The sequence below is a fragment of the Numenius arquata genome, chromosome 7, assembly GCF_964106895.1.
Source record: "Numenius arquata chromosome 7, bNumArq3.hap1.1, whole genome shotgun sequence".
NCBI lineage: Eukaryota > Metazoa > Chordata > Aves > Charadriiformes > Scolopacidae > Numenius > Numenius arquata.
In genome coordinates, this window is record NC_133582.1 from 8,105,698 (window position 1) to 8,394,055 (window position 288,358).

The window sequence follows — 288,358 nt, forward strand, 5'->3', positions numbered from 1 at the left end:
GACAGCTGTTTGCATCTGACAGATTAAATCTGGTAACTGAACTTGCTGTGTGTGCACTCAGCCAGTCCTTGAACCAGAACCCTGGGGGTGTATAGAGAGCAGGTTTACCAAGTGAGTCAAAAGGGAGCCTTGCACTAATAGCTGTGCTAAGCTTCTCTCAGTTTGAAGTCAGTTATTTGCAAGTCTTACAGCAGTTCTTTGACAAGGGAGATTTTTTTCCTGTGATGAAACAAGAAATAGAGCTGATGTTAATAAGAAGAGAGATGCTACACTTTGCCACACTGAAATTCTGTGTCTGTTTTATTGCAGCAGGCTCATGGCTGTGAATGATGTCATCAGTGCCTCACTACAGAAATGTGACTTGTAACAGGACTTGAGAGGGAGAGAGGAGGTTGAGGGGTTGCTTTTTTTTCCTCCGCTTAATTAAATGAACTCAGTCGTAGAATTTTAAAACAAGACAAAGAGATTCTGTCTTTCTTACTTGATAAAATCTGGTCAAGGCTTGTAGAAACCCAAACTATTCACCACAGAGGTGCAGCTATCTACCTTAATTGCAGCAATACCAGGGCCGAGAAGAAACTAATAATTTTAAAAAATAAACCCTACTGCTAATTCCCTGAAATTGGCCTCTCAGGCAGGATTCAGCGTCTCTGTCAGAGCTTTAAAGGAAAATGTTTCCTCTGACCTAGGAATAAATGCCAATGTTTTGACCTAACACCTTCAGTGATGAAAGCTGTTGCGTTATCCATCCTCTTCTCACATTTTACATACATTGAAAAGCACCTAAAATATGATGGTGTTGCTTAAATTATTCCAAGAAAATTACATACTCAACTCCAGTCAAAGCTAACTTCCCCTTTTCAGTCTGTGGCCTCACCTGCCTGACAAGGAAGGTACATATTAGAGAAGAGCAGGAAACTTAACCGGAATGATTTCTCTCCGTGCATTCTCCCAGTAGCTAATGTAAACTCAGCGGAGGCGTATCTGAACAATGCCTCTGTAGCAGCCGTGTAGTTGTGTAGTTCTCCTTAAAGGACTTGCTCTGCCTTACAAAATCTGCAGGAATTGACTTATGCTTCCTAACAGATTTCTGGCAACTAATATGGTGGACTTTTGTGACTATTTTGATGTTTTCCACCTGCCCACTTAGGAATGTTTCTCAGGGGTTCAAGTTTTATGTTGTATAATGCCTAGACACTAAACTGGTGAATGGACTGGTGAATTTTGGTTTGGTTTGGTTTTTTACTGGTATAAAAAAAAAAAAAAAGAAATCGAAAATACAGCTCTCTAAGAGTATCTAACCACATACAGCATTGGTAAGGCTGATAGTAGAAAACTGTGTGCAATTCTAGTATTCACAACTTTGAAAGGAGGTTAAGAGTTAGAGATGAGGTAGCTAAATCCATAGAAATTATTTGCAGTCTAGAGAAAATATCTTACAAGGAGGAATGTACAGGGAGAGATGTGCTGAATTTTTATTTTTTTTTAAAGGGCTTTTTTAACTTACAGATGCAATCATAGATGGGAAATATAGAGCACTGAGGACTTTAAAATCTAGTAAAGAAAGCCATAACAAGATTTATGTCTGCAAGAAGAAGCCAGACAAATTAAAATTAGGAATAAACCTTTTTTTTTTTTTTTTTTAAATGGCTGTGATTAATGAATGGAACAACCCAGCAGAGAAATGAATTCTCTGTCTCTCAACATCTTCAAATCAAGAGAGGGTACCTTTTGGAAGCTATGCTTTTTACTAAAAACAGGGCATGTTTTAGTCAAGCAAGGACTGTTGGCTTCAGTACAGGGGTAAAGGGTGAAATTTAATGTCCTATAATAAATGAGTAAGGCTAGATGATCCAATGTTCCCTCTGGCCTAGTTTTTATTAATCTCTTATTCTCTTGGATATAAGTTTAAGAAAAAAAAAAGATAGATCAAAATATGCTTCTAAAAGTCATTCTGTTTTTTATTTTATTACAAGCATCTTCTTGAACTACATGTACATCTTTTTCTCTTTTTTTCCCTTATTTTATACGTATATATAGTGTATTTCAGTATATGTAACAGAACAAAACTGAGTTTTGATTTCTCCAAATCAAAAACAGATTCAGAAAATCCTCCTTCTCACATAGCTTTGCTCACATATATCTTTTATTCTGCCATCTACAGACAATTATTATCTGTAACAATAGAGACAGTCATAATACATACAAGTTGTTGAGGTTTTTTGTGTTGTTTTTTTTTTTCTTTTTGGTTGGTTGGGTTTTTTTTAAATTTGTGAAATGTTGGATGCTTACTTTCCTCATTATTGCATTAAGACTTCCAGTGTAGATGTACATTCAACATCAGGTCACAGTTAGAGCTATGGCTGACTTGTCACATCATTAAGTTTGCTAAACCTCTGCTGTGTTTGTAAGCACAGTCACTGTGCAGAGGATTCAGGAAGATGAAGACAAAGCATGATGGCGAGGATTTTCTGAAGTACATTGCAGCATTGGTCTAACTGTGGTTTGTTTGAAATCAATTGAAGTTGTGCTATTGATATCATAGGTAGTATCTTCAGGCTGATGCTTAATGCTTTTAATAATCTTAAGCAGCAGTTCTGCAGCCTCTTTCTTACGTTTTGAACTGCGTAGCATTAAATGACAATAATGTATTAGAGGGAAACTATGACTAACTGTAAATGAGAACATCTATTGAATTAAAAGGAAGTAGAGAGTAGTGGTATGATGGCAAGCACAAATGTAAACCTGTAATTCTACACTGGCTCTCTGAGATTGAAGCCACTATTACTGTAAGCACCAGAACAGTGTCTTCTTTTCCCCTGAGTTTTAAGTGGAGGGAGACTGAGAAGTTATCACCTCTAATTTAAAAACCACCTTACCTTTTTCTCTCCTCTCTATTGTTCTCTTATACAGTCAGCAGGAGAGATAATAACATGGAAGTTTGTCGCTATGACAAGAAATCCAAATGCTTTTAAAGACAGTCAATATCTGAAATTACAAGTCAAGAGATAAACATTGCCCCGTTCCTTTCAACTTTGGGTTATAGATAACTCTCATTAGATACTTACTATCCCACACAGCTCTGACTTTCACCTATTTCTCAGGCCAGGCATTTCTTCCTGTGCTCCTCTATTAATTTTCTGATGTCACAGTAAAATTCTTGGAGCATTGAATTCATCATTCTTGCTATTTTTAATAAGAAGCAATTACTGCCAATGGGTAGAAATTGTTCTATGTTCATGAACATGCTTTTTGCTGCTCTCATCTTGCTAAATGAATGTGTGCCTTTTATGTCAGTTCTGGTCCCAGGTCATCCTGATAAAGATTATGATATGAAAATGAGAAATTTAAGAATAAAATGTATGCAGACTCCTTACCAACAACAACAAAAATACAGTATCAACAAGAAAAAAAAATGGAGCTACTTGTATCTATTTTTAAAGTGTAATGAAGGGTGACATTTTAATGCTTTACAGTTCACTTACACAGGTAAAGATGTTCTGATCAGCTGTGGCTCGATAGGGCATAAAGGCATAAAAAGATATTACTCTGCAGAGAAATAGATAATGTGCAATCTATTTAGGAATAGCAATCAGTTGGGTAAGGCCTTGATCATTGATTATAATTCAGCTACAATCTAATTTAAGTATTTCATTTAAGGGGCAAAGGTATTCTCTCAAGATTTGTCTGTGAAATTAATTTTTTGGAAGTGCCCAAATCACCTACAAGCCTAAATCTCTTGGTTTATGTTACCAAAAAACCTATGTGCCTCTGAAAAAATTAGCCACAGATATTAAGTAAGTGTCTTTTCTGTATTTGTTATACATTTCAGTTCAACTTCTTTTTCTGTAATATGCCTGTACAGAGAGCCAAGTACTGAATTCTATAAGCCTTTTGTTATTGCCAGGGCAAATATAATAGAGATTTAATAACACTTGGAAACCAATTTTTATGTATGTCGCAGCATAAAAGAACAGACTTTTACATAAAAGGCAGCATGTTTAAAATAAAATACAAATAATAAGAGTACATTGTAACAAAATGTCTGGAGGGAATGACGCTTCCTTTTGATCAGTTTTTAGATGAGGTTGTCCTCTGAATCACAAATAAAAATATCTGAATTGTTGTTCTGTGGTCCTCTTTCACTAGCCTCATGGTCAGTCAGATTTAAATATTCCAACCTCTTGTCAGCACTTCAGCTGAACTCTTCGGTTGCATCTGCAAACAGCAAGGATGATAATCATTTGCTTACATGCCCTATCAAGAGAAAAAATGTCAGACGTTTCCCTGCATCTGGGGTAAGGGACACAGGGGAGTTATCTATACTACTTTCTGCTGGTGATATCGGGCTGGGATTAATGATAAATGATTAATGAAGAGATTAGTCAAGCATCTATCGGGAATGGGGTAAATACATTTGGAGCTGAAAGATAGTGTAGGTGATTCCTCAAGGTTCTTTCCAGAACTACCTTCTATTATTCTGTGATAACACGTAAGTCCTTCCTCTCTTGTTGTTTTAGGCTTTTCTCTTAGGGAACTTTTCTCTAAGGGGACTTTTCTCAAGGTCACTTCTCTAGAATGATATGCCCCGTGATTAATTGCCCTTAAATAGTACTAAGCTGGCTAAAAGTGGAAGTATATAGGCCAAAAGACTCAGCTACAAAGTAGGATGCTTCTGCTCACTGCCCGGGAGCTGTTGCAGTTCAGAGCAGCTGAGGATATGGCTCCCATACTTCAACTTTCACCTCTGAAATGTAGTGAGCTCATTCTCAACATTTCAAGTGCCAGTGTGGATGAATTCCAACACTGGAAGCACATTTGAACTGGCAAACAGTAAATGGCTGCCATCAGGCATAAGCACTTGTTATATCAAAGCTTTGGCACATTATTTATGGAAGACTTACTCTAATGAATTCCATCCACACCTACCAGATGTGCAATCCAGGATTATGCCAGCTGTTTACCAGAATACTTGATGTCCAATAACATTGTGAGTATAACATAACATTCAATTTTAATGTTGCTGAATAAGGAAACTTTGTCCTAATATCTTTGTAGAAAATGAAAAAACAACGTTCTCTCATATCCTGATTCAAAATGTTAGTGAAATGTAAACTGGTCCAGCCCTTAAGCAAACACATGCGTTTCTGTGCATATGGCCAACCCCGATTGAATCTGCAGAAGGCTCTCTGGTACTCATAACAAATAAACCTCATACATAAAATTTGTGGAACAATAAACCACCAAATGAATGATAAAGGAATCTGATTAGCTAAACAGCATTCACCATTATCTATTTATTTGAAAGTATTTGCAGGGACAAAAGCCCAATTTCTATTTACCTGTAATAATTATGATTCATGTTTAGAAGACTTCCTCTCCATCAGCGATCCCATTAAAATTAGTGGTATCTCTGTCAAATTCTGGTTTTACCAAACATCTGTGAAGACAACAGAAACTAGTTCTGCCTTTTTTATAGTGTTATACTTTCAGAAATAGGATTTTCCTGATTTTTATCTTTTTTGGGTTTTGGAGGTTTTTTTTGCTTGTTTGTTTGTTTTGCGTGGAACTATGCCCTACCTAAAATGGTATTCCGTCATAGAACACTGAAATAATTCAGTATTAATCATTCAACTTCTTGGGCAGGAGCATTTCATTTTCAGGTTCATAGCTTGTAATGCACTGGCTTCATGGTCATTGTATTTACAAGTACAATAATTTACTGATGAGAAGAAAAATTCATTCTTTTAAGATGTATGTGAAATTGGGAAGGCAACAAAGACTTCTCAACAGTGTTATGCTTTCTGTGATGATAACTATTTGTGATAACCTGTCTGGCTATATAACTTCATAAACCACTGACATATCAAATTAGGAAGAAATATTATGTGCTGATAACAACCCAAAGGTTCACATATGTTAAAACTTCACAGCTTTTTTTTCTTTTCAAAAATTTTGTTTATACTTCTTTATTTAGATAATGAAAAATACAAAAAATTCACACAATAACTGCTCTCAGGAAAAAAATCAAAGTATGGTGTCAGTTTACTGTACTGCTTTTGTAAAAGAGAATTTACTTTTAATTAGCTATGAGGTAGGTCTTTTAAAAGTTTCTTTTCCTTCAAACTGCTCATCAAACTAGGACTTAGTAAGTCTTGATCTCAAAAAATAGATTCACACAACTCATCTTTTTGTGGTTCAAATATTGCTAAACGTGCTAATATTTCCTGCCCAGGTCTTTGATTTGTTAAATTATCTACTATTCTGAACGCCTATTGTTAATGAGAAAGACTGACGCTGCTGTTGCTGCTGAAAATTCTAGTTTCTAACATCCCAGCTTGCTATTCCTAGAAGTAAAGCATCACACAATGAGGTAATAATGCAGCCATATCCTGGGTATATGTGTACTGTGGTTGTTCAAAGACAGGGCATGAAGACAGTTATAAAATATTACTTTGTTTATCTTTTCTTGTAGAATAGTAGTAATACTTGTAATCTATTTTTCAAGTCTTCTTTATTTCCCCTGTGGGTCTGATTCTACAGCAGACCCATAGGCTGGTATCTTGAAAATAGCTTCAGATTAACATTTCTGTGTTGAAGTATACCATTCCTAGGCTTTCATCTGTAAAAGCATTGTTAGAATTCCTGCATTTCAATGGTGTTTGATAGATGGACAATACTTGGCAATGCATATCAACTTCTTTTATTCTGCTTCTGGTAGCAAATATACATGAGGAAAAAAGTGAGAGATCTTGGCGTGAAAAATATCTTTCATTGTCAAAACAGAATTTCCTCACCCCACTCTGAATGAGCTTTATTCATCAGTCTTTTCTATCGTTTCATTGGCAGCTCTGGTCCAAACTTTCTGAAGTCAGTAGGTTTTGAACTGCTTCCTAATGTTCCAAGGTCATGAACAACTTTTCTATTTTTAAATCTCATTTAAAAAATGACTATTTTATATTAAAAAAATATCTTAACACACACACACACCCCCCCCAAAAAAAAAAAAAAAAAAAAAAGAAAAAAGATTGAAAGTAAATGGTAAATGTAAATCCACTCATCTGAAAAATTAGTTAAATCAAACATTATACTTCATTCTCCAGCATTACCAACTTAGAATAAGTACATACTTCTACCACATACGTACCTGCTTTTCAGTAATGAATAAATAGTTATGTATGTTCAATTTCTGCAAAGCACTTTGAAATATGACATCAATGCTTTCAGGCTTATTGGAGAATGTTATGATTTCCCTACTTTGTTGAATAAGGAGCACTGTGCATTTCCTGAGGAAACATCCGAAAATATGGATGGGTATATGATCTTAGCAAAATAATATTTGCGTTTAACCGAATACATTTTTATTTCTTGAGTTTTGGTTAACATAATTAGTCTTTAAAGGGCAAGATGAGGCCCATGACAATACATTCTGAATAAAAAAGTGAGAGCATCTTGATGGTAGATTTTGAGAATAGAAACTGAATGAATGAAGATTTTGGGGAGGGAGGGTAGAGGAAAGGAATGTGGTTTGCAAGGTATTTCCTATTACTATTATTAGTGCACCCATGTAATGAGTTCCTGATTGTCCCTATCCATTTCAGCAGGTTGCCTGGAGACAACTTAACCCATCCTAAAGACCTATATAGGATCTGTGTCCAAACACAAAAGCCTCAAGCTCACTTCAAACTCTCCAGGAATACTGGCAGACAGTCCTTACTTGCTAATCATACCATATGCAGGTAAAAATTTGCCAAGAGCTAGACAAGACCAGAAGTATCTCCCAGTCAATTATGTACTTGCACAGCACTCATTTTTAGAAGCCAAATTTTAATATACAAATTGTTTTGTCATTTGTCCCCTTCAACTTTGCTCAGTCTTAACAATGCAAAAACTATCCCTTTCCTGAAACTTCTTTCTTTGGACACATCTCCAAACCTCTGACATGTAATAGCAACTCATTATTCATTCTTGTTTCATTGGCAAGTACATCTGCTGACAGTGGCCAGGGAGAACTGGAGCTTCCTGTCCTCATGAACTTTCCAAGCGTCTGCTGAAAGACAGCATACTCTCCCATATTTAGATATTACCAATCATATCCAAGAATATAATATAAAAATAATGAGTGTAACAACAAACAGGAGGAAATGTTGTACCTTATGGGACCTTAGTTAAAAAGGTGATCTGTCTTCTTCTTGAAGGGGTTACAAAAGGCAATGCAACTTAACAGGCTTGGGAATGTTTTTGCCACTTCACGGTGGATACAAAGTTGACTTAATAGGTTGGGTGTATCACTGTGAATTTTAACTAGACACAAAATTGTTGGGAACAGTAGAAAAACCCCTGGCCTTTCGACAGTAAGATATATAGTGTGGACATAAATTCAGTGCACTTGAAACCTTAAAGCAAGCTCACAGCTTTATGGTGTATCTATATAGATACAACCAGTGCTTCTAGGAATTGTACCAGGGTGCTGTTTATATGTGCTTTTATCTAGCTTTTATCTGTTATTTATAGTGCCTTTATCTTTGTATATGTATGTATGTGTGTGGTATGTGTATAGAGAGGAAGAGAGAGAGAAAGAATATGCTCTAAGCTTACACATTTACAGTGAAGTCTCATAATCTTTTATTAATATCTCATCAGTTACATCTTTCCCAAAGGTAGTTATATAAAAAAAATAAAGGAAAGCAGCAGGAAAGCAAGCAAGCAGACACACGATGACAATTTTTATAAAAACTTAGAGGAGGCTCTGTCTTCCATAAAAATGAAACAATAATTTGACAGAAAAGACATGCCTGTTGACACTTAACATTTCCAAGGAAGTATTTATTTTATAGTCATGGTGAAACCTTCATTTGTGTATTCATTTGCTCTGTCATGAGACTGAGCTGCAGCTTACTATAGAAAAGAAACATTCTCTGGCCATTTATTTAGATTATATTACACCTCCTTTGTACGCAACCCAGTCATATAAATATCATGATTCTACAGTTAAAGTATTGACAATAAGTATGAGTTGTGTCACCTCTAATGAACAAGGTTAATCTTTTTTAGAAGAAGGAATGTATTAAGCCTTCCATAAACCCAGCGTTAAACACAAAAAGAAAAGTAGTACACCTGAAAGTAGCCTCCTAAACATGGGGCTGGATCAGGGCTAAGTTAACAGGTTAAGATGCTGTTTCCAGACTTAACCAACACCCAATGATGAGCGGGATATGTGTGGTCATTCACAAATTAACACAGATTCTTCTTCACTATCTTTTCGTTTTTCACACACACAGGGGGAAAGAGTTTTACAGATTTGTAGAGGTTTACAAGTTTACAGGTGAAGAGGACAGCAGATTTTCACTGCTGTCTGACCTCTCAGTACCATTCTCACCTCTTTCATTAAATGTGCAGCTGATTGGAGAGATGTTTAATTGGTTTAGGAATGGACCAGTAAGGAAGTACTTATTTATTTATTTAACTGCTGGCTGATGCAAAATTAAAAAAAAAAAAAAAAAAGTCTGAAAGTGATTCAAAAGGAAAAATATTTCTTGTGAGGTGAAATTTAAAGCTTAAAAGTGTTCCTTATCATGCAGGTTGACACTCAGACTGCCTAATTCCCTCTAAACTGATACTCAGATAGAATTTAAAGCATTTATGTCTAAGACTGATCCATTCCACCTGAGCTGGTGACATGAAAATCTGGACACCTTTGTTTTGGAAGATAAAGCTCATAATGTGCTTAAAACTAAGCTCTAACATATGTTTGAAAGTAGCACCTGGTTCCCACCTAACCCCCTTTATGATTCACAGATGGGCTGGGAAACAGCTACTCATTTGGAATTCCCAATATGTAAGATATGATCTTAGCAAGACAATGCACTCAGACAGTCTAGAGTTTTAATTAAAATCTACAGCCAGATGAAGAATCTTACCGCAATTAATTCTGATAATTCAAATGCTTACCCAGAAAGATATGGATGCGCATACTAGAACTTCAGCGCTGTGAGAGGTGTCAGAGCTACAGTTGCTGCAACCAGGAGAGGGACTTACGGACCAAAGAACAGGCTAGGCAAGACCAGCTCCATCTGCGTCCTCCTGATGAGCCTGAGCTACTCTGGGGGAATGACTGCAAGAATTAGTGATTCAGAGAGAGAGACAAAAACTGTGGTTGGTAGTCTAATCCTTAAGGCACTTACTACAGGTTAGTGACACCTGGGCTCAAATACATTTCCAAAGGACATTTATATATTTTAAAGAATGATTCTGTAATGTAAGAAAAACATGTTTCCTTAAATAGATGTTAAAATTTGAGTCACTAGTTTCCATCCTTGCTCCACTAAAGTGGACTCTTTAATGTTTTCACAATCATGTTCAGATTTGTGCCTTGGCTACTGCGCAGAAGAAAGTTATTGTAATAGGATTACCTCCTTAGTTTTCTCCTCCTGCATCTGGGTTTTAAAAGAAAATGGTAGCCACTTCTGCATTCTCTGAAGCACAGGTTTCCTAACAGAGCTGTGCAGTGGACTCAAGCAAAGAAAAAAAATTGCTTTCTAGATTTTGATTAGGTTTAAGGCGTAAAACTACTCTGGCACATAAAAACAGAAACTATGCTGGGAATGCAGAGGCACCTGAGGAATGTTCATTTCAAGCACTAACGTGTCTATATGCTTTGGCGCTCCGACAATCAGGTATCAGTTGAATGTGGGTTTTCAGGATCATAAATTTAAACCTAGACACACCATCCCCAGCTTATAGCCTTTTTCACGTCTTACCTTGTGAAAATGTTGCCCACAGCTGTAGGGAAAAAATATATCTTTCCCTGACATTTATATCACAGTATTATTAGGAATGTTGATTAAAGCGATTCTGTGGTTTGATTTTTTTAAAACCTTTCTTTTAATTAATAAAACACATTTACCCCTTTTTGTTCCAAGTCATATAATGTTTATCTCTTAGATAAATAACACATTGTCTTATATGTTTATTTACAAGAAGATATTGCTGACCATCCCCAGTTTTGCCATTGTACGTTATTATGAAGTCAAATCTGAAAATAGCTGAAGTACTCGAAACAAAGAGTCCAATTTAGTGTTTCATATACTACTGTGCAAATGTCTTTGATGAAAAGTGTTTTACTTTCTCTGAAAGAAAAATGCATAATCCCAAATCTGCAATCACTGAAAATTACAATTCCACTTAATGGAAAGTTACAATTCCACTTAGTTTCAAAGATGAAAAAATGAGATTCCTTTCGACAGGTTGTATTCTAAGTTAAAAGACTTATTCCAATTTAGAAAACATGAGCATTCCTTCAGAAGGAAAGGAAGAGCTCAGAGAAAAAACCTGACATATTATGCCATAATGCACCATTGTCTTAATACCATCAAAATAACACCAGAAGCCATTCAAGGATTCTCTGCTGAACTGCAGAGGCTTGTTCACCCATCACTAAACGTTCAAATGGAGGAAAGAAATCCCCTGTAAAACCAGCTAAAAGGCTGTGAATTATCCTTCCTTTCATCTGATAGACTTGTCCTGGACAGAGAATGCTGAAATGGATCTGAAAAATAACAGAAAGCTGCACCCTTTACCTTTGAAAGTTACATATATACGTGTATATTATGTATGCATGTATATATATATGGATGTAGGCTCAGGTATTGCACTGAGCTGCCTCTCTGCCTGCCTTACCTTTGCTACTGAGCTAGATTTTGTGAACTCCAACAGTTATGTGCTTTCTTGAAGGTCTTGTGTGTGCAAATACAGAGGGAAAGAGGGAACAGATTTATCAAGTACATGAACTGAATGCACGCTAAGCCACTGAGCTGGTACTCTCATCTCAGAACAAAACTTGGTTTTTTTGCTGTGAACCAAGTGAGATGATGTTGAAGCTGATGTTTCAAGCAAATCAGTCAGTAGACAGTGGTCTGCACTGGTCCACAGCTTCCTAGTGATAGCTCCCTCATCAGGCCACGTGCCATCACTCTGCCCTTGGCTTGGCTAGTTTTTTTACTACATGCTGGGGGTCAGGGAAGTTCTAGCTGTACAGCTCTGGTTTCCAGCCTGGAAGCAGGCAAACGTGGGGGGAGTCTGTGGGGAAAAGGACTATGGTTGCTTATTTCACTGCGAGCCATGATACAGCTATGCACTTTGGACATTAAATGATAAGTGTGTCACACACATTGGTAAGCATGCCTTCACAGCTCGCTTGAGGAGTTAAAAGCTGTTGACACCTGTATATGGAATAGCCTTTTTTCATTATTTGTACCATTGGCCTTAATCCAGTTTCCTGCTGTTAACTCTCTTTTCCTTTCCTGTCAGACGGATATATTCAGATAATGTCTTCTGATGGCATACTAGCTCTTGCAGTTGATTTTAATGTTGATCTTAAGAACCCCTGACTGTGCAAGCAGTTAAAAGTCTGATAAGGGCAGAGAATGGGGGCAGAAAATAGGAATACTCCCACAATGCTACCTACTCGCTTTGGTGTTACGAAACTGCTTTATACAAGTTTTTTCCAAATAATGCTGTGGTGAACTTATAATGGAATCATATTCTCTAAGTCCCCTCAGACTTGGAAATAATTGTCATCTGTGAGGTTTTTTAATGAAATTTAACCAGTCTAAAAGTCTATGTTCTTCCTTTTTTTTTTTTTTCCTTTTTTTTTTTTTTTTTTTCCCCCAGTTACATTTTTATAAGACTAAGACTTAGGAGTGCTGATAGAGAAAGCTTTTATTTTTTATGAGAAGGGAAAGAAAAGAATAAATTGAATGAATTACCTTTGCAAACAGATCTCTGATTACAGTTGATGCTCTGGGACTATCACTAGTGTTAAGACTAATAAACAATTTGCTAATACTACACCAAGTTCTAACTCTCTAGCTGCTCATTTTAGGTAGGAAAATTGTTTTCATTCTTAATATACTTTTCTTTCACATGTGCTTTTGATATCCTATGCTGAGTGAAAAGGTAAAAATGTGCTCCATTTAAGACTAAATAGGTAATTTTACTGTATTTTTCATCTTTTGCTCACTATTTATTGCCTAATTTTAGCTTTAATTATCTTTTTTCATATTTGAATAAAAGAAGAAGTAAAATAAATTCCAACATTAAGACTAGAGTTATCTTATGTGATACTAAAGGAAGAAAGCTTTATTTAGATCTCACATTTTTTTAACCATGTGACTGGAGCTAGGTTTTTTTTTAATATATTTTCAGTTAGCTATATTTGTACTACAGGGAAAAATACTAAAAGAAACACATTAACAACAGTCTTCAGATTTAGGTTCTTCAATTTTTCAATGTCTCTCATGAAATCTAAGCTATTTTTCAGATATGTTGAGTTCCCAGTAAATCAGTGACAGGGTAACCTGTGAACACAAAAAAAAACCAAAAAACCAAAACCCCAACACATAAAAACAGCCACAAAAAGGAAAATATTTACTTGCAGTTACTAAAAGGTGCTCTTTATATTTAAAATAAGAAATACTCTTGTTCACAGGTTGCAGACTTTTTATTTTATCTTCAGAAGAGTGTCAGGAACATTAGTTAGCTGATGTTTGTAAAACTCCGTACAATTGCTAGGTGTTATTTAATTATTCCTAGTAGTAGAGAGCCTGATGAATTTCTAGTTTTAAAAAAAAATCTGAAAGATTTATTAATGAATCAGATATCTATCCTAGAAGAGCAGGGCAAGGTAGACCTACAGAACTATGGTTTTCTGACACATTTGAATGGACAACATACCTCAAAAAGGGAATGCATAGCCAGGGAAAGCATTGTGGTGGAGACAAAGAAGGACAAAATCACGGAGCTGTTCCTCAGAATAATGCTGCACGTTGCCGTTGCCCACCCCTGCCCTGCACTCCCGCCACCACTGGTGAGAATGCCACTGTGCACGATGACAGTTGCAAAATGTGCAAATGAGATGACAGCCAACTGAAAGAGTCCAGGGTACTTCCTGCAGTCCAGGGTACTTCCTGCAGACAAACATCCAGAACCATTTGAGAAGCCACTTTTTGGGCCCCACCTGGTTTCCATCCACTGCTGCAGGAAAGCACGTGTCTCCCACGGATCCTGTGTTAACATCTGCCAGTGTGTTTAAGTGTCTCAGCTATAAAAGAGTGTTCTACATATTCAATGCATTTGCATGGGCTGGCAGATATGACATGAGCCCCATGGAATGTCATCTTCCTGAATGAATACTAGGTACTCCAGTGCTCCTAAAGTGCCTCTAGACACCTGTGTTTTAGCAATACCTAGAAATCTAATCTAAACTGAGGGGAATCATTCAGCTCCACTAAGCTGAACTTCCATTGAGTTTCATACAATCTTGTGGTCTACAGGTGCTATAGAAACCTTAAGATAAACACCTGGATTTAGGTGTTTTAGTCTCAAAATTAATATCACCCAAAGAGGTTTTTCCTTGACTAAACGATGGCATTGGATATCCAGTACAGAGATACTCACACAGATACAGATTGATTGTCTCGTCTTTGTTGTTGAATCATAATAAAAGAATAAGTGTCATTAATAGAGCTCCCCTATGCAGATTTTTCCTGCTGGCTGCTGGCAGAGCTGTCCTGAACAGCATTTTTTGTTTAGCTGACCACCTAAGGTCTCTGTTTAATCTCCAAATCTGCTGGGTACTGTAGTTCTTGGCTGCTCTGTGTGAATCTTTTCTTGGTTGAACGCCAGGACATGCATGAAGTCAAAGGATCTCACAATGGGTTCCTGGGTACCAGCCATGCTATCTTATCTGCTCCATGTATTATTTTTGGTTTTTTTTTTTTTTTTTAATTCTTTGTGGAGAATTAACATCTACAGCAACCTTTACTAAGAGTCAAGTTGCTTGCAAAAATGCTCTCATATTCTTGTAGTGTTCTTAAAGGTATTAAAAGTGTTTCCAGAGGTTCAATTTTCCTCTTTTTGTCCACTGTTATTTTGTCAGCTCTTCTGGGCTTTGACTTGCCCATTGGGACTGCTTTCAAAGTACCTATATGCTTCAACTATTCAGACAATATTTTATAGAAATCTGGCTTCTAATGATTCTTCTCGAGATATGCCTGTGCATGATGGCAATCTTTGGCTAGACTATATATATCTTATATCTATATATATATCTATATATATTGCAAGACTATATATATCTAAAAGTATTTGGGAGGATGCAGCTGCCAGAATGGATATGTCTTATATTATTCACTCATGTCATATATTATAAAGGACCCGGACATAAAAATTTGTAAGCAAAGGAACTACATCAAAAGATGAATAGGCTAAAGTGAATGTGAAATGCAAGAGAAGGGAGAGTCTGGAGGTCTGACAAAACCTGAGTAGTTAGGAACATGTCTGCACATGCCTTAGAACAAGCAAGTTTACTCTGAGGTGCCCATGCTCCTACTCCAATACATAAACTCTTTCTAAAAAATTATTTTAAAGAAAGTTACATGCAATAGCAAGACAGTGACTATCTAAAGAAGACCTGAACATTTTCAAATATATCCCCAAGCATCCTATTAGTCTTCACACAGATATAAAGTCTTATCTTTGTTGTTGTGCATGTGTAAATAGGAAGGAAATAACCTTTTTTTTTTTTTTTTTGAAAATAGATCATAAACAATCATCTTTTGTGTGCAGTAGGGAGAAGGCATGTGAAGAAGTGTGAAGAGGAAGAAGGTGTACAGATGAGGAAAAGGAATCTACCAGAAACAGATATACAGCTAAAGATGATGTGTAGAAAGAGTAATGTAGAAATGCTGAGACAGTGAAAGAACTGAGGTGTTTTTTTCTTCTCTTTGCAAACTGAAAAAAACAATCCTCTAGTTAATTAGAAGAGAGGCACAATATCTAATGCCCAAAAGTCCCAAGTTCCAAACCTGTATCTGAAAATGACTTTGCTGTAGCAATGGGTAATTCACTTTACCTCTCTGAGTTTTCCCATATGTAATTTGGAGATAAGTATTTTTTCGCCTCGTAAGAGTTGTATGAGGAAAATTAGTAAATACATGTGTGCATCTTGTTGGTGAAAAGTATTTTGATTTTTAAACAGGATTTGGTTATTTTGTCTTATATATCTTGAATGTTTTTACTGCGGTTGGTGTAAACATAGTTGTGGTGTCTGACATTCTGAACCAAAACCCTCCCATAGGAACTTTTAAATGAGATTTAAATTAACCAAAGGGGACCAAACAATGTCCTCTGAATGTAATAATCTCCGCCTTGTAAAATTATGGAAAAGTAATTAAAAAGCTGAATTTAAGGATCCCACATCACGTTTCCCAGCTCATTCTTACATGTAGCATTTCATGCAAATCAGATTATGTTGTCTGACTTAAAAAATACTGGGCCAGATTCTCAGCTGAACTGAAATCAGTGCGGTGGAGCTGATTTACACAAGCTGTTGGTCTGATCCATGACATTTACTTAACTTATACAGATGTCAAAAAGAAACAAACAAACAAAACAAACAAACAAAAAAAACCAACCAAAAAGTTGTTTAACAGAAAGATAACTTTCTTTAAATTTTACCTTTCTGTTTTTCCCCTTAAAAGTAAGATTATAGCTGTAGCTCATGGTAAGCAACATTTAACTGATGAGATCCATGCAAAACTACAAAGGGCTGGAATTTGACTTCAGGCACAACTCAGAGCAGAGTGTGCCCACTCCCACCACAACCCCACAGGAGGCATTGTAGCTCACGGACCCAGTTCCTTCCCTGTTTCCTTTTACATGCTAGGAGTTAATAACTTATTACTGGTGTGGCTCAACACGGAATACCTATGCTCCCACTGTGAGCTGGCTCAGTTATTTTAGCTCAGGAATAGGGGAAGTGAACCACTCAACTTCATCATGCTCTCATCATATATCACTGGTTGAGAACCAGGCTCGGGGATGGTGTATAAAAATCAGTTGGAAAAAGACAATTAGATCCTGACTGTTCTTCAGCATCTCTGGGTTCTCTTGTTGTCTTCAGATTCTACTGAAATTGAAGGATCATTATCATAGAGATTTTGGAGGGAAAAAGCAAATTAGGGTCAAGTTCCTTATGTGTTCCTAGAATTTTAATTCCATTTCCAAATGACACTGACTTTAACAATCATAATTTAAAGGAAGAAACAGGGGAATTCATATTGGTTAAGTGGATTACAGAGAGAAAAATCACATTTTTGTTTCTGGAAAATGAATAAGTTCTTTATTGGATACATGTATTTTTACCTCACTTACCCAACCCACCTTTAGTGGGGTATCTTAATTATCAAAAATTACTTTTAATAATATGTTTGTCATCCAAACATTTCCTAGTTTTTAATATTTTTTAATCTTTTTTTTTTTTTTCTACAAGGTGTCTCTTTCTCTCCATTAGACTATGTTGTTGTAACTAACAGCTAGAGACAAATTCAACAGCTGGTGAGTAAATTTTATTTTGTGGCACATCATGTAAGTGTTGTTCTTGCTTTGCTTCTGCATAAAAGTTACATGGCAATAATGCCTATTAAATCACAGTAAGGAGCATCTACATTTGTTCATCAGATGGCAGTGAAAAGGAGAAGGGACCCCAAATCCATTAACTGTAGAACCGAATGTATAATATTTACTCAGAAACTAGTCACTGGATTTTTGATCCATTTAAAAGGAACGCTTATAGAAGCAGATATTTCTAGCTCAGGAGCAGTGAAGCCTGATGAAACAAACATAAGATGCAGAGACAGGAGTTCATAAATTCGAATTCATGTTTTCTTGAGACAAATTAAAGAAAATTAGACAGGTATCTGGCCAGACCTCATTTGGAAAATATATTTTTGAAGATTCTGGGGCTTCTTGTGTGTTCCACTTACTCTGCTGTATTTGGATTAAGACAGCTAGAAAATCTTTTTTTCTGAATTAGTCAACACGTCCACATGATCGCTCTATAAAATCTCAGCATTTCTTCATTTTATTATTGTGGGAAAACTGCTAGGAAGTACTTCTTAATAGTTTTATCCTAAAAAGGGGGATTGTACTGGGCAAGGAAATCAATATATATGGGTATGAATCTTCATATAAATCTGTTGGAATGGAGAACAATTTGTATGTATATTTTCATGTTGAGAGCTATGGAGTTCACATAGCTAAATGAAATACTTCTGGAATGTATTTGTAAACAAAACCAATTTTCTTATGAACCGTATGTCAAGTAGTAGTTTGAATGTAATTATACTGATTGCTACCTCTGGAGTTTCATTTCCCTGAAATATAATTTTTTTTCTGCTAGTCTATGAAGTACAGATGTAGCACCAAGGAGGGATGATTTCTGGACCGTGACTAAACCGGGGGACCCATAAGTGCATCTGAGTTCATGGTGCATGTTCTGGCCATGTCACACACGTGCTTTGTATATCCTGGTTATTACAAGAAAGAAACCTGGTTATCATTGAATCATGGAATAGTTTGGGTTGGAAGGGACCTTTAAAGGTCATCTAGTCCAATCTCCCCTGCAATGAGTAGGGACATCTTCAACTAGATCAGCTTGCTCAGAGCCCCATCCAACCTGACCTTGGATGTTTCCAGGGACAGGGCATCTACCATCTCTCTGGGCAACCTGTTCCAGCATCCAAGGCCTTGGTCTATTCTTAAGCAGGTCCTCATGGAGACGTCCAGCCTGATTCATCAGGAAAGCTTCCCTAATTGTTCCTGTAATTTGGAGGTGAATGAAAATCTCAAACCCACCAGACAGGGTCATGGAATAGTTAGTTCGAATTGTTCATATTTGCTCTGAAACACCAATTAATTAATTGTAACCTCTTCATGTCTCCAAGTTCAATCCAGAAATAGGAATAGCAGTAATAACTTTCTCTCTGTTTTGTCTTTTCTCTGTATTTAAACTGTTACCTTAAGATTTTGTATCCAGAGGAGAGTGTGTATGTGTATGTGTTTGTATGCACATATTTGTGTGTAGGGCTAGGACAATAGTGCTGCAGCACACATTTTTAGAAATAGAAATAGATAAAAATATTTATTATTATGAGAAACAAATAATTTTTGACCAATTGTAAGAAATGCTTTGGCACTGGTTGTTGCTACTCTGGCCACATTAGGCAGATCCACATTAGTAAGCTGAACATGGCACAGACTTGTGCAGTGATGTTCAATCATGCATATAGTTTTCTTAAAGGACTTGTAAAGATGCATCCTTACATGTTTGTAGAACTATATACTCTTCTAAATCCACTGTCTTCGCGTTAGATAAAAATAGTAGAAAAAAATATATCTTTTGTTTATTATCTTATTTGTCTTGGAAAACAATTTTCCCTACAGTCATCACAGTTACAAAAATAGTAAATGACTGTATTCATACCACCTTCTAGAGGTGTCAAATATAAGCCTTACAGATATTTTTGCACCCCAAGTCAAATTAAGAATGGGAATTTTGGATTGCCTTGGCTAATATTTGTATACCTGGGCAGCTCTACTGTCAGTGAAAAGAAAAACATTCAAAACCTAAATTAAGCAAATAGCAAACAGCTTACTTTGGGAGTCTAACTCAAATAGCACTCTTGTTCTCTCCATTGACTCTGAAGTCAGCAGATAAGCCAAGTTGAAAGACTTTTTTTCCCAGAATCTATCATCATGATGCTTAACTCAAACACCTTCAGAAGAGTAAATACCATCTACAACTTTTCCTCCTGCATAAGGGCTTTTTGAGTTTTAACTTATTTCTTAATAATCTGGTTATGGCATGGTTTATATTAGCTGGCACTCTGACAAATGCCCAGTTCCTGAGTTTTAATCTTCCTAGGCAAATCACTGGTATGTACAAGAAAAAAACCAGTACATTAATTTGCTTATTTATAGTAAAGCAATACTAAATTTTATTCAATACAGAATAATTTGCACTTAACTAAAAATGATTAAAAATGAGTAAATTCTACCACATCTCTCTTCTTAATTTTGATGTTAAAAATTTTATCTTTAGGAAAATCATATACCTTTTTTGCTCCTTTTTTGTAGAGTACACACTATTGTTTGCTACTAAAAAGAAAAGCCGGATGGTTGATCCAGCTGTTAAATCATGTCTACAATGTATCATAAACAGCCAAAAGATATAAAGCAAGAATCTAATTGACCAATACTTGGGTAGTGTGTGACATTATGTAGCTGTTTTAGTTGGCCTTGTAACATCAGAGAAATCTATAACTTCATACTTCATGAGTCAGAATCAATAAACCTGCCATTACAGACTCCAAAATCAATCTTGCCTTACATGTCCGTCCCCCCCCCCGCCCCCAGCTTTACTTCTTCCTCTTTTCCTTCTACCTCCAGCAAAAAAAAAAAAAAAAAAAACCAAACTGCTGTGAGAATTTAAAATCTTTTGATCCAAGTAAAACAGATTAATTAGGAAGGTGTATTCTATGGGCAAAATCACTTACCACCCTCTTCAGGGCTGCGTGTTGAAACAAACACTTCAGAGCTGGCACTTGCACCCAATTCCACTGTAGCCACAGGTCCTCATTCCTCTCTCATTTCTTTTAGGTTATTGTGACTTACGTTTAACATTATTTAACATTATCAGTATCATATTTACTTGAAGACTTCAAGCAAAATCGAGAAGCCAAGCCTTAATTTATCCTGTAATGACTACAATTCCCCTGTTCTTCTTTCTGAGAACTCATTTTACAATCCTGAACTCCAATATTATGATCTCTATCTTTGCCATCCTACCGTACTTTTTACATCCCACCCCACCGCTCCCCCCCCAGTTCAGGACTCCAACCCTGTAGGTGCTACACTTCGTCTACTTACCTCCTTAACCATGTACCCAGATGTCTTAAAGCCTCTACCACACAAACGTCATTGATCTCCCCGAAGAATTTCGTAAGCTCAGTCACTGAAAAAGCAATGCTTTTCAAAAGCATTGAAAAGCTGCTGTCATTCTAAAAATGTAACTACAGCAGTTGTGTAATGAGAAAAATTTGTGTAATGTCTCTTCCACTTTGTAGCACATGCTAGATGATTTTAAATCCTTACCCTTTCAGGGGGTAAGCTCCTTCAGAAATCCTATAGAGAAAGAGGACATTCACGGGAAGAGCATCCCTGGAGTTTTGGAAGTCCAAGAAATCACTTACCTCCATATTCTTAAGGTTTGTCCTAGTTATCAGAGAAAAAGGGAAAGAAAAAAGAATGTGAATATTACCACCACTTAAATGACCAAAATGGTGGTAAAAACTACCCACATGTTCCTTTCATAGGGGATTTTGTTGTTCACTCAGTGCAAATGTAGTTATTTTGTTGCCAATGGCTTGGCTTGCCATTTAGGTGTCTGAAAGAATCAGCTCCAAGGAAGTACATGAACCACATATAAAAACAGTTTTAACAGGTATTAAGTACGGTAAAAACAAAACAAAACAAAAACCAAAACCAAACCCAACCCAAATTTGCTTGAATAGGATGGGCCAAAATCTCAAAAGCAGACAAGTAAGAAGATCTTTGATTTGATTTAGTTATGAAGAACTTAATTTCAATATTCTTCACCAAAACAATTCTGCTAATAGATCTAAGATTTTATCTTGCAAAATGAATATACAAATAGTATGCTTTGTACATCATATAGCTCCTGGCACTAACTGAACCCCAACAATCTGAATACTAATCTCTTCTGAGCACAGATTTTCTGTATTTTCCTCATTATTTATTTATAGTTCCAAATAGCCCAGACACCACTTGGGATGTGGTTTAATAACCCTAGCTCATACTGTTGAGCTATTAGTGTTCTTGTAGAGAGCATTTTTTGGCATTTATTTTGCTGTGTCAACCCACTGGAGCACTTAACAAAGGTTGGTAAATGAGAAGTTTGAGAAGGGAAGAAGAACAGTTAGCAGGTGTCATGCATTTGCAGAGCTGCACTTGCTGCACTGAACATGTAATCTGAGAAAGATATTGGCGTAAAATGGCAGAAAAGAATGAAAAAAATGATGATATATGACAAAATTATTTTTTCCTGGCATTTTTTCACAGGTTCTGGCATCAATTTTGCCCATTTATAGGAAGGGCAGAGCAGTTCCTCCACACAAGATGCCATGTCATCCTTAATTGGCTTCTCTGATCTTTCTGAAAAGGGGATGTGGATTCTTTCCAAGATTAATGACTGTGCATCTGTTAGCATAACAGTGAGGCAGATTTGTGATCAATAGACCTACACATGTATCTGAAGAGATCAGTGAATGAATCTAATCATGTAATTACAAAAAAAATGGGCCGTTCTACAAGTTATCTGTGTCTCTTAATTTTGATGGTATTTGATTCTGCTATAATATTTTAAATGCTCAAAGTATAACCCTTCCCTTCCCTTCCCTTCCCTTCCCTTCCCTTCCCTTCCCTTCCCTTCCCTTCCCTTCCCTTCCCTTCCCTTCCCTTCCCTTCCCTTCCCTTCCCTTCCCTTCCCTTCCCTTCCCTTCCCTTCCCTTCCCTTCCCTTCCCTTCCCTTCCCTTCCCTTCCCTTCTCCTTCCTTTTCCTTCCCTCCCTTTTCTCCAAAACTATTTCTTAACGAGAAAGGACAACTGCTGAAATATCAGTCATAAATCATGACTTCCTATAGCTGAACAGACAATTCAAAGAAAATTGCAGAGCATTTAATGAATTTTTGAGATTCTCTCTCCTGTTTGATAGAAAGATTGCCTTGAGAATGGCTCCACATCTTAGAGTTTCTGGATTGACTGACTTCCCTTCCTCTAATTGTCCACCAATAGTAGTACCGCAGTTGCTACGCAGATTTCTAAAAGTGAAAACAGTATTGTTTCTGACATGTTTTGAGCTTGCTTTCTTTGTTTCTGACAAACAAATGTTTCTGACATGTTTTGAGCTTTCTTTATTGTGACAACATCTGAAAAACAGGGTAAGTATGATTCCAGTCAAATTAAATGAAGGATTGCTAATTAATTGCATGAACATGAAAGAAGACTTGGACCAAGCAGTCCTCAGTGGACCACAAGCAGGTTCTCCTTTAAACCACTATGGAAGCTCTTCAGATTATCGAATTAGTTACAGACCGTGTTTGTTCTATTTTTAGTTTTGCTATCAAATACTGGTAATGCAAGCAAAGAAAAGGAAGGAACAGTGTAACAGTGTACACTTTTACAGCAATGTATGCAATGACATTAATTTTAAAAACTGACCAGAAGGCTTGCTGTCTTATGTACAATACCATGGTTACTACGCAAATAAAATTGCTACTGAAGCGTACTGCCTGAGAAACAACTGCAGAGAACTCCATGGCCAACTCACACCTATACTTTAATTTGGTATGAATCACTCCTTTCTTGCACAGAAGAGGAAAGTGCTAAGATAAGGTTTTATCCTAACGCTGTAGGGATGAACTACTTGTCTACATTGGATTAAAAATTTGAGCTCAAAGAGAATGAGAGGAGCTTGCAGATCTCAGTATTTCCCCTTCACACCAAAACACAAACCATCACTAGTTATTGTCACCAGCCTTCAACAACTTTAGATCTTTTTCCACTCTGTTAGAAATGTGAGAAAAACCCTCTGAAAACACATCTCCAACCTTACACACATGTAGTAAAGGTAACAAACCAACACGGCTAAGCAACAGGTATTTTGTTTCTTTCAAGAGACATATAGGTTTTGTGAAAAAAAAAAAAAAAAAAAAGATCATCTCACTTTGCACAGAAGGAAGAGGTAATTATGCTTTTCAGTCAATGAATGTAAAAGAAGCTGCATATGTATATGAATTCTGATGTTCCTTGTGAGTTATTTTGGCCATGGAAAAGGGTGAAATTTAGACCCAAAAGAACATACTATGCCACTAACTGTGACTTATCTGCTTGTAAGAAACAATAATTCAAAGAAGGTGGAGAACAGGTCTAGCTGAGCATTCTGAAGCTGTTATCACTAATTAAATAATTGTATTAAGCTAGAGATATTGGTAAAATTATAAAATGGTAAACCCACTGACATAACACCAATAACAAAAAGGTCAATGAGATAAGTAAAGCTGAATTATAAGGGAGTTGTTTAGGTTTTTTCCCCAGTACTACACAGAGAGGCTTTTCAGTGAGGCTAATCTTTATCATCTTTTCACAACACGAGGAATCTTTTATTTTTGTGCCAGCTGTACTGATACTTTGTACTAAGGTTTGATAAAGCCTTAACTACTTTCAAGAACAGCAAGCATTTGGCCTCTGTGCATTATTTTTTTGACCCTTTGTGGTGGCCTGCTTTTAACTTATAACCACAGTTCTTCAGAGCAGTGTATCAGTTTCTTGTGTTTGGGGGAGAATCTTGATGAGAGCGAAGTTTCATCACTTCTCCCTGAGGATCTGCCTTTTTTCAAAATGTAAGTTATAATGCTTCACACGTTGTCCCTGGCAGGACATTTCCTGAAGAAAAATGTCAAGATTTGCAATATGAAAACAGTTTCCCACCTATTGAAATTGCAGTGGTGAAGACATGAAAAATATTTCACTTGTCAAAGAAATCATATAGAGAGATTGTCTTTGCCAGTGGTAGGTTCAGATTTGTAAGCATGTGAGTAACTGCTGCTGACCTTCCCTAGTCTGCTCAGGAACTTAAAGGTCAGCATGGGTTTACGTGCTGCACAAAGTAACTGACGCCTACCAAGGAAACTATAGTGACATTTTTTACTTAATACCTACAACTTGTACTCTCCATCTTTATTTTTTTCAGAACAGTATCCCTGCACAACTTTATGAAAAGAGGAACAGTCTCTCTTTCTGATTCTCATCTGGGAGGAGTTAATATTTTTTTTTTTTTTCTCCTGCATCATTTTGTCAAATGAGCCATTAAAATGACATGCAAGAGCTTGAAGTTAGAAGTGCTCTAAATTATGTATTTTCAGTGATACTGCTCTGCACAGCTGCCTGGGAGATATGAGCTTGATTTCACATCCCAGTCTCATATTCCTGCCCATTTAAACAGAAAACCCATGAATAGTAACTAGTAATTAATAATCCTCTCCAACTTGTCATCTCCCTCAATGCCTGAGAGAGATATTGCTTCCCCCATCAGCACAATAGAAACTGCAAGGAAATAACAGTACAGTTGTGGATGGTATTATCTTTTCTGTGGTGCAAGTTATTGCTTGAAGTCTAAGGAAAACCTCTGACTGTAAAATGAGTACGTGTCCTCCCTTCTTCTCTCCCCCCTTTCCCCCCTCCCCCCACCTTGTTAAGACCCCCATTGGGTCTGAAGAGCTACACATTTTTCCTTAGGGAAGCAAGTTTTGGATGCTATTTATAGGAAAGAGAGACCGGGTTTTGATCTTCCTCATTGATCTGTCCATTCTTAAGTTCCAGTATTAGACACTGGACGTCAGCACCAAAGTGTGGTAACCTGCAACTATGCAACTAGGTCATCGTGTGAGAAACTCTATTCAAGAATATTAAATAGACCCAGAATAGACCCAACACTTTCTGTCCCTCTAGAATGGTAAGATCAAAACTGCAAATATGTCACTGACTACCCGGCTTTTCTGGAGACCACCAAATCCAAAGGGAGGATTGAATTTGTATTGCTAGTTCACAGCCAAATAGCTTGTGATACTGAATGATTATTCTTCATAGACAAATGTAAGCAGATTTGAACACTGCAAAGTGATTATTACATTTTCAAAGAAAAAAACCTTCTTTTTTATATTGTTTTTTATATATAACTATATTTTCATGTGTATACAGATCATGGGATGCTGGTTTATGTTATCATCAGGTTCATTCTTATTGCATTGCGTGGTCTGCAACTGAATTTTCAATAGATTTCTCTGCTGAATGTTTTGAGCCATATACCACTGGGATTCCATACGTATGCAGCAGTCTGCCAATGCATAGTGAATTGCAAATTTGGGAATTTAATAAGAGTATCATGAAATTCCAGGGAATATTTCAAGAAAAAGACTCACTTTTTAAGAACCATACTATGCCCACAATATTTTACAGTTTTGTGAAAATGGTGATTTGAGTATGAAAATACATCCTGCTGTATCGTTTTGAACAATTCTGACTCTGAAAAGAATGTAAGGTGAACAGATAGTCCTATATTTAGGAATAATATATAGAATTTTGGCAAAACTGGATCAAAAGAAAAGTGTGTATCTTTAAAAATATTTATCCCGCTTGTCTTATTTTTCACTTCAAGGTCTCCAAGTGCTTTACAAACATCAATTAAATTGTACTTGTCTTCTCATCTACTTCAAATGACTAAACTGATGTTCGGAGAGATTAAAGGACTGCTTTAAAATAGAATTCAAGAGTTTGGATGAGAAGACCATATTATGCAAAATTTTCATAATGAAATAAAAAATGTCTTAAATATCAAGGAGATTCTTTGTTATAGACTCATAATTGGATCCAATCTAGTGAAAACAACATTTACATACTAGTGGGAAGAAAATTTATCTTTGTGATGGAAGTATTCAAATCATATTTGGGACTGTTTTCCAGTAATAACATGCCTGTTTGTGGGTGAAAATAGATTCTTGAAAATTGTTTGTACATCAAATAACAAGTGAGAATTTATGGTTTTATATATCCACATCTATATGTGTGTACCAATATATTTATAATTATATATACATATAACCAATAAAATCATGTTATTAAAGCTACAAATACAGGAAGAACAATGGGACTGAAAATGTTACAATACAATGGAAATTTTTGTGAAAAACTACACAAAATCAACACAGCAAATGTAATCCAGCTGTAATCCTGACCCAGAGACAGAAACTGATAAACTGCATTATTTCAACTGAAAACTTATTTCAATTTTCAGACATGTGAGCAGTGGTTTTGTAATAGCTACGATTTCTTTTTAGAAAGAACATTAGTTGTGCAAGTAATGGCCAAAATTAAAACAATGAGATATATTTAGGATATTTATTGTTTTCTATAGTGACAACAGCAAAACCCACTGAAACCTTTGGTGAACTTAAAACTAAAGTTTCAGCATTTCACAAGCTTCATGATGTTTTTGTTCTTGGAGATTTATTTGGCTCTATTATATCTGGCACTAGGTGGTGAACAACTAACAACATAGCACAGTGGTGACTGCACGACGCTGTCTCTGTTCTCACTGTGAGCTGGGCAAAGATTCCTATTTTATGTATCCTTAACAATTTATTCTAAAGTTGGAAAAATAGTCTGCTAAACTTGTCACATACTGACAACAACGAAAATAATATTCATCAAGAAATTTTTCCGTCTTGTTAGTTTTGGAAAGTTATCTGAGAAGTTAGATGTGTAAAGCAGACGTCTTGGTGATTGTGTGGGCTTATCTCATCGAGGCCTCCCAGAGTCAGCTCAGCACCCAAGTGTCAATGGCCTTAGCTGCAGATACTGGGGAAGGATTTCAGTGTGTTATGTTGCAATCTCCCTTACACCTTGTCATTTCTATCTTTCACACATTTTGCTTGTTACATACCTCAGTAAAATTTCAACTTCCCAGGCAACTGCCAGCTGCTGCTGCAATATGGCTGGCACCTTCACCCTGATCCCACCACAGTCAATGAAAATATTCTCATTGATTTCATCAAGATCTGGATCAAGGTTTTTGTGTGGAACAAAACTCATTCGAGACTGTCTTCTGTAATACTCCCAGTAAATTCCTCTGCCATACTCTTAGTTACATAGCAAGCTCAAAATCAAATTCCTGCTTGGCAGACCCAAACAGCTGAACACAATCCATTTCTGATCCACCCGCAAAACTCAGCAAAAGTCAGTAACATTACTGGGGTAGGAGAAAGAACAGACGTGTTTGTTAGGATTTGGTTTTGGTGCTACCTGCAAGTGTTTGTCTATTTAATCACCTACATATTACTATAGATTATTTGATAGTATCCAGAGAGAAAGGTTGGTATGTTTCAAGAGTCTCAGGCGAGTCTTGTTCTACATGAAGGGAAAAATATATATATGTATATATATATACACACACATGCATATATGACACTTCTATTGTGACACTCCTTCCAGTTGTGAAGAACAGGGAGTAACTGTCTTCAGTAACTTTCTTCATAAGAAGTTATTGGGAATTCTCATTCTGAAATTTACTGTATCTTTCATTCATGTGGGTAGAATTATTTTCATCTAACCTTCAGCCATCTACAAGCTTAGCCAAGTTACCTGGGGTTTATCTATAGCCGCAGGAAAGAAAAGCAACACATCCAGTTCTAAAACAAGCAACTCAGGTAAATGGAATTAATTACCCTTTAATAACCCGTGTTTTTCTGCATTAATTATAGTACTTAAATAATTAATTTAGGCTGGACACATAGATTCTTTGTCCCACTATTCATTTTTTCTTCAAAAAAGAAATAAGACCTACTCTAAAACCAAACTTTAATAAATCTATGAATTTATAAATTTATGTATGTGACTAAAAGTATATGTAAACATAAAATACATAATACATAAACATCTACATAGATATGCAAATACACATAAATCCATATACACATAGATTTATGTACATATATATACGCACATATTATACCCATACGTCCTGTGTGTGATCAGGTGTTTTGGATTACTTTCTAAGCCAATCATTCAGTTTCCTTAAATACCAATAAGTAGCCTATGCAGCTCTCCTTGTGGCCTCCTAGGTATTTCATTAAGAAAATTATATCAATGATTAAGAAAGTCTGACCTTGTTATCTTTTTCAGCTGATTGTTAAAAAAGAATTAACTCACATTTTATGTAGTCGTCTGTTTGCATCCTCACTATATGGTTTTCAAAATTGTCAGCTACATTTATATTTTAAAAAATATTTAAAATTTTGGAAAGTTTTCCTTTCAGATTTCTAATATTCAGTACGTTTTAAAAAATATTATCTGCTTTTTTTTTGTAGTGATGTCAATAGATAAAGTGTCACTAGATTCATTTCGATGACACCTGTGCTCTTAAACAGCCATAATAAAGTGTTAAAGTTCATCTTTTGTTGAGAAAATTCTCATGACAGTGGAAGAAACAGCTCATTAGTAGGATGATAGAGAGGGAGAGCAAATGCACTGTAAAATAGCAGTCAGCTTTACTTTCAAATTGGTATTAATTTTGTACCAGAGAAAATGATTCCATTAAAAGTGATTTTATGCAATGGTTTTTCAGTTTTGTATTTGAGTTAGATTTGAACCTGACAAACCAAAATGTTGCTGAGACGCTGCAGTTAAAATTTCCTGTAAATGTATTTAAATTCAAAGAGTCTTGCATCTTTTTTTGGCCTGCATTTTTTCCTCCAGATAAATGCTAACCTTTTACGAGATTGTTATCGTTACAAGTAATTGTTAACAATAATATTGTTAATACTAATTAGCAAAAATGCTCCTACACCCAGAGGAAAAATAGGCATAGCTAAAAACGCAGGCGAGGTGCTTGTTAGGAACCTGATCAAACAAGCTTAATTATGACCCACAGATAAAGGGACTGCCATTAAGCCATTAAATTATCACAGATAAGACAGACTCTCAGTCACTGTGTGATGATAAATCGCAGCTAACAACAGCAAGGAAATCAGAGCTTGAACTGCTAATCCTTTTGGGGTTTGTGATGAGCACCAGTTCCCCTACCGTTTTGCATCTATTTATATTGCACTCCGAACCCCCAAATGGCCTCTGCTTATCTGCAGCTCTAGATAATTTATGCCTATTGGTGTGTCACCTCACAGCAGAGGCTGTTATCAGGGAAGAGGAGTTTTAGGAAATCTGATCCCTTGAAATGCTAATCCTCTGGAGATCACTGCACATAAACAAGTTTTCTGCCATGATTTACTTTTGTTTATTGGTAGCAGAGATTAGCACTTTACGATTGCCATTTCAGACAGCTACTTAGTTTGGGAATAAACTGATCATTTAATGTGTGGGATTTTCAAATTTGAAGCTGTCCTGAGCATAGCAGTCAAAAGGCAAGATAATAATTTTTATTTATATGTCATCTCTTAAAAAGATTTGTAAATATTTTTACTACATGAAAGGCTGATCTTAAATACCTCATTCCTTAGACCCTAATACAGAAAAGCACCTTCATTTCTGTGTAATTTTAATCATGTGGGTGATCAAAGTAACTTTGATGGGATATTCTTGTACTTGTATTCTAGGTGTGCTTAAGCACTTTGCTGGATCAGACCCCAGCAATGAGATACTCTCTGGTCTCATTCAGCTGTTACGGGTACTTTCTATGCTGAAATGGTTACTGATGAGAAAGGATATACGATTAGGAATTTTATTAAAAAGCTTTTCCCCCTATCTTAATGGTGTTGAACTGCTGAGAAACCTTATCTTTTAGCATTCAAAGGGGTTATTTGGCTGGTAGTTAAATGTCTTGCTTCTTAGCACTACAGAATATTCCTAAATGAATAACTACCAAACCCATCAAATTCAAACATGCCTATTGGTGTAGCATAATGAGAGCTTGAACTGCAAGTACAAAATGCTGCTGAAAATAGGACTAAACGCATAGTTGCTAAGAGTTTCCAATTTCCTTTTTTGTTGTTGTACTCAGGTTCAATAGTCAGACTGGATGAGATCACACCAAGTGACATGACTGATTACTAATTAGGCAAGCGTTCTGATGGTAGCTGTTGGTGGCAGCTACTGAGATACATTACTATGTGTCAGAGAGATAAGGAGAGGCAAGAAATTAAGTTGACCTTGAGATTTCATTACATTTAATGTCACCTAATAGCACCTGATATTTTTAATCCTTGTTACATTCTCCTTACCAAATCCATTCCCAGTGGCAATCATGATTTAAAAACAACAACCAAAAAAAAAAAAAAAGAGTTTCAGAACTTCTGCACTGTTTTATCCCCTGGGAATACTGCAGTATAAAATGCATATAAGGGCAGCCTGGAGGGAAGGAAGCATGGAAAGTAGTGCCCCCTATTTTCAAGGGTGACAGAGGGACTATTTCATTACTTTAGAGTACACATTAATACATAATTTTGAGGTTTTTTCCTAGGTTCCTTGGGGGAATGCAGTTAATCAGCCATTCTGGTAGTTTTCTCCAAAAGCACGGGAGTTAGGGGGTGGAAAGTAAAGATGTTCTCAAAATAAAAACAAAAGACGGACACACAGATAGCCAAGCAAGAATGCATATTACACCTCTGAGTGCTTGGTTTTGTTGGATTTCATAAAATTACAGCTTTATACACGTGAAAGTTTCTGTGTAATTTCAATTCAGATATCATGCAAAAGCAAATTTTTCCTTAAAACATTGCTTATTTCTGAACGCTCCTCCAGTCCCTGAGTAGAAGAAAGAAGGATAGGACCTTTTGACTGGCTGCTGTACATCTATTTGTACATATGTGCTTGAATATCCGTGTGCATCCATGAGTAGGTAGAGAAAATTTCTGGTAAACTTAGAGCCAGACCTTTTTAGCTTTTTGCCCAAGATCTACCTAAAGATTTATGCATAGCTTCGGTGATAATTAGGATATGATGACACAAGTATCTAAATCCTTTATTTTCTTTTTTCTATTCAGCCATCAAAATAGGTATACATTTGTTGATCACTCTACAAATAAAATATTATATTGAATGGGCTAGTATGATAATTCCTACATTATTATTTGGCAGAGAGGGGTAGTGCTAATATATCGTACTAGCTTTAGACTTAATTTGATTCATCTAGAAAAGTCTGCTCTTTTCTTTTGCTGTAAACCTTGCCTATTGTTCCTATAAGTTATGCTTAAACTGTGTTTTCAACAGATGCTAGAAAGCACTACAGCATGAAGTTTTCAGGAAGAATTTATTTTTACAGATTAGTTGGTAAATTCTTGACAACATAAATACAGTACGAAAATTGTAGATCTTAAGTTGCCTAAAGAAATTTCTGCTGCATCTAGTTATTGAGATACAATTTTGAAACAGTGTTATTATTCTGGGGATAGTTATTTCAACAGTGAACCACAGCAGGGTTTGAATATTCTTGTCCAAATTAGTATTAATTATTGTTGACAACACTGCATCTTCTTTTAAATTTCACTTAGCTGAAATATTTAATGAAGCATATAACCAACTCCTTGTATTTATTAGAAATCTTGCCTCCACACTGACCATCTCAATTTGTTTTCCTTGATACTTCAGCTTTGATAAGAATTTCTGTCCACTGGTTAAAAGTTCATTTGTAATATTAAAATGGAGACTGCCCTGGCTACTCAGGAAAGTGCAGACAGACGTGTATGCATTTATGAGAAAGCCAAAGCTTGAACATAAAATAAATCAACCCCCAAATTTCAATGAAAAGGCACTGAGTTAGGCGGTTTCTTTTATTTCAAATACTTTTTAAAAAGTATTTCTACAGTTTGTAATAAACTGAGAATTCCCGCATTTCAGAGGCTTGGAAATCAGTACTTTAAAAAATTTAGATTCCCATAAAGGGTTTCAAGTTAAGTTCCAAACTTTTGGAAACCTTGATGCAAAGTTAAGTTACAGGAAAGGTTTTGATTTTACAGAACTACAGAAGATGATTCTTTCCTTTGTTTCCTTCAAAGAATCAATTTCTCGCTTCTTAAATTCTAGGGGTTTGGATTAGAACAAAAGATTGAACAACGTCTGTTATTTCAATAATGTAAGTATAGTCTACATCCAAAATTCAACCAAAAGACAGAACAATATTAAACAAACCTGAGGCCAACAACCAAGGAAGTGATGCAAGAACAAGTCCAAGTGAAGGTAAAAGAAGGGCTAGAGGCTGTACTGAATAAGAGTGTGGATGTCCCTGTCTACATAGAAAGAAAAGAGCTAGAAAGGACTGATGAGATCGGCTGTGAGCAAGGAGTGACGATTCCTAAAGGATGTGGTGTGAACATGCAATTGCAGAACTGGCAAAAAAGTCCATCAACTTTAAGTTAGTATGTAGAATCTTTTGACCAATTTTAAAGCCCCAGCCTTTCTACCTGTTTCTTCCTTTGTGTCACTGAGTAACTTACATCTCCTAGAAATACCTTCACTGTTATTTGGCATCGGTGCATAAAAATCCACTCTGCCATTTTGGCACTGTATATAAAAAGATCTGTACCTGCCCAGTACATACCAGTAAAGACTGGGTGAACTGTGATTTGTTATGAATTTTCCTCTAATTCCTGATTTCTGTTCACTTTTCATTTTATTGCTGTCCGCCACTGTTACTCAATATCTGTCCACTAAAAAGCAGAACCCATTAAAGTGAATGTCACCAATAAAAAGAAAAAGCTGAAGCGGTGGAGACCCTGGGATGACATGTATGTCTAACAAACTGAGGAAGTAAGAAAATAATTATAAATATAGGGACGAGCCTATATCAACATCGATACTTAGATATAGGTGATAGAGAGAGCAGTTATTCAGGGCTTACCCATTTTTAAAACGTTGCATGGCAGTTGGATTGGGTAGTTTGAGGAGTCTCTTAATTTTTGGGTTATTATTTCCCAAAGTTCTACTGATTCAGAGAAAGATTTACATGCATCTACACTGTAATGGAGCAGATGGAAATTCATAACACTTTCACCAGGTACATCACAAATCTCCTCTGACAGCTAGTTCTCTTTTGTCACTGACCAGCCAAGTATAGCTGTAGCCTTTGAAAGAATTACTTTTATAATTACGTAAAAATAAACACAGTACTACATATTTCTGTATTTTTTTAATATAGGCAAGTGGAGACGTTTCTAAAAAAGCAAATAAATAAATACAAAAGCTCTTCATTCCTCCTCTCAAATATCGAAGATGCAACTCAGCTTGAGAAACACTAAATGTCAGTCATCGCCCACTTATTTCCCCCACTATGTAAGATTTCTGGTATGTTATGAATACTAATAACTCATAGGGTCTACTCACCTGCCTACAACTACACGCTCTCAGTATTCACATGAGGTAACATGGGTTATGGCATGATCCTTGTGTAGACAGATAATAGGTTTTGGAGAATTACTAAAATGCCGTTTCAGTGAAGTTAAGGTATGGGACAAACAGAAGTGATTTCTTTTTACACTAGCAAGTTTAACAGATTCACTAAGTCAGTGTTCAAGTTATTCTCACTACTTTCACTGGTATCAAAAACAGACCCCAGCTTAGACCTGCAATGAAACAGAAGTGGCTAAATGCGGCTTTGGGTGCTCACACTGACAGGGTAGTTCCCAAAGTCCACTCAGTTGTTGCCTGACCCTGAAAGTTCAATATTTACTGGGATGGAGAGAAAGAAGGGGATTGGAACCTCAACATTGTAGTATGATGCTAGAGCTCACTGTGGGGAAGAGTGGGATATGCAAGAGGAACAACTATTGTGGAAGAGATGCTGAGAGTCTCACCTCGCAACGCCCTCTAGTCCCATGAGTATTGCAGTGTTGAAAAATATACTAATATCAGTACACCATTCACTTGGTTTATTTCCCCCATCTGGCTGTTTCTCCAGTTCCCTCAGACTATTCCCTATTCGGTATGCCAGAGTTGTGGAAGCTGTTGCTAAACACCCAGCTGTCCGCTTTCAGTGTAGAGGGATGTGCCTAATCTGGGTTTATAGTTTCTGTGAGGAGGCAGAACATCTAAGGAGCTAAAGGCTAGTCCTAAATCCACTTTATGGACCTAGCCCTTTGCAATTTTTCACTCTGAAGGTTGTATAACCACTCTGTCAGAACCAGTAGGCAATAAGAAGGTCAAAATTCTACTTTTAAGGTTTCCAATTAATAAAATGTAAATGGCAACAGCTTGAAGGCCTCCCTCCCCCCATCCTGAAAAATGCAGAAATGAATTATAGCCACTGGATGCTTAAGTGTGTGCAAAGCTTTCTGGACTGAGGCATGAATTAAAACGAAGGATTTAAGCAAAAGTACTTTTATTAGTAGTAAAGGGAAATGTGATATCTAAGAACTGTCAGATGAGAAAGTTTGATACAAAATGATTTTTAGAAGTTAAATCAGAAGCTGCCTGTAAGGAACGGCAAAACGATTTCACAATTTTGAATGCCATTGGCAACAAAGTGGTGATGAAATTTGAAAAAAACAGAAAGGAATGCACAAGAGAAAAATAAGTCTAACTATACATACACAGGCAGGGACTACAAATTACCTATTGCTTGAGAAGAAAAAAATAATGAAATAATATTAGACAGCTCTGAAAACATCGAGTCAAGCACTCAGTATCAAGTAAAAATGTGAAACAGGATATTTGGATGTTTAAGAAAGAAACCGTAAACAAAATAGAAAACATATATATATATCACTGTATAAATACACTGTATCGCTATATCACTGTATAAATACATCATACACTCTTATGTTGAATAATTCATGCAGCCCTGGTCATTCTATTTCAGAAGAAAGAAGGGCAAGACAGAGAGAGAAAGAGAGACAGAAAGAGAAGGTAAATTCACAGGATCTAGGACAAATTCAAACTATCAAACATAGTGCACCCCCTGATTTAGGAAGCATTTGAACTGTACATATTGGATACAGAGCCCTGAAGATGTCTGGAAGCCAACAGCTGAAGGTGCCCCTAATCTGTAAGGGACAGTGGAGGCCTTATAACAACACGACTGTACCCTTATCAAGGCAGGGCACCTGCCAGGTACACAGGGCTACCTGGACTTGTGGTTTGAGTCAATGCAGCTATTCTTACTTTATGCACAATCAAGTGTCTTATTGGAAAAACTGATAGATAACAATAGGAAAGGACTGGCAGGAAAAGTATAGGCAAGGTTTTAAAAAAAAAATTAGGCAAAATAACCATGCTGTCCTTTACTCTCAGGATACATCATAATATTCTTTTTTTTTTTTTTCCCCAGCCTTTTCCATTATCACCACGTGACTACTGAGGTAGCTGGTATTAAATCCTTTCCCAAATCATGCATCCAGTTCAGTGTCTGAACTCAGAAGGTAGGTCAAACTGCAGTTTTCAGAGGTTATGCCGTCTTGCCCAATTGAAATTATCTTTTTTTTTCTTTTGGTAGCAGAGGGTGGGAAGGTGCCACACAGTGGAGTCCTCTCTCAGGGCTAAGAGTTAGGTACACACATCTTCCATATCTGCTATCATGCCAGAAGCAGGGGCAAAATTATTCAAAATCTGGAGCTTGACTAAATATAATTAGTAGAAATCTTTACTATGTTTTGATATTGCTTTATGCTGAGTCTGTTATTGCAAAAAGTTGTATGTAACTGAGTTAATGGGCTTCTTTCAAATATGTAAAAACCATATGAAAAAAATTCTTTGTTATGGGGAGATACCATGACAGTGTTTTGCAACCTCTTTTTTTTTTTTTATAATGATACGTGGACTGTTATAAAACTTTGAGCTACATTTGATTGTAAGAGGAATGTAAGCAGGGTAGATTTTGTAAGTTGACCCCATGGCTGTATGATTTAAATCCAGTATTATTTCAGTAATGGGGGAGAGGAATTACTGAGGTGGGCCTGATTCTCCAAGCACTGTTAGGCATTGTGTTAACTCTCTATATCCGGTATGTTCTTAAGTAGCTGAAGTTTCAACATTGACAGAATAGGTCCTGTAAACCTCGTTGCTAAAATGGTGTCACCCTCAGGTGACAAGGGTTTAATTAACGTAAGCAAAGCTCAAACTGAAACCAATGAAAAGAATTGTACTTGTTGGCGCTGCCATTTGAGAATCCAGTAAGCCACTATTTACCAAAATCTTCAAGCAAATGATGGGCAAACCCAATCAGTTAAGTATTTTGGGAATATTTCAGGTATGACTTTCAATTGTGTCCTCCTCACATGGATAAACTATTTTAATCCTATCCAGAGTTGCCAAGATGTTCTTAAACGAGGCCGTTGTCTCCACTAGACAATACTTAAATCATTCCACTGCTAGGATACTAAAAATGGGCATCATATTGATAAGGTGTCACAACAACTAACTTGATGTCATGATGACGTGACATTCAAGATGAATGACTCATGCAAAGCTGTGTTACCCTGAAGGAGAAGAAAAATATCCTGTGCTGTCCTCTAAAACTTATAAGAAAAAAATACAATGTGTAAGTACCTATAGTAGCCTAGACATAAACACTTTGCAGTCAGAAGTACCAAGCAAAAAGTGTCTATGTGTGCCAGAGTAATAGAATACTCCGTTACCAGCAGTGGTCTCTCAGCTGTCATACCAGTACATCTGTCACTCTATAACTATGTCTAAAAACAGTTTCACTGAAGGCAGAAAGATGTTAAGCTTTCCAATATACTTTCTGATAAACTTTCCCAGGAAAAATGGAAGAGCTGTAGGAGGATTTAAATGGAGACATAGTCTGCAGCAAAAAAAAAAAAAAAAAAAAAAAAAAAAAAAGTTACTTCCTGTGAGCAGATTTAGTTAATAATTCTTAAAGAATTTGGCAAAATGCCTTTTCTCAGGGAGACATAGAAACTGGTTTTGCTCTTTGCAACCTAATCATTAGACATGTCTGATCACTGAAGCAGAGGAGAAGGAAGTGAGGAAGAGATTAGACTGGCCGCTTTGCCGCTTTCTTACTCCTGAAGAATTCTTACCTTGGAAATCAGGGTAGTTTAAAATGTCTGACAGACTGAAAATAGCAATTTTCCAGTTTCCTTCTAAAAACAACAGTGATTTTCTGGGGCGGGGCAGGGGGGGAAGCCAATGCAACATAATTAAATAATTCCCAATTCTAGCAGAAATTTTCATGAAGTTACAAAATGTATTTTTTTTTCAATGAGCAAAATTCCCCTCATATTTTTCTGTAATATTGAAATGATTATTTTCAGCTTTAAAAGAAACTGCTCAAATATTTTTCTTCCCTGTTTCCATTTCATTGTGAACGTTATAAGTTCTGCTTCTTTCTGATCTAGAATAAAAGAACATTTTAAAATGTCCTGGATTTGCTGGATTACCATAATTTTGCTGAGTGTTTCTCAGCAAGGCCTGTTTGTAAGTAGTGGCAATGACTCCCATTGATTTGGCTGGATGAGAAAGACTAACAAGATGCTCTCTGCCACTTGCTACCAGCAGCAGCATCAGTAGGAGTAAATCTGTATCATCCCAGCTTAAACTTCTTCCCCAGCAGGACCTTTGCAAATGTTTGATTTAGCTGCTTCTCCTTCTCCTTTGCTCTTCTATATACATATTTTGTGTATAAGAGGGGAGCTAGAAAGAAGATGGGGAAGCAGGGTTATATTAGTGTGAGGAGCTTCCAGGGCAGGCTTCCAGGGCAGCTTTGCTGGCTCTTCTCTCCCTAGCAGCATCGCCATGTCCTGCTTCGCCATCCTCCTGAAATCATCATGCTCTTCAGGTGTGGTCTTTCATTCTTGGCATTAGTCATAATCCTCAGTTTGTCAGGTGTGTGTTCTGGCCTCTCCCATACACCTCTGTTTACTCTTCCTCCTGTTGCCAGTCTGTTCCTCCCTTCTTCTCCATTCCTTTCCATGCTTCTTTTCTACATTTCCATTCTCTAATCCCAACTACAGTCCTTATGCGCTTTAAAAAAATGCCTCATAGCGTTCACTGTGCCTCCAAACCAATCTCATGATCTTATGGTTATAACTCTTGTTTTGCTTCCCCTTTCTGCTTCCTTTGTTTCCTGCCATTATGCCATTTCTATTCAGGCTGTCATCTCTTCTGGAAAGGGATTTTTCTTGTTCTCTGTTTTGCAAAGCACCTGGCATGTTTTTGATTCTGTCAAACAAATAATAACAACAGATATGAAATTGGCAGTGCAGAAGAATCCTGATATCAGGAAGTAATAGAGGCAAATTACACTATCATTGTCATTGCCATGTATACACCACTTCTTGACAAAAATTCTCATCGACTAGCTAGGTAAACATCAACAAACCCAAAGATTCCCAAGCAAACACCTCTAACATAAAGGAAATGTAGTTGTGTTTCACGTTGGATCTCAATGAGCCACAGGGTTATACTTGACAATATCAGTATTTGAAATAAAGGAAATAAATGAATGAGGTGCATTTTTTTGGATGGGTGTTTGGGTATAAAATTAAGGACTGGGAGAAGATGTAGATAACTCTTTAAAACAGAGAAGCAGGAAAAGGGTAGAATGGGTGTGTTCAATTTAAACTCTGCTTAATTAAAAAAGCATACACATGGTAGTTAGCTTCTAGCACGTAAACTAATAAAGCAGACTCTCCTTTAGCCTAACTGATATTATCAGAAGCTCTCAGTATTGTGGAGAAGCTTATAAAACATTTTAACTGACTTGTTTCGGTCATTCATGATATTAGGCACCCCAAGACAATGTTTATGCTACTTGTGTTGCCAAAAAAAACCCCAAAGCTTAACAAAATTAAAAGAAAAAAGGAAAGAAAAAAAAGTGGATTTTACTGTACATCTAGTGATAGGCTGGCCATATGAAATCTCTAAAACAATATAGCTTCAGGACTAATGGATGTAGGCCAGGACTGAACAGAAATTATTTTACATATGGTTAGCAATATCTTAACTAAATTATTTGGAAATTCCTAAGAGGAAAGCGATTTATTACAGACCTTGAGACAAGCCAATATAACACTAATACTAAAGAAAAATAAACCAGCAAAAGAATGTCCCCCTGCCATACCAACCAATATTCTTAAAGTTGATTCCAAAGTAGCATCTGTCATTTCGGCACATGGATTAGATTATTTAACAGTGTGAACCAAAGGGAAGATACTTATTCAAGAGAAGAGCATTATTAATACCTTGTAGCATGCCATACATCTCTGTCACCAAACTGGACAAAATGGGAGCAGATGTTTTATGATAAACTGAGAAGAGGATCTGACAATATTAATAGCCATAATATCTGAGGTTTAGCAAAAAAAAAAAAAGAAAAAAAAGAAAAAAACAGTTAGAGGAAGCAATCTGAGGGAGAGACAGAGTGTTTTTTTCTGTCTCTAGTGTATTGTCCTAGGGACTAATTTTACATGAAGGGAAGATATTAACTAAGGTAAATCTTGCTTCTAATAGGTTTTTTTGCACCTGCCCTTTGAAACCCTAGTAATGTGAGGAATGCGTGAGAAAAGAATGCAGAAAAAGAGAACTCTGAGGAGAAATCCTTTCCAAAAGGAAGACTGCTTCGACTCTGATGGATTCCTTTTACTGTTTTGAAGGCAAGTAAATCTTTGAATTAGTAAAAATGATTGACATGTGAATTTATCCAAAGCTAAAGGCAAATGGTAGTCAGAAATAACACTTAGATACATAGGTATTTAAAACCTCAGGTGACATTTTTATTGGCTATGCCTCTGCTGACATTTTTTGGTCAGCACCCAGATGAAGAGACGCCTGAGATATATATGTATACCCTGGACTGTGGCATGGCTTTACTCTGGGCTGCGGCTGGTTGTCGTTGCCAAGTACTCGGTTCACCAGAGCAACGACCGGGTGCAATCTAACAAGTATGAAACATCAACAAATGGGAGATGAGGATCCCTGTGTTGCACATGGTAAATCGATTTGATAATTTCCTTGCATCTGTATGACCTAGCTATTCATTATCATAATGCTTCATTTCTAGCTGCCCTGCTGTCCATTATCGTTCCAGGCCTGAATTAGATATTCTGTCTTCCTCGGAAGAGATAGGAACCTAAAATGGTTATGAGACACTGAAGGCCTGTCAAAAACAGTGGATAAGCCAGCTGACAAGACCTGCTGAGGTGAGAACAGGGCTTCGGTTTCTGGTTGGGATATTTGGATGGTTGGATTTAGTAATCATTTATCCAGCCTCTGATGCATGCCAAGGCCATACCTGTGGTCAATAATGGGACAAAACCAGCACACGCACGAGTTACCACCCACACCCTAACTTCCACAGCGAGGAAACTCAATGAGAACTAATACTCAGCACATTTAGGAGGGTATGCCATCCTGTATCCCAGCAGTAAATCTGTACGTGTGCTGAGGAAACTATTTTCAGGGATTCACAGCCCCAAACCTTCTCTGAAAGTAGATGCCTAAATTCGTCTTTTCAACAGGAAACACATGTAAAAAGAAGGATTAAAGAGATCACATACATTTTACTGAATAGTGCAGCAATGGCAGAATGGTATGAGAAAGTGTGGTGCCTGCAGACCAAGATATTAGCTCTTCTGGGACATGACAGGCCACTCAACCTCTTCCATGAAAAAAAAATCCATTTTACTCAGAACAGTTGTCTCCTTGTTCCCAGAGAAGTGGTCTAAACACCAATTTCAGAGCAGGAGAGAAGAGATTGCTGGAAGGGGAAGGTGCTTGAGGAAGGGAAGGGACTATACAGTGCAGGTGGGAATTATGGAGGTAACTTTGAATTAGGCTCAGCCTAACCAGCCTTTTTCGCAGGCAAACAGCTACAGCTCAAAATGTTTGGCAATATATGAATACCTACAGAGTTTCTCCCTTCCCACACAGAGGCTGAAAGTATCATGTTGACCTTCTTATACTACCTTCCTACAGTCAAAGCTGTAAAGTCAATCTTACTCTGTCTATGCCTTTCTCACCCAAGAGATATGTAAAATTTCCATGTGTTCTCAGAAAAAAAGTAGGCCATTCATCAAATCACAAAACAAATAAGGTGAGCCTTCCTGGAAACGGGGGTAAAAAGATGCCAAATGGGTGTTACGTTTCCATCAGTTTTGTATCCTGAACTATGGGTAGCCACGATTCGGCTGTCAATAAGCATGAGGGTTGTCAGTCCGTCCGGTTGCTCTGGCATTTACACTAGACAAGGAGAGAGAGTGAGTTCAGTAACAGCTGGACATCAGCTCTCTGTGAGATATCTCCACACTTTCAACAAATGGCTTCTACCAATTTACATCATACTCATCCGCTTACTAATGCTCTCTGACCTTAGCTAACAAGGGCTTCCATCACCGAAAGGCCTTAAATACAAGAACAATAACAACGACACAATAGAACTTATGATCTAAGTGCTGTCAAATAAGATACTCTGTTTTGCAAAAGTATGCTGCAATGGCTGAATGACAGACATGCAGATGCATAACTGTACGCTAAGATATGTGGTTTCTGTTTCTCTGGCATCTAAAGTGAGGCATTGTTAATTTAGACCTGAAAATTCAACCTTAAATATCTTGCAACCACTTGTAAAAACATTATGAAATATGTAATATCCGTTCCTCTAGGATTTTAAATTTAAATAACTTGACTGCATCTGATGTTAGAAAAACCCCAAACATAAATTCAGCTTTACACAATCCTATTTCAAATACAAGTGTAAAAATTTATCCGGCTTACTTTAGAAGGCTTACTTTATAAGGATTTTTTTTTTTTCCTTTTCCATAATTATTAAGATACTTTGCTATACTGAAAGCAGGTAATATTTCTGGGGAATGTCTTCATTCTTTTTCAGCAAATAATTCAGAAGCAGATAACACAGTTAAAGCATTAGTTTCCATATGATTGTCATTAATCCAGCTATATTTATTTCATAAAATCCATAAGAAATAGCTTTATAATAGTACAAAAGAATGAGAAGAGACTTTTCCCCCATTCATTATGGGGAATATAAAATCACAGAAGATACCTCTTTCCTCCCTCCCACTGCCCTGAAACAGCCCCCTCACCAGGTGTTTTGATTTCTGCCATTCAGTTCCCACTTAGATTGTACTGCCAATAGAAAGATTTTTATATAATTTTAAACATACTCCATTAGCTTGAATCACTGGTGTTACTGGGCAGTTCAGCCGTAAACCCAGCTGATTCAGCTTTTCTGTATTCCACACCCTCTTCCCTCATACACACACTTTTTTTTTGGTTTGGTTTGGTTTTGACCAACACTAAACTTCTGCACATAGAGTGCAGACCACTTGGAGTGATCGCCCTGACCCATCGTTTGTTGGTCTTAGATAGATGTTGCATTTGTTGTTGCCGCGGTACCAAATATTCCTTCCTCACTCTCATCTTCTACTTACCTCCCAGTGAAGCATGGGTGCTGCTAGGTAGCTATTAACAACTAAAGCCAGCTGGGGAGAAATGGAAGCAGAGCACAGTGCAAAAAATAGTTTCCCTCCTCATGGCTGGGAAAACATCCCTCAAAAGCCAGGGATATCACTGCACAAGGAAACAAACACGGACACCTGCAGAGAGACTTTGGTGGTGTGATACTCAAGTTTAACTACCACAAGAAAGATACTGTCTGGGGGACTGGAACGTACACCTCTGTGCTAGACAAGGAGTTTCATGGGAGATGATTCAGTTTATGACTGAGATTTGCTACAGGCAGCACACAGTCCATCTGGAATGCTTTTGCCAGCAAGTAGGAAACATCAAAGAGGATTTGTCTCTTGCACGAGTTAAGGTAATGTAAGCATTGAGACAATTATTTCTATTGAAAAGAGCACTACAAAGAAGTGCCTGAAAGCTTTTTTTTCCTCTTCCCCACTCCCCTTCCTGCTCTAGGCAGTGGATGAACTGGAGTGTGTAGGGAATTTATACGGTAAGGTGCGGCCTTTTTCTCCACAATAGCAATCACTCGTCCATCGTACCGAGGCCCAGTAATATTAAAGGAAAATCCTCATTAGGAATCCCTCTCAGTGCCTCACTGGCCCAATTTCTCCCTGTAGGCATATTGGCCTGGATTTAAATCGACCTGTCTTCCTCTCCAGCAGTCCATGAGGCTACAAACACTGGCTACTGGGGAAGAAGACACTGCTATTTTGTATCGAGTAACATAAGGGAGGACTTAGGGCGCTACTCAAGTAAAAGAGACAGGAGATAGACCTGGGATGAAATGGGCTGAAGGCAAGGGCTCTGTACCTCAAAGATCCTGAAAGAGAAATACGAAGATTGCCCAAAGTCACCCACAGATCCACCACCTCCTCTCAGCCTCTCCTTTCCCACCCAGAGGGTCCCCTTACTCCACCCAATCCTCCTCTCCTCTTCTATTGTCTGGACCCATCTTACTCTTCCACTGACCCCACATGGAAGCACCAGTGCTGCCAAAACCAATCTGAATAAATGTTGAAATCTTGGTTTCATTCTGTTACAGAATTACTTTCTTATTTGTTTATTCTTATGAACTCACAGATTTTGCATTTGTGGTCCAGTTTCAATGACAGTGACAGAGGATATCTGCTACCCAGAAAGCTCCACGCTTTGGTAAGTAGAGCTTTTTACGGGGTGTGAAAACTGCAAACACAGACTTCCCATAGACCCACCTCTTTCACTTCCCGAACAAAATCCTAATCACCATTTAAAAACTATCATTTCTGAGTAGTCTTCAGGAGGTATCTGGATGGCTTTACTCAGGCAAATCAGACTTCTCATGCAATTTGCTATGTGCAACCTCAGTGGGAAAATACATTTAATTTATGACTATGACTGAAAAGAACACCCTGGAGAGAACTGCTCTGAGATTCCTGCACCTCCTTACTCTCAAGCTACACATACATTCCTGGCATAGGGTGGTTGGTCCCTGAGGAAAGTAAGTTGAAACATGTTTTCCAGCAGTCATCTTAAAAATGGACATGCAGCCCTTAAGGAAGCCAGTGGAAGCTGCCGTAGTAAGACAGGTTGAATGATAGGCAAGAGACTGCCTGAGTAATCTTTCTACAGACATGAAATGCGAGGGATCAACGTGGCTACATTTCATCTACCATCCTTCAGTCTAGCCTTTTCAAACCAGATTTGGATGTCCTAGTAAAACTAATGGATGATTTTTGTTCTCAGTGAGACTGTATCTTTGGAGTAGGAAGTTTGTTTCTTAATGCAAGAGAGAAACTCACGGCTTTCCTGGTAATTCTAAGGAAATAATCAGAGGATAATTTCTCTTGCACTTGATAAACCTTACAGACTCTTCAGCATTCTTTTTTTCTTTTTAGGGGGTTTGGGGTTTTTTTTTGGCAGAAAAGAGGAAGGCTTTGGTTATGGACTTTGGGTTACAATGTCTCTGGTTTATAAATGAATTGAAATACTCAGAATCAGGGAACTCTAATAGCAATAGCACACATAAGTCGTTGGGCAGAGCTATGGCTTAAGCACTGAATGTGTTTTTCAGTGCCACCCATATTACGATTCATCAGATCATCTCTAAGTTGAAGTTTTTCATTATTAGTATTAATTATTATTAGCAGCACAGTTCTACAATTGGTTATTTGGTTCAATTAAACGCAGAAGCCTTGGTCCATGGATGAATAGATTTTCTGTTCCTGATTTAGCTTTCTGGCACTAGGCATTATGTCTTGTTTTGTCCAAGATTCATTTGGCTGGCTACACAAGTTTTGCATGGCTGTATCGCATCTTTTTCACAGTCTATCAAGACATCAACTATTTTTTGACTTGTGGTTCTTTTTGGTCACTCTAATTTGACATTAATTTCACCCAATTTATATAGTATCGGTGCTAAAATCTGCTGTCATTACCCGAACTTAAAGAAAACTACTCTCAAACCTTCTGAGAGTAAATATCATCAAGAGTTCATGTTTTATTTTCAGGCTTTTAATGTAAAATTCTCCTTTCATGTCTCTTTCAAGTCTGCTTGAATGAGCTGTGTATTACCAGTTGCTTTCCCATCTGTCTCAATTTAGTCGCTTTGACAAATTCCAATCTGGCCTGAGGAAAAATCAGAGTACTGAAACCACTCCACGCTAGATTATTAGGTATATTTTATTAACAGTGTCTCTTTACTTAAACAAAAAATTTTGACGCTCCTTAACTCCCCTGCCAACAACGTCGTACAGAGCCCTGCGACCGAGACTGACACGTTCTGAATGGATTCACACCCCTCTCTTTCCACGCGCTCCCATCTTCTCACTTTTCACGAAGTACAAAAGTGAGCGTTTTCCTCTTTAACCTCCAACCTTTCAGAATCTCGATGGACATAACCTACGCGGTCTGTACAGCGTATAAACTCCACATCGTTCCCCTCACTTTCAAGCTGCCTGACCCATACCCACCCTGAAAGTGCGCTGAGAATTCCATGGATATTATAGACACGCTAAGTTTGTCCCTTCGCTTGTCCCAACAGACTTTACTCTAAATGCGTGTGTTAATTATCCTAACTTAAAAATCTCACAAAATCAAATCCAGAGAGGAAAAAAACTCTCACAAATGTTGCTTGCGTTCTGCCACTACTCTTTTGTCAGGATACTGAAGACATTATGCCTGTGATTTAATCTCTTATATTAGAAAATACGTGTTAGAAAAGTGATGAGCCCAGTCATACTTTCGGATTCACAGCTCATTTGTTGGATTGAATTTTTCTTTCTTTGTTCTCATGGTTTTTTTTTTCCCAAACTTTTGTATTTCCTCCCCCTTCCCTCATCCCTCCCCAATCCTTTCTGCAGGAAATTTAATTACAGGACTGGCTATTCCCAAGTAAATAGAAGGCTGCTCTATGCAAACAATAAAGATCTCTGTTTAAAAGTAATTGTTGGCTGTGCTTGACAACCCTTGAGGGAATAGGAGAGAAAATATAGGCTGCTGCCCAGAATTTCTTGTTTTACTAGAAATTAGTTTGAGGATAAGACTTTTGAGCAGCCTTGGGAATCCCAAGTCTACCATCTGCGTGTCCGTTCCAAGTTAGCGGGGGAAAAAATTTACCTGTTTCTACATATCAGTTAATTCATCAGAAGTACAATCCTAACAGGTCCCGAACATGCAGGAACCCCGTTGTGCTAGTCGCTCCGCGAATCATAGCGCCAAGCGCCTGGGTACCCCCGCAGCACCTGCTGCCAGTATCACTGTTAGGCAAGAATTTGTGTTATACTTTTCTTAAACTGGGCTTGTCAACCTCTCCGGGAACTGTTCTCTTCCACAAGCACCCCAAATGTCAGCCGTTTAAAATAAACCAAAGAAACAAAGAAACAAATGAACAAAAACCACCGAAAAAACAAATGCGTACGATAAGCGTAATGGTTTCTATTTGCGTGCGGGGAAGTAATGCATTGAGGATGTGCTAGCTCTAACGTCACATATATATTTTTTTTAAAGGTGAAATGACCCTTTCTTGGCGGAGTTGGCCTTCACTCCTCGCACGCAGCCAGTGGACTGCTTCATGCCATTACTGGGCAGCACAATGCCTGCTGAACCCACCCCTCTGGCAGGGTGTCTCAGCATCACTTGGTATTATGGCTGTAGAGACATGATCACCATCTCAGTAATAACCCGAAAGTCGCAAAATTTAAATCATTCTCAAAATTGCTTGATATGAATTATTTAGAAAGTTAAGGACAAATTATTATTTTTTTATTTCAACTACTAACCAATAAATGTAAAAAAATACCAACAACAAAACAAAAATAAACCCCTTCATCCCCCACATTAAAGCAATAGTTTTTGCAACATTCAAAACAGTGGAAACTATTTACCGAATATTACTATTGGTGGAGAAAAGCAAATTTAATTTCAAATCATTTTTTTCAAACTCCCTCAGTGGATGCCAGATAACTCCAGCTTAAACAAATATAAAAAACTCATTTTAAATGGAGAATAACACAGACAGAGCTCAATTATTGAGATATTAAGGGCAACATTCAATTTGAGATACATTTAAGCATCTTTGCCTCCTGGAGATTTTCACATGACAAGGCTTTAGATAAACATGGTTTTGCAAACAGCAACTATCATATCTGATCACATAACCTCTGGACTGAAGCAGTACGTCAGCAAAAATTTCTGATTATTGAAAATATTAAATATTAACTGTAATTTACTAGGCAGGTCTTCCTCAGAACAATCACAATTTTTTTCAAGAATTAATAGTCATATACAAAAAGCATTTAGATGATCTGTTACAAATCTCCATATAATAAAAAAAAAAAAAAAAATCACCTCTCTGTAATAAAGCCCAGTTTCAATACATTCTGGGGCATACTAGTAGTGGAGGAGCTGCCTTTCTACGACACTCAGCTTGCGGGGGACTCTGTAGCAGCCAAGGACATACAGGGTAGGAATCACCTCACCTAGCTTTAACTATCTAGACATTAGACGCCTAATTTAAGCTAATCATCTGGGTTCCCTCTACAGGTAATGGAGATAAGCATTCCCAGAGGGAGATTCATCCTGCTTGTCTTAGGCATCTCTTTTTTAGATGCTTGTAGGTGGATAAAGTCAAGAAAGATCAGCCTCGCCGACAGCCTGATAACCTGTCGTCGTTAGCAATGCACAGGTTCCAAATTCAATGAAATTAAACTAGAATTGAGATATTTTCTTTGTTTCATCATTTAGCCTTTAATTCTCCCTCTGACCCAACTTTTTCTTCAGTTCCTCCCGTGAACATCAATTTTCTCTGGCACTTTATTTTTCTTACACTGGACTACGTTTTCCTGGAACCTGGGGAACTGCAACCAAAGTCAATATGTTGCTGCTCTACCAGTTACAAATCCATTTACATGCATGTGCTCTAAATTGCAGTAATGTTCTGAACAGATAGATACGATAGGAGTATTGATAGCGATTGTGCTTTCTGGGTCTACTCTACCACTTTCAAATGTGTAAAAATCTGTGGCGACATTAAGGCAGTCAAGGTATATAAATGAATGCTAAAATATATTTACTATTCAAAGAAGATGGCTTAAATCAAAGAAGGAAAAATAAGGAAGAAATACCATTAGGGCCCTCACCTTTACATGTGTGAGCCCAGGTCACCACACATGCTTCGAGGCCTCTGTGCTTCAGAATATTGAACAAATCCTAAAGGTGAAGCCTGGCCTCAACTCTCTCGCAGTTAAGGGTTTGTGGGTTCCCAGCGTTTGCTGCATCGCACCTTTAATCACCAAGCCCTTAGAAACAACAGCCGAGATTTATAAGGAAGCAGGTGTCTGAACTTAGACTCCTAAATTCATAGCTGGGTGCCTAAAGCAGCAGCAAAACTGACAAGCACCCTGTGCGGTTGCCCACAGATGCCACCCCAGTAGTGAGGCACTTAGCATTTATTACAACACAAAATGGATGTTTATTAATTAAGAGTGTTCCAATGGCTACTCAAAGTGCCTTGGCCGAGTGCTTGCGTGCACTAATTTCGATATTGGGCATGCAGTCTACTCTGCGTCTTACTTCTACAGCATTTCTAGAAAATTAATTTTAATAGTTAAAAAACCATCTTGAGCTGCATACATGAAAATAACTCCATTTCTACTGAATGACAATCTAATACGAAATAAGAATATTCACCTTTTTTTCTTACTCTGCCCAAATCCAGGCAATAAATTAGGCTTCTCAGCATGACTGTAAAGTGCTGTGAATTGTATAAACAATCATATATGGACACTGAAAAATAACCCTTATGCACATTGCATTATAGTTCCAAAAATATATTTACAGTCTATTACAAAGATTACAAATGGAAGTGTCTATGTAACGGGATTATGCTAGTTAAAAGCTTTTTACAGATTTTCTTCAACAAAGGCGGGGGGGGAACAAAAAAATTAGTATAACCAAACTGATTTTTCTAACGAAACAAATAAATAAAATGACAAATATAACACTGTACAGTGATCTAAAAAGGGGAGAAAAAAGGAGGGGGAAAATGATGCATTTAAGTTTTTGATAACTATCTTTGGTCCTAAATGTGGGAAAACACATTATGTAGCACTGAATATACATGTTTGTTTGTGATGCTCTGCAAGTAAAATAGAAAAATATAGTGCATTTTCAATGTATTCAGAGCTCACTACACATAAATGTGTGTACAAAACAAGACAGTATAAATAAAATTTACAAGTTTTACAAAGGAACATTTACAGGGTTTTTCTTTTGTTTTTATTTTTTTTGTGTGGATGCCCACATTATCAAACAAGACCAATTTATGACTGATCCCTGGGATCTTTCTCTATCAAAATCAATAGAAGCAGCCCAATTCTCTTTGGAAGTACAGCATTTCGTTGCTGGGGTAGTTCACAATTTTCAGATTTTTTTTTTTTTTTTTAAAGCATTTCTCTCTGGTTCATAAACATTCCTGCAATATCTGTAAAGACACCGTTCATTATTGCTTACGGTAGTTAAATATTTTAATCAAACAAAATTCATATATAAGTAAATGGTGTAAAAAGATATTCCATTGAGTAACTACTCTTGCATCTGTGTTCCTGATGACCGACTGTTGTGTCCGTGTGGGCGCACACACACGTGTTTGTTCAGAGCAGCAAAAGCTTGTAAAAAAACTTGAAAATTTTGAACTGCCCCTTGCCTCATGCTCTACAGTTCTCATATAAAATCTATGTCTTTATTCTGACAGCTGGACTACGTACGGCTTCAACTCATATAAAAGATACGCCAGCTATTTCTCTCAGATTTGCTAATGCAGAGTATTGAAAAAAAAATGTGATGTGCTCAGATTAAATGGTTTAGGTAACACTGGAGAACTGCACCCACGTTCTGAGACACTCCTACAATCACTTGTCCATTCAATGCGGTGTCTCAGCAGGTTTACAGTTGTAGATCTATGTCTTAGAATATATCTCGCTTTAACTCTAGTCCATTAAAATCATCTTGCAAACAATTTGCTAAAAGTGCCTAGAACTACTTAGGGGTCATTATTGCTTTTCTTTTTTCTTTTCTTTTTTTTTTTTTTTTTTTTTTTTTCTCTTTTATTTTCTTTTAAAAGATAGTATATGTGTAACCTTAAAAAATTCTTTAAAAAATATCAGAGCTCTTGGCAACTTGCATTTTCCTGACTCCCTGCCAATTAGCTAGCCATGTCAATACGGTGTTGATTTAACAAAAGTAAAATGGCACAAAAGGATACCAAAGTTCGGACAGATATACATTGCTTGGTCATGCTTCTTAAATCTCTAGGAACTCAAATAATCCTTCAGAGGTACCCAGTGTAGTAATGTGTCATAGAATTAGCACTAAAAAGGTCCAAAGATATAAACATCATACTAAAAGAAAGTCTTTATGAAGAATAAACACAAATGATTAAAAAAAGATTCAGAAATCACAGATTTAAGGAAAATATTTTGTTGAATTCAACAATAATATCATGATTTTATCTGACAAATATATTCTTTTTTAAATTTTTATGTACATTTAAAAAGTCTATTAGATAAAAAGGAGGTTAGAGAGCTCAAGGTGTTTGTATGTTTATTCAGGTAGTACTTTGTTTATTGTCACTGCTGTTTTCCTTGCCACCACTGGTGGATCCTAATTCCCTTTTCATAAATTCTGGTGGCACTTAGGAGTTCAAGTCTGTAGGTGCTTCTTGTAGCTCTTCTATTCACTGCAGGAAGGACCCAGGAAATCAAGTGTCTTCTAGCAGCACTTCATATATACTGAAGGCCAGTGCTGATCTCTCAGTCTGTCACCTCCCTCATAAGGGAGAAATGTCTATCACACTTGGATGCCAGTGCCGTGTAAATGTAGCATTTGTGCTCTCATAGTCTGAATGCTGCTCATGATTTTCTTTTGATGACCAACCAACGTGATCCCTAAACTCATCACATCCCTGGGGAAGATAAATGCGTACATTGTTAATTTTTCAACTTAGACTGCTATTGTATGGTATTCAACTGTGAGTCAAAGCTACGTAGAGGTCTGGGCTATAGGTTTCTAATATTCTGGAACTATTCTAATATTGATATACCGGACCCTCATCTCAGATCTGTGAAGTTCATAGAGGTGCTGTTCAACTTCTCAGCGAGGAGTGCAATTACACGGCAAGTGTCATGTAATTACACTGCCTGTGTCAACACCTGAGAATGGGGCCAGTATGTTTTGTACTACGATAATCTGTTATTGTGGCTTTAAGAACATCTGAAGAAAGACAATTCTCTTGTAAAATACTTTGGGTGGCTTTAAGGACAAAGTCATGTATAAATACAAGATTTTGGGGATCGCATTCTGCTTCCTAAAGAGATGCCTAGAGAAACCCTTTGCATATTGACCCATACCCATCATCCAAATGAAAGAGAAGCAGCTGTTTCAGTTCCACTACTAGTGCTACCGATCTCGTAGAAGCTTGTGGGCTCTGATGACAGATCCCAAGCTACAGGCTGAGACCCCTAGTGATACCAGGCAGATAAGAGTAGGGTTGCAAACTTGAGAATAATGTTTAGAAACTTGTTTAGAAAAACACTGCTCTCTGTAAGAGGAATTACACGTGTTTGGCAACCACCAGGACAAGAACATTGTTTGCAGGGTGCCAAGAAGACCTGTTTAAGATGGCAGTACCAGTACAGGCCATGCTTGCCTTCAGAAAATTGCTTTGCTTCTATAGACTTTTATTATGATGCAAAGTCATTTCTTGCAGGACATGGACAGCCACCAGCCAATTAGAAGAAAATTCCACATCTTCCTAGTACACGTCTGGAAAAAGGTACCAATTAGGTAGTGGAAGAAAAGTGGTTAATTTCCTATACGTACATACTTTGAAATGAGCCACATTCTCCCTCAAATTCTAGCCCCTTGGTGTTACTTCAATTGGTTTCAAAAGCAGGAAAAAAAGTGATGCCACACATAGGTAGCAGGGCATTTGCCCTTTCATGGGATGCTCTAGTACAACATCATCAGTTGCTAAACCATCTGGCTTAACCCCAAGTACCACGTTTGTACTCAGAGTACAGTTTTGGAATTGAACATTGTGTATGATTTTACCTAGAAATTCCCTGAGTGCAAGTTAAACATGCCCAGTACTAACTTACTCAATAGTCATCCTGGCAACTGATTCAAGAGAGTTGTAGCCTGCTGCTGTGAAATTATCCTTATATCTTTCCATCTTAATAGCTTGTAACCATTCGCCTACGGAGCAGAAAGTGGTAAAATCGGGAGTGTTCTGGTCCAGAAGAGGGCTAATTGGTCTACGGAGAAGGAAAAAGGAAAGTAAGTTGTTTCCAAAGAGAGCAAAACATCAGGGAGTATTTATCAAGGTGAGAGTCAAATAAGTTTGGGGTATTAAAAATGTCAAGAGTAGAAAGTAATAGGCCTTTATACACAGTTTAGATTATGCTGTGAATAGCTCTTGACTACTCTATAGCTCACAATATGTATTTCCTAAGTTTATTCACATAAAAGATGAAAGGTCAGAGTGAGCAAAATCATCCTAATGGACTATTGTTACCAACAGAAAATCAGCCTTATTACCTAGCATGACAGCAGCTGCAACTAGAGTTGCTTAGTAAAATAAAGATGCTATTCTTTTAAGCATCTTAGAAAATACAGTAGTAGCTATTCCCATTATTCAATCAGATGGGACAAAACAAAGACAAGGAAGAGTAGAGACACAAAGTAAGTTGCTTAAGGTCACACAGCAAATCAGTCAGTAGAAGAACCGGGAGCAGAACACAGGCCAGTTGATTCCCTAGTGCAGTGATCTAGCTGGCGGATCAAAAGACTACCATGATTAAATAATTCACCTGAAATTTATGAAGAAGCCATTAAAAGCTACACCATGAAACACAATGAGATGCAATCACTGAAAGGAGTTAAAGCAGAAAAATGAAAGATAAAAATCTAGAGTGTAGCGATGTCAAAGTACATTAGCCAAGCATGAGTATTATTAATTACTATTTCTACCGTAGCCGTTCCTAGGGCAAGGGATATATCATATAAAACTACAGTAGATGATGATCCTTGCCCTCCAGACTTCATAATTTTAAGAAACAAGGAAAACAAAGACTGCTAGTGATGAGAGTGTGGAAAAAGTGACGAGCAGGCAGTAGTTTACCGAGAAGTGTGTTAGTTCCATGATATTTACTTTCTTTATTGTGGTTATTTTTTAAGAAAGTCCTTTTGGGCTTTGTTCAGCATGGTAAAAAAGAGGAGCAAATGAGGGAAGGGCAGAACGGGGAACAGGAGGAAGGAGGAACTGAGAGACACATGGAGTAAGTGTGAACCGGAACCAGCCACCAAGCAGAACATCCAGAACCCAGCCACGCACACCATCATACGAACGTAGACTAAAGCTTTTCTTACCTGCTACAGGTTCCCAGTGGGGTTTTCAAGCTGTTTGGGTTTCTAATCATTTTGTCCAGAATACCAACTATCTGCTCAAACTTCGGCCTTTCACCACGTTCCTTCTGCCAACAATCTAGCATCAGCTGGTGCAGTCCTGCTGGGCAATCCATGGGTGCTGGCAAGCGATAGCCTTCTTCGATTGCTTTTATAACCTAGTAGCCAACATAGTTAATCATTTTTCATCAAGGAATATTTAAGAAATATATATTGCTACTCAGTTCAAGAAATAAAAGAAGGGGAAAAAAAAATCAATAAACTAAAATTAGCCATTTTCAGTGTTGCAAAAATACGAGTCTGTTGTTTTGACACTAGCCTTCATGTTTTCAAATAATTTCCCCGACTTTATCTTTGGGCTTATTAAGCATATTGTTCTATATGTGCAGAACATAGCTATATTACCTAGTCAAGTGAGCAGCAAGGAACAACAATTAAATTCACCAGGGGAGCAACAGATAGATTGATAAATGGAGTTATTTCAGAAAGCATTATTACTTGCCCCAAGGCTTTCATGAAAGAGTGTGTGGTAGAAGCAACTGACTTGTAAATGGATAGGGATCTGTGCATGCACATGTGAAATACAAAAAGCCTGAAGAGATTATAAAAGGATCCAAGAAAAATGTTTAGCAGACAGAAATTGTGAGGGAAAAAAGTTGTATTCTATGCCCAGCCATGTTACATTAATGATAAAGTAGCAGAAATGTGCCACATGAGAGAGGAAGACCTGGCTGAATAGTATTTTAATATATCACCTAAACAGAAAGTTAGATTTAATAAGAGATGCTGCTAGATGATGATATGATCAAAGGAGAGCATAAATGTCTGAACCAAGAATTACACCCACCCGTTGACTTCCTTAGCCAGGTCCATTTAGATTTAAGTAAAAAATAAAAATGGGTAAAGTAAAATCACAGGAAACTGCTGTAAACCTTGAGGGCAGGATAAAAAAGCACATCAGGAAGCAAGGCAGATAAGAAAGGCTTGTGAAAAAAGGGCTAAAACACTGTTCATGGGGGATTTCAAGTACACTGACATTGACTGACATAGCAGTATTAGAATTGCTAAGGAAGGGTGCTTGTTCCTGAAGGGTAGTGCATAGGACTGTCTTCTCCCTCAGTTTGTACAGAAAGCAAGATCAGAAGCTGTTCTGGATGTAGCCCTAGGAAGCAGATCTGGTATGATAAATAAAGTTGGTGAATATCCAGAGTTTACTGAAAATAATAACCTCAGATAAAAAATATTCCATAGGTTGTGTAAAAAAATGTAAAAGCAGTGGATTGCAAAGGAGACAGAAATGCAAAGAATACAAAATGACCTTCAAAAAGCCAGCTGAAAACCATGCTTGTATCAAAACCTTTTGCAGAAAAGAAGTTTTGTGAAAAGAGGCGACATAGCCCAGTGGTAGGGCACTTACTGCAGGTTTGTGTCACAGAATGTCCTTCCGACCTCAGGGAAGTTGCCTCATCTCCCCGGGTCTCAGCTTTCTGTCTGAACATTTAGAGTGACAGTACTGTCCTACAACTCAAAAATGACTGACAAATATTCAGTTCCTGCAGTAACATCCACACCTTGAAGAATGAGTGCAGTGACCTTTTAGAGACAGTGAAATTATCTGTCAGACAGGGTGGGGAGAGAATTTTTGCAGAAGAACAAGGAAATTGAAAGAACAGTACTATATAGGAAAGAAAACATTAAAAGCAAAATGTAAGATCTTTTAGAGTAGTATTAAGAGGTAAAACAAAAGAACAGCTTCTTAGAAGTAGCGGTGGAATAAAAGTGAAAAATAAGCTACAGTGTGTGTAGGACAACTGGTGTGCTATGAGAAGTAAGGCAGAAATTTCTGACCTTCTAAAAGGTAAAAGGTGTTAAACCCTTTGTGCATACTACACATGAGCTACTACTAACTCAGCAGTCGCAGAGACAACCAATGAGGAATGAAAAAGTAGGTAACATCAACAGCAACACAACCACCAAAATATCTAAGACCCTTAGAACTGACAAACCATCCAGATAAGACCACATCCAAGAGTGTAAGGGCTAGCGAAAACATGAAGGAAAGGATCATGAACAGGACTTTTCCACGTTCGCTACGATCTGCAGAGAAACTGGAAGAGAGATGGGAATCAAGATGACGTTATTATTTTAAAAGGCTTTGGGGATACTGCAGCATCATATTCTTTGACATGCATTCTGAGTAAGATGGACAAAACTAAAAATAATGACTTAGCTGGAGATGGATGAAATTTCTGGGAATATCCAAAACATTGAAAAAATATTTGAAAATATCGATAAGTAAAGTTCCTTAAGTTCCTTTTTTTTTTTTTTTTTAAAGTTTATACAAAATTTGGGCACTATGAAGGCTACTACAAGTGTCTGCTCTGCTAAGAAAGGTGGAAATGGGGTTCCAAAAATGAGTACCTAGAGATAATGAAATAGATGCAGGAAATTATTAATTTTTTTTAAAATAAGCAAAGCTACAAAGAGAACACAGCTGGTGTTCTTACTAATAGAATTGATTTATAGTATTTACAATTCCCACAATTTGTTCTTCAAATTCTGCTTTTGCTGAAAGAAAAAAAAAAAAAAAAGGAATACTGTTAAGAGTCAAGTATGCTTTTATCATAATCAGGCTATCCGAGGAGGTAAAGCAGATTAGAAGAGGGCCAGGTCTGTTCACTGTGTGGACTGTTTGCCAACAAAGAAGTATTAAATATGGGTAACTGGACAATGTTATGTTATCACTCTGCTTCTGGGTATATAATAATAATACAAATTAATAATCATATTAATACATCCAGGAGTACAGCAAAGAAAAAATATGTAAGCCTAAACTCTTGCCCTTTACTGAAGAACTAATCTGCATTAGAGTCAGGACCTGAATGAGGGCAAGAACAAGCAAACACCAGTGGTCTAATAGTGGAACAGGGTAAAGTGCAGTGGTTTGAGGGCTGCTGTTACCAGCAAGGATTAAGCTGAGGGGACCCCACTGTTCAGAGAAGTTGGGGGGACTCTGTGTATTAGCTGTGCTGAACCCATTGTGCCTCCGAGAGGAGCTTGTAGGATGAGTGTCCTGATGCACCCTAGCTCCACGTCGCTGCTAAAAGGAGGACTTCTGCTTAAAAAGAGATGACAACACAAATTTGTGTGCTCATCACATCAATCTAAAACAATGACTTAAAGGAAGAGGGGCAGCATTAAAAAAATGCCATCTGAAGATCCAAAGTCAGGGAGAACACATTTTTTAGGGGATCTGGTCTGGTCTGTGACTACACCCACATCCACTTTTAGGCAAAATGATACACTTAAGATATATAAACTGCCTGGCTGTATATGCAAAATCAGAAGAGACTCATTTAGCATTTTTTATTTCAGTTAAATACTCCCTCGGTAACTGTGAAGGAGAAATAAATAACTAATCAGAAGACGACTCTAAGTTTTTTTGCATCATAGCTTTATCTCTGGGATTGGTAGGATGTGTATACATTTTGGGAGGTATGTTTCAGGACACGCTTGAAGATCACAGCACACTAAAGTGTTTGAAATTATTTTACCAAGCAATTGATGCATCTTTTAACTATATGCTATTGAAGTTTATTATGTAAGATGCTAAAAAGAGATGAAACTGCAAGAAGTGGTAATTAGCTGTTTTATGAAAAAGGTTCATTCATGCACTTTGCTTGCAGTTTTTGATAGAGGGAATACTTTTCAAAATCCAAGAAGAAGTACGAAGATACCAAAATTTCTCCCCTATTTAAAAGTTTTTCCTTATTGTTCCCTGAAAGATAGGTAAGGTTTGCCTTTGAAGCATCTTATATTCCTGTCAGACTACTTTTATGTTTGAATTTAGTACAGAAGGAAGGTGTCAAAAGAAATGAAACTCCACTGGGTGTCTAGGGAATGTAAATATTTCTCTTTCTCTGCCCCAAGGACTTGTTTGCCCATATTTTGACAGTCCATGAAATCTTTGACACTGAGACCTGTCAAATATTAACAACTTTGCACTGTGCCAAACTGACTCATCATTTACACTTTTATCTTTTTTTTTTCAACTTTGATGTCGATCATTCAATCAAAAAATAAAATAATAATAAAAAAACACTCAAGTCTCTGACCTGAAGAACTTTAAATGAGACTCTTTCTGACATCTTTCTCACCTGCATGGCTTTTTCCTGTGTACTTTCTATACTAATAGATGCTCTTGTCAGAAATCAAGATTAACACCCATCTGTTCTATTACTGCTGACCTGTTGCTCTGGGTCATATTTTATGCAAACAAGGGTATTGTTAAATCAGCATAATTAACTTGAAAAAGCCAAAGTAGGTCATTAACTGCCACTCAGATTTCTAACAACTTTTTTTCAACTGATTAATCATTGCTCTGAGGTCAGAAACCTCAGAATTATTTTTTATTGGAAAAAATTAATTCCTTCTATGCTTAAGTGCAATAAAGTGAAGAGCACATATTACTGGTTTTGATGTTCCAATTTTACTTGATACTCGGGACAGAAACCTGCAACATCCACATGGCAGAAGAACAATTTAGAGATTTATGTAAAAAATGAATGCTCTGTAACTTTTTCATTCTGTGAGAACCCTACAGTATTTTGATGAGTCTTATTTCTAAACCAACATTTTATGCATGTATAGTGCAACACATATGTATGGTTTTTCACAGTATGTAATTTTTGTTTTTCTGACACTTGCACACAAACATATCCTCAGAAACAGACAAAGTATGACCTACGTCTTGATTTGACATGTCCCAGTAAGGCCGCTCTCCATAAGACATTACTTCCCACATAACTATTCCATAACTCCACACATCACTGGCTGATGTAAATTTGCGGTACTGGATGGCCTCTGGAGCTGTCCATCTCACTGGGATTTTTCCACCCTATGGAGGAAAAAAAAAAAAAGAAGAAAGTTTTTTTTCTCCACAAAATTTCAAATCATCTTCCGTAGGGTGCACTTATAATTATTTCCATCAACATCAAAAGCAGCGCTTATAACATCTACTACAGTTGACCGAACGCAGAATTTTCAAAGGAGTCTAAGGAAGTTTAGGCTCTTAAAACACTTGGACAATAAAAAATTAGAGACCCGTCTAAGCTACGTTGGATGTATTTCTCCGGAAGTGCTTATTTCTCTCTTGATTTTAAGGGGCTGCTTAGATGTTTGACATACATTAGTCATTTAACTCCTGGCTGGCTGAAACTAGTTGAGGGGGATTGCGTCCTGTGCATATAAATCCCATTGAATTGTCATACGGCTCCGACAGTTTTAAACCAAGATCTCACTTAAAGCCCAGCAGCAGGACTGACAGCTGTGAACACCACTGTGGTTTCCTGGATCCCTGCGCCTGTTGGAGCAGATTCCAGGGGCCCCTCCTTCCCTCTGCATGAGAAAATAGGTACAGCAAGGCCCCACGGGTGGGAAAGGGGAGCTGGCTCAACAAAAGAATAAAGAGCATAGTGTGCCCGATGAATGCTTATTTAAGAAAAGCGTCCCACCCAAAAGCAAAGGAAAATACAGGAGTTGAGCTTTGTCACAGTCTAGCCTCAAGCTAGTCAACTTCTTGGTGAGATAAAATCTAGTCTGAAAAATAGTAATAGCCTACAAATATTTTAATTGACTCATAGTAAATGAGATGATTAAAAATTTTATGGGTAAAACTTCCGTATTTGTTCAGACAGGGAATAATGAAGATACTGTGCAAAATTTTTAGAACTTTACCAAATAAAAATGTACATTCTTACAAAAATATCAGTCCCTAATTAGAGCCAGATTTCTGCAGAGACTCTTTTCCTTTTGACTGTTTAACATTTCTCAAGCAATTAATGTATTTCTCTTATCTATACTCTCTAGAAGATATGCTTCTTCTTAATAACCACATCTCAAAACTACTAAAACCCATCGATTTCTCTTACGGTAGTAGTGTAGACAGCCTCTGGATCATCTTCTATAACTCTGGAAAGGCCAAAGTCTGACACTTTACAAACAAGGTTGCTGTTGACAAGAATATTGCGTGCTGCAAGATCCCTGTGTACATATCCCATATCGGCCAAATATCTCATTCCAGCAGCAATTCCTCTCAACATTCCCACTAGCTGAATGACTGTAAATTGCCCGTCATGTTTCTGGAGGGAAGAAAGGAGCAGCAATTCTTGTTAGTATAGCTGAGAAGAGAAATAAGAATTAGTTTTACAACTTTAGCTTTCTACTTATTTACCACTTCTGTAGCAATTCATCCTCAGGCAAAGAAACTCACTTCAAACACAAGTTTTATTTTCTTCAGAGATAAAGAAGTACATCCAGCTAAAAAATGTGTGAGTAGTTAATGTAATAGAAGTAACAAAACTTGTTAATCACTGTAAATTTCTGGGTAAGTCATGCTAAGTCTCTTCTAAGAGAGATTACCTGATGCACAGCTCTTCATGGTTTGCCTCTATGCTCTTCATCTCTCAGCATAATTATTTGTATCAAGAAAATAAGAACTATCTTCTTTCGGAACCCTACCTACTGATAATTTCATTCATATCTCGGAGACTATTAAACAAACATAATCTTTCTGTTCTCTATGGAGTGTTTATACTTCATCTCACACTGTCCTGTACACCTGGTAAGAAGTCAGAACCGGCCAGTTCAGAACATGCATTTAAAAAAGCACTAAGTTGTTGTGAACTTGCATTTCTTTTTCCTCATAGCAGCCTTCCAGTACCTGAAGGGGGCCTACGGGAAAGATGGGGAGGAACTCCTTATCAGGGAGTGTAGTGATAGGACAAGGGGTAACAGTTTTAAACTGAAAGAGGGTAGGTTTAGATTAAATATTAGGTAGAATTTTTTTACTCTTGGGGTGGTGAGACACCCACAGGAATAGGTTGCCCAGGGAAGTTGTGGATGCCCCATCTCTGGGGGTGCTCAAGGCCAGGCTGGATGGGGTTTTGAGCAACCTGGTCTGGTGGGAGGTGTCCCTTCCCACGGCAGGGGGGTTGGAATTAGATGATCTTTAAAGTCCCTTCCAACTCTAACCATTCTATGATTCTATGATTTATTCTCTTAAACACAACCGTAGTTCATTTATGGATTCTTGTATACTGATTTCCACTATGCTGACACAATAAAATTCTGCTCCCTAAAGGCAGAATATTTGGCTTCAGGTATCAGCGGTTTTAACTTCAGCTGGTGGCAATAATAAAACCCACCATGTCTGTGCCACATTAAATCACTTAAATTCCTAGACTGTTCCTGTGTGATCCTATCTGGTCCTCCCATTTCTGATCTGGTTTTGCTGAAATAATGTAGAGAGCTGCTAATATTTTTCAAGCTCCATTTCAGCCTGAAAACCATTCTAATTATATGAATATCATGCATGTGTACATATATATACACACATACCTAAAAACGTATTTTTAAAAGTGACAATGTGTAATATAATATATATGTCACTTAAAATGTGTTTATATATGTTTTCATTTTGGTACTTACCCTAAGAAATGCATCTAAGGCCCCATTCTCCATGTATTCTATTACAATCATGACTGGTTTCCCTGAAAGAAAAGAAGACAGATTTTGTTTGAGAAACTGTAACAGAAATGGAGTGCCTTTTTTTGATAAAACACGTTATGCCTTTGAAGGACTGAATCATTGAGACAGTGAACATTTCTGAGGCCTCCAGCACTGTTACTGAGCTCTAATAAGTTCTTAAATGCCTGCATGGAACGTGGTCATGATTCACAAAATTAAACCATACAAATCAAAATGTCAGTGTGTTCTCCTAACTCCTGCTGTGTGAACAGGACCCTGGAATAATGACACTTCAGATAATATGAAAGGACATAAGAAACCTTATCTCTCTGCATGGTCTTTGAGGCTAAATGAAACTAGAAAAATAATATATTTCAAAGTACTTCATCTTTTAATCATGCGTGTATCTTAATTTTTTTTCCTTAGGTTGTAGCATAAAAGTAAGTATTGTTTTAGTTAGTTACGCATCAGGAGAAAATCCATTAGGAGTGTGCAGCCTGTTTATAATTTGAATCTTTGACCGTGAATAAGCTAAAGTAATTTCTGCCATTATGTTGTTATTTGACTGACAGATCGAGCCACTGCTTACCTCTGGTAACGACCCCTTCTAAGTGAACAACATTGGGGTGGTCAAACTGTCCCATGATGCTTGCTTCGCACAGGAAATCTCTCCTTTGCTTTTCAGTGTAGCCAACTTTCAGCGTTTTTATGGCTACCGCAACATCTCTCTTGCCAGGAAGCTTTAGACGCCCACTGCACACTTCACCAAACTCTCCTAAAATGAAGTAGATCAATCCAGAATTACTCCAGCTATAATATCAATATTCTTTTTAGGGCTTGATTCAACTAGCCCCCTAAGTGTGCACTTAAATTAAAAAACATGTGAATTTTTATATTTTAAATGGTTTACTTAGGAACACAAAGACAGGCACGTACTTTAAGTGAATTGCTGACTACGTACTTTATGGAGTAAACACTTCACGTTAAGTGATTCTACAGGACTGTTATTTGAATCTTTTAAAAGACTTGTTAATAATTTGTTACACTTTTTCATAAATAGGAAATAAATATGAAGTAGCTTTCATAAGAAAATACTATTACAGAAATAATAATACTATTTCTAAGCACAAATGTCATTCTGTTCTACAGGGCTTCCTTGCTATCTTTAGATCCAGTGGGTTTTTTTCTTTCGAAAGGCAGCTCTTTCAGACCTGCTTTTAATTTAGCATCGTTATTGTGTTAAATGAAGCACTACATTATTACCTTCAAGCAGGATAATTTACTTTGCAGATTATGAAATGAAAGGTGTGACTTATAATAATTTTGTTACATTAAACAAACACAAGCAAATGTTGGAAGTTTGTAAAAGGCTTCTAAACTGAGACAATTGGAAGTTGAAGAAGCATGTGAAAAAAATGGCGAAACAGCCAGCAAGAATACGAAAAAAAGCCGCAGCAACAATTATTTGGGAGAGAAGTAATTGGACTCCATTGGACAGGAAAGAGGATGGAAGCATGTGAGATGTGCAACAGAATAGCAAAACATCTCCCTCACTATTATTGAGACTGTGAAAGATGTAAGGATTGTCCCTTGCCTCACAGCTGTGTCAGCAGAGAGAGAAAGAGATAGGTCTTATTCTGTAGCCAGGAATAAAAAACCTCTTGGGTTATATAGGAGAAAAGGGTAGTAACATGTCTTGTACTGAATAAAGGGGAACGTCTCTTTAAAATGAGAAAGATTCATTGCAAAAATATTTAATAATCTGATACTTTGCAAACTTATCTGCAGTATGGGAGATATAGATCCAAGTCCCTCCTCCAAATCAAATCAAATCTGAAATTTATCTCCTGCATACCTGTGGAGTGCCTTAACATTAAGCTATTGAGTATACACAAATATGCAGACACACCTACATCCAAGACATGTTTTGGGGTGAGTGCTGAAGAAAAGGATTGAATTAGGAAAGACACAAAGATTTTGAATAGAGAATCCCTCTGGGACATATACTGAGGTCCTGAGAAACCTGGTGGGGTCAGGACCTAAGTGCACATATACACTGGCAAGGCGTCTGGCTGGCGGTGGAGAGAGGTATGCTTGGAAATGGGGCTGAATGCCTGAAGAGGTAGATGCTGAAGTTTCCTAATGGATGAGTTCTGAGAAACCTTTAGCACACTGTCACCTTTCCAACACTACTGTTCTCCTGTCACCCCAACAGCAGAGGTTAGAGAAGGAAACAAGCAGTACCTGGGCCTCAGCTTCACAGCTCTCCAGCCAGAAGCAGAGAACTTTGACCAGACCTTAATATTTCCAGCTGACTTGTTTGGGCAAATCTCCACTCAGCACAGCTCATTTTACCAATCTCACAGAAGATGACTGCATACTGAATCAAATTCCTCTTGCTCCTGTTCTGTGCTAGCTGAATGAAAGTTAGCTCCAATCAGCTCCATATACCTCTGTTAACACCATGCTGTACCTGAGCTAATTGGCCAGACAGAGTACAACTGTTCCTGCCTGCAGAGGTGAGACATTAGCCTCAACCATCCTTGGGCACCAGAGTCATGGTCTGAATATCCATGCTATAGCTATGAATACCACGAGGCAGGGACATACATAACAACTGGCTGTTCATGCCCTTACCTTGGTGCCTTAACCTCCCTCCTGCACTTCATTAGCAATATGGATGACTATTAATGAATTCACCACTCACCTCACTCACGGCTCCTAGCCACAAGAATTTACTAAAGGATAACAAGTTTCTCTAGCGGTACCTTACAGAATTGGTTTTGTTCCACGCTGAAAAAAAGACATAAGTGTGTGTGTGTGTATGTGATACTTAGAGCCAGGTAATTAGGATGCTTGGCAATGGAGACACTAAGGCTTAACTCCTTTCCAGTGCCCTGTGATCTGATTTTGATTGATTTCCAAAAGCAGATCACTCGCACTCAGTCAAACCAGAAACTTGAACTTGTGTGCTATGCATTTCAGGCCAGGATGCTGGCCAATGAACTACTTCTATTCCCAAGAAAATAGTATATTCAGCTGAAGTGATGCCCAGAAAGGATCCAGAAAATACGACAACAAGAGTGGGAATACTGCACAGCCGCAGAGCCACTAGCTCAGCATGTCAACAAGGAAGAGGCATAAACAAAGGATATGTGATACGAAGAAGGACTCAACATGGTGGACACCATATTCTGTATCTGACAGGTGGCCGCAGCGGGATGGTAATGAAAATGTTGGCAAGGAAAGCACATATCCCTCATGTAAATTGAGCACAAGCATACTTGCGCCCTGTTTGTCTGAGAGAGACGTGGCACTACTCGATAGTTGACGTGGCCAGCATTGCTGATGCGTATTGAGACTGCTAAGTGGCTTTTCTGGTGCTGTCACTAGTAGAAATTCTGTATTCTTCTTTAATGTACGAATTTCAGCTGCTTCTTTGGGTTATTAACATTCTGTTGTTCCTGGACTGCATTTCATTTGACTCCTATTTGCTGTCCACATCAACAGGTTAAAACCATAGCTAAACCCTCTACACAATATGCTTTCGCTATAGCACTTCTAATTAACTTTCTGCAGAAGGACTACTAGCACACGTTAGGTTTTTTTGCTATCAGTTATACTCATTAAAATCAAGAATAAATTCATCTGCAGTCAACAAGATTAACATTCTGGAATTAGTCTGTCATAACAGTGAAAATACATTTTAAACTGTGTACTCTGCAGCTGAAGCGTTTTCAGCATTTTGCTCAGAAGGCATTGGCAAAGTCCAACTGAATATATCTGTGCTCTGAATTGTTGCAATGCTGACAGTTTTTTTAACTCAAAGCAAAAGATAAAGCTCAGTAATTTTTCTATGCTAATCTTGAATTTAAATCTTGTATATTGTGTATTTAGTAGAAGAGAGGCTGCCATTCCAGCATCTCAAAAATTACTAGTTAGCGAGGGCTGGATTCTTATTCTCTTACTCATCTGAAAGAATAATTTGCTCAGCAGTGGTTTTAATTTCAATGGTACTACTCCTTGATTAAGACATGATTCAACAAGAGTGAGGTAACTTTAAAGAGACATTGTGAATTCTAAGTGTAAAGATTTTTTTACAGGTAAACCAGCTTATTTTAGAGAAACTTCTTCTCTTTTTAAATAATACCACAGCATGTAACTTACAGTGCATGCCAAACTACAGGGTGATTTTAAAAGTATTCTACTAATACTTTTATAAAACAACAGGAAAGCAAAAGAACATTTCCTCCAGGAATCCAAAGTATTTGATATTTTTCTTACCCAAGGAAACTTAATTTCACTACATGGAGTGGTGCAATAAAAATGTCACATATCTTATTAATGCAAACAAATGAAACTGCCTTTTTAGAGCATGAGCACCACGGCTTAAGTAGGTGGTAGACAGTTCAAGAGGAAGAAAAGCAATGTAATGCTGGTGCAATTACAATCAGTCATGAGAAGTTAAACAATAACTTTTTGTATTCATAAAATATCAAAAAGAAAAATGGTAGAACAAAAAACAGCCTTAGGGAAGATTTTGTTATACAGAAACAAGACCTTCCTCATCTCTATTTAAGATTTTGTGCTGCAGCCAGTTTTTCTTACTCACATGAACAAAAATTCAGAGGTCAAAAAGCCCTCTTGCAAAAGGAGGGCGAGCAGAATTTGCACTCATGCCTAACGCCTTCCCTCTGACAGTAAATAATAGGCAGCAAAACTGCCCCTCTCCCCCCAGTTACGTTTTTAACAGCAGATACAGAATTAGAAACCCACAAGTTTTCAATGTCAAGCAAGACTCTTCATTTCCTTATTTATTTGGGTTTTTTGTTGCCCCCCCCCCCCACCATTTGTTTTTTACGTTTTAGAAGCCAGTGCAGCTTCATTGCTCTTAACCACCCTGGCAAATGCAAAAATTCTTCTGTACTTGAGGTATAATTATTTGCCTGTCATTATGATGTATGAGTTTCGATCCCGGCTAAATGGAACAGTTGAATCAGGAAGCCACGGCAGCCTTACCTGCACCAATCACACGCTCAATTTTAATACAAGAGGCATCTAGCTCCTTGGCGAATTGATGGACAGCTCTATTTGGGTCCTCGTAGGTTTCAGGGTCAATGTAGGTTTTGGTGCCTGGAAATTTAACTGTAATGATGTAAGAAAGCATGACTGTGATGAAGCAAAGGCACTTATTGTGCAGTCAGCCCAGGAATTTCATTATGCAGAGTGCTCCTTGGAAGAGTGAACCAGCTTCCACGCTGCCTGAGTCAGAGCCGTTCTGAGAGGCAACTTTAGTTTTAGGCATCATCTGCAAACGTGCTGACACAAGTACACAATCCCATCTCTAAAAATGACTAACATTAGCATCTGCATCTCCACCTTGAAGTGAAAGAAGTAATAAATATTAAATAGCGCTCAATGGAATAAAATGCAAGGGTTGAGTGGGAATAAAAATAAAGCAGGGGAAGGGGGAAAAGACCAGCAGGGGAGGTGAAACTTTCTTTTCTGTGTAAGGACAGCTTATCTTCTTTTCCTAGGTTGCATAAACAGCATTTCTTTATGTTATGTCTCTCTTCTAGTGGGATTGGAAAGGCTCCTCCACCTACTTTAATTTGCTTAAACTACTGAATATGATATTATTTACAGACTGTGGCAATAGCCAAACTAAACTACTCACAGCACTTAGAATTTATATCCTTAGGTATGTTTCTTGCACCAGAATATGAGCATGAGAAACACTTGTAGAAAGGCATAGGAAGGGAAAGTGGGCTCTGTGGCACAATTATTCCTCCTCTCGAGCACCTTAGTGAATAATATGCAGCAATTTCAGTTTTGCTCCCTCTTTCTCCAGTATAGCACTTAGTGCAACTCAAGCTGTGTCGCTCTCTGGCCAGCATGCAGGTTTTTTTCCCTTGGTTTGCTGCAGATGCAGGAAAATTACTTTTTGCTCTACTGGTGAAAGTAGAGCAACCCAGAAAATCTATTAATCAAGCATTTTTTTATGAAATAAATTCAGCTTACAAAGATTACAGTCCTGAGCTTTAATTAAATCAGTGAATTAAAACTCAATGTGAAAATGCAAGACTGTTCCTCTGCTAATTGGTATACTGATATACAAGAATAGGATCAAAAGTCAATACAAAACATATATAATTATGGTTGCTTTGTAATCTTTTAATTGAACATAAAATATTTTAAATTTGAAAATACATTGAAAAATAGCTTAGTAATAATGTGCATTCATGCTTCAGATGGTATTACTGACTGGAAAAACCTCAAACCCTCATAAGAAGGAAAAAGCTAGAGAAATTGAGTAATCTAATGAATTTACATCCAGAGAAATTATTTGAAGTGTTGCCCAGATGTTATTACCTGCCACATTATGTATTTAAATAGATGTTCTTCCAATTGTATTGATAATGCCACAAATTTTTAAAATGACAAATATTTATTTCTTAAACCCCAAAATGACTAGAGCAAATGAGAAGCAAGCAATAGCTTAACCTTCTATAATAGTGCTTTTAGGCAGGGAGATGGAGAAGAAACCGTCCGCTTGTGTTTGTGATAAGGGGCCTGGATTGGAGGTAACCTTGTGAATCTCAAGTGGCCCTCTGATGGTTCGTTATTCAAGCTGTCATAAAACATTTTGACAGGCCAAGGCTATCCTGGCATACCAACATGAAATAATGCTGGCCTAGATTTGGAGACATTGTTACAAGAAAATGGTAGGAGGAAACCAAATATAAATCTGAATTGCTTGACTAAACTCCTCCATTGTACTTGTATCTTCAAGTGTAGCACTTGAGGTCACAGAGGGTTGAGGAGGACTGAAATGAAATATATGATACTCTATTAAATACAGCGCTTTAAAACCTCCTTTAAAAAAAATAGTTACTTGGAAGCTTTTGTGATAGGTAAGTTTTTGAAAATCCAGTCTGGTACCTCAGCACAGGATAAGGTTGTCTAGATGTTATGGAGAAAAAGGACACCAAACTGGTGTTTACAACTCCGTGACCAAACTGGTGACCACAGCCCTGGGTTCCATCTCATTCTGTACGTGGTTACCAAATAAAATTAAACACTAAACCTTCAATCAACAGAAGATGAAAAACTAGCTTGGCAAACAGTGACGTATTTTGTGCTATGATTTTAAAAAAGACTGTGTATGCTAACTGTTCTGAGTGATTTGCTGGATAACCAGATTTCTTGAAAGTAAAATGAGGGAAATGAGCACTTATAAAGTCTCACCATTTCTGGATCAACTATTAATCATTAAGTAGAAGCTTTCATATTAATTCATTTACACTTTCACTGAAACAAAATGTGTCACAGATAATGGACATGAGGAAAGGAATTATTTAGCTAGCATATTCCTTTTGTTTATATACTGAAATATAAGAATACATAGTTGATCTTTTCCTTCAAGGACATATGAGGATTTTAACAGTGAAAGCAGCAGCTCTTCTGAAGACATGAAAAGCTTATAATGCATCTATGAGAGGCAAATTTCAAATCCATCACTCCCAGAATAGAAACATTTAAGTAACATCAGATTTTTGATGAATTCTTTAAAATCAGCTGCACCGCAAAGCGCATGATAAATAATTCTTACCCCATTATTATTTTCCACCTTTCTTGCACAGATTATGAATTGATTGACTAAAGCTGCAATAATGTCACTACTTCGTTTAATACTCACTGCATTTAAACTAAATCATTTAGGTAGCAACACACCCAAACTCAGGGAACATGAACAAATACCGGCTGATCTGATTTTTTCGGAGCAGAAAGGTGAAACAGAAACCTTGATCTGAATTTGAGTGGAGCTTTGGCTACAACTACTCATTTAAGGAGGCAGGCATTGAGAAGATGCTACAATTTTGTGACTAGTGGCTACTTCTTTACCCCCATAAGATTACATTCTGATAATAGCTCATGATTTTAACATGTGTAAAATAAGATAAAGCATATTGCTTTCGTTTAAAAAAAAAATCTGATGGATGTATGCTACACCTGCAATTATCAGTATAGAACAAAGGCTACACACAGCATGACTAAACGGCAAGTTCTACCAATAGGAGAGTTATCAGGTATGGGAAAAGACTGGAAACCCAGGCGTTGTTCTGTGGCAGAATTTATATTCAGTTTAATTCTCTTATGTGAATTTGCAGGTTTAGATGCTCAAAATCTTTTTGCAACTTAGTTTTACCATGCTTCCCGAGTTAATGACTGATTCTAAAAGAAATCAAAACACTTTTAGTCTCTCATGTCAAAATGATATTACAACTGAAATGAGAAAGGGCTAAAATAAGAAAGTTTTTTTAAACAATGTTTTGATTAAACTGAAATTATTTTTGCCTAATTTCCAAATTAATTTTCAATTAACTTCCTCCTTAATTTTCAATTGTCATCGACCAAAGAAAGATGTATTTTAGTGAATTTTCCCAGGATTCCAGCATAAGTTCCTACAGTAACTGTGATTTCTAACAGGAGAGGCTTTAGGTGCTATTCCTTGCTAGGCAAGTGGGTCTAGAACACAGAACAGTAACGAAGTAGCCGACCTTTCTTTTCATATTAAAAATTCTGTTTTTAAGGACATTATGTTTTGTAAATATTGATGCTATGGTATTCACAGCCGCAGAAAACAGCTTCTGAGCAGAACGGCTTCATTGCTAGGGTGATGCAGTGACCCATACTTTCTTAATCTGAAATTTGTCTGAGGTAAAGATCATATAGTCACTTAGCCAAAGGTCTCTGAAACACTGCACCTCAGAGGGATCATTAGGACAGTGTGAAACATGTATTCAAAGCAACCAAAAGAAAAAAAATGCAGAATGAAAACAACAGTATATCATACACACATATAGAAGTAGAACCGTCTCTGTGAGCAATGTTGACTTTAATCTGCATTCTTTTTGCGTAGGTCACATTTTTATAGTGCTTAACTTCCCACTTGCTATTTACACAGCATTTTTAAGTTTCTCATGGCTTTGTCTTTCATGGGGTGTTGTTTTAATATTGTTTACAGTATTGCAGTTGGGAATTTTTGAAAGGAGGGAAAAAAAGCAAAACACTTACAATGAAAGTAAAGTTCTTCATCCCCTTCTTGATCAGCTTTGCTATAGCCACAATGCCTGAAAAGAAAGACTCCAGTTTTACTGGTAAATAATGATTTACTTCCTCACATCTATAGTCCCGACATCAGCTTTGTAGGCTGGGATTTTCAGGCACTGAGCACCTAATTCCTGTAGACCCTTTGAAAGTTTCAGCTATAATTCTCTTGACAGCAGAGTTTTAAATAAATCATGAACAGTTGCAATCAAAAGGCTTTTGTATCAAATACCAGTTGGGACAGGTCCTAAAGAGAAAATTCTAGTTCTGGTGAAAAGCTTCTATGGATAAAACAGAGGATTAAAGAACTTGAAAGTAGAACACTGTTTTACATGGGGATATTCTTAAACTTACTGCTGTGCCTCTTTTTCTTGAATGTAAAGTCATTTAAAGGCTGATCAGATAAAGTGTCAGACTTCTCCATGTGAGAAAACTGAACAGAAAGAGGGACTTTGAGGAGTACAGGTAAAGAACCTGCTAGGGGTTCCTTTTACAGCACATTTACATAGGACAAAAAGAACATCTTGATTTCAGTATGTCCTGCTAAAGTAAAAGGAAAAGCTGAATAATTGATAACAGGATTTAAATGAAAATTCTCCTTACTAAAAATGACTTCTGTTTTAGTTTTGCAAATTAATATCCTAGATTAGACTATTTCTCAAGAGTTCACAAGAGTGGGGCCAGATGTGTTTATGCCGATGCAAGGTGCAATACCTTCGCCCAATGATGAATCCAAACACCATGAAGACCAGAATGATGGTTCCTGCCACAGCAACCACAGCTATGATGATAACGGGATTCTGTTCACTGGAAACAGCTGTGGCTACAAACAGAGCACAGAGCAAAGATTAGAGAGATTAGTTTAAAATTATTTCTTAAAAAGCAACTTCAGAAAACTAAGTCAACCACCATGAATTGCAGACTGTTAGTTTACCTTTGTGTGAAACTATTACATTGATAAAGCTTGTCTAAAGAAGGGCGTCCATTGGAAATTAATCCAAGTACTGGATGAGTTAATGATCATCTACAGAGAATAAAAAGGAGCTATGCTGGAACTGATGGTCAAAGTGGCACAGCCATTAGCAGAAAGCCAGCACAAGCCACTCCCACTCCTTCCTACCGGTGTGCTACCTTCTGTTTGGCTCAGTGGTTTGCTCCTTTCTAAAAGGGAAGACCTGGATATCCCTGTAAGCGGGGACGGTAGGTGAATAAACCCTGAAGAGCTCTGCTTCTGGCCTCCCCTCTAAAACTGGTTGATATGACTTTGATGGTACCCAAGGAAATAGTGTCTTAACTATAAGAAGAATGTTAGACATGAAACACTACCTATTTACACAGATTTCCTAGTTAGCATATTTCTATCCCTTACTGCTATTAATCACTGTAAATTGCTATTATTACTTATAATTTGTTTCTGCTAGCAATGAAAAGGTACTTTCACATATACAAAATGGAATTTTCCATGCTTCAGAGAATTTACATGCTAAAATATCCACACATTATTGCTCTTTTTATTCAGATATGCCAATGCTATTAATATATGCAAATGTATGCATGTCACATTAATATAAACTGAGGATGTAAATACTTAGCCTGAGAAACCTCAAGGTTTGTCAAACACATTGCTTACCCAACATCTAATGAGGGTGGCCATGTACGCACTCAGTCACTTTAAATGAGCACAGCTCTACTGAACTCTGTGGAGCTATGCTGGTTTGTAACAGTGAGGATCTAGCCCAAGAGACTGAGAATAAGGGAGGAGACATCAGGCAGTGATGCTGAGCAAGGGACTGTGAATGTGTGAGTCATCTGGAAGCATCAGAGAAAGAAAAGAGAAAAAAAAAAAAAAAAAAAAAGGGATACCCAACTGATAGCTGATTAACTAAATTGTAGGTGGTATGTTAATATGGTTAACTGCCAGTAGTGGTAACTGAACAGGAATGTCTACACAAGGATTTTATGAATTCCACAGAATCGGTTCCTGTTGTAGACTTCACAAGTTCCCATAGAAACAAATAAACCAGTCTTTTCTTTGCTCTGTCTTGGGAGAAGTGAACCAATCAACATGATTTATTTTGTCACTGACACTGACCTGTACCAACTGCTTCCTCCCCAAAATAACAAACCCCTTTTTATACGACACAGATATAGAATAATCTGCACTGGGGGAAATTCCCTCCTCCCACCCCCCACCAAGTTTTTTTCCCAAAGAAATTTTATAACTTTTCTATGTTCTGTCTAGTGCAAGTGAGGAAGATCATGTTATTCATATTAGTCTTTAACTGAAAAGAACAAATGCTTATCTCTGAGTAACTATAACTTTCTGAGATACCCAGGTCAGCAGGATGCTACTGCAGGCCTGCATATATCCCACTTGTAGAATTTTTAGGAAATTACTGGTGACTACCTCATGCAATAAGTAATATCTCAGGCATAAGTAATACAACTCAGTTCCTGTAATATCAGCAGGCCATCAAAGCATACAATCCTAAGCATGGGAATGTAAATTTTATGTAAAATACAGCTTTTACTAAAACTGTTCCCTTCCCTCTTTGAACTTCAGTGCAAATCTCACTTGGAAGTCAAGAAGAGGCAGCATCCTGTCACAATGGCCAGGGTGCGAAGCTGCATCTATCTAACAGAGTTTGGAAAAATATCCAGCCCAGCCTGTTGCCTAATCCTGCAGCCAAGTTGAATGCATAGAGGTTGACATATGTGAGTGGGTTGGTCTGCCTAAGTGCCTCACACATTTTGGGTACTGGCACATTCTGGAAGCAGGCCGAGGATGTAATCTGGGCTCTGGAAAATGCTGGGTGCACGGTACACTGGGCAACTAGTAAGATAGGTGATGTGTGATGCATTTATACATCTTCTAGAATAAAAAGAAAAAGAGGTCTGATTGTGGGCATGGTCTGGTACGATTTCAGTGCCAGCAGTGTAAGACTTCTGCCCCTGTTCAGGTACTCTGTGCTGCTTCTGCCTTCTGTGTGAGGAACTCAGTCTGTTAGTGTAAGTGTGATTCAGAAACCAGCTTCTGGAATGATTTGGCAGAAATAAAGACACTAGATTGTGCTTAGAGAAATGATTTTGGAGTGCAGATGATCCTTTCAGGAGGTAGGATGGTTACCTGCCACTGATGCTGTCACAGTGTTGATGGCAGGGAACCACCAGCAGGACAGGGAAGTCCTGCTCTTAACCTCTGCTTAAGCTGTGCTCAGACTCAGAGGCATGACAGGGACCTGGAACTTGGGCAATCAACTACAGGTGACACCTAATCTGATATTATGATATTTACATATCAAAATAAATGAGGCAATACTTAATTTAAAGGAGTCAAAGCCACCTTTTAAGTACATGGTTGGATGGGTGGGGAATGGATATCCAGATTCCCTGGAGGATTTTAAAAAGGAGATCAGCTGGAAAAGCTGTGCTGCTCCTGCCACAACATTTTCTCACGCAAGCAACTTGAAATGTATGATTTGCAGAAAAGAATTCCTGATGAAGTCCACTGTGAAAGTTTTAATGATAAATTGGATTCGTGTAGGCCAAACATCACTTTTGTAAATATTATTCTTTGTGTCTTCTATAAAAATTTGTAGTAGTGTTATTTCAAACATTAGGAATAAATTTTACATTTCCATATTACTTTAACTTTCTTCATTTAAACTGGTTCATGACATAAGGAAAAAGCAAAATCTTCACGCCAGGTTGTGCTGAGTCCTTTAACAGTGAGAGCTGTAACGGGTGGCAAGGTCTTTCAATTACAAAAAGCACAGGATCATCTTTAGATCCACTGGCTACAAGTCATTTAACACAACTTTTAAATACTTCAGTGAATCAAAAGATAAAATTACCACTTAAGCGCTATTCTAGGGATTTATATTTTCTTCCTTGAAGGACTTCTGTCTCTAATAACCAGCACTGATCCCAACAAAAAAAATACAATGATTAAAGTACTTTGATCTGTGGCAAACACAGTATAGAATAGAAATATCCTGCCTTATAAAGCATTCTTACTTCATAAATTTGAAAGTTTTACATAAATATATATGCAATGCATGTATGATATGTGCAAATACAGATATAAAATATGCATATTTTACATATCAGAAAATATTAATATAATGGACGCAGTTCCTCAAATATTGAAAAGTGGCTATGCAGTTTCTATCACAATTCAGAAACCAGAGCATAATACAAAAATCCACTTAACAGCACCAATCAAAAGCTGCCAATCAGTTGAAGTGCCAGAAGAAATTCAGTTAGGTAACATGGTTGCTATGGTCACTATATATATATATATATTCTTAATATTTATTTTTTTCTTACAATACTTGGACATATTTAAAAGCTGCATTCAGAAATCCACTGGAATAATGAGAAGCCAATGCCTCTTCACTGTAGCATAACACTGGTTTATTGTTCACCTGTACAGTACTTCACGTGAAGTATATTTCCTAAGAATGACCCAATAAAAGTCTTCCTTTTAAATGTTAACGAAAGCCTGATTTGATTGGCCTGCAAGTTCTAATAAAACTGTAAATAAAATATGAGAAACAAGTATTTCTGGGTAAAAAAAATCTAGAAGAATTTAATGAAATTGACTATCTTTTTACCAACATTTTAATTATTTCTGAAAACCACATATGGAAAATTGTGGATGCTTATCCTCAATGGCAGTTATATTCTATAACGTCCTGTCAAGAAAATGGACAATATGACCCTTTTAAAATTTTCTGTGACAAGAGAAAAATCTGCTGTGCATACTGGCCAAGTGTGTCATTGGTTTATATGCAGTTTTTCATCACCTGAGTCAGAAAAAGGGTACATGAACATGCTCAGTGATTCATTTATTCTAGGATTTTCTAGTCTTCCATATATTTTCCAGTCAAGACTGCTTACTTCTGAAATTTTTGTTGCTAATCCTGGTGGCTACCATTATTCTTACATTCATTATATCAAAAAGGTAATTAAGGAAATGTTGGGAAAATATTTTGGTCTTCTAATTTTATACCACTATGGACGATAAATTAGCTAATTAGCAGAAACATATGATATATTATGACAGACTTCCAATTTGTTTTCCAGTAATCTAATCAAAATAAGAAATTACTTCTGGCTGTACCTCAGGTTCCCATTCTGCAAATTGGGGATTCTGCTACTGACTCCTTCTAAAGCAGAACTCGACGGATGGAAAGTGAGCTATCAGACACTAATAATAATATCACACAGCTAATAATACTAGTAATAACAGTTTATTGCTGCCATTATGATAATTACTATTTCAATTATGTCTGTTAAATATGTGGTATTATTCATTATTGATAGCTTTCATATTCTGTGTGGAACCAAGATGGAATCAAGACCTAACTACTGTGTTTTAGGAATACCCACAAATTGTTCAGGCAACACCTGACTACAATTAATAAAATGCAATAGTGCGTGTCTGCACCTTAGATATGCTGGATAAAGTGCAGAGAGTGGAGCTGGCATCCCTTTGAACCTGTAGGCTCTGTATTCTCAGCTCCAAATCTGGCTGACCTGCTGTCAGGCAGGTCAACCTGAAGCAAATGACCCAAAACCAGAGTAACTAAATTTGGGTCCGCGACAGAGCGGTGAAGTGGCCAGGGACACAGGCAGCTCCCGTGAATGGGCTCACAGCTGCCAGGACTCAGAGTTGGAAGAGTTTCTTTCTGAAGACCCAAAATGTAGAAGATTTTCTCTAAGCATGCATGCACATATTTACATCGGTGAGGAAAAAAGGTACCAATGTGATTTTTAGACAAATAAGGGCACATGATTGGTTTCAGCATCAAGGAAAGAGAAAGCTCTCCCAAGATGTCATCCCTCTACTGAGATGACACAGCCAGATTCTCTGGTGTACTGTACTTAGAGAGCTTGTACTTCAGCTTCATACTTTCCATTGTGAGGATTTTTGAGAGGTTGTTTTTCCCTTATACAACTCACAACTTATTACATGAGCCTGAAAGAAACCTAGTATCTTTGTGGCCTCTGTTTCTTCACTAAACCATGCTGAAACTAGCCAATGAACTCAAAAGACACTAAGGATGGACATAAAGCTTATGTATACAGCTTACAACATGACATGCACATAAAAAAACCCCAAAACAATATAAAGGATTTTTTTTTCAGGAAATCAAACAGGGAGAAGATGACTTGGAGAAGCCTCTGTGGGCTGAAATCTTTTCCTTCCTTTCCCCAGCTACAAAAGAATCTAGTAGGGTTATTTACTACTACTGATTTCTCTTGTGGGGAAAAAGAAAAAGGTGTGTATTTGAATGAGAAATTTTTTTTTTCTTTTTGTTTCAAGGACATCAGAAGAAAAGAACCTCACATATTACAAATCTGGCTAATTATAAGAGTATAATTCGCAGTTCTATGGTGAAACAACAAATTAAAGCTCATCCTTCAAAATACAATGCCAAAAATCCACCTTCACATAGATTTTCATTCTTTCTAGTTTTAATAATATTGCCTATGTCTCTTTCCTTTCTTGCTTTACTTACTACTTCTACTGACAGTGTTAATTTCCTATAAATCTAATTGTTTACCTGTGGCTTCTTCTAGTGTGGCAACATCCAGTCTGGGGCTATAATTTCCATAACCAGCAGCAGTAAAAGCACGGATTTGGAAAACATACACTGTTCCTGGCTTTAGGTTATTAATAGAAACTGAAGTGGACTTGGTTTTCACTGTTGAATAGGTCCTCTCCCTTTGATCCTGGAAACAATAAGACAAAAGATTAAATGACATTTACAGGTCAGATTTTATCATGGTTGCACATCAGCAACCGACAGCCAGCCTGGGTAGTTTATTTTAATTTGTTGAATGCTTTTTTTCCCAACGTAAAAAATAAAGCACTCTGTGGAGTATTACAAAATACTGTCAATGCAATGAGGAGCTCTAACATAAAATTCAAATGGGATGCTCATGTTGTTATTCATAAAACATCCAGACATAAAATGATTGCTTCTCTGGCTCTGATTACATTTTGTGAAATTTGGATGAGAAAATAGCATGACCACAGCTTCCCAGAGGGATCTGCGGGGTCTAAACAGTTCAAGGACAGAGAAATCTGTTTTTTCATGATCAGAACACCTTGCCTTGTTACCCTCCAACACCAATACAAAAAAATACCGCCAATGTATAACTGGCTGGATTTTGCACCATATTCTAAAGTCCTTAACTCAGTTTCCACTTAGTTTTTTTCCTTTGACTTTTAGTTTTTTCTCAGGTTTTGACTCTATGGCTTCAAGAAGAATCCAGGGAAAGAAGCTCAGTATGACACCTCCCAAATTTGAAGCTGTAAGATTACAAACCCTATGAGTAATAATTCACTTTCAAATACTACAAAAGCTGTATCACAGATCATTACAGCATTCAAAAAGCTCTACTTATTCATCACATTTACTGATCCAGATTATCTTTCAGCATAGATATGTGCAGCCCTGTTGATTTTCGGTGGCAGATGCAACCCTGATTTGAAGGGCAGAAGAGATGAATTAACTAACCATCTGAATGCACCACATGACCAGAGAAGCATGAGCCGTACGAAGCAGTGCTAATGAGACGGATACAGAAGGAAGGAATAAATCTGTAACTCATTTCAATAGCACTTCGCCAGCTAAAAATGATGGAGAACCTTCCCCCTCCACAGTCAGTAAAGTAGCAAAGGCTTCTGCTGAAATACAGGGTTAAATACAACATATATATAGTTTCTTTTCTGAGATTCAGTAATGGCTTCTCCTGGGTCTTGCCCCGTCTGTCATTTGAGCAAGCCCATCGGCTCGTCTAGCAACGATTTCTCATATCTTCTCCGCAAGGGTTTAAATCATCTGTAAGTGAGGACCATGGTGGAATGTATGTTGGTATGTGAGAAAGAACAAGAATGCCTGAGAGATGAGAAACAAGTGTAACAAAACTGTAAACAGTCAGGTTCGGGATTGTAAGCCACGGTGGAATTTCAGAGTTTGGGTTTTGATGCATAAATAAGAGTTATTTGAATTTCCAACAGTTCTTCCATTCAAAATAAATAAATAACAAAGAAATAAAAATAACGTGCACTAGAAATCTCACAGGATAGGCTTTCTTGGGAGATTTCAGGCAGTTTCCATTCCATGCCTAGCCAGAAGTGAGAGGTGAAAAAAGCACTTATCAGAATATTTCAGAACCACAAAAATGTTTCTTTTATTTTGGCTCTAAGAGGAGCTGAAAGTTCAGAACTCTTTTTTTTCTTTTAAAATAATGGAACAAAACTTAAGCTGCCTCTCTCTCATAAGCAAGAAGCTTATGAAGTACTTTTCAAGCCAAACAGCATTATTTTGGAAGGAAGGCATTTAAGCATTTGGGTTAAAACCGTCTCACTGAATTAAAAGTATATAGTTCAGGTCATCTGTGACTGTTCATAGGATAAGCTTCTTATTTTCTTTTATTTAATTAATTTCACTGTAATAAGTATAATTCTGATAGGTTTCCTTCCATTACAAAAGAAATTTAGCATCAGTTCATGTCTTTGAAAACATAGGAAACTGGCAATGAACATCTGCTGATTATTTAAAGTAATATGAATGTATAAGGAAAATAAGAAAAGTTACATTCTAAAAGCTATAATTTTATGAAAAGTCTAGTATCTTCTGCACTTTTCTGTCATCTTCCAGTACCTATTTAAATTATTTATATAATTTTAACAGATTATGAACTATTCTGCATATAAAAAGAAACAGGTTTTTTGGTTTGTATTTCAGGTTTTGAGGTCTTTTTTTGTGTGGAGAACATTTTTGCCTTTGGCAAATATGTAATTTTTTTTTTTTTTTAATGTGTGGAGTTTATTTGTGTGTAAGTGCACAAACACATGCTTGAGGAATAAAAATGTCCTGCTAAAATTAGTAAAATTCTTTTAAAATATTTTTTGGCTATCTGTATGTACCTGGTAAATTACCTTGTAGGAGTTGTTAAAGTGAGCAACTTAAACTGGGAGTTAGCATGAACAAATAAACATTTTATTCCCTTCCCAAAGCATATAAAGATCTTTTGATAAGTATATTTGTGTAATTCAATACTGAAAATTAGATGTGACACTTGATATTAGATCCAATCTGGTTTGAATTTACCTGTTTCTACGTTACCTAGTAAGCTGACATGCTCTTTTTGATATAGAGGTACTATTACCTTGTTTGCAGAGATGAAATGTCTTCACAAGCGACCACAAGGAGCTCCTTTGTTCACTTATTTCCATTTTAATTCTTTCTTCTTTTCTCCCAGAATGTTTTATAAAACTTTGGAACATATTGTGTGCTACAGAAAATTTCCCAGGGAATCTGGAGGAACCACACTAGGTCTGGGTCCCATGACAAACATGTAGCTACACAACCTGCCTTCACTCTGCTTTCATCCAGCTTACGGGTGCATGTGGCCCTACTTATATGCTTGTCAGAATTTTTTTATTCTGGAGTACTTCAAAGTTATCACAAATGAAGCCCTAGACATGCTGAAATGAATGGCAAAACTCTGACTGACATCAATAAGATTGCAATTTCACTCTACCAGAAACAGATCACTTCATATACTATTGAAATGCAGCCCTCAATTCATTATTGTGTTGAGAGAACAAGTGAAAAATAAATTTCACAATGCTGGGACTTTTTAAAAGGACAAATAAGGAATATTTATCAGCTGGAACTGTAGGAAGTGCTTTGGAAGTTTTCAGACATCAGGTCGAAGCTGCCCAGCTCATAAGGAAATACCAAATGCAGTCAAGAGTTGTATTTGATATATCATCTCAAGACTGGATTACAGTGACACAGAAGGAAATGAAACAAGCTTTAAATACAATGTAGAAGAGACAGGAAACTCACAACTATCACGGTAAAATATCCAAGTCCAACTTAAGAATTAAAAAAAAAAAAAGAGTGGAAAAAAAGGCAGATTTCATGTGCGCATTTCATTTTTAGGATACCAAAATACAATATATGAGACATATGATAGCAATAATAATTGCAGGGATTCACTAGTTATTAAAAACGAGCAAAAATCTGTGCTCTTTGTGCACAGCACAAAACACACGAGTAAAAATTTGTGACTTTGAAGAGACAGGATAGTTGATAGCTGATGGCTTTAACATTGTTCCACAACACAGCAAGGCAACACGAAGAACACAGCACATTGTCGTACATTACAGATAATCTTAGCACTTACTTTCTCATAATACTTGATTTCATATTCAGTAATGACTCCATTGGGATGTTCTGGTTCCTGCCAGGAAAGCTCCACGCTCCTCTGCAGCACTCTCTCTTTCATTACTCCACTAACTTGCGAGGGAGCTGTTTGGACAAGATGTGTCAATAAATAAAAAGCAAATTTGTTGGATGCCTAAAATCAAATGTCATTACTGATCCGCCCCATGCTGAGCCACTTTCATTAAGGTAAAAGAAAGCACCTTTTCATAGCTCACAATTCAAAGCTAATGAATATTCAAGCAGGACCCTTTTACTGTTCATAAACTTAGAGTGGAAATCGAATTAAAGTGCGAACAGCAAAAAGCGGCATTGTTCAAGTTAGTGCAAAACTGAGATTGATGGGATAGGAATAACAATTAAGTAAATTAATTCTGATTAAGATAGCAAAGTAGATTTTTAGATTGATGTGTAGTAAATTAAGAGTCTAAATATTTATTACATATGTTTGTGAAATGCACATAACAAGAAAAATAATATTTTAGAAACAAAATCACATTTTAGGCTGATTTCGTCTGATTCCAATTCTGCTTAAAAAATAATCTATCACACTATATGATTACAACACGACTTGGTGATGAAAATAATTTTGTTAAGAGACTAAAGCTCCTCTTTCTCATTAGCTCAAACCTTTTCAGGACATTCTCTCTTTAGAGCTGAAGTTTCCATATTTGGTCTTGGCGTTTTTTGAAAGTGTGAGACAATTTAAGAAGCAGACCTTATGAGATAAAGGGGACACTGTCTTCCTCCACCTCACTCTACAGAGAAAGACATACATACACACTTGCATTCACGCACACATACACACAAAGTTTCCTAATAAACTTCACCCACAAACAAGCACCTTTTGAAATTAAAAAAAACCCACCAATGTACAAGCATTATAAAGCAATTGACTCTTGTTTAAAAATGTTTAAGAGGTGATGTAATAAAATGTGAGAGGCTGAAAAACTAACTTGCTTTATCAGCTTATCTCACGTTTAATAAAAAAGAAAGACAGCAGATTTTCTGCTGATATGAAGTTCCAAAGGAGGCCCAACATCACTCTTTTCCTCAAACATACTGCCTGTATGCCTACTGTAGCACAGAAGTCCTGTAAAACCATAGCTCTTAAAAAAACAACTATGGCATTGAAACCAAGCAAACTTGATCTTGTTCTGCTTCAATTCAATACAAGTAAATCAAGGGTGTAACACTGCTCATGCAAAAGATAGATAAAAAGAGGACCTGATCCTCACACCCCTGCAGGCAAAAGTAAAATGGCATTTACACATACATATATAGGAACTTGCTCACGCTCAGAGAGATTGAGATTCAGACACAGGAGAGGAAATGAAAATTAGAGATAAATTTATTTCTATCTTTTTCAAGGATAGAAACTAGTACTGATTCTACAATTGAATGTTTGCTTGAACAAAAATTCTGAAAATTTTAATTTTTTTCTATGTTAAAAAAAGAACCTTAATTCACAAGTGTATATAAAGCTTTCATTATGTAAAATGATGTATAGTCTTCACATAATGGGATTCTTATCCCATGTAAAAAGCAGGTGAACTTCACTTTCTCTTTTACCATTCACCTTGAAGTCTAATTAGAATAATTACTATTCTAATATTCTTTAGCACACACACTTTCCTCTATTTAATTTAAAGAACATAGAAATAAAACATCTAGAACACACGCTCCTTTAACATTAAGGATATAAATATAATGATAAAGTAAAAATATCTACAGCACAGTCAAGAAAATAATTCTCTAAAAAACTTGATTGTTAATTTCTTATTTTAATTCAGAAGTCTCTAGCCTTTTTTATTATAACATGTATATTCATGTAGGTTCTTAAATTAAATTTATTTACATTTCATTAGAGGCTCCAAGAGTCCATGAAAATTAAGAACTGAAGCCATGCATGGTAATTTTCATTATGAACTATTACATTGTATATAATCAATACAGTCAAAGTTGAAGACCCCTTAATGTAGGCTGCCTAACTGATAAAAGTCATAAAATTGCATCATGCAAACACCATGGGCTGATACACTATTTCAAACCAGGGTTTCTCTCTCTTTCGCTCTTCTTGCATTCTCTTTCTAAAAGCTTAGATTATTTTCACTCTCTAATTAGTGAAATATATTCTTTTTCGTAGCTAAGAGTCTGGAATGCAGCAAACTAATTTACTCTGTCTAGTTTTCTTTGCCGTGATTAACTAGTTGTCTTCTTTGTCTAAATAAGTACCACAGCATCCTGGCTGAATTTCAGAGAGCTCATTATGTTTCATGTATAATGTTCTATCTCATCCAGATAAATGTTTTCAAATTGCTAATTTTACATTTTTAGATGTCCAAAATTGTTAATGTTCAGACTTATCATGAAACAATTTTGTATTACCTAGGTCACTGGAGTTTCTTCTCAGCATTTGCTGCCTTTTGTTTTAGCTTATCAAATTTTTTCATTCTGTTGGTCATAGCATTCATTTTTTTTAAGCAGTGAAGGAAAATGAACTCGCTTTCTCTGTATTAGTTAACTCTGTGTATGTGGGGAAGGAACAGTAATGCAGGGAAGGAGGAACAGAGAAGGGGGCAGATTTTAAGCAGGGAAATGAAAGACATTATTGTGTGAGATTCCTCCTTAGTATCTGTACAAAGTACACCACAAACATGCATGTTCCATTCTTAAGGAATTTCCATTCAAAAATAAATCTCAGTGATTTATCAACATTGCAAGACAGCATTCAAAACTCTTAAATAAATACACTTTTAAATATATTTCCTGACAATTAATAATCTTTTCATTCGAGAATGGTCACATTAAAAGCTAGTTTGGGTTTTTTTTGGTTGCTTTGTCTTTCCCTCCCCTCTCCCCCCTGCCCCAGCAAGAAATATGCTACTTTTCATCAGTAGAAGAACCACATGAGGAAGAAGAGAAAGTCCAACCCTCCAGACTGTATATGTTGGTAGCTCTGAAGACAATACATTCCCATACTGCATGATATTCCTAAAATATAGTAACCTAAGCTTATTTTATGTCCCCATGTTTGTCATGGAATCATCAAATCAGTTGAAGCCACAGTATCCTCCTCTGGCAAGGTACACCAAGCTGTTGTTAAAGCAAGGAAATCTCTGTAAACTGGAGCAACCACGTAAGCCAATCTATTGACATAAGAAGCTAGATGTATATGTTATATTTTTCCTGCCTTTTGGGTTGCTTTTCTTGATTTGTGCTTAATGAGGATGCACAGGTCAGAAGAATTTTGTTCTTTATTCTAGTATAATCATTTCCCCTGTATGCTCTCTGTGCCTGTCTTACAGACTGTTTTGCATTCCTGTTTTATTTGTTTGGCTTCCTGACACCTCTGTTTAAGCTTTTAGCCCACATTTCATTACCTATCCATGTTAATTAATTAACAACCTATTTACGGTTTTGAAACAACTGTATCTGAGCAAGCTTGAAAATTAGTTAGAGCATACAATTCACCCCTAAATACAAGATAAAATATGGTATTATATAATACACAAAAAGATAACTCTATAAAAACATAATTAAAAATAACATTTTTGTTCCCATTGCCAGCTAAACCATACTAACAATAATAATAATACCACCAATATAATAATAATAATGAGAAGAAGCAGCAAACTGTTTTCAGGTATTTTTTTCTTTTAGTAATCTAGTTCTTGCCACTGCATCTATTACAAAGTTGTTCATGATGAAGACACTTCTTACAGCTTTTCTAGACAACTAAGTACCCAGTCCTGAATGACTTGAGCATGCATAATCCCTACTGTATCACTTCAGGTTACAAAGAAGCATCACTTGTCAGAATCATTATTTCCATAATATATTACACTGGGGGATCCAGGCTGTTCAAAACACCATTTGCTATCAACTTTCTTTCTGATATACCTCATCTCTTCTTTTTCTCCTTCCTGCTGACACAACATCCAATGCATCAAACACACACAGCCTCTCAGGGCTAACAGGCAGATGTACCTACACATGCTGCATAAGAAAATACTTCGAGAATGACAGGCCCTCAGCACACTCATTCACCTTTTTTAAATGCTTCAAATATACCATTCAGCAAAAGGAAAAATTGATTTTTCACCAGGTTTCAACATCACAGCCACGGAGAAATATAACTCTGCTGGGCTTTACTGATAAAGCCTTCAAGTTATATAGATTTCAAGCTGGTCATCATTTTCAGATCGAGTTATAGAAAAAGTTAAAACTGAGGTGTCAAAAAGAGCAGGATATTCCAAGGAAATATTCTGGTCCAGAGAGAATATTGCATCTGGTAGACTGATGTGTTACACCCATACTGCTAAGCCAAGCATATGGTATATTATTAATATGTGCAAATATTTAGGTACAGAAAACTGTGGTGATTATTTTGCAAGGCATTGCTTTTAGTCCAGAGTCCTCTGAAAATGTTATAACATAATGTTGCTCATGCCTTTAATCTCTATCCTTAGCTATTCTCTGGTTCTCACACCTAACATTTCCCTTGATCCACAGTGCATTTTCCAAAAGACAAAGACAGATGCAAAATTAAATCTTTTGTACATTGTATCAGAAAAAAAAAACCTGAAAAAAACCACAAAACACTAAGGCAAAACAATAAAAACTGAAAAATGAAAACATGTGAAGCTGGACTTTCACATATAAGAGGAACTAGGCATAATGCACCAATTGCTAGCACAAAATCAACTGTAACACCTTTTTATTGAAAAAAGATAACTCAGCAAAAGAAACATACTTAGCTATTTCTCTGAGATTTCTTAAAGTCCTGCATCTTGAATGTGTCCCAATTCCATCAACAGCGTCAGTCACAGAGACTTTTAATTTGATACTTTTTAAAAAGTCTCTCTAGAAGCAGCATTCTGGGTGTTTAGTAGTTCAAGTGTATAAAACAAACTATTAAAAAGCCTCAGAAATAAGGGTCTCAACCCTGCAGTCCCACTTCATGAAGAAAGTTTCACAAAGGAACACAAGTGAATGCTCCCACCAAACCCCCATATTTATAAATGCTACCAAATCTATGTTTGCTGCTCCAGTTCCATCATTTGTTATACAAAGACAAATAAATTAATAGGCTATCAGCCTTTCTTAACCATTTTTTTTATATTTCTTTATCTTATAATAGCAATAATGTGCATAAGACAATCCAAGCTTCATCTGGACTTGCTGAAATCAACAGCACGCTTTCACAGCACAGGACCCTTAACAGCACTTCCCGAAGGACATAAACTCTTGGCTTTTGGCCTCTCCTTTTCATATCATGAAGATATGCAGCAACCACTCAAAACCACCAGCTTTTCATACACCAGCGAAGAGATGTTTTTACATCCCTGTAAAACTATATGTTAGGGCCCAAAGTTTTACATTACATGAAGCGTTAACACCATTTTTCTGCAACAGTGTTCTAACAGCAGTTGGGGGGTGTTTTGAGTATTCAGCCTGAAGGGGACATTGCTAACAGACGCAAACCATGGAAAAACAGAGATATCGGCATCCCAATGGTTATAACCTATTCTATTATTTCCTTTTAAAACGTCGTCGCTGTCTCCGTTCTTGGCAGAAATCTTTAGATAACAGAGTTGCTTTGACTCTACATCTATTTTAAGTGAGACTGGAATCTGGCATCATACCAACAACAAATTTAAAATGAACCCATGTATGTGTATATGAAAATAGTAGCAGAAAATTACACTGGTGTTAGCTCTTAAATGGTTGTTCAGGATGAGAATACAAAACTCCCTCTACTCTATTAACAATCCTGCACCGGCATTACCCAAATGACTCCCTCTGCACCGGCTTGCGTGCTAATTTGCTCCCAAAAGAAAAAGTGTAAATGAAGTCATAACCTGGCCTCCCACCATGCTCTGGTTCACTCTGAAGGGAAACTTAGGCATCAGAATTGCCGAAATTACTAAACCAGAGTGGTAGGCAAAATGATTATAAACCTTGAGGAATTGCTGCTGCCGCTGTCAGGGGCCTGGCGTCAGCATGTGGCACCAGACTGGTTTTTATGTTGGTCCGAAGCGGAATGCCTCAGGATACATGCCCTCGCTCACTTCTAAGGAGCTGCCCGGTGGACATAGATGTCACTTGAAAACCTTGACAAGGGTTTGCAGGGACTGAGCAAATAGATATTTCCCTTATTTGTTTATTCTGTTTCCTATAAAGATACAAAGGCTTTGTGTTAAAATTAAATAAATAAATGTGTTATATATATATATAAATATAGTTATATAAATTTCTTATTAAATTTATTATAATGCTAAAATTATTAAAATTTTCAGAGAACCATAACATGGCAGTGCTATTCAAACCATGATAGAGATCTGCCACAGCTTGTCCTTTGAAGGCTTGGGAAAAAATGTCTACATTTCTCTTCATGTTTACACTAATATGTATCATAATTTTAACGCTATTTTGTACGATAGTTCATGCAAAAAGATAACAGAAAAGAATATGATAGCTCTTAAATTAAGCATCATTAAATGGATAGATGGAAATTCACAAGATTTTCTTTTTTGTTACAGTGTATTTCTTTCCCCTCAGTTAAGTCTCCACATGACAAAGCAGCCCATGATAAAAGGTTATTGAGTACCACTGTATTATGCCATTAGTACCCATTGCTTTGGATCAATGTCAGAGAAATTCCCCACTGTGTTTACAAGCTGCAGCATTCAAAAAGAGACCCAAATAAATCAGATATTTTACACTAACAATATCCTACAGAGAAGCCATTTTAACTTCCTCTCTGACACACTTTACTTTCCGGCTCATAAATATAACACAGTGTGCTTACAATGCTCTGTAAGCCATGAGCAGAGGCACACACAGCAATCTGGGCCACTTGGGGATGTCCTGACTACATGGTAACAGGCAACGTAGTCAAGTAATACTTGGCTGCATTACTCCATTACATTCTTTTGCCATTGCTTTTGTGGCTGAGAAAGTCTCAAATTACCTGCTGATCTACAGAGAGGAACAGAAACAGTAGGTACATGAATATTTTTGCAAATCAACTAATAAATGTAAGTCAAAAAAATGAGGAAAAACAATAAATACATTCTGATCTATTCTATTAGATATATAGATAGATCTATATAGATAGATCTATTCTGATCTATTATTATTAGCAAAATTCTAAGAAGCTTACCAAATATGTAGTGATTTACTAATTGTTCGTATCTTTGGTGTATCTAATGCATTTCAAATAGTTAATGGCTTGGTAATTCCTTCATCAAGCTCAAAACTCACCGGCTGGCTCAGTTTTATATGCTGCCTACTCTGGCAAAATTCTGGGGAGGGAAACCAATAAAAAGACCTTAACAGAAAGAAATGAAACAGTTAAGAAAGATCAGGGCTGACAGCTTGTCTATCATGTTTTGGGTTTTTTTTTCTGGTCAGAGTCTATGTCTAGATCCATTCTGCGAACTCCCCTGTTTCTCCTGGCTGACATTTGGTACAAATATTATTGTCATGTCTATATCCCATTTCTTCCAAAACTGGCGACTTGGGCATCAATCAGTGCTGAACGGATGCTGAGTTGCGTAACAAGTGACAACATGACTCCCAAGGTATCCACAACTCTTGCTTTGTGAATAAGTTTTGACATGTCAGGCACAAACCTGATTCTTACAAATGTGTTAAGAGTAACAAACCAGCCTTACAAATAACAGAGAGGGGCCTTTGTTCTCCTGAAGCATTTGTTTTCCTTTGCAGAAGAAATATCTCTATGTTAATTAGATTTTTCTTTTGTCCTGCCTTCTTTTGCGATTCATCTTTCATAACTCCCTTTTTTTTTTTTTTTTTTTTTTTTAGCAGAAACATCTGCCACCAGCCTTGCAGTAAATCCTTGGCTCACAGGTATTATTCTTCGTTAAAGTAAACAAAACGCCGCAAAACTCCCAAAGATGAGGATACTCTTTTCCCTGGTGGGCTACTCAGACACATTATGTTCTCCTTCTGTCTCCAGTCATCTCTGCTGGCAAGTGTCAATTACAGACGCAGGTTTTAGGGAACGGAAGGATAAAGCACAATTTACAAATACTTTCCTCTGGAAGCAGACAGGTGTAATGACTGAAACTGTTTGCTGTAATTGAATTTCATGCTGTCATCTATTCAGTCACAAAAAGATGGCAGCTTCAAGGATGCTACTCATGGGGAAAAAAAAAAAATACACAATCAAAACCCCCTTAATAGATTCTCATCGCGACTGTATAGCTAATATTGCCACTCTAGTTTGACCTCTTCAAAAGTAAAAGTTGATTTTACTGTAAAGTATGAGGTGATTAGAACTGTGGCTTTGGAGGCCTATGGACTAGTACGATTATGTTTATTTAGTGTAGGATGTCCAAGAGACAACTGAATTAATTCCAGCCCCATAACAAAGAATTTTGTTTCAGACATAGCCAACAAAAATCTGGAAACAAAGTGCCATGCCAAAAAAATAAAAACAGTTGATCAAATATTAACAGAAAAGCATATAAATATTCTATAAAGATGTCAGCACAAAACAATAATTATCACTGTGCCAGAGGTTTGATCAAACTGACATTTTCAAAGATGTAATTGTTCAGTGGGGAAAAAATATTGCTCTACTAACATTCCTAAAATGTGTACAACTTCTGTTCCAGCCTTCCAAATTCCTGTGAAATGCATTATAATGGCACTTCTAATGATGGGCATATTTCTGAAAGCAGCATGGGTGGTATTCCCAGCAAACACAAGAAGAATTCCTTGCAAAAACAGCTTGCATGGGGATTTTTCATGTTATGAGCCTGTAGTTCTTCTCCCAAAGAACATAAAATCTCTAGAATTGAAGGAGATAGGTAAACATCCATCTGGGAGTCTCTGCTACAGTGATAAATATCAGAAATAACAAGCCTGAAGTGTGTGACTATGCACAAGAATGAAAGTCATGTCCATGAGAGGAAGGTCAGACACAGCAGTCTGCCTCCAACTCCCTCAGTCAAGTCTTGTGGAAGAAGCAGTTTCACTGACCAGAGCCAGGTCACCGCTGTGGAGAACTTCCACTGACATAAATACAATATTCAGGATCTCCCTTGAAGTATAAAAAATTCACGTACGGTCTGACAACTGAGAAAAAAAATCCATTTGATACAATGTCGATTGTCCCAAATAAAATAATTTTTGGAGTATGCACGAGCTGTTAAAAAAAATAGTCATGCAAAAGCAGAAGGAAAACCCATTACCTTAGGGGAAACGTATTTTGTAAAGTTAAGCTAGTTGATTGATTTGAATATACAACATAAATTAACACATGCCTATTAAACAGCAATAATTACTTAAGAGATAATGCACATATTTACTGAATAGTAAAATACACAAAATTTATATGAAAATACCGTCAGTTGGTGTATATTTTCTCTTTTTTGCAACCAACAATATTAGAACTTGTAACAGGAATAACCCATTTCTAGGACTTATGCGACTATATTTGATAAATCGGCATGATTTAAAAAAAAAATGTATCCCTACCATCTATTATACAGACAGTAAAACTTAAAACATAATTTCCAAAAGAACTTAAATATTCTTGACTCTGAGTAGACATTGGTTCCTAAATCTCCATATGGCTTAAAATAACTTTTGATTTGGGGGGGATTTCTTTTTGTTATTTGAGAACATGCTGTGGTTCAACCCTTCTCCATCTTCTGCTCACTAGAAAACTTTGCACAAAGGCTTGTCTGATGCAAAAACACATTAAACTGGAAAGACATCAGTCATTTAATGAAAGAATTTATTACGTGGTTTTAGAAGCTGTGCAAAATCATCATCTTTATACAGACTTTCTAGTGGCTTCTCTTCCCTGAATGCTAGGAGGCTCTGAGGGAAACCCAAGTTCTACATCCAAAGGTTAACTTCTTGGAGATTTAGATTACGAAAATGTCAATTGCACAAATTATAAACCCATTTAGCTTTCTGATTAGTTCCACTTTTAGCATACCATTTAGGGCTCAATTCTGACCTCTCATCAATTATATTTTAGTTTAGCTGCATTGATTTTATCTAAGTTATCCTTGCTTTATACCAATGGAAATAAGATCAGAATCAGGTCCTAAGGGTAATTAAAAATGTAATTACCACAACTGATCATGCAATGCAGCTACATCATTAATTGGTTACCTTTTTAAATTTTTTTTTTACACAAAGATTAAAATTTCTTTGCCAATTTCAGAGATAGGTTTTTACTCTTTTATTTCAGAAATAGTTCTGGATGGGATCCAGACAATCTAACTTAGGCACCTGGGTGCACCTACCCTTTAGGCAACTACAGCTCTCCTAAATTAAGTACTTAAGTTCTCCCAAATAGCTTTGCTCCCCGTGACAGAGGTAAGTGCATCGGAAAGATCCAGAAAGAGATCCTGCCTGTTTAAATGGAACCCACAAATTTGAAAACATCATCATTTTAAGGCCTTTGAAAAACTTTCTCCACTGACTACATAGTGAATTTAGGCACTGAATTTAGGAGAAAGAGATGACCTGGTATACAAAATAAACCTGACACATAATATTTACATATTTTTGAGGTGAGGTAGATCCCATCTTCCTCACACACTATTTAGAAATTCTTCCTATCTCCTAAATTTTCCTTATAAATTTAAGGAGTTGTATTCCTTGATCCTTAAAGCACCTTAATGTAATTAGTCCGGAGTCTGCTCTGACTCACCTCTCATGCAAATCTTGTAGGATCCAGGTTTCTACATACAACAGTACCAGTACAAGTCTATTTCTTGATGACCTTAAAGGTATTTTAGCAAGCTGCTAGCTAAATACTGTGACTATTTACAGAACTCCAACTTCACAATTTTAGGGAATCAATTTAATGCTGAAAATATTCCTCGGTAGAATTGAAGTATGAGCCAACATTTTTATAAGAAGAAAAAAAATGAAAACACAAACCAACAAATCCAGAACAAGAGCTTCTGGACCTGATTCTCTTTCAAGTCTTACTGGTGTGAATAAGTAGTGACAGCATTGACTCCTGGATGTTGAACTTTAATCAATATCCAGGATAAAGGACATGAAAATGGAGCTCTTTGCAGTAACAGGCGGCCACAGAACATTTAGTCAGAAAGGTTAAACTTTAAAAAAAAAAGATACAAAGCTGTTTCTGGTTTAATGCAGAATAACTCAATATATTGGAAAAATAAGTAAAATTGCATAAGCATCCTTGAATAGTTTATTATGTTTCTATTTATCCTAAATCATAAACTTTAGATTTGATTCTCCATTCCCTCGCTCATACTGAAGGTATTGGGAGAGTGCAGGGTTGGTCTCTCTTTCAGACTGCATGGAACATATGCTGTCCTGGTAAATAAAAGTATGGAAAAAAGGGTGTCTACACATCTTGTAAGTCCTTCCAGGTTGTAAAGGATACAGCAAAAAGACAGTCAAACTGGAATGTCACAAAAGAAATTAAATTTGAGTCATAACCACAACACTATGCTGTGTTTAAAGAAAATTATTTTCCTACACTGACTGTGTAGATCATTTTTCAATTGCTATTTTTCTATAAGAAGCTCCAAGTCTACAGTAGAAATTATTGCTTCTTACATGTATATATAGAACAAAAGTTGTATTCACCACCAACATCAGAAGACTTAAATTTAGTGATTCCAAGGCACATTACCAGTAGAACAACTCAATTTACATGAGTGAGCACAGTATACAATATGGTTCATATGTAGATTAGCCAAACAATATGACACCATTTAGACCAATAGTGTATTAAATACCAGAATGTGCAAGGTTGCACAGTACGTAAACAGAAAGAGAAATAGGACTATATCCTCTGAATATCAGTCTGTTGCCTTATTCATTTGAAAAAGCGCTAGTGTAATTATTTACACTCATGAATGTATTACAATACACATATTAAGATGGATATACATCAGAATCATGAACATATATAACTTCTTTCCTTAATGTATATGGTCTCAGCACTGCTTACGGTAGAAAATGAAAAAAACCTCAATCATTGGTACTGGAATTTCCCATGATAATAAATATACTGAATGTTTATTACTCTCCCTTAAATGTGCATGTAAAAACCCTGCCTTATAAAAAAACTATGCTAAAACACTTAGAAACTCCTCTCATTATCAGTCAATGATAAAAATATTTAATCTACTCATTACCTAGATATGAGTTTCTGTAGGTCTTTATGTGAGCCCCACTGAAAAAGGTGGGATAGTAGAGATGTTACTCAGCTAATCGACACTGTACTGCACACGTGCTCAGGGACAATAAAAAAAAAATTCCCCCTTTGTTCTGATTATCCAACAGTGGTTGAATTAGTCATAAAATAAAGCTGGCAATGATAAGGGCATGTCTTATTTTAAATCTCTACTTGAAGGGGTTTTCTTTTTTTAACCTTGTAATTTCTCTAATCCAAACTAAATTAAAGGTTTATGAAATACGCATGTAAAGTCAGATAATATAAAGACTCATGGCACTTTTATAATAACATTTGTATCTCGCAGGAACCAATCAGAGCTTCATACATACAGTATGTGTGCAGATTAAATAGGATGGATACCTTCAAACGGACATGATTGCAAATGATTTTAGGAGTCGAGCACCCAAAAGGCCTATCTTTATTAAAAGAGCATTTACTATACACTTGCTGCATATGTTGCAATGTTTAAGGTAGTGTACAATTTATCAATAAATACAGTTCTGCTTATCTGAAGACAAATTTCACCCTTTTCCCAAAGGTGCAATACCTGCCTGGACTGATCCCATCTAATTTTGCACCTGAGATATTAAAATACAAGTCTAGCCTCCTTAAGGTCCTTACAGTTAGTGGAGAAAGAGATCCTGCTGGTCATTTGGATCTTATGGTAAGCAAGTCCTGGGTGGGTCTTTAAGTTAAATTTTTATTGCTCCATGTGTGTCCTGAGATGGAACTTACATCACTTGACTGGCAGGACTGTTTTTTGCATGCTACAACTTTGTAGGGTTTGGGGTTTTTTTTTATTATTTTATTATCATTATTCCATTTTAAATGCTTAGTCTAATATTTTTTTTCTGTGATAGAAATACAAAGATGCTAATTTCTGGTATTTGTGTCAATTTATTACCCGTAGCTGGGAACTAGCCTCCCTAATTTAAACTCTGGAATCTGTGTAGTAGATGCCTAATGAAAAACTCTCCCAAGAAGAAATCTAATCAAGGAAAGGGGCTGCCCTAAAAGGCCTCCAGAGAGACATCCTATCTGGTACAGCTCAGGCACCCGGCTAGGGAGGCAGGACTTCCCACTGAGGGACCTTGGGAGCACCTGCCACTCTTCAAGAGGTAAACGAGGCATGTCCTTTAAGGAGTCTGGTTTACTCAGAGCTTAAAATTTGTGTTGATACGCGATACATAGTAAAGTTTGGCAGATGGAGTCTACCATATACCTACCTTTCTGCTGCAGTTATTAACTCTTCTTCAGCATCCCCAGAAACCACTCTCAGCCCATAGATACAAACAGACCTTTGGGTTCCTTCAATTAATTTCCACAAGATTGTATTCTATGAAACACACGTAAAAGGTATGTAGATAGGCATGATAAATTAGGATTGTGACTAATGCAGGTTTGTGAGGTGCAAATAGTTAGCCAGCTGGCCTACATCGCAGCAGCCATATATACGTGTCTTAAGTGATTGAGCTGGGACTGAAGTTACAGGATCACCCAAAACTGTGCTTAAACCCTACATTTTACTGTACAGCCAGTCTACCCAGACGACATACTCTAATGTTAAGTATGTACTTCTCCCCTTTTCAATTCTGTGGTAAGCTGCTGGCAAAAGAACTTTAAAAAATAAAAGAGATTATCGATATGGTATTTTAAAATACTTAGAATACATTTTTCATATGTATATATATTTAATAACAAGGTAGGTCTCAACCACTCTCCACCCCCTCAAAAAAAACCCAAACCAAGAAAGAAAATCCAAATCTGCGGCATTTTTGCACAAGGTAGATTCAATCAGTGTGAAATTATCCTATTTGCTCCTGTCCTTTAGTTTTCATACTAGTCCACAGCTCAGGCAATATGGCACAAGAAGGTGGAGGGAAGGGAAGGGAAGGGAAGGGAAGGGAAGGGAAGGGAAGGGAAGGGAAGGGAAGGGAAGGGAAGGGAAGGGAAGGGAAGGGAAGGGAAGGGAAGGGAAGGGAAGGGAAGGGAAGGGAAGGGAAGGGAAGGGAAGGGAAGGGAAGGGAAGGGAAGGGAAGGGAAGGGAAGGGAAGGGAAGGGAAGGGAAGGGAAGGGCTACAGTTTTTTTAAGTCAGTGTTTTCTTTCTAAGAAATCAGATGCCTGCATCTGCCTCATTGACTTTAACATGAAGAAAGCAAAATCTGGAAAAATTCCGGCCCAGTCCTGACTGTATAACAGCAAGTGAAGTGCCATGACTGGTCTTAAGTACTGGCTCAATACCTCCAGAAGGTCAGGAATGTAAGCAGTTGGCTAGAGTTTAAAGGAAGCTTAACTGTTGGTGCAAAAAAAAAAAAAAGAAGCTATTTAATGACTTACCAGAGTCTCAGAGCAGGTTAAGCTGTCTGCATAGATACAAACAATGACAATAAAAATGTTAGACTAAAGAAATTCTCCTTACCTATAGAATATCAATGTTTATCAGAGGAACTTTATCTTGTTCTTAACAAGTTGAATCATGCAAAAACAAGATCAATAAGGGAGGATGTCTTTAAAGCTCCACTGTTGCATAATGGAAATTACTTTGAAGAGCTGACTGTGTGTTCATGGAGAGTTAGCAAACTGTCCCTGCAGGCGCTGGTGACATTAGGCAGCTCAAAATACAGTATTTCACTTGAAGCATATCTGACTCATTCTATTGGCATAAACATCACATGTTTAGCATTAACCGCTTTTACAACCTGCTTTATAAATTTATTTTGCTTCCCTCTCCAACGGTTGTCTTCTCTTTTCTTTTGTTGCAAATACTTTTGCTTGCTACTTTTGCCTCTGACAGTTTGACGGTTATTACCTTAAGACATTGCAGATGTTCTTTAGTTCTTTTCAAAGAATCATCTAGGTACCTAAAGCCTTCAGCACATTAACAGGTGACTAATTTTTAATGATACACCTAAAAGAATAAAGCTCAAAGGCAGAAAATACAAATAAAAATAATAATAATAAAAAAAAGAGCACTGAATGTTTTTAAAAAATCCAGTGGTATTATTTTTAAGCTGAAATGAAGAATAGTCTAATCACTGGCACTTTATAACACGGCACTGCAACACTCAGGTTATTACAAATGGAACACACTACCCTCTTAATTAGGCTATTAATCAAGAGAGTGAAAGGTGGATCAACAGTGTTACCATTTGCTCCAGATACAGATTTCTAGACTGTCAGTGGTTATCCAGACAGTCGCAGATTCACAGGAATGCTATTTTTGCTTAAAGAGCGCCTTTTGTCCCAACCATTCTGGGACTGAGAGTAAATCTCCCTTCTTTCCTTTGTCTCCACAGCAAAGTCCCTTTGCCAGGAATCAGAATTTTGGAAGAGAATGATTTCATTTGAGAACCAAATTTATGAGTTTAAAGTTCAAAAATAGTTTTTGGTTTGAATAACAAAATGGTAGAGGTTAATTAAACCTAAATTCCACAGAATTTGCAATATGAAATAGGGACAAAGACTTTAAATATCTCTACTGGAAGAAGAACCAAAGAGCATAGAAAAAACAAACTTCTTAATCTAGCAAAATAGAGGCATCGTTATGGAAGGCTATATCAAACCACTTGAAGGATGGGTATGAGAAGTGTCCCAAATTTACATAAAGGTTAGATCAATCCCAGGTAATTATACTTGTAGGTCTCCTTACTACAGAAAAGTTTTACTTAACTGTAACTTAACTGAAACTTATCTAACTTTTACTTACTACAGAAAATCTCACTGCAAAAGACTTTCCTCTGTGATCTTTGCCCGTAGCAGCTGAAGAAGAGGATGAAGTTATGTAAGTAAAACAGGGATGTACTGGTGCTGAGTGGTTCATTTAAGAGACAACTATTTTTGAACAGAGATTGTCCAAATCGCTCTTTTTTACATCTTATGATTATCTTTCACCCTTTGAATTGTAAATGGTAAATTCACTTTAAAATAATTAATTGGACATAGTGCCGCTCTCCATCCCTCTCACTTTTGGCACAATGACCTAAATGTAGCCAGTAAATAGGATCTATACTACTAGCCTATATCCCCCGAGGAACTGGAAGGTAAGTAGTGTGTACCACTTGAGAGAGAGGCCCCAAGAGTAGAACGCTGCCAAAGGCTGGAAAAACAAATTATGTCTTTTAATCACTGGAATCATCCAGCCTTGTGTTAAATCACAGATATAAATGTTAAAAAAAAAAAAAAAAATGAATACATGACTAGGATAAAACAGAGATCTTGATGAAATTCATTTTTGTCCTTACTCTTTTTCTTCCTGACTTTTTTGTTACGATATTCAAACACAATTTTATTCTAAATAAAACTTAAGTGTCTTTTTTCACTTTTTTTTTCAAATTCTCAAAACATTTTTCAAGTTAGTTATTTTGAAATTGCCAGACTTAACAATGGTTTATTTAGTGTACTCTGTAAAACTATTTCTCTCTTAGACATATACTTTTATTTACCGACTTGGTGTATCTATCTCTCTTTTCAACTTTCTAAGTTTATTTTACTGCTTGCATTCTTTCACAGCCCTAATGTAATCAACAACCTCACTTATGTATTTATCAGGATGCGGTTTTTTAACTCAAACTCTCTGCACAATGAAGGCTGTGCTATGGGTTTTCATTCAAGACATATCACCTGGCACTTTTCTGTTTGGATGGTTTATTTATTTTCTAGCCAATCTGATTCATTGCAAGATCAGCCGTGAGTAGAAGCTAATACACCTGCTTTGTTTTAACTGCTCACCAGTTAAATAATTCTGCTCACCAGAAACAATCAATACTACAAATGACTTGTGCATTAATGGCATAAAAGAAACAAAAAAGTGTTAAACTGATGACCCTCTAATTACCACATCCTTATTGAGGCAATGGCAGCATATTTATAAATGCTGTTGGACTTTTATATTGCCAAGCCATTGATTTTTGCCAATTAATGAATGTTTGTATCCTGAGAGAATACTATTCTTTCTTGAGCTAGATACAGATCTCTGATCACACGTAGAGATGTTCTTGGGAAAACACTGTAATTTTTCATTTTAATGTTCTTTTATTTGTGAGAAATAGTGAACTGAATTTTCTGGGATAATTACCACCCCCAAACCCAACAAAAATAAATACCACAAAACAAACAAACAAACTCCATCCAAATGATACCAATAATAAAACACGAATCACTACATTGGTTCCCTGACAAAAAAATGGAACTATGCCCGTGTGAAAGCAAGCCTGAGTTTTGCAATACAGTTTTTACAGTAACCGAATGCTACCATAACCAGTTTAAAATATATGAATACTTGCCATCTCATTTAATGAAGTAATTTTACCTATTCATAATTCCACTTAAAATATGTATTGCTTATCAACAATTATTAAAATGTTCTGTGAAATATTACTTTTGAAGCATGTTGATTAAAAAAATACGGGAAAAAAGAAACTTCAGTACCAACAGAAATACAGCCTTCTTAGATGTTATAGGTTGCCATCTAAAATGGAGCTGAGGAACTGAAGAACCTGAAGCATCAGCATCTGCACTGGTGAGTGGAACCTGTCTGAGTGCCTAATCCTCTAACGGTGACTGACTCCAGACCAGATAATCCAGGTTCATGATCACACGATTTTAGTCACTAAGTGGCACAGCAAAGTTAAAAATAAAGTCTCCAAGACTCCTTAGAGTGAAGACGCATTCCAATCTAACATCCCTATGTCTTGCTGATGGATTTAGGAGAGTTTAAAAAAAACCACCTTTATCACTATCATACAGACTTCTGGTTAGGTTCTAAACTGAAAAGGATTAAAACTAGGCCTGAGTCCTTATCTAGAAAGTGTATGTGACTGAAGTTACACAGATATGTTGTCCCAGGGGAGTCCAGAAAAGCAGTTTTATAATCAAAATATGATCTACAGTGCAATTCCAATCTTAGTTGGCCAAAACTTGACACAAAGGTCAGCAAAGCTAGCACGTGGGATAAAACAAAGCAAAACAACAACAAAAGCCTAACAAAAAGACACCTCAGACTGGAATTAACAGTATTTACTCACTCATTTTTTTATTTCCTTACTCTTTCATTCTTGACTGTGGAAATGGTGGCATCCCTTTCTAAAACGAGGTGAGAGGAGAATTCAGAGCACTCAATTGACAGTGACGTTCCTGCTAAAAGCTGGGTCTGTTCAAGTGTAAACATCAATCTAGTGATATATGCTAACAAAATGAAGGAGAACAAGATCGTGAGCTGGCTGTATATCTCTTCCAAATAGATTTCTCCTCTCTATATCTAGGGCTTGGCCACAGCTCAAGGAGAAAATGCTCCTCCCATTCAAAGCAGCCTGTCTCAGAAATGTCATTCTAACATTTACTGCTTGTATGATTTTAGTTTACACAATCCTGAATATTAAACACTCGGGATTTACTTGTTAATTGCACCCATTTATTCTTTTTATTTCCTTTTACAGGTTAAATCCAATTCATACTAAAATCCCTACAAGTCCTGCATTGCAAGAAAACTTATGACATGTTTTAGCAACTACTGGGACTACCTGTGAGAATCATTCTGTAAAGGAAAGGATGAGTGGACACTGAGGGCGAGGAGCTGGAGTGTCTCAAGAACCAGCAAATGGGTGGGTGATATGCCCTGACACTTCCATACCACAGCTGTGTATGAAGTACCTTCCCTTAATTATTATCATTACAACTCTCTATATTCACCAGAGATGAATCTTGCTCTTGAGATTTGGCCACCTGATACAGAAGAGACTTTCCAAGGCAGAAGAAAAAGTGGCTGCCATCATTATTTTATTTTTAAAGTGACAACTTAAGGGATGCTTTTCAGCTCTTTTTTTTTTTTTTTTTTTTTTTTTTTTTTAATATAGACCTTTGCCATGGGGACATAAGGTTAGTTTTTTAGCTGGCACAAATCACTACAGTGCCAGGGAATGTTCTAGCTTAATTTCTATTTATGCATTACATCTGTAAATTTTTGGTTTTCTGCACAGTGAACAAAATTAAGCCCACTGTTATGCAAATTCCTTGAATAACTAATTCGCCAGAATTTAAGTTCATGTTCTGATGTTACACATAAGATTTGTTTTTCTTCATTACAATATGATTTTTTTTTTTTTTTTTAAATGCAGTAATATAACTTAAACCTCTTTAGAAGTAATTCAGTGTGTTTGGTTAATAAGGCACACATCTGTTCCACATGTATACATTGAAACAGTAGGGTACTCTTTGAAAAGAAAATTCTGTACTAATATCAGTCAAATGACTCTTAATATTAAGATTAAAAATCAGGACTATAGAAGATAATCATGTAACAATGAATACGTATTCCAATATATATTATATTATTGTCTCTCTATAATATAACTTGGAATATATAATGCATATAGAATATATGTAATGAATAATATACCTTTAAAATGCAGGAATGAATAACCTAGTTACAAATGCATTCACAAAAATCTCTATTAATCATTTATTAATTTTATTTATTTATTATTTGGGTTTAGCTCAATATTAGAACTGTTTCTTTTAAAAACCACAACAATCAAAAATGACTAACATAATGACTTCTTTAGACAGCACAAATATATTTTTCTGGGTTTTACTGTAAGGTTTTTAACCTGAAGGCTGGTTAAATGTGTACTTCATCAATCTTCCAGAAGTGATATTTTAACTCTAGATCACAAAAATGTGCTGGACTAAACTTTTCCAAGCCCCAGAAATTTCACATAAGAAATACATCAAATCCACCTCAAATAAACCTGCAGACACTCAACTAACTTTTGACTGTCTTTCCTTATCTAAAGTTCAAAAGCTGTGTACCATTTTCTCTGTCATGCCTAATAAAAAAAAATAGTTCTATGGCAGAGTTTTAGGAAAGAAGACATGGGAAAAGTGTGTTGACCCAGCAGATAAAGATTTTCCTCTAAAACGGTGGAAAGAAATTTGAAGAATCCGTATTGTTTCCTGGACAGAACCATTATAAATTGGCATAATAAATGAGCATGTCCTAATTACTCAGGAAGTTTCAGAAATTAGAATCATAAAGCTGTCCTCCAGAGTAAGGACATTTGTCTACTTCACGCCACGGTACGTTGGAAAGAGTGGTAAACAGGACATTAGCATTTCACCTTGTCCATGGCAAAGCATGCCATTGTTACTTAGAGTAAAAGCTTTTTGGGTTAGAGAACGCATTTTTGTATGTGTATCTAATGACTAATGTAGTCAGTCTGAAGTCTGATGGGAGCCTTTCAACACTATTCTAAAAGAACAGAAAAAACAGTATGCAAAGAAACACTGGTAATGACACTGTCTTTCAGCTAGTTTAGTAGTAAAGTTTTATATGGCCCTGCAGATGAGAGATAATTTTAAGCATACTTCCAAAAATAAGGTGAAAAATCTAGTGATTCCATGGATTTAATAAGCCACATTCATAGCAGAAAAATAACAGAATTATATCTACTTTCCCTTGCTTTATACATCACTCCTTGCTGTTCTCTTCCTTTATCAGAAATAGCTGTATGAAACAAGATACGCTACCTCTATTTCCATCTTGGTTAGCAGGAGTCGGTCCTGCAGAAAAATCATAAAGTTGATTTGTGGCATCACAAATAAGCTTCAGTGTAACAGGTCTTATCACAGATTTTGGAGTAAAGATTCTTTGCACAATAAGCAAGGAAAAGATGGGTCACAAGCAGAAAAAACATAAAAAATATCTAGAAAAATATCAAAATGGAGCAGCAAATGGGATAAACAATAATTTAAAGTTAGTTCCAATAAAGGCACGCTTTCCAAAATTATGTACCACAAGTATACTATGAGAAGTCATATTCCATTACTCTGAATACTTATAAGGTAATGGCAGAATTCCCTCTCTTATTCTACCATTAATAATCAATAATGTCAGTAATAATCCAGACAGCAATATTACCAGTAGTGCATGGTAATGGCAATAGCAATGGAATAAATATTTTAATATTACAATAATGATTATTTCCAGTAGCTCCTAAAGGGTGTTTAATGTTATATAAACAATATAAAGGGCACGGTAATGTATGTGCAATATTTAAAATTTTCCATTCTCTTGTGTATGCCAGAATTCATCAACATGAATGTTCATGAACATCCACATAACACTCAATAAGTTAGATCTCCATAAAAGGTGCATAGAAAATGTATACCATCCAAAGACTTGTGATTATGCCAGATAAAAACTGAATTTCAACAGAACATTAGAAATTAAAAAAAAACACAAACCAATAATCACTATTTCTTTGCCAAAATTCAAACTCATTATTCTTGGTTATTTTGCTGCAAGTGTGGTTCAAAGAAATTGAAATTAAAAAAAAAAAAAAATCCTTTCAGTTTTCACTTAGTACAAAAGATTAATATTTTATTTCAAAAGTCCAGTTTTCTTCTTCCACAAACTACTAAGCAAAAACCAGATATCCCACCAGTCTGAAAAAATTTAGCCAAAAATTTCACTGAATTTCACTGAATTTTTAGAGTTGGAAGGGACCATAAGGATCATCTAGTCCAACTCCCCTGCTGAAGCAGGATTGCCCAGAGCATGTCAGAGCATGTGACTCAGGACTGCATCCCGGCGGGTCTTGAAAATCTCCAGAGAAGGGGACTCCACACCCTCCCTGGGCAGCCTGTTCCAGGGCTCTGGCACCCTCACCGTAAAGAAGTTTCTTCTCATATTTGAGTGGAACCTCCTATGTTCCAGCTTGTGCCCGTTGCCCCTCGTCCTCTCACTGGCAACCACTGAAAAGAGTCTGGCTCCCTCCTCCTTCAACCCACCCAAATTAAGAGCTGGAATGGAAATGCTTAAGCAACTATAAGCCTAATTGACCATCTTGATTCTATCTGTATCCACATCTAGGCTAGGATTATCATGAAACTAAATATGTTTGCCTTCATGCAACCAGTTTTACTTGGAGATGCTTGGCATTGATCCTGCAGCAACAAGTGATTTAAACTTTTGTCATTTAAGGAGTGTATACAACCATGGTCATACTTAATCGTAAATACAGCGATTAGGTAAGGAGGAAAACCTTTCTTCTTAGTATAGAGAGTATAGAAAAAGAAAAACCCCATAATATTTTTTAGAAAAGAAATATTTAAAAACTACTAATTTTCATTAACTGAATCTAGTTATACTTGACAACTAGTCAAGTGTATGAAAAATTATATAAAACAATGTAAATCACAAGTAAAAATGATAGTTGTTTTTGGCTAATGAGCTTTATTTTCTAATCTGAAGAGCTGTTGAAAGGAGAGGTATTTTAGAGGAAACAAAAGTCTACTATATGGTGCAAGGAAAGATGCATAATAATTAACCCTTAACAAGGGAAGCACCGCATGCTATCAGTTTATGAATTCTCTTCACATTAGCTAGATTTCAAATGCCATCATAGTCTTAAACAAAGGGAAACATGGAAATGCCCCAGCAGCCCTCCTAAGGAGCACTGCGGCTCTGACACCTCTCTGTGGATCCGCGTCTCCCTCTCTCCTTCCAGGCTTTGAGGCTTGGATGAAAGATTTGGATTTTTATGTCTGCCAAAACTTCTGCACAAGTGCTTTGTTTTGACTCCGTAGCATAGAAGGGTGGAAAAGCGGAGCACAATGAAGGAGAATAATGCTTAATCAGCCTTTGGAGCATGCTGCAGTTCATTGTCTGCCTGCCTCCATGGGCAAACAGAGGGGCAGGAACAGGAGCCCCAGAACACGGGCTACCAGTTGGGCCACACTCCTGTTTCCTGCCTTTGGTAACGCACTTGTCGAAGGTATGTATGCTCCTAGACCAGAACACAGTTTTTTGCATGGGAACCCATGCTGGGACTCTAGCCTGGAGAAGAGAAGGCTGAGGGGAGACCTTATCAATGCTTATAAGTATCTAAAGGGTGGGTTGAAGGAAGAGGGAACCAGACTCTTTTCAGTGGTTGCCAGTGAGAGGACGAGGGGCAACGGGCACAAGCTGGAACATAGGAGGTTCCACTCAAATATGAGAAGAAACTTCTTTACGGTGAGGGTGACAGAGCCCTGGAACAGGCTGCCCAGGGAGGTTATGGAGTCCCCTTCTCTGGAGATTTTCAAGACCCGCCTGGATGCAGTCCTGAGTAACATGCTCTGACATGCTCTGGGCAATCCTGCTTCAGCAGGGGAGTTGGACTAGATGATCCTTATGGTCCCTTCCAACTCTAAAAATTCAGTGAAATTCAGTGAAATTCAGTGAAACCCAGAGAGGATTAAATGATTCCTCCTACTCCTTACCTCAGGATGACAGACAGGGTACAGCACAACATGGGGAAAACAAAACCAATAAGTTTTTTTGCAATACAAATGCAAATACAAATGCATTATTGTGTCCTTACTTTACTTAGACACTTCAAATATAATGAATTTTCAGGATTTCTCTGAGCTTCCAATATTACAAGCAAGACTCTAAGAGAAGGAAACCTGTATGTGTCAAGGTATCAAAATTAAAATATGTGCAGTAACAGTAAATGTATAAACTTTATTAAGTTTTGCATGGCACATCCAGATTATTAGTGCAAATGAAATGTCATGCTAGTCAACTCCAGCAAACACTGTACAATTACTGCTATAAAAAGATACGCAAAGTTTCTTACTGGTTTTCTGGTGTCTACCACCAGGGATATGCTTTCTGGAAAGACAGATGGGAAGGAGAACACTTTTTAAGAGGATGAAGATTTTTTTTCTATTCATATGAAAATGTTGAAAACCTTTTTGTAGCTCTTATATTTCAGCATTTTTCCTTATGAAAGTTGAAGAGGATTTTTTTGGGGGGGATAGGATCTCATTTCAGACAGCATAAATGGACCAAGTGAGAGAGAAGCTTTCTAAAGATATTGTTTTAAAGGAGAGACAAGAAAACAGGCTTGAAGGCACAAAGAAAGTTGATGGGGTGTAAGTATACAATATCTTCTTTATCTTCCATGAAATGGTCACTGTTTTGAAGCCTTTGAGGCTTAATCACTAATGAGTGATGTGCCATATGATAACTCAAAGCCGCATCTCAGGATCTACACACACCAAACCTTTATTGCTCCTGAAAACTACAACCTATTTCTCAATGGCTCACCGAATTGAACTCACATGCACCCTTCATCACCTGCACTGGCAAGTGTCAAGAGCTTTGAATAAACCCAAAGAAAGACCTATCCAAGCACTGCTCTTTATTAGCAAGAAGCTTTAGAAAGAAAAATGTGACTTCCATTACCCCTTCAAACTAAATCAAAATTAGTCTACTTTGTTTTGAAGCTGAAGAGGAAAAAAAAAAATATGGGGGGAAAGTGAAGGAGAAAGGGAAAGCGGAAAGGGGCAGTGGAAGAGGGGGAAGAGAGATGAGAGAAGAGAGATGTGGAATCAGCAAAGCTCGTAGCTGGGAAATGCTGGCTTGCAGATTAATCTAGCCCAATTTGCAATAAATTCAGGATGTGATCTGCTCCAGCCTCAACAATGAAATCAGTTTGAACGTTGCTTTATAAATCATTCAGTCATTCTTTAACAAGATGAATGTCTGGCAAGATTCTTTCCCTCCTTGCCTCCTGGAAGAGATTACATTTTTAAAAGCTTTAATTTCTGAAAGTCTTCAATATGCTAAAGTATGGGCTGCTCCAAAAAGCAGCTTTACTCTGTATTTCAACAAATGAATTGACAGTTACTACACAAAGAGAAAGATGATTTACACTCATCATCTCTCCCAGATTAGTGCAGGCAAAAAATAAATGAACAAATAAATAAATAAAATCCAAATCATCCTTTTTCTATATAAACCTTGTTACTTTGCCGAAATGCTAATTCTAATACAACCTATCACAGAGACTGTTCATTGAATCAATGCTTTGCTACTCATGCTTCCAGGAATGAGTGATACTTTACAGCTAAATTCACCCTGATACAGCTCTGGGTTATACTGGATTTGATTCTGAGCTGCTGTGAATCAATCATTTACCTGAAATGAGTCACAAAGCCAAAGAAAGGGCTTTCTGCTTTTGACTTTTTTTTTTCTTTGTTGCCATTTTCTTCCTGAAGGATAGCACTGATAGAAAATAAATCATATATTTAGCAGTTATCCCATCCTAAACAAATATTTTCATTTTCTCATTCTGAAATTGTTTAATCTGACGCAAGAAAAGGGTAGGAGAGGTAAACATATTTTTAACCGGCCCATCTGTCAGTGAATACTTTGACAGGCTTCATTCCTGTAAGTTCTGAAAGCCTGTGCTTAACTTTAGACTTTCAGCCAATTAAAGTCAATGAGATTTAAGAATATGCTGACTTTTGCTTACCCATTTTGTTAAAAGGGGTATTTTGTGGGATCAAGTCCAAGCTAAACGACCCACCCACAGCCAACTGCCTACTTTAAATCTATTCCACTACATTCCCATACTCTCACTAAATTTAAGATGAATGAACACAAAGCAGACATATTTGTCCTTTATATTTTAATCCTTTGCGGACAAAGGATTAAAAACTATATTTTAACTGTGCGTAATGAATACTAGCCAAACCGCTCAGGCAAATCCTCAGTTAAGTTACTCAGTTAAGAGTCCATTTCTTGCAGTTTGCTTCATGTCTCATCAGTCTCATATATGTTGCAGAGGGGAACAGTACAGAGACAATCCATCTAGAAATGAATACACCTGTTGCCGCGTTAACTTCAAGGCGAATTTTCATGTGGTTTGCCCTTCCTTAGCTCCCCCTTTCAAGCCTCAGGAAGGAAGAACAGTGGAGTCTTGGAGGCATTTTTACATACAAATTCTTGGGAAGAAATACTTAGGCCAAACCAGAAATCCTACAAAGATGACCATTAACTTTTCATTAAACAGTTCCACATTTATAAATTGTACCTAAAAAAGAAGACATTCTGTGAAGTTTCCTGTATAAGCTGGGCATACTACTGTTATTTTGGCAAGATCTATTTTGTAGGCAAAGGCAGTCAATTCTGCAAGAATCCTACATAATAGCAAGAAATTATAGATAAGACACATATTTACCCATTTTACCCGTTTCAGATCTTAGTATCTGTGTGTATGTGGTCCTAGTTGCTTCAAGGTTGACTGTTCCTGCTCTCACAATCAGCTTTTTAATTATTTTGAAAATTTCATCTATACATGTTCTCAAGGTGTCTCAATATATTTAAAGACACAAAACAAACAACAAAAAAAACCCATCTGGTCTTAAACCACTGAATCTTATAAAGAATTTAAATCAAACTTTGATTCAGTTCAACTGAAGTTACACTGAGAAAGTTTCTTTTACAATAGCCACAAAGGGATGTATGCAGATATATAAATTATTAGCTGCAAGAACAGATCCATGTCATGAAAATCTTATGGGTTAGTCTTGTATCTTAAGCATACTTTTGGGTTTCCTGGATTTACACTCCACAAATGCGTGATCAAATCAATTATCTTCTTCATTTCCTTTTCCTTGATTATGCTGTTTTTTTAATGTGAAATGGCCTCAAGCACAATACTTTAAATATGTTTGAAAATATACTTTAAGAAAATGTGGAATTCATTGCCTATGTTCCCATTACGAACTCCCAGAGGAAATGACTGGTAATTTTGAGGGTTTAAGCTTTTTTTTAGCTCTAATCAAACCCACAGGGGCTGACCTCTCTGCCATGGTGCAGCCAGTCAATTCCAGCAACATGACACGCTCCGTCTCCGACAAGACACACAACAAAGTCCTGATATCATAATAATTGTTACTGTCAGTAATGTTTTGAGTTTAGCTCAATAGGTAAAATATTGTACCTGCCTAGTTTTAAGTAAATCAACACTATGAATGTTTATAGTGTGAAATTACCCTTCCATAGTCGTAGTCTTACAGGTTTTTATTCTTGAGTAACTTAAAGAAACCAAAAATCATAACTGACATTCAGACTCAGAGGGGAATAAGTACAGACACAGGAACATTCCTGAAGCAGCAGGGTATAGATTTATTAATTCAGTATACGTGGCATGTAAGAAGACCCTGTCTAGCGTTAACAGGGCTTCCACCCCTGAGAACTGCTTGACTGAGTTCATTTAAAGATTTAGACCAATCTCTAAACTCTCTCATCCTTCTTCTTGAGGGTAATAGAAGATATTCAAGAAGGAATTCAATTGTCAAAATCCTTTGTTCTCTGCTTCTCACAGAAAAAAGCTCAACTACTAAAATACCAGGTCTCCTCTACCAAGATGAGTCTTCAGTTGTTTGCACACAGCAGACATGAGTCACAAGCTGAACTAACTAAACACACAGATTTGGTTATTCACTTCTAATTAACTGTTCTTCACCCTTCCTCCTCAGCGTCCACAGAATGTTATGAGGGATGAAATAAAAATTTTCCAAACTTCTTTTGACTCTGATTATCATTCCTTCTTAAGCCTCAGGAAACTGGGATTGGTCATAGCTGCAACATCCCAAGCAAGGTTTCCGCATTACAAGAAATGTGAATGGGACAAAGAGCCACAGAGACATTTAGAAACCACAAAGCTCAGATTATTGAATAGATAAAGTAACAACCATATGTCAGCTCTCTGTGGCACTCCATGAAATGCATAACTCTTTTGTAGCAGAAAGTGCATGTTCCTTGTCTTCCTCCACCCAGCTCTTTTACAAATTAAGGCCACTGAGCCTCCCATCTCATAATGCAGGCTCAGATATTATACCAAAACTATTAAAAACGTCTGCACTGTTAGTTCAAAAAGCTGCACATAATGCAAATATTTGAAGAAATAATCATGTTGTTCCAACCCTTAAATTGCTACATTTGTATAGGAAGGATGGATAGTTGCATATCAGAAAAAACTTCCTTAATATGACTGCAGCCCTCTGATATTTGAGCATAATGTTCTCAGGATATTGTTGAGAATAAAACTATCTTGCTGTGATGGCCAATAAAAATTATCTATGGAGTAAATAGACTTTAAATGAAGAAAAGAATTAGAGAGCACAGAAATTAGAGACTATTAAATATACTACTATGATACTGGGAAGGAGAAAAAAACCACGAGGAACATTTAAGATCTTCCTTATAAGAATATAGATATATTGAGTTTAATTTAGTTTGGGTTTAGAGGAAATAGAATTCTTTAAGAGAGGTATTCCTTAAACTTGTCTTTTCTGTTATGTCATACAAAATGTAAATTGATGGTATTATCTGAAGTTTAAATCTATGTGAAAGTGACCCTTGTGGCATATGTATGACCTTCCCTCTGCGAATCTATTTCTTCTCACAAGCCCCGGTTTCCTCTGCCAGCTAAGGACCTTCCATGTTTCTCAGCTTCCCTGCTTTATTCTCTTGCAAGCTATCTGGTTAATTTATTAGACACCTATTCCAGGGCTTGCTTTATTTACCATTATTATTAATAACTTGTTTTGCCTTTCTTCTCTCTTAAACTGACAGAGATTCTCTTTCTGTCTTAAAACTAAATAAAGGAAGAAAAAATGAGGAAGCTCATTGCAAATACTGTTTTTCCATCTCTGGAATGGAACTTATCACTTTGGAAGGATAGAGTATTTCAGCTGGAGAACTTAGACTGAGGAGTAACTGAAATTATACCTCAGAGCCCCAAAACAGCAGCAACACTTATAGATTTAGCTAAAATTAACAAAGACAGAAAAAGACAACCGCAAATATGGTAACTTATGGGACAAAGCTCAAGTGCAAGGGCTGAAACAAAGCATAAAAAAAACAAATGAAAAATTGGATATCCAAGTTAAATTTCTTATAGTGGTTGGAATCCCTGAGATGCTAAAATGCCTTCTCAAAAGATGTTGAACCAGATACTGCTTCAAAACAACCAAAACTGTGTTATCTCCTGATTGCTGTTGATACAAGACTTTAACACACCAGGACTTCGAGTTTCTCTACCTTCTCTTTTATTTCTTGAGAAACCTTCCTTTAGATCAGGACTTGTTCAAGAAGAAGTCTCAGAAGCTTCTATTGCAACTTTATAGTTTCTATAGAGAGAGCATTTTAAATTCTTTTTGACAGAAGGCATGAATTTGCCTTTCTTGCTATCATGTTCACATAGCCTGACCAATGACATGCTTACCAATCTTTGGTTAGTTCTTCAACATAAACTATTTCCTTTGAAATGCTGAAAATCTGAATTAAAAATAGACTTATTTTCCTCTACTTTCCTCCTTTTTCTTATATTTCCTTTTTTCCTCTATTTTCCTCCCTTTTTTTTTAATATCCTCTAAAATCCAGGCAATATTGGTGTTTCTGGTCACAATGGATAAACATTTTAAGAAACACCATTTCCATTGAGAGTCACAGATTGATTTACATATTCAGATTTGGGAAGTTCTCCATCCCTAATGGAACAGGCAAAGATAGTCTGGAGACATGTGTGTTTGCCTGACACACTTACTAGGTCCTTTCTGTTCTTCTTCTATTTGGCAATATGTTATTCAATTTTTGGAATTTCTAGGAGTCAGTAAATAAATCTTACCTGAGAAGTCATCGCAATTCTATGACTAGAAAGACATGTCTGGCTCATAAAGCTTAATGCTCTGTTAACTACACTGCAGATAACATTATGCGGTCAGGATATCAAGATGCAAAATATCAGGGTGTTTGCTGCTTTTTTGACTGGAGGATTGTTTCTAGAACGAGATGCATGCATCATTAACTCATGAGCATTTCCTATCTGCCTTTCTCTTGCTCAACAAGCTAGGTATTTTCATTTCTCCTCACCTAGGTGAGGCAAAATGCATACATGTAACATCCCTAAAACGTTTAGGGAGGAGTCACTAAACAAGCTTTTAGGTAGGAGAGAAATTTGAGTTGGAGAGAAATGTTGCTTAAGAAGCCTGACACTAAAAGTTCTGAGGTGAAGGGGTAGGAGGTCCAAGTGACAATGGGAGGGAAAGGAAGTGAAGGAAGCAGTATAATGCAAAATCTGAACTCTGTCTTCTTTACGAGAGCCAAACCCCTGTGGTATGTGTTATAGCCCAAACAAAAGTATTCTTACAAAACTGCTTTCTGGACGATCCACTGATAGACATAGTTCTGCTAAAGGCAAGTTTAAAGTAACACATCCCAAAGAAGTGAAGGCAGTCTCACTCCTTTTTTCTTCTTACTGCCTTGGGTTATTGCAACACAGGCTTTTCTAATGGTGAAAAGAGATGGAGTATATCCAGGCAAATTAAAGTTCCCTTTCTCTGCACAGCATGCCAGCTGCAGAGCTGAAGTGGCCAGGATGCTCCCGAAGTCTGTTCAAGCGCAGGGAGTTTCCCTTGGAGAATCTGCCCTATGAGTAGAACAAACATCTGCCAACATCAATGCAGTGATAGAGGGGATAATGCTGCTATAGCTGTGCACACAATTCTTCCCTTCCTGATCTTGGCCTGCTCTTGGCTGCCAGGCGGCTCTTGATCCACTATATGAAAGGATAAAATAGATAGACTATTCAGAACAGGTGAGAAAAAAAGATAGAGAATAAAATTAAGAACAGAAAATAGGAATAGAGATGAAGGAATTTTTGCTGAAAGGAAGCGTAGAGCATTTCCAGGTGTCCACCCAAAATATAAACCATATATTATCAGCCAGATTGTTTTCCTATTTCTAACATTTTACGTGAATGCAGTCTGTGTGTGTAGTTTAACCAGACAATGCCATAAGAAAAAGTAATTACATAATAAATTAAACACAAAACTCACATTAAGTAATCAGTGTGATTAAATTATTAAGGAACAAAACTTGGAGTTAAGATGTTTGGATTCTTTACACTCTGCCAATGACTTCCTTTCAAATTTCAGTAACACTTGATATCTTTCCATCAGAAATTTCTACTGCAACATTGGATAATAATTCTTACCCTTATTTATGATGCATATGAAGATTAGAAAATAATCAGTATGTCATATTTTTCTAGGGATTTTCCTATACTTAGGACATGAACCCTACAAGGCATATCTCTGTGAAAACATAATGTAATTATTGCATTAAACAAAAAGGTCATTCACTGACCCAACTCTGTCTATTTAATAAGAACATTTCTGCAAAGATAAGACTATTACTGCTGTTTGTATTTAGCGACAGTGTGTGAGGCAGTGAGATTATCCTTGCCTCTCTACACCCACCAGCAATTTTTCTTCTCCCAGAGATGACAACCATGAAAACGACTTGCTTTGTAATACAATACAATCTTCTAATTTATTTATTATTATTTAGCTTTTGAAAAAAACTATATTAGCTATAGGTTCTATCATGACTAGCAGATAATAAATACATAAATCTGAAAGCATGAGATTTATTAAATTCATTATATTTTAACAGACTGATTTTCTAATTGCAGCAGTAGTAGATAGGAGCAGCTGGTTCCAGAAACTGCAAATGACTGAATCCATCATGCCATGATTGGTAGGTTGTGAAAAGGCTGTTTGCTATTATAAAAATCTTTGTTTATCAAAACAAAGCAAACTACACTAACTAGGGTGCAGAAGAAGCTTCCTTCAATTTCGTCCCAACTTAAGCTTTCATTTTATGTAGATGGATGTATTTTATGTTACAACTGAGTGTGTTGACATGTACAACAACGGCAAGAGATACTGTGTTTGAAATCCAGTCCAATAAAACCACTACAAGAAAATCAACATTCATCAATCTAAAGCGGATGACCAGGACCAGGAATGAAGAAAGAAGACTTAGGAACAGCAGTTTAAACTATCTTTTAAATGACTTATTCTTTCTGTACAACAAAAGTAAACACATCAAAGACTTTCCATTTTTATGTTATTGATGCCTATTTCTTCTTCATGATATATAAAAGGAGATAAACAAGTTGTTTTAATTTGATAAACAGAGAGAAGTGATGAAGAATGAAAAAACCTATAATGAACAAACAAAATGGTAATATGGAAGATCAAATTTACTAAAACTATCTATGACTTTGGCTTCCCAAAAGACAAGCAAACACACTGCAAACCAGCCACAGGCCTACCTTTATAGGCCAGTGAAAACGTGAAGGCAGCAATAGTTGGTAGCTCTAATCTGCACTTGCCTGTATCTCCTGCATTCAAATGAAGTACGCTCTAACTCCGGTTGCTGAGAAGAAAGTGGAGGACATGGAGACAACAGCGTCTCTCAAGATTCAAGCAGCAGGAGAAAAATGCACAGTCTTTGCTTTATTGGTAACAAGTTCAGATATACATTAAGACTTTTAATTAGCAGACTGGTTTCCTTTATCCACTGACTTTCACTGCTTTTTTCCAGGTATAGCCCACTGTTGTATCATTAATGTCCCCATAGCAATGGTAAGTCAAGTGTATCAGCATACATTTGTAGAAGTAAAATAAATTGCTGTGTCGTCGCTAGGATTACAACGTCCCTTGCAATAATATTTTTATGTAAAGCATTTTCTTCTTCAGAACACATTCATATTCATTTCTTTATGCATTGTTAAATTAAATTTTATTTTTCAGCTCCTAATCAGCTCCTAACAAACAGATTATGCAAGGACTTTTATTGTTTCTCTGTTTATAACAGCTGAACCTTCTACCACTCTAGCCTGTTTTTCTCACTTACAGTCTAATATTTCCACCTATTTATAGAACCCAAGTGAAGTATGAACATTTTTTTTTTTTAATTTAGATAATTCTTATTGCCACTGTTATGCACTATTGTGGAATAGACTTCTGATTTTGATACCTTACTGAAAAGGCAAAATCCTGTTGGCATACTGTATACAAAAACTTGCATGAAGAAAGATATGGTCCTAAATCTCAGATATATATTTTCTTATCTTTTTATACTTTAATATTCACCACCAGTTCTTAGTGAAAACTGCATCTGGATTTACCACGAAGTCCATCTGCTAAACTTCAGTTTGATGTATGCCATGATCTGCCATGAAAATAAAGTAGAGAGATGCAGCTGAGACTAGAAAATTCCTTTTTTTCACACCTGCCTTTAAACAATACGGTTTATTAAATGCTGGGTTTCACTAGAAATTAAGAGCAAGTGAGTTTTTAATACAGTGACATTTTAGTAAAAGCATATATTCATTTTAGTGAAAATGTATGTATGTTATCATTTTCCCCATTGAAAAATGAGTTCCAAAAGATGAGCTTTATATTTCTATGCTATACCCTGGGGATGAAGACCAGTTATTTTAGCTTTTTTTAAAAGGAGTGCAGCCATTAGTGTGTAAAGCATTTTTGTCAAATTCATTACACAAGGTAAGAACTTATCCCCTACATTTTCATTATAATTAGGTGTCATATAATATAATTTTCATAATTAGGTGTTACGATGGCTATATGTTCTTGAAAAATCAACATAAAGCTCAAATTGAAAAATAATAAAAAGAAAAAAAGTGATATCCTTTCTAGTTTTCAGATTTATTTATGATATACAAGAATGCATAAATACGGGTCTAAAAATATTTTTTGACCAAAACTTGCATACTAGTGGTAATGCTTAGTGCTCTGAAGTCAGCATGGTCCAATACAATTAGTAAAGCCCTCAGACAGCATTAAAAAGCTAAAAGTTGAGATAAGAATAAGCTTACTGACTCACATGTCCCCAGAAGAATCTGGACATAACTAGGAGATAGTCCTGTTTGTAAGGGGTTTCACATGTGTCTGCACCCTATATTACACAAACCGTATTTTCCATCCTGTGAAATTAGCAAGAGTTAATGTGTAACAAACCCCATTGCCTTATAAAACACCATGGCTGTTTATCTCATAAAAGTACTATTGTTTCATCATCATTAAGCTTGCATAATTATAACTTCATTTTATGCTATTGCCTTGCCGTTGGGTGAGTGCATTGGAGTGCATGAGTGCATATGTGCTTTAAAAATGGACATCACTGTGCTTTAAAATGGGACATCACCAATTTGAATGTTCGACTAATTTTTTTCAATTACAGTTTATGATTGAAACATCTTTAAATGGTGCTACATAATTATTTCATCATGCACTTTTTCAACAAGGAAGAAACATGGCACCTGAATTTTGTACAAGCTCATATTTTTAAGAAGCTCAGATCAGTGAAATGTAGGATTAGGATGCCTTTCTGGCACTTTTTCACATTTCCCAGGCTGGAGTATGATGGAAATTGGAACAGGCTCGAGGAGACGGCAGCTGAGGGGGGCTTTCTGTATTATAGCAGACTCCAAGGATGCCCTAAGGTAAGCGGAATTGCTCAGAGTTTGCACAATGCCTCATGCTGTTATTTTGCCATTGAAGGCACCGTTACATTTTAGTACTTTGTGCATTCACAACCCACCGGCAAAGGGGTGACAGGCATCACTGGTCATCCAGTAAAGCAGTTTGGTTCCCTTTAGATTGTCATTCATAATGCAGCCACTTTATGTGCCCGGAGAGATACCTTTCTCTGCCACCTGTGCTATGACAACAAACGAAGGAGTCTGCTTCAGAACATGCCAAAAATGAGGCAAAAATTCTTTGCCACCTACAGGATAGAAATATACGTGAATAAATCTCCCTTCCTCTATGTTACCCCATCTGTACGGAAATGCCACCGGAACAGATCTCTACAGCACCAGTGTTATCGAATGTTGTGTATTAAGGAGATGAGAGAAACACGCTCCATTTGTCTTCAGAGTCCAAAACACATCTACCATATTTGGGAAAAAGTTATACAGGGGGAACAATTGCACTGGGAAAAATAATCATACAGGGGAGAAAAAAATAATTATGAAACTGCTCATCCTTTTAAATACTATTGAAATCAGGGGTCCAAATTAATCCCTGGTATAAATGTATGCAATATTATTAACCTACACAGAGTATACTTCTGTCACTTGCTCATATAAAGATTGTCCTAAGGAGCTTTAAGTTGAAATCCCTGTTTGAAATGAAGTTTTCTGTGTCTGAATCTGTCTTCCTCCTTTAGAGCCCCTGGCAGAGGGACTCTCCCCCACTGTTTGTACAGTGCCTGGCACAATGGGACATCAAACCTCATTGTGTGCATTAGACACAACTGTAAAATCATTATCATCTACACATATCTGTTCTGTTCCTTTGGTTCCTCACTGTTATTCATGTGCCCTCTCCTCTCTAAAACTTCCAGCTGAATGTTCTCATGTGTGAAACAAGAGACTACATTGGTAAATATGAACTATGCAGATTCTGAAATCTGCCAGCAAAGCATACATGATAATTAAACATCAGCAGATGCGTGTTATTTGCTAACTAGGTCTTAAACATCAGTACGTTCTGGGTTATGTTCTGCACTCCTCAGGCTATTTATTAAAGCATAGGAATAGCAAATCTTTACCTATTTTGACATATTTTTTAAATTTGATTTTAAATGTTTAACTTCCTGCTGGATTAAAATTATTCTTATGAGGCCAAAATACTAAAAATTAAAGAAATTTGCTCCTAGCTGAGCTGATAAAGTACTATCTCAGCTTCCAGTCATTCCTGCTTTTTAGCATCTTTGAGCCTGACATCAGTTTTGGATGCAGCTAAATGCCAACTATCCCGATAAACATGTACACTACCAGCTGTGGCTCCATCTGCTCAACTAAACATTTTCACACCAAATCTGCCGGGGAAAAAAAATATTGTTTTTGGAGTTGGTTTGTAACAACTGAAATATTAAAATCTTAACTCCAGGTGGCCCTTCACTTTTCTATTCCTCTGATGAATATATTTAGAAGAAACAAAATCATCTATTTATAGTCTCCCTCGAACCCACAAAATCCAATGGAAGGAATTTTGTGCAAAAAGAACAGATAAATAAAACAGAAATCCAGAGCTGATAAACCTCCACTTTGTCTCTTACAGAGCCCCTGCAAATGCCTACGTGACTGTGAGACCTGGCCCATGCGCTATAAATGCAGCTATAAATAGCTACTGGTCCTTCTGTCCCACCCCGGAGGCAGGCAAGGCTGGTGTGTTTGTCAGCCTGCTCCCAAAGCGTTGCAGTTCCCAACCCAGAGCTGAAATTGGTACTCGTGTAACTGGCTATGATAGCTGCAGTGCTTCAGAGCCTTTCATGAAAACAGCAGATGCCCCTTTTTTTGTGAGCAAGGATTCCTGTAGGAGCAGTGCAGCCAACACCCCACCCAAGCTCTCGACGTACTACGAATCTGAATTGACTACCACAAGTGCCACACACTCTACAGTGATAGCTGTGTACTTGCCATTGTATCAGATAGAGGTCTATCTCATTACTGTGAATCTCCTCTTTTTGCATTTGAACATTCAGATATTCTTGAGCAAAGAAACAGAAGTCCTTAAGAAAAGGCAAAGCAACACTGTGAAGGTGGCTCTTGCTTAAACTGTCAAAATCACTTTAGAAAGTCCAGCGTGGTAATAAGAGGGCACTAGGAACAGTACCTGACACTGTGCTAGGGCAATAAACTTAATATGCCAAGTCTGAACAGGCATCAAGGTTTAACTTGCAGTAAGCAAGAGCTTTTCACTTTCCCCTCCCCTGCTGGGAACCTGACAGAAGGTGTGGGGCAGCCCCAGTTCTGTCACTGTGAAAGCCTGAGCAGCTCGTGTGAAACAGCAATGGCACAACGGCTGAGCAGAAGTAGACTAATCCCAGCCACAAGAAGATCAAGAATTTTTTTTCCTGATGTACTTGATAGGGCCGTAAATTGCTCCTTTTGAGAGTCCTCAACTGCGTATGCCACAGTCCTGAGATGATCTTACCCCTTCATTAACAACAATTTGAAAATAATGGATACGCTTCTATTTAACTTGAAAGACCAGCTGATTCAGACCAGTATTTCTTTTGCACCGTATCATCCTAAAAGCAAAACCAAAACAACTCCCCACCTCAGTTAGAGCTTTTAAATGGTTTCAGTGGCATAAGAAGTAAGAAAACGGCAAAATAATGGATGAATAGACTCTATAGTGTCGTTTAAGATTCAAAGATATCCTAGTGGAAACTCAAGAGGGATGAAAAAGTGTGATGCTTCTGTAACTTATGTTCATGAAAGCCAAGAGTAATTTTACTGAAGAAAACGGAGTAATGTCTAAATTTTCATACTAAAGAGACATCAGACCCATTTGGCTCTGAAGTACTCCTTGACAACTGAATACATTTCTGTTTTAGAAAGTTAAATTGTATTTTGGATATTACACGTTATCCTATTCTACTATGTACGCTCCTTATAAAAATGAAAGAAAAAAATCTTGCTACATCTTCTAATTAAAAAAGTGTCACCCAGGAATGTGCTTTAAATAGATGTGGCAAGCAATTAACAGTTTAGATTCCACATCAGAGACTTCTGAGCCTTTTTTGATACAGCTTTCTAATGATTTCATTCTGAGTTTATTCTTACTTATAAAGTCTAGTAGATAAGAAATCCCGAAAGTTTTTCCAACTGCTGAAATTAAATAACGCAAATTAAAACAGTCATGAGAAAGGTACCTAAATTCTGCATAAAGATTTACGTTTATACGTTTTATCCTTTCTGGTTCACTCAGCAACGCCTTGTCTATCTGCCTGAATACAAATGTATCAGTAGAAAAGGAGTTTGGGCTAGAAAAATGTATTATATTATATCAAATAAATTTATCACCTATCAGTTCTATCTACAGAACACATTGCAATCTAATACTTAGTGCTGTTGTATCTAACAAGTTAATACAATTAAACTATGAAAAATAAATATCTGTCTTTCTTTCCCTTCTCTTTTTTCACTCAAGAAACATTACAAAAAATCTCAGTAATAAACCAAACTGAGATGTGAATTCCAGAAATAAGCCACACATTATGAAGTTATGTGCAAAGCCACATGTACGTAACTCACTTTAACATCTTCTGTATATTGAAGTTCTCCGAAAGAAGTAGTATTAGCATCAGTCAGAGGACAACATTGGAACATCTTTTTTGTAAAATAAATAATATTAAAGAATTTTAAAAATAAAACCAATATCTAGAATTGTACATGAATAAATTGGGTTTTCTATTCAGTACCCAGCATCTCTGGCTACTGGCCAACAGGAAGAAATAAAATTAAAAAAAAAAAATCGTATGTCATAACATCTATTTCATTATTTTATTATTTAGCTTCAGTGTAGATATTGCATTGTTATCTGTCAACAAAACAAGAAGTAGTCTAGCAGCTTCTTTAGAAGAAAAGTTTATGAGCAATATAATCCAGCAAGTTCTTCTAATAATGACTTCCCATCTATATATTCATCTGTTATAATCTGGCATATTTTCACTGTAGTCCTTTGAGTTGTACTAGTTTATAAAGCTAGGGACCTTTACAAATACAGAAACATATAAATATAATATATATTTCTCATCCTTTCTCAAGGAGTAGAGGAAAAAGTAACTGAACATGTAAGCTGGAAAGTGCCTTTTTATTCTACTGTGGATGTTTCTGTGTAACTGTATCAAGATAGAGGCAAGTCCAAGAAATTTGCATCACACAGAAAAATAAGGCAATATTTCGATAGTCATCAGATTCCTTGGGAATTAACTCAGAGACTTTGATGCAAACTGCACTGCTGTATGCTCTCTCCTACAGATAAGCCTTATATTTACTGTGAAGAAATCTACTGGAGAACTTCCAGCAGTGAAGCTATCAAGTACTGGGGCTTGAGATAGCCTTTTAGATATCTGGGCCCAGGCCAGAGAGTCTTGAAGATAAGAGTGGAGACTGAAGTTAAGCTTAATTCTCTGAAAAGCCAGTGTAAGGCAGTCTGATGTGCTCATCGTAGTCTGAGTTGCTGCAACCTATTGTATAGATAACTTTCCCTACCCAGTAAGAGCTTAATGCTCAGGTATACTGTGTTGCTATCATCCAAGGGAGAAGCAGTAAATGCACAAATAACTGCAGCCAGTTAAACATCATAGAATCATAGAATTGTTTGGTTTGGAAGGGGCCTTTAAAGGTTATCTAGTCCAACCCCTCTGCAATGAGTCGGGGCATTTTCAACTCAATCAGGTTACTCAGAGCCACGTCCAACCTGACCTTGAATGTTTCCAGGGATGGAAACACCTAGTGAGATGAGGTAGACTCTCTTACCCAAAAAGGAAAGACGGACAGTTTTATTTACCAGGTGTCACTGTGTGGAAGCTTAGTGTCAACACAGAATACAGAAATACTCCTAAATTATGGACTGTAGTGATCAAAAGAGGATGTATAACTTTCACCTGAAGCTACTATATTGGGCTTGGAAACTCACTGACTTGTCATTTTCTTCTTGCTAGTACCACCTCTGTCTCTTTTGGGTTCAGTTTCAGTTGACTATTCTTCATATCTGTGCTGTTTTCTTGCTATCAGTAGCCACTACAGTGAAACTGGAATGACTACAGGTCTCAAAGTACAAAAGGAAATGTATATTACCTGCATATTTCTTGAGCATACCATCCGACCTGTTCACACAGCAGCTCAGTATAGGTTCCAAAAAGAGCTACCTATAAAGCTGATTCTTGAAGGACACCAGAATGAAGACCAGAAAGGCAGACTGCCCTGACTACTTGTTGGCTGTGTTTGTCTGGGAGGAATGCCAACCATTTTAGTGTATTGCTTTGGATCCTGCTACCTCTCTCAAGCAAGAAAGTACTCTCTCATGATCAACTGTGTTAAATGATTCATATATGTCTAAAGTGATGAGAATAGATGTCTGTCCTCTCTCCACTGACAGAAGCAGATTACCTATTACACATGCTACTAAAGCCATTTCATGCCCTTGTTTAAATTCAGATTGTGTTGGATCTAGAATTTTATCTTAATTTAGTTAATGCAGTTGGCCTTTGGCTAGCTTCTCTATGAGCCTGCAAAGAGTTTCACAATTATTCTGTGTCTGTGTGTGGGGACAGACAAAGAAAGATGATTATAGTTAGCTCTAGGGTAAAATGTGGAAACTGTTATAGAGCACATGGAAATGCTACACAAAGGTTTGGGACAGGAAATGAATAGCTAATCCAACTGAAGCTACAGGGGGAATGACAGGGATGTGAGACATAATTAGTCAAACTGGAATTTGCTCAGGACACTGAGGTTAACACCTCTCCTCTCACAAATTGTACCAAGGCTACAGCTGACAGGACTGCAGGGTTTTTATTTCATTTGAAAAGCAACAAATCCAGTTGCAAAATTCTTTTTCCCACAAGGGACAATGGGTTCGGCATAGAACAGTGAGAAAGAACTGTTTCTGAATCATCCTTAGCACTTCTTTCAACATCTGGATTCTCACTGCAGGTATCCCATTCAAGTAATAATACCCCCGGTATAATCCTACTCATTCTGACAGGTGAAGAGAAACAGCTTAAAGTATATCTACAGTGACCATAAGTCAAATATTCATGTAATTTAACCTTGCCAATGAACTAACAAGCTAAGTAACAACACACAGTGAACTAAACACCAGAGAATATATCCTGGAAAACTTCTAGGTTGTTACTTTAACGTTAAACAAGAGTGGTAAGTAGAGGAATGCAGGTTATTAAAACCCATATAAATGTACACACTCTTACACATATAAAAGAATCAATTTTATGATGTTCAAAAGCTGTATAAAAACTACTATGTCTTTGCAGGATTTTGCTGATCTTTCAAGAATGACAGATCAATCTGTTAAAGGAAGAAAAATGGATTGAAAACCCACAATGTTTTAAAAAGCAATTCCTTTCAGAGCTCTACTTTTTTGATAAATTAACTATGATCACCAATGGAGAAATCCATCTTCTTTTCTATCTAAGCTTCAAATAATGATATATAATAAAAAAAATTGTACATAAGCAATTCATATCCATGCTCAAATTTTTCAGAAGTAGCCTCCACTTTTCAATTCCTTTGTTTTTGTACCTCAAATCGTGGTTTTCAGAGATGCTAATTGCCCACAGGTCCAGTGGCACTTCAGTTATGCAGTAAATACTCCTGCCAAGGTGTCTGCCAGGTGTCTGTTTTGTTGTGTCCCTGAAGCCTGACCGGGCAACTCGGTGCAAGGTAAACTTGTGTCTTATCGTGACATCTCCCTTCCTGAGCCTTTGAAAGGAACAGTTCCCTACAGGAATCACTGTTGAAAATCAGACCATGGGCACTAGTCAGTGGGCATCCAGCACCTGAAGCATTCGGAGAAACCACATTTTAAAACCTTGGTCGTATTTCTACATCATCAGGCAATTATGTCATCACTTATAATCTGTAACCTTAAAGAACCTCCTCCAGGGGTTTCATGCCATAGAGCAAGTTAATGACCCGTTGCAAAGTACCTCCTTGTAATGGAATTCACAACTTCATTTTAGCACCTTGATTATGAATGACATGCTTCTTGTTTCACTGCCAGTAAGGTGCTGAGTCATTAGCAGCACAACATATGAAAGCAGAAGCTTTTCAGATGTTAGATATGTAACATTAACAAATCTAGGATAAACACAGTCTTCCAAAAAGTCCCTTAGACCTAGACACTACATAAGACCACACTATTTCTATCTGAAGCAGAAAAGCCTTTTAGCATCTAGTTTTTGTGCAACACAAAGTAAGGTAAAACTGGTTTAAAATGCATCATAAGAATCAATTACTATTAAGGATCATAATTTTGTCTTCTGCATTTGAACCACTGATGGCATAGTATAAATTAAAAAATAAATAAATCTGGTTTGAACTCCTTTAACCAACGTAAAGCAATATTTTACCAATGTAAAGCAATATTCTGGAGTGCTCTGCTTACTGACTACAACATGATTTGTTCTCCCACAAATTACCAAGAAAGTGTTTTGATTAAAAAATGGTGGTCAGAATACAGTCAAATGTATTTTTACTATCAATGATACAGAATTTACAGATCCTAGAGGGTTAACAAATGCAACATTCATTTAAAAGTAAACAAACTGGGGATAAGTCTTTGCTCGCCTTCTAAATTTATGCTATCCAATGAAAGAACACTTACTCTATGCTTTATCAGTCTTGACATCAATATCAAAACAGCTATACAAACTGCCATAATTGTTTATACATCCCTTCCAGCCGTTTCAATGTGAACAGTGTCCTCCTTGTTTCTTACCCTACATTTAGCTATTTCATCATCTCCAGTTCACATATCAATTACCAGACTTCTGCAATCTCAACAAAGTTTTTTCTTTTCCATGTCCAACCTCTCTTAAGCAATAAAAAATACCACCATCAAATTACAGGTGAAATGTTTCTGGGAAACCGGAGAACATAATAAAATATAAAGTATTCCCTAATTAAGAAGGTAGGAATGGAAGGGTACTTTGGGATTGCTGTGTCCAGTCACCTACCTTCTCAAGCAAACACGTGACACCATTCCTTCCAAAAGAATGACCGAGCTCCATCTTAAACTCAGATTATGTCTCCCGCTACTCCCATCAAAAGGCTGCTCCAGAATCTCACTGCTCTGATGGCTAGAAAACTTAAAATTTCCAGGCTAAATATCTCATGTTACAAAATCAACCATTTGTTTTCATATCAGTACTAGTCATTACATTAAGTTGGCATTTCATTTGTGATTTTTCCCCACGCTCCCTCCCAGTGTATTTCTGAATACTAGTGAAATTTGCAGCAGTCTCTCTCTGTCATTCCTGTTGAATCTGTCATGTGGAAGAAAGGCAATAGGAGAGGAAGAAAATTAGTCACTACACATAAACATGACTCTGTGGCCTAAATATTGGGCTAGTCCTACAGAAATGGAAGAAGCAGAGTTAAACCCATCAGTTAAAGAAGGGAACTGAACCTGACGCTCCCATTTCATAGGTTACAGCATAATGCTGGAGCAGCATTTCTGAACCATAGCATCCCATTTTAACAGAAGGCTGAGCCTGTTCTTTTCTCAAAAAAATCATGAATACTGGTACGCTCACCTCTGGATGGGTTTTCTGGCTCTCAATCCCACATACACTTCAGTAACAAATTAAAGGTAGAAGGAAAGGAGCTACATTTTTTCCAGTACGTTTCTGAACCCTTCTCTTGAGGCACCTGACTTTCTACAAGCATAGGGTGAAATTTCATACTACTCTTGATCCGTCCTAATAATGGGCTACTGATAAAATATTCCTGTTCTCCTCTGTGCTCAAAACCACACTATTCCATCACTTCCCTTACATGAGATCTGTGAAACCACAGTCGAGAGTAAGAGGAAACTGTTTTGCCTTCTTAACGCTGGAGTCTGGATTATGAACACGGGACCGCAGCACTCAGGTCCTTTCAAGTATTTTGTATCTTTTCTTTTTCACATGTAAAAATGGAGTTAATTAACACTTTTAAATGTAGAAATAAACTACCTATTTGAGGTTTGTTTAGGCTCACATGTGATCATGGTGCTGAAGCAATACATGAGGATCATCATCTTTGACGGAATCCACATTGTACTCATACTGAAAGCTACTGCACTCCTACTGAAGACTAGGTCTTATTTTCCAAGTGGCTACTCCTGGACTTTTCAGAAGCAAATGATTTTGTTGAACTCTAAAATATAAATGACGTCATACTTACTAAAAAATAAACCAAATCTTTTTTTGAAACTAAAACTAAAGTATAAATGGTTTCATGCCTATTTTTAAAAACTAATCTGCAGTTCATTAATCATACAGCCATTACCCAGCTTCTAGTTTCAAACTGCTGTTTTATTTTTTTAAGATCAGTTGAAGAAAACAAAGCAATAACAACAATACAGCTCCTAATGCCACAGAGGTGAAGAATTTTCTTTCAACTTTTACAGGAGTCTGAGACTCTTCTGTTTCACTTTTTATCACAGTTAATCTCTGCAGATATTACACTATATTAAATCTGTATCACAGCCATATTTATCTTGAGCTCTTCTGTTATATGTATGTTCATGACAAAAACAAACAAACAAAAAAAAAACAAATAAAAATTCCCCAAGATGTTTCATGTGATGAGGACATAAGCACAGATCTCACTAAATCACAACCAGTTACCAAAATCGAACTACTTTCACATTTTGCAGTAAACGATCTGTCTGGTAGTACTTCAAATTTATAAAATCCAACAAAAAAGTAAGTATTTTATCTACTCTAACACTTGTAATCACCTTTTCTTTTTTTCCTTCACACCCCTCCCCCAAAATGGGTGTAGTAATAAAATTAGCACCGGTCACCTAACAGGATCATTTCCTCACAGGTTAAAATACGTTTTAGAATGGTAATTTCAGGTGTTCCTACAATGAAATTACATTTGAGACAACTCAACGCAATAATCTATAAATCTGTATAGCAGATCTGTGTCCAGATATTCCAACACTAGCTTGCATTTCAGTGCAATCTGTAGGCAACAGAAACTGTGAGCGGTTTTATCTCCAGACTTTATAGAGTACAATAAAACAATTAGTATTCTAAGTCAAAATGGATACAAATTACAAGCAAAAAAATGAAAACCACCAGAGAATTCCCCTGGAAAAAAATTAAAATGGCGTAACGAAAGATTGTCTGAGATTTTTAATATTTTGCATATATGCAAATAATAATTACTGATGTCTATGAAGTCATTAATAATATTTTCAAACAAAAAATATTATTTGTAATTGAACACATTTTTCTTAAAAAAAATAAAAAATGATACCACCTACTCACTTCAAGGTTAAAAGAGTAATGCAAATTCATATGGGTCCCTGATGATCGAGGTAGGATTAACATATTTTCACCTTCTCTAATAGAACTGCTTTGGTACAAAATACATTGTTCTGCACTGTCATGATGTATGGCTCATATTTAGAAATCTGACAGTTTAGGAGTGCATTATGGCATTCCATTAAACTGAATACATTTTTGTGCTGCACAGAAAAAGATAAAGAGGCCACAATTCCTGTCTTCTTTTTAAAAAATAATGGCTTGTTTCACTACAGTAGTAAAAATTTTAGAAAATGTGGCATTTACTGGACTGGTAAGTTCTATTGTCTGTGTTTCAAAAACTATGAGGAAGATATAACTCTTTATTTCATATAAATCCTAACTGCCTTACAAGAACATGAACTATATTAATTGATAGAGGTGTCAGCTAAAACCCTCGTTTACAACCACAATAACAGTAATTTTGAAAACCTTTGGAATTTGACCTGTAAGTGGACTGTGATGTTTCAACTTCTGAGTGATATTAATGACTTAAGTAATTGTAAAATGCCAGGAATACTGGTGATGTACTGTTATTTCACAGAACAACTCTGTCACTGAGACAAGAAAGAAGGGAAAGAGAAGGGGCAAGATGAGGGACTTGAGAAGGGGAAGGAAAGAGGACTGGAAAAACACCAGTAAAACTTCAGGTTGCACATGCATGTGCAAGGACTCCTTATTACTATGGTGACCGGACAGTGCAAAGTTGTCTATAAATCCCTGGAATGTAGACAAGGCATTCATTTAAAGCCTTTATCCATTCTTAATACACGTTTGGGGTTGTACAATTACAAACCCAGCTGTATCATAGATGTTAGTGGCCCTTTGTCCAAACGTTTCACCTTAACAAAAATCTAGAGGATGCTTTTAAGATACTTTATCATTTGATACTTTATCAGTTTTTTCTTCAGTAGTACACAGTTTACCCTCCCTTCAGTCTTGTACCCAAAGTTTTCAAAATCAAGATGAATAAAGAAACGACTTTCTGAAGATCTCTGTTTCCCATAGTGAGAATCATTTAAGTTAGTCGATCATGAAGAAAAGCAAAATGGTAGTACTTGGTCAACGCAGTGGAATACACCTCTGAGTAGGAGTCCTTTCATCACGGGACCCAGAAAGGCTGCACTCCCAAAGCTTCAACTGAGCATTTGCGATCCTCTCTTCCCTTATGTTTGGATCAACAAAATGTAATGTGGAGCAAGAAGGTGGCAAAGCGATCACAGAATCACAGTGCAGATGTATGAGGCAGGATGGTGGCTTTGGGAAAGTGTGGAAGAAGAACCAGAAGGCCAAGGCTTGATGGTTCTGCCTTTGCTCACCATCATCTGGAACTGTGGGAAATTGTCCCCAGAGATTGTAGCTAAAAGTTACTCTGTGATTACCTTCTTATTAATGGTTTGAATTTGCTGAAGGTCTGTGGTTTTATTTCTGGGCTATAAATTACTTTAACTATATTTCAAATCAAAATAAAAATAACAAAGTTGGTTCTCAAAGTTTAGTAACCTCTGCTGTTCTTTACATCTACTTTTCTGTGATCTTAGAAGACCATCAGATTTAAAATTGCCTGCCCTGGAGCTATTAGAACAGAAGCTGAAAAAACTTATGCCCATATGTCTGAACAACCTCTTGAGCTTTAATGATGTTGTAATGTGGTAGAAAGGTGACACCTAAGTTTTAGAACACTTCTAATATAAAACAAACCTAAGATCTTTCCACACAAAAGATAAAGAGTAATAGTGCTGGTCTCCATAAAATTATTCCTCTCATTTGGAGTAGTGGGGTAAGAAAAAACATGAGCCATGAAAAAGCACTTTAATGTGACCAATCTTCTTATTTTAGAGTACTGGGTGAACAGCTTATTAACTGCAACAAGAACCAGATCTTCCCAGGTGCAATTAGGGAATGGAGGAATGCATCAATGTTACAGTTTAAAAACTGCTGTGTTAAAGACCTGCTTTTGTCCCATGACAGACTTACCTAGAACACTGCTGGGAGATTCACAAGGGTTAGGTTGCCAAAAAAATGTCACAATGATTAGTGATTAAAAGTAAAGTTCCAGCAAGAACAAACTATTTCAGAAAGGTCACAATCTCTGGATTGTTTTTAATAAGCAAATGTATTATTAAAACATCCTTAAGGGCTAACCCTGCTACCTGCTCGCTGTCTGAGAACTTAGAGATTCCTGGTGAGATTTGTTTCTCTTCCGTATGCAACACTGGCAGTTACCCAGTGCATCCAGCAGAGCTGCAGGAGACTCAAGCTTTCTTAAAAAGCTGGTGATGTACTGGACTAGTCCTGTTTACAATCTCTCTTGGAACTCAGTTCTCAGGGAAAACATAGGGGAATAAAAAAAGTCTGTTAAGGGAGGTTTACAGGAATTCTAGTCAAGAAGAATTTGGCCGTTACTGAACAAAGAAGACCAACAGCTCTAGATTAACATTAAAAAACAAGGGCTTAATTCTATTACACATTTTAACAAGAAAAGGAAAAAAAAAACCACAGGAAGACAGATAACTTTAACCTCTCTTAGTACTTATATAGCCACTAGCAAAATAGTATCTAAACGCCTCACAGTCACTAATGGATTTTTCTTCACAATGCTCCCTTAATGCAAGGAAGTCCTATTATCCTCATTCTTCTCGTGAAGAACAGCGTCATGGAGAGATTAAGTCATTTATCCAATGTAACACAAGATGCCTATGGGAATGACTATGTAATTTATCGTGGATCTCCAGAGCCCCAGTTCAGGGGCTGAACCAGTAGACCATTCTCTTCTCAACAGACAAAAGCTGCTGTACAGTACCTTAAATGACCTTTCAAAATAGCTATTTTTTATATTTTTTTTGTTCTATCACCATTCTAAACAAAGTTGTTAAAGCAACAGAGTTTGAGAAAGCTTAATTAAGCACCCTGCATCTTGTCTCAACATCAGCTGTGAAACTTGGCAACACACATACTTTTCAGACCAAATATTACATTTCTCTTCAAAGTCAGCAGCAAAGCTAAAACTCAGCAGCTTGGCAGCTGGCAAAGATCCTTCATGCTCTGCAAATGACCATACTTTATAATAAAGTCCTTTACAGGTGTTTTTCAAGGCTTTTCATATTCCTGTGACTGAAAACAGCTACCATTCTACCAATATGTAAGCCTGAATGTATGGCAGGAGCCATTTGCTAAGTACCAAAATATGTTCTTTCCTGGCAAACTGCAAACAAAACTGAAGAGGTCGTTTGGTAAAGCAGCTTAAAAACAAAAGGAAGTCGATTGTTTCCTTTTTTATATTCGACAAATGGTTTCAGTTTGAATGTAATTCAAGCTGGAAGAGCATCCATGAGACTGGCAGTCTAACACAGTCAGTATCTACCTCTAAACATTTAAATTAATTAAAATATGATATTTAAAGAAATTACTAAATTACTAAAGTTCTCTCTTTTTCCAGACAATAAGTACAATTCACATCAGAAACCTAAAATTCTCCAGCCACTGTGTTCACCTGAAGGGATCATGACCAGGACTGAGAAGTTTACTAGGTCATGCTCCTTTAATCTTACCTTCTCTTTTGGGTGACTGCCAAACACGCTGTTATGATGATGTTTATGAAAAAGAAAATGAACTGAGATCATCATTTAAATTCCACACACTTCACAAACAACTTTCATATGGTAACAATTTTTGGTCACTGCTTGGGTTGACTGAATTTGAATTGGTGACCCAAAGGTGAAAGATTCTGCATTCCAGGATCAATCTCCATGCCGTTCATTGTTCCCATTTTCTGAAGTTCAAAGTAGTAGAAGCCAGAGTTTCATGGTTAAACACACTTGCCTCTACTTTTCATCCAGTTAAATATTTTCAGATTTTTCCCCTTAAAATTATTCTAGGCATAAACCACAATTATACCAAATTTTCTCATGTATAGAGAACTTCTGACTAAAAAAAAAAAAAAAAAAAGTATCTCCATTAAATAAGAAAATAATCTTCTGGCAGATAATCAAATTTTGATATTAATGAAGTCCTGCAAACAGTAAAGAAAAAAACAGTGTTACAAGTTCAATGGTGTCTTTTTAAAACTGTCTGCATATTTCAAGGGATTTTAGCTAACGGTATGAAACAGCCTGCTTTGGTTAACTTAAAAATTATGACAACAGATTAAAAACCTGTGATCTTAAGATTTCATAATTTCCTTCACAAATCTTCATACTCTCTTAATTCCCTTAAAAAAGTTTTTTCTGATCCAACAATTCTGTTCTGTACTCAAAACATAAAACTTAACACATGCATTCTTATCAGCTTCACTGATAAAATGACTAAAATCTATTTCCAGGAAATGGACTTGTGAAAATTCTCAAGGAATTCTCAGCTGTATCTGAGGTAAGAGGTTTCTGTCAAACCTTTGTAAAATTTAACCTGCTAGAATTTTTCTTCAGGGAGTGGGAAGGGAATTGAGAGGAAACAGAGAAGAAAGAAACACTTTCAGAAAAATTACAAAGGAATTTCGAAAATAGACATAGTGTGTCTAAAGTGGAGGCAACTGAATCAAAGATTCACACTATGGTATTATTTTTTTTTACCCACTGAGACAGCATTTTTGTTCAGCTTTCCAAATAGCTTAACTCATCACCATTTTTAATGAGACAGGCATAAGAAAAAAGAATAACTTCTCGTACAAATTTATTACAGTGTTATTTAATCTGCTGGTTCAACATTACATTTTTAAAGGTCTGTCTTTCACCCACAGAGCAATGAAACACAAAACTGAATACAATTGCAAATCCCAGTCTGATATTGGGAGGAGGACTACTAATTTATCCTCTCAATGCACCAGCTCTACAAAGTAACTCTTCAGCATAGAGAGTTCTTACTGTAAAAGCTATACACTATTCAAGAGCAAAAAATTATTATTTCTGGTACCTAGTTTCACAACCTGGTAACTATTTCTTCAGAGACTGATTGACTTTTACGATCTGTGCTCTTTTAATTTTTTTGTACCAGCCACCATTTTCTGGCAGTGCCCTTTCCTGCTTTACATTGTTCAAATCTCAACTATGTCAACCAAAGCAACTAGAACACAACACCCTTACAGACACATTAAAAAAAAAAAAAAAAAAAAAAAAAAAAGAAGAGAGAAAAAGAAAGACCCAAAATTTGTTTCATGGCCTATTTGGTTTAACAACAGACCCAATGCCCATTCAAGCACATATAATTCAGAAGGCCTGCCTGGCAGCAATAAAGACTGAAATTGGATACTTTGTGAGATTAATTACCTAGATAGGGCATGATAATGCTAGTCAAATGGGAAGGTAATTAAAGTGCACCTTCCATGAAAATTATTCATTGCTGATGGATCAGGTGACAGATAAATCAAAAGGCACTTAAAAAAGCTACAGGTTAACTTGTGGAAGGCGTTCCTCCCTGGAAGTGGCAGTAACCCCGGCTGCTTGTTCCCATCATAAGACAAAAGGCGGGAGGGAAACGCAGCCTCTGAGAAAGAGGAACCCAGAGAAAAGTTATCAGCATTGTGCCTGCAGACAAAGGGTCAGCTAGAGTGGAACCAGTCGGCTGGCAGCCTTCGGATTACTAGATCTCTCTGCTTGTATGCCATAAAGGGGTATTGCAACCGTCAAAGGCGGCAAGTGATGAATTAATAAGTTGACTAGTCCCCTGGGTGCAATCCTTATAGGCGGAGGACATGCTGCGGTAATCAAACGGGGTTATAAATTGTGTACATTGAATGGCACCAAATGCATCTCACTTCATCACCGTTAAGTCAAGACTTCCTGAGTTTGTCATTAACTCTTTAGCTTCAATATATTTATTTAAACAGTAAAAGTAAGTGAAAGAGCTTACAATAACAAAAGGGCAACTGATACTACCCAGCGGGATGTACAGTCTAATGGAGATCGCTGACTCTTACTTTCTACAGCTACAGGGGTCAAACTGCACTCCTTTTACACCAAAGCTCCCCTTGAGATGTACTGATAAAGTTCAGAACATTCGAGTAAATGCATTTCTGAATGCAGAATAAAACCAACAAAACAAACTAGGATCAAGTCATTTTTTACAGCTAGCTTATGCAAAGTCCTAAGTATTTATTCCCTACTTGAAAAAAATAGAGCTATTTACTTGGTTATTTACTTACATTTCCCAGATCCCAGATTTTTTACAGAAAATTTCAAAATGACCTTATTTTGGATGTAGCATCTGATTATTAAAATGTATGAAAGTGGATAGTTGAATAATTACCACCTTCTCTCAATGTTTTGTTTTGTTTTTTTTTTTTTTTAAATGTGTTCTATCTCTCTAGGTTGTGATATTAGGATAATTCTGACTGTTCAGTGGAAGTTAAATGGAAAGCAACTTTGTGCCACCATTTTTATCTTTAATAATAATAAACAGCCATTTTCAAGGACTTAGATACCTACCAGATTTAAAGGAAAACTTACCACTGACTTTGAATCAGAGCATAAGTAGGCAAGAAGATGTTTTTAAAATCCTTTACTTAATTTCTTCTCCAAAAAATATACTTAAGGTTTTCCCACATTTTGAAACAACAGTTCTGCATGTTTTATAAATAACTTCAAAACTGTTTTCCGCACCCTCTGAATGTTTTTCCCTTCCCTAGGCTTCATAGTGAGCACAGGAAATGAAAATTTAAGTGAGTACTGAAAAAATGATGTAAACTTCAAAAATATGAACTCCAAACTGAAGCCCTTTCTGTGTATCCAATGGAGAGCATAATCCTTTTTAAAAACAGAATTTATGACACCAGAATTTATGTTCCCAGGCTGGGGGAGTATTCCGTATTCAAGGAAGTTTATGTGCTCATGTGACAAAAAGGCACGGTTTTAGATTACCAACTTCACTGCAGTTGGCAGCTGTGGCATTTCCCCCAGAAAAGGAGTTGTGCTAATTTTCTGCATAGTTTTATCACTTTGAGATTAGCCTATTGATATTTTCTAATAAGTCAAATTTTATAGACCTCCTAAACTATAAATATAGCTCAGTAAACTTAGTCAACTTAATGTAGTAAAGTAACCCGTGGGGTGGAGTTGAGGATGGAGTATCAACACCTGCTTGTCCATACTATTAATTCGTTAACATGGTTAGCTAGTTGGGCAGAGCTGTGGCAATCTCAATGTGGGCATGCTGTTTTGGGAGATAAAGAAGGTTAACTTTACAAGCGCGAACCCTGACATGCCAGGAACAGAAGATTGACCCTGATGCCTTTCGTGTAGGCATAGCTTTGGTGAACAGGGAACACACATTAGCTCCTTTAGAGTCTCACCGCCTGTCTGTTAGTATCCAAGTGGAGTTTGAACTATTGGTTTAGATCTATAGATTGCTAAATGGGATGAGACTTGTCTGCCTGAGAGATCACCTCCATCCTTTACCCCTGTTGTAGTCAGCAGAGGTGTGACGGGTAGTTCCCTCTTTGGCATCGAGAAATTACTCTCCAAAGCATCATGAATGTGATAATATTCTGAGAGCCTGGGGTACCTGCTAGGGCAAAGGTTGAGAAACAGCTCCCAGGAGGATGGTGAAGGAGTTCACTTGCTCTATTTATTGTTCATTGAAGGTTATCTGTTTGTAATTGTTCTGTGCCGCTGCATGGCTGAGTTAATTTATTGCTTACACAAAAGTATATAACACTGATGAGTGGCCATCAGTGCATTATTGTAGGCGAGATAAACTGTAAGGCACCTGCAGCCCTACTGATGGGGATTCTTAACTAGCATTAAAATAAAAAGAAAGCATAGAATAAGGATTTTACATTTTTAAAACATTTTTAACATGAATGCTATAAACTACAATCAAGTGAAATATCCCTATTTTTAAGACACACCTGGATATGCATATCCTCACTAAATGCCTTAGTTAATTCAGTCAATGGTAAAAAGCCTCAACAAGTCTTAATAACATGAATTACTTATCAGACTAGGAAATTATTTTTAAGGACTTGCAAAATCCTGAAGACAAGAAATTATTTTTAAATCTGCTTCCTTGGTTAGTATTTTCTTGAAAATAAATAGAAGCATGTAAATATTTAATGTTAACATTGTAGCAGAAAATAACATTTGCATATGTGGGGGTGGGAGGAAGAGGGCATTGATGTCATCAACTTTTGGCAGTTAATTTAGGTGACTAAATAGGAAGGTAATCTAAAGCTTCCACTATAATTAAGGACGAGTCAATGCACAATTCCTAAATTTGGCTCCTGTTCCAAATCACTCCCGAAAGAAACCTATCAATCTCCACTGACTACAACAATGTAAATATCCACCAAAGATTTAAATGCTAACGTTTAATGCCAACATCAAAGAGCAGAACATTTAGCCCTAAAATGCTTCATGTGATTAACTCTACATAATAGAGCAATGACACTTCTCCCTCTTCATTACCAGTTAAGCTGCAATACAAAAAATTAGAACTAAGGGTGAAATTTTGATCTCAGCTACACAAGGGAATATTTGGAATAATTCCACAGGAGGTCCACAGAGACACATCATTAGAGTATTGGCTCTGAAATATTAACATCCAATTCCTCATTTCACAGCCATGATTAGAGGCTCTATGAACTTAAATAGACTCTTTAGTGAAGTAAATGGCATTTCTCCACATAAGCATCTGGGTTTACTAGCTCTGAATCCAACCTGCTGACTCAGCCACTACTGCCTGAAAGGGGCTTGGGCGCTATGGAAAAAAATGAGTGCTCCGTGATGCATGAGGAAATAGGGTACTCAGAAAAGAGAAGATGTCCTTAGATGACAGACAGACAGAAAAGGTCAAAAGGAGAGATGGTAAATAGATCCATCAGCAGGTATGAGATGGGAGATACAGAAACTGAAGGGTTTGCTGCTGCAGACACATACATGTGAGAGGTAACCCTGGATTCAATGGATAATCGTGTACAAGAAGAAATGTAGGTAAATGTGTAAGAGGGTCATCTTTAAAAAGAAAAGCTAAAACTCACAGTGACAGGACCTTGTCCCTAGAGTCTTAAGCTCACTTCAGAGGAAGTGAGATGTGCCTTAAAAATTCTGAAAAAGACACTATCAGGCTTTAAAAAGTGAGATTAAAAAGAGATTAAGCTACATGTATGCGTGTGTGTGTGCATGTGTGTGCACATCTCTCCCTCTCTTTTCTGTGTGCCCATATGGTAGAAAACAGACAGAAGTAAGATATGAAACATCTCATTCTGCACTTCTAAGATTTCTTTCATTACATTAGAAAAATACCAACAGTTCTGTGAATGAGTCTTCTTACAGTTTTCTGTGTTTCTGCACATGTGGATCCTGAGTGTTTAAACGTACAGCTGAAAAAAGCAGCAGGTTTAAACTACAGCTGCCATTAAAGCCTGCTTTATTTTGTGGGTTGCTGTCAAAAACAACCTACCTTATGGAAACATAAAGTGCAGCTTGTTACAAGCTCGAATTTAGGACATTTATATTGGTCCCACAATAAGAAGATTTCTGTGTCATTATGGTGAGCATGATTTAGTTGACTTACGTTCGCGTGCAGACACCGTTATGTAACACTTAGCTCAGACAAATGGTTCTGTTCTTGATCTTCCCTATTCTACTGTAGTTAATGACCAAATATTGTTAAAAATTGGGACACTAATTATCTGATGTCGACATGTTATGGATAATTAAGAATTGCTCACTCTGAAGCCATGCTAATTGTTTTTCACAGGTCTCCTTCTCTCGTCCTTGTGTCCTCAACAAGGCAAGCAGCTACAGGTTTATGCGTACATCTCTGTCACGTACTTTGTCACAGAACATACATCATCCTTTCTGGCTCATCCCCGATTAATTTTGCTGGCTTGCAGCAATTATCTCTCCCTTTGTGACTGACCTCCTGGTAAATGGAGTGCATGATAGCTGGGCAATTTTTTCCTGCGTATTTTACTACTTAATTGATCTTTGTTGGCTGCCCACAATAGAATATACTAAACTTAAGTCATAAAATGGTTGAAATTGAGAGAAAGTGGTAAGCGTGTTTTAGCAATTGTAGTTGACAGCTGTAAAAATCAGATCTTGATAATGTTCTCTCATTTACCCTATTACTTGGATCAGTTGGTTAAAGCTGTTAATGATCCTCTTGGATCAATGTCTTTTGCTTGTAGCCATAATTTACTGCATTGGTGGATTAGTACAGATGTTTTCATAGATAGCTCTGCATCATTCCACCAGATTGCTGTCTGCATCAAATTTGCTTCCATTCATCACTAACAAAGCAAAGAAAAAGATAATCAGCATCTCCTATCTTAACATTAACTATTGAACTCGGGATAACACTTTTATTGTTGTCAATTTGCAGCCTTCAGCCATGGCTTCCTCAGTAAATTGCCCTGAGAATTTCCTCTAGAAACAGATTCAATGATATATTTTGACTATAAAGGGAAAGACTACAGAAATACCAAACTGTACAAAACAATTCACACACCAAAGAGCAGTAGATATAACTGTTCCATTAGGACAGTTATAGAACAAATCTGCTGCCACCCATGGAGCTGTCATAGTGGATAAGTCAGCAATGGCTACTGCTGTTAGGGAAGATGTCTCCTTATTACCCCAGTAGCATTAGAAAGACCTTTAATTTGTCCTGACTTTCCAACCCATCTCAGCTACCTTCACCCTTACCTGCCAGAAAGGAACCATTCATTCTTGGGCCACTAATACTCCCTAAACTGCCAGAAGGCCATGGGCCAGAAAGGGAAGATTTGTATTTTTAACCTGAAGGACCATTTAGCCAAAACTTTGGTTTTCCTTCCAAAAAAGCAGGCTTGCTGGCACATGCAACAAATGAAAAATAAGTAACTGAATAAAATATGGTCTGTTTTGAAAGAGCAGCAGCAGAATCTCTGTCTGTTTCTAATGAGAATACGTATATGAAGCAAACTGGAAATACGCTGTCTTAAGATGTTGGACAAATCTACATGGCACCTCTTTCTAGACACTTAATTATGAGACTGAATTTCATCCCTAGAGTGGTGGACTTGAACCTCGCTTTAAGAAAGCTCTTGATTCAAGACATTCTCTGTCCCTTCCTGCAGTGCATTTTTGACATACTAACTTCACTAGCTGTGACAGACTCACTAGAAAGGTCTTCCAGAAAGGTCTTCTGTTAAACAGGAACTAGCGTGAGGAATCTCTCCCATCTAGAAGTTGTATATTTACCTATTCTATCATTTAAATTTAATGGAGAAACTTCTTTAGCTCTCCCTGTATAAGCTATCTTCTCTCATTTAAAACCTTCCACAGGAGTCATTACAGTAGGCTGGCTCCATGCCATGCTGTCATCAAATGCTACACTCTATAGAGATGTTACAGTTAAAGAATTTTTTAATTTACTACATACAACCTCAATTAGGATTTCACATTTAGTGGCACTTATGCACTTGCAATTGTGCCTTTCAGTGGTGATGCTCCTTTCTTATCGAGAAAGCATCTGTGCACTCAGAGGGTTTTGTTTGTTGTAATGACAATGGTCCTCGAATTCTTAACAGGTCTGAAACAAACCATCAAGTATTAGGAAATTCAGGGACAAAACTTCGAATGTCTTAGTTTGCTACCAATATGATCGTACTCTTTTTCTTTGAATTTTGTTCTTTCTAGGTGACATAACAAAGAAATTAAACACCTTAATAATAAATTACACTGTACTGAAGTAAGATCTCAGAAGTCATGAGCACAGCGGGTTTGGGCTAGATTAATTCAAACACTACGCATCATTCCATCCTACTAATACCAATATTTCACAGTTTTGCTCACTGAAGGAGTTTAAATCTGTTTTGTAAATACTGAAAACCAAATCTTCCTATGAGGCCAGCTATGTGTTGTTATTAGCTACAAATAAGAAACAGGAAGCTCAAACAAGCAAACAGAAGATATCATTGAGAAATATATGACAGCATCAGATCAGGCTTTTCTTTTGCCAGTTTCCCCACTGTATTGTTCTCTTAGGTCACAATATCATCATGATAGTCTTTCACCTGAAACAATTTCCTATGGAAAGAGTTTCCAGACAAATATGTGCCTACGTTTCATAATCATCATCATGACATTATTTTGGTAAGGGAATGATACATGTGGCCAATACATCAAACAAATAACATTGAGTTCCTGAGATCCTACCTATGGTGTTCAGCACCTATCTAGATCCTGCATCCAGTTAGCATATTATAGTTCACAGGAAGTAGAAAAAGGAAGATACAGTTCTGCTGCCAAAACCAAAGGTCTATGGAATTGTTCTTTTTTGCACATGACTTAATTAGCACTAGACTGTGTATCACCATGCATAACATTCAAGTGACTTCTTGTCTTTGTACTGCAGGTACCTTAAAAGTCCTTGAGGTTGCCCAAGTCTTTGCAGAACTACGTATAAGAGTCACCAAAGAGTAAAATAAAGCTCAATAGCACTATTTAGTTTCTACTCTGTTCAAAAGGACTTATGGCCATGAGAAATAATCTAACTACGGATGAACTGAAAGAGGAAGCCAGGCATATTTATGAGGGGTTAAAAAGCCACCCAGCGGGTGTCACAAGTAGAGCTCTTTTATTTTTCAAACTTTTCTGGGACTGGTCATAGAAAATGTGATGTTAACACACATATTTTCTTTTCAAGGTCAGGATTAATTTTTCATCACTACTTTTAAGAAGACAATTGGTGTAACTCATAAACATTGGGGAGATGTCTGGCCTGTGTTTGTAATATTAGAAAAAAAAGTGGTTTCTAGTCTTTTGTGTCACATTAGCAAACCAATCTCTCCTTTCTTTGGCTAAATTGTACTTTATATCACTCATTTTCTTCCTCAAGTACATAGTTATTAGTCGCATAGCTGGTGAAATTATGCTTTAGTAGCGTACATTTGACTGTAGTGACACAACCTGCTATTTCAATAGCTCAGAGCACAGGGAAGTTAATAGACCTTTGGCTGTCATGTGTCTCCTAGCAGGTTACTACCAAACATTTCACATACACAGAAGTTTAATCTGACCATTTCTAATTCAGAGCTTTAGTTCTGTGAAGGGGAAGCTTTATTTTGTCTTTGTACAGTAGAGTGTACACTAGAGTGTAGCTTCCCACTATTTTAATTTTTAAATATTGTAAAATTCACAGTCTCTACTAGAAAACCTTCCTTAGTTTCTTAGTAAAAATAATTTTATCTATTTCTAAAAAGCTTTTATGGTAAAGCTGGACAGGTAAGAGTTCTGATACCCATTTGGAAAAAAAAAAATCATATTCTGAGTATACTAAAAAAATAATAATAATTCAAATGACATTCAGCCACAAACTGATGTGCAAAAACCTGCTACTGTCAGAACCAAAATGTGATAGGACATTAAAGTTTCCTTTCAGGATGACAGAGTGCCCATTGCTTTGGTTCCTGGGTGTTCTGATAGAGCATAAGGTTCAAATCCTGCTCCTATTGAAGTCAATGACAAAACTTCCATTGACTTCAGCGGTGCAGGATCAGACCCTAAGCAACACAGCTAACACCTGCTTTCTTGCTTTCTCTCTTATCTTTCAGTGAAAAATATTAGAAGAAATTAGGCCTAAATATTAGAAGAAATTACTTACTACCAATTAGCTATTTTACCAATTGTTTTTTCTTATAAAATATACTGCTTGTCATTTCAAATTTTTTTTTCATATATATATATATTCTGTATAGGTATATAAAATATTATCAAAACTGTCAAATATCATATATGCCATACCATATTTTATCCTATATAGATGACTACTGCTCTGTGAAAATCCTAAAAAAATTTAACATTTAGCAATCTTACAATAATGCCCCAACCTAGCAATTCTACAGTATCTCTATAACCTTGTGGATTTCACTACATTAAAATATGACCTGATACAATCAGTGAATGAACTAACTGCCTTCCCTGATCTGATGGTATTTGCTATACAGAGACCGGAATTCTTATCAAGTTTTTATTCATCAGTTTAATTCAGGCATAAATTCAGTTACCACCTCCTGTCAAAATATCTGTTATAGTAGTCCAGGGTAATGTCATTGCAGACCAATAGGTAGTCTTAGCTCCACAGAACTAACTCAATTCATTTTTTAAATGTACTGAAAAGACATAAAAAACTAGAAGAATAATAACTACCACATGTAATTAATTTCTACTCTATTTTTTCCCTTTTCATTTGGTGGCCATGGAGTGCAGAACACTTACAGAACTATGCTGCCTTCCTACTGGTCTAGAAAGAAGTTAAAACAGATCAAAATATATCTAAAGCATTATTAATAATAAGCACTAACATCTTTGTAGCTCCCATTAAATAAACCAAGCAAAATGGTAACCCAAAGATCAGCTATCATAACATATATGTTTCTAAAAACCACAGCTTAATGAAAGTGATTAGGGAATATTAGTTTTGAAAAGTGACTTTATATATAAAATAATTCTCTCAGCTCAAAAGGTGGAACACGTTTGGTAAAAAAGAAAAGAAAAACATTATTTTTATAATCAGAATTCCTTTTACATGAAGAATTGTTTTTAAATAAATATACAGATAATGTAGCCATATCAATGTGGGAAAGCCAATCTACAGTTGAAGGCTAGAAGATGAAGTATAGCTCAAAAAGTAAAGTCACTAGCAGGGAATACCACACGAAACCTAAAGCTAAAGGAAGTCCACTGAAATGGGAAAACGTAGAAGAAATATTCAGTTGAACACTGAAGCTGCGTGTAATAAGCTGTCATGTATCACCAGAAGTGAATATTGGATAGAAGGCATAGATGAAGGTAGATTTAAACAACTTGGTGGCAGAATGGGAAGACACCAAAGCAGTTTGGGGAAAAAAGTGAGAATAGGACTAGAACGGTGAGGTCAGAGCGACTGGGAAAGCCACAGGCATAAATCTTCTTGATTGCTGCCTCTGCTGGGGGACAGGTCATTGCTGAAGAAAAGTCAGGCTTAAGTGAGACTGACAGGGAACAGGAAACAAATAGATGGCCAATAGTGCAGAGCCTATGAAAGAGGAGGCTTTAAAAAATGAGTAGAGATAATTGAGAGTTAGGGAAACTACGAAGAGAAGCAAAGAGAAAAAATGATGAGCAGCAACAACAAAAGGAGAATGTAGAATAGGGGGGAATGCAGTGTCTCCCCTGTTTAGAAAGACTTCAGAAGTACCTAAGAAGGGCAGAACCCATCACACAGCTTTACATAAGGGATGACTTGTTTCCTCCATGCATTCAATAATTGCTTCTTGCTGTGTAAATCAAGGGTACTGCTGCTAACAGTCATGATTTTATAGCAAGTAATTTTTTTTTTGTCCAAGTTGCTGGGATAAAACAACTTTGAAAAATTCAGTTCCCCCTTTTTATTTTTTTTTAAACTGTGAATTTTGGGATCTGTTTTTTTGTAGGAAAAGGTCTAAAAATTGAACTCTAAGATGGAAAAAAAAAGGAAAAGCAAAACAACATATACAAAATAACTTGCTACTAAAAATGTTTTTCAAGAGTAAGCCTTGAATATGGAACTGAATCAGGGTTTTTAACCACTTCAAGTTGTCAGTATTAAGTGCATCAGAAGTCACACCACAACCTAAGAGTGCTGTGGGGCACCTTTCTCTTGCTGTGAAGAAGCAGCAACCATTAGTAAGCGCTCCCTGCATAAGAACAGAGAGTACTTTCAGGAACAGGTGTTGGCATTACATTTTAACTTTTGTTTGTCATGTTTGGTTACAGTAATAAGACATGATGAGTGTCCCGATGGATATGATTTTTTCTTTCCATTGACTATAAAGGCAACTCAAACTGGCTCAGGACAGATAGTTAAATTTTCTCAAACCCTGATAAATGTTGGGATTCATCCAACCTATCTTAAGTTTTCTCAAAGTCAGGCTAGGTTGGGTGAATATCACCCTTTATCAGAGACCAGTCCACTGTCCATTCATATAAATTCCAGAGGAAGGGACGTAGAAAAATATTTTTAAAAACACACTATCTTTACAAAGGTGTCAATATAAAAATTATACATTTTTTATTGAAACACGTATTTTTTAAAGGTTTGAAAGTGTATAAATGCCAAAATCCGACAAAAATTGATCTGCTGTGAAACCCACTTGATTCCATTAGCCTTTTGAGTGTTGTATGGAAAAAATGTAAAATTTGGAAAAGAATTTGAGGGGCGAAAAGGAACTACCAGTACCACCAAAAGGTGATTATTTCATTAGGGAAGTGGGAAATTTTACCTTTGGTAAACAACCATTCAATAAGCTTGCAAAGGTAGTGTTTGTGAGCTGTTTGCCAGCTGCAGCTCTTCAGTGCATTCACCTATTGTAACTGGGGCTTAGTCACATTTAAATCTGAATTCTACAAGGATGCAGGGATTCACATAGATCAGCTTGCAATACTGGGATGACATCCTGTATTCTTTATATGATGTTGGATAGGCAAGATATGAAACAAGATGGTTTACTCCTGGGGGACTTAGTGCACTTAATCTTTTACCTCTGATTCCGTCTCAGTTCTTTCATGCTTTTGTCACAAAACAAAACAAAGCAAAGCAAAAAGCCTCATAGTTCTTGGCTACGGCATAAAAAATATGCCATATGACAACTGATAGCCTAGTCACAAAGTCTTTTTAACACAAGGAATGAATAGCGATGTGTCATATGTATATATGTGAGCAGTGAAATGCTACCTACCCACTTGCAGTCATTTTATTGTGTTATTTCCACAAATATAAATAGTTTTTTATCAACCACCTGGTTCTTTTCTGTGACATGCTCTCTTTGTCTTATCAGAAGTTTGTTATGTGTGGGTGAAGAAACACTGAGTATATTCCATAACCCCATTCTTTTATCAATAATTTCCTGTTATCATTACACAATGATTTGAATTTTGTGAATATGGCCACAAAGGATCAATTCAATTAAGCCAAACCTACAAAGAGAAAATCTCACTGCAAGCCTCTGTGCAACTGGTGAACCTAGTAATTATATATAGCCACCTATTGTGCTAGCATAATAACATGTGAAGAAGGTTTAGTTAGACACATTTACACACATAAAAAGCAATATGGGCATAGAAAAAGTCATTTTTGCCAAAAGTATAGAACAGTCACACAGTAACAAATGAGAGCTGCATGAATCCTAGTTTACTTTGCTATAAATAAATCCAACATTTTCTTTCTCTCCATGGTAAAATAAAATAGGAGTACAGAAGCATAACAGTCTCTTTTGAGCAACCAGTCTCTTTCTGTTCAATTATAGTCATCAATCTGTTCCACCTAAAATATTTTCCTCCTTGAGAAACCAAAGAAATCAGCATTAGGATCCAAAACATGCTGTTGCAAAAATAATGTAAAAGAGGTCTTTCCTTTTGGTGAATGCATTTGTTCTGAGAGACTGTATTTTCTTTAACATGAATTTTGTAATTCATGGTGAAAAAAATGCTGCATTTCGATGGCACTTTTAATCAAAAAATCTTGAAGAGCTGGTTAGGAAAGGTAAGGGTTACCTCCATTTTACAGACAGAGATAACTGCAACAAAGAGACCTTAAAGCCTTTTTTTTTTTTTTTTTTTCTCCCCAAATCTGTTTCCTACGTATATTCCTTTAGATGCCCAACTGGAAACCTTTAAATCCTGATATTCTGAAGTGCTAAACAGACAAAGTTTCAGTTGTACAAGTACCCTTTCTCTCAACAGTGACAGTGTCAGATTCTGTAGCACTGGGAAATGCTCACCTGTGCGTAATCCCACACCAAACTGGAGGGCAGGGAAGGAACAGTCTGGTCTCCTGCTTCCTGCTGCATGCGTTTACAAAACTTATGAAGGAGGGTAAAGGTTTTTCCATTACTTGAAATCACTAGGTTGAGTCTAGTTGTTGTCTCTAATATATATGTACAAGCTATAGTTTTACTAACATCTCTGGGCTTGATATGAGCATCATTTCATAAAATCATACAGCTTGTGTTACTTATAAAATAACACAGGAGAACCACATCATGTCTCCTGGCCTGAAAAACCCTATAAATCTATGACTAGGAGAACACAAGAGAATTAAGTATAATGAATTGTTTTGGGGGTAACACAACAAACTTCTGTTTAAGGCTTTTTCATCCTCCTGAGATGTGATACTAGCCACCACATTGCACTCTCTCTTCCTTTACGCTGTGTGCCATCAAACCACCAAAGCACATAAAGTCAAGTCAATTTGATTTAGCTAAATAGGAAAAAGACCAAACCCTCTTCTTCATGTGGTAGTTTTGTACAGACATCTACAGAGAGCAGAAAATTGTCCACCTTTGCACGTTTGATGAATTATAGAGAATTATTTTAAAGATAAAAAATCAAGGTGCTAAAATAATACAATCTCTGGTGCAAAAACAGTTTCAGGGTAAGTTCTCTGTGCTCAAAATCTCATCATAAACTCCAAGAACTGAACGAGCACAGAGACCAATCCCTTCAGTCACAGGGATGGTTCCAAAATAATATAAAATGTGCATTTGGTATCCAGGAAAGCACTATGGGGAAATTAAATATCTCATAAATATTCCAGCCTAACTTTAACAACTATATGAACCATTTTAGGTTTGGGGGAGGGAGGGAAGGTTTTGAAGTAAATTTCTTGGGTTTTTTCTTTGTTGTGGTTTTTTTTTTTTTTTTAAGATTACCATTTCTAAAGTGCAAAATAATTACAGTTTTTCCTACATTCATTGCCCTTGTACAGTCAGTTTGTCCTCAATTCAAAGCATGACTATAGGGGTTCATTTCTACTGCACAAAAAAAGAATAGCTTGATCACAATACTTAAAATTTGCTCCAAAATGTAAGTATGAAATATCCTTTAAAATATTGGTTTGCGGTTCTTACAGCAAGCATCAGTTATTCACATATTTTCTTTTAAGGTATTTTTTCGGAAGCCAGATCTTGCAATTAGTGTGCAGTTTAAGATCTTTTGTTCAATGTATAAAAGGTTAGTTTTACTATCCTCCCTTATAGCCCACAGTGCACTATTGCAGATTCAGAGGCCTATAATTTTTATCAGCAAGCAACTCGTCATTTCAGAAACCTAAATCAGAGAATTCTTTTTTTTTTCGCTCAGCATGCAGACAACTAACGCCTTTGTTTCCCCTGGGGCGATATGCTAGTTTGATTTTATTTTCCCTGACATTTCACCTGTCAGATTATGATAAGTAGAAGAAACAAAGAATAATCATCACATTCTCACTGAATCTCACAATCAAATATCTGGAAATATAAGATAAATTAGAAATGTTATCCTGAGGGAAAATATTAACACTGAAAACACCATCAGATATCCAAATCATCTTCCAGTGACCTAGGACTCCCATACAGGTTTAAAAAATTCAGAAAGGAAGCCTGCGTAGGACTGTCACATCTACTTTTTTTTTTTCCCTTTAAATGCTAGGGAATGACCTACAACAACGTAAGAAGAAAAAAAAATTGCAGAGTTAAGAAAACCTATTTAATAATAAAGCTGTATGTCTTCTTTAAGTCTTTCATGAATGCTTTCTGAAAGCAATCCTGAGGCCAAGAAACAGGTTATCATGAAATAGTATAAGCTCAAATTAACTAGTTGGCAAGGTGAAAAGATTAATGAGCCAGAACACACCAAACATACTCCTGATTTACTGCATCTGTAGTTTGCATGTTCCCAATTTCTCTCAGTCTCACAGTGTTGAGATTCATAAGCGACGAAAACTTACCTGCTTGACCGGTGGTAATACTGACAGCTGCGAAAAGCCTCTGGGAACGACTCAAGTCAGAAACCCCATTCACAGCTTCAACTTCAAACGTGTAGTTAGCGTGAGCTAGCAGGTCCATGACAGTGACATAGTTATCTACTAAGCCAGTTTGCTGGGGCATATATCCAATGTTACTCCCACAGGGAACACACTCGCCCTGCTCCCAGCTGCACCTCTTGCACAAAATGCGGTAGGTCACATCATTTCTTCCCCCGTTGTCAGCAGGAGGACTCCACTCCAAACTCACGGTAGTCTGGTTGATGTTGAAAATGAGGTTCTGAGGTGCAGATGGAGGTCCTATGTAACACACAAAAAAGTCCAGGGTAATTGAACAGAACCACAGTGGGTTGTGTAGCTTTTTAATTACAGAGACAGAAAATAGTTGAAGCATTTTTCTTCACATAAACATTTCATTGTTTTTAGTACAAGCTGCATAAAAGCTTCCTTGAACTCACTTGGCAAGGGCTTTATTTATTTTCCATTAAGTCATCAGAATAACAATTGTCTGTATATTTACTGCAACTGACTTTAGCCATTTCTCTTCTGTGCAATTAAAAAGATTGGTTAATGTACCTTAAAGGTTGTCTTTTATAGTTTTCCCAAGCACGGGATTTGTTCATCTCTTCTAAGCATACTGCAGCAACTGCATCTAGTCCTTTGTTATCAGCTCTGATGCGATTTAGAGACATTTGGTGCTGCTTTGGATTTAGGAGGCTTCCACTATTTGAGCCAACCTGTGTAGCCAGTCTATTTGCAGTTAGAGGGTTAAGCCAGATCCAATTACAGTTCAATCAAAGCTCAGATCTGCAAAGGTTACTTTTCATTTTTCATGTTACTCATTTTGGTATTTTATCACATAAAGCACATTCTCTACAACAATTTTACAGCCATGGGAAGACTATGCCTGTATTCTATCTATTACAATGAATTACACACTTACCCAACATGCAATGTTTTCCAACGTTATATCAAGCAAATACAAAAATTATATTTATGCTGATTCTGTGTTCACTGTCAACTTTTTCCCCTGTGCTTTTCAATTTCATTTACTGTTGTAGATGTACTTTTCAAATACAGGGAAAGCCAACCGAAACTACTAGCTACAAGTGGCTGCACCTGGTTGGTTAAGCAACGTCCTTTACGATTAAATTCATGACTGACTCACTTGTGCATGCGACATATGGTGGATCAGAAGGTGCTCTATAATAGCTATCTTCACAATCGCATCTTGAGGATCCTTCCTTGTCAGAGAAGCTGTGAGTAGGGCAGCGGGAGCACTGCAGATCTTGTGAGGAGGATTTGTAGAACCCACGGCCACAAGCTAAAGGCAGAACAAAACAAAATAAGGTTTAGATTTGCATTGACTACTAATCTGGTCTTTTTTGTCCCTGTCACATGAGGTACACATTCCTGTAAATATCTAAACTACCCATTCTGTTATGCTGGAGCAAGATATGATGCTCACAATTTCTTTTTCTTCAGTTGATGCTGTTAATGGTTTTGTGGCATTTTTATGAGTTCAAGTATGCAGTACAAATACCTCAGCAGTTGGCAACACAATATTTTAACACAGAGGGCCACAGAAATATAACAAGCATCTGTTTTTCACCAAAGAAGAGTACAATAATGGTGTGAAACAGCTGGGTGCCTGCAATAAGCCTAAACAAGGGAAAAACAGCCTGGAGAATCTCTGCTCTAAGGCCACTGAAGTGTTTCCAGTATCCGAACTAGCTGATTTGGAATTAATAGAGTAAAAGTTACTCTTCCTTGATCTGAAAAACTCAAAGAAGTCGTAATCCATTGGTGAACTCTGATCTTGAGTAAAGATTGAGGCGTGAACATGCCTGTTGGACAGACGACACTGGTAGGAACAAGCAGAAGGAGGAGGGCAGACAGCGTTAACTGCACGATCAGTTTTTCCAGTTTCACAGAGACAACTAGGCTGAAATGGATTTACTAAAACTTTCAAGGGAAACTTAAAAGGTAGATAGTTGGAAATATACATATAAGATAATTTCACACTTTAGTTTGCCTGCTGTGAACACACGGAAGTAGAAAATGTGTTGTGTTCCACAACTGATGTTTAGAAAATACTTCGTTCAGATACTGCCAGTTCCCAAAGCAGAAACACCCATAAAGCACACCCGTAATGATTCTCCAAGCAGAGAACTGCAACCTAGAGAGCCAGCTTAAGAGTGGATAAACTATGGGAGCTGAAGGGGACGAGGAAGAGAGAAGTGGGGATCAGACAATGCTAAAACTGGAAACAGATTAAGACTCCATTTCAGCAGTGAGGTTATGGGCAAACTTACAAACACTGTCAATATGAGAAACAGAACACAAAAGTCCTCCAGAACTTTCCAATAAAGCAGAGGCTTTTTCAACCACACTATTTTATTCTGTTTTTCCAACCCTAACAGACAGTCTAACCTTCTTAAGCCGTCACCTATATGCAAAGAAAAGGGAACAGCGGGTGAAACTTAGTATTGGGTATCAAAATATTAAAGCTAGTTAAATAGTCATTCTGAATTCAGACAGAGAGAATTTACTTTGGTTATATTCATATTTGCTTGGATATTTTCTCAGAACAGAAATGCAAAGTATCCAAAGACACTGATATTTGGAACAGTTATTTCAGTTGTCTGGTAAAGCAATGGTGGAAAGAGCATGAAAACAATGAGCTTTATCCAAATCCCACCGAAGTCGATGAAGGGTATCTGACTCAAATAGCCATTGGACTGGACTTACGGTGTAGCTACAGTGACATGACTCTTATTAATCTGATGAATTTTCTGCATCTGAGAGAATAAAATGGTGGTAATACTTAAGATAACAGTAGATTAAAGTTGATGAATTAGGTAAATCAACAGTGGATCATACCAATATAAAATGATAGGAAATTCTGGCCCTCTGTTACTCTCTATCAATATACTAACTTTCTAAAGAAAAATATGCCTAAAGGGCAGAAATCGCCATAACATTTAGAGTTTGTCATGCTGAAAAAAAAACAGTAGATGGAAGTTAAATTACCTGGCAGAGAAAATTAGCAGGCAAAGCATGTATCCTTTGACTTTGACAAAGGGGCACAAGTTTGCGTTAGAAGAAAATCTAGCCCTGCTTGTAAAACATGCTATAGTTTGACTCTACCACAGTCACTGTTATACATGCTATTTAGAAAAGAAGACAGAAAGAATTTTGGAGAAACACTTCGGATAAACATGACCCATGAATTCATAGCTGTGGCAAATTTAACTCAGAATTATCCTTTCACACCTTCATTCAAGATTGTTCCAGAATTTCCTGGCCAAAGACAAAGAGCACAAAAGCTGAACTGATTTGTATGCGTGTACCTTAAGACATATATTTAAACTCCTGTCTGCTCTTTCAGTACTTGCAATTGAAATGTGGCTAAAATTACCAAATAATAGTTTCCTGCCTTTCTTAAATAGTCATGTTCCTCTCACACCGAGCAAAACACTGGACAAATACACCGGGTCTTCCAGCGCGCAGCCCTCTGCAAAGCAAAGAGCAGCTTAAAAGGCAAAGATCCCTACTGTGTTTCCAGTCTGTCCTTCTCAGCAGGGAACATTACACAGCAAAGACGCAGAGGGTAAAATAGAGATTTCAGACAGAAATAACAAAACGTAAACAGAAAACCCCTTTTCACTTTTTTTTTTCCTGATGACTTGATCAAGACATTTATATGCTTAGTCACTTACTATTTAAAGTAAGTGTGCATTTCTTATTAGAGTTCAAAGGATCTGAATGTCTGTGACTAGTTTACATGACTGAAAGCCATTTATTCTCCTGCACAGCGTACCACAGGCATCAGGTTCAGGCACTTGTACTATGTTACAATTCCATTAGCCTTTTTTCCAATAAGAGGCTTGTGACGCCGTTTAATTACCATCCCTTCAACTCTTACACCACATAAATATAAAGGGCAGAATACTCCAGCATTGAATTTTTTAACAGTATAAAAATAGTGCTTTAAAAAAAAAGGTTCTTAAAAACTTCATAGTTCTTTAGAAAGGAAGGCAGGCAAGGGTACACGGCCTAATTGAAAGTATTCATTGGAGGTATTAAATTATTTTCCCATTTTTCTTCATAAATTTAAATTTGTCACAAAAATCTTTTTTTTTAAAGCCTGGCAGTGGAATACTTCGACTGCTCAAAAATTGGGGAGTTATGAATCTTTTTCTGTTTTTAACATATATCATTGTCCTTGCCAACAAACTTACAACTGAAAACTGTACCAAGCCAGGGTGTTGGATGGACCACTTATGAAGGTGTGATAACTTGCCAGTGAGCTATTACAGATCACGGACGGGAAAGAACTGTTCAAAAATACTTTTTTGACTCCTTTTTTTCCTCCCTTTTGTCCTATCTTGCCAAATTGCCATGGTGAATTTTTTAATATTACAAGCAATTTAAATACATTGTTTTGTTCTACACTGTTTTAAATCAATCTGTTTTGATCTAATTTAGTTCTTTATGTAATATTTTTAAGATTACAGGGGCAGTTGGTATAAAATCCCCACTGCCACTACCTCCATAAGCAACATTAAAAAAATTGTAAAAAACAAAAACATATTAGCCAAACATTACTTGGAGCTCTGCACGTGCAAATCTAAACGTGATAAATACAGGTACTGTTCCACAGAAGTGTTTCATGGCAAAGCTTGAGGCAACTCAAATTGCATTTGGTCACATCCATTTTAGTGTTTCAATTCAATAGTGCAGGAAAACACTCATCAGCAGCACTTCTTCCCTATAAAGGGGGCTTATACTGTAAATCAAGGTACAGAACTCAAGCAAAGATGGGAGATAAGCAGAAGGGTATAACTGGCGAGGCAGCATCCTGATATTGTAGCCATAATCCTCGTTATTGTTGATCTGAGTAAAATGTGAACTCATTTGATCTTCCTCAAGCACATTAAGACCCAGGAGTACTTTTGCTACTTGAAGGGCTTCTGGGGTACTGGAAAAAACAGGGGGGTGGGGGAAAGGGAAGAAAGCCAGCACAAAATGAATTTACTTCCATTCACTGTGGTGTGTCATTTACAGCTGCTAATTTAATAGAACAGCTCTACCCAGATGAAGCTCCTATTTTGTTCAAACAGCTGCTCCGAGGTCTTATACGTTCCAGAAAAAGGTTTCAAACCAAGAGCAGTCAACTTTACTGACAGCACAAAGACGCAGCAAAACACCAACCAACCTAACTTAAAGCAGTCTTGAAATAATGCAAAAATTAGTTACTAATTCTTCCCCCACATACTACATAATCAACCATAAATAGAGAACAAAACTATCCTTCAGCCAAGGCACAATTCTTTGCTTAATATCTTAACCTCTGTTAGGGACTGACCACCAGTGACCCTCCAGGGCCACCCAGCACCTCGGATTTGTTTACTTGTCTGCGACAGCCGTGGCTGCTTCACAGAGAAAATCTTCCCACCTCCTTTGCAAAGCAAAGAGTTTTCTCTTGTTGGGAAGCTGGCAGAGTTCCACCGTGAAATACAAAGACGATGTGAACGGCCCTCGGATGAGAGAGTCTCCTTATGCTGTGGAGCTGCAGTTTGAAACTGAGCAGGGCATTGTCGTTTCATATTTAAACTTCCTTGCCTGGAAGCCCTAGATAAAGAGGTGCACTCTTCTGTCTGTATACGATGAAAGACCCCGCTGAAGATGACACTAGCAGTCTTTCTTGGCTTGGACTAAGTTGCTTTCTTCTTGTACATCCAGCAGCACTCAGCCGTGACAAGGACGTACCGTGACGGTAGGGTCTGGTACAAGGCTGGGCAAGGTTGTGGCATCAGGGCACGGTACTTGCTGGAATACACGTTTAACATATGCCCACTGCAATCAGTGCAGTCACAAACATTTTGAGCCGATGTCCTTGGTATCATTTAAGGGCCTATACAAATACTGAAAATAATGGAATATTGCAAAGCCACAAGTAAATACTGAGGAATTAACACACACTATTAAGAGCTACGATGCCACATCTGTGGCACAACACAGCATTAGCTGTTGTAACTAGAGATGCTGACTGCAGCTTATATAGAAAAATAGCAGCTTCTCTACTGTGAGCTCATCACATGCCTTAGTGGCCTGGTAGGGATCAAATAATGTATATTTTTCTCTTCATATTTACACAAAAAATTTCCAAGAAACTCTGGAAGGGGGAACGAAGGCAGATGTAGGGAGCAGCAAGCAGCAGTCTGGAGTCCCACTTGTGGGACAGGAAAAAGGAAAAAAGGGACATGTTAAGTACTGTTCATTTTTATGTAACCTTTTCACTACGAATACTATGGAGATTCATTTTGCTTCTAGGAGAGCAAGGGAACTTAAGCTGGGAGGGATGATGGAAATATGGTAAGGGCTATGAGTGACATGTGTAACAACCGATGTTTATATAACCGAAGGAGAAAGAGTAAACAGTTGTAGGGCAGTGACACATTAATCAAGAAAATTATTTGCTACTACAATAATACAAACAAATTAAAAAAGAAATATCCATTTGCAGAAGAGCAAGGCTTCTGGCTGGCATATCAGCTTAAGACTGAAAGGGCATGCAATTGTTTCAGCATGTTAGACACTTGATTGAACATGGCTTTTGATAACAATTTTTCAGTTTATGCGAAAATAATGAAACATAATGACTTGCAAGGAGGTGACTGCACTAATTACTGCTTGATCCTGTTATAAAAAGTAGACTGGTGCGAGGGGAGAAAAATAAAGATGACATACTGTGCTAGCAGAGACAGAGAGCTTGTCCGTTTACTCTGGTTTGCTCACCGTTCCCTGACTTTGTCGCCACGAGTAAGTTTTAGTGGCGTACACGCCAGAGTTTCCTGCACACTGAAGAAGATGAAAATAACATTTAAAAATACTTTAATTTGAAAAGTATGTGAAAAATACTTTTTCAAAGTCAGTGTCAAAGGATGGAAAGTAAGTTGGCTATGTTAAAGTGATCCTATATATTGTATTTTTTCCTAAAGGCTGTGGCTAGAATTTGTTGTATATCTGTGTGGACATAAGCCTCCTTTCTTGTGATTTGTTTTGCGTTATCTTAATCAACTCCCTACCTTTCTACCCTCTCCCTCCCCTCAAACCTGCAACCATTAAAGACAATTCAGCTAACCAGCTTTTCACAGAAATTATGTATACACAAGGAGTTTGTGCAGATGTTTCCTGGATGAAGTTATGCAGCTGCAAAGACTTTATTAATTATAAAATGCAAAATGGATTGTTCTGTAATTGAAGCTCTCTGGGGCCCTGATACATTTGAAAATTAACATACATATATGTACGGTCAGGACATAGATGGATGCTGCTAGATTATTTATTACAGATGGATATTTTAGCTAATGCAGAAAAAAGGCTGGTCTTTCTCTACTGGAGCTTTCAAATACTTGCTTCATATTAATGTCTATAGTTCCATAAGTCAGGACTGAAAGCACAGCTTGCAGAAACAGTACTCCCACTGCTAGTGTTGCTGACCTCATCCACGATGGACAGGTCCAGAATCTTTATTTTAATCCTATTGACAATGCCTCAGTGGGAGTAATTATAACAGTCGGCCACAAATCCAGACCTCCTGTCACTGATATATTAGGGTTTTTCACAACGAAAATGAGCAGCAGACAAGAAGGATGAAAACAACATGGGGTAGTGATTATAGCAAGATTTGTCAACCCCCTTCTGTATTAACCTGCTACAAACATATGACAATTTGGCATGGGAGACACCAGAAATACAAAATGTTTAATCTTCCACAGTATCAAAAATAACATTTTGAAAATAATTTGGGGGGTGTTGTTCTCTTACGAGATACTTGGCTGGTAGATCACATCAGCCACAGGCCCTTTTTAGCCAATGTATCTGAAAAGTTTAGATAAACTGAAAGGAGACCATTATAAAATAATTCCCAAATGTGGATTTCAATGTGAAATATTAGACATAAGAAATCCAGTAACAAAAGGAGACTTTATAACCTCTGATCCCCTTTTCCAATAATTTGTGTACATTCAAGCCATGACTATGTTTGAAACTGTAAATTACTTTTATAGTGAGAGATGGCATCTGTTATGCCTTCTCTGGCACCTAATATATATTGTTTTATAAGGAGCTTAGACTGTAGTATTTTATTTGTCTAACTACTATGCAATGATAAATGTCTAGCTGAAAAAGATGTTTATTTTAGCTTGATTTTTAAACTGCAATAGCATCTAAAGATTATTCATGTTTCAACCAAGGAATTATGTTGTATGGTTTAGCCAGAGTAAACTCAAGACTCTTAATGGTGCCTCAGCTATAGTGTGAATGACATATCTAAATAGGACTGTCCTGTGGCTGCATAACATCATCCACCGAATGTTTGCTGTTGCCTGTCAGGAATCTCTCAGACCTCGTATTCATTTCCTAAGCCTAATATGCCCTTGTTGTCCTAAGTCCTGCTAATGTCTTTTGAGAGTTGTTCACATACTGCTGTTCACACAAATAGAGATCCAGAAAGAGACTGCTTGCTAAGTGATAGCAACTTATTCTGATTTTTTCACCGAATGAAGTGAAATCTTTACCTCTCTGCAAATCTGCTTTAAAAAAAACACAAACCTGAGTATGTCATCATGCGCGCCTTTTTAACTTATCTAGTTGCAAAGAAACATGGGCACAAAGAAATACTCTGATGTTTTTCTGGCTAATTTATACACAAGGAGAAGGTAATAAGGTTGAAGAACATATCCCACAAATCAAAGAATACCCAGTGTCACTACACTGTAACAGCAAAACTACTTCGAATCTAATGATTCTCAATAAGTACATAAAAGACTGCATTTAAATGGCAATTAAAGAAACTCTAGCATAGTCTGAGCGGAATTAATTAACTGGGTGAGTTAAAAGTTGTGCATTGAGGCTATGACATAATGTTTCTCTGCATTTTCAGAGTTTGCAAGGACTTGGGCACGTTCCTCTCACTGACTTTCTTGGGAACGACAAATATAAAGCAACCATGAAAATTTGGGGAAAATTAACATGTGAGAAATACAAAGACATAAAAATACAGACAGATGCAACTCTATTAACGAACAAAATCCAAAAGTGAAAGGTGGGTTAGAGAAATGAAAGGAGAAAAGATTTTCTGGCCTTCCTGCTCATTCTTTTTCTTTTTTTTTTTAAATTTCTTTTTCCTTCCACCATGCTCTTCCCTCAAGATTAGGTTTGCAAGGTGCTCAAGCAGCTTCTGTGCAGAGTTGAGTGACAGCTGGCCTGATTAGCCAGATTGGAAGCAATCGCCCCACACTTTGCAGGACATGGTGTATGTTTGTGACCAAAAAAAATGAATCCATGCCTGAAGTTTTGTCAGCAGGAGAAATTTTATCTATCTTCTTCAGAAATGTTCTCAACCAGTCAGAGAATTAATGGAAAAGTGCACTTGATTTGCTCATAGCTTCTGCATCTTTGGGTTCTGGGGTTTGTTTTTTCCTCTTTTGCTGACTTGGTAATACTTAATTATGAACTTTTTTAAATTTTTACTAAAAAATCTCTTAAAACTACAGTTATTAAGAATTCAGGAAATTTAAGACCACTAACTAATGTATGTTATGAAAGTTACAGTGTTCTGATAGGAAAGTTGTATGATTATCTAACTGAGCGGAATAACATCCCTTAGATGCATCAGCAGACAACAGACATTACTGCACTGAAAAGGAATTGCCTATGAGAACTACAGTTTAAGTGGTGCTTTTTTTTCTAAACAGATGGATGAAAAAATTATGCTAAATTTGTCACATTCCTGTATTAAAGTCTTTGTCTGGGGTGGGTTTTTTGGTGTTTATTTTTTTTTTCCTAACAGCCATAAGAAAGAAAGGAAGAAATACTGGTAATGAAATTAATACAATATATTGTTTTCATGAGCTTTTTCTTTAACTTTTTTGCTTCCCTATTCTCGGGGTGTAGCTCACACAATCAAGCACCAAAAAACTCCGTATAGTCTACAACATAGCTAGCTTCCCATATACAGTGTTGCCACTTCAATAACAAACTGAGCTTCCTGAGTTCGGTAGGGACTTGGACAGTAGCAACGCTATGACTCGACTCCTGTGACATCATACAGGTTCTGTACAGCCATACCTTGTCTGTCCATACACAAATGAACACTTTGAGGTGTTTAATGGTGTTTTATGATGGCCAACATGTCCAGGGAAGGTTTCCTTCTGTTTTCTACAGAGAATGAAATACATGAAAAAAGCTCCAAGTAGTAATGAAAATAACTTAATTCGGCTGGGAGAAGGATGTCGGTGTTGTGCAGGTGGACTGGTTTTCTAAATAAAAATACAGTAAAATCCAATCATTGATAAATCTTTTGGAAAATATAACAATAATTTGAAAAAAAAATCTTTGAATTTAAAGCCAACAAGATTCCCATGGTCTGCTTACCTGACCTTCCAATGTAGCAAAGGCTTTTGGGTTTAATGAAAAAAATCTTTAACCTTGAATATTGTAATCACTTTTGAGTCACTCACTACAAGATATTGAGGTGCTGGAGTACGTCCAAAGAAGAATGGTGCTGGTGATGTATATGAAGCAAAGCAATGAAGCTGGTGAAGGGTCTAGAGAATGTGAGTTCTCTAGTTATGAGTGGTGGCTGAGGGAACTGGGGCTGTTCAGTCTGGAGAAAAGGAGGCTCAGAGGAGACCTTATCACTCTCTACCTGAAAGGTAGTATAGCTCTTGCCTGAAAGGAAGTTACAGCGAGGTGGAAGTCAGTCTCTTCTCCCAAGTAACAAGTGATAGGACAAGGGAAAATGGCCTCAAGTTGTGCTGAGGAGGATTAGATTGGATATTAGGAAAAATTTTTTCACAGAAAGGGCTGTCAGGTATTGGAACAGGCTGCCCAGGGAAATGCTTGAGTCACCATCCCTGGAGGTATTTAAATGATGTGGTGTTTAGGGACATGGTTTAGTGGTGGACTTTGCAGTGTTAGGTGTACAGTTGGACTGGATGATTTTAAAGGTTTTTTCCAACCTAAATGATTCTATGATGTTAAAGGTAGAAATGTACAGTGGAATCTGAAAGCACTGGCTGCTAGGCAGGCCCTGTTATTTTTTTCTCTTTTATTGATTTTTTTTTAAGCAACTCCATTATTTTAGAATCTTTTAGCCTCGTTACCTCAAATCAAACAAACGAAAAAAGACCATCTTACTCTAAATAGCAACCTCGCTACACTGCACCACTGCAACACAACTATGAGATGATGACCTTTTATACGGAGCAGTGGATGTGTCCCCTGACATGAGCATCTCTAATGCCTATTAAGTCCCTTGAAGGCTCTCATCTCTCTTGCCAAATAAACAGTCATAATCTTGCCAGTTTGGCTGTCAGAGTCATCTGATCAGGAAGTCACTGTTTTTTTCACCAAACCCCACAAAAGCAGTTTCCAAATATCTGAAAAACCCCTCTCACTCCCTGGCTGCCCCTTTTCTCCCTTCCTGGGAACAACACCAAGAAAATTCTGGGAGAAGAACATGAACTGGTAAAGGGAATACTAGTAATAGCTTTTCTGATGGAGTTACTTCTAAATTATCATCAGAGGGAGAGTGGAAATACAGGTAAATTTTGGTCTGTCATAGACATATGATCATTTTTAGTCTGATCATAGACACATCAGCCAGATCTGCCAGCCAAAGCGATCTAGACCTCATTGCCCTCTACAACTCCCTGAAAGGAGGGTGTAGAGAGGTGGGCGTTGGCCTCTTCTCCCAAGGGAATAATGACAGGACCAGAGGAAATGGTCTACAGTTGCGGCAGGGGAGGTTTAGATTAGATATTAGGAAGAATTACTTTACTGAGAGAGTGGTCAGGCACTGGAACAGCCTGCCCAGGGAGGTGGTGGAGGCGCCATCCCTGGAGGTATTTAAGGAACGTGTAGACATGGCACTTCAGGGCGTGCTCTAATGCCCGAGACTGTTGGTTTGTGTCTGTTTGTGGGTGGGTGTGGTGTGGGGTTGTGGGTGTTTGTTTTGGTTTGGTTTTGGTGTTGTGGGTTTTTTTGTTTTTTTGGTTTGTTTTTTTTTTTGTTGGTTGGACTCGATGATCTCAAAGGTCCCATCCAACCAAGAAGATTCTGTGATTCTGTGATTCTGTGATCTAGGTACACTGAGATTCAAGTTTCCAACTTGCCTCTCATCCTTCAGAACTGTTCCTCAACAGACAAGTCCCATGGCTGTGGGGGACAGACAGCCTACACTGCCACAGGAAGAGCAGATGCAGGCAGCTAGGAACATCTCAGGCTGCCTACAGCCTGAGATCTGCCCCTCTGAGACTTTCCAGGAGAGTCCATATATTGACCTGCCTGCCTGACCCCAAGCGTGAGCAGGCATGGGTGGGACGGTGTTGGCTCCAGCCAGCTCAAGGATACCAGGACAAGTTTTCCTTCCCAGGATGCCATGAAGTTCACCTAACACTTGTCTCTAAAAGCCTGGATGCTCAGCCAGTCTGGTTTTGTTCAAAGGCTCAACACTGATGTCTAAAACACAATGCAGATGTACCTATGCTAACAAAGGAGTTTCCCAACAACAATTTACTTCTGCAAGACATAAAAAATACTTCCCTATACAGGCATCATCATTCATATGTTGCCTTATTAGCTCATCACTAAAGCCTTATTTATAAAATCTTCTGACATATTACCACAAAACTAACTTTGTACTGTTAGTTTTACTGGTTCCTCAATCCAGTTCACTCTAGAGCCTCTCAATGTCTGTGAAGGCACAGTACAGAAGCAGGGGGCTGAGAAATGGTGGAACCACTTCTTTCAGCAGCAATGCTTAATCGATGCATTAATAACATGTAAAGATAGTAAAAGTATAACCTGAGCAGCTTCTTGTACTTCTGTGGAGAGAACACTACTAGGTTTACTCGTTCTGTCTATCTTTATGCCATAGATTCCCGCTTCACACAGATGACTCCCTCCTGATGCCCCAAAATCCTGCCTTACAGCAACTATCCAGATACAAATATAATGGGAGAGTTTCCCATGAAGCCCTCAGATAATCTGAGATCCTTTCATGAAATTGTTTTGTCCCCTGTGAAATAAGGAAGGTCTTTTGGGGGAATCTTAGACCATATAGTTCAAGGATAAAGTTCTCTATAAAGGAAGTGGTGCAAATAGATCTGTTGCTGTAGGCTTCCTGAAGCTTTGAGACAATCAACTTGATGTGGATGTTTAATTTAATTTAACTGTAATGGTGCTTAATAATTGGCTGGCAAGAAATAAATCTGGAGGGCTTACTCATAAAATAGAACAGAAGCAGGCATCTCTATAAGCTTTCCAATTGAAATGAAATTAAAATAACTTAATAACACATTTTGTTTCCTTTGGACAATGACCTACCATTACCGTTCCAGGCCTCAATCCAGAAGAAATTTTTCACAGGTTTCTGTAACACATTCCTCAAGGCCATCATTATACAGCAGGCAAATCCATCCAAACAAAAGACTAGCTTCTAAAAACCCACAAGAGAGAAATGACTCCACTTCTGCGCAACGTTGCTACAGAATCTAAAATTAACTTTAGTTGCATGTCCTGGTCTCCGATATTCCTACGTTTAATGTTGATTGTCCTACTTAAAAAAAATATGCCTATCAATCCATCACGGTGCTTTTGGAGGAACTTTAATGTGAAAAAGCAACTGTTCTCCACAGTTACACTTGGCTTGGAATGGGAAGAAATAGAAGTACTTCCAGAAAGGAAACAAAAAATACACAAATTTTTATAAGAAGGGATTCCCTTCCAGGTTCACTGAAGATAACATTTTTATCAGTGCATAGAGTGGAAATTTAAACTGTCTGTGTAAGTATTTAACTATAATCTTTCAAAATAAAAATGGATTTAACCTCTTTATCTAAAGATTAAAGTATCTATTTATTAAGAGATTATAAACATACAGCTCCCCTTTAATGAAAAAAAAAAAATATAAAGGAAAAACATTACCATAGTAATTCGCTGATATGAAACTGAACTGGAATAAAACATGAAGAAACTTTTCCTGGGTTTGCTTCAGTAAGTCTGTGGTAAGAAAAAGCATTGCTAACTCTGACAGATTTATCTGCTACAAGTTTTTATGAGAAAACTTTCCAGATTCGCACAATGCTTTAATTCCAAATAGTACAGCCTGAGTTGTGATACTGCGAAATGAAGTTGTCTTTACTAATTGCATACTCTGAGCAGAAGTGTGTCTTATAGCAGTGAGCGTATCAAATCTGCCTGGCTGATCGTTATGATTTGGAAATGTCACTTTCTACTAAGCACAGAGAAAATAGGGAGGGGCAATAAAGCCGCTCAAAGATAGCAGCCATCCAAAAAGATAAAGGACACGCTGAGGAAAAGCAGACAACAGATTGCAGAGACAGAACAATCACAGATGGAGGCCAGGTGGGTGGGTCAAACAATTTTTTTAAAAAAAGGTTTATTTTCATATTTAAACAGTACCCCGTTGTGTAAATGTTCAGCAAAGAGCTGATAAGAAAATGGATTTGTAAGTGCGTTTGAACAAACAACATGTCTTATAGTCAAGAGGGGCTTAGTCGTATATAATTAAGGGATAATGTGCATGGTTGAAGAGTGTATGATATAACAAGCATTTTCTGCAAGTGATTAAACCCCACTGCAAAACAAAGGAGCTAGATACCCAAGGAAGCTTTATGGAGCCAGCATGGAGTAATCTTAAAACGCTGAACTTTCTTTTTGCTGGAAAAGACAAGAGGATATTCATCTAACCATACAAAAGATTTTTTTCACTGAAAACGCTGTGAACTTCCACGCTGCTTCTGCCACCTATTCAAGCTCTTTAACTAAGATTATCACACTTTCTGCTTCAGTGTACACTACTATTACATTAAATCCTTTAAACACCCTAAGAGAACAGCTCTGTGCACGTACAATGCCCAGGTTCACTGCAACTCTGTGCAATCATAGCTCTCTGCAAATTTCCAAAAACTTGGTGGCGTTACTCAGCTGAGCAATTACAGCCCCGAGGGCATGATCCGAACCCGCTGAAGTAATGGTTGTCTTGGACTATGGATGACCTGAATCACGCAATAAAGACAAGGCAAATGAGGATGATCAAAGATCCACCTAGACCACTGGTTTGTTTCCAGCCATGACCTATGCCAGATGCTTACAAAAGGAAAGAAAGAGCAAGGCAGAGGCAGAGGGGACCTGCATCCAACAACCAGGTGCTAGCAATCATGAGCTATCAGCCACCTCCGTCTCTTTGCTTAATATCCCCTGAAAAAGTTTTCTTTCATAAGTTTATAAAATTATTTTCATAAACTACCAGAGTTCATCCAAGTGACTATTTATCTGAATTTTAAAACAAGTTTTATCTCTTATAAAACACTATCACAGGGGCTATGTGCAGGTGTCACTGACTACATAGCCAGCTCAGGTATGTCACAGCAGAGACGGCAGCACAGACACATGAACAGTCTCCATTGTATCCGGCCAGCTGTCAGGTATAGTTCCAAGAATACCGATACTCCAAGGCATTTACAAAACTTTTAAGGATTTGGAAACTTAGAATTCCTCTTTGTGTTTTTTTATTATCATTATTCATTTGTGTCGTGGGTTTCAGCTCTTAACAACTGAAAGGGAATAGGAAGAAAGCTAATAGAACATTAATGCATCCACATTAGCACTTTTCTTTGGACCCAGTGTGTGCTTTTGAAGTGACTTCCCAGTCATCCCTGCTTACCATGTTTTCCTTCACATCAGAGTCATCTCAGAGCACGTGACCTGGTTTGCTTTTAGAGGAAAATAACCAGAAGATGTGCTCCAAGAGTGAAAATAATGCACTCCAACCACAATTGGATCAGATTAGTCCTACCCCAAATAACCCCCTCAGAAATTTATTTACTGTGGACATCAAGTCCTCAGGACTAACCATTTTGCTTTACAGATTCACTCCTATTGTTCCATGTTCCTTTCTAGCGGCACCATCATGAGGGGAAAACATGAATTCTTTATTTGTAGAAGCTTTAATTGTTGGCTTTGATGGACGAATCAGTACATAAATTATCTAACACGTAGAACTGACTCAGCGTCCTAATTGTGAACAATTTGTAACTCAAATGATTTTTTTTCTGTGCAAGTAATTCTTCAGACAGCTCTGTGTAGCTTGTTAGAGGGACAAATTTATAGATGTTCGTTCCTCAGTGTTCAAGAAACTACACAATTCTTTGAAAAAGAGAACGATACTGAAAAAGAAACAATGAAGGAAGCAAGGTGTTATAGTCACAAACAAACAAAAAAAAAGAAAATAGAAAAAAAAGATAATAAAAGCTGGTTTACAGAAGTGGGGGGAGAAAAAGTAAATTTATATAAAATTCAATAACAGGCAATGGGAACCACTTTGTCTTTACGTAACGCATCTGCAGCTCCCAGAAGAAATTCTCTTCATGTTAGGGAAGTGTCCTCACAGACCATGCCACGATTCAGTTTTCCACTTAGGGTGGAATTTAAGGCTTTCAATTAGGCAGCTCCCAGAAGAAATACTCTCCACGTTAGGGAAGTGCCCTCACAGCCCATGGCAGAATTCAGTTTTCCACTTAGGGTGGAATTTAAGGCTTTCAATTAGGCAGGTCTATTCAGAAATCATTCATTCATTCTCAAAAGGGTGGACTGCCAAGGAAGAAATAAAACATATCTCAAGAAGGCGTGAAAGTCATGGCAATGGCCCAGGGGACAGCAGGTATTGTCGCTGATAGAATGCATTCCCTGATATCTCCCTAGGCTCTAATACATTTCCATCTCCAGTTCTGCTACGCTACCCAAAAACATACTGGTCCTCTAGTACCACTGTCCTTCTTCCCCATTCTTGCAAATTTCTGCATTAAATATTAATGTTTTTTCTGAATGATAAAAACAAAAATATAATTAAACTTTAATTAAGGTTAATTTTATAAGAAAAACAAAGATGGAACAAATTCAGAGTGGAGTGGCTGTGGAGGTCCACTAGGAGTCAAGGAATGGGGCTGAGCAGTGGAAAACAAAACAGGCATGCAGTCCTCACTCGGGGTCAGTTCCTCCCCTTCTCTTTCCAAGTTTTCTGATTGCTCAGCCAGTCGAATTTCCATTACACAACCCAGCTCCTTATCACCAGCAAGCACACAAGTCCAACAGACCTACTGATCTCAAATGGGTCTCCTCTGAGACAGTGACAGGAAAGCTACACAAAGGCAAAAGGTTGGCCAACTCTGACACTGGATTTAAATACAAAGTCAGATTGGGACCTGGGCGTCCTAAGTCTGCCATGAGGACTTCAGCAGGAAAAAAGGGGCTGTTGGGAGGGAAAAATCAACAGAAACTGCAGCAATGCAATACAGAGAGAGAATATTTTTAGAGAAGGCATCCAAAGTAATCCCTTGATCTCCACTGCCTAGCTGACAACAGGCCACAGATTCAGGATGTGATTTCTCCCAAATTTACACCACCTAAATTTCAGTGTCACTATGTTAGTGCTTACAAGTGTAATGAATAGCTAAGTTTTCATTGGAGTCTATAGAGATGCAGGGCTCAGTTCTGAGCTGCCTGAACACAATTGCCTAGTCCAGCCTGAGAAAGGCTACCCTGACAGGTCCTCAGATAATGGTCCAAAAGAGTATAGGTCTTCTGTGTCCCCTGTATCATGTCTGCCAGCCCACACAGATGTCTTGTATACTATACACCACCTCAAACAAGACCAGACAAACAATGTTTATGAACCCAACCCCAGCCTCTTGCAAATGGTCAGTGGAATGGCTCTCCAGGCGACAGCTTCAAAATAAATCCTGATCTCAGTTACTTATCCTGACACGCCAACATATAAAGCATCCACTCATAAAAATTACCAGTAATCCTCAAATGGCACCCAACTGCAGTCTCATAAAATATTTCCTGTTTTCATATGCAAGCAATTTATCTAGCATCCTATGATAGGTGGGTAGTGATGAGAAATGAGAAAAGTAGATTATCTACAATTCTCTATCGGACCTGCCTCTGTCAAGCACCAAATAGATCCATATACATAGCGTTGTAGAGCTTTTTATAGCTTGTCACACAAAGTTTCAGTGACTGAACTGAAATGAGTAATGAATGCCCACAGGGAATGAGATATCAAGCTGAGGTTGGCGTATTTGAGCCTCTGAGTAGAGAACTGGTGTTCTGTAACTGGTTATCTAAATTCAAAATAAAAGACTGGTGAAGTTAAGTTGTTTACGATTATGTTAGGCTATTATGACATTTATGTGGAATATGATGAAAATTAATTTGATATGAATGCAAATGGTAGCTGGCAATTTACTGCATTACAGCAGCCGTATAGATAGAACAGACTTGAAGAATCTTAATTCTACACGAGCAATGTGAGCACATGTATGTTTGTGGGCATGGGTGTACACATGTGCATGCTTCATGAGAATTCATACCTCAATGATACAACTGGCCTATTATGCATTCAAAAATCAATGGTAGGAGTAGCAAATAGTTTGGTTGAAGGCAAGAACAAATAAATATTCTCAATTATTACTGACTGTGGAAAGCTGAGTTGTAAAAGACTTTATCAAGTACACATTGATTCTTAAAAGAAGGAAAAAACCCTGCATTTTTCTTTCCATGTCTCATCTCTCTTCAAACTTTGGAACAAACTCACATATGACATCACTGAAATAGCAGATGCAAAAGCCATATATTGGGCTTTTTGCCACCATATGCATGAAGCTACAACAAGCATTAATTATGGACACTTCTGGGGGATCTGGGAATCCCTAATTAACATTCTACTTCCCACACTACGAAAGGTGCCAATCCCTTTGCCCAGCCACTAATTCTCATGTTGAATTAACAAAGGCACTTCTGTGCATTTTTGTGTCCTTTTGGTTTCCTTGTCCTATAAGGTCCATACTTCTACTCTGGTCGAAACTCATTCTGCATTTAACCTGCAGCTTTTAAAATATTTGATAATTACTGATGATTTTGTCAAAATAAAGCAAAATTCTATTCAAAGCAAGGAGCTCTAAGATGTAAAAGGAACACAAAGCTCCCTGGAATCTGCCTCCAATACAGGGACAGGTTTTGACCCGCATATTTGACATTGGTGTCACACAGGGTGACTTTATTGTACATATTTGCAAGAATGAGCCCAAGTGTATATCATCACTGCAGGCGTACTGGTTTTCAACCAGTAAGATTCCCAACAAGTATCTCTGGATGGACTTAAACCAAAATATCCTCCCATCTGTCCTCTGCACTTATGCTTTTCCAGTAGTACCAGAGGTTTCAAACAGCCCATACTTAGTGCTGGATTTTCACTCATCCTCCTTCAGTCCTGAACATTGCACATCTTGTGGATTAGCAATCAAAAAAACTGTTTCATCAAAGTCTGAAAATGGGAGCTAGTGGAAAAAGAAATGGAATTTAATGTGAAAATAGGTAATGGTAGCGTTGCTGTACTGATTGCTTTTTTTCTTTTTTTTTTTCCTATTCTTTTTTCTTTTTTTTTTAATACTGAATTTACTTACAGCCTCTGTGTTTTATTTGCACTTCCAGCCTCTGCTTTTTATTTGCAGTGAAGCTGCTATAAAATTTTCCATCAGCCGTAGCTGGTTTGCAGAATTAAGGGCTACTGCTGCACAATTTAGAAATACAGATTCTTGACCTTTTCCATGATGATGTTTCTACAACATCCTTTGGCAGCAAAGCCCGTAGTCTAATCGATCATACAGTAATTGTCCTAAAACTTAATATAAATTGTTCCTGACAGCGCTTAAGAACATAGCATTTTTATTTACGTCCACTGACATATGAAAATAAAATACTCTTTTTCCATTTGTAACACTCTGTAACAAGTTGGCAGACTTAAGATTTTGTGTAGGAATAGAAGAGTTCATGTGTTCTGCCCTGCTCAAAAAATACCACACAAAAAAAAACCAACCCCCCCCCAAAAACCCAGAACCTCACAACCTTAAGAATGAAGACAACAAATGCCAAGTCATGTTGGTAGATGAGTAGCTCCCACCAATATAAAAAAATGAAGCACCTCTTTCAGATGAGAAAACCATAAGAGAACAGGGGACAAAGAAAAACCTCAGACAGACTCAGAATGCAAGAAGATTAGGTAGGGTTTATATGTTTTTACTCGTAAATCAAATCCAATAACACAAAACTTGAGAAAGGGATTGGCTTCTGGTATTATCTCAGTCTATATTGTTCAGCTAAAGATTCGTCAGGTATATAGTCCATTTACATGCAGCTCTTTGCATATGCAGCAAAATTTATGTCTCTTGTTTAAGTTTTATACCAGTTCTGTTAAACTTAGAAGATTGATTGCACTGTTGTTCTCTTGAAGGTCAAACAGGTGATGCAAACTTCTGCTGCTTTTAGTTCCTAAATTTCTGGAAAGTTATCTTAATTCTGTGGGGTTTAGGTTTACTTTATTAAGGCTGTAGCCATGCTTAAATACTTCAGTGGGATGAGAATAGGCAATTTTTCTGCATAAAAGAATAACATAACATTTGGCAACCCATACATCTGCATTATCTCCTTAATTTTCTCCTTGCATCAAAACCAGATTAAAATTGCATTCATTTTCTTTAAATAAAATTATTTTACATTTTCAATGAGCATGGGTAAATTTTTTTGGGTACCTATTCCTTGAAAGAAGACGACCACAGTAACTCATTGTCATGATAATTCATCTTATCTTTTCTAGCTTCTCATTTTTATAACACAGAATCTGTATTCTTCCAGGCTTTCCAGCATTTTACTGCCTTGTCTTCTTCAGCCTGACTTGCTGGCACTGAGTACGCTGAACCTCTCTGCCAATTTTAAATGACTATTCCCTCACTAGCGAACATAACATACTTTTTCACTGGGTCTGTCTTCATAGTCCCTTACTCTGGAGTGACTGAGTTGACAACAATATATGTACAATGTCCTTATGTCACATCATGAGAAGTGTTTTAAAAGGGAAGCTTAGTTGTGGTTTTCATACATTGTTCCAGCTGGTCGCATATGTTTAAATATGAGCAAAACTCAAAATACTGGCTTTTCTTCAAAATTAATTTATTCAAATGTCTATAAGCCTAATGTCTATTTTTGTATCTTTCTCTTTGCAATGATAACCATCAAACTAAAAGTAGATTTCATAGGAAGAGCTACAGAAAGGTGGATACCATACTCTGTTTCAACTTTCATTAATCATTATGAGGTACAGTAAAGCCTGAAAATTTAGGTTTTATGGCCTCTGTCCTGTTTTAAGCAGAGGTATAAAGTAGAAGTGGAAGTGGACCAAATCCACATCTGATTTTATTTCATTTTGAGATTTCATTCTACTACTTTATTTACTACAACAGGTATTTGGCCAGACTAAGCAGTCTTCTTCATAGAAGAAAATTATTTATCTGTAACAAGGGTACTAAGTCAAAATTTGTATTTGGGATCCATTCCTCACATTGACACTTAACAGCTTTGTGACTATAGCCACATCATTTAATTTCTTTTGTTTTCTCTATCTTCTCTGGTTAAATAATGAACAATAGGAGAAAAGGAGGATAAATTCCCATTCAGTGTGCAGACAGTAGCACCTCAGAATCAACTGATTTCTCTTCTTGAGTCTGGTTGAAACACGTAGGAGCTAATATACTAAACAACAACAACAGTCCTCAGTAAAATCTGTGCAATTTCACAAGAATTTAAACTACTCAAAGGAAAATAACACTAGCAGAGAGAATACATTCTAATAGCTGACAGAATTAAATGGAAAAACTGAGTCTCTTCTCTACACCTCCAGCAAAAAAAAGCATGAAATGATAGAGTGGAAAAAAGCCCTGCAATTAGCCATAGGATATACCTAACAGACAGGCATACTGAAGATAAATGCTTTATTCCTGCATCTTTTTTCTTGTGGATTTCAGAAGAGGGTTGTGGAGGTAAGAGGGTAGATAGACAAGGGGCTTTTATTGATTTTGTGTGCTATACTTGCTCCTGCTACTGATTAAGAGCTGTGGAAATTGCCCATAGCTATCTTTTCCCATGTTTTTTCTGGATGCAATACTGTCGCTTCTGTCTTTGTTCATGTCCTGGAAAAGCAGTTCCTCTAAGGACCACTGCTACAACAGCAGCAGACATCCAAGTCATATAAATGAAGATGGTAAGAGATGTCTAAACACTTTGCAATATTCCAAGTTCTCCTATTAATCAACACCACAGCCACTTAAAGAGACCTTTAACCCGCAATATCTACAGTTAAGATCATCCAAAAGCACATGATGGCAAGAGAGATCCCACAGGATCAGGCTGTAAAAGACTGCCTTGTTTTTACTGTGGGTCTTTTTTTTCAACCAGATTAAGGCTCATTGCAACTTTCCTTTAAGAATTTGCAATGGTGTCAACAACAGTGGCAGTAGAGACAGCAGCTTTCCAAGCATCTGTCGTGTCAGTGCTAGGGCCATCAGCATAAACAGATTGTGCTAGAGACAGTTGTCCCATGTGAATCAGTAAGACTCAGCCAATTCTCTCCATTCTGCACTGATCACTGATGAAAAGGATTTTATTTGAATTGAAGAATAAATGTTATAAGTTCCTTGTATGTACAAAAAAACCTCAGCATGTTTTATGCCTTACTTTCCCTGAACGTCTCCTGATAAATGCACACTCCAACCTGATAAATATTCCCTGAGGAGCACCATGAATTCTGCTTGTCCAGACACACAGAGAAAAAAAAATAAATAAATTTTAAAAATCAACCTATGGATGACTAAATACTGATGAATATAGTGTGAATTCTGAGGCAGGTTCTCCCCTCCTCTGTCTTCCACTTTCTAATTTACAGAGCCTGCAGTATTTAGAGTCACAATGTCAACCAAAGTCAGAAGAAATAGAATTCTAGAAAGCATTACAACCATCATTAGCACTCTCTATCCCGACTACTTATCAGACGCATATAAATCTTGGTGCCTATGTGACTCACTATGATGAAATTAAATGAGAGCAAACAGAGCAAATGCATGTCTACTGCTTTTATCTCTAACCTACTCAGACAGTCATCAATATATTTGAGCTACCGCAATACATTTTGTAATATTTCAGAATGTTGTTATCATTTTATTAAACCAAATATCTTTAGTATTTGCTCCTTGTATACCTCCATAGTTTCCCAACAGATAACCCCTCTCTGACTGGATGATCCAACATTTTATACAATAGCCTCACATGCTCCCTTTTCTAAGGGAAAAAATAATAATCTTTTCAAATATACATTTAATTTATGCCTAATAGGGTGCAAGGAGAACTAAAATCAGCATGCCCGAAGGCAAGAAAGCAAAGCAGTTAGAATCAGTAAGAATGTTAAAACATGTGGTATCCCTGTTCGTAACTGCATGCATTGTAAAAGCACAGAAGCTGTAGTTCACATCAGATCAATCCCCCATTTACCCTGAAACATTTTAATCTGTTTCCTTAAAAGGACAGGTGCTGATAAAGATTTGAAACAGAGACCGAATTAAGAAAATGACAGGAAAAAAGAATCCCTGCTGCTACAAAACAGCACTCTCACCGGGATTGCATTTCTTGAATATTCTCCTTCAAGGAGAGGAGCGTGTCATTTTTTATATTTAGCCAGGGAAGGTGACAGACTGAAATCAGAGTTGCTAAAACCAAGGCAGGTAGTGTGAAATCTAAGGAAGTATAGAATTGAGAACTTAAAAAGAGGAAAGGGGTTAAAATTCTTTTTCATCTTTAGAAAATCAGCACATTATTCCAACTGAGCTAACATGCACAACTGTACTGCAGGATTACAAGGAAGCTGAAGACAAAGGCTTCATTCACAAGTCTACCCTTTTACAAGAGATAACCTTCTGCGCAGATGTAAAGTCAAGTCACGTCTGATTAAGTTCACTTCTCCTGTGACAGTGGACATCACTTTTGGAATCAAAATAGGAAGAGAAACCTTGATCTTGCATTGGTCAGTGTCCTGCACATTGATCAGATCAAAATTTAGGACTGCAAAGTGGCACATGCAGATATTCATTACAATTATGCTAAAAATCATGAAGAAATTTATAATCCTCTTCATTTTCACCACTACCTAATAAAAATACCAATTCTTTCTAACAGCAAGTTGTGAAATACCCTTAAACATCACTGATTTTCCACCATTTATTTTCTTTTATTACAGGACATGTTTAAAATAAATCATTACCTATGTTGCTTAGAAATGTACCTTCTCTTGATATCTGTCTTACCTACAATGCTTCTGCTTTGGGACATCACAATTAGCTGTCACGGAAATGAATATGAGATAATAAGTAGAATACTTTGGGTCAACTCCTGGTCAAGTTAAACTAAGATTCATGCCATTCACTTCAGCGAGGCCCAAATTGCACATTTTAACTTCCGCCAATGAAAACCTAGTGGGAATAGCTGAACAGAACACGGCATCCAGTTTTTATGCAACATTTGATAAATAAATTCAGCAGGAGGTTTGGCGTTCATTTTCATGGAAACATGGATGAACCTATCTCATGCAAGCAAGCTGTGGGGGCAGAAAAACTTGCATACATTGGAATATTTTGTAGGAAGTGATTTTTTCACGCAAAGCTTATGATTTTAGGAACTTACTAGTTGTCCCAGTGGCCAAACTAAAAGGAGTCATTCTACAAATAAGCAGAAAATTATTTTGTTTGTCCCTGAACTACACATCAGTTTGGTTTGTTCCGAATTTTTAGCAATGTGGGGTGAGATTATATTAACTCTTTGTGTTTACTGAGGCAGCAAAGTGTATGAGACTTCCAATCATGTTAAACGGTTATCTTTTACTACATCGCTTCATTTTGTAAGTTTGTCAAACTATGTTTAATCATTATTTCAAATTGAAAATAATAACGTTAAATGACTATATCCATGTGATACACTAATTAGTACCTACCTCAGAATTGTAGCAAGAGGAAAAAAAAAGTAAAATGTAAGACAGAAAGCTGACACTAAAAATATTTTTAATCTGTTTCTGGCCTGATATGTTAATATTGCTCATTTATCACAGAAAAGTAGCATGTGTGCTGACCTAGCACTGCAACTTTTTGTAAATGCACAATAGGCAGCTACTAATGGCTTTGAATGCTATTAGTGCATTGTGGTGAGAATAAATGTATCAATGAGTTTTTAATGACTTTAAATGGGATGCCTCCGTGCAGCAGCAAGGACAGGCACAATCATAATACTCTGTGTTTTAGTAATAAAAGAACAACCATTTTTTCCTCCATCGAGATGATCCCCTTCAGGCCTGAAATGCACTGTAGGTGATAGCTTTGCGACAAAAATAGAAAGACATTCTCCTAGTCCTAAAAGAATACTCCCTAGAAGGCATTACCTTCTTCCTCCAGAGCAAGCAGATTACTTTGGACTTTCACACAGCCCCAAACAAATAGCCCACATCTGAAAATCACGTCTCAACAAAACACTTTAAACTCTCTGCCTAATGAATGATGGGCATACAGAAGGGTTAAGAACGGGAGGCGGTGTCTACTTATTTGCACTGGAGTCTTTAAAATATGACACTTTCCACTTCCCTTTTTTGATTATCCCTTATCACTTATTATTTTCTTTTAGTATCCTTAACTACATGGCATTTGTCAAACACCAGAAGTGTTTGACCCCCTAAAAAAATTAAAAAAAAAAACCCTGAAATATATTTCTGCAGGAGATGACACCATGCAGCAGCAAGTAGGCATAAAGCTCATGATAACACGGCAAGAGCTGGCAAGAGCTACTTCACACAATGAGGCAAATTCAGACCTATTTTATTGTCCAGCATAACTTTACTGAATTCCTGCACTTTATTTTTAGCACAGAATTAAAAGTTACCCTCTCTATTTCTCCCCAGTGGTGCAAAGAAATTCAGTGAATAATGGGATATCACCAGGATAGATCATTTTAGTTAATACAGCAGAGCAGGAGCTGATCATTCCAGGAAGGTTAGATGTCATAACGTAAATGAGCAGCAGCAGCAAGGCTGTAAACTTCTAGGGCTGTATAGTCAGAGCACTGTGCATTTCTTAAGTAGAAGTAAAAAATTACATGCAAAGTAGAAAATGCAGTGAAACACTGTTCTGAAATAATGAGATTGGTATTGCATATTCAACAATTTATTCCCATTTAGCAGTCAGTGGTAAAGAGACCAGACATTGCAACTCATAGCTAAACATCTGATTTGCAAGCTGAGGATCACTGCGGTCTTCACATACAGTTGTTCCTGATTAAATCCATGGAAACAGAATAAAACTTGTTCCTGTTTAGTTTAAATCACTTTTAAACCTAGATTCCCCTTGACATGCTTGTTCTCCACCACCAATTCCTGTTTTATCCTGCCTCTTCAGCATGGAGGAACAGGTGTGCCCTGACCAGAAACCTTCTGCTGCTCAGTGTAGAAGGATACTTCCTTGCTCTTAACCTAAATTTTGCCCATAGGGAGACTCTAATTACACAGACATTGGAATGCAAGTCCTGTGCTCCCTGATGTGCTGCATGCAAGGATCTGTGAAAGAGCCAGACCTCAGGTTCTCAACGTCCTCTGCAGTCTGGCCATCGAGGGTATTTTACACATAAAGGCTGTAGCAAGATTTCACTCCAAAAAAGCCCCTACAAACAGTCCTATGGGAGAGAGAGAACAGTCCATGCTTATGGTCTGCTTGGTGAATTCTGCAGCAAATAAACTTAGTTTGCAAGAAAAAGGATGGTTTTGCTATTCACTAGCCATACAAACTCAGTCTTTACTCACAGACCTTTGAAGCCCCAAGGGGCTTCTCTTCTCCCCATTCCTCACCAGTGGCAACAGTATTTCCACCAATTAAATTACATCTGGGATTACACCTATGCAACAAGTACACATTCTCCCATCCCACACTTTGAGACACTTTGCCTACGATAGTTTCGTACAGATAAAAGCTACTCCAAGTCATTATGATTATTCTATCACAGCTTCCTAAGCAGTCCTGTTGCTGGTGTATGAGGTGAACGAGGATCCTCAGCTTATTCTTTCAAGATACATTGATTTGTCATGACTAAAACCATATTTTAAAATAACAGCAAAAGAATCCCAAACTGATCTGACCAAATATGAAAAAAGAACTTTGCAGTTGTTTTAACTTCAGGTTTTAATATGTGGACTTCAGAATGAAATATGCTTGAGTATATAAAGTTGTAAATTCTTGTAAATATTTATTTTTTATTCTTAATCCTAAAGCAATTGATAATCTACTTTAAATTTCAGTTCTAAGAATCACATGGGTTTTTTTCTATTGTTGTTTTTAAATGACCATCTAAACTCTAGCTTGAGGAAAAAATGGCTTCCAGTCCTTGCAGTTGTAGAAAATAGTTTGAAAAGATGACCCAACTACGTTTCAGAGACTGAACAGATGCATATACAGAGATTAAAGAATAATGATGATTTCAGGCATTCTTGATTTTGAGGAGACCCAATTAATTTCATCTACATGAGCTATGCAAGCCTGGCTAAAGGTTGAGAAGTTAAAAGGAAAAAAAAGAAAAAAAAAAAAAAAAGCAGTAAATTCTCAGATTTGCAACCCTTCTTCTCCTGAACTCATCTTTTAATTTCCAGTTTTGCAGGCGCTTAGGGATGGTGGAGAGTGAAAAGAGACATTCCAACTTACTTAATGAGAAGCACAGAGCTCAATCGCCTTAGGTTCATATCATAAATTTAAATTGTATCTTTTTTTTTTTTTTTTTTTTTTCCCTAAAGTGACATTACAGTTCCTGCCTCTCTCGTTGTGTGGATAAAACACAGTAAAGCCTTTTGTATGGGTCGTACAAAAACCTAACCTTTGTCACACCCTCTGCCATTCAAGGAGAAAGAGGAGCAGCAGGGAAGAGGAGAACGCACCTTATTCTCCTCCACTAAATAAGAATATGGCCGTGCTTACAAACGAGCCCTTCTTTTTTTATTATTTATGAAAGGCATTTCCACAACATTTACCATTGATATTTAATCTATTCAAACGGTTATTTTTTTGTGTGTGTGAAAGGCACTTTGAAAACTGTTATGAAAAAGACAAAGCAGAAGCCGGAAGTAGGCCTTAGCCCTTATGGAAGACAAAGACAATCTCCCAGTCACTTCAAGGGGACAAGGTCAGGCCTCACCTTCATTCTCATGCATTTGCATTATTGACTTTATGAAACAAAGGCAAAGCCCTAAGTAAAGAACTCGTTGTGCAAACCAAGGATGCCTGTGTGATCCTGTGTTATTAGAGATGGCAGCTCCCAGCCACGCACCACACGCCGGCTGAGACTCCGGCTATTTGCGCAGCACTCAGATACCACTCCGCTGTGGCATGCAGACCATTGAATGATATGTCTACCGCGGTGAGGAAAACTCTTGCTTTATGCTTGTATCCCACCTGTTGACACATCGACTGCCTGGCACTCCGAGGTACAGGGGTGGAGGCTGAGAAACACCTCCATCCTCAAGCTCAGCCCCTGCCCAAAATGGCGTCCTCAGGTTGCATCTCCTCACCTGTCCCCAGTCCCTCCTCAGCGACATCCTCTCCCCTTCCCTCTCCTCCAGGACATATCCCCAGGCTTCAGTTTGACAGCAGGTGCTTCAAGCAGTTCAGTGCTTTGTGTGGGTGGAATAAATCATATTACTGACTTAAATAAAAAAAAAAAAAAAAAAAAAAAAAAAAAGCCAAATGGATAGCCTTGTTAGTATACAAAAGAATAAAGTGGTACATTTAATTGAGATTTTTTTTTTTTTCCCCCATATGGCAAATTTTGTTTGTTGTAAAATCACATATTTCATTACTAGTGGGTTATTTACAGTATTTCCGATCTGTCCAACAAAATGGTACATGGTTTAACTGTTCTCTTTCAGGTGATTCTTTATTAGTCATATAATCCATTTCTCTACTGATTAGGGAAGATGACTCAGTACTAAATATTCTGTCTCCTCATACAATTATTTTTTGTGCTTTTTTCTTTCAATATTATTTTCTCCAACACAGTTTTGCTGGTTAGTCTTTATTAGTATAAATCATCTGCAGATGTGCTAGAGATTTCACACTACAGCTTCAAAGACCTTTTCTAGAAACTCCAGAGAACAAAGCAATTTTTCATACCTAATTCCATTCTTCTCTTCCCCACTGATGTAGCTGTCAAAGAAAATCACAGCTATGCTGACAACACAATACAGAATGAACTTGGATCCATACAGACTATTTCAGTACAGGCCCAGAGTCCAGAGGTGAAAATCATCTATTATTCTAAACAACAGAATGAGGCAAAAAAAAAAAAAAAATCTTCTGTTGAAGACCTCATCCCTTATGGGGCAAAAAAAATTCTGCTGTGGAAGACCTCACCCCTTACGGATGAGATTAATCAGGAGCAACACCAACCTTGCTCCAAGCAAGAACATCAGATTCCCAGTACCTGCTAGGCTTCCTCCACGAAAGCAGCCAGACACGGTGACAATGTCACCAGCAAACCAGCTGCTGGTACTGCCAGGCTTTTAGTCCTGCCTTCAGACAGCAAGAGAGACACCACCAGCCATCTCCCCACACCCCCGCAGCTCACAGCTAGCTGTGTCACTACCCCCCTAATGAATCTTCTGCTGACATTTAGTCCAAAGCATCTTTTGTTTTGTTCTGTTTGTTTAAAGGAAAAACAAAACAAAACAAAAAAAAAAACCAACCAACCCAAACAACTCACAAACAAACAGGAAAGTACATTAAACCAAACTCTTTCAATTTACATTATTTTTGGATCACTTCCCTAGCGGCCTGCGCATGCAAAGCTAGCATTTTGCAAACTTTCAACTAAAACAGGAACAATATTCAATACCGACAGGATGAAATGAATCAATCTGCCCGTGGCTTAATTCACAAAGGCAAATTGCTCTTTCACAGTCTCGTCCCAGAAATGGGAAATAAGCTTCTGTTCTCCAGTATCCATTTCTGCTGGAGAAGAGGGCACAACTGGGTCAGTTTGGTGGGGTTTTTTTGGCATTCTGTACTTTTTATAGGATAAAGCCTGAGAAAGGGACAGACTATCAAAACCGAGCCAGAAATGAATCGATTTACAGCAGCATAGTAAAACCAAAATGTGACTCAATGTGGTTATTACTCAATATAACTTACAGAAGAAATGGGTCTTTGTAAAGTCTTGAACAAATTAATTTGCTTGCTTAGCAGACTTAGGGCTTGTTAAAGGCTCACTAAGGTGCCTCATTGCTTTCAATGCTCTCTGGCTCGTTGCTCTTTCCACACTGTTCAGTAACTGACTGTAATTCTGTATTTCAGAAATTTTCTTCTAACTTCAGGTAATTTCAGAATGATTGTAGAATGGACTGAATATAGGATTTGGAGGGGTGGGGTGGGGGGGAATCTGAGTTAATCTATCTTGACAAAATAGTCCTATCAGATACCCCATTAAAATAGGTCCAAACTAACAGTAGTCTTTAATCATCTGAGCTACATGACTGAGCCATCATATGTCACAGCCAGCACACAAATAACAGAAGCTAATGAATGATGGTGCTGTACCTCAAATAAAGCCAATCACCAATTTCTTAAAATTTCATCCAGAATCCTAGTGAATTCATTTTTCTCTCTCCTTTTTTTTTTTTTTTTTTTTTTTTTAATTCGCATCTGATGTGAGTTAATATCAAGCAAAGGCATACAGAGGAATCTCTAGCTGATGAGTTGCTAAGTAAATCTGTTACTACAGGAAACATGTTCACATCTTTAACAGGTACAAACAAACACAACTGATGGGAAGAACACAATCAACAAAATAGTTTCCAGAAATCCTAGGACTGTTTATCTTGAGATCAGATCTGAGTGATTTCGATTAGATGCAGATCTGTTCTGGTATTTCTCATCTTTGCCAGCTTGTCAGATAATTGCTTCCCAAGCAACTCGGGTGATCAGGCTTCCTCAGTTCAACCATTAACTCATTCTTGAACAGAAAAAAAAAAAGAAAAAAAAAAAAGCCATGACCCTTTGAGTTCTTTTTCAAAAGGACAGGTATGGATTGCAGCCTGGCAGGTGCTAACTATACTACAAACATCATTCAAACATATTTTTAAAACTAATACTGCAGCATAATAGAGAATTTTCTAGTTTTCTGTTACCTGCTGCTGTGTTCTGTACACAGCGGGGAAAAACAAAGTTGTGCAAAGTTCATTGCTGGATACAGCTGAAAAGTTTGATTAATAATGACTACTCATCCTGGATCTGCACTTTATTATCATAAGCCATTATGCTCATCTCTCATAAGGTAAGCACATGTGAGCCAGAATTATAGCTAATTTACATGGAAAAACAAAAAACCAACCACATCAAACTACTTTTCACCTCCCATGTGTGGTACATGCATGTGTGCTTCCTCAAGTCAGAACCTCTGGCTGCTGACAAACACCACTGTGCCTTAAAAAGAGCCATAGTGTGTCACTCCAGAGGTACAACGGGTGTTTGACGGGTGTTTGCTTTTACACAAGAGGAGTGCGGATGCATTCCGTTCGTAAAAGTCTGTGGAAGGTTTGGGGATCTACCTGGATGAAATGCACTGTATAAATATGCAGTTATCGTCAGTATGCTCCTGTCTTGGATAGACTTCTGGCTAAGTGGAACCTATGAAAACTGTTTAACTTTCTGTAATTAAAACAATATTAGAATAATCATGTTTCAACATGACAAAATATTACTGGAGACAAAGGAAGACCTTAACCATTGCTTTTAATAGGCGTTTCAAAATAAAAACCATACCCATTAAAGCGATATCTTTTTTTACTTCTATGATATATTTCCTTTCACTAAGGTATGCTGCAAAATAAACTCTATTCTTCATCGTGTTCTAAAAGTGTCTGCTTCGAACTATTTAAACTATTTTAATTACTCACTGTTTTATCAGCATGAATAAAATTTGCTCACTGACCCATATATTTCTTATCTAAGTGAACTGAGCTACTTCTCCCAGATCACTTCGTGCAGGTTAGCCGGGCTTTGTGAGCAGCGTATAATGATATGCAAACTAAAACCATAACTATGTCAATTTAAGGTCAAAAAGGCCTATTTGTGGTTATTATGGAAATCAGTTTAAATGCGAGGTGGCTAAACAATGCGTCTTTGCGTACTGGCTCAGCAAAAAACCACAAACAACCTGCCAACATCTGCTTTTTGAAGTGTCAGATAACATTATTTCCAGGATGACATCAAGGGCCCTCATTGGCTATGCATAAGGTCAGTGAATATTAACTTCATTTACACTTGGCTGAGAATTGGCTGGTGCCAACAATAGAGGTTTAGATCCTCTGCTGAGCAGGGTTAAAAACTGACAGAAAGCTGCCATTGAGGAAGATGGATGATCGTACTGGCTGACCCTATTCCTCCCCAAGTGTCACAGCTTCGGCCTCTTTTCTATCTCCGCAACAAAAGACCCTCTCTGAGCTTCCCAGTGGCCTTCAGCTTTATTGGTGCTAACAGGCCCAGACATTTTCATCGATTGGATTCTCTACCTCTTAAACACAAGAGCTTGCCCTCCCTGGCTAGCCAAACCTTGGCACAGATGTCTTTTTTTGTAATTGCTTCTCTGCTGTCTGTTGGGAAGGATGCAATCGGACAGGCGAACATCATGTCAACACAGAAAATGCTTCACCATTTATCTCAGTTTCCCAATGGCATTTTAAGGAAAGTGATACGCTGTTTGCCTTGGGGGGGGGGTTAACCCTTCAGTGGCTCAAAGTGTCTACAAATGCAGAAAAAGAAGTTGCTGTAATAAAATTCTAGTGCGTTTGTCAAACACATAGCTTACAAATGATGAACTATTTTTTCCAATCAAAATATTTGAAATGCACATCTCTAAATGCACAGAAATCAGTTGAGTGTTGTTACTCTCTATGCTTCTGTGTCAGATCCTCAAGGGGCTTTTCAGTCAAGTTCAAAGTATGCTTTTCATAAATAAAAAGGCTTGAATAGTTATTAATGTAAACGTGTAGAATTGCCAGTCTATTTATGTCTGAGGCCACAAACTTAATAAAAAACACAAAAACGTATTAGAAGCTTAAATAGATTAGAACATACCTATTACAGTGAATGAAAAGAATCAGACATCTTTTAACATTTGAATGACAGAAAGGCTGGAGAAAGAATATAAAGGAAACATAACAGAGCTGTATAGAATGCTTTGGGGTTGAAGAAAAACAAAACTGATGTTCTTTTATCTCTTTTTTTTAACATCTGCTACTGGACATTGCTGGTAAAAGAGTAATGGATTTGAGAAGCCACTTGTTTGATCCAATACAGCAATTCCTGTCTTTCTGCATACACCACGGAAACACCCAGCCTCCTATCATAATTTATATATTTTTCCCAGATTCTGGGCTGCGCTGCATGTGCTCTGTGCCAGACTGATTGTGCAGAGCCACCCTTAAAGGCATTACAGCCAGCTAGAGGACTGGTCTCCCACCGAGGTACAATCAACTGGATTCTAACAACCCTTGCTCTGCCTAACATGGGTTTATAGCCAGAAGCAAAGGAGCATGGATTAAACTCCCCTATTAAAACCCATGGCTTAAGCTATATCTAGCAGGGACTGGCACAACTCTCAGAACTAAGGATGATCTAAAAACCATGCATATAAAAAACGATGGGAAAAAAAAAATGGGAGGGAAGGCACCAAAACAGGGCTATGGGTTTTGTAGTAAATATTATGGAGTTATTCTCTGAAATATTAAGGTAGAAATGCCAAATACAGGGGATATCACAAAGGTGGGGAAAAAAAACAATCCAACCCAGTAGTCCAGCCTATAAAGGTGAATGGAAGTATCAGCCACCAAAACTACTTCTCTGCCACAACATACTGTGGCAGGATGGACCAAATTATTTCAGTTTTCCACTAATGCTTCTAGTTATAATTGAGGAAGCGGTTGGAGGGAGTGGGGAGGTCATCAAGTAAAAAGGCAAATATTTTCTGTGGGGGAGAGGAAAAAATGGCACTATTTTCTAACTAGCTGCGATCAAAAAAGAAGTTTACCTCAGTCATAAAAACAGTAGAAAAGAAAGCCCAGTCATAATTCAGCCATAAAATGAAAAGATGTACTATGAAAACATATGCGTGAAAGCAGCTGAAGTGATTTTTGAAAATACAGCAATACATATATTTCTTGGAATGAGATGTTTATTGCATACAGCCTACCGCAATATAAAATAACGCAATTGTGCGATTGTACACCAAGACTCATGATGACTTTTTTTTTTCCCCCCCTTTTTTTACACTACTGGTAGGGAATATTGCCACAGTAATGAGGAAAACACACACATTTTTCATATTTGTAGTAACTCCTATTAAACAAACTGCTTTTAGCAAGGGCTGCAGGACTGGGCCCTTGCTCTTTGTGCTAATAACAGATGGTTATGACATGGGGCCAATTCCTGTTTTTCTTACTCTCACAAGTAGTCCCAAGGGACTAATTTTTTTTTATTTTTTTAGGAATAAAGCAAGCAAGATTTTACCCAAGGGAAAATAAGCAGTTTTGCAACAAACACGTTTGTGGTCCCCTTTTCCACTGGATAAAAGTAGGGAGCTCTGCCTCTTTGGCACACCCTGCCAGCCCCGAAGGACGCGTTAAGGAACTCCAGTTGCAGGTACTTGGAAGGAACATGGAGAGGGAGAACTGGCACGTAAGTATGAAATGATGACAGCTCTTAACAGATTTCCACAATATGTTTCAGAAACCGCTATCAGGGATGGAGATTGGCAAAGGATCCCCAGCAGCACGCTACTTCCATCTGGACTGAGAGGAGCTGTACTGTCTCCCAAAGCAGATAGCTATGGGATTTTAAAGAGGACAAGACAGATCTGCTTGCTAACCTACAGAGACGTGTAATATAGCACAGGAGTTCTTCCCCCATGGTTAATCACAGGAAAAAGACTCCAGTCAGAAGATAATCTTTTCCATCACCTTAATGAACAGCCTTCCATCTCTTTTAGTTAACAAATCCAAGTCAACCATGATATATTTGTAAGCATATTCTGAAGATTAAAATTAAGAAAAATTATGAGAAATAAGTACCTGTGAAGCAGGTGCTTATCATATGCTGAAGGTGACCAGGCTGTTCACCTATACAGGGAAGTACCATCTCTCCATAAGGGCTATACTGTCCATAAACCACCATAATGTCTTTCTTTAGTTAACTACTACCACTGCTAAGCATCCACCACAAGAAGCAGAAGGAGACACTTTTCCCATGGGGCAAAGGCTACCCAGCCTAGCACAAGTGTAATTTGTATATGACACACAAAGAGCTTGTTATATCCTCCTTGAAAAGGAGATTTGAGGGTGCCACAAGTTGGGTCTTCATTTCACCAAGTACAAGTACACTACTGACTCAGGGAACTGGAGACAACTGGTATGACCACAGATATTTAAAACTCACTTCTGAAGAGATTGTAGAGATTGCAAGATTGAAAAGCCTCTTCCACCTCTGCATTTCAATGTAATATCATAAAATGTTTCAGGTTGGAAGGGACCTTAAAGATCATTGAGTTCCAACCCCCCTGCCACGGGCAGGGACACCTCCCACTAGACAAGGTTGCTCAAAGCCCCATCCAGCCTGGCCTTGAACACCTCCAGGGATGGGGCAGCCACAGCTTCTCTGGGCAAGTTCATAGAATCATAGAATCATAGAATGGCTAGAGTTGGAAAGGACCTCAAAGATCATCTAGTTCCAACCCCCCTGCCATGGGCAGGGACACCTCTCACTAGAGCAGGTTGCTCAAAGCCCCATCCAGCCTGGCCTTGAACACTTCCAGGGATGGGGCATCCACAAGTTGTAAATATAAATAAGGGTTTGTAAATATAAATTAGGGTTTGGGGATTTTCTTTCTTCTAAGGAAGAAATTACATTAGTATATATCCATTAGGTAAGTACATATAACACTTTATAAAGCAACATCCAAAAATACTCTTTCAATCTGATTGCTTAAGCACCTCAGACACTCACAGAGAACCAGCACAATGATGTCACCCATATTTACCAGATCAAACTAGACTCTTCTTCACTGATGACCATGGTGCTAGAAAGCTAAGGTTTAAACTTACAAATCAAGTGAATCTAGGATACATGGAAGGATATCCTCCCTTTAGAAAGAAGGACAACCCAAGCAAAAGATCTTTTTGTGCATGTGGAGCTGATCCGTAATGTTTTTATGTGTTCAGATGACCGGAGCAGCCTGTTTGCACATAGTCCCAGAACACGTCCATCAATCAATGTCAACATTCTTCCAAGCTCCACTTTGACTGGCAACTGACAGCCAGTTATCTCCTGAATGTTAATTAATAATGAATACCCTTGTCACTGCTTAAATACACAAAATGTCTTTAAATGGTGGAATTTAAAAAATGGGGTTTGTTCTGTGAGAACAGGGTTTGTATTTTTATTTAGCCCTTGTATTAAAGAGAGAAATAAAATTCCTCATTTAAAGATTGCACATCGTTTGTACTATCAACATTTGCTTTGTTTTCTAAAAACCACTCATCTCTACTTGTGTCATGCAATTTTGAATCTTATGTTCTTGGATAAATGATTTTTACAACAGTAATACACAATACAGTGACTGTGTAGCTCTACATAGACAGAAAATCTTTAAGATAAGAGATCAAAAGTAGGCATGTCATTGTCTCCTCCTCTGTCGCACTCACCCAGGAAAAAGAAAAAGTGTGTTTTAAGGAGATGTTATTTCTTTCCCTTGTTTACGGGAATTATTCACTAGCAATTCCACTGACAAGACTTTTTTAATAATAGGCCAAATAGAGACTTATTTCAACTGACAAACTAAAGCAGACAAACAAGTATACACAGTGTAAAGCCAAAGAATTGCCCCTTTTAATCAGAAAATTAAGTGATATGCAACTAATGATAAGTGAAAGCGAACAGCAGAGACAGGCACAGATCACAGACTGAATATTCTATTCAATCTGCATTGGGCGACATGATTTTCAACCCTGCTTATGATTTTAAGCACATGGTATTTTCACACTTCCCAGCAGCAGGCTGCAGATTAAATCCGGCTGAGACTTCCATAGGTGAGATAATTAGGTGACAATGTGGCGCCTTGGGAATTGCTAACAGTTAAAACAATGTCTGTTTCCTTTAGGTATCATTTGAGGGGACTTTATCAGTACTTTTTTTCCTAGTTAGCGTCAATAAAGCTGCCCACATTTTGAAAGTTTTCCATTTGTCTGTATAAATATATTGTCCTTACACAATCAGCACAAGACAATGTCACAATTATAAACTACTCAAGAATGAAAATAATGAATGTTAATTTTTACTGAAGAGCTATTGGTACTGAAAAAAACTTTTCAGTAAGTTGGACAAAAATGAAAATGAAGAGTTATCTATTTACTGTGCAAATAAATTGATCGAGAAAAAAATATATTGACATTTTGAAACATGAGATCAATGTTTGATTTCAGCTAAGAGACTGTATCATGGGCCTGATCCAACACAACAAAAATCAAGTAAGAATGCTCTCTCTTCAATAAGATTCCAATCACATTCCAAAATTAACTCTATGCAGCAATTAAAAAAGAAATACCAAAGATAATCTTAAAAAAAAATCTGCTTCATGCAATCTTTTTCTTTCTAATTAAATTTTCTCATTTGATATTTTAAGACTTCAAATAAAACTATAAGGTCTAACAGAAACAAGAAAAAAAGATCAATACATCTCCATTTGCTTTGACATACAAACAAATCACCCTTATAAACAAATGAAAAATCAGTAGAACGTTTTCTCCAGTTCGATCATTCACTTCAGGAATATATACATACATATATATTGTGCAAATAAATCTATCAAGACAAAAATATGCTAACATTTTGAAACATGAGGGCTCAAACTTCCAAGTTTAAATGTTCTATATTTTTAACATGCATGTGTCTTTAACGTATTTTTATATATATATGTGTATATATATACATATATATAAAAGACAGCTCAGAACGTAAAAAAATGGAACCCATCACTCCATATGAATAGTTCTAACTGCTAAACTATGGGAAGAGCAAGTTTCAGCAGGGGCTAATAAAATCTTCTAACAGTGACCGAATGTTGGTTAATAGGCATGCCCTATTTGAAGCAAGAGATCTGAGTTCAAATTCTCCTCAGGAAGAAAAATAATTGACCTAAGTCTGGAAAATTTGACTTGAATGAGATCATGTAGATATGATCCGTGATCACAGCCACATGTTGCCCACTCAGACCATGTTCCTCAGACAAGTTTTTGAACATGTAAATTGTTCCAGCATCAACAGAGCTGAGCTGTTTGGCACACAAACTGCCAAACTTTTAAGAATAAAATAAACCTTACTTATAGAATCTTAATTGCCAACATTCTTCAAGCACCTTCATGGTAGCTAAGCAAGGGGTCCAAGATTTTAAATTAGAGATTTAATGAGACGCAACACCAATTACATCCTTCTGTAGACACAAAAGGATTTATTCAACTAGATACCACAAAGACATTCATGAAATGTATCATTTGTTCTCAAAATCTACCCATACAATAGTTTAGTGTAAAAAAAAGATGGTACATTCAGGAAGTTCTGATGTTTTAGATACTATGTTTACTACTCATAAATGAAGACTAGCTAGCAAGCTGAGAAACTGAGGGATTGGAGGCCACAGGCAGTGCTAACTTTTCAGGTGGAGTGGAACAGGTCATTAATCTAAGCTCTAGACAACTTTTTCCTTGACAGTCCATCAGAAGTGGATGGAGAACTCTGACATCCTGTCTCTCTCCTACAGAAGGGGTAAGACTTCTATAGAGAAACATGCACAGGAACACTATGTCCTATGACTGGAACAAAAGCATATACGTGATCATTTGAGAAAAATACGGTTGATCAAGTATCAGGGGACACTTGCAATTTAGTCACACCATGAGGACATATCCAGTAAGGTGAAGGGAATGTACAGCATGTCACTTGCGTATGGCCACATGAGGCCATCATATCAGTCACCTGCAAGAAGATCTCCAAGTATCACTTTCAAGGGCCACCCTGATTCAATCCACTGTGTTCAACCTACTGGAAAAATGAACACCAGTCATCTAGGCTGGGTGATATTTCACATTCACTAAATGCAAGGAAAGAATAATAACAAGTTATAGCCACTAATTATGCTAGAGATTACACATCTCATGTACCATCAGTGGAATTTTTGAGTTCGTTTACAACGCTTTTCTGCACACGGTTATACCAGCACAATACCTACAATTCAGAAAAACACATCTAATCAAACATGCATTTAAATATGTTTCATCAACGTAAAAGTTTTAGGTTTATGTATATGCCAACAGTTACTTAAAACTTTAGCACTTTCCTCAATAGGAAAATATTAACACATGATGTTGCTCTCACTGAGTTAACAAAATTCTTGCCATTAAGTCCTAGGGATGATGCCTCAGCCTGCAGCCCTACAGACAGTTTTCTGTGTTAGGCATTACTTCCTTAAAATAGTTATAACTTGATTACTGAAAAGTAGGAGCCCCATTTTTACACTTTCTACAGCATGTTTATTTATGGTAATACATACTATCAGAAACTTTTTTGTTCAAAATGGAAAAAAAAAAAAACAACAGTAGCCAAATAGCAAGCCAGGGCTCCAGACTTGCACCAGCTTCTCACAATTGAACCCTTAACTTACTTCACAGTTACAGCAAGAAATAATCTTTGCATTTATGTATATTAAATACATTGCAAAATAATAACAGTAATAATATTTCTTAATCATGTACTTCCTTTTTATCCATCAATCACACACATTTGAGGTATATGAAGTGTCAGAAAATACTAATAATTACAGTTAATTAGACTTTTATTAGAAAAAAGCTTGATATTATTATTGCAGGAGAGTCATGTCTTGCCAAGACTCACATGTAACTAATCCAAACCATAAAAATTAAGAAGTTAAAAAGTATCAATTTACCTTGGGTAAAAACCCCTAATGTTTCTTACAGATGTGAGCAACTTTATCCTCCTTAGGATAGGCAGCGGGGCCACCCAGCTAAATAAAGCTAGACAGGTACATGCATTGACAGAATCAGGAATCTAGGAGCATAATAATTGAGCCCAATTCTTCTCTCACACAAGTTTTATACTTGGTTGCCTTTGCTACTCTGAATGATACTTGTAACTTAGCTTAGCTTAAGTGTACAGCTTACTGTTTTTAATAACTAAATTAGTATTGCAGACAGAGCTTGTACAGTACAGGGAAAACACCAAGATTTAATGCTGAGAAGTCAAGTAGGAACAATTAATTTTTATACTGTAGTTCAAGTGATAATAAGCATGATACTAACTGAAAACCCAAAAGTTTCCCAAGTGAAAACAGACGTTCTTAAAGATCTAATAGTGCTTAATGTATATGAACCATTGGGAGGAGAAAGGGCAAATATTTTCATGATAACACAGGAAGTTTGGGATGCAGCAAATGTTAAAAGCTAATCTAGTTGAGCAAACATTTTGTTCACATAATTTTTATTTTCGTTCAACTTCAGTACCAAACATGGATCTCTCTGTATGTTCTTCCTACTTCTTGAATAAGAACCTCCACTCCTTTGCTTAAGGCTTTTTGTTTTCAGAGAACAATTTCTACTTTGAACTGTAAAGTTTGTTTGAACAACTTTGAACAGCATTTCACCATCCACATAACAGATGTCTTACAGATACATAAAGTAGATTAGTTAAACAATTATTTACATGTTTCTCTTTTCAGTGATCAGTTCTTCCATTAAATTATCTCTGCTTTCAGTTTCTCTGTAACATACTGTTCTTTTTTTGGTTCCTGGAGCCTTGTTTTCTGGTTGGATTTTGGGGTTGATCTTTTCTGGCTTTGCTTTGTTCTTAAAAAGCTAACAGTCATATTTAATGGAATGCACGTACACTTGAGATTCCCCTAACAAGGATTATGTGTGTCACTTCTCTCATTTGTACTCAGAAATGAAAAAGTATTTAAAGCTATTTTTAGTGGCTTAATTCTCAGAGGTTAACAGAAAACCTGGACACGTGCACAAAAAAAAACCAAAAACCAAAAAACACACACACAAAAAAAACAAACACCAAAAAGATCCAACCAAAAAACAGAATTTCCAAGCAAGCCAGTTGGTTTTTTGTGTATAAAAATCTTTCATACCTAGAAAATTACAACAAAATTATTACATGTGTATTGCACCTTCCACAAAAGACTTCTGGGCAGAAAACTTTGTTTCAGAAGCAAGATGTATGGTTTTGGGCAACAGACTTGACACCATGAGATTCTATTTCTAAATACCAACTAAAGCTTCATTTAGAACAAACAGAAGACAGACTTTATGGCTAAGGAGTTAACAGCCCAGCTGTTGAGCAACCATAGCTAATTCAGCAGTGGCATCCCAGATCCGTAAAAAGACACCTTTAATGCTTCCTCTGTAACTAAAGGAGAAATTACCAAGATTCTGTTAGATGTCATTACTGGTTTTGGTTTGTTTTCAAAATCTGTGCATGGCAATGAATCAGACCCAAAAAGAAGAAAAAAAAAAGTACAGTGAATTTGGTTTAAAAAAATTGGTCTTCAGCAAAACTCTAGCAAAATGGAAAAATATCATTAATTCCTGGAGACAACCAAATCTGGGAAGAGAAACAGTGCAGGGGAAAGAAGAGAGGTTGGAGAAGGAAAAGAGCTCTATATTCAGCTACTTTATCCAGCAATTTCCATTCTAAGATCTGGGCTCCTGATTTCCCACCTGCATGTGCTATTTCACTCCTGACAGCTCTTCTGGAGAAAACAAACTAATCCGTTGGAAACTAAATCAGTCAGTAGTTCTGCAGTTAATTCATGTTAGGGATCACTCCAATGGCATTATGGGTAAGAACTAGCCGTTTTTGACTGTTTCTACTATGTGGTTCTTGATCACTTCAACTTAACATCACCTTACATGTCTTTGGGTCACACTTGAGAGAGGCTGCTGTATCACCAAAACTATGATGGCCTGTAATCATACTAATCAAACTAATTCAGACGCTTCAGGCAAAGGAAAACTACAAAAAAATGATTGTATCTTAAGGCCAGAAGGCAACCCAGAGGAGACCTGGAACAAAGGTTATGAAGTACAAGAACAACCTGCTCTAGTGGGAGGTATCCCTGCCCATGGCAGGGGGGGTTGGAACTAGATGATCTTTAAGGTCCCTTCCAACTCTAACCATTCTATGATTCTGAGTATGAAGGCACTAGTTTCTTCAGGTGATAGCTACCCCCAACCACTGAGATCACAAGTCATTTTGTATAATTTAACTCAGAAGCCACTCTTCAAAGAGGATGTGTTTAACAGTAGATAGAGCTCCTCTCCCCTTCTTTTCTCTGTGTTGACTCATCCAAAAGTGTGAAAGATATGAGCAAACTAGATCAAAGAAACCAGAATGATTTAGGGAGACTGAAAAAATTGTGAAAATCATGTTCTTCATGAACACTAGACTGTTCTGAAAGAAAGATATAGCAAGAAAATATATCTTGCTACCACATCTCTCTGACAAGAAGGGCAGTCAGAAGACTCCAGGGTGAAAGAAAGCTAAGACACTCAACTTTCTAGAAACTCCAAAGGGGACTGGAAACAGAAATCACAGCTCTGCATTTCATAGTAGAAACACCTTCAGTATTCTTGACCATCTAGCCAGAAGGTCTTACTTTTACCTTAAAGGTATCTGGTATATTTTTCTGAACCTTGCTAGGATCTATTGGAAAGACACTTACACAATTTTCATTTTAATCAAATAGTTCCTGTGCAGCTGGACCAGGGACCTGATATCAGATCACATAGACATTTTTTTAAAAAGGGACAGAAAAATTATTAAATATGTTAGGGGGTAAAAACGGAAGGAGGCAGACACTCTCCTGTGGAACTTCCACTGGCTTCAGAGAAAATGGCAAGACTGCCATTCTCTGCTCTGGTTCAATTTGCTGAGAATAATTACATTCTCTTCCTTAGGGTAATTTTGGAGGCAAACGGAAGAAAGGTAACTCTGCTTCAAAAACGGAAACATTTAGAATCTTGATGATATAAATGCTGTTGAGAAAGTTTTCTACCATTTTACCCCTTCTCCACGAAGCAAAACATTTTCAAGTTGAAAGTGCAAGAATATCAACATAGGTCGCTCAAGCTGCTGGTCACCCACAGTTTTTGGGCCACATTACCTGAGCTAAACTCTACACCCAATTAACAATATGCACAATTTGGACTTTCAGGAAGCATGGTATCGTTTTTTTAATGACAATTTATTTACATTCTCCCCTTAATCCATTGCCCTCTACTAGTAAACTTGTAGCACATCAGCTCCTAAGTGGAGTAATAATAAAAAACAAAACCAGAGCTAACAAAAAACCCACAACCACACATACTTTACTACAAACATGCAAAGCATAAGGCAAATTCAGTTTCTGGACCCGTTATCAAGTAATATTTCACAAAGTCAAGAGATAAAAGTTTGTCCCAAGAAGCAAAAAAGAAGGAACAGATGCAGCTTGCAGTCTGGCACAGTGTACAGCACATGACAGAGTCTGGAAGGAAAAGCCTGTATCTCCCTTTTTACCTCACTAAGACAAAATGTACAAACAGCTATAATCCCCTCCCCATTTTGGGGCCAATAAAACAACTGTTAATGCATATGGTATTATAAAATGTTTAACAGTAAAATGCACCCATTTGGCTTTCCCTAGAATTCTGAATTTTTGGACTTGGTGCCAAATCATCTATGTAATTTTTCAGTTCAGTCATATTAAGAGATGCTTCCTACCTTCTGAAATACCACTCTGCTGCTCCAATCTAATAAATTTATTTATCTCACACCCCACCCCCAACTAACATGAAACAGATGGAAAATACATTACACTAGAAGATCTCAAAGAATTATTTTCTCCTTCAAATAGCAATCACTGATCGCAGTGTGGTCCATACATGCACAACATACCGACTGGACTCCACCGTGAGGAAAAAAACTAAGTTAGACCTACTGGGAGTCCACTACAGTTAGTGAGAATCTTATTGGGTTTTTGTGGTTGCGTTTTTCTGTTGCCAGAATGGATGAAACACATGATGTTGGAAGAACTGAATATTTCGAAATACCTTCTGGTACCTTTGCTAGGTACCTTTCAAGACAATCCTTTAAAACGTACAACTTCCACACAGCAGACGACGTAAGGTCAAGGAGATAGCATCCTTGTACACAAGCAAAAGAATCTGCAATTCAAAGTTCAGAGGCTCATCTAGTTTTCTCATGCTTGTTTCACCCAAATTTGAGATTTTGCTTTAAATGACAATTGTGAGCTCCCTGGAATTTGGCTCTCTTACATACATGTGTTATCATGAGAGTTCACTGAGGTAGCATGGACACCTTGGCACACCTATAGTGAGAAGCAATCAGTGTACATCCAAAAAAAAAAAAAGATTAATTCAGTTCGAAAGATTGAGAGCACTGAAGAAGGAACACAAGGGAGCTCATTTTCCAGGTTATGTGTTTCACCGCTCATGATTGTTCTCTTCCTTATCCTTCCCAGCATTACCAGTTACTCATATTCACGCAACAAAAAAAAAAAAAAAAAATCTTCTGGCAGAGTTCTGTATAAATCAAAATTCAATTGTTTTAGTATCTGAACTCAATAAATTTCACACACAGGAGAGAAGCTGTATGCAAAAGGAACAGATTCTTCAATCACAGCCAGCCAATCAAGCCAGTGTAACAGAAATGAAAATCCCCACTGAGTTACAGGCTGAAGAGCTATTTGGAACTACAATGTGGCCATCTACTCCTACCTTTGCTACAACGCAGTCAGATAAGGTATTATTCTGTATCTTTAAAAGCCCTTCCTATTGTGTTAAGCTAATTCAGCTGAGCTATAGCAAGTGTGAGAGAGGAATCACAGACTTCTGCCCATCCTGACAGAGCACAATGCTTTCTGCCACGAGTAGTCCCAAAGAAGTCACGCAGCATGCCAGGTACAAAGTAGTTGCAGAAGTGAGCCCTCAGAAAGGGCTATAAAAGCTCTGGGTTAAGGAAGCACACGCCAACTTGTTTCTGCTTGATCTGTTACACAGCTTGACAGTAACAGATAGCCAGTTGCATTAGTGTCAATGTTCAGATAAGTTTCTCTCAATATCTGTCACAAAAAACAGACGCGGTATCAGTGTGCCAGCTGTATTATCGGTCACTACATAGTTGATCATACTTAATAACATCCTCGAGCACAGACACAGCTAACAAGTATCACAGACAGCAATTACTATTGTGCGCCACAGTCACCCAGACCGTTCTGGCTCGGAGCTGCCAACGACGCGCATTCGGCGAGTGCCTGCTTCCCACCTTTTCCCTCTCAAATACATTAACTTGCCTCAATATGGAGCCAGAATTTGTTTTGAAACTCTTAACAGGATCACTGAAAGAAAAGAGGAAAAATACCATAAATGATCCTCTGGACTCTTTCCAGAGTAGCGTATTCTCCTAGCGATTGCTTTGGAAGCGAGCCAAAAATGGGAAGTGTTCTTGCAAATGAGCATGCTGCTATACTCAAGTGCAAGTTATCATTTAATTCTTTTGTCAACATCAGCACGGTTAGAAATTAAGAAGCTTGTTTAATAAACAGGTTACTTGAATTCCAGTTACCAAACACTGATTTTTTCTCCATTCACCCCCTGCTCCTCACTCACTCAGCTCCTGTCCCCCACCCACTTCCCAACATACACTGCTTTCCTTTTTTTAGATACTTTATTTCCTTTATTGAAAGTCAAATAAAATTAGTATATTAATTACATCAACCATGACTAGGTCTGTAATCAAGAGCAAGTTAAGTAAGAATAGGAAAAAAATCAGTCACTCCGAAAAAAATTCAAAAACCTCAAAACAGGCTTCTATGGGACACAGGGCTTAATATTTTTAACAGAGCTTTAATACAGTCTACTGAATGGTTTCGTGGGGGCAGTTTTTCACATTATGATTACTCCTAATGAGATCACCCTCCGCAGTGTATAAGCCCTCATCCCTTCCCAACAGAACAATGAAAGATTTGTGCCAGGCTACGAAGGCCTCAGATCAACTCCACTCACTTCACCTAGTACCAAATTTCCTGGTAAAAACTCATCAAGAACACAATCATGTTTTTTGCTGAGGACAAACTATTAGTAATTATGTATATATATATTTTTTTTTTTCAGTCTGCTTCTAATCCTCTGTAGGGGATTTTGAAGCCCTCACACAGGCATCTCAGAGTCAGTGACTGCTGCCAGCTTTGTTTTTGAGATTCTGTAGGTTTCTCCTTTTCATAGATTTGTGGGGTTTGTTTGTTTTTTTTTTCCAGTTTTTGACTTACAACATTTCTCATCCACAAAAGTCTGCCTATCTTATGATTAAAATGTGGTGACATATAACTCCTTGTGTTATGATAAAAATGATAGACTTTGCATTAAGTGTGCATGAAAATACCTGTCTCCAAACTGCCTACTCTTTTGGTTTTAGGATATTTCATTGTCTTTGCTTACACTTTCTCACACTAAGCAGAAATGTCTTACGCATGTAGCCCCAGTGACAGCCACGCTAAGTATTATTCTAAGAATATGGGTAACTGCATCAGTCTGAATTAGAAAATACGACTCAGTAGTCACTGATTTGCTAGTATTTCAAACTAATCACTATGATCCCACATAAAGCCAAGAGTTTAGTTTTATGAAAAAAAAAAAGATATTGTATAAAGGAAAACATACTTTACTCTGGAAAGCTGACATTCTGTTTGACAGATCTAAAATGATACTCTTGTGTCTGAATTTGTACACACTTAGGACATGAAACTCTAACCCAGTTTTTATTGTGTGTGTATTCTTACCATTACTAGCCACACCTCATTCTTCCTCAGTTTTAGTTTCCTTATAATTCTATCACAGACTATGTGAAAGAACAAGTTGTTTAACTACTCATATCTGAGATTATTAATACAATATTCTGTGATATGTATGACTTGTTCAGCAAGAGGTACAAGGAACATAATCTTAAGTGGTCTAAAATGCTAATACTGAATCTATAGTTTTACTTCATACAACTTTAATTTTGCTTGTTTAAATTTTAAAATGCACTATGCAACTGTTGATTTCCATATCCAGAAGAGCTGACTGCTTTGGATTAGCCAGTGTGAAGCTTACAGGTTGAGGATTCAAAAACTTTATAAGCAGACTGATGACATATTTCTCTTGCCAAAAAAAAAAAAAAAAATAAAAATAAGTTAGTAGAACATGACCTATAATATAAATGTTACAGCAAGTTGTATGTTTACTTACGTTCACAGGTGTCTCCTTTTTGCTGGTATCCTGCTTTGCAGATACATTTTCCAATAGGCACTAACCATTCTCCCTCGGCGCTGCAGTGCATCTTCGGCGAGTTCTCTGCCTCCTCCTCTGCACTGCTGACACAAGTTCCTCGTACTTCAACTAAAGAGGAAAACTCTGAGCCAGTCACTGTGTCAGGAAAAATAGCTAAGTTCTCAATGATGGACCAGCACTTCTTGTAGTAGACTTTGACAGAGACCAAAGCAATGCAGGCCCCTACATCCTGAAACGCAAGATAGAATCCTTTTTTGGACAAAGGTCCAATTTCTCTCACCTCTGTGTTAAGTTTCATTTTTCTCTCCCCAAGATCACCCTGGGTAAAACTTTCATCTGCTGCAATAGTGTCTATTTTTACATATTGGTTTTCTCGGATATTCCTGCCAGTGTCGTAGTCTGTTTCATAATAATACAAGTTAAAAGTTTCTTTACAAGTCCCCAGAACTCCAGGAAGACTGTTACAATCCCTCAGAGTGAATTTCAGTTCTACAAAAATCCTTTGTGCATTGCTTTTTGCAATCCAGTTAGTCCGAAGCCAGTTGTTTTGGTTTGATTCCATCACCTGGCATACCTGGTATGTTCGTATAGGAGTGTAGTTTTCATCCAGTCCACTAATTTCTTCCCACTAAAACAATAACAAACAGTTAGTAATACAAAACAAGTATGGCACCAGATGTAACTACTGCTTATTTTAAAAGGTTTCACACAACTCAGGTCTCCCTCCTTTTTAACAATATGGCGGCATAAAAAGTAGATTATTGTTAAAATACTCTTGAGCACCCAAATGAAGAAAATACTTATGAATGCAGCTGCAGGCTCTCCCTCCCTCCATGTCTTGCCCACAAATAAATAACTTCTAAAAGTCATTGTCATATCATGGACACAATTGTAAAGGGGAAGCTACAGAGAAGGCTGTTCAACGTACCAAGTTCTGATTACACACTGGGCTCTCCCACATTTCATTAAGGTCATGACAGTTTTGGGTGAGCAAAGACCAAAAGGAGGGAGGCAGTTTCACTTCCAGAGAAAGCTAAAATCAGTGAAGTCTTAGAAACTAAAATTGCCTAATGTTACAGTACATAAAACTTGTGTACATAACACTTCCAGTGGAACTTTTCAGTTGTACAGAAAGTATGGGACTGGGTCCTGAAACTCATGAGTCAAACGATTTTCACTCCTATATGATGAAAGTGGCACAGAGAGAGAGAGGGCGAGAGAAAACAGACAAAATTAGAAATCTGAAAGCGAGAAAACATTTTGGTTGTCCCCTTTTTGTTCAGCCCAACTCCTGTTCTAGTTACAAACCAAGAGAAGGTAAGCGGGAGCTTCTCACGTCACATTTTGTTCAGTGGCTGCATCCATATTAAAAGGGGCAAACTTCATTTAGTTGGGAGTTTAAATGAACCATGAGATTACACACATAATTAAGAACAACCCACATGACTGAAAGTTCACTGGTTCGAAGCCTGATTTTTGTTGTTGTTACCTCTTTAGGATACCAACTACGTAACAAACTGGTAAGCCTGTGACAGCCCCGTAGTCTTTTAACAGCCTTTGGTGGCGTGGGAATTTGCGCCTCCGGCAATGGCAAACCTTCCACTCAAACCAACCAGGCGGATCTGCCCAGGTGTAACCAAAACAATATCTGCCTCTCACCTTTTTTTTTTTTTTGCATCTCTTGTAACATTTAATTCACTGCAGAAACCGCAGCTGTAATAAATCAGTGGTGTTTTTTTTGAGCTATCCTCATCTGATGATATAGGCAACCATGACTTCCCCGTATGGCACTTGGCCCTCTGGCCCTGTGTCAATAATGCACTTAAGCTCATGCTTAAGATCAATGACAGTACTTATGAGCTTAATGGTAAGCATGTGCTTAAGTGCTTTGCGGGACTAGCATATTCGGCACCTCTGCAGGATGAGGCACCCACTGACATTCCTTACACCGGTAACCAAGCGTGGAAGGCACTGGTTTCCCAGCCTAGGAGCCATGCAGTGTACAGTCCTTTGCAAGCCTATTTGACAACAAATGAGATCATCTTAATGTTGGTTCTACTGCTCCAAGAAAAAGCAGATGTGGCTGAATTGATGCTGGAAGTTATCACCACAAAATATATCATGGCTGCAGATGCTGAAATGCACAGAAGTTGTAAATATCAAAGCACACTTCAAAGACCTATAGTTAATATAGACACGGGGTGTATGGTATTATATATGCATATGGTATTAAAATATTGAAATATGTTATTAAATGCTCATGGAGTTAACTGAACTGATTGCATATGGAGTTGGATTAATCCCAGAACAGAAGAAAGTCTACTTTCATAATAGATTTATTAGATCTGAACGAGTAAGATTTCTTCTATAAGAACTAGTACAAAAAAAAAAAAGAAAAGGAAAAGAAAAAAAAGGGACCCTGAACTGAGACTTTTGGCTCTGCCACATTGAAAAAAAAAAAAACAAACACCAAAAAAAACCACAAACAAACAAAAACAAACACAAACAAAAAACCCACAAACAAATGAATAAACAAACAAACAAAAAAAAAAAACCACCAACACCAAAACCCACAAAATGAATAAACAAAAAAAAAAAAAAAAAGGAAAAGACAGAAAAGAAAAGAAAACACAACCAAAAACCCCAAAACACAGAGATGATAAAAAAGGCATGTAACTTAAAATTTTACTGATTTTTATATTCTCTGTTTCACATCAGTTACTGCTGGGTTGGTTTTGTTTGTTTGTTTGTTTTGGGTTGGTTTGGGGGTTTTGTTTGTTTTATTTTTTATCTTGTGTAAGCAGCCCTCTCTCAAAACACCAAGCCAGATTCTGCAAGGAGATATTCCAGTTAGACAATGTATGGACAATGTATGGTATCTTTGAAGTGAAAGTAACTCCAATGCACCACACAGAAGGATCTGACTCCTTGGGTTTTGATGTGGACTGCTCCATCAAAATAAATCCTCACACCACACCACCCCCCTCCCCCCCAAAAAAAAAACCCCAGACAGCAAAACAAACCAATCAACCAAACAAAATAATTTAACAAAATAAAACCATTTATCATAAGACAACACAGATGAGCCTTCTTGGAGTCAAAAGCCCGCTACACGAGGCTAGCTGGAATCAGAGAGATTCTGATGCTACAGTCAAGGAAAAAAATGCAAAACACTAAATTCAGATAAGAAGCCCTACTTGGTGTTATCCCTAGCTTTAGACCCTGAAGTCTATCTTTCTATATTTTTCCACAGCCATGGAATAAGATTTCCCTTAAAAAAATAAAGGAAGTATGGCTTATGATTCAGTTTTGTAATCACCGGGCTATTATTTCAAGTGGTCCATTGGAGGTGTACCTGCTTCTCTGCGGGGAAAAAAAAAAAATACATCAGTACTTCAGGATATGTTTTCACCTATGCCATCTGAGGACACGTTTCATTAAAGTCTTTTTAAAGCGGTCAATTCCGTGATAGCTTTTACCGCAAGAAAATTCAACTTTGTCCTGCTGCAACATATGGTGATATACATGCAGTTCTATTTGATTGTGTCCTGTTCTATTGGTTTCAATATATGGTATTTTAACTTCTTAGTTATCTTAACAATGTTTGAGATCATTGTTAGATGTAACATTTGCAGTTGAATGAGGCATTTAACGAGTGTCTGGCTGATAGATTCCATACTGTGATGATGCAGTGGTTTCTCTCAAGATTTTCTGTTTATTCCCATAAAGTCTTTATCGCATAGTAGAAAATTCAGTAATTAAAACTAGAAAAACACTTATTTTCAATTAAATGGTACTTTTACATTAATACACAGGCGACTATTTCTGAATGTTCACGTGCATATGAATCCAGTCATTAGTTTTGATTCACTTTAAACTCCTGATTGAAATTGGCTTCTACCGCTGGAAAGTCGCCTTTTACTATTTGTTGAATTTGACTCTCCTTTCATCTTTCAGTATGCTGACATCTGTAACATGTGTTGACATGTCTTTCATTATCTACAGGTTAGCCTAATATAATTGCCACCAAGCTAATCTTTCAAACACCTCTGGTAAAGGCTTCAATCAGTGCGAAACGCTAATGCCGAGGTTATTAGCCATCATACACGTTGAGCTCGCGTTACATTCTTTCTGAAGTCCTTAGATTCGTTTCCAGTTTATGCTTGTATTGATTTTACGATCTTGCTTTTAAAGAAAGACACTTTCAGATTTTCATTCTTCTTATTTAAAGGATTTGTTACACTTTTATATCCCCACTCACACTTCACGCTCTTCTGGCTCCAGATTTCTTAATGCGCTGAAGATTAAGGGCCTGATCCCCCAAGACCTTGTTCATGCAAGGAGTTGCAGTGGATTCAGCAAGACTGCTTCCGTGAGTAAGAACTGCCCATATAATTTATGATTTGTCAGACTGAGTTAAGGTAGGGTTGAGCTAAGGTAGGACGATATACCCGATATATCTTTCCGAAAACGTTCTTCCTCAAGGCTTGAGGAAGAAGGGGTTTTATACCACTTTTAATTCAGACTGAAAGCAGCATTTCTCAACTTTATGTATATAATAAATAAGACAATAACAACGATGTTTCTAAACTTCTCATTTTTTATAATGATGTACTTTACAATGGTACATTTCATGGAGTACCACGAGATTAATTTGTAAGCAAGCTGGAGGTGGCCATAACCACATAATTGGTGCCTAGTTCCAGATAGCAAGCTCCTCGAGACTTGGGGATGTTTCAAGTTTGGAGTGTCATTTCAAACACAACTGCAGTATAAATGTTTTTATTTTAGAGCACTTCAATCTGTGCTATTCAATTACAAAGAAAACATCATAAACAAATTTATGGTCACCCATTATACAGAAAATGAAAAACATATTTTTAGAAAGTTTCCACACAGAAGTAAATCTGCTGTTTCTAAAGGAAGAAGGGAAAAGTGATTTAAAATACCGTGTTATAAATATACAGAGCTTTCTGGCACAGCACAAAGGATTACGCTACAAAACATAAAGCTACCGAGAACATTTACGTGAGTTTCTAAAGAGACTCTTCCTTTTAATTAGCTTGTACATTTGTACACTGTAACCTGAAATACGCTTCTTTCCATTCTAAAAATGAAAAAGCCGTAAACACTTGGTACTATTACTGAGAGAATTATGAGGGGGAGCTAGTTTAAAGCAAGTCTTTCAATTGCTTTGGTAAAATAACTGCTCATCTTCAGGAACTTAATTTTTGCCTGGAGTACTTACCCCATTGGGAGGAGAGGAAATCCATTCCAACTCTGTCTGTTGTGCTTTAGAGTCCAGCAATATTACTAAAAAGGAAAAAAAGAAGAATTTCCACTGTTTGTTAAATATAGTAAGTGGGAATAAAAAACCAAAGCCCAAAGTCTGAATAATAAAAAAAAAAGTTATAAAAAGAATGTATTTTTTGTAAAAATTAGTATTTTTTGCTTCAGATTATTACAAAAAAACCTGCAACCACAATTTTCTGCATTTACTTGTAAACAGATGATTAAATAATTATGTACCGTACACATGTGAGGAGACAGACATTAATCTTAACAATTTCATTGCTTAAATCAAAATGTATTGTTTTTCTTAGTGCTCTAAAGTGTTACTAATCAGTAATTAAGATGCGAATTCCCTTCATCTCCTTTATCATAAGAAGGACATTTCCCATATGCTGGTTATTACAATGAACTTAAAAGAAACAAATACACCCCAACATTTCAACACTTTTCCAAAACAATTTACACAGGACTAGTCTATACCTTACTGGGAGTTGCACTTCAAAAGCAATAGTCTTTTTCAGTTTGAAAGAAAAAAATGCGTCCCTTAGGTGATAAAGCAGTAATTCTATAAACAAATGACAACCAGGAATACAGAAAATAAAAGACTCTGTGATTACCTCACACTTTGCATACACAAAATACTACATATACAAAATCAGACTAATTCACTTTATGGTAATGGCTTACTAAAATCTTCATGTCATTATACCCCAGTGACGCTTCTATACAAAAAGGCATCAGTTCTAGTAGCACTGCAATTATTTTCAGCTAAATGTAACCCCGTCACCAAAAGTGGTTAATCACAGCCTAATAAACCAACTCTTACATATTTTACAGTACATATTGAAGGTTATATTACTGATGTGCTTTCCTCAAAAAATACATTTCTATATATGTCTTATATTTCCATTATAGCTATAAGCTTCCTTCTCAGCATATTACTGTAAGTTTCTCTAAGACTTTCAAATGGTACGTATGCTAATTTGGGATGTGAAAAAAAAAAAAAAAAAAAGTTGCTGAAATACCTTCTTTCAGACCGTCGAGTGTTCAGCCATATACCTTGGTTTGGTACAGTTTGAAGATTCCTTCTTCAAAGCTGCACATTTAACTTCACACTTCTAATTGATTAAATGAAAAGTAACATTTCTAATTTAAACCTATTCAGTATATTTTTAGCTATGGAGCTATTTATAACTTTCCACACAGCATTTAAGTACTGATATTTCAATGTATGATTTAAGGCTATAACCTGAAGCAACTTTTGTCGGGTCTTTTGAAATACTTATAATTCTGGCTTCGGCCCTTTCTCCTAGGAGATTTTTAACACAAAATTTCAGTGAATTACTAGAAAGATGAGAAGACTAAAAAAAGTTATTTAAAGGTTCATACAGTAATATCTGAACACAAAACGGTAGCTTCCAGGCCTGTACATCAGTAATAAAGTGGAACTACTCATTAAAGAAGTTTGATAGTCTCTCTCTAGAACGATTACTGGCTTTCTTCATTACGCTTGGATTCAAGGGGCTTTACTTTGTAACACTTTCTATAGAAAAGCAGGTGGTGTATGTGGTGGTTTGTGAAACAAGAACATTTATAATGGTCCTGGAGAGCGAAAAAAAAAAAAAAAAAGTACCACGAAAAATTTAACCTTTTCAGCACCAGCACAACGTCCCATGGCTGCAATTCATGATACGTTTTATTTGGCAGCAATTCTCCATCACATAGTAACGGGTGGGCTCGTCTCAGGAAGAAAAGACAGTAAACGATCAAACAAACATCAGCCCCTGCTCTGCGGACACCCCTTGCAAAGAAACGTGCCGTTTCCCTGTGGCACCGAAAGTTACTGGGGAAGAGCTTTCCAGGCCGGCGGCTGGTGCGCTGCTCCCGGCCCGGGCTGCGCAGCGCTGGGATGCCATACGGAGAGGGGACGGTGCCGTGCCCCGGCGCATCCCGCCGGCAGCCTCCGCGGGGGCGCAGCGCTCCGCGCTATGGGGAGACGCCGCTTCGGGGCCCCTCTCGGCGGCGCGGCGGGGCAAGAGAGGGAAAGGAGGCGTAAAACCGGCGGGCGAAGCGCGGGGGCGGGGAAGGGGCTCCACGGGGCTGCGCGCAGACGGCCGCGCCTCCGCGCTGAGGGAGCGGGTTTGGCGGCCGAGCAGCAGCGTAGCACCGGTACTGTGGTCGCCCCCTCCACACCCCATTCCCCCCCGCCCCGGCCGCCAGTTTGGAGGGGCAGCGCCCCGGGACAGCAGCCCCGGTAGGGGTCCCCGAGGGCTCGTAGCCACGGGGCGGAGGGATGGGACCTGCCCCCCGGGGGAGCGGCCCGCAGCGCCCCCGCGTCTGCGCTCGCCCGGAGAGTCCCGGGCGCGGCGCTGGCAGAGGGCTCCGCAGGTAACGCGGTCACCCCCTCGCTTTAGAGAGCCAGGCGGATCCTGCCCCGCTCCTCTCCAGCATCTCACCGCGGCTTTTATCTAGCTACGGAAAGGAAACTCGGGAAACTTTTCAGCCTCCGCACACACCACACACCCCACCAGTCCCTCTTCCGTACCCAGGGGGGAGCGGTGGGAAACCACGCGGGGCTGCTGCCGCCACCAGCCCTTCGGCAAGGCCGGGGCCTGGGGGGGAAGCTGCAAAGTTACTTTTGGGGTTTATTTTCGCCCCCCGGCTCTTTCCTCCGCGGGAGTTTTCCGCGCTTGCAGCAGGTAGCCGCTATCAACCCCTGTCTGCCGCTCGCCCCCTCCTGACCCTCCTTTGGCTGGGTTGATTTCCCCAAATACATACCCACTATACGCACACACTTTATATGTATAGATGCATATATATACACACACACCCATACACGTATTACACACACAAACACGAGGCAGACTACCGCCGGGAGGCACCCGGCGCAGCCCCGGTCGCGGCTCAATCTGCAGGGCAGAGCGGGGCAGGCAGCCCGCACCCTTCCTGCCTGCCTCCCCTGCCCGCCTCCCCTGCCCGCCTCCCCTGCCCGGCCCTTCTCCCCTGCCTGCCCACCCCACGACCACGCGTCCGTACTCCCCGTGTGGGGGTCTCTGGGCTTCACAGCCCTTCCAAAAAAAAACTTTCGAAATGCTGCTAAGGAAAAGCTCTCTCTCCTCTTTCCCTCTCTAACCTCGCCATCGCCGCCTTCTCTTAAGGGCAGAAGACATTTTAATTGAGGGATTTTTTTTAAGCTCCAGTTAGAAGCCCGAAATGGTATTGTACTGCATGCCAACGGTTTGATGAAAAATATTGGCGTATCCAGCTGAGGGGGGGGAAACCCCCAAACGCATACATAGGCAGAGACACCAAAAAAGCCCCTGACTCCCTCTTCCCTGTCGTGTGTACCCTCCACTCCCCGAAGATGGAGACGGACCTTCGCCTTTGGCTGTCAAACGCGAGCAGGGCGCTCCATTAAATCATTTCGGATTTTCTCAGCGTGAGAAAAGAAATTCCCAGATGGACTTTGTGCATTGATTTTATACACCTCCATCAGTCTCTGACAGAAAACTGACTGTTTTCTCTCAGTGCGCGGGGGAAACAAATGTCCGGGGTTCGCCTTACACAGATACCAGTGTTGGATTGATGGGAATCGGGAAGCCCCGCTGTGATACGCAGATCGTGTAAAACATCCATCCCTAAACCTCTCCCGTTCCCCAGCGATGCCGGGGGACGGCACACACGTTGCAGAGACACGATGCCAGCATGCGTGTACCCAGCCTACACGGCCGGGAGGTGCAAAACTGCACCCCGATGCTCCTTCCCACGGTCTGTGCACGGCCCCTCGGGGCCGGAGCGCTGCAGGCCCCCGGTGGGCAAGCAGTGGCGCGGAGCTGCCCCGCAGCCTCAGCCCCGCGCCGTTCCGTGCCTCCCCCGAAACGTCCCGAGCCCTGAAACTCGGCCCCCAGCCCAGGGCAGCCCCCCGGCCGGGGAGCAGCGAGGTAACCCGCCCTCCCTCGCACCTCGTCGGGAGGATTAAGGCTGCCACCGGGGAGTGAGGCTACTACCCCCGCCCGCATCCCCGGGCCGGGGGCTGTCTCCCCAGCCCCATGCCTTTTTCATCACGTGCAAATGCCTCTCAAACCTCATTCCTGAGAGCAGAGGCAGTTGTCCCGGTCTCTCACACAACATCCGTGTCGTCCCCCCCCCCGCGCCTTAGTGAACGCCTTGCTCTTTCCACCCTCCCACCTCAACTAAAAAAAAAGGTTGTTGGTTTTTTGTGGTGTTTTTTTTTGTTTTTTTTTTTGAAGCGGGGGGGCTGGCCAGCAGCTCGCAGTGGCAGGCAGGTCCTCCGCTAAGCCACCACACGAGACTTCATGTGCAAAAAGCAATAAATAAGCCCAAACTTTTGTTTTCCGCATCACCTTACCTTCTTTCGCAGCCTGTGCCTCCCCCGTGCGTGCAAAGCGGAACAGCCAGACGGAGCACAAAATAATCCAAGAAGGGAGCCTACTTTGGAAAACCATGGTGCAGGAGCGGGGTGATTTTATATTTTCTAGCTATATATTTCTAGACGCTGCCGCTGCCGCCGCTTGGTGGGTGCTAGAGGACGGTGGAGAATTTTGCTCTGCTTGTCTCTGGCTCGGCGTTGGCTCCCTCCCTCCCGGCTGCCTTTCTCCTCCTCCTCCTCCTCCTCCTCCTCCTTCGTCTTCGTCTTCTTCTCCGCCTCCTCCTCCTCCTGCGCGCCGCTGCCCGGCTCCCGCACCGGGCCGGCCGCCCGCCAGCCCCGACTGCAGCCCGGCCGCCCGCCCCGCGCTCCGATAATATCAATTAGGGAGAGGGGGCGGGACCGCAGCGGCCGCGCGGCCCGTCCCTCAACCTGACTGACAGCGGCCGCCGGCCAAACAACAGCAGCTCTCGGCGCCCGGCGGGCCGAGCCCGGCGTCTGATTCGTCGCGGCGGGAGGGGCGGGATCGGCGGTGCCGCCCAATCAGCGAGCGGCGGTGTCGGGTTGCCGCCGGCGCTGGGGAGCCGCGGGCCGCGAGCGGGGCGACGGCGGCGGGACGGAGGGGCCGAGCCGGGAGCGGGACAGGGACCGGCCGGCGCCCGGGGGCTGCCCCGCACGCCTGGAGGCAGGCGGCCGGCCGGCCGGCTCGTCCTCGGGGCGAGCGGAGCGGCCGGTTGGCCCCCGGTGCTCCATCTGCTCGCTGCATGCCGGGGCAGGGAGCCAGAGGAAGGGGTCCCGGCCGGCTCCCGGCCCGAGCCGCCGCCGGCCGGTCCCGGCGCCGCCCCCGGCGCGGTGCCCGGCCACCCGAGCGCGCACCGGGGCTGCTGCCACCCAAAGGGAAACTTCGGCAGGAGCTGCGGGATGGGTGCCCCGAGACACCCCGCTGCCAAAAGTCAAGTTCCCCGGGGCTGGCATCGCCTGGGCTCCCTTCGCCCTTCCCTTTGTCTTATTCGGGTTTTCCGTCCCCCGGCTCCCATTTTCCCTGAATACCAAGAACAGGTTAATGACAATTTAGAACTTATTTTGAGGGGGGAAGGCTCGGTTGCTTGTCCCCCCTTCCCGTTGGGTGTAACCTGAAGGAGGGGTAATCTGCTAACAATGAGACAAGTTAAATCGGGGGAGAAAGAGAAGGAAAAAAAAAAAAAAAAGAAGAAAAAAAAAAAAACCAAAACCAACAAAACCCGAAGGAGAGAGGAACTTGCCAAATCTCTTTTGTCACTACGAGCCCGGCAGTGCTTTTCCCGGCGATCCAATTATGCCCCCACCCCGCCGCTTTCCCTTTCCCAAACGCACCCCTGCTCCTTCAGCGAAGGGAAGAGCAGAGCGGCGCAAGAACTTACCCTGCCCCGGGCCGGGGCGCTGCGACCGCCGCGGTGTCCCCGCCGGCCTCGCTGGGAGCGCTCCTCTCCCCGGCAGCGGCGGGGCCGGCACCGCGCAGCCCCCGCGGCGGGTCCGCTCCGCGTCCCCAGCTCCGCGCCCCTCTGCGCAGCCCCTGCCTCTGACTCTGCCCTGCGCACCTTCCCGCGGCTGATGCTGCGCGGCGCGGAGCGGGTTTGGTACAGCTCTCTTTAAAAAGCGCGTCGCCGCGTCCTTTGCGGGGGACAGAACCGCGATGTAAACGGAATAAGTGATTATTGTCCTGGAAGCAGGCGAAGACAGCGAAGCGCGGGGGGTGTAATTGCAATTCGATGGCAAGATTATGCGAGAACCTGAAACGATCCTTGTGCAAATGGGGACGCTGATACAGAAAATATTATGCCATAAATGGAGATTGAGATGTAAATTGTGGGGGGATTTGTTTATGGGACCTTTAGGTAGATAAAGCACAATTAAAATTGATGATGATAATAATAATAATATGCTCAGCATTGCCGGATAAACAGCCACCATAATCCGGGCTTTGAGCACTTTCCCTGTGGTCTCTTCGTTACTTCTGAGAATGGTGTGGAGGTAGCCTCAAAAATGCACTGTATTCCTTTCACATGCTGAATAATTAATACTCATGGCTTAGCGTATGACACTTTTTACATGTTGTTCAGAATGCTCTTTCAATACTCTGGATACCATGATGAGCATAGGCAAAGTACACGCTCTTGATTCTCTCGTCCTCTCTCATCTGTCATTCCCAGCCTCATACGTGCGTACTCAGAAAGGGGAGCTGTACTGAACAGTGAGTTTGCTTATCTTCTTTAAAAAGACTATTTTGTTTTAAATTCTTACACGCGGCTATTTTGTAACTTCCTTGCAAGTTTTGATAGGTAAAGTTAGTTTTCATGTGGCACATGTTGTAACAGTGATTAAAGCAGATGTAGGAAGTCCTTAACCTAGTTAGTCCTCTACAATTTCCTAGCATAAAGTGCAGGCATTTCGCTTCAACATCATTAACCCCAAAAGACAATTTTTAACCTACAGAATGTATTAAAAAAAAATAAAATATTTGTATTGAGACTTTGAATGCCTGTGTTCATAAAAATGCAGGACATGAACTAATTGACAGGAGAAAGGCTCAAGTAGCAATGCGATAAATCCATGCCCTGCATATAGTATTAGGCCAGACACTTATTTTCATCATCACCTGCATTTATACTGCATCACCTTACCACAATATGCATCACCTGCATATCGTACTGTATTGTACAATCTAATATTGTATGTGTATAGAGTCTGTACACATAGAAGGATACTTACAAATTGTGTACATTTATTAATCACACAGAGAATATATGTGCACATGACTGAGCGTATAAGGAAATTAAATAAGAGATATCAAAAATAAAAAAGGTGTATATTTCTCTTCCTGATCAGAGTATTTCAAATGCCCTGTCTTCCTGGCAATCGTAAATTGAGATAAGATGACATTATATGTACTGCTTCCTTAAAACAGTTGTGGATATATTCACAGGTACATCAAAACAATCCATATAAACACTGAGATGGTACATTACAGTGTTTGTTTTTTTTTTTAACTGTGCCACTTACACATTAAATCTTTATGAAAATGGCTCATAATTTGAAGTCCTTTTAAATGGATTTGATTTTGTCCTTTTCCTCAGCTTCTTTTTAGCGTTTTCTGATACTTCATTGTATTCTGTAGGTGCACAGCCCTGTATTGCATCTCATCCAGCTGAGTGTTGGATCTTCTGTGAACAAAACCAGAAAAGATAAATATTACAACTGAACCAAAATACTGAAGCTAAATGGACCATAACCCTCAGATTTGGTATCAAAATCTCTGAGAGAAGGAAAAAAAAAGGTAACTGGGAACTTCATGTGTTACAATTCAGACACCATCAGAGTAAATAGTTAGCTGGAACAATATAATCAAAGATAGTAAAGTTACTTTTTTGCTTTGTCCTGTTCTGTCCTTTTTTTCTTACTTAAAATCTGTAGGCCAGATTCTGCCTTTTATTTAAACTTGTATGTTATTAGAATGGCTTTCTCGATACAACTTAGCTTCCCTCTACTGAGACTAACTTGATGCCAGGCGAGCTTCCCCATAAAGAATTGCAATGGTCTAAACAGACTTTGGAGAAATATTTAAATAATTTTCTCCTTAAAATTGCCTAACTTTATCTCCACCACATAACTCGGTCTGAAATTGTCATACAAGAAATATGGGATGAATTCTAAGGCTGTACAAGCACACATAAGGAAATGAGCATGATCTCAAAGTAGTCATAAAATTCTGTCTTCGCAAATTCCCTTTTTGCAGGATTTAAACATTCTTTCTCGGCTACCGTGTGCGGGGCTGAAGCAAAATCTGAACAGCTTTAAAAAGGTGTTGAAGGTTAGCCTCAGACGTAGTTTATGAAAATGATACTGAGTTTTGGTTCTGTCCACACAAGAATGACCCTTAAAACTGGTTTTGACCAAAACCATTTGAACTGTGTTTAACAGTAGTAAAAGTAGAAATTAGGCTTAAGTAACAGAAGTTTTTTTAAACTCTGAGTTTGGTATTTTGTGGTCATAATCTAAGCAATCCATAAGCAATCCTTTATCTGTGCACAAGATTTTCTATGAAGTATGTAGTAGGCATTTTTGTACTTTTTTTTTTTCATTTTTTTGTAGAATTTTTAATATAAAAATGCAGTGGGATCATGACATTTGACTTTTAAGTAATATGTGTATAGTAAATCATTATATGAGACTTTGCATTTAGTCTTCCAGATGTAATGGCACTCACATTCCAAATCTGGACCAGAAAGAAATATTCTGCAGGGTGTCAATTTCAGATCTTCTGGTGAATTTATAAGTCAGACTAGCTCTACTATAGTAAAGAAGGCAATGTATTAAATAAACATTACTGATTCATAAAGAAATTGTAGAGAATTAGGACTGGCTTTTTTGAAAAGCATGCTTATATAAAAAGTCCATTTTATAGTTGAAATTTCAGTTTGCTTTTTTTTTATTTATTTTTTAACTATTTTAGGAGAAATTAGAAATAGTGCTATAAAGCTTCACACTTTAAATTCTTCACAAACATCAGAATGACAACAATAATTCACTGTCAAATTTTCTCTCGGGGGATTTAAAGTTATGCACTGTGCTAAATAGATACTTAGAATCTGTTTTTCAAATCTATGAATTTTCAATAAACTTGAAAAACACTGTACAGAAATAGAGATAAGATAGTCTATCATCTTACCATTTAATGGGAATGAAATAAATTCATAGAATCATAGAAACGTCTAGGTTGAAAGGGACCTTTCAGATGATCTAGTCCAACCATCAACCTAACATTGACAAAAACCATCACTAAACCATGTCTCTAAGCACCACATCTACTTGTCTTTTAAATACCTCTAGGGATGGTGACTCAACCACTTCCCTGGGCAGCCTGTTCCAGTGCTTGATAACCCATTCAGTGCAAAATTTTTTCCTAATATCCAATCTAAACCTTCCCTGGCGCAGCTTGAGGCCATTTCCTCTTGTCCTATCGCTTGTCACTTGGGAGAAGAGACCGACCCCCACCTCCTTTCAGGTAGTTGTAGAGAACAATAAGGTCTCCTCTCAGTCTCCTCTTCCCCAGTTCCCTCAGCCGCTCTTCAGAAGATTTGTTCTCCAGACCCCTCATCAGCTTCATTGCTATTCTCTGGACGTGCTCCAGAACCTCTATGTCTTTCTTGTAGTGTGGGCCCCAAAACTGGACACAGTACTCAAGGTGGGGCCTCACCAGTGCTGAGTGCAAGGGTATTCTGTAGAACAATGCAAATGAAATGCACGTTAAATACATGTGTGAACATGAAATGCCTCTGCCTTTCCCCAGGAACAGCAGCAAAGAATCATATCAGGTCCAAAATTATACTCCATCTGGGTCCTGTAAGATTGCTTCCACTGACAAATCTCAATTTGAAAACTGTTTTATTGAGGAACAAGAGCTTCTGGAGGATATACTGTGTCTGTGCTGATCACTCTTCAGAGTCTCTTGGTGTATCCAATTGTGTTGTGGACCTTCCCCTGGGAGTAGGGAAGGTAGGGAGTAGGGCAAGCCAGTGTCATCATCCTGCAATAGCATCTGGAGATATTCTGAAAGGAGATAATTCCATTGCTCACCCAGGAGTTAAAGGAATACCTTTGTGCCCAGGTGCAACAAGGAGTAACCGCACATATAAACACATTGTCGACATCAGTGTTCTGTAAGATTCAAAGTTTCGGTTTTCCTAGGATATTTGTCATACAAAAAATTGCACACAGAAGAGCCTGCTCATAAGGGTAGCTAATTCTTATTTTAGTTAATTAGTTGTAAGTAGTAGATAAACTCTAGCAATATGCTCCCATGATGTTAGTATCTTCCCGTTCTTCCTCAGTACAAGTGACATCTGATCACTTCCTTCTGTGACAGTCCTAGATTATTCTTTCTGCCCAGCTGAGGTGAAAAATCAGACCCAGTAGATTTCCCGTTTCTGTATATTACCTCCTCTTACAGTCAGTCTCAATCCCTCAACTTCCTTTTGGTTCTGTGAAAGAGCATGGAAGGGAAAAAAATAATTAAAAAATCTCTCCTCTCAATCTCCCTTCTGTGTAAGGAGGTAGGAGGGGAAAGGATAAAAGAACAGATGCAATAACCCTAATTTAGCTCTGAAAGATAAACTGCAGATTGCAATGACAGGAGTTCCAGTGCTTTCACCTCTAGATCCAGGAAGTGTAGTGATGTGGAGCATCACTACTGACAGGAAAAGTGCCAAAGTGTATGGGAGAAGGTGTTCCTTGAAGTAGAATAATTTAAGAATTGCATCCCTCAGGAGTCCAACCCTCTGCAGATTTCCCTCTTTGCCATCTTTCACATATTCTCATAGTCTGTCAAGTTTCCATGCACATACACTGCCACTTCTATCCTGGTCTGTAGTTTTATCTCCCCCCAAAACTAATCTCTCATTATTCACTGCAAAGTGAACCAGATTTCTGACAAGTAATACACATACTAATTTGTGGAAGTTTGTTTTATCCTAAGACAGTTGATGCTTAGAAGACATGCTAAGTGATAAGACTTTCCATACTCTGTTTTATGTCCTTAAATGTGGAAGTTCATGTGATAGTGAATTTCACAGGTAAGTAACGCTTTATTCAGAATACATTTACTTTTGACTGGAATTTACCAACTGTAGTTTCAGGATGTGATTTCTTTAGTATTTACTGTAGTGTGACAAAGGTTAATAGAAGTACCTAACAAACTGTCTTTATACAGTCAACTCTGGTTTATCTGGAGTAATAATCTTGTAATACAAATGCAGGGACGATGCAAATCCTCTGCAAAATTAAGCTACGTGACTGTATAATGTAGAAAAGCGGTTTTGCTATATTCAACCTTAAGGGGCAAGCTAACACCTGCCTGGATCAGCAAATGCAGACAGAAATAAACCCCAGTACTGCAACACTGCCTCTGGACCCCTCCTGTCCTCATGCAACCAGACTAGCTATCTCTGTATCCATGATAACGTGCATCACAAAATAGATAATTTCACCCCAGTCACCACTGAGTAGGTCCTTTTCTTTTCATTATTATTGTTATTATTTCACATACGCTTACCAAGTAATTTCTAAGTTGTCTCCTGTCTAAAGGCTCTGTTCAGATAATGCTTTCCTCTCGTAAGCGGTTCCATTGATCTAGGTGAGAGTTAGGTGCTACTCAAGCTGAATGAGAGTGACACTCTTAGGTAAACACTAAGTATCTTTAAAGCTCCTTCAGATGGAAAACACTTCATTTCAAGAAATCCTTTATTTGTCCTATTGTACATGTTTTTCTTGAGGAGGTGATTTGAACTGTAAGCAGTAAGCAGAGTTAACTGATGTGGTGGAGGGTGCTTTTTTGTACATCAATTTTTTTCAAGACCATAACTTCGATTTTTTCCAAATTTTTTTTGGGGGGACAGGGTTTTTTGTTTTGTTTTGGTTTTTTTTTTTCTTCTGTTTGGGTTTGGTTTGTTTTTTTTTTCCCCCAATGATGGCACAATAGGCAGTTGTCACTGAGCTGTAGTGTTGCCAGTGACTTTCTCTTAAGTATTCGCAATAAATTTAAGGCCCATCAATGTGATTGAATAGTTCCTTTTTTTCTTCTCTTCTTTCTAGTGAATAACATGGCACTGGTCTATAGTAATTCATCTGTCATTGCCCAGTTGCTTAGAGGTAGGTTATGCAGTGGATTAGAAACTCTTTCTTAATCGTGGCTAACCTGAATAATCTTTTGCCACATCACTGTCTATGACTTCTACAATAGGTGATAAATATATTGAACTCTGTTACTCATAGTACATATCCTGGAGCATCCTATAATTTGCTTAGTTTTATGATGAAATCGACTGTTTATTTGTCAATGCACCTTGTTTTCCACCCCATAGCCAGACTAATTCTTGACAGATGTCTACCTCACACTCCGTAATTATTTAGATCTTAACAGTCATCTTTGGGGAGACTCAACAGAGTATCTTGTATCATTTTATTTGAAATTTTATTTTTTCCCTTTTTAATAGCATGATCCAAAACATTAAAATAAAAGGCAACTGTAATACATGAATTAACAGCATCGTCTATTTCTCTCTGCTTTTTAATTTTGTTCTTTATCCCATTTTCAAATATAATCAAATATTCAAATAACATTACATGAAAGGAAATGAATTAGTATAGCTGGCAGATTGAACCTTAAAAACAAAAAAAAATTTAGATTTATGCTGCCTGTAAGGTAATATGATTTTGTATTTTTTTCATATATTTTATTAGTACACAAACTACCAGACAAATTTTTATAATTGCTGTATTAACTTAGTAAGCCCCACAGTAAGAAATCCACTTACCTAATTGAACTTCCAGTGCGAAGAAGAAGAAGAAGAAGAAGAAGAAGAAGAAGAAGAAGAAGAAGAAGAAGAATGTAGTCTTCTAGGAGAAAAACTCAAGACTACTTTTTCCTTCTTCAGTGTTAAGATTTATCTTCCTAATGATCCCATATGGGTAGTGGGAGTTTGTTTTTCCCCAAAATGGGCACAGAGTTCTCAATGAATATTGCTACACAAAAAAACCCAAAACAACAAAACCATAGCGCCCCTCTCACAATTTACAGTCAAGGGGCATGGGAGGCTGAGAGAGCACGAAGTCACCTTCGCGTCTTTCTGATTTGGTAAGCTGAAAATGTCCCCAGTGTATCTAAAAGTGCTCGGGGTGTTGGGCTGTAAAATTATGGCACGCTCCTACCTAGGGCTGCCTGGTGCACTGCAGGAGCAGTTTCAGCCTCTGCCTTCTGCAGCCCTGACCCAACCCACTCTTCCTTCCCCTAGCTTGCCCCTAGCTTTGCCTCTTGCTATGATTTGCAAGATGATGCTTTGAAGGCAGTCTTCCAGCATGCCTACGCAAAGGTTTCCCTCTCTCAGACAGAAGCAGCGATTGTAGGGCTTTAATGTTATTCCAGCCTCTTTGTCCTGCCATATAATGTGCCTTGCATATAACCAGCTGTAGCATAATTAAGCTAGATTTTAGGTGCTTAATCAGGCTCAGCAAAATAACATAGTTTGTCACATTCCTTCCAGCTGAAAGCAGTACATAGCTTTAAGTCTGCACTGCCTCTGCTGTACCTGTGAGTAACTGCTGTCAGCTGGCAAGAGCTTCATCTGAATTTGGATTCACTAGGAGATTAATTTAAGATACTTTTCTTTCAAAACAAGTACTGTACTGTATCTCTTCAGACCGAGACTTTTCAGTACATTTATTTGTAAAATATGCATATGTATGTGTCTACATACATAATTTCCTCATAAATTCAATCGTCGTAGATAAATGGAATGTAGAGATAATATAGTTTCATGTACCAATACTGTGTACAGAGGGCCAGTCCCTTATCTCCTGTGAATTGACATAATTGCAACAACATTATGCTACTTCGGGCTTTTTGGCAAGAATTCGTGCCAGTTACATAATTCATTACAGCATATTCTAACCTCCTGAAATCTATGCATATTTTTAGGCATAGCTTGTACAGTCCCAGTGATTTCTGCTTGTGAATTCCCTTTAGACATGCCCTCAGGTTCCCCCTGGATATGCTTCTGTCACCGTGTCACTTTGACAGTCACTGTTGCAATTCTTCCATCTATGCAGTTCTCATAGCAGTCAGCGCGGGATTTAGATGCACGTAGGTAACAGGGCTTGATGGTGGTCAAAGCACAGCAGATTCTGATAGTCTTTTAATAGTCCTCAGCACATGCTTCTGGTTACTAAGCGTTGTGAGCCTGAGCCTTACCTGATGTGAGCCCCTGGAGTTGATGTCTTTAAACACCTGTTAAGATGACATGGACAGTGGGATAGAGTGCACCCTCAGCAAGTTTGCTGATGACACCAAGCTCGGTGGCGCAGTTGACACGCTGGAGGGAAGGGATGCCATCCAGAGGGACCTAGACAGGCTGGAGAGGTGGGCTCGTGCAAATTGCATGAAGTTCAACCAAGCCAAGTGCAGGGTCCTGCACCTGGGACGTGGCAACCCCAGGCACAAATACAAGTTGGGTGGAGAATGGCTGGAGAGCAGCCCCGAGGAGAAGGACTTGGGAGTGCTTATGGATGAGAAGCTCAACATGAGCAGGCAGTGTGCACTGGCAGCCCAGAGAGCCAACCGTGTCCATTTTTGTTATGATTTTACATCATTCAAGCATTTCAAATCATGTTTATATAGATATATATAAAAAAATCTATAACATCGAGTATCTGGGTAATATTAGGTTCTGTTTTTTCAAGCAAGATTTCTGCAGGTTTTTGTGGGAAAGGAGACCTCCCTCTCCACCTCTTCTCCCACCTATCTTCCCACCAGTCTGATTTTGCTAGGAGGCTGCGACTTGTTCCTGTAGAAATCTGCCATGCAGTTGAGACAGTAACCTACAGTGGGATTGGAGATGTTAGAACCGCTTTCCTCCTTGAGATATAGTACTGCCTGTCCCCAGGAAGCACCCTCTGTCACCTAAGGGCATGGCAGACCTACGTGACTCCACTTGCTCACTGTTCTGGCTCTGTTTCAAGGCTGTACTGGATAAATTAAAGGCACGAGAGAAGATGAAGAGGACAGTTTGCCTCCCTCTCCACCTTCTCTCTGCTGGACTGAGGAGAGGGACAGCTCAAGGCAGGAGAGTAACAGGAGTGAAGCCGCAAAAAAGGGAGGCAGCTGTGCCGTGCAGAGAGACGTATTGGGTTATTACTGTGGATACTGTGATGGTCACCTAAACAGTTTTTGTTAGTTTGATGTAATTTCTGATGATGCCATTGGGTACGGTGTATTATCCGCTCCTTACCTTCTTTTCTCACCTTCAGTTTTGCTATTTTCAGGGTATTAGCCGATTCTCAGAAAGGTGCAACTTTGATTTCAAAATGTGTCTGTCTGTATCCAAATACTGGAGAGCCAGAAGAGTTCATAAGGAGGCTAAAATAACACAATTATTTTAAAATGGCATTTGCTTATGATTTTAACTGTTATGTCTCTCTATCATGTAGATACGTGTCGTAACTCCATTTAACTGACAGTTAGGTCACATTAATCAGGCTACTTCTATAACTGCTCCTTTCTACATGCAACTGCATATCGTTCTCCAAAGGAATCCCACACAGTTATGGCCAGTGTAGAGACGGGGCTAATTCGGCAGTGCTTTTGCTCAGCTGCATTGTTGTTTTGCTATATGGAAAGAATTTAATTAGTTCACGTCAAAGTTACATCACCTTTGGTGACAGGTAAAATTGGTGTGTAGCAGTATCAGCCGGATCAATGTGAACTGATATAAAACTCTGGAAACCTAGTTTTCAACTGACTCCTTAATGCAGCTCAGAAGAGCAAATCCCTGTGCAGAGTAGCACGCAAAGTGAAATAAATGAATGAAAACTGTATGATTAAATGCTTTCAACTGGAAATTTCGTTGCAATATTCAGAAACTCTACAAATTCTTCTAATTCATCATACTCTTTGTTTATTACTAATAAATTAATGTGCTGATGGAAGGAATTCATTACCCTTTCTACACACTTCACTAGTTGCAGGTCATTTATTAATCTGTGTTATCTGGTAAGACTAAAACCAGCTGTAATTACATTGTTAAACATTGATTAATAAGCAGCCCACATCACTAATATACGCAAGAAGCAAGATAAAAAATCTTTTTAAAGATTTAGAGTAAAATTTTAACATTCCTTTGGGAATAAAGAAATCTGGATCTTCATCAATATTCATTTTTGTAAGATTCCATTTGCTTGTACAGCTGTATCTCTAAACACCTTTTGGAAACAGATTAACAAGCAAATTCAATTACACTAGAGTAAACGAACTGCATTCACAAAGTGGTATTAATGCACTAAGTGAAACATTTAGAATGAAACATTTTTTTTTAAAGAGTCTTCAGCTAACCAATCTTTTTTTGTTTTGTATTCTTAGTTCAATCGTGTAATTAGGCACACATCTATTTTAAAACCATTTGTATTTTACAGATTTAAAAATAATATAGCAATTTGAAATACGTTATTAAAAACACAGCAGATTCCTAGACTCTGCTTTTGTGGGTTTTCAATAAAATCAGTTTGATTGAAGTCCCACACAGGAAATTATTACATGTCAGAAGCTTGGATTATCATTAAGGGTAAATAAGCAGAATGTCTCTGGCACTTGACAAAATTGAGGAACTTAATTTTATGATACAGCTCTATGGGAAATAAAGCAGATGGAAAGAAGATGCTTTCAGAAAAGATGTTTTAAGACTGTCCTCAATTAATCATAAATGACAAATCTTATTACAGTAGCACTATTGCTATGGGTCTGTCAGTATTTCCATTATGAACCTATATTTCAGAGATTTATAAATGGGGTATAAAAATTAAGTCTGGGATGAATTTTGATGTTCACACTCTTCACTATTGGATCACATTTTCCTCCCAAAACTTTAAGAAAATCCATTTTACCTTTTTGAGTTGGAAGGTGATAAAGGTACTGGAAGTGAGAAGTTTGGATGGCTTGTTTGCTTGTATAACTTTAAAAGAGGACACAATTTAATAGATCAGGAGAACTATGATAAAGGTATAAAGAGCCTAACTCACTTTTTTTTTTTTTTTTTAAATTTTGTCCCTGAAAGAATCACCCATTTTAGTGTAAGTTTAGCTTGTAATAGGGCTGCTGAAATTCTCCCCTCAGCCTTGTAACTCCTTTGGGTTACTTCTTCCAATTTTATTACTAATCAGGGATTTCACACCTGTTTTCCAGCTTACCCAAATTTGTGCTAGCCCAGAACACATTCAGCCACTGGGATCACAAAGGTCTTTGAAGCAGACTGTGTACTATTTCTGCAGAACTGGTGATCTGAACTGAAGTTAGTAGTTCTTGATGGTTTGATTAAATTACCTTTTTTTCATCTGTGTTCCTTTTGAAAGTTGAAGCTATTCTATAGAGTGCAGTAGTTCTTCAGTATTAGGGCTCAGGAAGGTAGATGTCCTGTTAGGATTTTGAAGTCTCAGACAGAGAGGGTGAGAATTTCTTAAGGGCGTTTTGAGGAGGATCAGAACCATGTTGTGAGACCCATGAGTACATACTCACTACTCAAGGATGTTAGAAGTGATGCAGAAATGCTTTGTTACTGTGCCCTACCTGTGAGACAGGACTACTCACAGCATATGGAGAACACAATAAGGCCATCCCAGTTTTCTGGGGTTTGGCAGTGTCTTTAGCCACTTTGGCCAAGCCTGTCTTGGTAAGTCGCATCTGTAACTGTTTCCTGGCACTGGTCTTTTGGTAGAGATTCTGTATCCCACTCCTCAGCTAGCTGAACCACCAGATCAGGCAGCCACATCCAGGTTGCCCAGGGGGAATTGCCCAGGAATTGTTTAGGAAAGTGCTAGCTGGCCTCGACAGATTCTGTTCTGACAGAGTAAATAATCAGTGTTTGACAACATTCCTCAATGCCGTTTTATTTACCAATGCAGACTTAGACTTTGAGGCCATTCAAACTGACAAGACAACTAGAGTTTGGTTTGGTCTGAACTGAAATCTGCAATCAAGATGAAGTTTGTCAAATAACAAATGGGAGAATCCAGCTTCAGAGGGCCAGACCTTCAAGTTGACAAAGGTCATGTCACCTGTAGAGCTGGTAGCCTTGAATGACCTGTGCGTAGACATACGCTGATATCTGCACATCATATATCTAACAAATTCCTGCTCTATTAGCAGGCAAAGACACTGTTTCAGGAGAGCTACAGTATTCACCTGGCTGTGCTGGGTGTGCTTCCATAAGAGAAGAATATGATACTCTTTCATCCACTGCTGCTGACAAATTGTGTTCTTTTCATAGCAGTAGCCTTGGAACAGGCTAAAGATCACTGCCTGCTACCTAGCAAATTAACCTACCGACTACTGCAGGTGAACCTGACAGTCCTTTCAGTGGCTGAATAAGAGGCTGGCCCGTGTGATTTATTTGTGCGACAATATGGCACGTGCTTCCACTAAACACACCCCTCACTCCCTCTTGTACAGCAAGCCTGGCTGGTGGATGAGAAATGGGAACCCTAGAGCCAAAATTCAAGCTGACTTACCAAGAAACTAGATTTGAATAGGTAGTAAAAAAAAAAAAAAAGAATGCTCACAGAAAGAAGACATTAAAAATACAATGTCATTATTATTGATGGCATTATTATTGTTGTGCTGAAAATTATAAACCTGTTGTTTTTGTAGAAGACAAATGCATGTAGAACAAAAAGCATGATCTTATGTTTTACTTTATTTAGGAAACAGTATTTGTGAGAACTAAAGACTAGGTGGATAACTTGGTTCATTTGGACAGTTGAGGCTTAAGGTATTGTGGAGAAAGAGGAGGAAGTTACTTAATATTTCAGTTTTTCTGCAAGTGGAGAGTAATTATATTGTGTTATTTTTTTCTTATATGCTGTTTGATTTTTATATAACATTGGCCATGCTGAGGATGGTAGAAACTATCTAAAGTATGATGTTATCATCTGAGACTATAAAAAGTAAATCAAAAGGGTGAAAGCAAATAAAATGGTAATACGGGAAAGTGGCTTGTGGGGACAGACCAATAAGTGTTTAATAGAAATTTCTTTAGCAAGTATTGTCTTCTTTTCCAGACATTTAAACACCTGTAGAAGGTAAAATTGGAGTACAGGCCTGTTTGTAGTACGCAGCAGCTCCCTTCTGTGTTTTGGGGGGTAACCAGAAGCAAAGTGGTCAAACCAAATTTTTATAAACGTTCAGAGGTGAATGTATGCTCACTTGCAATTGCTGATGAATTCTGAGACTGGAAGATGTGATATGTGAAAAATGCAAAGGTTATTTGTACAGATCCTTACTGATTTCAAAAGTTACATATATTTTAGCACATATAAACATTCCCCCAAAAAAAGAGGATTATTTCCCTTTATTCTGTTATTTCAACTGTGTCTGTCATGGAGCAGAATCAATACTGTGGGACTTGGGTGATCAGCCACTTACCGACAAAATTGACTACTAGAAGTAACTTTATAACATGGGTGAGGTTCACACACATCACTTCTGTCCTAAAAATTATTGATCCATCCAAACTTTAACAAAAGCAGTCAGTGATTAATTAGTCAAAACATACCTAAATGTTTGCGGAGTAGTGTTAACCAATATCCTAATCAGTGGAAATGAAGAGGAATTTCTGAGCAATGTTCCTCGTAAGCATTGCAGCTGCTTAATGACTCTCCCACAAATGTTATCAAAAAGGTCGTTTGGCTCATTCTTTCACTGCAAGGTTCATTTGAATATGCTGCATTTGAATTACTTTTTTTTGGGGATTAGCCTAGCTTGACTGAAGCTGTATATTACATAGTAGTAGCATGCGAGTTGTCAGGGCTGGCCCCATACTCGGTGTCTGTGATAGTAAGTCTTTGGGGACGGAAACATAAGCGCACCCAAAAGACCGATGGAGAAATTGCTTCCTTCTTATAGACATGCAGAGAGAATTACAAGACCCTGGAGATTTAGCAGACTTGACCGCATTCGACTGTGTTGTCCCCAGCCTGGTTGTATGAGTAGCTGTTGACTTGTGTTTGTTTGAATCGTTGCCTATATTATTTCTCAGACTGAAAGCATCAATGAACATATGTTAAAGGATTCCTTGTCTATGAATAGGACTAAAGTTAGGAACAAAATTGGAATGAATACATCCCTATAGGGTAGCTTGGGATGATAGGAAAGGATGATATCAGCTTGTGAGAATGTCTAGTTTCAGCTGATTTTGATGCATAACTAGCAGCCTGGGCTTGATTTGCTACTCTTCTCCCGCATGCACACTTGTGCCTTTCTGTGGATAGTGCTGTCTGGTGCGGGCTGGAGGCAGTCTGGAGAAGAGAGAAGCTCTGATGTGCCTTTGAAGAAAATACAGAAGATTCTCTGATTGTGCCTTCTGTTGCGTGTTTTGAACAATAAAAAATGTTTAAATCGCCACAGCATTTACACGAGTCTCACCAGCCACGTGATATAACTAACACGCTATGTTATAAACTGCTGGTTTGATTATCTCACTTTGTCTGATTTTCTGCTAGTACCGTAGCCTGTCCTGTGTAACAGACCATGGGATCTAAACACAAACATAACTTTTGTATCTTCTGGTGGCATATTTGTAGGGAACCTACTACTCTGCAGGATTTTCTGCACCTGATTGTGCATGAAAATGAAGCTTTTCTTTGGGGCGAAAATTTCACATTTTCAGTATTCTCATACTTTCTGTAGGAAAACTCAAAAGAAAAAAATGAAAATATTTTTATATATGAAATGTGTTGATGGTGGTGGGATTTTATTTTCTTTCAAAGAGAAAAGAGAAAAAATAAAATCAGATTTTTTTTTTCCAGAGAAATACATTAGGTAGAAACTGTTTGTCGGCTTATTTATTAATTTTTATAAAGAAATTGTGTTTCAAGTAAAGCCCTAAACGATTCTGATTATATACTGAGCAGTACTATGGGGAAAAGACTGCAAAAAGAATAGCTAAATTGGTATAAAAGTGATCTAAAAAGTGAGACAACATCACCAAATATATATGTAGTTTCTAGGTATGGCAGAAAACAAACAAATAAAAAGCCACATCCACACTAATACATAAAACAGGCCGTGGCCTATTCTTTACTCCTAAAATCAAGTGGTACAACATGGTTTGTATTTCCTGTCTCCTAAAAGAGGGTGGACTTACTGACTCCTGCAAGCAGTCTCGGCCACCTTGTCACCCAGACTGTGCCCAGAGTAGCCTGAGCTAGTGCTGGCCGGCGCCGGGCAGCCCCGTCTCATTTGCATTTACGAGTGTGGATGGAATAGAATATAGATGATCACAGCTCCTTGCTTAAATCCATGCCCTGGTTCTGCTTCGTTTCTTCATACAGACGTAGCAAAGAGACTAGCTCTCTGCTAAAATTTCGGTATGAGCTTAATTTACCTGCTGGTCTTGATCCTCGGTGATTAGAGAGCTTTTCTGATGTTGGGGAGCCTCACTGCTGACGAGCAGAGCACAGGAAAGAGCTTTTGGCCTGAAATAGGAGTGGTCTGTTTTGAATGATCATTTTTAATAGAGTGTGAATCACCACCATGTCATCAAGAATATAGCAAAAACGCATGAGAAAATTCTGTCAATAGAATGCTATTTCCGTGGACTATTTTGTGTCATTACAAATTGCATTTGCTGTAATAAGTTACAAATGTAATTTATTATGAGTTAACATCAGGACTGAGACAAGTCATTAAAAATGTATAATAGACACAATTTTGTTTCCCCTGATAAATGTAAAGTTTGCTAGGCTCAGCTCCCCTCATTAGTATGTGACAGTGCCAGGAGACACTTTGATCCAAAAGGCTAGATATACATGCTGTATGTCATAAATGCATTTTAGTTTTAATAACAGTCCAAGAGGTTCAGCATATTGCTTAATAAAAGATCAATGCAGTAATATGATTAACCACCTTGTGCTGCTTTCTTTCTGTTTGTGAGAAAAGATAGTTCAGGAGCTGCGTGGTGAATAACAAAATGACTAATTGACAGGCAAAATGAAGGTTTCCCTAAGGGTTTTTCCCCCCCTCCCCACCCTCAGGGCTTTCTTTGTTGGTAGAATGCTGTTAACTCTTTTGTTTAGGGTCTCTTACCTTTAAGCAGGCTTGTGGAAGAGCTTTTCATATTTTTTAGCAGTAGATTTACTTGCTGAGTAAATATAGCTGATGAAAGAAAAGCTGGTGATCCATAAAAGACCAGGCTGCAGGGATCCTCATTAATCTTCCAATAGTTTTTGCTGTCATTCCTCTTTAAAGTTCCTTGCCTTGTAAAGTATTTGTGGAAAAAGTAGGAATACTTTTGCCTTCCACTAAGCAACGATATCCAGCCAGATCCCAACAAAAGCTCTCACTCCCTTTCGACTAGTTTTAACTTCAGCCGTGTCATTGGGCAGGGTTCTCAGCTATGAAAGGGAAAACACTATTTAACTGAGTTTTACAAAAGAAGGACAAAGACAAAAAACAGAAAAAAAAAAAGTTTTCTTGTTATCTGCTGATGGTAATGTGACTATATCATTAAACTGATAAGCTAAGTGGGATACAATGATAAAATAAAAAAAAATAATAATTTGACTACATTCAACCTTAGGAAATTGTCTTTTGGAAATCTTGACTTCTCTCACAGAAATAGTAAAGCGTATGGCATGAAATTGAGAAAGTTAATATAATTAGCTGTGATGGATTATGGCAGGATCATGAAAACATTAGGACAGAGGCCTACAGTTTAGAAGGTATTCCAAATTTGGGATTGCTGAGCTAATGGTCACTGAGCAGGACTCAGAGCACAGTCTGCTTCTCCTGAGGATGATTAAACTGACTTGTGTTCAGATTGTGCTTTCTGTTAACACTGTCCAACATTTTAGTCCATCTATCAGTTATGCCACCAGTAAATCTTTTGACCAAGGAATAAGTCATAGGGAATAACTGAACCAATTTCACAGACAAGAGACAAGGAATCAAAGGTTTTTAAATGCACTTATGGTTCAAAAGCTATGAAAGAATACAAATCACCAAAATGCTATCGGTTTGCATCAAGTTAAGGGGAAATAATTTTTGTTAAGGTAGGGAGGAAAGATACAATCTCAGATGTTATCTCCACATTTTCACTTGGGAAAATGGCAGTGGAAATTCTCCAAGACAGAACACATTTTTGGTCCTCTTTCAGCTATATTTGGCACAGTTATGTTCAGAGCTAGGTGAAAGTATTTTAGTGGATCATTTTTCTAACCAAAAAAGTAAAACCTTAGGGCATTGAAAAACATTTGAACTTGTATTCAGTTTAAAAAATAGGTTTTCCTGAAGAAAAAGAAAAAAAAAGAAGAAGAAAAAGACACACTGAAATAATACAGTTCAACATTCCCGACGCACTTTTTTTTTTTAGTGTGAGCACCATTCAGAAAGTCAAGAAAGTCCTTTTACGGCAGAAGTGGTGACACTCGCTTCTGGTAACCCTACTGCTGAAGCCCTCTCTGGGACATGGGAGGCCAAGGTTTTGATGTATTCTCCCTTTGAACTGAAGCAGAAACACAAACTCTGTGGATATTGGGAATCCGTTGCTCTTCCTCCAGTTGTTACTGCTTTTCTGTTTTGTGTATAACAGTGAAATTATCATCAAGGCGCAAGCTACAATTTAAGAACAAGTTTTATGTGGCACAGTTTTAGACAGCTAAACAGGTATTTTGTTTAAACCATCTTCTAGGATCCTTGTGGAGTCAATGGCAGGTCAGAAAAGGACTCTCAAGACTTATCAAAGGATCAGTTTGAGCTGTGAATCTCTCTCTGATGATGATAAAGAAAGTTTAGATTATTACCTAAATCTAGTCTTTATGCAAGTAGGCCAAGGTTGGGTGAGATGAATCCCTGCTGGGGTGCCTCCTCTTCCAGCAGGTGCTAGACTTACTTTCATTTTTTCTCTGTGGCCTAGTGAATAGCTAATTATTTATACAATGGGCAACAATTCTAAAGAACTATAGAAAAACACAACTCTAAGCCACTGAGGATCTTACATTCTTCTACGACAAAGAAGACGGTAAGAGGAAAAGACTACCAAGTGTCCTAAAGGAAATACTCATCTTTCTAGAACAAACTGTTGATTTGTCTCTGAAATTTGATTGTATTATCACTGAATTAACTGTACAAACTATCTAGCGGTATCTAAAATACTATAAAAAAGGCTATATAATATATAAAAAATACTATAAAAAAGTTGCTATATAATAAACATAGCAATGTAAACACTTGTTCAAATGTTGCTTAATAGATTTATCTGCCTTTGACATTGTATAAAATAATGATGGTTTTTCCTATTATTGGGCCTCAAAGTGATCTGGAAATTAAAGTTTAACTTTTCCTATGGAAAAGGAGTCAGATGAGTCAGATGCAGCAATATATTTGGGGTTGTGCAAGCAAGCCCTCAACAGCTACAAACATGGCTCTGTGGCAGACTGACTTATTCAGTGTATAGGTCAGCCTTAGACAGATGGCTAGTCCCTGAGAAAGCCTTCAACAGTAAGTTACAGGAGTGCCTGGGGCAAGCTCTCTTCGTGGAAATGAGCTCACCTCTTCCTCCATTTCCAAATTCCTAATGCCTGGAAACACCTGTTCCTTAACCTGGGGCTGCTTAGCTCAAGAGAGTTATGTCAGCTCGTTCCTTTGTATCCTTGGCTTTGTATATGTGTCTTTGCCAGTTGGGGAGAGATGGAGGGACCTTTCCATAAGGGAAGGCGGCATTGACTGTCTGTGGTGGGGTTTGGGGCTGTTTGTAAAGAACAAAACACACAGGCTCTGATTGTAATTCAAAGTTGTTCCCACAATGTCAATAACATTAATCCCATAGCAGAATAAACAAGCTCAGATACTAGCATTAACCGCTATTTGTTACTATTATTATTATTGTGGAGCAGGACCTCCACGGTTAGGCACTGCATGATCATAAATGGAAGTCTGTGCCTCAAAGACCTGTAGTCTATAGTCTAGAACCAAGGAACAGCAAATAATACCCACTGGAGTAATTGGTTTCATTTTAAAGGGATGAATGGTCTCAGAAAATCAAGTATGTTAACATAATCCAGTCACTAACAAGCACTTAATGTTTAGGAAAGACCTAACACAGTCATGATTTATATTATAAAAAGCACCAAAGCAATAAGGCTTTTCTATTATTTAAAGCTCTTTGAGCCAGAAAAAAAACAAACAACAAACCAAAAACCAAAAACCCCAAACAAAAAATAACCCAACCACCACACAAAAAAAAAGAAGAAAATAATGACCTTTTTCACTGTTCATTCTGAGGTAGATCAAATAGGACCCACAGGAAATTCAGGGTGTTTTATGCTATGTGAACTAGGCTAGTCTTCTCTAGAGGAAGATAGCTTTGAGTTGGGTGGCTTGGCTTGCAGGTCACAAATTGCTCTCAGGGGCAAGTTAGATGTAGCCTCGTTCTCTCATGGTGGAAAACACAGTATTGCCTCTGCTGGTGAATTTTTAATTAATCAGTGTGATAATTCCTATTTTCCTGTTTTACAAAGACACAAATGAAAATAGAAATGGGACAGTATAAAGTGGGTATAATAGATCTTTTAGACATCTGCCTTCACAAGATGTTTTCAAGAGGATCAGTCAGTTCTAATATCACAGCTTCTGCTCCAGACTCTTGTTATTTACTCTGGGATATTGTGTGACTGATCTGGCCAGGTCCATGTCCTTCACCGCTCTTGCTGAGGCTAGGCTGAAACACCTGGGCCATTCCACTTCTGCTGCCACTATGATTGCTCTCAGGTTTAAAAGGCATAAAGGAAGAGAGTGAGAAAAGGAAGGACAGCAATATGAATATAAGGAAAACACAGAAATGTGCTGAAGGAATGAAAGAGGATGAACATCTCCTTTTTTCTTTGTTTCTAGCTGCATGGTCAGGCGTCCTTAGTGTGCACTTCCTGCTTATCATGAGTGCTTAGTGGAAGAATTTTGATATAATAATATATACATATACATATATATACATATATATATAATAACAACAACAACAACAATAATAGACAATAATAGGATCTTCCCCCCCAACCCAGACTCACTATTGAGTCAATTCAACAGATTTTCTTTTCAAAACTCTGAGAAGTGAGGTTACAGATGGAATCTACCATCTCAGACTATTTCATTCAATATTTAGACCCTTTTTTGGATAATATTAGTTTTGGTTCATTGATTTTTCAGTCTTATAATTTTTGCATTTAATAAGCCCAGTCTTCACAAAGGTACTGAGCTTTATTATAATTCCTTGCATTTAAATAAATTATTTTTTTCCCACTTTCATACCACTTCCCTCAAACAGCAAATATATTGTTTTATGAATTTTTGATCACTTCGAACGACTGAACTCACCATTAGGGAAAATATTCAAGCTCGGATTTTTACAATAGGAAAATAAGGAAACAATAAGGCATATTGGTCAGCATGCAGGCAGTTGGCTCAGCACTAGCAGCCAGACAGTTGGAAGTGTTTTGAAAGCATCAGGGAAAAGGAGAGTTTTAAGATTTAAAGCAAGACAGTCAATTAGGATTGCAGATGTTCACAAGGTTACCTTTCCAAATGTGAGTAAGAAAAAAAACATAAAGGACCTGATAGAAGAGTTAAATAACCAAATTTATCACAATGAAAATGGCTAAGGTAAGCCATGAAAGGCCCACCCTTGAATGTGAAAGCAGTAGCCACAGTTCAGTGCAAGAAAGATGGGAAAGCCAAGAGAAAGACGCAAAGGGATGGGTTGAGGTGGTCAAAGTGCTGAGCTATCAAAAAGATACTTACAGAACCATTTTGAATGTATCAAAAGACAAAAATATTACCTGCCTTAGGGCCTGGGAGAAGGATGTTGTGCTAACTGAAACACCAGATGACAAGAAACCAGCTGAAATAGATAGAAAGGATAGAAAAGGCTGCAATCAACAAATATTTCAAAAGATTTAGACACAATCTGGAAACAAAGATCTAGAGAAAAGTCTAAATTGGCCTAGAAGTATCTATTAATCTTCATTACTATTAAGGAAATCTAAATGCTCAGCTAAAATTGTTCATACCGGTGCTTGTGATGGCTAGGTGATAGATCTGATTGACAGATAGGTCTTTGGTTCCTTTTGTCAACAGAAAGGAAATAATGGAGGAAGTCTTGAGGAGGAAGAACAAGATCCTATTTTAGCCATATGGAGTCTGAGATGATGACCAGATACCTTCAAGAATGTATGAGAGATGAAGCGGTATCTTGATTTGTAGAGAAGACAAGTTTCACCAGGGTAGAACTGAGAGAGAAAGAATAAAATCAGTTTGCATTTGAAAATAAAATCATAGAATCATAGAATCATACCATTGTGTAGGTTGGAAGGGACGTTTCAGATCATCAAGTCCAACCATCAATGTAACACTGACAAAAAACATCACTAAACCATGTCACTAAGCACATCTATGCATCTTTTAAATACCTCTGAGGCTGATGATTCTCAGAAAGAGAGGATCCAGGAAAGCATCACAGAAGCTGTGAGACAAGATTTAAGGAAAGGTCGGTAATACCAAACACTACTGATAGATTAAGATAGAACAGGGTCTGGCAAAAAAAGAGTAATTAGAAACTGTAGTAAGAATTGTTTCACTGTACATAAGAGGAAAAGCTGGAGAATAGAGTGTTTCAGTTAGAGAGTAAGATTTTAAAAATAATGATAAATTAACTCAAAAGTAGAAGAAAGTGAGATGGATCTTTTTATTTTAGTGGAAAGATTAAAGTTTGTGCCATTCAGAGAAAAACAAAATGGAATTGAGAGCTTGTAGACAGCAGGAAGGACAACAGGAAGGAGTAAAAATGAATGATAGGCTTATGGGACTGGAGGGTACCTATGATTCAAAAGGTGAACAGAAGAAAGGGACTTCTCCTGAGACAGGGTAATGGAAAGAAGGGTAGATAAGAAGTCATGTTGTATTTTATTATATCATCTATCAGATGATATTCTGTATGCATACTGGTTCAAAATTGTGTATATGTGCTTATTTTTTTCTTCAAACACAGGTTACCTTAAAACAGTCTCTTGGGTCGTAACAATTTTCTTGTATGGTAACATGAAGTATCTTGGAGAAACTCTACAAAAAGAGAAAAAATAAAGTAAAAATACTAACTTTTACTTCTGATTCTTTTATATATAACACACAGCCAGGTAATTCTTAAAAAAAAAAATTATTCATAGCAGTTGCTAAAACGTTTCTCAGAGTTCTGTGGCTGCACTGAGAATGTATTTTAGTAACATACAAGTAGATAGAAATATTAGAGTATATAACATTTCTTGCAATCGTCTCCTTAAATTTCATCCATAACTTTATTGTGCTTAGATTTACATATTAGAAAACAGTAAGGCACAGCAATGGTTAAGGGGATTCTACACAAACCAGGCTTTCCCCATGAGAAGCAATCTGCACACCTATATTTCTGGGCTGCATTCTCAATCACTTTTGGAGCAAAGAAAGTATAGCAAAGTGCTCCTCAGGACTGGGAATGAATCCCGCCTCACCATCTGTTACTAATTTTGGAGCTGAAGACCCCATGCATTATTAAATCACTAAGTTAAAAAAGTTGTGTTAAGCTGGTGTTAACTTAACCCACTAGAGTCAGGAATGTTAGAGTTCAGACTAGATTTGGGTCAGGGTGTCAGTGGTGAATAAAGACATTCCTTAGCTTTATATATAACCTGACTTAGATTTCTTTGGGGCAGAAGATGCTATATTTTATAAAGAATTGTCTTACACTGTTGTGAATGTGTACTGAAGTGGTCTTAAATAGTAGTATATTGTATTTGGTGTTTGCCTTAATACCTTCGTACAGTGAAGGAGCCGAACAATGAATTACCGGTTAAGGGTATGCCCTCAGCTGTGTCTGATATATGCTGCTATTCGAGCTGTGTCTTTGTGATGCGATGGCTTTAAAAGGCCATCCAGCGCTTTACACGGGTCAACTTTTTTGGCCCGGCACTACACTCTTCATCTTTTTGTAAGCGCCTCAAGGGGGCTACAGAGACAACACTGCAGGAGACGACAATTTCAACTTTATTTGGTGAAGAGCTCCATAGTATGGCAATAGTCCAGAACGTTGCTTGTGACCGAGTCCTTCGTTCTGAAGTTCTCTAACTTAGTATAAATGGAGGTATGCTTTCAGCCTGAGTAATTTGTAGGTCTACCTTCTTTCTCTGCAGGATTTCCCAGAAGAAATACATCCAGAAAACACTGAGCTTGCTGCACCTGAGCTATACAGATGGCCTGCATGTGCGCATAAAATCAGAGGCATTGACCTGCCCATATGTAGCCGATATGTCTGTGCTGCTCCTCCAACTGAGCTGCCAGACATCTGGAATTCTCAAAAAAATGTCCAAAATGCTCGAATTCCACCTGGACACCATTTCCGGGAGGAAAAAGAGGACATGTCAGGAAAAACCTGGACATCTGGCAGCCCTAGTACAATCAGAATAGTTAACTATGAAAGCAGCCCATTAAAATAAATTGTGTATTTTGTATTCTCTGTCTTGTGTTGAAAATGTGGCATACCTGTCAATGTGATTTTAGGGTAATTATTTATTGTTTGTTTTATCACTTTTATCATGGAAATTAAAAATAGACATAGGGATATTCTGTTACAATGCGCTGGATTTGCAGGCTTTTTCAACGTCAATATTTTCTGTAACATGGAGTTATATTTTTCACAGTCTTCCCAAGGGTCATTATCACATGTAGTATGAATGTGTATGCACAGTAATTTAAAATGCTATAGGGGATCTGCAGCTCCTACTGCAGTTACAAAGCAAGCTCACTGAACACTTTTCCAACATCAGTTCCTTTTATGTTTTATATATACGAAAAGCAATCACTGCTTCTGTTACTTTGCAGCATTAAAGTAATGGCTCCTTTGAACATGGACACACTGTGTTGTAATAATAGTACAGATTGCATATTATGAAGCTGTAGTACTCAATGCAAAATAAACATCCCAATGGCAAGTAGCTTCTGAGAATGCGCAGTAGTTGCTTTAAAACCACAGCCTCTTGCCCAATTTAAATTACTTAAACTGATTATTCTACATTCCAGGCTAATTGCCTGCAAAATTTCATTATAAAAATCACAGCTGTTTTCTGGTGCATGTGTACATGGGATTTTGTTTGTTTGGCTGGTTTTTATTCATTTGAGAAAAGAGAAATATGTCTGAAACACAAAATTGTTGTTGTTTTCAGAGCCACATTTATTACAAAATGTTTAACACAGAATCAGTTTAAGCCTATTAAGCCCTATAGCCTAACCTTCCATTCACACCGCCTCTCTGTATAGACCCTTACTAACATATTGCTATGGAATATGGGCTTGTACATCAATGCCTGAAGACACATATGGCTTCAAAGCATACTGACTCAATCTGGGCATAATTTATATAAAAAATGGACAATGTCTACTCTTATTTGCATATAAAGAGCCACAGACATCTTCAGATATGAATCAGAAAATCCATTTGACATCAGTGGAAGTACATGCACTAAGACTAGCATATGGTCCATAGTTTGTGAAAACAAGTGTTTTGCTCACAGTTTTCTTAAGAGATACACACACAGAGGGTCTATGCTTTGTACTTCTGCCAGCAGCAAAAATGTAATAAATTTAATCAACAAATGTCTTTTTTATATTCTTTATTTAATCTGTATCTCTACTCATTTAGTTGTGTTGTAACCGAGCATTCAGAGAGAATAACAACTAACAATTTGAATAGAATAAACTGCTGACAAAGAACTAAATTTTCCAGAGCAAAATATGATTGATGCCTTAAAAGTCCAGTTCTGTTTCCTGTATAGACAAGGGTAAAAGTTGCTGCTTACACGAATGCCATTAGCTGCAATAGCAATAATGGTGATCATGGTATGTGAGCAAGATAAGTCTGGGAGTCGTGCCTTATATAGTAATTGCATCCAATCAATGAATCACTTATTTCTGTGCCATCCCTCCAACTGCAGGCAGTGTCAGCTCCCTCCATAAAAGGCTAAGAGTACTCATACTGTAACTACAGTTAGGACTCACCCAGTGACTGGAGAGGGTTTTCTGGTAGACACTATTTAGTGACTTTTCAAAAACACCTGCATGACTCAGAAGTTTGAAAGTGGCTTAGACACTTAGGAAAGTCAATAGAAATTATGCACCTCAGGGCCAGATTTTTAAAGGCTACTATCTTCCATTGATTACAGGAATTAGGAACCTAAATACCTTTACAAATCTGGCACAAGAGGCTAAATCACATTTGAAAGTCAATAGGAATTAGACTCCTAAGTGCCTAAATCAAATGAAAAAAAGACGTGTTTTAGGAGTGAGAATCTTTATAATTGTATTCCCGCTAGTGTAACTGCAAATTATGGGTTCAATTATTCCACTTAGGCACAGCTCAGAGGAAGAAAGTGGTATGAAGTTGCAATGCCCCTGAGGAAAGCAACTGTTCCTAAACTCTTTCAGGAGATGCAGCATACTGCTTCATGAATTTTTGGCTTGTGAGAGAAAGAAATCATGGTTTTGTTTTAAGGTGTTTTCTTTGGACCATCAGGTTAAGGACAATGATTCTATTTACCTTTATTGCTATTTATAAAATAATGCATATTTTAAAAAAATGTACTGTTTATTATTTCTTACAGTTTTGAAAACTGATATAATACTTCACAAAAACAGAGTAAGATATTTTCTTTGAGTCTATGAACTTACAACATAGCGACCAAATCATATCAGTATTAGAACACTGATATGTATGCTCCAATGAAGTAAATTAGTAGGATTGAGAAGTAACATTTTACCCAGTACAAACACTCACAATGAGCAAATGTACAAAATATGGCCATAAGTAAATAGAGATAAATAAGAAAATGTATGAAACAAGAACATAAAGGAGTGAATGGAAAAACAGAAAATATCAACAAGAAGGTAAAAAAGACTTTTGGTAATGCCTTGAAAGGTAACTAAGTATATATCACTGGCACAGAATTATTTTGTTTATAATTTTACCATAATTACATGGGAGAGTTAGCCCACCACTACCAATAGGACAGCAATTATATGCAAAGGTCATCTCTCTTCACATTAATCAAGGAGTTAACAGTGATTGAGATGATTCGGGAAAGGCTAGAATGAGATGGGGGTAAGAGAAGGGAAGAAAATTAAATAGGAAACATCATGTATTGCAAAAATGAATAACGAGACTCCAAAATGAATGTCACATTCATTTCTAACATTATCCCATCTGGGGAAAAAAAAAAAAAAAAAGAATAAGAAAAGGGAATGTTCCATCTGAGCTATCAGTACCACATGCAATAAACTAAATACTTTTAAACTCCTCATTTGGAAGACAAATTATGGGAACTGAGGATGGTATATAAAGAAAGATATGTAAAGGAGGCCTATAAACTCATACGTAGTATAGCAAAAATAAATTAGGCACTATTATTCACCAAATCTTACAATGCAGGAGTTAGCCACAATTGAATGAAATTATCAAATAACAAGTATAAAGGAAAGAAAAGGAAAATTGATTGTTTTCCACACAAAGTGTTGTTACATTGCATTACTTTTTGCTATATCTAGTTGTAGAGCTGAAGTGTAGGGTAGGTCAAATTTGGGTTAAGATAAATTAGTGAAGAAGAGGTCAATTGACAGTTTTAAACCTGTTAACATGGATGTTAAGTCTGAAAATCCCTAACTTTGATGGCTGCCATCATCAGTCGTCAGTCACCAGGTAGCAGGTACAAGAGGCGACTTAGGGAGAAGAGAGGAAATTAGCACCAGAAGAAAGAGTATGTATACCTTATTCTTATGTTCTTCCCTTAATGTAAATTAGCAGCTGGTGCTCCTATTTGTTCTTGTTTCTTATGGAAAGATTCATGCCTGGCCGAAAGGTCTTCCCCCAAACCCCACATCCTGTTCCCAAAGGGAAGACAGAGAAAAAAACCCTGGAGTGAGCAAAATGAGTGTGGGGGAAATAATAAATAGAAAAGGGAGGAGGGTAACAATTAAAAGGTCACAAACATAAAGGGCAGAGAAACAGCAGGAAACGCCAAACAGAGTCCCCCCAAAAGCATTCATTGCTCCTAGAAAGTATCATGCAAGGAGCAGATGGGCACTGCCTGCTGATGTGATGCATGGAGATGTGACAGAACAAGGCACCAGAAATAGAGTCTGCAGTTGTCCCCTTTTCCTGTGCACCTTCCTTTTCCTGGTGCCAGGAATGTCCAGGGCCAACAGAAAGGTGATGAGGAGGTGCCAGGGCATGTCGAGGCTTCAAGCTTCATAGGTATAAATCAAAGGAAAAGGAGAAAAAAGTAACATCAATAAAGGCTTCTTGAGGAGGTGGAAGAGAGACTGCAGGTGGTGTACGTGGTGTACATCTGCACCAGGGTTTCCTCCTGCTGCAGGAGACACAGATGCCAAGAACCGCTCTATGTCCATGAACATGCCCGTGTGTGGACAATTTTCAATTCATTCACAGTGAAATATGGAGCGGGCTGCCCCACAGGCATATCTTACTCTCTTGATAGTCAGAGACTATCAATCAGTGCCGAGATGGGGCACAAAAGCAAGGAAACAGAGTGAATGGATTATGCGTGTGAGGAATTGTTTTCACAGTGCAGAGACAGTGACAAAGCAGCTACACATCATGAGACCTGCTCATGTGCATCTGTGGTGTGCTCACGCTGTCTGCAAAGGCATACAGGGGCAGAGAGCCAATAAGGTGACCTGGGTAGTCAAGAGTTATGCGTGCCTGGAGGTCAGCCTCCTGCAAGGCTTGCCTGAGGGAGGAAAGAATCGAAGGATTCAAGGTGTCCCTCATTTTCTGGGGCAGAGGTTGGGGAATGCTGTGTGTCAGACATCAGGCAATATGAGCCTATGTGTACCACTGACTGTAGTCCAGGAGGTCTCCAATCTTGCCAACACCACCTACACATGTAGGTAAGGGTAGGGCAGCAGAAGTTTAGCAAGATTCCCGTCTTTGGTGGCAATTGGGAACATAGTTACTCCAAAGATTTTATAGGTCTTCCAGGCATACACTGTTGGGAACTACAATGTCAGTTGGATAAAGCTTCAGTCTAAGCTTGGCAGCCTTTATATTTTTACTTGAAGTCCTCTCACCCTATTTTACCCTGTTATAAAATAAGTCCAGGTTCCCTGGACTTTTATAAAATAAATCCAGTGTAGGGAGAGGCACCTTCAAAGACTGTCGTATTTCATTCTAGAAATGGCTTCTTTTCTCTGAGGCCATGCTGGATGAACGAAGGCCCATATGAGAAGACTGTGTAGGAAGAAGCAGTTCCTAGCACATGGAACACTGAAGGAAAAAAGTTCTTATTGCTTGACTTGGAGCTGATCTGCTATAAGGGTAGTTTTTATAATGTAGGATCTAGCTGTCAGATTGTAGTCATAAAAATAAGCTTTCTTACACGTTTGGTATAAAGAAACATTTAGTGCCCTTTCAGGCTCCTCTTTTGCAGGTTATGGAACAACAGACAATTTAAACTCTATTTGTATTGCTCTATTAATACAACAAAGCCACCCTCTGAGAATTTCCAGTATTGCAATACTTCCACAGTGAGTACTGCATTTTTCATACAAAATAAATCAGAAGTCATGTAATGCTGCAAGAGAGTCCTGTCAATACCAGTTAAGAATACAAGGGGATTTATGAGGTGCCGGCCTTCTGATTCCGCAACACAAGGTAACTCGAATAACCCCAAGGTTTGATTTAAAAGCAGTGACCCTTGAAGTTTGCTGCTTAAATATTATAAAAACTTGCTGCTAATTATCAGGACCATTACTGTCAACAAATCATGGCTTAGAAAACTGAACCTGAGCCTGTCTACTATCCTATTCATATATAGAAGATTTATAGTTGCAATTCACATCCTGGCAAATCCTTTCATCTATAAAATGACAGGTGTGATTTAACTATGTCACTTATCTATTAAGCTCAGTGAAATTTCAGGGCTGAATTCCTTCATATTTCTTTTAACAAGAGAAAGACATTTCAAATAAATTTCATTTTTTTTTTTTTCCCAATGTAATGAGCTACCCACATTAATTGAGAAAATACTGCATGTGGATTCCACAGTTGTAAATGGAAAAGTAATTAGTGTTTGAAAATCATATGGCTTCAGTCCTTGTAGTTTTAAATACTTAATTGACTGCTGATCTTGCAAACATTTGTGTATGTGAGTACTGTGATTAAAGTGAGCAGTACATCTACAGCTTGGTAGATTGGATCTTTTTGTGATATATCCAAGCATTTCCTTTTGTAGATTCTGGGATACATACAAAAAGGTTAGTTTGTAAAATCAATTGCTTTCAGTAGCTGTTCGTTAAGAGATCTCAAGGTATAATCAGTCATGAAAGGGATTGTTTTCTTTCAGAAATTTGTAAGATATTTGTAAGTTTTATTCATAAAGTATATAAGTATTTTCCTCTATTCAGATTGCTCATGAAAGTTCTGTTAAGCATCTGAATTTACCAGTTATTAAACATACTTATGTGTCTGGTTAATACTGAGTTTCCAACTTAAAAAAAAAAAACAACATAAAAGATGTGAGAATTCTTTGTCCTTTGGGAATTTCAACATTTCCCTCCAAATGAGTGATAACGTATCACTGAAGAACTAGATTGCTCCTTATCATTCATCAGATATGTTGTTTACATTTACATTTTTCTTTATATTATTATTTTGCTTTTCTATGTAGAGCAAACAAGATTTCAAATGGTATGGTATAACTAATTAATCCTTTCTGTTAGTCTGTGGTACACAAGACTGCTATTGTTTTCAGAATACATTGATATTTCTGTCAACTTGCTTTTGTCCCCTTCTCTCATGTATGACCTCTAAATGCTATAAGGAATAAATTATGTTTCTGATTGCAATAAATAAGAATCATAAAAATTCTAAGCGAGCAGAAGGATTTTTCAAGTACATGTTTATTCACTTAGTAAATCAGACTTTTCCATGGGTTTTTAAAATGGATATAAAGAAATCATTCATCATTTGATAAGAAATGCAAAAATATAACCTGTTTTTGAGAGAAGCTGAGTCCCTTTCTTCCTCATAGAATCAATACTTTAGTAGAGATTATTGGATTAGGGACTGTAACCAAGAGGTAAAGATTTTTAACATTAAAGGAAAGCATCTCTTCCTTTTTTTTTCTTGAAATAGTTAATTTGTTTTAATAGAGAACTTCAGTAACCTTCCAGCTTTGCATTAAACAGAGTTCCAAACGTATGTGGTATTTATACATGTAATTCCCTTTAGTACTAATTAAAACATATGATTACGTGTGCAAGACTTTCCCATGTGCCACCTAGTGAACTGTCTATGATAGCAAGTTTCCAGTCTAGGGAGACTGTTATATGCAGAGGACAGCATGGAAAAAAAAAAAAGAGAAAACATAATAAAGCTATTAGAAAAAACAATGAATGGGCTTTTCTGGTTAATGAGGTGGGGTACATTGTGTTTTGGGGAAGTATTCAGTAAGTATTTAAAGAAAAAAACTCGTAGCTTTTACTTAAATAGTGGTATCATTAGTTTCTGTTGGGTAGCTATCAGTGAACTCTTGACAGCTCCACGCCGCTGACAGATACATATCCATTTTTCTTCACTTCTCACTCAGCAACTGCACCCAGCTATGGTGTTCATCAGATCCCTCTGGAGCCAGTTCAGTGCACAAAGTTTGTAGAAAACTATGCCTAATAAGATAGAAAGGTAGAAAAGAAGAAAGAAAAGAAAGAGAGAAAACCAGTAAAGAAGGAAGGAGCAAAAGAGAGAAAGACAAAAAGAGAACAAGAAAGGGAAGGTCCTCTGAGAGTATATTTTCCTTTGCTGACTAGAGAGGGACCCAAACAATTGACTAACAATAGATAACTAATTGGTTAGACAGTTAAAAACATGAGATAAATTTCAGTCTTCGTGGAATAGTGTTGAAAAAAGTTGCAAGATAAAAGAGGTGAGCTTACATCCATTATTTTGCATTGCAACAGACCACAAGATCATTTGTTCTGGAGCAATTTGTTCTATACAGAGAGGTAAAAAGGTTTGTAACTGCAGTGGGCCGCATAGAAAGATAATACACAAGCACACTATTTGAATCCCTCCCTGCACCCTGACTCGAAGTATCTTTGTCAAATGACAACATTACACTCAGCTTCCTTATGCCAAAATCTCTTTTTCCTGTGCTAGGGATCATCTCCGCTCCTGCACTGCTACACTGCCTCTTTTCTTCCCCATAGCCCCCACTCCCAAAACTCACCTCTGTGGGACTTCTTATAGGACTTGGTGACTTGGGCACCTCTCTCAAACTGTTTATCATCCACCCCTTCTTCTGGACCTACATGAAGAAGCACTAATCTGCTTCTATACTGTGGATTAAATTTCCTGAAACTATAATTATTTTTTTTTTTAATTGCAGTCCTCTGGATTGCTCTGCCTCTCTTCCACCTTCTTTTCTGGTGATGTAAAGGTTTTCTCTATGCATATTGGCTGAAAATCTTTCATTGTACCAGTTAATGCACTTCCTCCAGAGACATTTCCAGTAGCAATGAGCTTCATGGGTAATACTGTTTCTAGCCCCTATGCTGGGAATGGCTGTGGCTTCTTCGCAAAAGACAGATATCTGGCTTATGGTCCCAGGATTCCCAAACTCTGTAGCAAAGGAATGATTTTCCCATTAACCCCACATAACGTGCCTATTTTCTCACACTTATTGGTGTTTTCATTGACTCAACTGGCAGTTGTTTTCATTGCCAACTTGAAGTGAAAGCTTTACAAAATATTTATGCTCATATTTCTATCTTCATCCTTAAATTTAATCCTATAGCATTATATTTAGTTCTGCTTAATATGCAAAGATAGTTGAGCCATGTAGTATTTACAGTATCAATTTATTTAACTTAACATTTATTAAATCTGCATATTTTACTGTTTTTTAAACTCCTCCACTTGAGACTTTCTTCCAAACTTGATTAAATTGTTGCTTAGAAAAACTGCTCCAGTTTTGCTCCTTTTTTTTTTTGCACTTTTTTGAGGAGTGACTGGAACTGAAAATAGTACTCTAAAGTGCACTGATGTACTGCTAAGCAATGCAGCATAATTGCCTAGCTTGTTTAACATGACACTCCTAATAATACAACCCAGATAGCATTTATGGTATTTGAAATATGTCATGTTGTTGACTCATTTAATTCATCATCTGCTAAAGTACCTAGATCCTTCTCTCTAACTGCAAAGTACTGATTCTCATATTCTCCTATTTTATATGTGTGCATCTGGTTGTTTCTTCTTATCAGGAATACTTCATGTAATCTCATTAGATTCTGTATTCTTTTTCAGGAATTATATCCTATTTCTCATCATTATAGTTATTTTTTATTATTGGTAGGACAATCCCACATCCCAAATCCCTGGTCATGGTTATCAGGCTTCTGTCATACTCTACACTGATGAGGTAGACACAGGCTCTGCCATTTACATGTGGCTTGTACCACCACGATATTTTGATTACTTTCAGCGCTGTATTTATCTACAAATGCAATTAACATATTCCCAACTTTAGCCTCCAAGTCATTAATGAAAATATTGAATGATACTGAAGCCAGAACAGGTCCCTGAGAGACCCCGCTTAATATCTTCTGCCAAGCTGATGTTGAGTCATTAATACCAGAGTGGAAGAATAATTTGTACTGACTAATTTACTGGATGAGCCTTATTTTTTCATGTTTACTGATTGCTAGTGAGAAGATAATTTTAAAATGAATATTCCAGTTTTCATTAAAAAGCTACTGTAGAGGTCCTTGATTGCCACTTTTCTCTTGAAATACGAGAAATTGCATGGCAACGTATGCTTTAAATTGTGTACACTGATGTCACTAGTTAGGACCTGTATACACAGAAGAGTCACAGAGCAAGAATCAAGCATGTGAATCATATCTGCTCTTCATTAATTCCTACTATGGATGTACACAATGATTTCTCTGCCTGGGACCAGCTACTCTCTATTCAAGATGGTGTAGCTACTACACAAAACATTATTTGTGGTTCTCACTAATGCTGTGTATATACTAGTGAATTATATGAGCATGAGAACACTTTTGGGTGCTGAGGCCAACTGGCACAATGCTGCCCACATCTCTGGTAGCAAACTGGTTTTGCTCCAGAACAAGGCATTGCATGTAAACTGTTTATTGGAAATGACTGGCCTGTACAAGCTCATGAACTGTCTCTGGGCACAGTCTGCACCGTGCTAGTTGGCACGAGCCAAATTAGTGCCAAGGAACATTTAAGCATTTACTTGTATAGACAGTTGTGTTCCAGCATCTGGAAATTCTCCCACTCAAGACTGAATTAAATACGATAGATATAGTTTAAATGTTTACACTGAATATTTGTGTGGCGTGATGATGCATTTTAAATTCACATCCTACTACGCTGTTAATTATTTCTCTTAACTTCCTTAATTGTGTATGTGTAGGTACATCTAATACCTACTTGGTTGTGTTTTTTGACAGCGCCCTGCATTAGTTTTACCTTGGAATATAGTCCTTGAGGAAAATCGGGTAATTTGGTGGTCAATGACTCACTTCCTGCTTATCAGCCCATTTCACTGCCTTTTCTGTTGAGATCTTTTACTAGAACTGGAGATGGAGATAAGCTGAATTGCTAGAAGCATAACTAACCCAGTAAGTACCCAATATTTTCTGGTAAATCTAGAAAGCAATTAGGTATCTGTGCTGCTGAAGAGATGGAGTTAGCTGTTACAACTTCAAAGAGTGATTCATGGAAGTATCCCAAACCTTGAAAAAACACCTTCAGTGTTTGTCCTCGAAACAATGAAAAGGGTGGTCCATTCTTAATTTTCATGAGAAAAATATTCCCTATTTTAACTTGGTCAACCTGATATTTTGATCCAACAAACCATGGTAGATTCAAACACGTTAAAATCCTGTTTCAATATATCCATGAATGACATTCTGAACCTCATTCTAGTTTGCTTCTCTAATACTGTGTAATTTAAAGTGTTCCCATAACTCATAGCAAGACATATACACACACACACAAAAGCCCCTGATCTTGCACATTTTATTAGATGATTGCTAGCTTGTAAATGTAAACTCCTTTTCCTTAGAAAAAACATGAGAGATGCTGATGGGGTTTTAACAAAAGGAAAAAAACCAACCAAACAAGTTTTGAAGGAAAAGGTTATTCAACACATAGTGGAAGCAGCAAAGCCTTCTTTCCTTTAAATTTTGTCCTGTGAATTTTATCCTTTCTTCTTGTCATAGACAGTATTTCCCTCCTCCTCAGCTTCATTTAGGTGTTTTTTTATTACTTGCTATAGGTGGTTTGATGTTATATTTGTGATGATTGTTTGCCAATATACAGATGCTGAATGGCCGGATGTCCGATTCCTCTCAAAGGAGGTAAAGGGATAAGCTGTATTTGCTTTTCCCTCATGGGAGACAATAATTTGGGGCTCTTTCCTCTATCTAGATTCCAATTACCATATGAACTTCGAAAAGTTAAATTCTTTCTTAAATTGGTTGAGATTGGTGAGTGACTTCAGAAGTTATTTGTGGGGCAGACAGCATGGTAGCATAAGTCTTACTACACCAAGAAACCAGGCTAAAATGATACATCTGGAGTAGATATCAGAACTTCTGCTTATATATGCATGTTATATTTTTTAATAGATTTCAGCAACATTCAGTTCATACAGTACAATAATTTCCAACTAATCAACCTTAAATTTTTCAGTTTTATGTGATCTGACACACAAATCTTGTTATACGATTCTTTTAATGTTTTTCAGGATGTTTTACATTATTAGATCTCGACCAAGAAATATTTATGTGAAATGGCTCTAAGCCAATAATATGCCTTTTGTTTAATAAAAATGCACTGTGAACAGTTTAAGAGGTGTCTGTGTTTAATGGTGAATAAAACACTGACTGTTCCTTTCTACGGCCAAGTTGCTGTCTAGCTTGAGGTGCTAAATAACAGAGAGTAAATTTTGTGGTCTCTCCTAAGCCTGAAAGTGGAAACACCAGAGAAATTGCATGTGCCAGGGGTTTCAGAGCAGGACGTAGAAATGGCTCGGTGTGTAAACAAAGTAATAAGAGCAACAAGTCCAAAGGATATTCAGGGTGATCGAGGGTGTTGACTTCACAGGACGAATGAACTCAGGTGGCTGAAGTATCTTGGAGGATTCCGCCTTACCCTTTTTCTTCTGCGAGTGCTGTCCCCATGGCCAGGACAGCTGGGTCCATGTGAGGCTGCTCCCCAATGGCATCATTTTACAGCTAGTATGTTAGTGGTAAGGTGTTCAAGAAATAGCATTAGAGTTGGACCAGCCTTCACAGCTGTGAGCGGCCGCCTCTGTAAGAGACAATGGGAATAATAACAGAAAATAGCGGCTTCAGCCAGACAAGTTTAATCTACTTGTGCTAATATGTCAACCCAAGATGAAGTGAGGTGAGATTCAAGGTAAAATTTTGGGTGAGATGGTGAGCAGTCTTCACTCTAACTTTTACCTTGCTTGAATTTTTGGAGTGCAAAGCACTTATGGGTCACAGGAAAGTAATTTTTGAATCTTCTCTGCTTACCTTTTCCAGTTAAAAAATGTCAAAGTGCTAAGTCCTGCTAGCCTTAGAGAGTAGTCCCTTCACATCTCAGGGCTCTGCTATTACAAAAGTAATTTTTTGAGACAATGGGACTTCTTCAGCCAGTAATGACTATTTACTTGCACAATCTTTTCTGAAATAAGACAGTTTTTTTATATATATTTGTGTAGCAGCATTAGTACAATCCAAAGAGTGACCTTCTGCAACATTCTGAAGCGAACTAAGTAAATGTAGTATTTCTGCTCTTGTAGCATGATCTAAATACCACTAAAATTGCTGACAGGCTCCGAAATGATAATAACAGGCCTTAAATCAGATTCTTGCTAGAGAACTTCATAAGTTTTTGTGTGCTTAGTGCCCCTCTCTCCAACTGGAAATCCCAGTTATAGATTTCAGGCTAGTAGTATGTTTTTAAAGCTGTAAGATTCCAAACAGAATGGGAAGAAGATTCTAGCTTGATTTATGCATGTGTCCTAGGTATGCATTGTGTATACTTTCCATATTGTGCAGATATTTTTTTCAACATTCAGCCTTAGAAGCAAGTCTTTTTCGTGTTTTTTTTTTTTCAATTAATGTGAGAAACATTAGTATAGGACCACTTTTCTGATTTATTTTTTTTCATAATTCACTAAAAAAAGTAATTTTTTTTAGGGGGTCTTATTATGGACCGAGACCCTAAGCAACTGGCATTTTTCCATTTGCTCATATAGGACATGATATGCTTTGAACACAAGATGCAATCAGATCCACAGTTTAAGGTTACAAAAATTGGAACCATACAGGTTTTGGTTAAATACATAAAAAAGCACCATTTAAACAACTGACCAGTGTTTTCTCAGCTGGGAACTGTCTAGGAGGTGAGGGACAAATGTTCAACCAGCAGGAGAAAGCAGGGGGTAAAAAGAATGAAACACACTTCATTCCTTCTTCTCTTCAAGCATGCTTCCTCCTCAAAGCCTGCTTCAGCTGGGGACCAGGGAAAAAAGCTGGGTGGTAGCGGGGAGGGCAGCTGGGGAAACCATCTCTCCATACTTTCCACTAGGTGAGAGGGAAAAGAAAGATATTTTGGAGTGGGAAAAAAGAAATGAGAGACATGCAGTACCTCAGTCATGGGATGGATGGGTGACTATTTTCAGAGCAGGAAATAAAGAGATATTACAAGGGAGAAAGTTGATAGGACAGAAAGAGGAAACCAAGGAGCACCTGTGCTTTAACCAAATCCACTACTGACAGCAGCTCTTCCAGCATAGCATTGTGGTACTTGCTGCCTACCTCATGTTTTTCTGTTGGGATGTTTTCACAACAGCATCAAAATCTCCTTGGAGTTTTCTTTTCTTACCACATTTCTTTCCAGGTAGGTGTAACTAGAGTGTCCGGACAAGAGCCTGTTGTTTCTGTGGGGCTTTTGGCTTGGCGAACTGTCATCTATTTTGTGTCAGTGGATAATTCATCTTCTCAAATCCCTCCAGCCTCTTTTTCCAAAACTGTAGTTGTACTGTCTGAAAGGGACCTGGAATGAGGTCTGGTGCCCCCGGATATCTTTTCAGATGATATGTAAACCTGAAAAGCCATTTTCTATCAAAAACTGGGATAAAGCAGATCCCACAATCTGCATGCCTACCAAACCCTCCAGTGTTATCTTTCTGAACACTTACTTATTGCAGGAACAGTAGGGAGCTCTAGCTCAATGCAAGATTTTATAGCACTTGAAAGGACACTTAATCAGTGACTCATTTGTAATTTAATTTTATTATACTTAAAGATACTATAAATACAAATTTAAGACTGAGGCTGCAAGTCTTTATTCATGCAAATAGCCCCATTGCACTCAGAAAGACTATTTCTGTGATTACAGAATGAGCTCTTAGGTTATTGGGAAGCTACACAGCTGTTAATCAGACAATATCATTTTCATAATAGTTATTCAGAAGAAAGGATCTATAACTGTGTCAAGAGGGAAAGAAAAAGGATTCAAACTGTAAGTGTGGATGAGAAAAACGAAAATCATATAATAAAAACATTTATTTTGTTACAACATATAAATAAACTTTGGTGTATCCCAATTGCCTTTTGTATGCAAATCTATCTTAGGATTTATTTCCATTTTTCAAGTAAGAATCCCTATGCAAATTCAAACAGCCTACTTCTGCTTAATCATCTATAAGAAGAACTTTCTTAACTTTGTCTGGAGTATAGAACTTCATTTTTACTGCTTGCCTGTCAGTAAAGCCAGGTCTACATTAAAGAGTTACTATGGCACCAGTGCCAATTTTGGTAGCTGGCGTGATTATGGTGCCAGTCTTGGTAACCGGCATGATTACAGTGGCAGAGACTCTTCTGGTGTGGACAGTACTCAGATCTGCAGCTTTTGGCTAAATGCTCTATAAATGATGTCTTTAGCACAGCGGGTGAATTGGTTAGTGAGGTTTCAATAGTTCTTTTTCTTATATGCCAAAATATATTATTTCCTTTACCATAATTCACTCTTTTAATACAGAATATATTCAAGACCAAAATGTATATTTATTTGATTCATTTTTAGCTGTGTAGAAGTCAGATACTTACGTGTACTTAGTACACCTATACCAGTAAACCACAGAAGACCACGATGTGGGCCTTACCACTGGCACACAGTCACCCATGGCGTCCAGCTGTAAGCACAGATCCTGGCAGCTTTTTCCCATGCCAACTGTTGCTTTCCCAGACAATATCTAGGCACTGCTGGGGGGCAGCCTAGGCCAGGTACCATTCCAGTAGCAGTTTGGATGCAGCCCCCCTGTTTTGGCTGGCAAGAGGTTGTGTGCAATTGAATGGAGGACTCAAAAACTGTGCTGTAATGGTTGGGCTCAGGCCAGAAAAGTTAGTTTCCTTTTTTTTTATTTCCTGATATACATGAAATCTTAGCCTCCTGACCCAGTTTCTCTCTCATCTCAATAGAGAGAGATAGGCATTGCCAGTAGATGGTTCAAGCTGACTTAATATCACTGTCTTAATTAGAAATATTACGTGACCCACTGACTTTAGACGGATCCTTATTGATTAAGTTAGAGTAGATGTTACTTTAGTCAAAGTTTGGTGAACTAAATCTTAGGCTGAGTCCCTGGTGGAGGGAGACCATTAAGGAAGAATGTTTTCCAGCTGAAATCTCAGTAGCAGCAGGCTAGGAGCTGCAGAATGAAGATGAAGAAAGTGCCAAAGGAGGCAGTCATACTGCAATGTGCTACAGAGAGACTGCAAGGTTTTGTGGGAAGCTGTGAGGCATTTGAAATCTGAGAGGTAATTAATATGCTTGGAGGAAATCAAAATAAGTAACTATATATGTCTAGAAAATGGTATATTATTAGGGCTCCCATTTATACAGTAAGTGGGCATATTTAAAATACTATTTGGACATATTTTCATGAGGTTTTAACTGCAACTCTCTTGTGCTGTCCTTAGACATGAATAAGATTATGTGCTAGGTAAGGTATGGCTTTTGAAAAAGTGAAACATAACATGTTATTTCAGTCTCTTGTCATTTTACGGTGTTATAAGTAGATTGTTGTGTGTTTGTAAAAAGTGCAAAAGTTTTCCAATGGGATATTGAACTTGCTTCTCACTTTTAAAAGCCTAAAATATCAGACTACTGAGGCACTGAATCCGACACATCACCTGCTCTACATTGTCTCTAACATAAGCATGCATGGATTCACACCACAAGCCCTCGCGCAGAGGACTCACAGCATGTAAGATTCATGTGGTTTACACACTCTCTCTAGGGCTATTCCCTTCTATATTCATATTTCACATGTCAAACTTAAAGGACAGACTTCTCAAATCACCTGACAACAGTGAATGACTGGTAAGTAAGCATATAGCTTGTAATTCATGCAAAAGTGTTTTTATGGTGACAGCAAATCTTTACGTGTCCTTTCTGAAGGAGCGTTGTTGACATGGAACCATCAAGATTTGTGGATGACTCCGTGTGCAGTGATTGACAAAGTGCTTGTGCTGCTATTAGTAAATGTAGCTCCTCAATGGCTGCACAGGTATTATCAGAAATACATTAATATTATGACATATTGCTTTCCACTCTTAAAGCTATGATGTGCCTGGAAGTTGCAGGATAGCAACCAAATTGTTTCCTCTCTAGGTAATATAGTTAAGAGTTGTTTCTCATAGATGTCACTCAAACCCAGGCTAGGGGTGGTAACAAGACATCTTGTACAATGCGGAAAGTGGTCATTATGGCTTGGATTCGTCTTAGAACTAGCACACATTGGAGAGGAGGGCAAAGATATGCAATGTTTACTATGCATGTATTTAACTGAGCAATGGAGCCTTCCAGCCTGCTGTGAAGGCTGTGAACCCACAGTGCACGCTATTAATCCAGACAGCAACTTCTGTAACGTGCTTTTCTGAAGCAGTTTGTAGCAGTCACGATTCTGTCTTCATAGTAGCTGGAAAGAATCTGTAGTCTCTTAAAAATGTTTTATAGTAATAGAAATTAATGCAATAAATGTAAGAGTTACACACAAGATCACCATATACTCAGCAAAAATTAAGATGGCACATACTCAATTGGAATACCTGAATTAACTCCTTTGAGATATAAGAACATGCCCGTAGCTGATTGCTACATTTAACAGAATTAGAAATCACTAGGGCTTTTTTGCTATGGTTGGCAGTTCAAACTACATACTTTTACACTAGAAACAAGACAAAGTTTTTAACAGTGACAGTGGCAGATTAATCAATGTAGTAACCGACTAGTGCACTAACTTTCTCAATTTTATGGCAGGTGCTGCATGACTGAATTTTCAAAGCTAGACTTTTTTTAAACTTTGGTTCAGAATTCATGGGCTTTTATAGCCAAGTAACAGGTTTCTTGTGTATTGCAGTATGATACTATATATAAATTTATTTTTTCTGCAAATACTATATATGGTCTGAGAATCATCTTTAAATGGCCTGATTTAGCCTTGTTTACAACTAGCACTTTTCAGACTATATTTACTACTTGCTGTCCTAGTTCAAAAATTAATTCATGGAAGACTCCTACCTTAAGGCCAGATTGAGTAATCTCAATAGTTCCTTATGATATCGTAATCTGTGAATATCAGTGTTGAGGACAGAAAGGCTAGGATAGAGTCCAAGAGCATAATTAGGGGGCAGTTGTGAAGTAGTCTTCTTTCCAAGAAAACTCTGCCCTAATTGGTGATCCCTTTGTGTAAATGTTAACAATATTTCCCACCCCCAAGCTAATGGATTCGATCCACTTGAAGGATAGATGAACAGCTATGAGAAGGATGTCTGAACATACAGAATATAAAAGGTTCTCTAGAGACTTGGAAAATGGATCAGTTGGAAAGCAAATTAATTTGGACAAGTGAACAAAAGATCCTGATAGTTACCATGTACTGAAAAGTAGATGGTGCTTCACTCTTTAAGGTGAAGCAGCTACTTTAATCCTTGAAGAGTCCCCACACAGAATCAGTGCAAAGTAGGAACCATGCTGTAAACAGGAATAAAAATTGTCTGCTTTCTTTCAGTCTGCAACCCAAAAGAAAGTTTACTCCATTTACTTCCTAAGGAATATTTTAAACATAATTACATTTTCTCAGAAATCTTGGTTTCCTTAGGAATGCTGTTGCAGGAATAATTTCACAGAAACATTCTAGAAAAAATACAGAGGCAAATAAATCCTAAGGAGAAATAATGAAATAAAAAAATGTTGTTACTTTCATATTATTCTTGGCTTTAGGTCAGGGCTATAAGTGAAGGTGTGAATTACATCGTTGACAGGTGAGAACCTAAAAGACAAATGTGGGTGGTTAAAAGACCAAGCTTGTGATGGTAAAAATAGTTTCATGACTAGTATCTTGAGTGCCTGTACAATAGTGGGTGGACAGACACATACCATTTCAGATCCACCATTGCAGCACGCGGATCAGTTAACTGTTTTTTCTGTTTGTTTGGGTTTGATTTCTAAGCATTTCTTTCTGAAATATGAAGCCTCCTTCTAAAAATCTGTACATATGTTTATCAGCTTCAAGCTGAAGAGTCTTAATTCCACCATCATTTGATGTTCTGAACACCCACTATAGTTTATATTTTTAAAAGTTTATTATATTTGATCTGTGTTTTTCTATATTTTTTGTGCCAGGACTGTAAGAAAATATTCCTACACATAAAATTCAAGAAAATTCACTGAGATAATAACAACTAGTGAAATGCATATGAATCTTTGTTTAAATCATAGCATCTCAAAACACTTTGCAAACACCAATTGAGCCTTGTAGAACATACCAGAAACTGAAAAGTTTTATCATCTCATTTTACAGAGGTGGAAATGGAAAGTTTTGACTCATGAGTTCTAGTGCATTTATCTGCAGCAGTTCAAGATATTCACCAGTGATTTGTTCTGATACACAAGTGAATACACATAGTGAATGCCAGTGGCCGTTGGATGCGTCTTCTTCTGCTTGGTGCCTGGGTGAAATGGCAGCAACAAAAGCCATAGTACAAGGGCAAGGGGCAGGGGAAGCTAGACTAAGCTCCAGTAGGTCCCCTTGTATGGATAATTACAAGTCTAGGACTGTTCTGTACACTGTGAAAGATACTCACCCCACTAAATTGTGCCCCAAGGTGACAGTATGAAGAATTCTTTCCCTTTCTCATAACCAAGGATGAAGTTCAAGAGATTATATGACCATTTTCCTCTTCCTTAATCTCACCATCTTCCTGAAGACAATACAAATTTCAGTGGATTTGATCTGGATTTGGACTGAGATGAGTCACCATTCATAATGCCTCAAGCCTTTCTTTTTCTAAGACATCCTACAGCCGGAGTTGTACTGTCAACAATATCAGATGCTTACTCTACCGTGCCACCAGATATCCTTGGACTCAGATACCTGGAGGAGAAGAAAGGATTTGAACATGTCTTAAACACATAGCCAGAGGCCCCTTCTGTGAAATATTTTAAATAGATTATAGAAAGTAGTATAGGTTATAGAATATATGCCTTTCTATTGTAAATAGACAGTTCCTAAGCATGAACCCTTCAAAAATATTATTAATCAGCAGAACAGACAAAAGTAGCACATTTTAATAAAATTTTAGCTTAGATAAGACAGTTAGATCCTCATATTAGGAGGTTCATCGTAATGCTCAGCAGCAAATAAACGACTTTATTAGTGACATGGAGTAAGTAACTGAAAATATAGGTATTAAAACAAAAATGCTTTTAAAAAATTATACCAAGTGCTTGTACAGTGCTAGAAATGCCTAGCTGAAGAAGCAGCAGAAAAACAAAATCCCAACAGTAGTTTTGCATTAGAAATCACAGATTACATTCTTCAGAACAAAGTAGTTAAGACTTAAATCATAATTATGTTTTATTTCAGGCCTTTCTCATTTTATTTGAGGTCATTTTCTGACCATCTCTCCTAATTCTGTACTCTGTTTACATATTGAGTTAGATGCAAAATATTTCTTGTCCTTGAGTGCTGAGTAGCATTGTTTTATGATGGAGAACAGATGGGTTCTTCAGTCTTTCTTTCCTTCTTCCACAGAGATATTGTGAAAGACCTAAGTTAACTAATATTTGTAAGGTGATTTAAGATAATTTCATAAGAGTTACACAGCTAGAAATAAAACACTAGATCTGGATCCCTCACATTTGCTGAAGTTCAGAACCGTGTTGTGGGTGTGATGAGCACAGTTTGTGACTAGCAACAGCAATGAGCTTTTCCAAAGGACAATTTATCTTCCCTATCTCAGAGACCAAATTTAGAACGGGATGTGTCATAAGATTATCTCCTCATCTCAATCTACTTCTCGTCATTTACTGTAGGAAGAACATATGGAACTGTCCTAGAGTAGCTTGACTTTCTCAATAGCTAATGCTAGATGAGATTAATTTGATGTTATGGACTAAATCTGCATCTTTTTACTGTTTTAATGAAGCAGCACAGAAACATGGACTCCAAAGTTTTTATCCAGGAGGAGGAAAAACTCAAATAAAAAATGGAAATGCACATGAAAATTGCAAGCTACACAGCTTACCAGAATTTTAAAGGAAGATAAAAATGCTTTGAGTCAGTACATTAGCAGTAAGAGGAATTAGTCAATTAGTCAGCAGGTTGGAAAGCTAATAAGAAAAAAACACTGAGAACACCAGAAGTGCTATTGTCTTTTGTAGTGTTTTCTCTCTTATAAAATTTAACTGTGGCATATGACTAACAAATGGTATCAATTGTATCAGGATGAAAATTTAAGTTATAACAGGAAAAAAAAATCATGTTAAAGTCTGGATAAACTGGAGTTTGAATAGACTTTGCCTTCAGGGAATTGACTAAAATAATTTTAGCCTAGTTAATAGTCATCTTTGGGAAATGAAGAAGGACAACTGAAACATAAAAGAACTGGAAAAAGATGTGGTGCCTTACCTCAGGTGGTAAGATGAAAAGTGTATACTGAAATTCAGGCTTTGGAATAAAAATCAAACAATCTATTTGTAAACATTTAGAAGATAATAAAACAGTAAGTAACAGCCAACATAGATTTGTTAAGAACAATCATGTTAAATCAACATAATTTCGAACTATTCCTTGTGGAAGAGGGAAAAGTGAAATATGTAGTTTTTCTTGGTTGTTCTAAGGTTCCTAATACAGTTTTAGTTGACGTCATAACTAGAGTAGGTTAAATATGGTATAGATGAAATTGTTGTAAAGTGGGTGGACAGAGCACCAGAAGAGAAAGTATAGCTGTGTGCTGTTTGCTACCAAAGATTTTATGAAGCTGGGTTGTGCAGATGTCTGTCCTGGGTCTGGTACTATTTCTTTTTTTAACAATAATTGGGAGTACATTTATTTATTGATAACAAGCTGGAAAAGTTAGAAGTACATTGGAGGGCAAGAGCATAATTCCAAATGACCATGATAAACTGCATAACTGCTTGGAAAATAGGAAAAAATATAGTAAGAAAGAGAGCAAGTTACTACATTTAGTAAGAATAACCTCCACCTGCAACATGTGGCACGATTGTCTAGATAGTTTTGCAGATTGTAACCCAGGAAATACTTTAATTCTTAAACTGATCATCAGTCAACTATGTCACACTGTTGTGAAAACCATTTTCCCTGTGATACATAAATAGTAATGTTAAATGTGAGAAATAAAATAATCTTTCCACTGCCCAGAAATGGTCTTAATTAGGCACAATCCAGAGGATTGTGAGAATGAGCAGAAGTTTAGAAAAGACAACATACAGGAAAAAATATCTGTAAGGAGCGAATCATTAAGTCTTGATGTGAAAGGAGGAATGACAACAGACCAATACGTAATAAAATTGCTTAGGGAAATAGCCTGTTGTCTTTGCACACAGGGATTAAAAGGTGAAGAATTTATTTGAGTAGCAAAGGGAATTTAGTTTATATGTCTCCAAGGGTGGAGAGTTCCACAACCTAATCTCTAGGCAGCCTGTTCCAGTGTTTGACGATGCTCACAACAAAAATATTTGGGTTTTTTTTTCTTTTAAGTGGAATGTCCTGTATTTTAGTTTAGGCATTTTGACATTCCCCTATATGTTTAAATCCATTCACTGGATATTTAAGTCTATATTTTGCTCCATAAATGATACCTTGTTTGTAGGAAATGCAGAATCTCCAGTTTCCGGGACATAGTAGGAAAGCAAGTAAGGACAGAAGATCGACAGAACTTTATGACTTCATAACAAAATATCTATCAGAAATCCTATTCCACAAGGTAAATTGAAAAGTATTATGTGATATTTTAGTCCTATCTTTCCATTTAAAGTCATTGAGAGCCCAATACTTAATACAGTTTTCACTGGCTAGCAAATTTATACTTTAATATTCCTTTGATTTCCTTTGATTTGTGTGTATGAAAACTTATAATACCTCAAATTTAAAGTATAATAAGGGAAGGCATTATTTTGTACATGATGAAATAACCTTTACCTTATTGTCAAATAAGATATTAAGCTATAAATACTCTTGAAATGTGCAGTTTTCCCCTGGATAATAAAGTTTGTATTTTCTTCTTCTTAAACAGCGTTCAACCAAAAAAGTCCAAAAGAAAAACTGCTTTTTAGACTGAAGTAAAAGGTGAGCAAATGCACAAGTGCAAGTGCTCATTTCTGCTTATATTCTCATTCTTCCTTAAAAATGAAGCAAAACTTACGAAGTATAGAACTTAAAATGTACAATATATTTTATCTGATTAAAATCACATAGATATTGAAACTTGTTTGTAATTAATTAAAGATCTTTAAAGTTTATAAATTTTAGAATATATTGATGGTCTTAATTTTTTAAATACTGAAATGTTTGTAATGTAGTTTTTCTGTGGGCGTAGTAGAATAAAGAAGTATTCATTTTATGCATTTTTATTGCCAAAGAGTATCTGATTTGAATCAATCTAAAACAGAAATATTAAGTATTTTAATTTGTAAGATGTTCCCAAGCTAAGAGACAAAATAATGTAACTGAAATTTTAAGCCAAGACCACTTGGCTGTGTTATCTTCCTTGTAAATTGAAAACAATTCAGACGTCCTTTTTACATCTCTTTTACAAGTTGTTCTTCAACATGCAACACTTCAGATGTCCCTCTTTTCATTAAAATATAGATTTTCCCCTTTCTCTTTTCAAAAAAACTGTTTCATAAACAAAAGGGTTTGATTCTTAGAGGGAACATGGCAATAAATTCCTTGTTAGGTTGCTTACAGTTTGCTTTTCTGATTAAAGCTCCTAGAACAAACTGCAAGCATACTCTTAACACGTGCTATTAATTCAGAATGCAAATCATTTCCACAGTCATTATCTTTGCCTCATACTTTTATCTCCTTCAGAAAAGCTTCCATTCCTTGCTGTCTTTTCACAATGATTATGCTGTATGATGGTCTCTGTCCTGGTCACAACTAGTTGTAACTCCTTACCTATTTGAACTCAATTTACTTCATCTGATGAAGAGGGGTAAATTAGGCAACATTTGATGCCTCAGTCCTTTGCTGGTTCTAATCCTTTATTGATGCTAATAATTAATAAAATAATACACTGTCTTGCACACAGAAGACCTGCAGAATGCTTAAGCAAAGATTTAGACAAGTTTAAGTGTTTTATCTACTGCTTTTCTACGTGAGTCTTTTGCTTCGCCTTAGTATATACCCATATACTTTAAATTGTGATGTTTAAGGTGCGAGTCATAGATTTACTCTTATCTTTCAAGTATGGAGCTGTTAGACTGTGAGCTTCTCAAAAAGGGGAAAAGAATAAAATTTATAGAATACTTGTACCTGAAATTAGATCTGTTCATCTAATGCATCCTTGAATAATTTATTTTGCAAAAAATTGTGAAATTCATCAGATAATCTGATATGCAATGAATAACTCAATTACCTTGACATGATATAGTATTACACACGGTTCCAGTTGCTACAGTAAGGCTACAGAAAGAAAAAAGGCATAACTACCCACCTGGCAGTTCTGCAGAAAAGGAATGAATTTTGAAGTTTGCCTTCAGGAAAGGTGGTTACAAGTCTGGAACAATTGCTCTGCACATCAGAGTGAAAAAGTTTTCAGATGATTTCATCTCATTTGACTTCTGCATACTACTGTGGTAAGGACAACTTCTCTGATGAGAAACCTGACACCTTTTATCACTAGTGGGCGTCTAACTCAGCAGCAGAAACAGATGGAGTCAGGGAAATCACAGCATCTGTCACATAGACAGCTATGAAATGCATAAACATTTTTTTGTGAAGGTGAAAATTGGCAGAATAGTCTTCTGGTTGTAATACAAAGCCATGAGATCTGGGCTGCAAAACTAGTTCCTGGATGAATCATTCTAACAGGTAAAAGTCACCAATTTCCTCACCTACGCATACATTCATCCTGTTCTAGATTGGGGCTAAGTAAAAGACAGTCAATTACCTATGGCTAGAGTAGATAGCTAATGGAGAAGTGGGTGGATGATGCTGATAAGTCTAAAGAACAGAAGAGTGAGATGGTCTGGTGTGCTGGAAGATGGAGACAGTCCAGAAAGTGCTTTTGTGGATATTACCAACACTAAGGGCTTCTGGTTGTGCTACAGTTAATGTAATTTCTAGGCTTTTCCAGAAGCAAGAGAAGTTGGGTAGGGAACAGACTGTAGACTTTGTATGACTGTGGACCACACGGCTGGGAAACACAATGCCTACAGCTTCTTCAACTGCATAAACATTCTGCCAAAATCTGTGAATGTCAAACAAGATATGGGAGTTGGTTTGTAAAATTCTGCTCCTGACGTCTACTATTTTGGGAGCTGACTCAACTCATGGTTTTCAGTGCTTTGATATACCAGGATATAATGCTTTCTAATACACATGAGCAGGTAACAGTGGAAAAAATTATTTCAAAGAAGACTGTGTCAGTGTAACTGTCTAAATTAAGTAAGATAGATATGAAAAAAAAATAATTTGAGCTTGGAAAGAAAAATGAAAAAAAACAAACAAGAAAATGAAATATATTAGAAGGATGTTTGAAATCAGAACCACTTGGGGGCCTTGTCTGCAAATAAGCCAAGCAATGCAGGAAAAAGTCATTTAATTTGGCTGAAGTGAATGAATTAACTGCCAGGAGTCAACTCTAGTAAGCCAGATATAAAAACTGGAGTATGACTAGGAATTCAGTGGATAATAAATCATTTTACTTAGGTAGTGGGTAACCTATACGCTTTAGAAGTCAAATCAAACTGCGAACCTGATGATTAACAAAACATTAATTGTCAAATGCTGTATGTAATTGAAAATGTAAAAATTGCTTCATAATTTTAGACATTTGCACATCATTCACTGTCACTGAAAAATAGTGTCCTCCTCATAGAGAGCTAGCGTACTGAAACCAGTATGGTTTTTATCATGACAGAACACACAATGTCCATTTCTACAGCCAACTGTCATGTTGTGAGGTGATCAGTGTGGTATCATAAAAACCATAATTATTTAATTGTACTTCACAACTCCATCTCACAAGTCAAAAATGGCTTTCAGCTGTGTGTACAACAGCGTAAAACTAGGGCTCAATCAGTCTTCTATCTGTTTGGTGCACTGCAAAAAAATATGAAAATAAGGTACTTCAAAAGGAAAAATCATGAGGAGTTTGGTGAGTTTTCCATCCTTTCATTTAAACCTTTGGAATGATTGGAACAGTAATGTTGAACTAAAATTCAGTGTAATAATGTAAGGAAATCAGATGTCTGGCAGTCACTTACTACCAAACACCCCAGTTATTCTTCATGGAATTGTGTGAGGCATTAGCACCATCTCAGAAGCGAAATTTGAAGTACTGGACTTCTCTTTAAGATTTACGTAATGTCAAATCTGTGGGATAACTGAAATTAAACTTTGCAGCTTGTTGGCATCCAATTTTACACTCTATGAACCGCTATTGAATCTCTTACTTTAGGTAGCATTTCTCATATTCTTATTTCTGTCAATTGAGACTGAGGGTAGGAATACACCAGTGAAGTAACCCAAAATAGGGAATCTCAAGACAAAAGACTGGAGATAAATGCCTCAGGGCAACAACATGCAAATGAAGGACTATTCTGGGAAGAGATTACCTTGCCTCAGGATTAAATTCCCTTGGACTGGAAATGAAGTTTCTTGGTTTAAGGCAGGTTTACCTCAGCTCAGTAGTCTTCATTATGTAGCCAGAACTGTTTCTTTAAATTAGCTGGGATTTCTCCATAGTACCCTACTTATATGCTTATGCCCTTACTTTGCAAATTATATTTCTCACTTTCCAATTATAGCCTGTTATTTAATTAGTAATTTTGTATCCACTTCTAAAATGTCAGTCTGAAGTTAAATAAAAGGTGATTCTCTGTAGTTAGTATTTAACTGTTTCTTAAACAAAATATGTTATCAATATTCCTTGTGAATGTTATTTCTGCATTAATGACAGTGTGAATATCATGTCTTTTTGCTTTTAGTAAGTTAGCCTTTTATTCAAAATACATATTTTCTGCTCATTCTTCAATCTCAAATGTAGTAGTGTATAAAGGTGAAGTCTATATTATATGACTATGTTTTGTTTGGATGACCTTTTTAAAATGAAAATTATTAAATTTAAGTAGTGCTTGTTGTCCTTTACTGTATTTTGATAATTAACATTTGACTAAAGTTTTGTGCAAAATCTGAGCCCTCTGAAAATATTGACCGCTGAAAGAGCTGGTACAGTTTTCTTGGAACAAGTATCTTCTGCTTGTAAGTCTGCCAGAACCTGAAATCATTAAGTAGAAATTTAGTGTCTTCACTAAACGATGAACTATAATTGAATAAAGATCAGTTAGTAGATGCTGAAAATATTGATATAGCTTTACATTTAAACCTTCTGACAATTCTTTCCCTGGTATCTGAAAATTATGAAATTTGCGTAAGACTACACTTGCCGCATTTAAGAACCTTCTGAGCACTGCCGTTGTCTTTCAGTAGCCCTCACCCAATGGAATTTGCTTCTTACTTTTAAGAATCAGTACACCTTATAGTACTCTAGGTGGGAATATGGCAGGTTAAATCCAGCAGAAGGGGATTTAAGGATGAGCTTTTTCAGTTACTGGACTGGGTGACCTTTTTTTCTGTTCTTTTCTGCCTTTTCTTGTCTTCTGATTTGACACTTCAGTGCTGGAGTTCACTTAAAGAACTGTCATTATCCAAAGACTCTAGTGCTTCCACACTCATCTTTAAAACTTCTGTACTGGTTGGTAAGTCTATTTCTCTTTTTGTAGCGTGATGGCATATTCAAGAGTATGGCAGAACATGGAAAAGAAGATCCAGAGACTAAACCAAGTAGCACAGATGTATTATCAGAGCATTTTTGACAAGACCAGTCCTTTTGGAACACTATTTGTTATTATGGGAGTGATTGACATCTTTTGTATAATATGCTGGAAATACAACCAGAACATTTAAGGTATATGCTCTTTTTTTTTGCACTGCCACATGGTAAAAATGTACAGTAGTTAAAATATTTAAATTAAGAGAAACAAAATAAATACTATTGGCAATCTTCTCATGTTTTCATCTGCTTGGTAAGACTTTCTGTTTATGTTAGAAATATCACTTCTCCCTATTTTCCTGCTCTATCCCAATTTGAGATTTTCTCCAAGTTGAAGGCCCTAGCTGGGCTGCATACATTTTCCCAGTTGAATGACAGGAAGCAGAGCACAGTGAATAACACTCTTCCATTTCATTGTCAATATGTCTGTTTGTGTCAGAATGATTTGAAAATGAAACAGAACTTCAAAAGATGAAAAATTCCACCTTTATTGGGGGAGAGCAAGTGTAAAACTTCTCTAATTACTTAATTCTATGTTCTGAAAACATGCTCCATTAAAAAAATCAAGGAAAATCTTTTCTTTTTATTGTTTTTAATTAAGACTTCTAGTTTTGTAATTGAACAAACAAAAGAGACTATAATTGTGTCTAGATGGAAGCTAAAATGCTATACCAGGAAATGGCCACTCTCAGGCTGGCTAATTCTCATACTCTTTCCCAGAACACCGATTACTGGACATTACTTGAGACAGCTTTTTGAATTATATACCCTTTTCATGTGACCAGCTTAGCAATTCTTGCATTCCTATTTATTTTCTCCTAAGAATATGACATTTTGCACATACTTACAATGCCTTTTTGCTAATAGCAAAAAGCAATACAGACTATTTGTTAAAGGAAATTATACTTATTGCAAATGTATTTAAGCTGATGACAAAAGTATTTTAAGCTGGTGATATTTTGCAAATATAGCTCTCCCTAACAGATCAGAAATTAACGGACAGAGAAAAGTCAGTTTGTAAACCTCACCCTCATGCAAGCGAGCCATTACTCGCATGAACGATCACTGAGTTTTCACTCTCGCTGCATCAGAGAATTGCTTGTGAAAACTCATTATTTTGTAATCAGAAGACAGGGACACAGGGTAAACTTATGCTATAAGCATATCCTCAGTGTGAGACTTGTCACATGCCAATATATCGAAATACTCTACTCATACAGACTTACAGCAGTTCAGGTTTATTTTCATATGACATTTAGCCACAATGAACATAGTTTGTTTGATGTACTTGAGATATTAAGGATCACATTCTAATTCCAGCTGAGTATTTCTGTGAATCTCTAAACATATGGCTTTGTAGTTGTGCTGGAAATTTTCAAGAAATGTGGAGGTGTGTGTTTGAAGTTGGAAGCTGACCCATTACACTGTGTAGTACAGTAAAAGGATTCTACTTTTTCCTGTAATGGTGCATGCAGATGAACAGTTTTATCTTTTTGCACTGGTTAACTGATTACAAAACGTATTTCAGAATAATGATGTCAGCCAGATATCTGTTAACCCCTTCTTCCTTCAGATACTCTCTTAACACCATTCACAAGGATATTTGTGGAACAAGAAGTGGCACACATATTTTTAGCTTTCTGGGGGAAAATACAAACTATTGCAACAAATGCATTTTTTTCCCCTCTAAATACTCCTCAGGCAGTGTGATCTTACATGGGTCTGAAAGATACATTTTCCGATGGGGTGAAAGTCAAAAGAAGAATGCAAGTGAGCAGGAGGAAATAAAGAGGGAGAAGATATTTATGGATAAGCCAAGGGAGCAGTGCCTGCTAAGCATAAAAGATCTATGGGAAATCAAGTTCTAATTGTAGGGTATCTATGCAAGTAGCAGTTCCCATCCTTCCTTTACTCCTGGCAGCACAAACTCAAGAGCTTTGCTGCTAATGGCTTCTCCAGCATTTAACTTAAGTGACTGTCCCTAGGCTCACTCCTTCTTCAAGCTGACAGCCTCTCAACCTGCTTAATACCAGCCATGCTGCGTTCATGAGGAGACACTCCTGGGGCCTTGTAACCTGCTATGTAAGCTCTGTTCTTGTTCCTGCTGTTCTCAGGGTCTCAGTGCCTCCCTCTGTGTTCCTACATTTCCCTCCAAGCGGTGCAGCAGAAAGAGCTTTTGACTAAATCCATTAAAGCTATTGAAATAATGTACAGAAATGCAAATAAGTGCAGGCGAATCACAGTAAAAGGGGTTTTCTTTCCCTTAAAGGGCATAGGTTATTTTTATTAGTAGATTTACCATACTGTTTCTAGAAAAAAAATACTATATTCAAATAGAAAAGAATAGTTTTACCTAGATGCACCGTAAAGAGCAAACATTTATTAATAAGCAAACACGTATTAGATGCTTTAAGTTAGCAGTTAGTCCAGTTTCGGAGGAGGTCCTCTTACAGTCACACAACAGCTTTGTTACTCTCTACTTTCTCTTGAAAACAGCTTAGTACTCCTCATGTTGCTCCATTATGACAGCTCTGCTTTTCTCCCCGTACGCTAAACAGCTCCTCTTTTCTCCATGCATGCTAAAAAAGGACTTTTTTACTTCATGAATCATTCACATTACAGAGTAATAATTCATGTAAGTCAGTTCATAATCTTCCATGCTTACACTAATTCAGAAAGGTATATTGAATTTTTCCAGAGACCTCTTCAGTTCTGCTCTTGCAGAGTTCAATCTTACAGCACTTCCTGCTCATTTGGACCTTCTTGCTGTTTCTTGGCCTTTAACATTCAAATAGTTTTCCCTTAAGCTTTCCTCTTTCAGGTTTATCCCTGCACCTTAGGAATGCCCTGCCTTTCAGTTCTAAGCTCACTTAACATGCTGATTATAGCTGTTGTCTCAAATTTCTTTTTGCCAAGTTGATCTGGACTACTTCCAAATTGGTTCCTGTCATTTTCATGCACTGAAGCTGCTGTCTAAAATGACTCTAACAGCATCTTGCAGCCCATATTCCTTCTTTCTCCTTGTCCTCCCTGCTGGTTTTCAACATTCTTGCTCAATTTTCCCTTAAACTGGATGCTCTTTTTGATATTTTTAACTCATTTGTCTTTTGGCTGACTGTCTTTAAGCATTTCTCTATTATTCGTTTCTGTGGACTACTTTCTTCATCATGCATTACATTCTCCAAGCATCCTACACGTTTCCACATTTCCAGCTTGTTTCTTTATCTCTTTTTTCTGTGTGTGTGTAGGGGACAGGGTGTTCTCTGGTAATGATAATGTTAAGAAAAGACCCCCCATTTTCATTCGAATGATTCGCAGTTCATATTTTAGGTTTCTTATGTCTCATCCGTTGTTCAGGACTGCATGGATTTAATCGTATGGATTTAATTTCTAAATCTGTGCTCTTCTGCTTTAGCAGTTTCCTGTTCTTATTGACGTCAACACTATCACTCTGCAGCTGGTACCTTCAACAGAAGGATCATTTGGTCTCCTATCTCTCTCTTAACCATGATCCATGCTCTTAAGTTTTGCAAGCTGAACTATCTTATTAAAAAATGTCAGAAAAATTGCACTCCTTACAAAACTATACAGTCTAGACTTTCATAAAATAAGGCAAATATAATAGCCAAAAATAATTTTGCTCAAGTAATACATTTTATTCAGGAAATGACTATGACTTTTTTGGAATAAAAGCCAGAATAGCTCTAGTGTTATGTGTTTACTAGCAAAATCAGTACTGTCATGCATTATATGTTAATATCTCTAGACCTGATATTTTGCTTTATGTTCACCCCATCCAAAAATTCTTGTTCAGGCCATCATCTTCCACATAGATCTCTCCTATTGGTCCCTGTAAAATTGTAATTTTCCATGGTGGTTCTTTTTTTCAGTTTTGTTTGTTGTTTTAATTTTGCTTCTGTTGAACTGAATTCAGTAATGTCATGGAAAGTATTTACTTAATGGACCAGCGTCATTGAAAGCTGTGATTGATAGCATAGTCAGTTCAACCCAAACTGGCAATCCAGTGCAGTATTCCTGCTTCTTCATCTCCCCATGCTGTGTGATCTCTGTTTCTCTCCAGACTTGTTTTCTGTGCCAACTGCCATGTATAAAATTAGTCTGAGATAAAGCACAAACTCAACATCACACCAGGACAAAATGAAAGCACATGTCAATGCAGAAGAATCACAAACAAAAGACAATGGAATAAATGCCATGGAAGAGATCAAGATGGCTTTACAGGTTCCTCAGCCAACCTCAAGTTCAACAGTCACTGCTTCTATGACCATCATCACAGGGATATTTTTCATCAAAGAAACACTATAGTAAGATCACCTTAGTGTAAATATCAATGGGCAATGTGAAGAAGAAATTTGTTTAAAAAGTTGTCTTAAAAGATGCTAGGTGTGCTTCACAGTCTGATCTTTGGTTGTGTGATTTATTTTTTTTTTAGAATTTCTTCTAGATTTGAACTAACACTAAACTGAAATAAAAATCAAGCTTGATAGTTATTATTGTGCACCAGATTTCCTACATGTTCAAAAACAAAGCTGACATAAAGCTACACTGTGTTGTGTTTTTATTTGTTAGTTCGTTCCTTTTACCAGGACTAATACAAAGCATTCCCTCCACCACAAAAAAAAAACCTCCAAAAAACCAAAAAGAACCAAACCCAAAACCAACCAAAAAGAAAAAACCCCAAAAATAAAACTCATGTTACTTCTTTTGATTTTTTGAGAACAGAATGCACATATCACATAAGAAACTCCCAGTGAAAAAACTGCGATGAAAATAAAATTTCCATCTACTACATTATGTCCAACATAAAAGCCAGGTTGAGAGAACCTGTCTCAAGCTGGGGAAACATCAAAATTCAGGTCATGCTTCTATGCCTGCAAATTCTACTTACAAATTGAAAGACTGATCTAGGAACTAGGTATTTACACTACTTTATAGGATTGTTTTTGAGGTAAAATAACCTAATACCTAATGCTTTGCACTGGGACACAAGGACTATGACTATATCAATAAATTAAAAGACCCGGGCACTTCAGCTCTATCCTTGTGATCATCAGTTCTGCTTTAAAGCATGGCATGCTCCTTGGCTCAGTTTCTGCTAGACACCAAGAAGCACTGGTAATGCTTGAGCACAGTCCGGGAAATAGTGTGGTCCATGGATCTTTCCCCAGATGTCACACAGACTGGCAGATAAGACAGCTTAGCAGTGAAGGTGTGCTCTGTTCCGTGCCACTCGCACTTAGGGACAGGTAATGGACCTTGGACACTTTATTAACTAATATAGTTGCAACTAGATTTCTGACTTTGATATTCTGGTTTGGCCTCTTCGGTGACTTTACACAGAACAGTTCACTTGCTTAGCCCTCTTTTGGTTCTTAAAGGGATCGGTTTAATTTTAAGTCATAATTTATGAGACTAGGAAAATTTCTACTTCATAGCACCAAAGGAAAATTTGTCTTCTCTATTTACTTTCACTTTAAAATTGTATTTAAAATTGTATTTAAAATTGCATCCTCTCCAATTACTATTCTGTTTATTTTAATGGGTGAGAGATGACAACTGTAGGGTTTGGTTTGAAATGGGAAAGAGGAATATTGATAAATAACAGTGAAGGCAGGAGATCAGCTTCTGCTTTCCATTATCCATTTTTGTATTTTTGAAGTTTTCATTGCCAATATTTCCATGACTAAAGCAAAATATTTCATAATAGTGAAAAAAAATTGTGAAAATGTTTCCACTGTGATTTACATGTTAAAAGTTTTACAGCTTCATCTGCTGGCGGTATTTGTGAGAAGAGCCTTTCTCCCAAATAAAAGGCAAAACACTTCGCTTCTGGAGTGAGATCACCTCCTTAAGATCTACACAGCCACTGGGAATTCAAAGGAGTCACAGATGTAACATTTAGGTGACGTAAAAGTTCCCTAATTAGAGAAACAAAAGTAAGATGCGTGCACACAACAGCCTTCCCTTTGCTCTCTTCTGGAGAAGACATATAAAAGAAAATGCCTAATCTCTACTAACTCATGTGAATCCGTCCATGGAAAAAATGCAAACCCATGCTAAGCCTCATCGGATGACTGAGATACCAGACTACAGAGGGAAGACTAATATCTTCTTAATCAGTGCAAAGAATTGCATGAAAAACAATGTGGTATGTACAAATAGCCTTCACTGAAAAGCTCCATTAAACTTGATATACACAAAAGCTGATGTATTCTATACTCATCCTTTAAATAAATATAAGTAATTGCAATCTAATTTTCTGACTCTCTGAATTTCACGCTATTAACTATTTATGCCACAAGAATAATGTGGATGAGACATAAGACTTTCTTAAACTGAAAACTTGAGAGCCCAGCTGTATTTTTAAGTGGCTTTTCCAATGGAAAGATGCTTCAGGAACATACTCCACTATATGTGTATACATTTGTGTCTTTTTTCAGCAACTTTTTACTGAAAAGTCTAGCTGTCAGTTGACAATTGTAATATGAAATAGCAATGTCAACTGAATTTGACAGAGGACTAGACATCTCAGAAACATTAAATTTATAGCCAAGAGAAAGAAGCAGAAAAGAGAAAAACTATGTTGGTGATGGAGTAAAAGGGGGAAGAATTCAGGTTTTGAGGAAAGAGAAAAAAAGTTTGTCTGATTTTATTTGGATTGCTGAAGTAGCAGATGACAACGAGAATTCTGCAATTTTGCAACTTTTAGCAGCTGAGCTTTAACCCTACATAGTCATACTTGTAGAAATGTAACGTCTTTGTACCTTGTTTTCACTCCCTCTTTTGTAATGTCCAATCTCTTAATAAATTGTTAACTTACTTTATAATTTGTATCAAGGCATATTTTAAGGGCCAAATCTTAGCTTTAGATTCTATAAACCCACCTCTGTTTTTTACAGAGATGTTCTGTTATTTCTGAACTTTATTGTTTTTTTCTATTCCAAGTAAATTTTGTAATATTTTCAATGGAAAGACATACAGGACACTAAAAATTTGTATTTTGCTGGTTTTGTTTTGTTAATTTGCATAAAAACCCAAACCATTAATTTTTTATACCTGAAAATATTTAATCCTAATAAGTGATTAATATTGCTACAAACAAAAGTTGCTTAGGAACAACCATACGTCTGGAAGTAATAGAAAAATAGAAGGCACATCTAACTCCAGTTGTAAGGAGATTTTTATACTCAACAGAAGTGGGTGCCTCAAGAATCTCTTCCATTTCCTCCCCAAGACTTAAATGATTAAGCCTATGTCAATTCTGGCATGTGTTTGCCCTACATGTTTTAAAAGATGGCCAATAACTTTGCAATATCACCAGACTGACTGACTTGTTATTAATGACATGAGAATGTTTTTATTAATGTATCACTTAATTTTTTTTCTGCTGGATGACTTTTGGTACTTCTGACTGGAGGTGGAAACCTGATTTTTCCTTTCTCTTTGCAGTAGCCTGTATCTGCATACACCTACATAGGTATGCTCATATATAAATACATGCATCTGTATATAAATATATATATATATGTTTCCCTCCTCTTTTCTTGCTTCACTTCCTAAACCTTACTCTTGGCTTAAGCTAAGCCAGGTCATTCAATATTTCTTTTCAAAGGAGTTGAGATTTTTAGATTTATTACTGTTTTTGTTTGTCTCCTCTGGCCAACACTTTGCTCCAAATGAATGCCCAATACTCTGTTCAGTATTCCAGCTGGAGTCTTGCCAACTCCAAACAGGGAGGAAGGACTGTTTTGTTCTTTGACTTGCTCATCGTGTTCACATACAATGTCTGCATTTTTTGCAACAGACTGATACTTTTGGCACATTTTCAGGCTACAATCCCCCATAGCCTCCCAATTTATTTATTTTTTTTTTTTCTGATTAACTGTTATCTTCTTGATTTAGTTTTATTCTGTATTTGTGCAGCTGATTATCGTTGCCCTGCTTGCTGTCTATTGCACCTGTCCATACATTTCCTCACTAATTGCTCCTTATTTTTTCCTCTATTTGCCATGAACATTTTGAATTCTAATCTTGCCCTCCAAAGCACTCTCATGTTTGTGTCACCTGAAAATATAATGAAATATTAAGGAAATCATCAATCAACATTAGGTTGAGGACAAAACCTGCACAACCTCACTCAATATACTCCTCTGTTTTCAAGTGAATGTGTAGCTGTGCTTTGAGCATTGTAAATAACAGAAAAAGTGAAACTGACTTTTAAGTTAAGATTTTTTTTTTTTTAAAAAAAAGGCCTTCTTTGCTGCTTTTAGAGCCTTCGGGGTCATCCTGGATTGTGTTCTCAGGCTCTGCTCTGCAGCCACGGGGATCTGATGTTTTTAATCTGAAGCTGAAATTCCCGCATGGATACTTGACTCCAGAAGGGGGAGCTTCAGCAAGCACAATCACAGTAAAGTCAATTTGCAATGAAATATTTAAATAGTTGCTCTCTTACAAGTGGATTTGATACTTTTGGTCAAAGTGGAGGTAGAATTTGATCTGACCAGAACACAAGTAATGCTTTCTTTTGTGTCCCCAAGCACTATCACTAATAATAATAATAATTTTTTTTAAATAAAAAACAATGACAGCTGAATATAATCTTACATCTTCTTGAAAACAAATATATTTAAATTCAGGTGCATGTTTAAGCAAATTAGGCCTAAAACTGTAAATTCCTGCATTGTTCTAATAGCTTTCAGTGTGAGTGTCTAAAAATAAAGAACAAACTGGCTGCTTTCCATTCAAGCTAGGTAAGGAAAAAAATACATGCCTTTTCGTTTATTGATAGCTTAAATAATGAATAGGGACTACAAATTTAGATAGCTTCTAGGACATTTTATTAATTTGTGTTTCTCGGGAGGCCAGTATATATGCACAGTTGTTAGGAACAAACTAACCTGCGGGTGTATTTATGTGTTTTTATGTGCACCAGCGCATTAAATCTGAAAGAAAATAGAAAAGTGCTTGAAGACAGAAGAGGGCAAAGATACACTTCTAATTAAACCCTTGGTGAAATCAAGTAATAGGTTTTTGGGTGCAAAGTGCTGATTAAGAATATGGGAGTCAAGAAAACAAATAGTGAATCACTTGTGCCAAGACCAAAACATTTTGAGTTCCTACCTCTCTGCCTTAGGGTAGAGATAGTCCTATAGGTTTCAGAGTAACAAGACAAGTGGAACACACAGAGCTCTACTTTTAGATGCTTTGCACAAATCCTCTAACTTCCTTGGAGAGCTTGAAAAGCTGGTGACTAGTACCCGCAGAACTCTCACTCTCAAGCGACGACAGCAATGAAGTATGTTCTGGATATGTCCCCCTCAGTTTAGACGTTGGAATCATTTAAATATTTACTACCTAAGTCAAGACAATTTTAAAAACCATATCCCAGAGACATTTAAAAGACAAAAAGTCCAGACATTGATTTATCCCAAATTTTATCCTTCCTGGCCGCCAGTTCATTACAGTTTAATAGATGGTATTTTAGTTATCAAATATAACTGAGCAATTTCAGGGCTTGACCAACAAGGCTTCCAGCTCTTTTGTTTTTTCCCTACCTAAAGAGAGGCAAAAGGATATAAAAATTGTCTACAAAGTATACTTACAAGAAGATCATAGTATCAGACACACTGTGACCTGGTTCAAGGATTTCAGCCTTTTAAAATTATGAGGAACTGTAATGCCTAGAAAGTATTCACTTACAATCTTGGGCACTGATACAATTTATGATATATGCAATGGTTTAATTTACAACTCTTTCAAGCAATTCCATTTTTATAGGTGCTGAAAATTGGCAATAAGTCAAAGAGTAGCACTTTCCAAGGTATTACTTCAAATCACATCAGATCAGTTTTGGACATATTATGAAAAATTAGAAAATTAATAACCAGGTAAAGTAGAATTAAACAATGAAATCATGGCTTAAGGGACTGAAGAAGTCTTTTATAAACTACATAGGGTACAGTCACTTTCTCTGGAAAATACAATTTTAGTCAAAGGCAAACATAGATTTTCTCTTTTTAGATCTCTTTCTATCCTCACTGTACCTAGCTGTTACGTGGCCAGTGTAAAACCCATTAAAGTTTAAAGTTAGTGTTATTCTTTCTGTTGGCTTGAATGGACTTTAGAGCAAAGTCTCCGACTTCCAACGTATAACTGCATATGCATTTTATTTGCTGTTATGATATAAAACATATCCTTAGCTTTCTCCTTCAGTTTCCAGATTCTTGATATTTTTTGCATAATAAATTTAAGCCTCTGGACAATAAAACTCTTTTTCTTAGCTATTTTTTCATGGACTGCTTAGATATATTCATTGTCCCTTAGAGTTCACAGTTTGCACATTTTATATTCACCTGCATATTAAAACACCATTAATATTATCTATTTGCTCCAAGTGAAACCAGTAACTTATGGCACTTGGAAGGAGGAAGGAAGAAGTATTTATTAGGCTTATAATCTAAATTTCACCTCTCATTATGTAAAAAAATACAGAATTATTCTATAATACACATATCAGTAACATGTGACAGACATATAGAAATATATCTTAAAATCATACCCCAAAATCAGTAATCATCATAAGCATCAAATGTTCTTCCAAATTAATTTTCCAAAATCAAAATACTGATATTTTGAGAATCTCACACATGAGCATGTGCACACACACACTCTATCTCTCTCCCTCCTCCTTCTCCTCACTAACCCTCTACCATGCCCCCCGCCTTGATTTTACTGTCATTTTTGTTCTATAAAAGGTTTTAGGTAACTTTTTGATGAAAAACAAGGCAATAAAGATCTGTTTTGACTCCAAGAATATATATATATTTTTAAATTACTTTTTACCGCCTTTATTTTTTGCACAGTGTTGAAGTTAGATTAGGTATATCGGAAACATACATGGAACACACCTTTTCCCAGAATCTATATTCCTGGAATGGTCAGCTTATGCTGATCCTGTTCAGCACCTGAGCAACTTAAACTGCGGGATCTTTGTAATCCATCAGCCCATGTGAGGTCGGAGATCTAGGAATGATCTTGTATCCGGTTTGTTTGCCTGATTTAGTCATATGACATTGCCAGAGGGAAACAAGATTTTTAATGTAGGCAATTGACCCATCAGTACTACTAGGAATAATAAGTTTTGGCCTGCACTAAGGGATAACCTGTACTCAAAGACCGTGTAGAATAAGCATACATCCAAAACACATGGACATGATGCCAGTTTTGTTTAAGGAAAAGGGAGGCCTGTGTGATTCAAGGTTTTTGATGGTGACCAACAGGCAAGGAACGAATGTCTGCAAGTGAGGTCCTACCCCCCATAATTCATCTGAAATAACTATCTGAAATTCACCTTAATATCCTGAAAAGCATAGTAGTCCTGTACCATGAGTGTTTAGACAAGGAGACTATAAAAGATCATTAGAAATCTGCTGAATGCCTGCACAGGAACTTGCTATTACAAGTTTGTTAATGAACAGCTCCCAGTATTTCATATCTAGTTCTTTGTACTGTCTACTCAAGATAATTTAGGTAATCCTCATTCAAAGCATCTTGGACAACCTGTTTTAAAGAAAATATGTTGAAATAAAAGAAACAGAAAATTTTAAAAATATGACATCATTTTCCCTTCTACCATATGCTGTGTGTTTAAACCTTGCATCAATTGCCTTAGAATGAGCAAAAATATCTCTGCTGCCCAAAAAGTGCTCATAAAGTCTTTGAAACGGAAAGGTGGAAAACCGAGGGTATTAGACTTATGGGAAGACAGTGGAAAGTGGAATTAAAAGCCTAACACATGAAAAAGTCAGCCTTTTACAACCACTTTATATTTTATCTGCAGTGTTGCAAATAACTGACTTAGTATATAACAACAGTAAGTTGAACCTATTTTATATAACCATCTGGAAAATAGTGCTGAAAATTGGTTGGATCTGATTCACACTGTTCTAATACAAATTTTTTAAATTTGCCTAAACAGTTAAAAGTCCTTTAGAGAAAGACTTTACTTTCCATAGTTTAGAAACATTTCAGTACAGAAAATATACACTTTAATATTTGTGGAGCTGAACATTTTGATTTTTTTTTGAAAAAAAACTTTTAAAAATCGTATATGATTTAAAAAAACCCATATTGCAACTAAGCGCTGATTTTAGGAAAATGAAACTTTGAATGAATCTGAAATGAATTCAAATAATATTATAAAAGTGTGTTAAATATTAATTTGTAATGCAGATTTACTAGCTGAACAAAATACAACAATTTTCTTATAATGATATTTTGCACTATAAAATTTGGCCCAATCAGATACTTTATTTGTAAACAATCATACACACACAGTTGGATGTACCATTTCTTTGGCTCGTACTTCTAATCTGATAGGGACAGTCTATGATGCATGATTGATAAATGCTCAATTACACTCTCAAAAAAGTTATATTGAGAGGAGAGGAGAGGAGAGGAGAGGAGAGGAGAGAGAAGAGAAGAGAAGAGAAGAGAAGAGAAGAGAAGAGAAGAGAAGAGAAGAGAAGAGAAGAGAAGAGAAGAGAAGAGAAGAGAAGAGAAGAGAAGAGAAGAGAAGAGAAGAGAAGAGAAGAGAAGAGAAGAGAAGAGAAGAGAAGAGAAGAGAAGAGAAGAGAAGAGAAGAGAAGAGGAGGAGAAAAGAAAACATCTTAGTTCTGCTGGATGTTAGGAAATCCTCTTGAACACCCTTGCCTTGTTATTGCCGAGCTGCACTGTAGGTGCAACAGTTAGAGCAATGTTACTCAATCCCACAAGAGCCAAGTGGATCAGTTTACTGTTTCCACAGCTGCAAGGTATTAAATGCTGACTGCACCCAATTCTGTGATCATCACACAGTGTTTAGCCATACACCAAGTCAAGTGTTAAATCTACTACTGGCAAAAGACTTCTTTTTCCTCTAGGCTGTTGGATGCTGATGAGTATACATCCTTTTGCTTTCCTATCTGCCCATTAACCATAAGTGCCTCTTACTGACCATTTCTAATCTCTTTTAGACTTCTCTCTCACATACATGTGTAAACACAGTCACACACATGTGAAAGGTAATTTCCTGTTTAGAAGCCTTGTTAAGGTTTCCTTTTGTTTTTTTTTTCTGAAGTTTCTCTCCTCTGAAACCTTCCAAATTTGATCAGCAGCAAGCGTAAAGGAAAATGCTGAGGCAGAAATGCTGTGTTCTAAATAGTCATTAATGAGTAACGGAGCAAGGAATTGATACACATTCTTAACTATTCTGTCTGGCTGAGAAATTGCTGAAGGGTTATGCTGAGTTTTAGGTGTCTTTTTCCTTTATTATAAACTGCTAGAGGGGCCAAAAGCCATCCTTTCAGTTATTAGCAACAATTCAGGTTGTTCATTTGATACCCAATTACTTTGGCACTCAGGAAACCCTATTCATTCTGGGCAGTTCAGTGTGAAAAGCTGACAAAGAATGTAAAGAAAAGTTGGGATAGTCGTTATCCAGCTGTGTTCCAGGCTTTATAACACCATGTGAAAATACCTGCGGCACTGGGATCAGGGCTGAATATCCCCAGCTTTTTTCTTTCTGTGTTCTTGAATATATTGACAATGGAGCATACAGTCGATTGTATGCAACTCACTTTTTTTAGTTAAATGTTTGCCTAAAATGATTGCACCAATTCCCATGATCCTTCCCTTAAAGAATTTCTCGGAAACAGCATGGAGGACAGTGGGACACTTTCGTGGCTTGCTGCTAGTGCACCCCCAGACTAGTGGAACTACAGAGTAAATTGCCCATATTGAAATCATTACACAAAACTCACTTGGTACATGATTTCATTTACTCTTTAAAAACTTGAGACTGTGGTCAAATTACATTTGTTTTCCACTTAATTTTCTATTTCATTATCAACCATGTGTTTTAATCTGTAAAAATAGAAAGACAATCCTTAGAACAAAAACAGAGCAAGAGTTTCCCACAAAGGGAGCTTCTGTGACTCTTTTTATTTAAGTGTTCTCATTCATGTTTTATGGTCCTCACAGAAGGTATTTGTCTAAATGAAGAAATATATTCTAGTACGAGAAAGGAATTGAAATGAGGGACATCTGTATTTGCAAGTTTGGGGAATCTACATAAAGTTCATAAGTTCTTGGGGAAGTATTTATATCACAAAATCATCAGTGCATATAGAAGCTGCTGCAACTGTCAGTATTGTGGCACCTGTATCACAGATCAAGGAAGATAAGGAGCAGTTAATCATAGCCACCATCTGACTGCATGAACAATATTTGCACCAGGAAAGATGACCATTTTGAACAAATATGCTGGCAGAAAAGAAATTTTCTTGGGGAAAGATGGGCATAGGAGAATGTAGCCAAGTGAAACGATGACAAGTTTTTGTCAGAAGTGAAGATGATAAAGCCATACTGTGCTATTGAAAGAACTGTCTGACTGTAAGATAAACCAAGATAAAACACATATGTTTCGTAAAGCACAACAGCTTTAATGACACGTAATGCTGTGAAGAGGAGTCAACATCTAGAGAAGTAGAAATAGTAAGTTATGGCTACCTGACTCTTTATACTAAACTAAGTAGCCCAGAACTTTGAGGAGAAGGTCAGAGAAATCTATGTAGAAATTACTATTTTACCTATGTATTATTTTTTGTTTTAGGAAAAATACATTTAGTCTCTTGTGTGATATGTGTGTATGAGGAAATTTGGCTGTCATATGCCCTTGGGTATTCAGCTGGAACAGTCATAAAGGTGCAGTTCTGGGAATGGTTTGTTTAGCTGCTTTGGAGGTGTGGGGAAAGGAGAATATGCTTTGCTAGGTAGTTGTGTCTTGGGTGGTAAGATCGCAGCTCCATTTCTACAGAAGGCTCAGAGACAAGCTGTTCACAGAATGGTTGTCATAGGGAACAGAAGGAGAACGTGCATAGACCAAGGGAAACATAGGGACACCTGAGACATGGTAAAGGGGGAGCCATACACACAACTGTGATGAACTACAGATTTTGTCCTGTCTGTGTGTGGAAAAGTGTATCTTACTTCTAGTTCTCTAGAAAAAAAAAGGCATAGAAATTGGATTGGGAGAAATAGACAAGTAAAGACACTGATGGTGCTCGAAGGGGCTTGTGTGATAAGATACAGAGACAGTCATAGATATTTCAGTGCCATGGAAGCTATAGAAAAATTCCCTTTTTAATGCACAGAATGCCTACTGGGGCCTTTTTGGGGGTGCTTTTCTCTGGACCTCTGGAAACTGCATAACATACTCTATGGACTGGTCTCTTACATATTTTATGTTCCAGTATCCCCAGATTCGTCAATCAGGACTTCATAAATTGGTTGACAAGTCAGGGCAACAAGATTTTCCTCAGGCAGTATTTCAGAAATAATGCCTCATAGTGCCCTTTAAATAGCTGGAAATGATGTCCTCTACTTCTGAATGAGGAAGATCTCATGGAGAGACTTCACAACTTTGTAGGAGTCTCTATTAAGTGAGTTGGATTCAGCTGCCTGGGGGAGTAGATTTCCATTCATTCAAAACCCATTGTGGGGCCAGGGTCAATTCTCAACAGTGTTGGCTCAGATTTCCCTAGGAAAAGAATGGAAGAAAGAACCACTTGAATCACTGGCTACGTCTGCATACTTGCTAATGCAACAGACATTTATTACCCAGTGCCAGGAAGCCATCCCCGTCACTCAATTTTGATCACTTAGAGAGGAACCCTTTGGCCCATGTCAGGTATATGTATATGCATATGCATATGCATATGTATGAAGCAATAATACCTTCACTGTGACTATGGATGCAGATAAATACTTAAGATGTTACACATAGCTCTCTGGAAATTTGGCCTCTGTAACTGCCATTTCTCAATGATGCAAAAAAAATAATATTATCATGGTTTGTAAAAATAAACTCATTTGTTCCCTTATAGATTTGGATCATATTCTTACTCTGTTCTTATATATGCACTTTTAAAAAGTAGAATCCTGATTTTTGTAGTTTTTGAAACTTCTTAAAGTTCATGGACTGATATCCATCTCCTGTACATTGGAAAATAAAACTCACTGAACATTATTATCAATGTATATTTTACGTCAGAGAAAAAAAAATAAAGCATGGACATTAGCTTTACCTTTTTGAAATTAAATTTATAAATGAAATCACACTTCTAGCTCACTGATAAATTCCAAAAAAGTCTGATTGTATAACTTTTTTTTTTTTTAGATGACATTTAAAAGGTATTAGAGATCAACATACTGGGGTTCCATAGACATTATTTTGAAAACCATGCACAATTTTTTAATGAACTAAATCCTTTATTTGGATTGCTATAACATATTGCACAGAATTTTTGTGCAATGTATATACATATGACCTACATATATGGCTCTTGAGATTTTAATAGAAATGTATTTCTGACATGGTGTTCTATTAAACAGCTGCAGTATAGAAAGTTTCATAGTCCTTTTCAGTTCTGTAGAAATATGTCATAGGGATTGATTGTGTGAATACTGTATGTGTATAAATGAATTAAAACTATTTATGAATAGAAGTTTTAGCTAAAATGTGTTTCTTGGTTTGATATCAGTGTAACTGAGAGCAGAATTTATCCCATTAATAAGCAGAAATTGAAAAAGCATGACAGCATTTCATTTTAAATTCTGAGTTCAACATACTTCTATCATGTAATTACCACAGAAGATTAGGAATACTATGCATGAGGTACATTTGCATATTGTATTGTACATAATTTCTTACCCTGTTACATACTCTCTCTAAATTAACTTTTTTTTTTTTTTTTTTTTTTTAATAATAAAAGCTCCCAACAAAACACCACCAACCAATGAAACAAAGCCTGATTGACTGCTGCCGGATTTTCCAAATTAGCATTGTCTAGCGACTTTTGCTTCAGCTGTCTTTTTACAAGCTCTCCCATGAGAGAAGGAAAATAAATCTGCCCTTTGCCACACTTGTAGAATTGTTATTCTGTAGGGAGGGATGATCAGAACAGAGCTGATCAAACCAGTCCTTCTGGTTTCTCTCAGAATGTAACTGCAGTGATGCTTATTTTAAAAATGGACTTCTCATCCATTCCCTCTTAAAAAATTTAGACTATCTGAGTCCTGTAATGAAATGCGTTCTACTTTAGATACACCATCTAAACAATTCCTGGAGCAGAAAGAGATGTCAGCACTTCCAGTCCTAATTAACCTGTGGGTTTCCTCTTGTGATCTGACTTCGGCCTATTAAATCTCGTATTCCTTGCTGCAAAGTGGCACAAGTTCAATGGGAGACATGGAAAGTGTCTTTCTCTTCCAGAAAATTGTATCCCAGTAGCTAGGGAAAGCCTTTGGGAGGTGGATGCAGTAGATCTGAAATCCCTGCAGCTGAAGCAAGCAAGTTCATTCTCCAAGCCCTTAAAGAAAAAGGGTTTGTAGCACAAACAATTCCTTTGGTGATCTTTTAGAAAAACGTGCATTTTTAGAAGCCTCTCTTTCGCTATGTCTGTGAAGATGACTTTCATAGAGAAATCCTTCGTTTCTGGATTCCAGTGGGATGGAGGCAGAAGAGATGAGTGGTATTTTCATTGCCTACATTGTGGAATTTCAAGTATTTAACAACTTTAAACATGAACTTATAACAAATTTATATGCTACCAGTTACAGGAATGTTTAGGAAGAAGGTGATAGGGGCAATGGGAAAACATTTCTGAAAGGATCTTGAAGTTAGATAACCTAAAATCCACTTGTGCCCTGTTATTAAATGCCTATGAGCCTTTTATTTACGCTAGTAGATTCATGTCAGAGCACAGGCAGAGATGCTGAAAAAATGATCATCCACATTGTTAAAATGCTAGCATTTTAACTGGCATAATATCACTCTGTTCCAACTAGTGTGCTCAAAAATAATTCTCAGGCATGCATTGGAAATTAGCACAGAGTGGGAATCATTCCCAATAGGCAGTTTGAATGTTGTTAGCTTGTTTTTGATGGCAAGAAAGCTTAATAGTAAGGATGTGCCAGTTGGCTTCAGTGTCAAAGAAAGCCCTAGGCTCTGTTTAGTTTGCTAGTGTAGACATAGTCGTACTGGTTCTAACAACTAAATCTAACCTAAACCTTATTGTATTTTGCAGATTAGGTGAAGGCTGTTTTGGGATGCTGCCCCTTGTGATTTGGAATTGATCTTGCAAACTCCTATTCATATAAACTATTGTAACTCAAACAGTTCCCCTGACGTTAACAAGCTGCCTATAAAGTCAGGACAAACATTTGTGAGCGAGGTTTTGCAGAATCAGCACATGGTGAGACAGGTGCAAAATAGAAACGTAGAGTCTGCTTCCTGTGCGGTAGTGCATTACGCTTCCAGGGAAACTGAAATCCTAAACACCAAAGCAATCTGTCTCACCTTTGGGTTGTTTCTCCATGCATCAGTTGATTCCGTGGCCTTTCCTCAAATCAGTAGTCATATGGAATTCACTTTATTCCTATCCCCTTGTATAAGCAGATGGTGAAAAACTACTCTCCTAAAAATGCTGCCTTGGTAAGAATAAGTGCGTTATTCCTCACTGTGCAATAGTTACATGATCGGTATGGTTTCTTCTTTTCGTCCTTTCATCCTCAGTGACTTTCTCACATTGTTGTCTATTTCCCTCTCAAGGAGTTTCTCTCTTGAAGAAAAAGGAATATTATGTGCTATCTGTACTTGTCTTAAATATTAAAACCTAAGAAACAAGGCGTTATTAATTATTTAGAAAAGGAAATTACTGGTTATTATTATTATGCTAAATGCCAGTTATAGTTATTATGTTAATGTCAAGAAGCCGAGTGAGGAAACGGAAGATCAAGTTTCCCATGTAGTTTGAGCTGCACAAATACAAAGGAAAAAGGCTCTACTATTTTCCTTGCCCTGGCTACTACACTCTGGGTCAGGTGAAACTGAATGTAGTGGGGATGGGAGTGATTCCCTCCTGGAGAAGAGGCCTGTGCTCAGCTCAGGGATGTTCTAGAGTGTAAAATGAAGTGTGCAGCCAGATGGACTCAAAATTTTGGATGACCTAGCATCCTGCCCAAATATCTTACCGAACTACTCACCCTGCAAAACCATCAGCACCCAGTTCCTCCACTGATACTTTCAGAATGAAAGTTGCCAGAGGAAATTCTTGGAGGAGGCTTCCTTCTTTACAAATGTGTTAGATTCTTCAGACAGTACTAACATTTTTCTTGCTAAAATAAATCAACTTCTCCAAATTAATTGATTTCCATATCTAAAATCACAGCTTCTATTTTCTTCAACTCATTCGTCACAACCTCCTTCTGTCCCCATTTTTCTCTCCTCAGAGGACCTTGCCAATTTCTTTTGAGAGAAAAGAGATAAAATGTGTATCTGTTCTCTTTCTTTGATCTTTTTTTTTTTATCCTTCTCACCCTCTCATATTTCTACAATGTTGAGATGAGGAGGCTTTTCATTCTGTTCTTCTCTAACTCCACAAAGTGGTCTAGAGAGTCTCATCCTGTCTCCTTACCTCACATTGTGATGCTTATGACCTCTTTGACCTGTTTTTTGCCTCACATTACATGTTTTATATTTTTCCAATCTTAGGGAAAAAACCAACCGCAAACCAGAAACAAAAGTGCTCAAACACACCTTTGCATTTGCTTCAGTCTTCTTTTCCATTTCCCTTGGGTTTTTTTAGTGTAAAGCCAATTTAATTTCTTATTTCCATCAAAAATCTGTTCAGGTGTGGCTGCTGTGCACTGCAGTCTATAAAAGCTCTATTACCTTTTTAATTTCTGATGGCAAATACCAGAACCAATATTCCAATCTCATTCCCTGCTCTGGCTGCCATCAGCAGTCACCCATCTTCAACACTGCCATGAATTTTTTCTTGAAACAATGTCCTTTTTTGGTATGGCGACTCTGTCTTCTCCTAAGTCTCTGTTGCTGTGCCCTGTAGAGACTCCTCTTCATCCCTTCTTCTCTTTGTGGATGTTCCATGTCGCCCTTTTTTCTTCCTCTTCTAAACATGGGCAATTTTATCCATACCAATTCAGCCACAGTTCACCAATGTGTCACTCCATAATAAAGTGATCTCTTTCTGTCTAAAGAAAGATTTTGAACTGTTTCTCCAATATTTCTTCATGAATATCTAGTTATCTCATCTAGCACAACACAGCTAAACATATATTGTAAGGAAGATTGAAAGAGCTTTTGCTCTTCATTCCTAAATCTCCATGCAGGGAGAAGTATCTATGTCTGTGAGTCAACACACCTAACTCAAATATCCTCTCTAGGTCCTCAGGTCTAAGTTACATTTAAATAGTGTGTCTTCCTTTTTTACAACATCTTTAAGACAGGGTTTTTCCATTCATCCCTACTCCCCATAATATAATCCTCTTGGATGGTAATTGTCTGATTTCAAGCACCTATACGCAGTAGAGACATCTGCATCTGTGTTCTTTTTTTGGATTCCTTCTTAGTCACTGTAGAAAAACAGTTACTTATAGAGTGGAATTTTTACTAAAATAGACATCCAATCAAACAATATTTTTATTCCACCAAAAAGTTTCTATATCTCTTGAAAGACTAGCTCGTATGTAAATATCCATGCTGCAGATGTCTAAAATTAGTTGAAATAAACCCTGTCCTCTTCTCCCTTTCTCTCTTTAGCATTGTAATTTCTTTCCTTTTGATCCTACCAAAGCGAACTATCTCCAGAATCCACTTCAAAATAGCAATCCAGGTTCATTTTCCCAGGCTATAACTTTGCCTATATCATTCATAATTATACATCTATTCACTAGCTATACTTTTCATCTGAAATCAAGTTTACGGTACTTATCCTGCTCACAGCATTTCATCTCTCATTGACTCTTCAGACTGACAGCCACACACAGTTGTCCATGGCTGTAACTCCATATTGTTCACTTAAGACATTTTTGAACAGACATATGTCTAGTTCCTCCCAGGTTGTCCTGCACATGTAAGGGAATATTCCCACAAACATCTGCAGTGCTGTAGAAACTAGCTTTTTACAACACCCCACCAGATATCTTTTTTCTTGTGATGCTTACAAGAAGTTTGTCAAGTGCTTGGCTTCTGGCACACTGAGGCCCCTGATCTGGATGTTCAACTACACTTTTCTTTCTTTTCTTCCTCCGTTTGTCTCACTCCACCATAAAAATTAATATTTTTGAGCAAGGACTGTTTTCAATCAGTGTTTGCACAGTACTTAGCACAAAGACATCTTAGACTATGACTAGATCTTCTAAGTGCTAGGAAAATTTAAAGAAATAGTACCAACAATATGAGATATTTTTGTAACTAAAACACTTGGTGCTTTAATTATCTCTAAAACTCAAATGAAATAAATCTACACTTTCTTTGGTACTTTGAAAATTCACCATCAATATCATTTTTATGGTGCTTCAGTGGGAGAAAAGACTATTCTTGATCAGTAATTATAGCCATATATGTTACACAATTCTTGTAGGGTAAGAAGGACAAGCTTGCACTTTAGACTGAATTTTGCACCTGTCTCTACTGGGAATGGCAAGCTATTTACAGCAATTCAGGAGCATTCCTACCAGATAGCTCGGGAGTGACAGGACTGGATTACATGTTATATTTTAGGTCACAAGGAGACAAAAAAATGCACAAAAAATATATTTTCCCAGGTTGTAGACTTTGACTGTCATATATTTGCTTTGTTTGTTTAAGCTTTTAATTTTTATAAGGGTAGATAGCAGTATTGCTTTGGATTTGTTTCATATTTGCATAGGCTCTGCACTGAATTAATTAAATATAGTTAAAGCTGATTTTTTTTTTTGCAAAAATCAGATGAGTGGTACTGTGTACTATCAGATTAATCAAGGAAGAAATTACACTGTTGTTGATATTTCTAGCGCATTTAATATTTTTAAGGATTTATTTTGTTTTGTTCTTTAATCTGTATCATGAATAATTCCATTCCTGATAGATAGTACTAAATTAAAAGGTTTGCATGTAGTGTTATTGTCTTTATCATCAATAGTTAAGAGGATACTTATCCTAGTTATTTTCCTTTTCACTTTATTTATATAATCTCCAGGCATATGCATAAACAAAGAAACTTTCATGTCAAGTTTATATAACCTAGGACGCAGAAAACTGTCACTTTATTTCATTAAGTTCAGATCCATCTCATAGAACTGAGATATGAATTTGCAGTGACTGAGTGCAGTCAGACAGCAGAAAGAACGTCATACACTAGCCTAGAGAGCCAGTGAACATTTTTAATATGTATTTATTTCCATAAATGTAAGTGCTGAGCATCTGATTTCATTAAAATTATGGCATATTACACTTAGGATCTCTATTTGCATATTTTCTGGAAGCTGAAGTATTAGTTTTTGAAGTGCCATTTTAGGCAATTTTTGCAGAGTGACAGATAGAGATTTTCATTAGGATCACAGCAAGCTGTTGCCTAAGATTTGAACTCTAGAGAGCAAGCCCCACTAAAACTACATAAAAATATGTTAAATTACTATCAGGATTGTGGAGGCATGAACTCCACAAGAAAAAAAATAATTAGTGTAGATATTCAAGGTTATGACCTCTACCTGAGGTGTAGATCTTTGAGAAAACAAAATAAAAAAATAATAAAGTCTCCAAAAAAATTCCAAAGTTGACAAATAACTCTATGGGAAAAAAAGATCAGGAAACATTTTGTCTTGCTTTGATTTGATTGCACATTTATAGAAAGAAAAAATCGTCTTTGTAAGATGAAAAAAAAAAATCACCTGAAATACTAGTGAGATTATGCTATGCTCTACTTTCTAAACTTGTAAAACTCTGTTTTTCACTCAATGATATGACTTTTTATTCCTGGCCACATTCATACATTCTCATTAGTCTCATGATCCAGGTTCATAGTTCTGTCTCAAGGGAAACCTCCACTCATGTTTTCTCTGCCCTCTGTTTTCAAATGGGGAAATGAGCATAATTGATAGCTGTGCTTAGTTCCCTTTGAAGCTCTTGAGTACAGAACCTAGTGGAAAAAAAAGACCAAAAAAAAAAGTGGTTTGTACGTTTATGGGGTAAAGGAGACTGCAGAAGGACAAAGGAGGAAGGAAAGCTGGAAGATGAAGGAAAAATGGAAGAAAATCATGAGGGAACTGTAGCTGAAGATAAAATGCAATATAGTATCAGATTGCAAGAACAGACGGACAGAAGTATGAGTGAATTCCAAAAGTCGCTTCCTCCAGAGATCTTGTGTCACAGATGCTGCTGCTGCTGCAGAATAGGATTTAAACATCCATCAAAAGCCTGCTGTTGTCCTGGTGGGAAAATAAATGGTTCAACATATTGCTCATCTAAACCAAAGTTACCCTGTAAAGGCTTAGAAGGTTGGGAAAATTGGGACCCACGAAGGTTTCTCTTCATTCTCTTGCTCAATCAATTCTCTGCCTCTCTCCTTTTCTTCTCCTTCTCTTTTTCTCCTTATAACTATAAATGCAGAAAATATGTATAATTATAAATCACATATATACACTACATATAGCATGTATATATATTTATGTATGTATAGATAGGTAAAAGAATGTGTGGGTATAAGTGTGTGCAGATATATACACACACATACGTATCGATGTATGTATGTATAAAATGCATGGGTATTCTTAAGCATGACTGAAGTCAGCAAAAATCTTATTTAGGAGCTGGCTGAATTCCAAAGTGAGATTCCATACAATAACTTCATACATGTGTGCACACATAAACACATTGTACATTCACAGTTTTAATGTTCAAATGCAAAGTAGAGATCAATGCTATAATTTATTGAAGATGCCTATCAGAATTGGAAACATTTCCAGAAGGGAAAAAAATAAATCAAGTAACCTCGAAAAGTTTGGAATTCAAGTTGGATCCATACCAAGTGTAATTAACCAGTATAGCTATTCAGCACCATTTTTAAAATGGGCTTGGATGTGAAATCATGTTTTTTCCTCTTTTCTTTTTCTAGTGGAAAACAAAAGGATTAGACAGGCTTTGGACAGAATTGCTTGAAAACACAACAGATCTAAGGTTCTTTCATCTTCATCCCAGGAAATCTCTAGCCTGGACATGACTGAGAAGTGTAAGATTCTTCCCGCTTGAAAAATAGTCCTCTTAAATTAATCTGCTGAGCATGGCATGAAAAATCAAGAGTCAAAGCCCAGTTCTCACTTCAACATTACTACTGTTGGATTCTGTTGAAATAAATTAAGATCATCAGATTTAAGGCCAAGCCTTTATGTCTGTGTTGACTGGCACTTGGAAGAGCCGATTCTAAACTGGATACAGCTCATACAGAAAGTACTTTCTTTTTTATATTGTTTAGCTGTGCAATCAAAGTCATGAATTTTCTTAACAGTTTCTGGATTTGTATAGCAGCTAAAACAGTAGATATTCACCTCATTCTTCTTCTCTTCTTTTTTATAACACCATAAAATTGTTATATGAGTTATTAATGAGGATCTAGCCTTTTGACCTTTGATACTTGGCTGAGGACAAATTTATCAAAGCGGAGCCGTGGTAGAGCCAGTTGGAGTCTGTAAGTAAAGGTAATGAAAAGTACTGCTGTTTGCGACACTGTTCTTAAAACGTTGTCTGTTCTTAAAACGTTCTTGTTCTTAAAAAATTGTCTGTACTGGCTTGACAAAAGTTGATCATTGGTGGAGCTGCTGTCATTGCTCCAGTCTAGTTCAAAGAAGGTTCTGTAACGTAACACAGAAAGGCACAGAGGAGAGAGACTGCTTCACTCATTATAATAAATATTCTTTCAGTTTTCCCTCAAAAGCCATGAGGGGTACTTAGCCTAGACCCATAATTTTCCACAGACCCATAAACTAAGTTCTGTTTTATGAGAGTGCTGACAAGAACCTCATGAAGTTCACCAAGGGGAAGTGCAAAGTCCTGCCACTGGGGAGGAATAACCCAGTGTAGCACTACATGCTGGGAGCTGACTGGCAGCAAAACAACTTTGCAGATAAAGACCTGGGGTCCAGGTGGTCAGCAAGTTGAACACGAGTTGTAACAATGTGTCACTGCATCCAAGCAGGTCAACAGCATCCTGGGATTCATGAGAAGGAGCAGGTCAAGAGAGGTGATCCTTCCCTGCTAACTTGGTGCTGGTGACACAGCTGGAGTGGTGGGTCCAGTTCTGGGCTCCACAGCACAAGAGACGCAGACATATTGAAGCAAGTCCAGCGAAGGACCACAAGGATGGTTATGAGGACACATACAAGGAGAAGCTGAGAGATCTGGGACTGTTTGGCCTGGAGAAGAGGAGGCTCAGGGGGATCTGAGCAATGTGTATAAATAACTTTTGATTGGGGGGGAAGTAAAGAAAGTGGGCACAGTCCTGGGTAGCCTGTTCTGGCTGATCTTCCTCTGAGAAGGGGATTTGGAGTAGACAATCTCTGAAGGTCCCTTCCCAAATCAACCATTCTGTGATCCTGTGATACTATGAAATAGGTGATCATCTGTCCAGGAAATCCTGCTGGAAGCCCTCCCTGCACCCCTCCTGTGGCATGACAGTGCTGATACTGTAGGTACCCAATCCTTCCATCTCTTTTCTTTCCCTCCCAGCTGCAGTGAATAGTGTGTGTACCAGTGATTTCCAGGGGCTAATGAAAAGGTTAGCAGCATAGCAAAGGGGGTCACTATTTTATCACAGCCTTTTATTTTTGCCTCAGTAGTATCAGAGGCCAGTTTGCTGGAGGGGGAAACCAGCCACGCTCAGAGTACAATCACTCCCACAAAGTTGGGGTCACCCCCCAACCTGGCAGGTGGAGTGACCCACATCAGTCCTGAGACAACAAAGCCCTCGCACTTTTCTATATTGCTAGGTGATGCATAGACACAGTGGTACAAAGGTACAGATATACTCCTCTACAGGTATGCAGAAGTGAATATTACATTGTACAGTAATTTACATGTTTATATACTTAAACTCTTTTCCATCTTTGATTAAGGCAGAGTAGCTTTAAGAGACTGTCACAACAGTTTGTGATAAGGTGCCTTCTAACACTCCATTAGTGTAGTTTTGTGAAGAAACTACCTCAGACTTTGGAACTGGGATACCTAGAAGTGACTTTTCTCTTGTCCTTATTAGGTAGCTGGAAGGAGATTACAGTATATAGTGTAAATTTAATGTCACCCTGGCAGGAGGTGGCAGGTTAGGAATCCTGTCAGTCACTGATTTACTGCTTAGCAGTAGGGAAAGGCTTTAGAACAAACCCCGCAGGAGCATTATAAGCACTTTTTTATTGTCAAGATGTCAGAACACAACACAGTGTAGCCACTAAGCTTAAAAGTGATTTATGAAAAAAAGACCACCTGGAGATTATCTTATTTTTATCATTTTAAAAGGACATAAAAAGATCATTTTTGTCATATCTTTTTCCTGGTCAGTACACAAATCCACAGAGGAGCAATTTACTCATAAAAAGGCCATTGATGTTATGAAATTGTTCTAATTTCTAATGTGGCATGTCATTTATTGCTGTTACTTAGAATTACCTATGGTACATTTTGCTAACTTACTGTCACTCCTCTCTCACCAAATTTTTAATTTCCACATTCAAAAAGCTGAATTTTCCCCAAGCTGCAGGAAGTATTCAGAATCTGCTAAATATTTTAATGTCAAGAGATGGAGATCTGTAAGGGAAAGTGTTGTTAAAGACTGTGGCATTTTATACTAATTTTCCAGCAGAGGTTATGGTTCCAGAAAACTATAATTTAAGACATTCTAAAATCCTAACACCAATCATATGAAATAATAGCATTTGCTATATAGAACCAACAATAAAAGTAACCTTTGTAAAGAATAAAAGCTAGTAGAAGTTATAAATTGAAAACTTCAGTATGACTGGATTAATAAAAAAAAATTCCTCAGGATCCCAACATGCTATGTTTAATGTCAAGGTCAGGACTCAAGCATAAAAGCAACATAAAACAAAGCAGGGTATTATTTTTAGCAATAATAGTACCTTGTCCAGAGTTGCACTTAGAGCTGGTGTAAATACAATACAGACTGCTTACCTGTTTTCCTTCTTATGGTTGATTTGGATGGTTTTGGTGTGTATTATTAACTGAGAAGTGCAGTTTGGTTTTGCAGCTACATTGTGTACCACTTCTCCTATTAGATGGAACTGGCTCAGACTAACTGAGAAAACATTCTGCAAATCTGTACTATGGACAATCTAAAATATTCAGGCTGAACAAAATACCGTTTAAGTTTGTGATTTCCATGGAAAAATGTCCTTGGATTGCATATCGTATTAAAGAAGACCTGGCTCAAGCTTCTCAGCAATACAGACAAAACAGTTTTCCAAAGCCAGGGAGAAGGAGGGAGGGGAGAGAGCTTACTCAGAGCCTGTTTACAGTTGGGGAACTCAGGATGGGAGTTGGGTCCCCGAGTCCTGGGCAGGAAGGACTCTGCAGAACAAGGCTTGCTTTTATTCTGCACCTGAGAGGCTGGAAAAGACAGGGATCCAGCTGCTGCTTCTCAAATGGGGCAGCATTCCTCCTACTCCCCAAGCAGTATTGATACTACCTTGGCAGTCACAGAAGCTGAGTTTTCTAGGGCTGAGGCACAGACAAAGAAAGCTACACTCCTGACAGTCAGCTGGTGCCTTTAGGGTAGTGGAAAGCAAGCAATTTTCTGTTAATTGGGGAAAATATGCCCACCTTTTCTTTAAGAGTTGGGCAGAATAATTACTATCTTGGCTTTTGTACTTCCAGAAGAAATGTTGGGTTTTTTTTTTTCTTTTGATGTTAGGTGGAGGGATTAGACCATTCATCTCCAATGCATGTGAATAAAATTCCTTCAAAATACCAGAAATCAGGGCACAGGTTGTTCTCAGGGCATTTTCTTCTCAGAAATGTAGATGTAGAAGACCTGGATATTACAGGAGTCTGCACAAATTTTTATATTCATACCTGAATCTTGCACGATTTCTCCTTGGAACTGAGTGAAGTCCAACTATGTTCTTAAATCTCCTGAAAAAGAAGGTCTGTTTACAAACGTTGACACGTTAAGAAAATAAACTTCAATAGTTATAATTTTGTGGCATGTTATGTCACTTACATTCACCTATTGTATGACTCTATACACAGAATTTCATCTAGCTATCTGATGGTTGCTAGTGAGTTCAACAACATGAGCTTGTATAAACACGATTTTTCATTACAGTATGCAGATTTGATCTCTATAACTTTTGATATCTAGTCTTCTCCCACCATCTGGCTACTTATTCATTATGATGAAATTATCTCCTTATCATTTTTACATTATTTGTTTGTGAGTAAAAGAGATGGAACTCTTTGAGAGTTTCACAGAAGATCATTTTACAGTCCTCCAAAAATTTTTATTGATTTTATACAAAACGTGTGGGTTTTTTACTAAGAATGCTTTGAAGAACAAATGTAAATGTCTTAGGGGGGGTACATGCACTTATGTCATAAAACATGACGTTTTTCTTAGTGATATCAGTCGTTACATACTGTCTGACTAAACCTAACACAAGAAAATATACATTTGACTCCCACACCATGGTGACATTTTTATCCTTCTAGTGAAGACTGATTTTTTCCCATTGCTTTTATTTTCTGTCTTATTTCAGCCCAAGAAATAAGAAAGTATTTTTAAGAAACCGTAATTAGGAAAGTATAAAGAGCTTATGTGTAAAGAAGTTGTTGCACATAAGTTCTCTAAATATATGTCCTTAATATTTTGTAAACTATTCATAAAGCATTGATAACGTTACTTATTTTGCTGACCATAAATATATCCTCTTCTATGCCATATAATTCTTTTTGTAACACAGTTCTGTTGTAATACCAATTTACTTGCTCTTAAGATAACTATAAAGCATGATAACAAGTATGAAATTAAAATGGAACATTAAAGACATCAGCTGTCTTATCTTTCTCTGAGAAAAGTCAGAAAGTCACCAGCATAACTAGAAACTAATCTGTTCAACCACTCATATTTATCCTTAGGTTTATTACCCAAACAATAGACATATTTATGAACATTACTTTCAAATTTGTAATAAAGGAAATGAGTGAGGTTGAAGAAGTAGGAGAAAAACAGAAAGGAAAATGGGGCATATACCACCTAAAGTAGTAAAAGGAGGAAATAGCTCTCTGTCACAACTCATACAGAGGTTCCAAAGTGGTACTGGAGACTGCAGAGGGCTGGTTCAGGCTTACTGTACCCTCAGGACTTATCTTGTCAGATAGCTATATGGAAGCTAAAGCAGCTCTGTTATATATTTATTTCCCTATGCTATTTGAATCAGAATATGTTTCATTCCATAAGATCAAATACAGCATTTCCTTGTATTTCTTTCAATCTTGGATCAGACCCAATACATACAAAGGAAGAGGAATCAATGGATATGAGTCAAACTCTATGTAGAAAGAATGGAATCAGACACACAGAGAGACCAAGGATTAGAAAAACTCAAATTCAAAACTACCCACTTCACGATGCCTCTTTCTGTCAGTTCTCTTAAATCAAGGTGTTCTGTGGTTGTCCTATGTTTCCTCTGTCTACTGGAAGCTGACCCAGTGTAGCTTCAACAACCTTATCATTAAAGCTTTTTATAGCACTGAGTTTTCTCTTTCAAATCTCTGTCCTTTAACGTGCAACAAGTTCATGTTAAAATCGGCAATAAGCATGTGCCTGCATTGAACAGGCATAATACATACTTGCTTGTGGAATTTGGCAAATATATTTCAATTGGTTCAGAAAGGATTGTGTGATTTTTGTACCGTAGCTCTACAGTTAGCTAACTGGCTATCCAGACACCTCCCCCCCCGCTTTTTTTTTTTTTTTTCCAGAGCCAGAAGCATTTATCCAGGAGAAGCAGGAATAAAGTGTCAGCAATAGTTCAAATGCTGTTCCTGATCCTTGAAGTGTGTTTCAGTTCTTCACATCTGCTGTTGATGCTTGCTGAGAGTTTTCATGCTAAGGTGAAAGAGCAAAGGCAGAGAAGGCTTTAGAACAGGGAAGGGGAGAAGGATGGACAGTGAGACCAAGACTGAAGATTTCATTTGACTTACCATGACAAACAATGTGATGATTAGCTATGAGATGAGGCAGTTCCTCACTCTTCCTTCTCTCAGCTACAGAAAAATCAGCCTAGCCTGTGCAGACCACTATGTATACGATCTTAGGGAAATGTTTCTCGTTCCAGATAGGTTTCTTATTATTCCTGATTAAGAATATGGCACCCACTAAGCTTCAGGATCATCTTACAGACATTTAGACAAAGAAAAGAAGAAAAAGTAGCTTTCTTGCAGAGACATTTAAGTATATAGCTGACTGCAGCCACTCTCAAGCCTCCAGATGCATTTACCAGTGCTATCTATTTATTTAAATACAGGCATAATTGTAGAATAGTGTCCTGGCCAGTCCAGACATATTTCACTTTGGCAGCTAAATAATTCCAGTGGTGTCTCATATTTTAAATCACAGGTTAGCAAATGCCAAGAAGCATTTATTTTATCTATGGTGAAGCAGGACACTGCGGAAAAAAATGTTCTACCTAAAATACACCGTACATCTTTAGCACAGCTAAGCATTAAGTCATTCCCAGACTAGTGCTTTACTAGCATAGGGTCAACTTCTCTATTCTACCTGATCTGAAAAAATGATTTATAAGTTTCTTTATGTATTGCAGTTATGTTTCCAAGTTAAGATCCCTAGGACCGATCAAAGCCTATTGTGGCAGATTCTGGTTAAAAAAAAAGAAAAGAAAAGAAAGAAGGTGATGCCTTAGATTTGTGACAACAGACAAGTGCCAGAAGAGGACAGCTGTCTGCGCTGGGGGCGTGAGGAGCATAAGGTAATTATAAAATATTATATAAAAGTGCTGCATGGTAATCGGTAATCTTAGCTAACTACTTTTGTAGCTATTCTGGGGCTTGTAATCCTTTAGGCAATTACCGCATTACGTATTTCAACATGTACTATTGAATTTTAGGGAAAACAGTTCACAATATTTTGCCTTGCCAATATCTTTTCTTGAAAATGTTTAGCTGGGAGAGAAAGATCATTTAAAAACATGTTGTTCTGGGATCATTAAATCTTCTAAAGCCAGACAGGGAGAAAACAAAACCTCAGAGACTACCAATGCTTTGGGGCCTACTCAACAGCATGTTCCAGAATGAAAAGCTAAATAGGTATAAGTTTGTTTAATCTGCCTTGCTTTGTGGGCTTTTTTCTCCCTTTCTTGGTTTTTCTCTATCATGCCAATAAACTGGTTATTTTTAAGGAAAACTAACACAGAGGAACTGACTGTGGAGCTCAACTAAGAGTGCTGAATGACTTGGGAGGTAAATCTTATTTATAGATATGCTTTATCCAAGTGCTTCAAATACAGATTAAAGTAGCACTTAAATATTTGAGCTGGGGTTTGAGAGGTATGTAGGAAATATGAACACCCACTTGTACAAAAAGGATTGCTGGTGATTACACTCTTAGCATGCAAATCTCTTATGCAGATCTGAAAATACCGTTTTGACACCCTGCAACACTGTAATCATGCCTTTTCACTCTTCTGATCTTTTTAAAACTGTAAAACAACATAAAATCTTTGGAAAAAAGTTAAAACAATATGACGGCTATTACATGCATCAGTCCAATGGTTCTTCAGAGCACCTGAAGATCCCTTCTGGGTGTTATCTTTCTACTTTCACTTTGTTGTTTCTAATGAAGACTATCTGATTACGAACAGGTAGAATGAATGAAATGTTGGTCGAGGACTACGACAGCCATTAAAGGGGAGTCAAATGAAATGTTTCAGAAAACATTAGTGATCTCTGATCTCCTAAAAATGCAGCAATGCTCTTTCAGAATGACAGTTGACAAACTTTCTGGAAAGCTTTTCTGTTATAGGAAGCTTGTGAGATCCAGATATTTTCCAAATTTATTGTTCCTCTCTATCATAAATTCTTAGACATATTCTCTCATACCTAATTTTTCCTTCTTCTGCTTCCTAATTTTGGTAGTACCTGTGGCCATGCATTCTGTACCTCTGTTTTTGCTCCTGAGCATGACCTACAGGCTGCTGCAGGCTCTCTTACCATGCCTTCCAGCTCCTGCCCCTGTTCCCCTACCCCACAGATAGGTGATGTGGCGGTGTGGCTCTCACTCGGCAGGCTCTCAGCTTTAGTGCGAGGCAGTGGCTAACAGGTCTCGCCAAGTTCAGGATTCAGAGAAACAGATAATTTCAAGAGGTAGTTGCTGTTGAACTCAGGGGAGGGGAGGCTATGCCATTCAGCCTCTTGGGGTGGAGAGCTATTACTTCCCTCAATATCAATTTCTAGCAGCATTGACTGATTTCAGATCTCAGTGGGAGCTGGAAGGCAGGGTTGCCTGCCTTTCAGTGTGCTGAGGTGCTTCTCAGAGTAGCCTCTGATAAAGCCTTCTAGGTGGATTCCCCCCTCCTCCCACCCCCTCTATTTACTGCACCAAAGTAAATATACGGCCATCTTTAGGAGGAAAAAAAAGTCGGGGCATAAGTAGGATGCTGGTGTCTACTGCTGAGAACTGAGCAGTGGTCAGACCCCAGGACATGGCATATAGGCAGTAACATGCAAGAAAAGGTAAGAATTATGCACGAATACAGATAATGTCAGGGAAGAAACCTGCAACACCCATGATACCACCTCTACTGTTAGATAAAAGGTGTAGCAGTGGTAATAAGAATCATCAGTTAAATGACTCTAAGATTACTGCCAACATTAAACCAAGGTGGATGTTGGATTTCATCAGCTATGTCTCAAATTAATTTTGATTTATAGAAAAAATATATTTAGAATGAAAAAAAATTCAGTGACCTATGGTGGGCTGGAGATGAAGTTCCCCTTACGAAAAAAGAAGCTCCTCTTTACAAAAGGTATGTGTGGCCGATGACCAAACATCTGTATGTGTTGATTCAGCAATTGCAATGAAAGGGACTTCTTCCAGAAAGCATAAATCGCAGCGTGTCAGCCTTTCTCTGCAAATCCTCTGTGACTGTGGCTCTGCTGTGAACAATCACCCACGGACATTGCTATCAGCCTTGAGCCTCAGAGAATGAAGTAAACAAGTAATAAATATGCAGATCCCCAGTTAGCAAAGTAAATTCAAAGTAGCCACAGTACTTTCAGTGTAGTAAATTGGATCTTTCAGTGGAGTCACAAAAACACAAAATGTAGCAAAAGCTAGGAGATTAAAACCAGCTTTGGGAAGCGCAAATGGAAAGGAGGTGCACGGCACCCTCTAGGTAAGAGCACACCTGGAAAGACTCCTTAGTCTAGCTATTAGTTTTCTCAATCTCCCTGGGTAATCAAGGTTCAAGCGAGGAAGCCTGAATGTGAAGAACCTGTTAACAGCATTCAGTTAGTTGAAGGTGACTGGATAAACATTCCTATTTAATTCTCAAAAGTACATTTTCTACCTATTGTTTCAGACTCAAGTGAGTCTGAGAATGTTTGTGACTATGCTATTTGAAGCAGTATTGGAAAAGGCACAAGTCCCAAACCACCATGCTATTCTTCTGTACAATGACTCTTCATAGCGTGAGGAATGATATTTCTTCTCAGGATTTGCAATATCAAATATATTATGTCAGTATATGTCTCAATTATCCCATTAAGGACATTACATACAATTGAAATTGCTACTGTAGCATTTGAATGGCTAAATTTCTTTTTCTCATCCATTTTAATTTTCACAGGTAGTTTTCATCACCAATTATTTTCCAGCACAGTAACTAGCAATCTGTTTCACTCATACCTACACCTCAAGAGGATAACAATGAGGCTGAACCCAGCATTTCTCTATGCCTTGTAATGCTCAGATTCTCTAAACTTCTAAATATTCAAGTATCCCTGTACACCTGCTTGCAGGGGGGGGGGGGCAATTTTTGTT

The 288,358-nt window shown here is 37.5% G+C and overlaps 1 protein-coding gene across 6 annotated transcripts; it reads right to left on the minus strand.

The window, feature by feature from the left end:
- Positions 1 to 38,402: 38,402 nt before the first annotated feature.
- EPHA7 (EPH receptor A7) lies at positions 38,403 to 202,524 on the minus strand. Of its 6 annotated transcripts, none has more exons than XM_074150113.1 (17): positions 202,307 to 202,403; positions 197,894 to 197,958; positions 192,604 to 193,273; positions 146,365 to 146,520; positions 145,161 to 145,496; positions 80,653 to 80,777; positions 77,010 to 77,178; positions 71,152 to 71,260; positions 70,405 to 70,460; positions 66,346 to 66,471; positions 61,916 to 62,101; positions 61,288 to 61,349; positions 59,730 to 59,939; positions 58,547 to 58,696; positions 53,764 to 53,957; positions 52,494 to 52,649; positions 38,403 to 38,598 (listed from the first exon to the last, which is right to left on the minus strand). In XM_074150113.1, the coding sequence occupies exons 1-17, from the start codon at positions 202,401 to 202,403 to the stop codon at positions 38,403 to 38,405; spliced, it is 3,063 nt and encodes a 1,020-aa protein (XP_074006214.1). The 6 variants fall into 6 exon arrangements, with proteins under 6 accessions (XP_074006214.1, XP_074006219.1, XP_074006217.1 ...); XM_074150116.1 differs by lacking the exon at positions 38,403 to 38,598 and adding an exon at positions 50,454 to 51,298 and having other exon boundaries at positions 202,307 to 202,524; XM_074150117.1 differs by lacking the exon at positions 38,403 to 38,598 and adding an exon at positions 51,184 to 51,298 and having other exon boundaries at positions 66,346 to 66,459.
- Positions 202,525 to 288,358: the final 85,834 nt, after the last annotated feature.

What these genes read in the sequence shown, in the direction of transcription:
- EPHA7 (XM_074150113.1), bottom strand. Translation starts at nt 202,403, where the DNA reads ATGGTTTTCCAAAGTAGGCTCCCTTCTTGGATTATTTTGTGCTCCGTC. An exon ending in CACACTAGAAGAAGCCACAG is followed by an intron (nt 71,261 to 77,009) that starts GTAAACAATTAG and finishes CTCTGTTTGTAG; the next exon opens with CCACAGCTGTTTCCAGTGAA. An exon ending in TGAAGAACTTTACTTTCATT is followed by an intron (nt 66,472 to 70,404) that starts GTAAGTGTTTTG and finishes ACATCATTACAG; the next exon opens with TTAAATTTCCAGGCACCAAA.